Source organism: Hypanus sabinus, chromosome 6, assembly GCF_030144855.1.
Source record: "Hypanus sabinus isolate sHypSab1 chromosome 6, sHypSab1.hap1, whole genome shotgun sequence".
NCBI classification, from domain to species: Eukaryota; Metazoa; Chordata; class Chondrichthyes; order Myliobatiformes; family Dasyatidae; genus Hypanus; species Hypanus sabinus.
The window spans coordinates 51,841,499-52,085,291 of NC_082711.1; the positions used below are offsets into that span (position 1 = coordinate 51,841,499).

Consider the following 243,793-nt stretch of genomic DNA (forward strand, 5'->3'; position numbering starts at 1 on the left):
TCTTTACATCCATGACTGTGTGGCTAGGCACAGCACAAGTACCATCTATAAATTCGCCAATGACACAACTGTTATCAGCAGAATCTCAGATGGTGATGAAGAGGTGTACAAGGACTGAGATAGATCAGCTGGTTATGCAGTGTTGCAACAACCTTGCACTCAACATCAGTAAACCTAAGGAATTAGTTATGGACTTCAGGAGGGGAAGGCAAGGGGACACACACTAGTCCTCATCAAGGGATTCTGGGCCCAATGGATTGATAAAGACAGATCATCAAAGACAGTTAAATTTTGACTGATGTACTGTGGAGACCATTCTAACTGGTTGCATCACTGATATGGAGGGCCCACTGCACATGATCTCATGATCTGATTCTGAGATACAGTATCTACACACACACACACTATATATATATATATATATATATATATATACGTGTGCATGTGTGTGTGTGTGTGTAGATATATATATATATATACACACACATACATACAGACACTCACAGCATAGTAAATTTTAAATGGTCCCATTCAGGCTTAAAGATTTAATCACTGTGGAGGATTTTCTACTCTTCTGGGATAACGCCTTTCCCGACCGGGGGTGGGGGGGGGGTGTGGTGGTGGGGGTTAGGGGGATCACTCTGCTTCACAGTTGAGACCTGTGGCTGTGAAACAATCTCAGGTTCTGGGGCGTTCTCCATGATGGTTGTAGGAGTTGACTCTGGGACAGCAGAAATTAGTTCTGACAGCTCTGGACACTTTTATTCTCTAACAATTGACTCTGCTCTCCTCAAGTGATTGATGTGTCATTTTCAGATGACATCAGACGTGATCTCTACTGTGCAGGAGAATGGTTTAGTTCTGCCCTTAATCTTTCCAAGTGCACACTTTTGACCACGTCTGTAGTCCCTTGCCCAGACTGCTTGTCCAAGAGGGAAACATCAAACCTCCTTGTTTGAGAAGCCCTCAGCTGGGTCTGAGGAACTCCAAACATGAGTGCAAAGGACCGCATGGCTGTGGAGTACGCTGCGCTGCAATTTATTTCCTTTTCCAAGGATAAACTAGACAATCCATCAGCATTTCCATGATTAGTTGTGCTCTTGAATTTGAACTTGTAATTGTGCCCTCTGAGAAACAGAGCACATCTCTGCATTTGTGCTGCTACTGTTAGTGGATCACCCTTCTGTGGATTGAAAATGGACTCTAGTGGCTGATGGTCAGTACTGATGGTAAACTCTGTCCTATACAAGTATCAGTTCAAATGTTCTACATCACACACCAGACTCAAGGCCTCTTTGTCAACCTGTGTGTAATTTTTCTCTGCAGTAGTAAGGGAATGCGATGCAAAGGCTATGGGGGTGTTCTCTTCCATCAGTCAGGTCATGTGACATGACTGTTCCTATATCATACTGTGAGGCATCACAGGAAAGCTTCACTCGATGATATAATGTGTGAGTACATTGTCTGACATAACCATTTCCTTTGCCTTTTGTAAAATCACCACACTCTGCTTTGTCCATTGCCTCTTCTTCCTGGTCTGTCGTAATGAATTCAAGGGGTGAAGTACAGTAGCCAGGTTTAGCAGGAGCCTGGTATAGTAATTGGCAAATCCTAAAAAGGGATGTGACATGTCCTTTGGCCTTGGGGCATCCACCACTGCTTGAATTTTCTCGGCACGCTTGTGTAATCCTGGTGCATCAATCATGTGAGCACGGTAAGTAATGCTCGGTTTAAAGAATTCACACTTACTACAACATGCTCTGAGCCCATTATCTTCTAATCTTTTTAACATCGTCTTGAGATTTTGGAGATGTTCCTTGTCATCCTCACCGGTAACAATGATGTCATCCAAGTAGAGTGTCTGAGCAGCCTTGCAGGACCTGGTCTACAGCTTTGAGTGCAGGTACAGATGGTACTCCAAAAACAAGCCTAATATAGCAATAAATCACTTTGTGCATGTTTGTGGTGAGAAAAACTTCAGACTCTTCTTCCATCTCCATCTGTAGGTAGGCCTCATCTAAGTCCAATTTGCTTAAGTTTCCCTCCAGAAAGATTTACAAAGATATCGTCTAGCCAGCCAGAAGGTATTGATCTACTTTCAGTACTGGGTTGATGGTGATCTTAAAATCACCATCCTGACAGACCCATTCTTCTTGGCTACTAGAACCATTGGGGTTGTCGAGGGGCTCCACTTGATCTTGGAAAGAATTCCTTCTGTCTCCATATGATCTAGCTCACTGGCTATTTTGTCATGGGTGGTATAAGGAACTGGACAGACTTTGTAAAACTTGGGTGTGGCTTTTTCATTTAACATTAGTTTACCTTTGATATGTTTGAGTTTTCCAATGTCATCCTTGAGCACTGCTGTGGCATCATCCAGTACCTTTCTTAATTCATTTTCATTTGACACATCACCTTCATTCAGGAAATGTGGCATGCAATTAGTGGATGGATCTTTAATAAAGTTATATTTGTATCTGCCACTCATGAGCCCACAATGCTGGCCTTACTTTTTTACTATATACAAGGCCAATGTGGCTTGTTGGCTGTTGTATTTCACTGTTACAATTGTCATTCCCATAGCTTTTAGCTTTTTTCCAGTATGAGTTCTTAGTGGAATATCAGCAGGGTTCAGTTCAGTATCTTTGAAATGCAATTCAAACTAATTTTGTGTAACGACTGAAACAGCTGAGTCAGTGTACAATTCCATTTTAATGAATTTGCCGTTCACTTCTGATGTAAGCCATATTGCTTGTCTCATTAAATTTCACATTGTAAAGCTCAAATCTACCCCGTCCCATGTCACTCTCATCATTATCAGATTTTTGATCAACAGCATCCACATTATTGCTCTTTTTGAATCTGCAACTTGACTTTGTAGCTTTTTCCCTTCCATGTGCAGTCCATTTATTTTTGTCTGCATGACATGCTCTTTGTATGTGTTATACTTTGTGGCATTTTCTGTAAGTTTCACTTTTAGATCTGCATTGAGCTGGCATGTGAGTCCCTGCCACAATGGTAAACACAATTTGTTCAGCCAAGCCGGCTTCTGTTTAGACATTGCAATTTTGTGTATGCTCAACTTAATTGCATCTCTGGATGCTATTTTCATTCATACAGAAATTTCAACTGCTCTTTTAAATGTGAGTTGTGCTTCAGTTAGCAGCCATTTTTGAATGGTTTGTTTTGTAAAATTCCACAAATTAAACAATCACTCAGTGCGTCATTGAGCCCACCACTGAACTGACAGTGCTCAGACAATTTCTTCAATTCAGCCATGTTAGCTGAATTGGGCTCCCTTTCCTTTTGATTCTGCTTATGAAACCTAAAGTGCTCCACAATCAACAATGGTTTTGGTTCTAAATGTTCCTGATTTACATTCACGAGATCAACAAACCTAATTTTTTCTGGTTTGGTTGGAGCTGTTAAACTTCTCGGCAAACTGTATGCTTTTCCACCTAATACACTCAGCAAAGCTGGCACTTACTTTTCATTGGCTATTTCATTTGCTTCAAAATACTGTTCTATTCATTCAGTGTACATCATCTAGTTATCTATTGTGTAATTGAATTGCATCTATATTTCTGATGTAGCCAGCCATTTCTGCTTTTTTAAAATTATTATTATTATTATTATTATTATTATTATTATTATCATCATCATCATCATCATCACCTGGTACTCACTACTTATGAATCAGAATCAGAATCAGATTTATTATCACTGGCATGTGGCGTGAAATTTGTTAACTTAGCAGAAGCAGTTCAATGCAATACATAATCTAGCAGGGAGAGAAAAAATAATAAATAAAATAAAATATAATAAATAAACAAATAAATCAATTACATACAGTTGAAGTCAGAAGTTTACATACACCCTAGCCAAACACATTTAAACTCAGTGTTTCCCAATTCCTGACATTTAATCCTAGAAAGCATTCCCTGTATTAGGTCAGTTCAGATTACTACTTTATTTTAAGAATGTGAAATGTCAGAATAATAGTAGAGAGAATGATTTATTTCAGCTTTTAATTATTTCAACACATTCTCAGTGGGTTAGAAGTTTACATACACTTTGTTAGTATTTGGTAGCAATGCCTTTAAATTGTTTAAGTTGGGCCAAACATTTTGGGTAGCCTTCCACAGGCTTCTCACAGTAAGTTACTGGAATTTTGTTCCATTCCTCCAGACAGAACTGGTGTAACCGAGTCAGGTTTGTAGGCCTCCTTGCTCGCACATGCTTTTTCAGTTCTGCCCACAAATTTTCTATCAGATTGAGGTCAGGACTTTGTGATGGCCACTCCAATACCTTGACTCTGTTGTCCTTAAGCAACTTTGCCAAACTTTGGTGGTATGCTTGGGGTCATTGTCCATTTGGAAGACCCATTTGCGACCGAGCTTTAACTTCCTAGCTGATGTCTTGAGATGTTGCTTCAATATATCCTCATAATTTTCCTTCCTCATGATGCCATCTATTTTGTGAAGTGCACCAGTCCCTCCTGCAACAAAGTACCCCCACAACATAATGCTGCCACCCCCATGCTTCATGGTTGGGATGGTGTTGTTCAGCTTGCAAGCCTCATCCTTTTCCCTTCAAACATAATGATGGTCATTATGACCAAACATGATGAAGGGTTTCAGCCCGAAACGTCGTCACTACCTCCTCCCATAGATGCTGTCTGGCCTGCTGAGTTCTGCCAGCATTTTGTGTTTTTATGGACAGATTTCAAACTCTTTTTTTTCATTTTGTTGCACCATGGATCAACCTACAAGTGCTAAACTACATGAATGTAACCAGTTTATTGAGTGTTAAATCTTTTATCAGTTAATCTCCACCATTTTATCAAAATAGCCACTGGCAGAGATTTAAATGCAGCCATAGTCCTGAACTATATTTTTGACTGCATCTATTTGTGTGTTTGCAGAAGATTGGTCATTTCTGTAATCCCTCTAAGTTAACTGTTTTGGACTGTTGTGAAAATGGAAACTTGTTTCTTTAGTTGAAGCATTGCACAGACAGTGTGAGATATCCATGATATCAGTTCAGCAAAGGATAATGACAAAAAGATGAGTGCAAAGTTTACATCAATCGGGAAGAATTCATTTCAGGTTAATCTGATCAAATTGGTGTATTTCTGTAAATATTTTGGCCAGGTTAGCTTTTTCTCAAAAATTGAATAGGGACATAGATACAGTGAATTTTTCCCATGTCAAGAGAAGTAAAAGCTAGGGGAAATGGATTTAAGGTAAGAAGTGAAAAATTTAAAAGGGACCCAAGGGGAAACTTCTTTATGCAGAAAGTGGCATGTGTATTGAAAGAGCTGCCAGAGAAAGTGATTAAGGTAGGTACAATAACAAAACTTAAAAGTTATTTAGATAAGCACATGGATAGGAATGGTTTAGAGGGATATAGAGCAAATGAGAGAAAATGGGAGTAAGTTGGAGTGAACTACAGTCAGCATGGATTCAATGATCTAGTGGGTCTGCTTCCATTCTACATTATCCTATGACTCTATGTTTGCACATAGTTCACAGAATTGTATTGAAGTCAAATAAAATAAAAAATATTTGCGTTAAATTTAACACTTCAGGCTGATGATTTTTTTTAACCAAAACTTTTCACATGTCAATGATGCTTATCATACCTGAGCTCCTACCCCTGTTTGCCCTGCTGAATTTCGTGGCCCCAAAAGAGTCAAATAGTGCTGCAGCTAATAGAGCTTCAACCCCACAGCTTCTGTGATCGGGATTCAATCCTGAACTTGATGCTGCCCGTGTGGAATCGGTATGTGTTTCCTGTGACTTGTGTGGGTTTTTCTGTTTACTTAATTTTCTTCCCATATCTCAAAGGCACGAGCATAGGAAAGCCAATGGCACTGTAAATTACCTTTAATGTGTAGTTGAGTGGTAGAATCTGGGGGTAGTTGGTGGGAATATGGGGAGAATAAAATGGGAATGATGTAAGATTAAGCTGAAGAAGCACTTAATTTATCAACTAGACTCTGTGGGCCACAGGCTGTTTGCATGGTGTATGAATTTCTTTAATAGATCATTAACCTGAAATATTAACTCTTTTTCTGATAGAGGCAAATGAGCTGAGAAGCTGATCCAGGCCCCTGGTAGTTTCAGTTCTCCATAGTGATAGTGAGGAAATATCCAGTGAAGATAACAACTCATATTTGCATGGAAGTATTTGCACATCGAGGGCTGTGCCATTTAATTTTCCTATTCTCTTACTCATATTCATGCTTCTTATAAATCCATTTTTATTTCTTTACGTTTTACTAAAGTTGCCTTTCTCCCTGAGGAAAATATCTTCAATGTAATTTTGGAGACTAGGATTTGTCTACATACCAAATGCAGGAAAGAATCTGGTCATGAAACATAAGATGCCCTTTGTGTTGCTATGCAATGTTGATGTGAACCAAACCCCATCCCTGTGCTGTGTTGTCACTGAAGGCATTTACCATTTCATTTGGGATCCAGAGTGGAACATTTGCTCAAGGATCTGATGTACAAATTTTGATTAAAACGGGGAAATTATGTACCCAGCTTGGCCCTCAGTGATGTTTGGGGGTGAAATGTAACACTACTTTGACATGATGTACATGCTGGGGTGGCATTTTAGTTCAGCTAGTAGATCTGATGCTGTGGCCTCACAGCATCAGGTCCCTGGAATAAATGCTGAACTTGCACAAAGTCTGTGGCGAGTTTGCACATTCTTGCTGTGACCACTTGGGTTTCTTCCAAGTGTTCATGTTTCCTCCCACATACCAAAGACATGGAACAGATGGGACAAGCCATTCAGGCCCTGATATACTGTGCCAATCTTGAGGCCAATTTGTACTACGTATCACCCATATCCCACCGACACTTCATTTTCATATGTCTATCTAAAAGCCTCTTAAACTCCACCAAACTACTTCCCCTGATAACCTATTTCAGGTACCAGCCATTCTTTGTGTCAAAAAAATACTTGCCCCTCACATCAACTTTAAATTTCTTCCTTCTATCATTAAAAACATGTCCTTTGGTGCTTGACTGTTCTATACAAGGGAAAAGATTGTGGTCAAGATGGTACTTACGATCAATGCTCCCTCAGTCTACATCTTCTGGATAGACCACAAAATTGTTTATTTCACTTATTTTACATATTTGTCTTTCATCTAAAGTGTGCTCCCGGAACTGTTGTAGCCTGTGATTTACAGTTTAGAGATCAATTGAGTGATCCAGCTCTTTGCAGTCTCTGAGAAGATTCAGAAAGCAGGGAAGGCAAGCCATGAGATGAAGAAACTATGAGACGTGGCATGAGCTGATGTTCAACTCCATTTCACTAATTAATGCTTCCATTATTTACCAATTAAAGCGACAAGGAAGATTGAAATATCGAGACAATTGCAGAAGGCGAGCACTGACTACCTGCCTTTTATTCGCCTGTGGGATCTGGAGAGAGGGACTGTGTAGTCTGCCACTGTGCCCCGAGAGTAGGCCTCAGCATTTGAGCTGATGATGATGTTGGAGGATGTTACTGAGGTTCTGTGTTTATGGATTTGGACTGTGGACTATGAACTTTTTCATTCTTAAAAGTTTTTATATTTTGTGTTGTTGCCCATTTTTTCTCTTTGTTTTTTGTGTGGGGAGAGGGATGTCTGGGGTTTGATGAATGTGGTGAACTACATATACCTGTCTGGACACGCCCCCTGCTGACTGCTCCTGTGGCTCCTCCCACTGACCGTGGCTCCTCCCACGGACCCCGGTATAAAGGCGATTGAAGCCTGAGCCCTGCCCTCAGTCTCCAGGATGTGGCATGGTGGTCAATTGCTGCTTGTTCTTTCTTCCAGTCAATAAAAGCCAATATCTTGCTTCACGTCTCAGAGAGTTATTGATGGTGCATCAATGGCCTTGTTGCGTTTCATGTGGGGGAGAGGGATTTGGGGGATTTGATGATTGTGTTGCCATCCCATTCATATTTTGTGCGGGTAGGGGTGTGGATTTGTTGTTTCTCTTTGAACTGACTTCCATGGTATTTCTTTGTTTTGTGGCTACCTGGAATTGTGAGTCTCAGAGTTGTATACTGCATACATACTTTGATAATGAATAAACCTTTGAACTGTAGATTCTGACTGTCTGCCATATCAATACCCCTCACAATTTTAAAAATCAATGTCAGGTTTCCTTCAGCCTCCAACACCCTAGGTAGAACAACCCAATTTTTTCCAATCTATCCTTACAGCTAATACCCTCTAATTCAGGCAGTATCTTGGTAAACAATTCTGCACCCTTTCCACTGTCTCTACACTCTTCCAATAATGAGGAGACTAAATAGAAGGCAATACTCCACCTTTGATTTGTCTAAAATTTTATATAACTGCAGCACATCTTTCTTACTCCTATACTCAGTAGCTTATTTACCAAATTATTCACTTGTGTAGCCACTTCTGGTGCACTATGGACCTAGACTTAAAATATATCAGTACAGTCAGCACTCTTTATCCGCAAGGGATTGGTTCCAGGACCTCCCGTAGATACCAAAAAGTGCGGATGCTCAAGTCCCTTATATAAAATGGTGTAGTATTTGCATATAACCTACACACATCCTCCCGTATACTTTAAATCATCCCTCGATTACTTATAATGCCTAATACACTGTAAATGCTATGTAAATAGTTGTTATACTGTAATGTTCAGGGAATAGTAACAAGAAAAAAACTCTACATGTTCTTCTCGCTTACAAGCAGTAAATGAAGGAGACATGAGTTGAACAATAATCAAACAACCAGTAAAACTTGTAACACCTGTACAGTAGTTATTACACTGTCTTGTTTAGGGAATAAGGAGGCTCAATAATACTAAAGTCAGGAACTGTGGAGATTGAGGACTGAGGATCTTAAAGCGTTGAATGTCAAGACTTCAGAATTGCACATGCGTTAGTTAGAAACATTGTTATAGGAAGCTGTCTCTTCTTTTTCTTTGCATCATCAAACAAATCTTGCAAGGTAGCCTTTCTCTTCTATGAGTTTCTTGAGCTCCTCTGGGAACGCTGCTGCAGCCTCGGCATTAGCCGATGCCAATTCTCCCGTGATCTTTACGTTCTTTCTTTTCAATATTTTTATTAATTTCTACACAGAAGAATACAGGGTTTAAGAAAATACATATTATAAAACAAAAGAAAAATATAATAATACCAAATACATTATATTTGAATCACATTAACAAACTCCTTACCCTATATTCATGTAGATTAGATTAATTCATATGTTGAGATATGAATAATTTTTTATATATATATAAAAAAAAATTTCAACCCCGCTACCAAAGCTGAAGCTGTTTGGTAAAGAAAAAAGGGGAAAAGAAAACTTAATCAGATAGTGAAATATGCTATTTACCAGCATCTGTACTTCAACGGGAAATCAAAAATGGTCCCCACAAATTTTGAAAATCTTGGTTAGATTCAGAAATTGAACAATGAATCTTCTCTAAATGTAAGCATGCCATAACATCCCGTAACTACTGAGTGTGATCAGGCGGAGCAGCATCCTTCCATTTTAGCAAGAGCGCCCTCCTAGCCATAAGAGAGATAAAAGCTAGAATGTGCAAGTCAGATGTCTTCAAAATGATATCTTCCCCTCCAACAATACCAGATAAGGCAGTCAAAGGATTAGGCTTAAAATTTACTTTAAAAAGTACAGAAAAAATTTGAAATACTTCCTCCAATATTTTTCAAGACTTGGACGTGTCCAAAGCATATGAATGAATGAAGCTTCTCCATTGTTACACCTATCACAGTAGGGAGATATATCCATATAAAAACGAGATAGCTTATCCTTGGTTGTATAAGCCCTATGGACCACTTTAAATTGTAGGAGGGAATGACGGGCACATAACAATGAAGTATTAACCAGTTTAAAATTTTCATTCCTAGTTTCTTCTGAAATTGAAGTCTGTAAAGCTTGTTCCCAAAGATTTTTGATTTTGTCTAAAGAATCATTTCTCATTCCCATCAACATATCATAAATATTGGATATTGAACCATTATAAAAAGATTTCAAATTAAGAATTTCATCTAATGCATTTTTATCAGGACTTTTAGGAAATGTATATAATTGAGATTGCAGAAAGTCTCCAATTTGTAAATATAAAAAATAGTGGGTTTTTGGTAAACTATATTTAGTTGACAGTCGAACAAAGAAAGATTTCCTCCAACAAACAGATCCTAGAAACAAAAAACACAAAATGCTGGCAGAACTCAGCAGGCAGACAGCATCTATGAACATTTAATACCCAATCTTTCCTATTGTTTAAAAACTACATCAGACATAAAGGGCTTAAAAAATAATTAAGGGAAATGGGACTAGAAAGGGAAAATCTCAATAAACCGAAGTGTTTTTAAAATTGTATCGAGATCCTCAAGGTATGTTTAACTACCACATTTTCAGTTATTTTACTTAAAGATAAAGGAAGTGAAGATCCCAAAAGAGAGATAATAGAAAATTTATTAACAGAGTTAGCTTCTAAAGAAACCCACCCCGGATGGTCCTCGTGATTAATATAATATAACCAAAATGTAAGATTCCATATATTAACTGCCCAATAATAAAACCTAAAATTTGGTAAAGCTAAACCTCCATTCTTTTTAACTTTCTGGAGATGAACTTTATTCACTTGAGGACGTTTATTTTTCCATATATAAGACGATAAAATAGAGTCAAGAGAATCAAAAAAGGATTTAGGAATAAAGACGGGTAAGACCTGGAAGACGTATATTAATTTAGGTAATAAATTCATTTTAATAGAATTACTTCGGTCAATCAACGATAACGAAAGAGGCAACCAATTTGATAATGCTCTTTTTATATAATTTAATAAAGTAAGAAGACTTTCTTTAATTGTTATTTATAATTCTTAATAATTGTTACAGCCAAATAAGTAAGTTGATTTCTCACAATTTTAAAAGGAAGATTACTATTAGTTGATGCTAAATTATTGAAAGGAAAAAGTTCATTCTTACATAGGTTCAATTTATATCCAGAAATCTGGCTAAAATAGGAGAGTAGAGAAAGTGCAGAAGGTAACGAAGCCTCGACATTGGAAATAAAAAGCAATAAGTCATCTGCATAAAGTGAAACTTTGTGGGTAGTACCCTTCTGCAAAATACCAGTGTTATCACTAGATTCTCGAAAGGCAATAGCTAAGGGTTCTAAGGCCAGGTCAAAGAACAAAGGGCTCAAAGGACTTCTGGTTCCACATTGAAGTTTAAATGGTTTCGAATTCTGAGAATTAGTAAGAACCCAAGCAGAAGGAGATAAATAAAGTAATTTAATCCATTGAGTAAGACTGGGTCCAAAATTAAATTTTTCTAAAATTTTAAATAAATAGTGCCATTCAATCCAATGAAAAGCCTTCTCAGCATCTAAGGATATCACACATTCTGATATCTCCTTAGAAGGAGAATAGATAACATTTAATAACTGACAAATATTAAAATAGGAATATTGATTTTTAATAAATCCAGTCTGATTGTAGAAATGATAGATGGTAAGATATTTTCAATCCTACGAGCCAGAACATTAGATTTTAGTATCAACATTAAGTAAGGAAATTGGTCTGTATGAAGAACATTCAGTTGGGTTCTTATTTTTTTCAAGAATAAGCGAAATAGAAGCTTCATAAAAAGATTGCGGCAACCTACCCAACTTAAAAGTATCCGAAAAGATGGAACATAAATGAGATATAAGCAGTGAAGTAAAAGCCTTATAAAATTCTCCAGAAAATCCATCAGGACCTGGAGCCTTCCCTGAGTGCAGTGAATATATAGCCTCGGCAATTTCTTCATGAGAAATAGGTTGATCCAATTGTTTTCGGTTATCCACAGAAAGTGTAGGAATAGTTCATTGGTCTAAAGAATTATTCATTACGGCAGTGGCTCCCAACCTTTTCTATGCCCCACACCCCTAGGAAATGTTTGATTAACGTTCGCACCCCCTACAAAAGTAATATCACATTTGAAGATGAAGAAGTCTAATTTCTAATTTTTGAACCATGTACAATACTGCGGGTGAACAAATTGAACTTAAAAAAATAAGCTTTCAACTCAGTGCATAAAATGCAAACATAAATTGAGCAATTAGATTCTAATTTATTCAGAAAAAATTGTAAAAGTAAAATCAATCCCAATTGTGAACATAAAATTCAATGACTTCTTTGCTCCTGCTTCTCATTCATGATTTTGTCAAAACGTAGAACTTTCTTGCTGACCGCGATCTGCAGATCTGCCTGTGGATTCAGGCGATTCCTAGATTTTGTCTTGATTGACAAAAGAGAACTGAATCCAGATTCACACAAGTATGTTGTTGCAAATGGAAAGAGGACAAGGAGTGCTTTTCCACCAAGTCCTGAGAACATATCCAGTGCTGCACACCAAAACTCCTCCAAAGTCTTGCTTTCAAATTGCATTTCAAGAGCTTAATTTGTCTGCAGATCAGTAAGATCTTCCTTCAGCTCTTCATCATCTGATATTTTCTCCAAATTGTAGGAATATGGATTCATGATCCATTTTTCTGAAATCTTCAGGTCTCCAGCAGCAAAATATCCTTCAAACGATGGATTCTGACAGCATTTCCAAATGAGCCACAATTTCTTCACACACAGTAGGAGTTATGGATCCAACATCATCAACCATGTCTTCTAGTGAAGGAAAATTTGACAGACTGCCTCTTTCTATCCTTCAACGCCAAAGATGTAAATTTTCTTTGAAGGCATTCAACTTTTCACAAGCCTTCAATATGTTTATCCCTTTTCCTTGAAGAGAAACACTCAGGTCATTCATACGAGTGAAAATGTCAGCTAAGTAAGCCAGCATTTGGGCAAATTCCTGTGATTCTGTTGCCCCAAACATATCACATTCACACTCCTCCAGAAAAATTTTGATTTCTTCCTGCAGTTCAAAGAAGCGGGTTAAAGCTTGTCCTCGTGACAACCAACGGATTTCTGTGTGGAAAAGCAAAACTGAATGCTCACTTCCCAGATCCTCAAAATGATTTGAAGATGCGATGGTTCAAAGCACGCCCCCTGATCCAGTTGATGAACTTCACACAAGTATCAAGGACTTTCTTCAAATTTGGAGGCAATGTTTCTGATGCCAAAGCATGCCATTGAAGAAAACAATGGGTAACTTGCAAGTCTGGAATCTCCTTTTTCATCAATGCAGAAAAGCCAGATTTATTTCCAAGCATTGCAGGTGCCCCGTCAGTGCACACAGAACCAATGACTTTGATATCTAAATCATGTTTGGCAAAGAAGACTTTCACCAGCTGCATCATATCCTTTGCAGTTGTGTATATTTTCAGTTCTTTACAAAACAGGAAATCTTCCTTCACAGCACCATCATTGACATACCTCACTAATGTGATGAGTTGACTACAACTGGAGACATCAGTTGACTCATCCAACTGAATAGAGATTTTAAAAGGACTAGCTCTGAAATCAGAGATGACTTGGTCCAAAATATCTTCACTCAAAACACTGATTCGGTTGTGAATGAAATTATTTGATAGGGGCACCTGTTCAAATTATTTTCTTGCTGCTTTGCCCAGGATAATTGTTGCCATTTCCAGTGCACATGGCTTGATGAGATCTTCCGCAATTGTATGGGGCTTCTTGGATTTGGCCACTTTATATGCCACTTGGTATGAAGCAAGAAGTAGTGGTTTTTCAACAGAAACAAAACCTAATTTTGGATGCGTTCCTTGTGATTTTCTAAATTTTCTAAAACGAGCTCTTTTGATTCTCAATGACCCAACATCATGTCCTTCAACATCAGCTCCACCATGCTTGTTCTTGAAGTGCTCTTGAAGCTTGGATGGCTTCAGATTTGAGTTGGAAAACACAGCGCTACAAAGAATGCACTGGGGTTTTTGCAAGCCATCATTTCCTGTTGTGCAAGTGAAACCAAAGCACACATAGTCATCATTCCACTTCCTTCTTTTTGGCATGATGAAGGGTTAAGGGTAAAGAGAAAAATATGAGCTAATATGAGAAAAACTATCTGACTAAATCAGGGATGACTGCTTTACTCAACCAGATACGCCTATAGCAAAGTATTGGAAGAAACACGCTTTTGAATATTATATTATCTACGGTTACGCCAAGATAAATCGTCAGGTGGAAATGCTACAGAGACATGATGCAACTTATTAGGCTACTATCTACTGAATTTACACACCTATTTCCGATGATTACTGGAGATATGAACTCCCATCACATGATTCAAAGTCCTTGGTGCTAACCATGATACCTCCTCAACTAACACAATTCAAAATTATCAATGATTCAAGAAAAAACATTTTAAGAGAAAAAAACCTTTGAAATTCAAAAGCTTCTTTAATGCATTGAGACAAATACGAATGAATAACTTCAGCTACTTTTTATCAAAATGCGGCTTTTTTAAATTTTATAATTGAATAATTTACCTACTGTCTGCGGGTTTAGTTTTAAAGGGAAGTCGTTACTCAATGGTTGATTTGGGATGTATAAAGGTTTTGGCATTATGAGATGATTTTTAACTCTGAGATGTAACCTTCTAGCTAACACTGATGAGACTCCTCAACTCTGAGGTGTAACTCCCAGGTAACACTGATGAGACTCCTCAACGCTGACTCGGGCAGCGGGAGACTGGAGTGAGTTTACGTCTCTCTCGACTCGGGCAGCGGGAGACTGGAGCATGCTTGGGACAAACATTACTACCACTTCTCAAGGCACACTGGCAGCTGGCTGAGTGATGACTCGTGACTTGTCACTCAAGCACACAAGCCAATCTTTGTTGCAGCCCCTGAAATTCCATCTCGCACCCCAGGTTGGGAACCCCTGCATTACGGTATTATCTTTAGGAGGGTCGGAACTATAAAGTTTAGAATAAAATTCTCTAAAGGTATAATTTATTTCTAAATGATCAGTTGTCCTGACACCATTAGTTTTACAAATTTCTTTAATCTGTCATTTAGCAATATAAGTTTTAATTTGGTTAGCCAATAATTTACCTGTTTTATCTTCATGAATATAAAACTGACTTTTATCATTTATGAGTTGAGTTTCAATAGGATATGTTAACAAAAGATCATAGCAGGTTTCCCTGTTATCCAAATGTAAAGCATTCCTATGAAACCATTTGTAAGCTGAAATGTCGTAAAGCAAAGAAGCAATTACCATTAATTTATATGGGAAAATTTTTGAGTGTTCCCAGACCCAAAAAATAACCTACCAAATCACACCAAATAGCACATAAAACCTAAAATAACACTAACATATAGTAAAAGCAGGAATGATATGATAAATATACAGCCTATATAAAGTAGAAGTATTTTATGTACATTGTAGTTTCACTGATCAAAATCGGGAAGACAGCGAGCTGAAATCGATTTGGAGAAAAACAATTGGCACATACACACATGCACAGACAATTGCCCGCACAAGGCTTCACGGTCATGATAGTCTTTCTCAGGGTAAACACACATATAAAGCGGGCGTCTTTTTTTCATAAAAGTGAAAATCCTCTTTGGTTAGCGAAATCAGGTACTAATGTAGGTCTTCTGTAACAGCGAGCTGTTGTAAAGTGAATGTTCGCAAAACGGGGGACACCTGTATTTGGTTTTAATTTCAACCCGCCTTTTATATAGAACAGGATCTGAAGCCAAGGCATATTCTTGGTCTAGTTGTTTCAGCTGATTGGCTAAATTAATTCTCTCTTTATTATCTTTTTTCTTAACACTTGCAGTATAAGAAATGATTTGTCCTCTAATATATGCCTTAAAGGCAGCTCATATAACAAGGCTTTCTTTGGCCACTGTATTCTCTTGTAAAAAAATAATTGGGACTTAAAGTTTTTTAACATAGGCAAAAATCTTATTTCATTTCACAGGGTGATTTAACCTTTTCACTTTAAGACTAAGTAAGTTACTAGTATAATCCACTTTAATACTATTTAAAAGAAAAGTTAGAGGAATAATCCCTGAAATAATTAATAAGACTAAACAATAACCTTTGAGATAAGGTAACCAAGCAGCAGATTTGGCTAAGAATCCAAAACAGCTTCCAGGAAAAAACCCAACCCCCCCCTCCCTTCCCCTTCCCAAACAGAGAAAGTCGACCAAAGAAAGTTGACACCTACACGTAATGATAACATCCCCCCAGAGAATCTGCTGGCTTAGCTCCAAATTAATTTCAAGGTTAGAAGTATTCCAACCTAGTCAAAACAACAGATAAAAAAGAAACACTTAATTCTGATATCAAGAACCCTAGGGAAGTAAGTATAATATAAAATCATATGAACACACAAAGTATTAGCTCGTTAAAGTCTTATTCTCAGAATGCAGCTTTAAAGGGTTCAAAAAGAGAGTTGACTACAAGGTTTGCCAAAGGTAAAATATGTAGTTATTCATGTAAAAATAATAAACAATCAATTTTCTGACTGTAAAAATTTCTGAGCCTCTAAACTCGAACAGAACCATTCCCTCATACCATCCTTCAGTGTAATTCTGAGCCGAGCCAGATACCATAAAGAACGTTTAAAATTTTTGTTGAACAGCTCTGACATGACACTTTTAAACTTAGCACGCTCCCTCATGATCTCTGCTGAGAAATCCTAGACAATCCTAATCTTCTTGCTATTGTAATCAATCATACCTTTCTGACTGGATTCACCAATTATAAGGTCCTTTCTTTGATATTCAGGAAAATAGATTGTTACTTAACGAGGTCTGTTTCCAAGCATTCTATTCCCAGGCACTCTGTGAGCTTGGTCAATCATTGGTGTCGACTTTAAAATATTAGGGAATAGCTGAACCAGAAAGTTTGCAAAGAATTCTGAAGGGTGATCACCTTCAGTTAACTTTTTGAGACCAACAATTCAAAAGTTATTTCTTCTGCTTCTGTTTTCTAGATCAGTAATCTTCTGTCTTAATTCTTTATTAGCTTTGGATTGTTTTTCTTTCTTTCTTTATCCATCTTTTTTATAGAGATTCGAGTTGATAAACATAACAATGATAATGATACAAATAGATCAGGATTACATTAATAACAGTAGGATTTTTTTTTCATAATGCTTTTGCAGGTCATCCATTTTCTCATCCAGAATTGACAGGATTTCTTCGTTCTATTTTATTTTATTGTGCTCAGTTAAGGGTTTTTGAATAGAATCCAGTTTTATACCTAGTTGTTTAATTTCAGAGCCGAGTTGTTTGAACGCTTCGGAGGATTCCTTTCTGAATTGCTGTAATTCCTCGGAAGCTTCTTTTCTGTGTTTTTGCAGCAATTCAATAATAGAATCCAAAGATGTAGAAGGATCATTTATTTTTAGTAACTTTAGCAGTTCTTGTAGCCATGGTAAGACAATGTCATGTTCAAAAGTAAGGTTTCAAATCAGGTTGGAAAGTAAACTAGGAGCAGCTGCAAAAAGCTGTTATTCCATCCACAGCCAGCAGGAAAGTTCCCCTAGCAGAGATTGAAGGATACTAATGTTATCCCGCTGTTTAAGAAAAGCTTTGGGCTGGTGAGCCTGACATCAGTAGTGGGAAAGTTATTGGAAGATATTCTAAAGAGCTGGATCTATGCGTATTTGGATAGACATACACTTATAAGGGATAGTCAGCATGACTTTATGCATGGTAGGTCATGTCTAACCAATCTTATGGATTTTATTGAGAAAGTTACCAGGCTGTTGTCTACATGGACTTCAGCAAGGCATTTGATAAAGTCCCACATGGGAGGTTAATCAAGAAGGTTCAGTCAGTCAGCATTAAAGATCAGGCAGTAAACTGGATTAGACATTGGCTTTGTCAGAGAAGCCAGAGAGGGTTAGTAGATGGTTGTCTCTCTGACTGGAGGCCTGTGACTAGTGGAGTGCCAGAGGGATCAGTGTTGAGTCCATTGCTGTTTGTCATCTTTATCAATGATTTTGATGATAATGTGGTTAACTGGATCAGCAAATTTGCAGATGACACCAAGATTGGAGGATCTAATGGACAACGAGGAAGACTATCAGAGCTTTCAGCAGGAACTGGTCCAGATGGAATAATGGACTGAAAAATTGTAGATGGAACTTAATGCAGACAAGTGTGAGGCATTACATTTCAATAACGCCAATCAGAGTAGGTCTTACACAGTGAATGGTAGGGCACTGAGGAGTGTGGTAGAACAAAGGGATCTGGGAAATCAGGTCCATAATTCATTGAGAATGGCACCATATGTAGATAAGGTCATAAAGAAAGCTTTTGGCACATTGGCCTTTATAAATCTAAGCTTTGAGTGTGGGAGGTGGGATGTTATGTTGAAGTTGTGTAAGATGTTGGTGAGGCCAAATTTGGAGTGTTTTTTGCAGTTTTGGTGAACTACCTATAGGAAAGATAAAAATAGGATTGAAAAAGTGCAGAGGCAATTTACAAGAATGTTGCCAGGATTGGGGTACCTGAGTTATAAGGAAAGATTGAATAGGTTGGGACTTTATTCCTTGGAACATAGGAGATTGAGGAGAGATTTGATAGAGGTATACAAAATTATGAAGAGTATAGGTATGGTAAGTGCAAGCAGGTATTTTCGACTGAGGTTGGATGGGACTACAACTAGAGTTGTAACTAGGTTAAAGGTGAAAGATGAAAAGTTTAAGGGGAACATGAGGGAAAACTTCTTACTCAGTGGGATCTGGGAGTCTGGAATGAGCTGACAATGCAAGTGGTACATGCTAGCTTAATTTCAATGTTTAAGAGAAGTTTTGATAGGCACGTGGATGGTCAGGGTATGAAGGGTTATGGTCTGGGTGCAGGTTGATGGGAATAGGCAGTTTACATGGTTTGGCACTAGATGGGCTGAAAGGCCTGTTTATATGCTCTATTTTTCTATGACTTTATGTCTCTATAACACAATATCTTCTTGTTAGCACTAATATGAGGCTCATTGGCCTACAATTCTCCTCCTTGAACAAGGCACCACATTAGCTACTCCCAATCCTCTGGGGCTTCACCTGTTGTTAGTGAGGACACAAAGATCTTTGTCAATGATTCAGCAATCTCCTGGAATCATGCCCAACTTAAAGCTTTTCAGAAGATTGAGCACTAACTTCTCCTTAATTTCAAAACATCCCAGCATAGTGGCATGTTCCACTCTGTTTTCACTATTTTCCAAACCCTTTTGTTCAGTAAGTACCAATGCAAAGAACTCTTCTAGTACCCCCAGACTCTTATTCTGTCTCTACACACAAATTTCTTCCTTTATCCTTGTATGGACCTATCCTCTCCTTAGTTATCTTCTTTTTTATTTAAAAAAAGTATAAAACGTCTTGGGACTTTCCTTGATCCTGCTCACCAAGGGCATTTAGTGGCTCCTTTTTGCCGTTCTATTCATTTACTTCAGCACCTTGCAGCCCAGACTAATTTTGGCTTCCTAAATATTATATATGTTTCCTTTTCCTTCTTGACTAAATTTAGGACCTCTCAGGTCATCCAAAGTTCTCATCTGTTATCATTCTTGTCCTTACTCTTTACCTGAACTTGCCAATCCTGAACTCTGATCAGCTGGTCTTTAAAAAATTCCCACATGTCAGACGTGGACAAGTCCAACAGCAGCTGCTCCCAATCAATGCCCCTTAGCTGCTCTCTCATCCTGCTGTAATTTACTCTCCCCCAGTTTTGTCCCTTTGTCCAAGATACATTTATATCCTTATCTCAAAACATAATTGTTAGGCTTTATAACTTCAAAACATTAAACTAATTCAAAGGAGGACGTGGGAGTCTGGGAATGTGGATCAAACTTCATGTTTACTTTAAGCAAGGCGCTCCCTAATCATGTGGCAGCGTGATGACATGTGGAGTTCACGTATTTTTACATATAACCCATAATTAATTATTTAGACAAACAGGAATGTGTAATCCAACAATATATATACAAGAATACTCAAATATGACTGAAAAAAATAAATACACAACAATAATGAGTTGTGGTCACTGTTCTCAATTCCTAGAATGTTCATCCTCTATCAGCTGGCCTAGCTCAGTTTTCAAAACTAAGTCCAATATGTTCTCTCCTCTAACTGGACTCTACAGATGCTGTTTCCAGAACCTCTAGTGAATGCACTGAAGAAATCCCACCCCATCTAAGCCTCTTCCATTAAGGAAGTTCCAATCAATAATGGGGATGTTAAAGTCGCACCCACTATGACAACCCTGTTGTTTCTGCACTCTTCCATAATTTGTCTACATATCCGTTCCGCCATTTCTTAGAGGCTATTGGGGTGGGGGGGGGATCCTACAGTATAATTCCATCAGTGTAACTGCACCCTTCTTATTTCTGAGCTCCACCCAAATTGCCTCTGTAGATGAGCCTTCCAGTATGTCCACTCTGAAAACTGCTGTGACATTTTTCCTTATTAGTAAGGCAACCCCTTCACTTCCTTTACTGTATTCTCTATCCTATCTGAAAAAGCAAAACTTGATTGAAGATCTTTGACTCTGCTTGTTTCTGAGGGTGGTGTCTGACCCAATGAACACTTCCTCCACCTTCTGTTTTATTATACACCGACAACATAGTTTTGTGAGAAGTGTCAATAAATTAGCAGGATCCAATGAAATTGTGTGAGTGAGGAGCTCAAAGCCCGAGGATTCTCGTTGTCACTGTTTTTTTTCTGCGAGTGAGGAGTTGGGGATTGCTATTGTGCTGTTTTTTTTCCATGGGGGAGTAGCTGTTACTGTTGCTGTCTTTTGCTCTGTGAGTGAGGGGGTCAGGGATTGTTACTTCTGCTGTTTTTTTCCTGCGGGGGAAGGGGCAGAAAAGTAATGTTACTGTGACTGTTTTTTTTCTGCAAGTCGGGGAGCTGGAGATAGCTATTGTCACAGTTTTTTTCTGCAGGGAATGTGTTCCTTTTGTTGCTGTCTTTTTTTCTGCAAGTGCCAGTGTCAGGGATTGTATTGTCGGTGTCTTTTTCTACAAGTAGTGGGGTCGGGATAGTTATTGTCACTGTTTCTTTCTGTAAGTGAGAGGGTCAGTGAATGTACTGTCATTGTTTTATTTCTGAGAGTGAGGAGTGTAGGGGCTTGTCATTGGTGCTGCTTTTTCTACGGGGAGGGGGTGGAGATTTGTTAATATTGTCACATTTTTTCTGTGGGGAGTGGTGGGGATTTTGGGGTCTGCAAGTTTTGTTTCGCTTTCTTTTTCATGCAGGAGTAGTTGATGTATGGTCTTTCTGTATCTCATGGCCATCTGGAGAAGACAAATACCAGAGTTGTATTGTACATGCATACTTTGACAATAAAATGAACTTTTGAACCTTTGATAGAGGTTTTGGCGAGCAGAGACGGAGGCAGTTGGTAGATTGTTTGGTTTAATTTTTCTTTTTTCTTTCAGATTGAACAGTTAAATCAGTGGGGATGCCAGGCAGGATAGCGGAATGCTCCTCTTGTGGGATGTGGGAAGGCAGGGAGACCTCCAGTATCCACGACGACCACACCTGCAAGAAGTGCATCCAGCTACAGCTTCTTTCAGACCTTATTAAGGAATTGGAGCTGGAACTGGATGAATCGGATCATTTGGAAGGCTGAGGGGTTGATCAACCGGAAAAACAGGGAAGTGTTTACACCCAAGTTGCAGGACACAGGGAACTGGGTGACTGTCAGAGGGGAAAAGGGGTTAGGCAGCCAGTGGCCATTCCTCTCAACAACAGGTATAGCATTTTGGATACCATTGTGGGGGATGACCTAGCAGAGGAAAGTCACAGCAGTCAGATCTCTGCACAAAGTCTGGCTCTGTAACTCAGAAGGTGAGGGGAGAGAAGATGAGTACAGCAGTTATAGGGGATTCCAGAGTTAGAGGAGCAGACAGGAGATTCTGTGGACATGAAAGAGACACCTGGATGGTACATTTCCTCTGAGGACCCAGGGTTAGGGATGTCTCGGATTTGATTCACTGCATTCTAAGGGGGGAGAGTGAGCAGCTGGACGTCATGGTACACGTTGGTACCATTGAGGAAGGGAAAGGGAGGAGATCCTAAGGAGAGAATATAGGGAGTTAGGTAGAAAGTTGAAAAGTAGGGTAGTAATCTCTGGATTGTTGCCTGTGGCACGAGCCAGTGAGTGTGAGAATAAGATGATATGGCATATGAATGTGTGGCTGAGGAATTATTGGTGCAGGGAGCTGGATTTCAGATTCTGGATCATTGGGATCTTTTCAGGGGAATGCAAGACCTGTACAAAAAGGGTGGGCTACATCCGAATCCGAAGGGGTGCAATATCCTTCAGGTCATTGTCGCTACAACTGTTGGAGAGGATTTAAACAAATTTGGCAGCGGGGCGGGTGGAAACCAGAATGAGGGAGCTTAGCATGGGACAGTTGGTAGCAACATTTGTACCAACATCAGTGTGTAGTGAGGCTGTAGGAAGGACAAGCAGATGATAGAGCAAAATTGCAGTCAGTGGGATGAGTTGAAGTACAACATGGGAGCAAAATTGAAAAGGGTGATGAACGCAGGACTGAAGGTGTTACTGTATATTTGAATGCATATAGCGTACAGAATGAAGTCGATCATCTTGTAGCACAGTTAGCGACTGGCAGGAACGGTGTTGTGGCCATCACTGAGTTATGGCTGAAAGAGGATCATTGGTTGGCTGTCTGTCTTATCCAAAAATGATAGGAGACCTGTGCAGGAGAGTTTTAAAATGGAAAAGGCAGTGCACCAGGCAGTTCCACTCTCTTGACCTCGGCAGTCGAGGTCAAGTGGTACGCATTGTTGTTACAAACTTCCTTGATTGCAGTAGAAGACCATGACTTATGCTGTGATTTGTGTGCCCTTTGCTCTCCATAAGGCACTGCAGAACTGCATTCCTGGCCACTGGATCTCATGGTTGATCTCATCATCCCAGCCAACTGGAACTGACTTTACATATTAGGACAGACATGTGCCTATCTCACTGAGGTTTGAAGCCCACTGGCGACCCCCACCAGCTTTAGTCGGCTTGTCATAATGGTGCACAGGGGTGTGGCCGGTGTCACTTGCAAACAGCTACTTGGAAACCTGAGTGGTGGTGCCCAATGATGAGTGAGCTGCCCAGTATGGAGTTGACAAGCTCCTTCACCAGAGGTGTTACCCTCCCTGGACATCCCATACCCTAAATATTATCGGTGAGAGCTTAACATCCTAGGAAACACATTGTATTGAAAAGACAGGCAGGAAGGCAGAGACAGTAGGGTGGCTCTGTTGGAAAAAAATGAAATTAAATCCTTAGAAAGAGATGACATAGGATTGGAAGGTGTGGGTAGAGTTAAGAAATTTCAATTGCATAAAGCCCTGGTGGGCCTCTGAACAGTAGCTAGGATGTGGGTACAAATTTACAATGGATGATAGAAAAGTCATGTAAAAAGACAAATGTTAGGGTAGTCATGGGGGACTTCAATATGCAGGTAGACTGGGAAAAAACAGATTTGTGCTAGATAACATGAGATGGAATTTGTAGAATGCCTACAAGATGGCTTTTTAGAGCAGTTTGTGGTTGAACTCACTAGGACAAAGGCAATTTTGGACTGGCTGTTGTGTAATGAACCAGATTTGATTAGGGAGTTTAAGGCAAAGGAACCCCTTGGGCGCAGTGATCATAATATGATAAAAATTATCGTGGAGTTCAAGAGGCTGAAGCTGGTAGGAAGCAAAAAATGGGAATAAAAGGGCCCTTTCTGGTTGTCTGTTGGTGACTAGTGGTGTTCTGCAGGGGTCTGTGTTGGGACCACTTCTTCTCACATTATATGTCAATGACTTGGATGAGAGAATTGATGGCTTTGCAGCCAAGTCTGCAGACAATATGAAGATAGGTGAGGGGCAGTTAGAGTCAGGGAAGCAGGAAATCTGAAGAAGGACTTAGACAGATTAGAAGAGTGGGAAAAGAAATAGCAGATGGAATATAGTGCAGGGAAGTGTATGGTCATGCACTTTAAGAGAAGGACTAAAAGCGCTGACTATTTTTTAAATGGGAAGAAAAATTCCAAAATCTGAGTTGTAAAGGGATTTGGGAGCTCTAGTGCAGGATTCCTTAAAGATTAACTTGCAGGTTGAGTTGGTGGTAAGGCAAGCTAAGGCAGTGTTACCATTCATTTCAAGAGGACTGGAATATAAAAGCAAATACCTGTATGTAATGCTGAGGCTTTATAAGGCATTACTCAGACCACACTTGGAGTATTATGAGCAGTTTCCGACCCCTTATCTAAGAAAAGAAATGCTGACATTGGATAGGGTCCAGAGCAGGGGTCAGCAACCTTTACCACTGAAAGAGCCACTTGAACCCGTTTCCCACAGAAAAGAAAACACTGGGAGCCGCAAAACCCGTTTGACATTTAAAATGAAATAACACTGCATACAACGTTTTGTTTTGCCTTTATGCTATGTATAAACAAACTATAATGTGTTGCATTTATGAAATTGATGAACTCCTGCAGAGAAAACGAAATTACATTTCTGCATGCAACAAAAACATTTTGAACTCCGAAAAAAAGACGTTGTGTTGAAGGTTACTTTTAAGTAAAATACTCAACGTCTATTTGACTCCTTCTTGTATTTATGAAAAACGCCAAACTTAAATTTGCCGCCAGCAGCAAACCAAAAATAACGTCAGCCAGCTATCAACCTGAAAAATAAAAGGACTATTTCACTGAACAATGAAAACATATGAATATACGTAAAATAATAGGCAATTAAAATATTTATCATACTTGTTCAGGTTGACTTACACCTGACAATGCAGTCGTATTCAGTAGGGATGGATCGATGCTTAGGGGAGTGACCGGGAAGGATAATGTGTTTTTTTCCTCTCTGAACTCACAGAAGCGTTTCCCAAACGATGTTTGCATTGCGATGATTGCAGAACGTAAATACTCCGAATTTATCATGTCATGACCTTGTTTGAACTCTCTCAAATTGGGGAAGTGAGACAATGTGCCTTTCTGTAAATCTCTGGCAAGCACTGTCAACTTGCGCTCGAATGCCAAAACATCCTCCAACATGTGCAGGGCTGTACGTCCTTACCCCTGAAGAGCTGTGTTCAGCGTGTTCAGGTGCGCTGTCATGTCTACCATGAAGTGTAGCTTTTCCAGCCACTCTGGCTGTTCCAGCTCAGGAAAGGTGGGCCCTTTGCTGCCCAGGAAAGTTTTCACTTCTTCCAGACACGCGACAAAGCGTTTCAGCACCTCCCCTCTGGACAGCCAGCGATAAAAACACGTTGTAGCGGTGTGCTACATGCAGTCAGTAAACTGCAGTCAAAGATAGCTTTATTCGAACTAAACAGCCTTGCTTTTAAGCCTCCCTCAACCCGCCCCCCATGGGCGCGGATGCTGCAAAAGACACGTAATCACAAACCCCCGTAGGCTATCTCCCTTAGCCTGAACGCTGGCTAATTGTGAGCCGGTTCGGATGTGTCAGGAAATGGGTCGCCACAACGTCTTATTTAGATTGTACAAGATCACCATAATCTTCAAATTTAGAATTACATATCAAAAACTAACAAACTAACATAAAATACATTTTAATTAAATACTGACCATGTAGCGGTGTGCTACACGCAGCGCTAAAATTACGACACGGAGACGGTAACTGCAGTCGAAGGAAAAGACTTTATTCGAAATCTTCAGCCTCACTTTTAAGCCTCCCTCAACCTGCCCCCCGTGGCGCAGAGGCTCCAAAGCTCTGTGCTCGCAAACCCCCGTAGGCTATCTAATTGTGAGTCGGTTCGGATGTGCCAGGAAAAGGGTCGCCACAACCAATTATTTCCCAAAGCAACAGGGAGCCGCAGCCCAGACGTAAAAGAGCCACATTTGGCTCCGGAGCCGCGGGTTGCCGACCCGCGGTCCAGAGGATGCTCATGAGAATGATTCTTTGAATGAGGATCAGGGGGATCTTGGGGTCCAAGTCCATAGAATGCTCAAAGCAGCTGCGCGGGTTGACTCTATGATTAAGAAGGCATACGGTGTATTGGCCTTCATCAATCGTGGGATTGAGTTTAAGAGCCGAGAGGTAATGTTGCAGTTATATAAGACCCTGGTCAGACCCCACTTGGAGTACTGTGCTCAGTTCTGGTCGCCTCACTACAGGAAGGATGTGGAAACCATAGAAAGGGTGCAGAGGAGATTTACAAGGATGTTGTCTGGATTGGGGAGCACGTCTTATGAAAACAGGTTGAGTGAACTCGGCCTTTTCTCCTTGGAGAAACAGAGGATGAGAAGTGACCTGATAGAGGTGTACAAGATGATGAGAGGCATTGATCATGTGGATAGTCAAAGGCTTTTTCCCCAAGGCCGAAATGGTTGCCACAAGAGAACACAGGTTTAAGGTGCTGGGGAGTAGGTACAGGGGAGATGTCAGGGGTATGTTTTTTATGCAAAGAGTGGTGAGAGTGTGGAATGGGCTGCTGGCAATGGTGGTGGAGGCAGATATGATAGGATCTTTTAAGAGACTTTTGGATAGGTACACGGAGCTTAGAAAAATAGAGGGCTATGGGTAAGCCTAGTAATTTCTAAGGTAGGGACATTTTCGGCACAACTTTGTGGGCTGAAGGGCCTGTATTGTGCCGTAGGTTTTCTATGTTTCTGTGTTTCTATGAAAAGGTTAATATATGAGCATTCAATAGCTGTAAGCCTGTATTCACTGGAGTTTAGAAGAATGAAGTGGGGTGGGGGGGATCTCATTAAAACCTATCAAATATTGAAATGCCCAGATACGGTGGATGGAGAAGATGGTTCCTATAGTGGAGATGCCTAGGATAGAGGCTACAAACTCAGAATAGAGGGATGTCCAGATAGAGCAAAGAAGAGGAGGAATTTCTTTCGGCAGAGGGTACTGAATCTATGGAGTTCATTGGCACAGACTGCTGTGGAGGCCAGTTTAATGAGTATGTATAAAGCAGAAGTTGTTAAGCTCTTGATTTGTTAGTGTGTCAAACGTTATGAGAGAAAGCAAGAGAAAGACGTTGAGGGGGATAATATTTCAGCCATAATCAAATGGTTAAGTTGGCTCGATGGGCTGAGTGTCCTCATTCTGCTCTGGAATCTTATGTTTTTATGGTCTTGTGGAATTTCTGTACTGAAAATATATTGCTAGTGCTTTTGTCAACCCCTTCCTAGTAGATAGTCAAGTTTCCTCCTCAATATAACATGACCCTGCTCTTCTTTAGCTGCCTTTACTGCCTCAAGGTTCAATTTTGCTAATCACTTCAGGCTAACAACTTCACCTTCACTCCTTGTAAATTACTACTCAACTTGTCAGCTTTGTCCCAATGGTAACAATACCACATCTGAGCGGGAAGTTTGTCCATTCAAATCCTGTTCTGCAACACGTAATCTACACTGATATTTTAGTGTAGAATTGAAGGGGGATCTGCACTGCTGGAGGTGCCACCCTTCAGATAAGACATTAAAAATGAGGTTTCATGCGATGAGACATCTGTTCCCATTCAAAGTAGCGTAAGGGGGAGTTTTCCTGGTGTTCTGGTCAGTATCTGTCAACATCACAAAACAGATTATCAAATCATCATCCCATTTCTGTCTGTGGATTTTAGTTTGCAAATTAGTATCTGTGTTTCCCAGCATCACAAAAATGACTGCACTTCAGAGGCAGTTAATTGGCTTGTGTGTTTTAGGATGCCCTGAGGTGGTAAAGATATAGCATTAATGATATAATCTTTGTTCACACCAATGGTTTCAATCTGCATTGTAACCTGCTCAATAGCATGCTTCCTACATCACCTACTTCTCCCCAAATACCTACTGCAATAATAATATGACTTATGCTTCCTCAGACTAATTTCAAAGTAAATCTATGTCTCAATATCAAATCTATTCAAGTGTTCTCACAGTACTCCACTGTGTTCCACCTCAATAATTTACCCATACCCCACCCTGAATCCCAGGGAAGTACTCTGAAATTACAACACAAAGGCAGGCTGTCAGTATTGGTATTTACCCTCCGTATACATTGTAATCATAGCTCCACAAATCTGTCCTGCTCCTTTTGCACTTCCCTGTCCTTTAATTATCCACTTAGCCTATCCTCAATGGCCCCAGTAGAGGTCAGTACCATCAGAGAGTCAGAAATTTGGGAAATGAAAAGAGTAAGGTATTTCAGTTTCTGTATCCACTCCTTCAGCCATTAAAGCCCGGCATATTAACATGGCTTTCCCAAGTTCCTTTCCATTTCCACATTCTTTTCTGTAAATCCTGGGATTCAATTTGCAATTTTCTCAACTATCTTTGAACTCCAAACTCAAGAGCCCCTTCCCCTGTTCCTTCCATTCTCCACCACACTAGACTATTCAATTCCCTTTCATGCCACGTCTCTCATCACCGAAGTCATCAAAACTGCCATTATCATTGTCTTCTTCAAAATCTCTGCCCTCAGATTCCAAAGTTCTCATAAATATCCCACCTCCAATGTCCTGATCTACTTCTATTTCTAACTTTACTGAACATCTGTGGAAATGCATCCTTACTTGGTTTGCTGCGTTGACAACATCATTAAGCATGATATAGGAAGGAAGCGGGATAACGTCCTACAAGCTGAATTTAGGGAGCTCGGAGATAAATTAAAGAGTAGGACCTCAAAGGTAATAATCTCAGGATAATTACTGGTGCCACGTGCTAGCCAGAGTTGGAATAGCAGGACAGCTAGAATGCATATGTGGCTTGAGCGGTGGTGCAGGAGGAAGTGTTTCAGATTCTTGGGGCAGTGGAAATCAGTACTGTCCAGATGGGAAGTTGCAGCAATGTCGGCAGTCTCTAAGAAGAAATGGCAAGAACAACACATGCGCGAAGAAAAAAGTGTGCATGAACAGATATTAACAAAACTACAAATCCCAACTATGGCTGGAAGTGAATCGGAAGTGGAATCAGACTCTTTGGGAAATACAGAGGATGAAGAAGAGGAAAAGAAGAAAGAGATTAAAGGAGACGTAAGAGATATCCTGATATATATGATGAATGAATTAAAAGCTATAAGAACAGATATAAGAAGGATGCAGAATACACTCGATAATGTGGTGGAAAAACAAAAGAAGATGGATAATAAAGTTAAAGAGATGGAAGTAAAAATGGAAGAAAACACTGAAAGAATAGATAAGATAGAAGACAATAATCTTGCCTGGACAATAGAAAGAAAACAGATGTTGGAAAAAATAGATGTGCTTGAAAACTCTAGTAGACGAAATAATATTAAAATTGTTGGTCTTATAGAAGGTACAGAGGGAGAAAATCCAATAAAATTCTTTCAAGAATGGATTCCGAAAATTTTGGAAATGAAAGAAGGAAGCCAAGTAATTGAAATTGAAAGCGCACACAGAGCTTTAAGACCAAGACCTCAACAAGATCAAAATCCAAGATCAATTTTGATAAAATGCTTAAGGTACCAAGATAAAGAAATGATCTTGAAGGCAGCTACTCAAGGTGCTAAAAAGAGAAATGGGCCATTGATAATAGAAGGGAAAAGAGTTTTTTTTATCCAGACATAAGTTATGATCTTCTGAAGAGGCGGAAGGAATTTAATCCAGTGAAAAAATCTTTGTGGGAAAAGGGCTTTAAATTTTTATTGAGCTACCCAGAAAAATTGATAATTTTCCTGGATAATGAAGAAAGAAGATCTTTCGTTGACTACCAGAAAGCGGAGAAATTTGTACAAGAGTTATTTGATGTCCACGAAGAAGACTAAAGAATTATAGAAATGAAGTGGACTAATGATGAAGACTGAAATAAGGTTGGACTTGATGGACATTTATAAGGAAAACAAAAATAGTTGAGGTTTATTAATTGGGAGTAGAGACATTAATTATTTTCTTTTTTTTCTTCATTAATGTATTTTCTTTCTTTTTTTTTGCGGGGGAGCTGGAGGAGCTCCTGATCGATGGCTGCGAGTTTCACGTGTACAATCATGGCGATTGCCATGACCTGTAAAATGGGGGGGGGGGTAATGTTGTGTTCTTTTTATTTGCAACGTTAGTGGGGGGGTTAGTTGGGTTTTTTTTCTTATATATTAGTTACATTTTTTCTATTTTTCTTCTTTTTTGCCTAGATGGTTGGGGAGAGACTCATAGCAACATGAAGAATTTCAAAGAGTTCCCAAGGTATTATGAATGATTAATTTAATTATTTTTTTAAGTTTTTATGTTAATGGACTTAATGGACCTGTGAAAAGAAAAAGAGTTTTAACATTTATTAAGAAAATGAAAGGAGATATAGCTTTTTTACAAGAAACACATTTAACAGAAACAGAACATAAGAAATTAAAGAGAGATTGGGTTGGAAATGTCATTGCAGCTTCATTTAATTCAAAATCAAGAGGAGTTGCAATTTTGGTTAATAAAACTTTCCCAATTAAAATACAAAATGTAGTAATTGATTCTGTGGGGAGATATGTGATTATACATTGTCAAATTTTTTCAGAATTATGGACTTTTATGAACATTTATGCACCAAATGAAAATGATGCAAAATTCATACAAGAAGTTCTTTTGAATTTGGCTGATGTACATGATAAAATATTAATAGGTGGAGATTTTAATTTTTGTTTAAATCCAGTTTTGGATAGGTCAACTAAAGTTGCTACAAAATCAAAAGTAATAAAACTAACTTTATCATTAATGAAAGATTTAAACCTGATTGATATATGGAGAAAAATTAATCCAAGAGAAAGAGATTATTCATTTTATTCAAATAGACATAAAACTTACTCAAGAATTGATTTTTTTTTTATTATCAATAATATTCAGGATAGAGTGAAAAGTGTGGAATATAAAGCAAGAATACTGTCAGATCATTCCCCCTTGATAATGACAATGATAATGATGGATAAGAAGGAATCGATCTATAGATGGAGAATTAATTCAATTTTATTAAAACGTCAAGAGTTTTGTGATTTTATGAAAAAACAGATTCAATTTTTTTTGGATACAAATTTACATTCAGTTGAAGATAAAATTGTATTATGGGAAGCAATGAAAGCATATTTAAGGGGTCAGATTATAAGCTATACATCTAAAATTAAGAAGGAATACGTGGCAGAAATAGATCAATTGGAAAAAGATATCATAAAGTTAGAAAAAGAATCTCCAAGATATATGACAGAATAAAAATGAAGACAACTTGTTAATAAAAATTACAATATAATACACTCCAGACATATTGTACAGAAAAAGTAATTATGAGAACTAAACAGAAATATTATGAATTAGGTGAAAGATCACATAAGATTCTTGCTTGGCAGTTGAAAACAGAACAGGCTTCTAAAACAATAAATGCAATTAGAACAAGTGTAAATAAGGTTACTTATAAACCTTTAGAAATTAATGAAACTTTTAAAAAATTTTATGCTGAACTATATCAATCAGAATCACAAAATAAGATTGCTGAGATAGATAAATTTTTATCACAAATAACCCTTCCAAAATTAAATTTGGAAGAACAGAAAGGATTAGATATGCCCTTTACATTAAAAGAGATTGAAGAAGCTTTAGGATCACTTCAGAGTAATAAATCCCCAGAAGAAGATGGTTTTCCTCCTGAATTTTATAAAAAAATTAAAGATTTATTAATTCCTCCTTTTATGGAATTAATATAGCAAGTGGATAGAATGCATAAACTCCCACAATCTTTTTTAACAGCGATCATAACTGTATTGCCAAAAAAAGATAGAGATCCTTTAAAACCAACATCATATAGACCTATTTCTTTGTTGAATACAGATTATAAAATAATAGCAAAAATTTTATCTAATAGAATATCTAAATATTTACCAAAATTAATACATATGGATCAAACAGTTTTTATTAAAAACAGACAATCAATGGATAATATAACCCGGTTACTTAGTATAATTCATTTGGCACAAAAAAGAGAGGAAATGAGTGTGGCAGTTGCTTTGGATGCAGAAAAAGCATTTGATAGATTGGAATGGGACTTTTTTATTTAAGGTATTGGAAAAATATGAGTTAGGAAAATCTTTTATACAATGGATTAAAACTTTAAATACTAATCCTCAAGCTAAAGTAGTTACAAATGGTCAGATTTCAACACCATTTTGCTTAACGAGGTCAACTAGACAAGGCTGCCTATTATCACCTGCTTTATTTGTATTGGCAATATAACCATTAGCTGAATTAATTAGAACAGATTCAGACATTGGGGGCTTTAGAGTTAATCAAGAAGAATATAAGATTAATTTATTTGCGGATGATGTTTTGATTTATTTAACAAACCTATTGCAATCTTTGCAAAGATTATCTTTTAGATTGGAAGAATATGGGAAAGTATCAGGGTATAAAGTAAATTGGGTTAAAAGTGAAATTTTACCCCTTACCAAAGGAAATTATAATCAATATCAATTAGTAACTCAATTTCAATGGTCAATAAATGGGATAAAATATTTAGGTATTAGAGTTGATAATGATGTAAAAAATTTATATGAACAAAATTATTTGCCATTATTAAAAAACATAAAAGAGGATCTTGATAAATGGATAATGTTACCAATAACATTAATAGGTAGAGTTAATGCTGTAAAAATGAATATATTTCCTAGATTGCAATATTTATTCCAAACTTTACCAATACAATTACCTCAGAAGTATGTAAAATATGTAAAGTATGTAAATATGTAAGGAAATTTCTTTGGAAAGGAAAGATGTCAAGAATATCATTGGAAAAATTGACGTGTAAATTTGATTTAGGAGGGTTACAACTTCCAAATTTTAAGAATTATTATAAAGCAAATCAACTTAGATTTATTGCGTCTTTTTTTGATGGAAAAAAACCGGCATGGATTAGAATAGAATTAGATAAGATAGGAGAAAACATACCAGAAGATTTTATATATAAATGGGAATCCTAATGGATACAGGAAAAAAAAGAATCTATATTAAGACACTTGATTGATTTATGGAATAAGGTAAATATGGATGATGAGATAAAGAAATCTTTATTAGCAAAAAGAACTTTAATTCAAAATAGGCTTATTCCTTTTACAATGGATAATAAACTTTTACATAATTGGTTCCAAAAGGGATTAAACATATAGGTGATTGTTTTGAAGGAGGTATATTGATGTCGTTTGATCAATTAAAGAATAAATATAAAATATCAATTATTTTCAATTAAAATTTATTTTCAATTAAAGGCTTATTTACAAGAAAAGCTGGGTCAAACAATGTTGATGCCAAAACCTAGTGAAATAGAAATATTAATTCAAAAAGGAAAATTTAAAAAATTTACATCTTGTATGTACAATTTGATTCAAAAACAGACAATTGAATCTGGAATTCATAAATCAAGACAAAAATGGGAATCTGATTTGGATGTTAAAATTGATGGAAAAAGTTGGTCAAAATTATGTTCTGATAGTATGATAAATACAATAAATGTTTGACTTAGATTAATACAATATAATTTTTACATCAATTATATATAACACCACCGAAAATAAATAGATTAAATTCAAATATGTCTGACCAATGTTTTCGATGTAATCAAGAAATTGGTACTTTTTTACATTCTACTTGGTGTTGTTTTAAAATTCAACCATTTTGGATAAATTTGAAGACTTTTATTGGAACAAATTACTGGAGTACAACTTCCACATAGTCCAATGTTATTTTTAATAGGAGATATTGAAGGGATAATACCGAAACTTAAATTGAATAAGTATCAGAAAAAATTCATAAAAATTGCATTGGCAGTAGCTAAGAAAGTTATCGCAGTTATTTGGAAATCTGATTTATATTTAACTATGGATCGTTAGAATAATGAAATATATAGTTGTACTCCACTTGAAAAAATTACATAAAATCTAGAAATGAATATGATATATTTTTGAAAATTTGGCTCCCATACCTACAAAAGATGGGATTAAATATATCGGTCCTTTGAAGATAAAATTATAAAGTAATTGGGGAAAGTAAAAATAAATATTAAAATTATTTTGAACTCCATGGAGCATGTGGGGACCCTCCGATATCCAGGCAATCAATCAATCAATCTATCTATCTATCTATCTATCTATCTATCTATCTATCTATCTATCTATCTATCTATCTATCTTTCTTTCTTTCTTTCTTTCTTTCTTTCTTTCTTTCTTTCTTTCTTTCTTTCTTCCTTCCTTCCTTCCTTCCTTCCTTCCTTCCTTCCTTCCTTCCTTCCTTCCTTCCTTCCTTCCTTCCTTCCTTCCTTCCTTCCTTCCTTTCTTTCTTTCTTTCTTTCTTTCTTTCTTTCTTTCTTTCTTTCTTTCTTTCTTTCTTTCTTTCTTTCTTTCTTTCTTTCTTTCTTTCTTTCTTTCTTTCTTTCTTTTTTTTTCTTTCTTTAGATAAGGGTTAAGGGGGGAGGGCTAAGGGGAGGGGAGAGGATTAATATTATTTTTCTTTTTTTTTATTACATTTATTCTTTGCGATTTTCTAAAAATTCAATAAATAAATAAATGAATAAATAGATAGATAGATAATAATTTTTTTAAAGTACTGTCCGGATGGTCTACATCTGGGTAGGCCTGGGATCAATGTCCTAGGGAGATTGTTTGCTAGTGCTGTTGGGGAGGTTCTAAACTAATATGGCAGGGGGATGAGAACCCACACAGAAAAGAAGAGGGAAGTGATGCAGAGACCAAAGCTAGAGTTAGTGAAGAAAAAGGTAAGAGTAGAGTGCATAAAAGTAAAAAGCAAAAATCACTTAGGTCACTAGATTCCAAAAGGACAATATAAGGGCACTTTATCTAAATTACTGTAGTATTAGAAACAAGGTTAGTGAACTTGTGACACAGATCAGTACCAAGGCATATGATTTAGTCGCCATTACAGAAGACCAGTTGTGATGTGGAGGTGACTGGGAATTAAATATCCAAGGGTATCAGGTAATACAGAAAGATAGGCAGGAAGGCACAGGATGTGGGGTGGCGCTCTTAATTAGGGGTGAGATCAGGGCAATTGTGAGAAATTATATAAGAGCTACAGAGCAGAATGTTGAATCCACCTAGGTAGAGATTAAGAATAGTAAATGGAAAAAATCACTGGCGGGTGTTGTCTATAGGCCACCTAATAAAAATATTGTGGTAGCAGAGGTGATTAACAAGAAATAACTGAGGTTTGTAAGAACGGAACGGCAGTTGTCATGGGGGATTTTAAATTCCACATAGATTGAGTGTATCAAGTTAGCCAAGGAAATATTGAGGAGGACTTCATAGAATGCATCCGTGATGGCTTTTTTCAGCAGCATGTTAGTGAATCTACAAGGAAAAATGCTATCTTAGATCTAGTCCTGTGCATTGAGACAGGTAAAATTAATGATCTTGTAGTCAGGGATCCTCTTGGAAAGAGTGATCTTAGTATGATTGAATTTCGCACATGAAATAGTTAGATCTAAAACTAGTGTATTATGCTTGAACAAGGGAGACTACAACAGGATGAGGGAGGAGTTGGCTGATGTGGATTGGGAACACAGGCTATCTGGTAGGACAGCTGAGGAACAGTGGAATACTTTCAAAGAGATTTTTCACAGTGCTCAACAAAAGTATATTTCAGTCAAAAGTAGGGACAGTAAGTGTTGGGAGAGCCAGCCTTGGATAACTAAGGAAATAAAATATAGTATCAAATTAAAAGCTCATGTGTACAAAGTCGCAAAGAGTAGTGGGAGACTGGAGGATTGGGAAAACTTTAAAAAGCAACAAAAATAAACTAAACAAGAAATAAAGAAAGGGAAGATAGCGTATGGAAGTAAATTAACACAAAATATAAAAACAGATAGCAGAAGTTTTTATAAATATATAAAGTGGAAGAGGGTGGCTAAAGTCAATTTAAGTCCCTTGGAAGACGAGAAGGGGAAATTGATATTTGGTGATAAAGAAATGGCTGAGGCATTGAACGACTATTTTGTGTCGGTCTTCATGGTGGAGGACACGTCTAATATGCCAAAGAATGTTATGGACAAAATGAGAGGTGAGGATCTCAATAAAATCATAGTCACTAAAGAGATAGTGATGAGCAAACCAGAGGGCCTGAAGGTAGATAAGTCCCCTGGTCCTGATGGAATGCATCTCAGGGTGCTGAGGGAATTGGTGGAGGTTATAGTAGACGCGTTGGTAATCATTTACCAAAATTCTCTAAACTCTGGGCAGGTCCCGGCAGATTAGAAGACAGTAAATGTCACACCTCTTTTTAAAAAAGGATGTAGGCAAAAGATGGGCAACTATAGGCCAGTTAGCTTAACATCTGTAGTCGGGAAAATGCCTGAAGCAGTCATTAAGGAAGAAATAGCAAAACATTTAGAAAGCAGTGGTTCCATTGGACAGATGCAGTGTGAATTCAGAAAATGCAGGTCCTGTTTAACAAATATACTGGAGATCTTTGAGATCATAATGAGTGCAGTGGATAGAGGGGAACAAGTAGATGTCGTATACTTGGATTTCCAGAAAGCATTCGATAAGGTGCCACACAAGAGACTGATAAATAAGATATGAATGCATCAAGTCAGAGGAAGTATATTGGCATGAATAGTTGGTTGGTTAACCAATAGAAGGCAGAGAGTTGATATAAATGGGTGTTTCTCCGGTTGGCAGTCAGTGGTGAGTGGGATGCCGCAGGGGTCGGTGCTAGGCCCGCAGCTGTTTACCATGTACATAGCTGATTTGGAAGAGGGGACTGAGTGCAGTGTAGCAAAGTTTGCTGATGACACTAAACTGAGTGGAAAAGCAAATTGTACAGAGGATGTAGAGAGTCTGCAGAGGGATATAGATAAAAGATTAAGTGAGTGGGCAAAGGTCTGGCAGATTGAATACAATGTTGATAAATGCGATATCATCCACTTTGGAACGAATAATAGAAGAGCTGATTATTATTTAAATGGTGAAGGATTGCAGCATGCTGTTGTGCAGAGGGACTTGGGAGTGCTTGCTCATGAATCGCAATAAGTTGGCTTGCAGGTGCAACAGGTTATTAAGAAGGCAAACGGAATGTTGGCCTTCATTGTTAGAGGGATTGAATTCAAGAGCAGGGAGGTCATGCTGCAACTGTACGGGGTACTGGTGAGGCCGCACCTGGAGTACTGTGTGCAGCTCTGGTCTCCATACTTGAGAAAGGATATACTGGCTTTGGAGGCAGTGCAGAGGAGCTTCACCAGGTTGATTCCAGAGATGAAGGGGTTAACCTATGAGGAGAGATTGAGTCGCCTGGGACTATACTCTCTGGAATTCAGACGAATGAGAGGGGATCTTATAGAAACATACAAAATTTTGAAAGGGATAGATAAGATAGTAAGAAAGTTGTTTCCAATGGTAGGTGAGACTAGAATGAGAGGACATTATCTCAAGATTCAGGGGAGAAGATTTAGGACGGAGATGAGGAGAAACTGTTTTTCCCAGAGAGTGATGAATCTGTGGAATTCTCTGCCCAGGGAAGCTGTTGAGGCTTCTTCACTAAATATTTTTAAGATATAGTTAGATAGATTTTTACATAGTAGGGGAATTAAGGGTTATGGGGAAAAGGCAGGTAGTTGGAGCTGAGTTTACAGACAGATCAGTCATGATCTTATTGAATGGTGGGGCAGGCTTGATGGGCCAAATGGCCTACTCCTGCTCCTATTTCTTATGTTCTTATGTTCTTAAGCAATACCATCCACTCTCACAAACAACAATTTAGGAAGGTAAACAATATATTAGTCTTTAGTAGAATTGGAATTGAGAACAGAAAGCACACCGGGTAAGAACAGCAGTCGGTCATTTATACCTTAAGCCTATTCTGCCAGGTAATTAGTTCACATCTGATTTGATTGTGACTGTGCTCCATCTACCTATAGTAATATTTCACCCCTTTGCCTATTAAGCATCTGCCTACAATAGCAGAGATGCCTTACTCCTGTTATACAGAAGAACGATTATACAGTTTAATACGCGGCTAAGGAGTTGGTGTAGGAGGGAGAGATTAAGATTTTTGGATCATTGGACTCCCTTCCAGGGAAGGTGGGACCTGTACCAGAGGGATGGCTTGTGCCCGAACAGGAGGGAGACAAATATCCTGGCGGGAAGGTTTGTTAATGCAGCATAGTGGGGTTTAAACTAGAGTTGCAGGGGGATGGGAATCAGAGTGCCAGAACAGTTAGTGGACAGGTTGTGGAGGCAGATGTTGGTAAGACTTCAGACAAAGTTAGGATACAGAGGGTTGAGCATGGTGTGACTAGTGTCCTGAGCTGCATATATTTAAGTGCAAGAAGTATCGTAGGAAAGGCAGGTAGAGGCTGAAGATGAGGCAGCTGGTTTACAAACAGTGGCAATGTGTAGTGGGAAGCTGTTGATAGGGCAAAGTTGCAGTCAACATGATGAATTGCAATGTAAAACCATATAACAATTACAGCACGGAAACAGGCCATCTCGGCCCTTCTAGTTCATGCCGAAATCTTACTCTCACCGAGTCCCATAACCCTCCATTCCTTTCCTGTCCATATACCTATCTATTTTTACTTTAAATGACAATACCGAACCTGCCTCTACCACTTCTACTGGAAGCTCGTTCCACACAGCTACCATTCTCTGAGTAAAGAAATTCCCCCTCGTGTTACCCTGAAACTTTTGCCCCCTAACTCTCAACTCATGTCCTCTTGTTTGAATCTCCCCTACTCTCAATGGAAAAAGCCTATCCACGTCAACTCTATCTATCCCCCTCATAATTTTAAATACTTCCATAAAGTCCCCCCTCAACCTTCTAACTAAAGACCTAACTTGTTCAATCTTTCCCTGTAACTTACGTGCTGAAACCCAGGTAACATTCTGGTAAATCTTCTCTGTACTCTCTCTATTTTGTTGACATCTTTCCTATAATTTGGTGACCAGAACTGTGCACAATACTCCAAATTCGGCCTTACCAATGCCTTGTACAATTTTAACATTACATCCCAACTCCTATACTCAATGCTCTGATTTATAAAGGCCAACATACCAAAAGCTTTCTTCACCACCCTATCCACATGAGATTCCACCTTCAGGGAACTAAGCACCATTATTCCTAGATCACTCTATTCTGCTGCATTCCTCAATGCCCTACCATTTACCATGTATGTCCTATATTGATTATTCCTACCAAAATGTAGCACCTCACATTTCTCAGCATTAAACTCCATCTGCCATTGTTCAGCCCACTCTTCTTACTGGCCTAAATCTCTCTGCAAGCTTTGAAAACCTACTTCATTATCCTCAACACCACCTACCTTAGTATCATCTGCATACTTACTAATCCAATCTACCACCCCATCATCCAGATCAGTAGTGTATATGACAAACAACACTGGACCCAGTACAGATCCCTGAGGCACACCACTAGTCACCGGCCTCCAACCTGACAAACAGTTATCCACCACTACTCTCTGACATCTCCCATCCAGCCATTGTTGAATCCATTTTATTACTTCAACATTAATACCTAATTAATACCTTCCTAACTAACCTTCCGTGCGGAACCTTGTCAAAGGCCTTACTGAAGTCCATAAAGACAACATCCTCTGCTTTACCCTTGTCAACTTTCCTCGTAACCTCTTCAAAAAATTCAATGAGATTTGTCAAACATGACCTTCCACGCACAAATCCATGTTGACTATTCCTAATCAGACCCTGTCTATCCAGATAATTATATATATATATATATATATATCTAAGAATACTTTCCATTAATTTACCCACCACTGACGTCAAACTGACAGGCCTATAATTGCTAGGTTTACTCTTAGAACCCTTTTTAAACAATGGAACCACATGAGCAATTTGCCAATCCTCCGGCACCATCTCCGTTTCTAATGACATTTGAAATATTTCTATCAGAGCCCCTGCTATTTCCACATTAACTTCCCTCAAGGTCCTAGGGAATATCCTGTCAGGACCTGAGATTTATCCACTTTTATATTTCTTAAAAGCGCCAGTACTTCCTCCTCTTCTTTAATCGTCATGGTTTCCATAAGTTCTCTACTTGTTTCCCTTACCTTACACAACTCAATATCCTTTTCCTTAGTGAATACCGAAGAAAAGAAATTGTTCAAAATCTCCCTCATCTCTTTCAGCTCCACACATAGCTGTCCACTCTGATTCTCTAAGGGACCAATTTTATCCCTTACTATCCTTTTGCTATTAATATAACTGTAGAAACCTTTTGGATTTATTTTCACCTTACTTGCCAAAGCAACCTCGTATCTTCTTTTAGCTTTTCTAATTTCTTTCTTAAGATTCTTCATACATTCTTTATATTCCTCGAGCACCTCATTTACTCCATGCTGCCTATATTAATTGTAGATATCTCTCTTTTTCCTAACCAAGTTTCCAATACCCCTTGAAAACTATGGCTCTCTCTCAAACTTTTAACCTTTCCTTTCAACCTAATAGGAATATAAAGTTTCTGTACCCTCAAAATTTCACCTTTAAATGACCTCCATTTCTCTATTACATCCTTCCCATAAAACAAATTGTCCCAATCCACTCCTTCCAAATCCTTTCACATCTCCTCAAAGTTAGCCTTTCTCCAATCAAAAATCTCAACCCTGGGTCCAGTCCTATCCTTCTCCATAATTATATTGAAACTAATGGCATTGTGATCACTGGACCTGAAGTTCTCCCCAACATATACCTCCATCATCTGACCTATTTCATTCCCTAACAGGAGATCCAACACTGCCCCTTCTCTAGTTGGTACCTCTATGTATTGCTGCAAAAAACTATCCTGCACACATTTTACAAACTCCAACTCATCCAGCCCTTTTACAATATGGGCTTCCCAGTCTATGTGTGGAAAATTAAAATCTCCCACAATCACAACCCTGTGTTTACTACAAATATCTGCTATCTCCTTGCAAATTTGCTCCTCCAATTCTCGCTCCCCATTAGGTGGTCTATAATACACCCCTATAAGTGTTCCTACACCTTTCCCATTCCTCAATTCCACCCAAATAGTCTCCCTAGATGACCCCTCTAATCTATTCTGCCAGAGCACCGCTGTAATATTTTCTCTGACAAGCAATGCAACACCTCCCTCTCTTGTCCCTCCAATTCTATCACACCTAAAGCAACAAAATCCAGGAATATTTAGGAATATCTATAAACTTGGACAAAATTGAAAAGGGTGAATACAGGACTGAAGGTGTTGTACCTGAATGCACGCAGTATGCGGAATAAGGTAGATGAACTTGCAGCATAGTTGCAGATTAGCGGGTACGATGTTATAGACATTACTGTGTCAAGGCTTAAGGATTATGGCTGCGAACTCAATGTCCAAGGATACACATTGTATCAAAAGGATAGTTAGGAAGGCAGAGGGGGTGGCATTGCTCTGCTGGTAAAAGATGAAATCAAATCTTTAGAAAGTGGTGACATAGGGTCAGAAGGTGTTGAATCATTGTAGATAGAGCTAAGGATCTGCAAGAGTAAAAAGACCCTGATGGGAGTTGTATATGGACCCCCAAACACTAGTTAGAATGTGGTCTACAAACTACAAAGGTAAATAGCAAATGCATGCCAAAAAGGCAATGTTATAATAGTCATGGGGAATTTCAATATGCAGGTAGTTTGAGAAAATCAGGTTCATGCTGGATTACCGAAGGGGGAATTTCTAGAATGTCTATGAGATGGCTTTTTAGAGCAGCTCATAGTTGAGTCTACTAGATAACCAGCTATTCTGGACTAGGTGTTGTGCAATGAACCAAATTTGATTAGAGACTTTAAAGTAAGAGAACCCTTAGGGGTAAGTGATCATAATATGGTCAAATTCACCCTGAAATTTGAGAAGGAGAAGCCAGATATATCAGTATTATAGTGGAGTGAAGGGAATTATGGAGCCATGAGAGAGGAATTGGCCAGAATTGATTGGAAAAGAACACTGGCAGGAATGTCAGCAGAGCAGTAATGCCTAGAATTTCTGGAAGCAATCCAAAGATCAAAGGATATATCCAACCCAAAGTGGAAGAAGTATTCTAAAAGGAAGATGACACAACCATGGCTAACAAGAGAAATCAAAGCTAACAGAAAAGCCAAAGAGATGGAATATAATAGAGCAAAAATTAATGGGAATTTAAAGGATCAGGTCAGTTTAAAAAACCACAGAAGGCAACCCAAAAAAAGTCATTAAGAGAAATTAAAGATGGAAAACGAAAGTAAGCTAGCCAATAATATTAAAGAGGATACCAAAAGTTTCTTCAGATACATAAAGTGTAAAAGAGAGGTGAGAGTGGTAAATAATACTGGAAAGGCAATAGTGGGGTACAACAAACTAGCAGACGAACTGAATAAGTATTTTGCATCATTCTTCACTGAGGAAGACACTAGTAGTATGGTGAAAATTCCAGGTGTTAGGGGGCATGAAGTGTGTGAGGTTACCATAAATAGAGAGAAGGTTCTTGGGAAACTGAAAGGTCTGAAGGTAGATAAGTCACCTGGACCAGATGGTGAGCACCCCAGAATTCTGAAGGAGGTGGCTGAAGAGATTGTGGAGGAATCAGTAACGATCTTTCAAGAATCACTAGATTCTGGAATGGTTCCACATAACTGGAAAATTGAAAATATCACTCCATTCTTCAAGAAGGGAGAGGGGCAGAAGAAAGGAAGCTATGGGCCAGCAATCTGAACTCTGTGGTTGAGAAGATATTGGAATCGATTGTTAAGGATGAGGTCTCAGGTTCTTGGAGGCACATGATAAAATTGGTTGTAGTGTGCAAGGTTTCTTTAAGGGAAAATCTTGCCTGACAGATCTGTTGGAATTTTTTTAAAGAAATAACAAAGGCAAACCAGTTCATGTTGTGTACTTAGATTTTCAGAAGGCCATTGACAAGGTGCCACAGGTAAGTCTGCTTAACAAGCTATGAGCTCATGGTATTACAGGAAATATTCTAGCATGTACAAAGCAGTGGCTGATTCACAGGAGTCAGAGTGGGAATAAAGTGAGCCTTTTCTGACTGGCTGCCAGTGACTAGTGTGCTCCACAGGGGTCTGTGTTGGGACTGATTCTTTTTGTTATATGTCAATAATTTGGATGATGGAATTGATGGCTTTGTAGTAAACTTTGCAGACAATATGATGATAGGTGGAGGAACAGGTAGCTTTGAGGAATTAGAGTGGCTACAGAAGGACAGACAGATTAGGAGAATGGGCAAAGAAATGGCAGATGGAATACAATTTTGGGAAGTGTATTGTCATGCACTTTGGTAGAAGAAGTGAAGAGGTTGACTATTTTCTAAATGGAGAGAAAATATGAAAAATTGAGACATAAAGGGACTTGGGAATCCTTGCACAGGATACCTTAGAGTTTAATTTGAAGTTTGAGTCTGTGGTGAGGAAGGCAAATGCAATGTTAGCATTAATTTCAAGAGGACTAGAATACAAAAGCAGTGATGTTGAGGCTTTATAAAGCACTGGTGAGGTCCCATTTGGAGTATTGTGAGCAGTCTTGGGCCTCTTATCTTAGAGTGGATGTGCTGAAACTGGAGAGGTTCTAAGGAGGTGCATGAAAATGATTCTAATGGGTCTGGGTCTGTACTCGCTGTATTCACTAAAATTCAGACAAATTAGGGGGACCTCATTAAAACCTTTCAAATGGTGAAAGGCCAATGGTGATGGAGTGGTTCTGGAGAGGATGTTCCCTATGGTGGGAGAGTCTAAGGCCAGAAGAACAGCCTTATACTATAGAGGTGTCCTTTTAGAATAAAAATGAGGAAGAATTTCTTTAGCCAAGGAGTGATGAATCTTTGGAATTCTTTGCCACAGGCAGCTGTAGAGATCAAACCCTTTAAGTTTATTTAAAGCAGATGTTGATAGGTTCTTGATTGGTCAGGGCATGAAGGGATATGGGGAGAAGGCAGGAGATTGGGGTAAGGGGAAAATTGGATCAACCATGATGTTTTGGTGGAAAAGACTCGATGGGATAAATGGCCTGATTCTGCTCCTATATCTTATGGTATTATGGTTATATAAATCCTTGGTGTTATCACATCTGGAATATTTTGTGCAGGTCTGGTCTCCCTAATAAAGTAAAGGATATACTTGTAGTAGAGGGACCGTGGCAAAGGTTCACCAAACTTATTTCCGGGATGCCATGTTTATCACATCTGAAAGAATTAAGCAGATTGGGCCTGCACCTTTAAGAGTTTAGAAGAATAATCACGTTCAGAATCAGGTTTATTATCACTGACATACAGTAAACATTGAAACATAGAACACCTACGGCACAGTACAGGCCCTTCAGCCCACAAAGCTGTGCCGAACATGTCCTTACTTTAGAAATTACCAGGGTTGCAAATAGGCCTCTATTTTTCTGAGCTCCATGTACCTGTCCAGGAGTCTCATAAAAGACTCTATCATATCCGCCAGCACCAACACCACCAGTAGCCCCTTCCACGCACTCACCACTCTCTGTGTAAAAAACTTACTCCTGACATCTCCTCTGTACCTACTTCCAAGCACCTTAAAACTGTGCGCTCTCGTGTTAGCCATTTCAGCCCTGGGGAAAAAGCCTCTGACTATCCACACAATCAATGCCTCTCATTATTTTGTACACCTCTATCAGGTTACCTCTCATCCTCCGTTGTTCCAAGGAAAAAAAGGCCAAGTTCACTCAACCTATTCTCATAAGGCATGCTCCCCAATCCAGGCAAAATCCTTGTAAATCCCCTCTGCACCCTTTCTATCATTTCCACATCTTTCCTGTAGTGAGGTGACCAGAACGGAGCACATATTCCAAGTGGGGTCAGACCAGGGTCCTATATAGCTGCAACATTACCTCTCGGCTCCTAAACTCGATCCCATGAATGATGAAGACCAATATACCGTATGCTTTCCTAACTATAGAGTCAACCTGCGCAGCTGCTTTGAGTGTCCTATGGACTCAGACCCCAAGTTCCCCCGATCCTCCTCATTGCCAAGAGTCTAGCCATTAATACTATATCCTAACATCATATTTGACCTACCAAAATGAACCACCTCACACTTACCTAGGTTGAACTCCATCTGCCACTTCTCAGCCCATTTTTGCATCCTATCAATGTCCCGCTGTAACCTCTAACAACCCTCCCCACTATCCACAACACCTCCAATCTTTGTGTCATCAGAAAATTTACTAACCCATTCCTCCACTTCCTCATCCAGGCCATTTATAAAAATCACAAAGAGTAGGGGTCCCCAGAACAGAACCCTGAGGCACACCACTGGTCACCAGGCTCCATGCAGAATATGACCCATCTACAACCACTCTTTGCCTTCTGTGGGCAAGCCAGTTCTGGATCCACAAAGCAATGTCCCCTTGGATCCCATGCCTCCTTACTTTATCAATAAGCCTTGAATGGGGTACCTTGTCAAGTGACTTGCTGAAATCCATACACTACATTTACTGCTCTACTTTCATCAATATGTTTAGTCACATCCTCAAAAAATTCAATCAAGCTCATAAGGCACAGCCTGCTTTACACAAAGCTATATTGACTATTCCTGATCAGATTATGCCTCATCAAAAAAAGATGGTGGTTTAGCTTTACCTAATTTTAGATTTTATTATTGGGCAAATAATATTCGTAATTTATTGTATTGGAAACTAGATTTGGATTCACCACTGTGCCCACAGTGGGTAAATTTGGAATGTAATGAGGTAAAGGGATATTCTCTATTCTCTGTTCTTGGTTCTTGTCTTCCTGCGGATTTAGTTAAATTTAATAAACAAATATTTAATCCTGTTATTAAACATACATTACGAATTTGGTTTCAATTTCGTAAGTTTTTTATTTTGAAAAACTTTGTTCTTGATAGCCCTATCTTATTTAATTTCTTTTTTAAACCCTCCTGGACAGATCAAGCTTTTAACATATGGAAAAGGAAAGGTATAAAATGTTTTCGTGATCTCTTTTTTGAAGATACTTTGATGTCATTTGATCAACTTTCCAATAAATTTGAATTACCTAAATCTAATTTTTTCAGATATTTACAAATTAGAAATTTCTTACATAAAGTTTTACCATCTTTTCCTAATTCAACTTTGGTGGACATTACAGATTTGATCTTTACCTTAAATCCTTGTCAGAAGGGATTAGTAGCTTTTATTTATAATATGTTTATGAAGATACAACCAGAAATATCAGTTAGAATTAAACAAGAATGGGAAAAAGAACTTCAATATAACATATCAACAGATAAATGGGAAAAAATTTTGCAAATGGTTAATTCTTCTTCTATATGTGCTAAACATGCTTTAATACAATTTAAAATTGTACATAGAGCTCATATGTCTAAAGATAAACTTGCTCGATTCTATTCTCATATTAATCCTCAATGTGACAGATGTCATTCAGAAGTGGCCTCATTGACCCATATGTTTTGGTCATGTCCCACTTTACATAATTACTGGAAGGACATATTTACTACTATTTCCTCAATTTGGAATATAGATTTACAACCTCATTTTATTACTGCAATTTTTGGCATACCAAATGAAGATGGTAATCAGTTTTCCCCTTCAATCAGACGAATGATTGCTTTTGTAACATTAATGGCCAGAAGATCTATATTACAAAATTGGAAAGAAGTAAATCCTCCTACCACATTTCAATGGCTTTCTCAAACTATTTCTTATCTGAGTTTGGAAAAAATTAGAAGCACTATTTTTGACTCATCAATTAAATTTGAAGAAACTTGGAGACCGTTTATTCGACATTTTCATATGAATTAATTTGGCCTTTTCCAGACCTTCTTTCTGCTTATTCATGTTCAGGTATGGAGTTCCGGAGTTCTTTGACACTATCATATACTTGTAAACTGTTATTATTGCCCATGTTAGTTTAGTTTAGTGTTTTATATTTTTTATATTTTTTTTAATATATATTTTTTTCACATATTTTTAATATTTTTTTTTCTTTTTTAATGGTTATTTTTGTTTTTTTTTCATATAATCATGTGGACTTGATTGATTAAGGTATTTTCTTCTGTTGATGTTTAGTAGGATATTGTTATCTTATTATCAATGTGATTTCAAGTCTATTGTATTCATAATTTACTTATTACTATGTTATTTTTTTTGTGTATATATGAAAATCAATAAAAAGATTGAAAAAGAAAGAAAGAAAAAGATTATGCCTCTCCAAATGTTCATAAATTCTGCCTCTCAGGATCTTCTCCATGAACTTACCAACCACTGAAGCAAAACTCACTGGTCTATAATTTCCTGGGCTATCTCTACACCCATTCTTGAATAATGGAACAACATTCGCACCCTCCAATCCTCTGGAACCTCTCCTGTCCCCATTGATGATGCAAAGATCATCACCAGAGGCTCAGCAATCTCCTCCCTCTCCTCCCACAGTAGCCTGGGGTACATCTTGTCCGGTCCCGTTGACTTGCCCAACTTGATGCTTTCCCAAAGCTCTAGCACATCCTCTTTCTTAAAATCTACATGCTCAGGCTTTTCAATCCGCTGTAAGTTACCCCTACAATTGCCAAGATCCTTTTCCATAATGAATACTGAAGCAAAGTACTCACTAAGTACCTCTGCTATCTCCTCTGTTTCCATACACACTTCTCCATTGTTACAATGATTGGTCCTATTCTCTCACGTATTGTCCTCTTGCTTTTCACATACTTGTAGAATGTCTTGGGGTTTTCCTTAGTCCTGTCCACCAAGGCCTTCTTGTGGCCCCTTCTGGCTCTCCTAATTTATTTCTTAAGCTCCTTCCTGCAAGCCTTATAATCTTCTAGATCTCTATCATTACCTAGTTTTTTTGAACCTTTCATAAGTATGTCATGACATTTATTTCTTTTGTGGCAGCAGAATTAACAATTACTCTAAGTTGCACTAAGAAGTATATTAGAAAAGTAGTACAAAAAGAGATGAGACCAGTGAGGTGGTGTTCACGGACCTTTTGGAGGGAATGGCGCTGCTGCTAAACCATTGACCTCAAGTCCCTGATGGAAGTAATGAGAAGAGGGTATGCTCTTAATGATGGATGGTGCCTTCATTGAGATGTAAAGTTCTTAAAAAGCTTGTGAGGCAAATGTGGACTCAATGAAACTGCTGCTCCATTGAGCATGTTACTATGGAGGAATCTTAAAGATGAAGATGGTTGGACAAACAAAGAGAATGAGAGATAGCAATTTTCATGACATCCAGCTGCTTGAGATGAGGAAGACCACTGGACGAGATGGTTTCACAAAAGATGTAACAGGGTTTGCCAGTGCCCTTCAATCACCCCCACTCATTGTGCCAGCTGGGGACATCTCAACACTGGGCAGTTGCACTGTTTGCCCTGGACTACTCAACAACAGTTCTCATGTGTAGCTTCTCCAAATTGAGCAATGCTTAACTTACACCAGGTTCTTGGTATAGCAGTACATAGTGTAGGGTTGGGCAGAAGGCTATGCCAATATCTTGTTCCCTTTGTCAGTGATGGATTTCTCCCCATATAATGTGAAAATGACTTTTTAAGCACTGAACCCATTGACATTTTGTTCCTTGGAACACATCTAAACACAAACAAGAAACAAAGCAATATCCTGGATAATCAATTAATTTGTGCACCCCCCCACACCTTAATGCCACAAATTTGACCCAGCAGTCCATATGTTGAAAAAAAGGTCTCCCACCTTTACTGTTTTATCTGTACATGGTCCTGTAATTTTCTGATTTGTACCTATTATTTGGAGACAAAAGGGAATACAGATGCTGGAATTTGTTTCATCAAACAAAATGCTTGGGGAAGTCAGCAGGTCAGGCAGCACCTGTGAAGGGAAATGGACAGTTAATGTTTTGGGTTGTCCCTTCATCAGGACAAATGGATTTTCAAGGGTCTTAACCCAGAACATTGACTGTTCATTTCTCTCAACAGATGCAGCCTGACTCACTGAGTTCCACCAGCATCTTGATTCTTGTATACCCATTATTTAATAGCCGTACAAATATCTCCAACCAATATTTTCTGCCCGTTATTCTGTTTTAGTTCAACTCCTACATCATGATCTGCCAAGCCAACCTGTTTGTACTGTTTAACGGCTTTGCCCTGTTTTTTCCCCTTTTCTTAAACCTATCTTGTTTATCAAATTCAGGTTTATTGTCATGCGTATGCAGAACCTGGTTATGAATACAATGAAAATTAGCCATTTACAACAGCAGCACAGAACATTACAAAGCTTACATGAACTTAAACGAGCATAAATTATACGTTTCTTCAAACTCTTGGGTGAGTTTGGCTGAATGTGTGCGGCGCCTTTAAGGAGCGGTTGAATGAGGGAGCCACGTCTTCCCGGCTGCTGCCTGGTGAATGAGTTGGGCGGCGGTTCAGTTAGGTAGGCAGCCGGCTGGCGATGCTGGCGCCGGTTGTTGGGGCATGGCTGGCGGCCTGGGCTCTCCTGTTGGGCAATGTACCCTGCTGCTTGAGCTGGGACACGGCCGAGATGGAGCTCTTCGACCTGGTGGAGGAAGTGCAGGAGAACTTTTACCGCTTCCTTGGAGTGGAGCAGGTGAGGGCGGGCTCTTGACTCTCGATTTTCCCATGACCGCGCTCTCCGTGTCCGGCTTACTCAGACCCAATGGCGGTGCAGAACGCCAGGCTGCCGAGGCCTAGCGCGGGGCTGCGGCCCCCATTTCCTCACGGCAGCCCTTCAAAGTTGTGAGGATGAGCCCCGTTTCTAAGCCCCTTTCCCCATCCGAGAAAACTATCCTCCGCCATTGCCAGTGTTTAGTATTCAGTAAAATGAACTTTTAAAATATCTCTATTAAACTGTAGGCGGAGAATGTCCGGTGATTGATCTATTGTTACTTTAAATATACATTTCTCACGGTCTGTTCTTTAAATGAGTTTTAAAAGGTTGTTTTACATTCTCGTTTCCGTGCCGGCTGATGAATTTTCACGACTGTATAAGCGTTGTCAGAATAGACGAGGCCTGTTGATGCATTTAACTGTATTTTTATGTTGATATTTTTCCTCTTTAGCGATTTTCAGTTGGGAAGTTCTTAAAAATGAGTTGTGTTCAGGGTCTTGACTGAAGCTTGCCTTATTGATATGACAGGAAACCCATAGAAAATTTGCAAGAGAATGATTCTATATTATTTCCCCCCTTTGTAGAAAAGTGTCCAGTTCTGTTTTGTGGCTTTCCAGGATGGCATACTAATAATTGATATTCACCTCAAATTACTTTCATCTTTGTAACACTTCAAAAGTAAATACACCCTTCACTGAGGTCTTGTAAGCACTTATCTCAAATCAGATATGATATGTTCCTGGCGTAAATTTAAATAATGACATAACGTAACACATTGTTATCATTGCTTTTGTGCAAACAGAACAGTACATCCCATGATATTCAAAACTGAAAAGTAAAGATCCATGTGAGCTGTATGGTCTATTGTGTGTTTTCCACTATTCAATCAGCTTGCTGATCTGAACTTGGGTTAAGTTCTACTCGCCTTTTCCTCATAAGTCCTGACTGTCATATTGAGATTTCAGCCGTGAATATATTCAAGGTAAATCTGCATTCTGTGAATCTTTGCACTTCTCTGTCCCAATCTTCTTATTGAATAAATTTTCTAAGGACTAAACCAACCCAAAAACTCCATTGCATATTATACTTGTCATCTTAATTACCTGTTGTACTTGCATGCTAATTTTGTAATTCATGACACACATTTCTATGGCATTTTTTACTCCCTCTTGATTTAAAGAATGTTGTTTTTCTCTTGTTCCTGTCAAAGTGGATAGTCTCACATTTCTCTGTGTTAAACTATAATGCCAATTCTTTGCCAACTTGTTACCTGTGCAATTTGGTTGATTTGTATGTATCCTTCCCACAACTTGCTTTCTCACTGATCTTTATATGGTAGCAAATTTATCTGCCATACAACTGGTCATTAGATTGTGTGCAGTTGAGGCTCCAGCCCTGATATTTGTGATAGCCCACAGTTATAGCTTGCTGTACTGAAAATTACATGTCTTAATGCTGTGATAATAGAATATAATCTATGCTAATATATTATTCCCCAGTGCTATGGGTTCTTACCATGTGCAGCAACTTCTTTTGTCCCCTGCTTGAATGGCATTTGGAAATCCAGATATGGCATGTCTTTTGGTTCTCATTTATCTATCCCACTGCTTACATCCTCAAAGAACTCTAATCTTGCTTTCTAAGCGTTTTCCTTTTAAGAGTTTACCTTATTAACATGGTTTGAGTTGAAGGAGAATACTGTGTTGCTTCTTATTTGTTTGAATTTAACATGAAAATGACAGGATTTCTATACATTCTGTAATTCAATGCTGTCCTTTGCCTTTGAACAGTAAAATAAGAACCTAGTAGATTGAATGCTTTACATTCTTAACCCATCGGTAGTTTGATGTTGCAATAAATTGAGAAGTATTCATAAATGTAGTATGTGACAAACTTCCACTTTGTCAAAAACACAAAATGCTGGCAGAACTGAGCAGGCCAGACAGCATCTATGAGAGGAGGTAGTGAGGATGTTTTGGGCTGAAACCCTTCATCAGGAGTCTTGCTCTTCCTGCTGTTGGAGTCAGCAGAAGTATTTGAGTAGGTCACCTGGAATGTTGTGCATGTATAAGCTCATGTAAGGAGCTTTAGTGTTGGCCACTAATTCCCAATAATATGGCTGTGATCATGAACTTGCTATACTGGATCTGTGGCTGTGATTAGATAAAATGTAGAACATTGAACAGTCCAAACATGAACAGCTCCTTTGGCCCCTTGTATCTTTCACTTCAAAACTTGGTTCCAGTTTGTTAAAACATAAACAATTTTTTTTAAACAGACAGTACTGAATTACTCAGACCTCCTGTTGCTTCTTTGCCTGGTAAGATTAGGCTGCTGAATGGATCAGTAGCATCTTGGTTTGTTTTTGATCTCTGTACAACAGTAGCTGACTAGCAAGTCTGAATTTGCCTGAAGTCCTTTTCTTTGGAGGTGTGGTAAATTGTGCCCTATTTAGATAACACAAGACATTGGACTCTTGTTATGCCCTGCACAGAGAACTAACTTGAGTATTTTTGCTAGTTTGGGCAAGAAATCTTTCCTTTGATGTGTCTGGTGAATCCATTTATTAATGAATCTGCCTTTTGAAATACAGATCTTATTTAGTATCTTAAGGTCTTAATTCTCCTTAGTGGGGATGATATTCATCCTTCATTGAACTTTAAGCGGGCCAATGACTTATTAAAATTCATTTTTATAATGAAAGTATTGATTTTCTTCTCCCTGAAAATCATGAAGCTGCTGTATATTGAATACCCAAAGTGGTGGGATCCTAATTTTTATTAACCAAGTATTTTGTGTCCAGTTAAATTGTTTTAACTTGTTAGTGTGTGCATTTTAATGAATATTAAGTCATTTAATGTTTAATAATAATGGTGAGCTGGAGATGTCTCTACCAAAGGAGGTGTAAAGCATTCCTTCCCTCTGCTAGCCTGTAGATCACCCCAAAGCAAGGTGAAGCACCTGTTCGAAGTAATGGGGACCCATGGGAGCAGGTGGTGGATGGTCATATGAGCAGCCGGTGCATATCACAAGTTCTGGTTTTGCGACCACTGACTCCAGGCAGACAATCTCTTCAGAGTGTTGATAATGGCTGGTGTCATCTGTCTTGTGAAGACACTGCCCAGAAGAAGACAATGGCAAACCACTTCTGTAGAAAAATTTGTCAAGAACCATCATGGTCATGAGACCATAATCGACTACGTCATACAACACGGCACATGATGATGGATAATACTTGAATGCACAAGAAAAAAAGGTGTAGTAAAATTATCTGTGGCAGTCATATTAACTTATTTTAGAACAAAGTTGAGTTAGAATAAACCTGCAGAATCTCTCGTTTAAAAAAATGCCATTAATACCTCTATCACATGGATTGTAAACAAATGATCTTTTATCTTTTCATTGTTTACAAAGTGGTTGTATTTTTCACTGGAAAATTTTATGTTGTCAAATAATTACAAAATATCACAAGTTGTTACAATGAGAACATAGTGTAATCTATTTGTCTTTTGTTAACAGTAATACATTATGCCCGTGGACCATAAAAGATCACTAATAAACCCAGAAAGGAAGTCAAAGTGGTGAGAATATAGGGCAATCATCTGCATTGGGAAAGATGAATATTGTGTATTTAAATGGAAGCCACATAAGCTAATATGGGAGAAAGAAATAGAATGAATTGAAGTAGGCAGCAGCTTGTGTAGTACAGAAACCTCATGTAGGGTTGGATTTTGTTTCTTACTCGGAGTATGATGATTCGAAGTAGAATTTTTGTGAGGTGGCTCATTAAACTAACTTCTGTGTTGTCCACCCTCTGTTGCACCTGGTTTCTTTGGCAGTGCAATGAATACTGTCTTTAAAAGATCTTCTGGTACTTTGCCACTGTTGTATGTTCTATTCAACAAGATTGTTATTTTCTGTACACCAAAATCTTCTAGCATTTCATTCAGTTCAACTGGAATGTTATCTGGTCCTGATGGTTTCCCTTTTTGCATTTTCTTCATAGCATGTTCCACTTCTTCTTTCAGTATTGCTGGGCCCTCGTTGTTGTTGCCATTATCAAAGTTGTCCTCATATAGGTCTTTGATGTATTCAGACCATCTTTGCATTATTTTTCCTTTTTCTGTAATTGTAGAGCCATCTTTTGCTTTTATACAGCCTGTTGTTGCCCCGTTTTTCTTCCGATTTGTGATGTCTTTGATCTCGTCATGCATATGTTTACTGTTGGTCTTATGCAATTGTTCTATTAACTCACATTTGTCCTTAAGCCACTTTTCTTTCTCTTCCTTGTACTTCGTTGTTATCTGTGCGTGCAAGGATATGTAGGCTTTTTCATTTACCTGAGAATCATCATGCTCAGAATAAGAAACAAAATTAAACCAGAGATCAGTGAAGAACTGTGTCTTTGTCGAAGGCAAGGGAACATCAAACGCCACTTATATTCTCAGGAATATTATCGAAAGGTCAATAGAAGTACGACAAGACCTATACTTTTTCATTGACTGCACAAAACTTTTGACACAGTGAAACACCACATCATCATGAAAATGCTTAAAGATAGTAATATTGACAGAAAAGATCTAAGAATAATCAGGAATCTCTACTGGCAACAAAGTGCAGCCATACGGATAGACAACGAGGTTGGTGAATATCAGCCAATAAAGCAAGGAGTCAGACAGGGTTGTGTTCTATCACCAGACCTGTTCTCCCTGTACATTGAAAACATCATGACAACCGTACAGGACCTACCTGGAATAAGTATAGGAGGATACAATATCAACAACCTCCGCTATGCGGATGATACAGTACTGATAGCAGACAGTGAAATAAATATACAGAAATTAGTATCTACCATCAACACAGAGAGCAAAAGACTTGGCCTAACCTTAAACAAAAAGAAAACTGAAGTAATGGTAATATCATAGAAACCTGATATCCCAAACTACAGGATCATATTGGAAAAAGAAATCCTGAAACAAGTTCACAACTTCAAGTACTTTGGATCATAGGTAACATCCAATGGCAAATGTTTCAGGGTTTAAAAGATCATATTCAAAACAGCAGCCTCCTACGATGACCATACAGACATTGAGGAGTATGCGGAGGCAGTAATCAGCTACATAGCCAAATGCATGGAGGATGTCACTGTGATGAAAACCTTCACCACTCGTGGTAATCAAAAACCATGGATGACAACAGAGGTGTGTTCGCTACTGAAGGCCTGTGACACAGCTTACAGATCGGGGGACAGGAGTGCACTTCGCTCAGCCAGGACTGCGCTTTCACTAGGGATCAGGAAAGCGAAAAGGGGCTACGCAGGCAAAATGCATGGAAACTTCTGTGAAACAGGTGACACCAGACGGATGTGGCAGGGAATTCAAGCTCTGACAGACTACAGGATCAGACAGAAAACTGATAACAGCGAAGCCTCTCTTCCAGACAGGCTCAACAATTACTTTGCATGCTTCGAAGCATCAAGCACTACAGCAAGGGGAAGAGCCAGTCTCTTCTTACCATATGATCAGCCGGCTCCAATCATTGATTCAGAGTACACATGGAGGACCCTTGCCAGGGTCAACCCACGAAAAGCGGGAGGTCCCGACAACATCCCTGGACGTGTGCTCAAGGAATGTGCTGATGTATTAGCAGATGTCTTGACAGACATTTTCAACATCTCCCTTAGTCAAGCTATTGTCCCCAGATGCTTCAAAACCTCCACAATCATCCCTGTAGCAAAGAAATCAGTTGTAGCCTGTCTGAATGATTACTGTCCCGTCGCCCTGACCCCCATAGTGATGAAATGTTTTGAACGGCTTGTCAAGCCTCATATCACAGTCAGCCTCCCCTCATTGCCGGATCCTCTACAGTTTGCTTATTGTCCCAACTGCTCTATGGAGGACACAATATCCACCACACTGCACACAGTTCTCTCTCACTTGGACAATAAAGACACTTATGCCAGAATCCTGTACATTGATTTCAGTTCAGTGTTCAATACCATCAGCCTGCAGAGACTAGTGGAGAAACTGTCGTTGCTTGGCCCTAACACTGCCATGTGTCACTGGATTCTGGATTTCTTAACAGAGAGACCACAGTCAGTCCGTGTTGGCAGGAACATCTGACTCCATCACACTGAACACTGGATCCCCACAAGGCTGTGTGCTCAGCCCATTGCTGTATACACTGCTAACACATGACTGTGCAGACAGATTTAAGGGGAACCTGATCATTAAATTTGCTGATGATACCATAGTGGTGGGGCTCATCAGCAAAAATGATGAAACAATGTACAGGGAGGAGGTTAAACACCTAGAGAGCTGGTGCAGTGACAAAAACTTGATGCTTAATGTCACCAAAACCAAGAAGATGATAGTCGATTTTAGACGGTCTCAGCCTGAGCACACACCCCTCAGCATCAGCAGCTCCACAGTGGAGAGAGTGGAAAACATCAGGTTCCTTGGGGTGCAGATCTCGAACAATCTCACCTGGTTCAGGAACACCACTAGGATTGCGAAACGGACCCAGCAGAGATTGCACTTTCTGAGGAAACTTAAAACAAGCATCGCTCCCCACTAACATCTTAACTACATTCTACAGAGGCGTGGTTGAGAATGTGCTGACCTTTTGCATCACAACCTGGTACTCCAGCTGCAGTGCTACCGACAAAAAAGCCTTGCAGAGGGTGGTTAGAGGAGCAGAGAAGGTTATTAGGGTCTCCTTACCTTCTGTCCAAGACCTCTTTCAGAGTCGATCCCTCCAGAAGACACGGTACATCATTAAAGACCCCTCACACCCTCTCCATAAACTGCAAACACGAGGAAATCCGCAGATGCTGGAAATTCAAACAACAACACACATAAAATGCTGGTGGAACACAGCAGGCCAGGCAGCATCTATAGGGAGAAGCACTGCTGACGTTTCGGGCCAAGACGGACGAAGGGTCTCGTTATTGTTGTGTTTACTATTTGTTGCTTTTGTTATGTTATGATTGCACTTGCCCCTGGGAAACGCTGTCTCATTCTGCCCTGCAGAGCTGATGTATGGTTGGAATGACAATAAAGTTTTTGAATCTTGAAAATGTGAAACAGACATAAAAGCAAGAATAGCAATGGCAAGAACAGCATTTTACAGAAAGAGAAACATCCTAACGAACAAGAAAATATCTATTGATATCCACCTTAGAACTCTCAGCTGCTACATTCTTCCTATATTGATGTATGGCTGCGAGCCGTGAACCATCACAAATGCAATGGAAAAAAGAATCAATGCAGCAGAGATGTGGTTCCTCAGAAGAATGCTATGCATCTCATATACTGACAGGATAATGAAGAAGTTCTACAGAGAACGAAAACAAAATGTACATTACTTATATAAAAAAAATCAGAAAAGAGCAATCAAAATTCTTTGGGCACATCATGTGAAGAAAGACATTAGAGCATTGAGTTACAACTGGAAAGCTGGAAGGAAAAAGAAACAGGCAGAGAGAGAATGAAAATGATAGATTAACATCATGGTTAGAAACGGGAGGCAACAACTACAATTCGGAGGGTCAGGGACTGTAATGGATGGAGAGACATGATCGCCCACGCCGAATGGCAAGGCATCTGAATGAATAAAGGGTCAGGTTATCTCATGTGTTGCAATATTTTTTGCCTTTCCAGACTTTTTTGTAAAGCTGATTAGGTGCAGTTGAATTGTATTAGGGTAGAGGAGTTCTGAAGAAATCTGCACTAATATCAAGGATGTTTGACTGTTTTCTCTGAATAATCTACCGAAATGCTATCCAGGAGTGCAGATGATCAAGGAGTGACTCCTTGAATGACATTGGAGATGGCTGCCAACTGTTATGTAACAGGGATACCAGCCCCACTACTTGTGGAGATGTCATCATATGACCAGCTGTCACAGCCCATTTCTTTGATCCCTGATGCTTCAGTCCACAAGTCAGCTGATTTGTTCAAATTCTTTCTCTCCAGAAGTTATTCTACGCAGAGCAAGGTTTTACTCTATGCATGTCTGGCAGCAGTGAAATGGGAGTATAACATTCCCTCAATTCTCCCAGATTTGCTGTCTGGATATTGGAAAATTGAATATTTAATTCTGAGAGGCTTCAGGACAACTGGGAAAGCTACAAATACAACCATTATTTTGCTGCAGGAACCAAAGGTAGAGTGAAGTAGAAACTGAAGAAAGGAATATTGATAAAATGGGAACTTTTTATATCGAGTGTCAGTGGTAGTGCATTATTCCCAGGGTACAAAATGTAAACTGTCACTAATAGAAACATCAATTTGGGTTTTGGCTCTTAAGCATGCTGTGCCATTTAATAAGATAACCTCGGCTCTGCCTTCCTGTCTACTCACAGTAACTTTTCAGCCCTCTTTGTTTTTAAACAGCGACTTCTGGTTCTGGATCCTACCAGAAAAGAAAGTATACTCCCATTTGTTAGATTAGTTCAATATATTTAAGCGTATAACAATTTTGTGAATTTTAAGTACCTTTAAATTGTGCAAGTTTTATTTTGTTATTATTTGTGGGAATTGCCATGCATGTTGACTTCTCTGTTCCATGCATTATAGGGAACTGCATTTTAAAAGGTATCTTGATAAAAGCACATCTTTCTTGTTCAGCTTTAATGTAAAATATTTTGAGGATTGTCATAGTGCCAAATAATGTGCAAACACCGTAAGCTGATGCATTCTGTTAGGTGAAAATACTACCAATGCAAATTGGTTGGGAGTTCCAGGATTTTGATTCAATATTGATGAAAATGTGCCAATTACAGTTCTAAAGTTGTCATGTGGAGAGGGGTATCATGCAATATTCAGTCATGTCTATTTCCGTAGTGAAATGATGTGTATCAATTTTAACATAAATTAATTGCAGACGTTTAATTGAAAAAGTAAGGTAGATGCTTGAAGTCTAATATAAACAAAAATGTTGAAGATACTCAATATCCAGTTAGAATTTGTGTAGAGAAATAGATTGCAATTAGTAAGTTCTGATGAAAGGTAATCAATTTAAAAATTAATTGTTTTTCACTTTCAACAGATCTGTCTAACTGCTGGTTGGTTCCAGAATTTTCTGCTTTTATTGCTGGAGTGGGATGATTATCCTGAGAAGTAGTGAATTCACTGCACTTGATAGGTGTGCTTGCTGTGAAATATTTCTTGTACTGAAAAGTATGCTTGGACTGGCATTATGGGATGGAGGCATTAGCTTTGTCTAATTTCCCATTTTGGGCTTGCATTTCTAACTGAAGACTCATTTAACAGTATTAATGTGCAAACTAGCTAAGTCAAGTTCAGTTTTAATATCTTGGTGACTAATTATTTTACATTTTTATTATATCGAATGTCTTTTCTGCCATTACAAAAATTTAAAAAACCTTGATCACAATATAATTAAGAGAAAATGACCTAGGATTTGTCATCAATAGTGAAAGCAAAGTGCTCATTTCTAATATTGAAAGAAGCCAGCTAAACAGATTCAGGGACATCTTTTGCTGGATTGCTTTTAATGCATTTTTGTTCTTTGGATCATCAAACTAGCCAGATGGAAGAAGTGTCATAACAAACTTAGTAAATCCACTGTCAACACAGCCACAAATTCTAGACAATTATGATAAATTCTTATTTTAGCTAGCAAGACTTGTTAATATAGCAGACCTTTCTTTCAAACATTTCGACTTGAGTAATTTGGGAAACGATGAGTAAGAGATAATTTACATTAATATCAGCCGGAGGTAATGTGCCTTATGAGATGAATGAAATGGCAGGGTAAAAGAAATAATTGGTCAGCAGAGCAAAAATAGAAAATAAAGTTTGAATATGTTTATGATTAATTCTACTCTTGATTTTAAATCTGTTGATTTTTCTGAAAATTTTGTTTATATATAGTTCTGTTTTTAAAATCAACAATCCTAATGAAGCAAAATCCTTTTAGAAAGAATCTTGAGTAAGAGGGAATGCAAGAGACCTTCACAAGAATTGTATGTATGAATTATTCAATTATTGAAGTGACAATTAAAACCAGTATTGCCTAAGCTGAGAGCAAATGGCAACTTTGTGCAGATTGCCCAAATCTTGTAGTAAACTATTAGACACGAGATTTAATAACCAAGCTCTGAATTTTTGGAATGGACAAACATCACAATACTGATGCCATGCCCGAGGGGAGAGGTCATCAGTGAGAATGTCCACTTTTAATTCTGATTAAGGGCTCATGGAGAATGCTGTTTTAGTCTTTAAAGGCTGCTTTGGTGACATTTTTTCTTCTTTGAGGGCTCTAATCAAATCTACATGTTCTGCTTTTGTCACTTATCCTGTCAATGCTAATGCTTTTGATACACTTGTTACCCCTCCACTGCAGTTGATGGAGTTCTTGTATGTGCAAATTTCATTTCCTGCATTTCTCTTCTGTCCTCCAGAAGGATGAGATTCTCATTGTCCTCACCTTCTACCTTACTGACCCGTACATTTAACAGATCAATGGGTATTTTTTGGTAACTGACATAATATTACCTCAAGATGTATCTTCACCTCTCCATTATTATAGGATTAGTCTTTGAGAAGTAATTAGTTTATTTTTCTATCTCCATCAGTATCTTTCTGTTCTTCCTACTGTTCAGGGTTCCAAGCACATTTTCTGGAAAAAGTCCTGATTTACTTAGAATTCACAAAGGAAAAGAAACAATACAGGATATAGATAGGAATAGGCCACACAGTCAGTGAAGTCTATTTTTCTTAACTGGATACTAGCTAATCTTCATGTGAACAATATTCATCTACATAAGATGATACCCTTGAGTAACAAAATACAGTTGATACAAGGTGATGATAATTGTCTGATCTAGCATCCATAGTTGAAGTTAAAAGTTGTTCATCGTTTTTCAGAACGACTTAGTTTTTGTACAAATGGAAAATGGTGATTTGAAGCTTGAATTCAGTCTTGTCCTGAGGGCTGAAATGGGGGAAAACAACACACTGCTTTTTTAGTTGCAAAGTAAATTTATTGTCAAAGTACTATATACAACCCTGAGATTGATTTCTGGCAGGCAATCACAGTAAATTAAAAGTAGATTAACAATATTGGTGACCAGAGAAGGAAACAAAGTAAACAAAGCTGTGGAAGTCTGTGGACTTCAAATGGATATTGGTCCTATTCAAGTTTTTAACCCTCACTCCACCTTCCCTTCCATCTCTTGCTGTGGACAATGGCCCATATTCAAGATTCCGGTTCCGGCAGCATAACTGATCCTTGATTTTCCTACCCCTGGCTCTGGATGCACACTATGTATATTTCTTTATTTTGCCAATGTGAAGCATCAAATAAGCATATTTAATTACAAGCAGGATTCACTAGATAACATAAGAGAAGCATCTGAATGGGCACACTTTAATTTCACTGTAACATGAGGATCTGTGGATAATGAATCAGTTTGATAATGAGGATGTAGCTAACAAATTGGGTCCTGTCCCCGGAATGTCTTGTTATTTTCAGAGTCTGTTCATAAAAGCTTTTGAGCTGTTCTTCACTCTCTAATAGACACTTCAAAACTATTCCAAGACACTTAAATAATTAAATAAATGAAATTACTAACATTAAAAGCTATTTAAAATCTTAACAAATAAATGTTGAAATAAAGTAGAATAGTTTAAACACTCGGGACAATTACCATTTTCCACATTGTCATTAACTCCATTCAGATGAATGAGTTATTTTTAAAGCTAACTTTCTTGGTGTAAAGCTGAAGAGGAGTGTAGTTCCTTCAGCCCTCTGCTTAAGCATTTCAGTGTTCTGTTGCTGGGATGAGTTGTAGTTTCCAGATTGATTAATTTACTGATTTTTTTAAATGCCCAGCTACCAAACACAAGAAAACGTATGAAAGTTAGGATCAGGAGTAGGCCCTTTTGCCCTTTAAACCTGGCCTGCTATTCAGTAGGAATCTGGCTGATCAGTGTTGACCTCCAACCCCTCCAGGATTCAAGTTTATATTCCTTGGATTAGTTAGTCCCGGTCTTGCCAGTTACCAGTGCAGTGACTTGGTCACCAGTTTTATCTTTTTCTGCTCCCAATAATCACAACCATTTGTTTTTGTTTTGTTGTGAATGAAACTATTTTGTTTGAACATGAGGTGAGCAATGGTGGTGAGCTGGTGTCATTGGTAATTTTGGTAATAATTCCCATTGCTCTAGTGATTTGATTCATCATGAAGTTAATAGTTTTATTATTGTATTTATCTTAAAGCATAATTTGATGGAGTTTCTCATTGAGTGCCTTGAATGTAAAATGAATGCTGCTTAAATCTTAGTTTTCTGAGCAGACCTCATTACCTGCAGCGGAAGCACTGAGTCAATCTTGTTTATGTAGAATAAGTGCAATTTTGTGGACAAGAAACCTGTAGGATTGGTGATGTCAGGAGGTCAAATAGGATTGTCCAGTCTGCCTTTCTGGCTGATAATAGTTATAAAGTGATGTGGATTAAATGCTTCCAGAATGCTTGGTTTTAGTTCCTGATTGATTCTCTTTTGGTTCTGCCTGAGTTGTCTTCTGCTTCTTTTAAAGCCTTTTAAGTTTTTTTTTACTTTAGGATTCGAGTCTTATTCAAAAACTTATTTTGGATTTGATACTTATACTGGGACCGAGATTCTTTTATTTGATTGAACATTGCTCATCTTAGTACATGGCGCACAGAATCGGTTGATACAGTTTAGATAATTTAATGACAGATTTTGTTTTAGCTTTTAGTTTGTTTGGCATGTTTGAGAATTATTTAAAGAAAAATGTATCCTTTTAAAATTCTTCTTTAAAATAATCTCTATTTTGGGGATGTACCTGTGGGAGTGGTTGGGTTGAGAGAGCTCATTTAAGCACTTACAAGATATTTCATGAGTTAAGTTATTAAATCAGTATTTGCTCTTACAAATATTGTGAATGAAAGGAAATAACTAATTGAATTCTAATTGCGCACAAAATGCTGAGGAACTCAGCAGATTAGGCAGCATCTATGGAAGTGAATAAAAAGTTGACGTTACGGGCTGAGGCATTTCATCTGGACTGGCAAGGAAGGGGAATGAAGCCAGAATAACAAGATGGGAGGAGAGGAAGAAGGGCAAGTTAGAAGGTGACAGGTGAAGCCAGATTGTGTGAGAGAGAGGGGATATGAAGTAAGAAGCTGGGAGATGATGGGTGGAAAAGGTAAAGTGCCAGAGAAGAAGGAATCTGATCGGAGAGGAGAGTGGACTATGGAAGAAAGAGAAGGAGGGGCACCAGAGGGAGGTGGTACGCAGGTAAATAGACGAGGTAAGAGGCCAGAGTGGGGAATAGAAGAAGAGGAAAGGGAGAAGGGACAATATCTGGAAGTTGAAACTCCCTCGTCTCCATTCAGTGCCCCAAACAGTCCTTTCAGGTGTGGCAACATTTCACCTGTGAATCTATTGGTGCTGTCTACTGTGTCCGGTGCACCTGATGTGGTTTCCTGTACATTGATTAGACCTGATGTAAATTGGGGAACCATTTTGTCAAGCATCTCCATTCCTTCCACAAAAAGTAGAATTTCATGATGATCAGCCATTTTAATTCCTATACCCAATCCCATTCTGACATCTGTCCATGACCACCTCTTCTGCCATGATGAGACCACTGTTGCGTCGGAGGAGCAATACGTCAAGTTTTGTCTAAGTAGCTTCCAACCTGATTATATGAGCATCAATTTCTTCAACTTCTGGTAATTTTTCCCCTCCCCTTCTCTCCAATTCCCCATTCTAGCCTCTTACCTCTTTTCACTTGCTTGTCTCCTCTCTCTGATGCCTCTTCTTCCATTTCTCCCATAGTCCACTCTCCTGTTCTATCAGAGCCCTCCTTTTCCAGTCCTTAAGTTTTTAGTAAGTTATTGACAAGTTTTGAAATTATTCTTTTCAATAATTCTTTTTCCACCTATCACCTCCCAGCTTCTTTAATTCTCCCTCCTCCACTCACCTGGTTTTATGTATAGCTTTCTAGCTTGTTGTCCTTCCCCTCTCCCCACCACCTTATTGTGACCTCTTTCCCCTTTCTTTTCGTTCCTGATGCAAGGTCTCGGCCAGAAACATTGACTGTTTATTCATTTCATAGATGCTGCCTAACCTGCTGAGCTCCTCCAGCATTTTGCATGTGTTGCTCTTGATTTCCAACATCTGTAGAATCTCCTGTGTTTATGAATGGAATTCTCTCTTTTAAAAGTTTTGAGTGTGATATAGGGTGATAGCTTTGATGCAAATATTGGGGTTCTGGGCAGCCAGCACTGTATCCTTTTGATTTTTTTTCCTTTGAAAAGCTCAGCAAAGTTGCTGAAAGTACAAGCTGATAATAATGAAGGCAACAGGGTGTCTGGAGCTCCGCTGTATGACTGAACCAGTAATTGGCTCCTTCACTAAATTTAGCATTTTAAGTAAGAATTGAAGGAGAATGAAATGATGAATTAAAGTCAAATAAGTTGCAAAAAGAACCAGCGGAAAGAAACAAAAATAAACTTGAAACAGTATGGTATTTAGAAGGAGACTTCATGGTTTAAGTTTTTTTTTTGGGATTACAAGGGTGAGTGGCATGGGAAGGATTTAAATTTCCTCATTAAAATCTGTAGTGCCTTGAAAAAGTATATGGCCCCCACAACTATTTTCACATTTTGCTGTCTCATTTTCTAAATTTAAAATATATTGAAGTAGGATTTTTGATCTAATTGATTAAACGTTTTGCAGCATGTCACATCAAAAGAATAATTTCAAAACCTGTCAACAATTTACTAAAAACTTAAAGAAAAAACAAAATTGAAAAAGTATTCATCTCCTTTGTAATTATTATGCTAATTATCCTTGGGTGCAATGGACTATTACTTTATCAACTCACCCAATTTGTTGATGTAGAAAATTGGAGGATTACCTGTTTACAATGAATTCATAAGAATGAATACCTCCTTCACTGTAAGGTCCAACAGTATGGTAGATTTTCAACAGACCAAACCAAAATGAAGACAAAGAGCATTCAAGACAAGTCAGGGAAATTATAATAGAGGGGCACAAATCTGGGGAAGGGTACAAGACCTTCTCAAAGGCTCTAAACATATGTCAGAGCTCAGTGCAGTCCATTGTGAAAAAGTGGAAAAACATGAAACCACAGCCACACTGTTTCGATCAGATTGCTCCTCTAACCTTACTTGCTGGAGAAGAATGGTGTGAAGAGAGGCTCGTGTAATGCCAACAGTTATACTGAGTAAGCTGCAGGAGTCAATCGCTGCGAATAGAGATGAAGTTCATGGCTGCACAAACAGATATTTATGGAAGAGTGGCAAGGAAGAAGCCTTGGCTTTTTTTTAAAAAAAAGAGCATATCTTTGCCTGTAAAGATTTGGCAAAATGCAACTTAAAATTAAAAATTTATTTATTATCAAAGTATGTATACATTACACAAACTTGAGGTTCATCTCTTTACAGGCAGCTACAAACCAAAGACACTCGAGAACCCATTTAAAAAAAAATACCACCAAACATCCAGTGTGCAGAGAGGAGAAAAAATCATGCAAACAGTAAAAGTAAACAACCAGCATTCAGAATGAGAGTCCACATACTCAAAGCCCAGAGCAGCTGGAGCAGACCACAGTCTCAGTTCAGAGCAGAGCCAATGAAGCAGTGAGCAGAACCGGCCCTAGCCTCAGAAGATGCTGTAAAGATGTTTCAAGGTACATTTAATGTCAGAGAAATGTATACAATATGCATCCTGAAATGCTTTGTCTTCACAACCATCCATGAAAACAGAGGAGTGCCCCAAAGAATGAATGACAGTTAAATGTTAGAGCCTCAAAGCCCCCTCATCTCCCACTTCCACACGTAAGCAGCAGCAAAGCAATGACCCCTCCCCCCCCCCCGCAGCAAAAAATCACTGGTGCCCCCACCGAGCACTCAAGTGTGCAGCAAAGCATCAACTAAGACACAGATTTGCGGTACCCCAAAGATGATTTGTTCACTCTGTATTTCGACATATTACAGGCTCTCTCTCCCTAATAAAGGAAAAAGAGGTGTCCCCATTTCACAGTGAGAGGGGAAACATAACAGACAACTCACTGATTTACGATGTTAAAAGTCTGTTGTGACACTTTTTCCGAGCTCTGTGCCCAAAGACACAGGAACTTGGTTCTTTGGGCACACAGCCGGAAGCCAGCTTGCTATTTTCGATCTTCTGTCTCCCACGACACACCGATTCCCTGCAGAGGCACTGACCATGCGTCCGTCCACCTCCAGAGCCGCGAAATCCTGGAACTCCAAAGGCGAGCTAATCTTCTAGGTCGTGTCCTTGGTATATAGAATAATGACCAGTCTTGAGACCCCGTCTAGGTCTAGGCCAGTCTAGGTCCCATTCCTGCAAAGGACCAAAGTTAGCGTGTAACACTGGGTCAGGGTCTTCAAAAGAACCCTGAAAGGGAAAAATAGAGATATTAAAGGAGGAATAGAGCGGTTTCCAAAGATGCAAGCAAAGAAGTCACCGTTAGGTGCCATTGCCCCCTTAGCTCCACCCACAGATGTGAAAGAAGGTGTTATGGACAGATGAGACGAAAGTGGAACACGGCCTCAGCACTGACAGGTATGTATGGCGTAGATCTAGTGCTGAGCATGAGCTGGGAAACACGCAATCTACTATAAAGTATGGTGGAGGTCGCATCATGCTATGGGGTAGGGCTGTTTTTCTGCAGCAAGGACTGGAAATCTGGTTAGGATTGGTGTTAAGATGGATTCTGCAAAATACAGAGAGATCCTGGATAATAACCTGCAAGCCTCTGCCAGAAAGCTTAAACTGGGGAGGAAGTTTGTTTGTCAGTAGGATAACAACCCAAAGCACACAGCCAGAGCAACCATGGAGTGGCTTCAAATGAAGAAAATTGACGTCCTTGAGTAATCAGATCGAACATCTCTGGCAAGACTTAAAGATTGCTGTCCTTTGCCGCTCCCCAACTCACCTGGCAACTTTGCAAGAAGGAATTGGCATATCTTGCTCTATCACGTTGTACAAAGCTAATCGAGGCATATCCAAAAAGACTACTGGAGGTCGTTTAAGTACTGAGCAAAGGGGGATGAATACTTTTGAACTGCTGACATTTCATTTTTGGAACTTTTTCATGCTTATAATTTTCCCCATTTTTGGGGGGATAGGAGTGTGATTCCCAAAAAAAATCTCTGAAATTGATCAAAATCCCTGGTTTTAATACCATTAATGTGAGCAAAGGGTAGAGGGCTGAATACTTTTACAAGACACTGTACCTGCATATTTAAATGTCCTGCAATCAGTTTAACTACGCAGCAACTTCATGAAGCTTGTGGGAAAGTTTAAGGAAGGTTGCTGCTTTTACACGGTGTAGTTGAGCAGCACAAATTGTCTAGAAGAGTGGAGATTTGCAGTTCCCAAACTGTCCCCTTCAGTTACTGGATGGTGAGCTCTACTGAACGTTAATCTATCAGCACAGTTTTGGCTATTGAGCGGTGTGGAAATGATTGCCAATTTACTTGCCCAGTAACCAAGATTACATGAGCGTCTATCATAAGCTAATGTGTTCATCATCCTTCGCCACAGCTCTTTGCTGTTTGTCATATTGCAACTTTATATGTAAAATTATTATCTGCCTTTCTGCAATGGAGAGTGGGAGGGGAAAGTGGTTATATTGTAACTGGGACCAATTGAATCCACATTTTGTAACAGACAATTTTAGGAGGATTTAAGGCTTTTTTGTTTTGCAGTGAGTAGGAAGCCTAACAATAACTTTGAAAGATTGTTCTCAATTATTTCTGGTCCTTATTCAGCAAAGATCTTCATTGCAGGATTCTAGGATTTGTTTGTATTAGCTGACAAGGGGGCTTTGGTTCAAGATGAGCTTTGTGCTTGTGTGCATTGTCTTACGTGCTTGCTTTGACTGTCATGGAGGAACCATCACAAACTCCTGCAGCCCCTGATAATCCTTTGATTTCAGCCTCTGAGGCTGATGTGCGAGCAGCCTTCAGAGGGTCAACCCACAAAAAACACCCGGCACAGACAGGGTATCTGGCTAGTCAAGACTTGTGCTGATCAACTGGCTGGAGTGTTTACTGAGATCTTTTAACCTCTCGCTTCAGCAGTCTGAGGTACCCACCTGCTTCAAGCACGCATCAATTATAGTGTGTTAAGAAGTTGGTGATGAAACATATCAACTCGTCCCTGAGAAGTGACTTGGATCTGCTCCAATTTGCCAACCAGAGCAACAAGTCCACAGCAGATGCCATCTCATTGGCTCTTTATTCAACCTGGGAACATCTGGACCACAAATATACAGACATCAGGATGTTCTTTATCAACTACAGTGCAGCATTCAATACTAATCAATAAGCTCAAGATCTTGGCCTCAATACCTCCTTGTGCAATTGAATCCACGATTTTCTCAGTTGAAGACCCCAGTTAAGTTTGGATGGACAACAAGAAATCCTTTACAATCTCTGTCTCAATCCTTTACAATCTCAATTTTGATGAGAAGGTCATCAAAATTCAGGGTGCAGTTAGCCCGTTGGAAGTTCAAGGAGCTGGGTTAGGTACAGTAGACAGTGTTTTAAGCAAAGAGAGGAGGAATGGGCTAAGAATTCTATACTTGAATGCGCGTAGTGTCAGAAATAAGACAGATGAGCTTGAAGCTCAGATGAAAATGGGGAACTACGATATTGTTGGGATAACGGAGACATGGCTGCAAGGGGATCAGGCCTGGGAATTGAGTGTACCAGGGTATACGTGCTATCGTAGAGACAGAAATATGGGAAGAGGGGGTGGGGTGGCCCTGTTGGTGAGGAATGAGATTCAGTCCTTAGCAAGAGGTGACTTGGGAACAGGGGAAGTAGAGTCTGTGTGGATTGAGCTGAGGAACAGTAAGTGTAAAAAGACCCTAATGGGTATTGTGTACAGGCCCCCAAACAGTAGCGTGGATATTGGGTACAAGTTGATTAGGGAGTTAACATTGGCATGTACTAAAGGTAATGCAGTCGTTATGGGAGATTTCAACATGCAGGTGAACTGGGAGAATCAGGTAGGTGCTGGACCCCAGGATAGGGAGTTTGTGGAGTGTCTAAGGGATGCATTTTTGGAACAGCTTGTGCTTGAGCCAACCAGGAACGAGGCTATTTTGGACTTGGTGTTGTGTAATGAACAGGAATTGATAAGTGATCTTGAAGTAAAGGAGCCATTAGGAAGTAGTGATCATAACATGATAAGTTTTTATCTACAATTTGAGAGGGATAAGGGCAGATCAGAGGTGTCAGTGTTGCAATTAAATAAAGGAGACTACGGAGCCATGAGGGAAGAGCTGGCCAAAGTTAAATGGGCGGATGCCCTTGCAGGAAAGACAGTGGATCAGCAGTGGCAGATATTCTTGGGTATAATACAAAAGATGCAAAAGCAGTTCATTCCAATGAGAAGGAAGGATTCAAAGAGGGGGAAGGGGCCACAGTGGTTGACAGAGGAAGTCTGAGATTGTATAGCATAAAAGAAAAAGAAGTATGACAGGGCTAAGATGAGTGGGAATACAGATGATTGGGAAAGTTTTAAGGAACAGCAGATCTTAACTAAAAAAGCAATACGGAGAGAAAAAAAATCAGGTATGAGCTCAGTCTAGCCAGGAATATAAAAGGGGATAGCAAAAGCTTTTTTAGCTATGTGAAGAGAAAGAAGATAGTTAAGAACAATGTTGGCCCCTTAAAGAATGAATTGGGAGAAATTGTTATGGGAAACAGGGAAATGGCAGCAGAATTTAATGCGTACTTTAGATCTGTCTTCACCAGGGAGGACACAAGCAATCTCCCAGATGTATGGATGGGCCAGGGTCATAAGATATCAGAGGAATTGAGACAGATTGACATTAGGAAAGAAACTGTGATGAGTAGACTGGTAGGACTGAAGGCTAATAAATCCCCGGGTCCAGATGGTCTGCATCCGAGGGTTCTAAAAGAGGTGGCTCAGGAAATTGCGGATGCATTGGTAATCATTTTCCAATGTTCCTTAGATTCAGGATCAGTTCCTGAAGATTGGAGAGTGGCTAATGTTATCCCACTTTTCAAGAAGGGAGGGAAGGAGAAAACGGAGAACTATCGCCCTGTTAGCCTAACGTCAGTCGTGGGGAAGATGCTTGAGTCCATTATTAAGGACGAAATAGTGGCACATCTTGATGGCAGAAATAGGATTAGGCCGAGCCAACATGGATTTACCAAGGGCAAATCATGCTTGACTAATCTGTTGGAGTTTTTTGAGGGTGTAACAAGGATGTTAGACGAGGGTAAGCCAGTGGATGTAGTGTACCTAGATTTTCAGAAGGCATTCAATAAGGTGCCACATAGGAGATTGGTGAGTAAAATCAGAGCTCATGGCATTGGGGGCAGGGTTTCAACATGGATAGAAAATTGGTTGGCAGATAGAAAGCAAAGGGTAGCAATGAATGGGTGTTTCTCGGACTGGCTGGAGGTGACTAGTGGGGAACCACAGGGCTCTGTATTGGGACCACAGCTCTTTACGATTTATGTCAACGATTTAGATGAGGGCATTGAAAACTATATCAGCAAGTTTGCTGACGATACTAAACTGGGTGGCAGTGTGACATGCGAAGAGGACGTTAAGAGAATTTAGGGAGACTTGGATAGGCTGGGTGAGTGGGCAGATACTTGGCAGATGTCATTCAATGTGAATAAATGTGAAGTTATCCACTTTGGAAGCAGGAACAAGAGGGCAGAGTATTGTCTGAACGGTGTAGAGTTAGGTAAGGGAGAAATGCAAAGAAACCTAGGAGTCCTAGTTCACCAGTCAATTGAAGGTGAATGAGCAAGTGCAACAGGCAGTGAAGAGAGCAAATGGAATGTTGGCCTTTGTTACAAGGGGAATTGAGTACAAGAGCAAGGATGTCCTTTTGCATTTGTACAGGGCCCTGGTGAGACCACACCTGGAATATTGTGTACAGTTTTGGTCTCCAGGTTTAAGGAAGGACATTCTGGCAATTGAGGAAGTGCAGCGTAGATTCACTAGGTTGATTCCTGGGATGGCAGGGCTGTCTTACACAGAGAGATTGGAGAGATTGGGCTTGTACACGCTGGAATTGAGGAGATTGAGAGGGGATCTGATTGAAACGTTTAAGATAATTAAAGGATTTGATAGGATTGAGGCAGGAAATATGTTCCAGATGTTGGGAGAGTCCAGTACCAGAGGGCATGGATTGAGAATAAGAGGTCAGTTATTTAAAACAGAGTTGAGGAAGAGCTTCTTCTCCCAGAGAGTTGTGGAGGTGTGGAATGCACTGCCTCGGAAGACGGTGGAGGCCAATTCTCTGGATGCTTTTAAGAAGGAGCTAGATAGATATCTGATGGATAGGGGAATCAAGGGATATGGGGACAAGGCAGGGACTGGGTATTGATAGTGAATGATCAGCCATGATCTCAGAATGGCGGTGCAGACTCGAGGGGCCGAATGGTCTACTTCTGCACCTATTGTCTATTGTCTGTCAGCTTGGGTACACCACAAGGCTGTGTGCTTAGCTCCTGATCTAATCTCTTACGACTGCGTGGCTGTGTACAGCTCCATTGCCATATTCTAGTTTACTGACGACACCACCGTTGTTGGCTGAGTAAAAAGTGACTGATCAGCATTCAGGAGGGAGATTGAAAATCTGACTGAGTGATGCCACACACCAACTTCTTGCCCAGTGTCAGCAAGACCAAAGAGCTGATTATTGACTTCAAGGGGAGGAAAGCAGAGGTCCATGCGCCAGTCCTCATCAGTGATTCAGAAGTGGAGAGGGTCAGCAATTTTTAAATTTTTTTAATTTTTATTTGGATAAGGTATTCACAAGTATTACACAATCTTTTTTACATATATAAAACCTTTTCCATTTTTTATATGTCTAAATCTATATATTTATACATTTTAAGTACACACTGAGATGATACTAAAAGAAAAATAATTAGGCACTTAAATAGATATATATGTGCAATTGTAATTCCACACTATTAAACTAAATATTAATAATAGTTGGAAAAAATCATAATAATAGTGGTTGAATAATAATTTGCATGTATCTCTTCTGGTCCATTTCTTTCAAGTCCAAAATAATGCATGTAACCCTATGTAACTTCGATCGTAGGTGTTTATATCTTAACATGTTCACGTTTGCTCCTACCCATAAACATACTTATCCAATTCCTGTGTACTTAGTTACTTCATTTTATCATTTTTTTCCCAAATCTTTTTCTTTACTTGTGTTGATTCCACATTTTCCAGAAATAAAACAGTGAACATTCGAACCAAGGGAGCTTACATTAACACTATTACTATGTTGATGAAGAAAGCAGTATGAACCATTAGGAGAGTCATCTAAAGTCTGCTTTGGGGTTATAAATTCAGTCAATTTATTCCAAATTTGATCATTTTTTTCTTTTTGAATTCTCGGGGAGTAAGTCATCTTTTCCATTTTAAATATTTCCAAAATAGTTTCATGCCAATCTTATAAAGTAGGTGATACTGGATTTAGCCACTTTCTGGTGATTGATTTCTTACTTGCTGCTAAAAGGACTTGCAGCAACTTTATATTTTGCTTCTGTTCCAAAAACAATACATGCCCCAAAAAGAGAGTCATAAGGTCCAGATGTATCTGTATCTTAAATACCTTAAGTAATGTTCTGTGAATACCTTTCCAATATAAACTTAATTTAGGGCAATCCCAAAAAATATGGAAATGATTTGCCTCCTTGGAGCCACATCTTCTCCAATACGCCACATTTGTGTCTTTATATTTTTCCTGGTATAGGGTCTTGAAGTATCTTATAATATTTTTCCAGCAATGTTCTCTCCAAACCATAGAATTAGTTGAAGACCATTGAAAACTGCATATTTTCCCCCAAGCCTCCTCTGAAAGTACCAAGTCTTTCTCCCACTTCTCTTTAATATACAATGTGTTTTCATTTTTGACATGAGAGAGGGCATTATATAATTGAGAAATTGATTTTCTTGGTATTGAGCTGTAAGCTGATAGCAAAATCTTGAAAAATTCTAATTCTGCTGCTGATAAGTCTGTACATCTACAATTCTGGTTAAAGTAGTGTCGTACTTGAAGGTACCTAACAAAAAAAAGTCATTGTATTCTAGGCCATGTTTGTTTGTCCCGCAGGGATTGAAAACTTAGTAATGCACTTTTACGTGTGAATGAGAGGTAGGTTGTAAGGTCCTTCTTTATCCATAGTTCAAATCTTTTATCTCCTCTGCTGGGAAAGAATTCGGTATCATAAGCACACCATCTAAAAAGTTTTACCATGTTGTAGATTCCACATTAATTAGCCACCTTCTGCCATGCTTCTAATGTGAGATTTATCCAGCTGTTTTTAATCGTTTCCAATTGAGCCATCAATCCTTTGTCCACAATTGAGGCCTGTATGGGAAAACTCTATCAATCCAAATTCTATTTCCTTCCATCTGGCCTTGTATTCCCCATTACACCAATATAACAGAGGGGTTATCTGTGAAACATAAAAATAATTTCTCAAGCAAGGAAGTGCCATACCTCCTCCTTCCTTTCCTAACTGCAAGGTGTTAAATCACATTCTAGGTCAGGGGTCAGCAACCTTTACCACTGGAAGAGCCACTTGAACCCGTTTCCCACAGAAAAGAAAACACTGGGAGCCGCAAAACCCGTTTGACATTTAAAATGAAATAACACTGCATACAACGTTTTGTTTTGCCTTTATGCTATGTATAAACAAACTATAATGTGTTGCTTTTATGAAATTGATGAACTCCTGCAGAGAAAACGAAATTACATTTCTGCATGCAACAAAAACATTTTGAACTCTGAAAAAAAGACGTTGGGTTGAAGGTTACTTTTAAGTAAAATACTCAACGTCTATTTGAGTCCTTCTTGTATTTATGAAAAACGCCAAACTTAAATTTGCCGCCAGCAGCAAACCAAAAATAACGTCAGCCAGCTGTCAACCTGAAAAATAAAAGGACTATTTCACTGAACAATGAAAACATATGAATATACGTAAAATAATAGACAATTAAAATATTTATCATACTTGTTCAGGTTGACTCACACCTGACAATGCAGTCGTATTCAGTAGGGATGGATCGATGCTTAGGGGAGTGACTGGGAAGGATAATGTGTTTTTTTCCTCTCTGAACTCACAGAAGCGTTTCCCAAACGATGTTTGCATTGCGATGATTGCAGAATGTAAATACTCCGAATTTATCATGTCGTGACCTTGTTTGAACTCTCTCAGATTGGGGAAGTGAGACAATGTGCCTTTCTGTAAATCTCTGGCAAGCAACGTCAACTTGTGCTCGAATGCCAAAACATCCTCCAACATGTGCAGGGCTGTACGTCCTTACCCCTGAAGAGCTGTGTTCAGCGTGTTCAGGTGCGCTGTCATGTCTACCATGAAGTGTAGCTTTTCCAGCCACTCTGGCTGTTCCAGCCACTCTGGCTGTTCCAGCTCAGGAAAGTTGAGCCCTTTGCTGCCCAGGAAAGTTTTCACTTCTTCCAGACACGCGACAAAGCGTTTCAGCACCTCCCCTCTGGACAGCCAGCGATAAAAACACGTTGTAGCAGTGTGCTACACGCAGTCAGTAAACTGCAGTCAAAGATAGCTTTATTCGAACTAAACAGCCTTGCTTTTAAGCCTCCCTCAACCCGCCCCCCCATGGGCGCGGATGCTGCAAAAGACACGTACTCACAAACCCCCGTAGGCTATCTCCCTTAGCCTGAACGCTGGCTAATTGTGAGCCGGTTCGGATGTGTCAGGAAATGGGTCGCCACAACGTCTTATTTAGATTGTACAAGATCACCATAATCTTCAAATTTAGATTTACATTTCAAAAACTAATAAACTAACATAAAATACATTTTAATTAAATACTGACCATGTAGCGGTGTGCTACACGCAGCGCTAAAATTACGACACGGAGTCGGTAACTGCAGTCGAAGTAAAAAACTTTATTCAAAATCTTCAGCCTCACTTTTAAGCCTCCCTCAACCTGCCCCCCATGGCGCAGAGGCTCCAAAGCTCTGTGCTCGCAAACCCCCGTAGGCTATCTAATTGTGAGTTGGTTCGGATGTGCCAGGAAAAGGATCGCCACAACCAATTATTTCCCAAAGCAACAGGGAGCCGCAGCACAGACGTAAAAGAGCCACATGTGGCTCCGGAGCCGCGGGTTGCCGACCCCCGTTCTAGGTTAAAGCAGGAAGTCCATTTGTCCCATTCCCTGAATTGATTATCGTCTACCTCCACAGGTAAAGTCCGGAAAAAGTAAAGTAATTGAGGGAGAGTATTCATTTGTATGGTGTTTTTCCTTGAATTTAAACTTAAAAAGGGGATAAGCTTCCATCTATGTATATTTGGTTTTATCTCTGAAACTAATGGCCCATAATTTACCTGTGACAACGTTGAAAGATTTTTTGGCAGGGTTATTCCTAAGTATTTTAATGATTTAGTTTCCCACTTAAGATCATATGTATCCTGCGGTTTTTTGGATGGTGTATAATTTAGAGACATAGCCTGTGTTTTTTTTACTTTAATTTTATAACCTGATATTTTCCCGAACTCATCCAACAGTGTAAACAATCTATGAATGATTTTTCTGGTTCACTCAAATAGACTAAGACATCATCTGCAAATAGTGCTACCTTCTGTTTAATCCCTGCCACCTTGTCTTATTAATTGGGCAAGAGGTTCAATGTATAGTGCAAAGAGGAGAGGGGAAATTGGGCTTCCCTGTCTAATTCCTCTCGCTAAAATAAGAGTCAGAGTGTTGAGGGTCAGCAGTTTTAAATTTCTTGAAGTTATCATTTTGAACGACCTGTCCTCTAACCAATACACAAGAGCAATTAGGAAGAAAGCATGACAGTGCCTCTACTTCCTTAGGAGTTTGTGAAGATTTGTCATGACATCTGAAACTTTGACAAACTTCTATGGATGTGTGGTGGTGAATATATTGTAAGTCCTACAAAAAGTAGTGGATATGGCCCAGTTCATCACACGTAAAGCCCTCCCCACCTTTGAACATATCTACATGAAGCAGGAAATCAGCACCCATCATCAGGGATCCCCACTACCCAGGTCATATTCTCTCGTTATTGCCATCAGGAAGAAGGTACAGGAGCCTCAGGACTCACCATCTGGTTCAGGACGAGATACTGCTTCTCAACCATCAAGCTCTTGAATGAAAGGGGATTTAATTGCCCATCATTGAGATGTTCCCATAACCTATGGACTTGTTTTCAAAGACTCTTCATCTCATGTTCTAAATATTTCTTGCTTATTTATTATTATTATTATCTCTTTTGTATTTTCAGCTTGTTTTCTTTTGCACACTGGCTGAACACCTAAGTTGGTGCGGTATTTTCATTAATTCTATTACGGTTATTCTATTATGGATTTATTGAAAATGAATTTCAGTTGTATATGGTGAAATACATCGACTTTCATAATAAATTTACTTTGAGCTTTGAATCTCTTTAAAAAGATTGGTAAAGCTGTGACCATTGCATTCACCCACAACCATGCAACAAGATTCAGCATCTGCAGTCTTACTTGCCTTTGCAACAAGATCCATAAAATGATTTTGTATTTTGACCACATTGTATGGCTGCTGTACCCCTCCCTCCTGTCTCCCTTCCTCATGTTTGACATTAATATTGAAAGCTGGTGCCTAAAGCTGTGAATCTGATACTGGATAGTAATGAAGGAAAAGGCTACCATGGCCATATAGTGTCAGATAAATGATGAAAATTGAGAGTGCAAGGTATTATTGCTAATGAAAGCACATGTGTTGCATGTCAGGTAGTTAAACTAGGTGTTTAATATCCTTTGTTTCAGAGCTGTATCTTTGGGAAAACTTGTTGCTGTAGCCTTTCAAAATAAATTCTGAAAATTGTCAAAAATGAAGATCTTAGTTTTTGTTACAGTATTTCATGTGTTGTTTTTTCATAACTTGCATTAACTTTTAAATGCTTAGAAAAGTGAATAAAATTATATTTGTATAAATTAATTTAACATTTTTAAGTTCATAGTCATCAGGGATATGTCCATGCTGAGGGAAAATGCATCTTTGTTCTGGATGTGTAGTGCCCAAGTCAAGTATTTTGACTTGTGTAGCAGCATGGCCATATAATGGTAATTGATTTGGTTCCAGCAGTGTGCATTGACCTGAACTTCATGAGGTCAATATATCTGCAACAGGAACATGCAGGAAAGTGGAGCTATGGCCAAGATCAAATCAGCCAGAATCTTGTTCATTGGCGGAGTAGACTTCAGGAGCCATATGGGCTTGCTGTTTACGTTGTTTTTTACCAAGGTATATTTTCCTAGTTTATACTTCAGTTCTTTGACTTTGTACCTAATTGCAAAGTTACCATGAATTTTGGTATATTTCTGGCATGCTTACAAGGATTCAATTCTCTACCCTCATTTACGTAGGATTTTCTTGCAGCCAACAAAAGGAGCAATTCAAATCCATCCATTTTAGATTCAAGGTGCTGTTTTGGGTGCAAAGCAAGAGTGTTGCAGCATTATGCCATTTGCAGTTCTGTCTATTATGCAGCTGTGGTATATGTTTGTATCATACTATTGAAAGCAAACCAGGTACGTCAGGAATCGAGTTAATAATAAAATGAAAACTAGTCTAGAAACTTGAGGGATTACGAGAAGGAAATATGAGGTTCTAAGAGGGAGTCCAGGGGTGCAGGGAATGTGGCAACTTAAAAGGGAATACAAAAATCTTTTGATAGATATGTAAACAGCAAACTGACAGAAAGAAGGTTGAATCATTCACGGCCAAGGTTATGTAATAGGATAGGATCTTTAGACTGAAGCTGCTAATCAGGGTGGGTGTAGCTACTCACAGGTAAATCTGCATCTGACATGTAGGAGTCCTCTCAAAGTGAAATAGTAAGAGTTCAGAGGTAACATGTCATTAGGGTGAAAGGCTAAAGCAGTAAGTTTAGACAATCTGAGTATCAAAGAATGTTGAGTGGTTTTTGTTTGCAAAGAAAGCATATGATAGGTATTGCTTATTGAAAATGGAGGCTGGGTAATGAGTATAGGTGAATCCTTAACAAAAGTTTCAGGCAAAAAGGGACCATGCAATATCGAGTTCTGTTCCTGAGTCTGTCTTTAAGTCGGATTTGTACGTAAGTCGGAACAAGTACATCCGGTATTATTTAGCGTCAGCTTGTCAAACGTTTGTCTTAGTATATAGTATACATTTTACCTTTCTATGCATATAAAACACTTAAGAGACGTATATATTCCAATAATTAAACCACTGCGTTGCTTAGTAATAATTGTAGCTTTCATCGGGGCAGAGCCTTTACATGCTCCATTATTCTCACTTTATCCGTTATCCTTTAAAATTGTTCAAATTGTTGACTGACTGTAGCCTAATGGTTTTCCAATGACTGATGGCGTATCACCTCTTTCCAAACGCTTTCTTAGTTCCACTTTATTTTCAATCGCAATCGCTTCCCGTCAATGGAACAGAAACACTACGGCCGGTGGGTCCCGAGCTTCACTAGCTCCTGAGGTCTGCTGGATCCTAAGGACCACCGCACTGAGGTTAAATAGGACAAGTGGGGGTTGTGCTGGATTTGGGTATTTGATCCTCCACAATATTCCGCCTGGGTATTTAAACTGGAGGTGGCAGTTTTTTTTTTACGAGGTTGAGTTGCGAGCTCGACATCAACACGGCATGGGAGCGGTCTGTCACTGGATCGAACTCGCTGATCTCACTGCGCCACCGGGCGACCGGAACGGGGGGGGGGAGGAGGGGGAGAGCGGGGTTGGGGTGAATCTTACTAAGAAAAATTTAAGCCAAATATGAAGTTAAGCATTCAACACAGTTGACAACTTAAAATGGCGTTTGGCGTCGCTATCCGACTTAAAGTAGCAATCAGTGTTCTTCCTTGGTTCGTAAGTACGAGTTGTCCATTAAGTCGGATGTTCATAACTCGGACTACCTGTATAAAGAACAAGGAGATGAGGGAAGAGAGGTAATGAGTAACAAGAAATGGGCAAGGTTTTGAATGCATTTATATTCACTAACAAAAGGGACATCATTGCTGGAGATTCAGAGATGGAGATGGTGATATTCTTGAATGTATATCCTAAGAAGGATGAGATATTAGGTAGATTTCAGTACCAGTGTCACCTGCCCTGTGGAACACATGGATTTTTTCCCCAGATATTCCTGTTTCATCCCATAGTATTGAGTAAGGTAATTGGTCGTTGTAAATTATTGCAAGATTAGATTAGGGTTAAATTGTGGTTGCTGGGATGATGCTGCTCAAAGGTCCGGAAGGGTCTACTCCACACTGTATCACTAAATGAGTAAGTAGGTACTCCCTTCCTCCCTCAGGCCAATATATCCCAGACTGCTGTGGCAAGCAAGGGTGCAGATAGCTAAGCACTGATGGTTAAATCTTTATTGGCCATTACAAATTGCCAGAAAACTGCAGGATCCTAAATGTGGTTTATTTATTAAAGAAAGGTCACCAGGATAAATTGGAAAATAGAGCCCTAAGGGTGTTATGTTGGTTATAGTGAAGTTACTGAAACAAATAGTAAGGGACAGGATCAATTTACAGTTAGGCATGGATTGATCAGGGATAATTACCATGGCTTTAGTGGAAGATACTAACTGATTTGATTGAGTTTTCGAAGATGTAACTATGTTTGTAAGTATATAGATAAGAGCAGCACAGTTGTCAGCTCCATTGACTTTAGTGAAGTATTTCTTAAGTCCTCACATAAAAGACTTGTACCAAAACTCAATGGATCATAGCCAAATTAGATCCAAAACTGGCTTAATAATGTAAGATTGCTTTTGTGATCGGAAGCCTGTGACAAATGGTGTACCATGGAACAGTACTGGAATCTTTATTGTTTGTTATATACATTAATAGTTTGGATGTAGAAGGTATGATTAGCAAGTTTGCAGAAATGTGAAAACAATAGTGCTGTAGATAGTGAGGAATGTAGCCTTGGGTATAACAAGATGAGATCAGCTCACAAGCTGGCCAGAGCAGTAGCAGGTGGATCTTGATAAGTGTGAAGTGATGTATTCTGGGAGGCCAAATATGAGTAGGACATGATACTTCCCAAGCATTGTGCATTAAGGAACAGAGGGAATTTGCTGTACAAAGCCCAAGCAGTCCTTCCAGAAGAGGCAACACTTCACCTGTGAATCTTCTGGGGTCATCTATTTTATCTGATGGTCCCAATGCAGCCTCTGTTACATTGATGAAAATGATTTGAAATTGTGAGATCACTTTGTTGAGCACCTCCATTCCATCTGCCAAAAGTGGAACTTCCTGTTGGCCAAACATTTTAATTCTGACTCCCATTCTGATCAGCGAGCAGATGTTCTCACTGACATCTTCAACATCTCCCTGAGCAACATCATCGTTCCAACGTGGTGCATCTCATCAGCAGCTAACGGACTGGTGCAGAGCCAACAACCTGTCTCTTAATGTGAACAAAACAAAAGAGATGGTTGTTGACTTCAGGAGGGCTGAACATCAATGGCTCCTTGGTAGAGATCATTAACAGCACCAAATTTCTTGGTGTTCAGCCGGTGGAGAATCTCACCTGGTCCCTCAACACCAGCTCCATAGCAAAGAAAGCCCAGCAGCGTCTCTACTTTCTGCGAAAGCTGAGGAAAGTCCATCTCTCCCCCCTCCCCCCCCCATCCTCATCACATTCTACAAGGGTTGTATTGAGAGCATCCTGAGCAGCTGCATCACTGCTTTGTTTGGAAATTGCACCATCTCGGATTGCAAGAACCTGCAGCGGATAGTGAGGTCAGCTGAGAAGATCATTGAGGTCTCTCTTCCTGCCATTATGGACATTTACACAACACGCTGCATCTACAAAGTAAACAGCATTATGAAGGACTCCACACACCCCTCATACAAACTCTTCTCCCTTCTGCTGTCTGGGAAAAGGCACCGAAGCATTCGGGCTCTCACGATCAGACTATGTAACAGTTTCCTCCTCCAAGCTATCAGACTCCTCAATACCCAGAGCCTGGACTGATACCTTACTGCCCTATTGTCCTGTTTTATTACTTAATGTAATGCCTGCACTGTTTTGTGCACTTTATGCAGTCCTGGGTAGGTCTGTAGTCCAGTGTAGTTTTTTTTTACATAGTTCAGTCTAGTTTTTGTACTGTCATGTAACACCATGGTCCTGAAAAAACGTTGTCTCATTTTTACTATGTGCTGTACCAGCAGTTATGGACGAAATGACAATAAAAGTGACTTGACTTGAAAATGTGCTTCAAGGCTGCCACCATTGTCTCCGTGCCAAAGAAGTCTTCAGTGTCCTGTCTCAATGACTACCATCCCGTTGCACTCACATTCATCATCATGAAGTATTTTGAGAGGCTTGTCATGAGGCACATCAAGACCCTGCTGCCCCCCTCACCGGACTCCCTGCAGTTCGCGTACCATCCCAACCATTCAACAGACGACGCCAATGCCATCACCCTCCACCTGGCCCTAACCCACCTGGACAAAAAAGACACGTACGTTCAAATGCTGTTCATAGACTTTAGTTCAGCATTCAACACAATCATCCCTCAGAAACTGATTGGAAAGCTGAGCCCACTGGGCCTGAACACTTCCCTCTGCAACTGGATACTAGACTTCCTGACTGGGAGACCTCAGTCAGTCTGGATCGGGAGCAGCATCTCCAACACCATCACACTGGGCACGGGAGCCCCCCAGGGCTGTGTGCTCAGTCCACTGCTGTTCACTCTGCTGACCCATGACTGTGCTGCAACACACAGCTCGAACCATATCATCAAGTTCTCCAATGACACGACCGTAGTGGATCTCATCAGCAAGAGTGACGAGTCAGCATACAGAAAGGAGGTGCAGAGCCAACAACCTGTCTCTGAATGTGAACAAAACAAAAGATATGGTTGTTAACTTCAGGAGGGCACGGAGCGGCCACTCCCCACTGCACATCGATGGTTCCTCGGTAGAGGTTGTTAAGAGCACCAAATTTCTTGGTGTTCACCTGGCAGAGAATCTCACCTGGTCCCTCAACACCAGCTCCATAGCAAAGAAAGCCCAGCAGCGTCTCTACTTTCTACCAAGGCTGAGAAAAGTCCATCTCCCATCCTCCATCCTCATGACATTTTACAGGGGTTGTATTGAGAGCATCCTGAGCAGCTGCATCACTGCTTGATTTGGAAATTGCACCATCTCAGATCGCAAGACCCTTCAGCGAAGAGTGAAGTCAGCTGAGAAGATCATCGGGGTCTCTTTTTCCGCCATTACAGACTTTTACAGTACACGCTGCATTTGCAAAGCAAACAGCATTATGAAGGACCCCACGCACCCCTCATACAAACTCTTCTCCCTCCTGCCATCTGGGACAAGGTACCGAAACATTTGGACTTTCACGACCAGACTATAACAGTTTCTTCCCCCAAGCTATCAGACTCCTCAATACCCAGAGTCTGGACTGACACCAACTTACCGCCCTGTACTGTGCCTATTGTCTTGTTTATTATTTATTGTAATGCCTGCACCGTTTTGTGCACTTTATGCAGTCCACTGGGTAGGTCTGTAGTCTAGTGTAGATTTTTACTGTGTTTTTACGTAGTTCGGTGTAGTTTTTGTATTGTTTCATGTAGCACCATGGTCCTGTAAAACATCTCATTTTTATTGTGTACTGTACCAGCAGTTATGGTTGAAATGACAATAAATAGTGACTTGACTTGACAAAATACAAGGTGTTACTTTCCACTCTGAGGGGTGCCACAATGAGGCCACCATCTGTGTGGAGGAGCAACAGCTTATATTCCATTTGGGTAGCCTCCGACTTGATGGAATGAATATCGATTTCTCCTTCCAGTAAAAAATACTCTATTCCTCCCCTCTTCTGTTCCCCATTCTGGCCTCTTGCCCCTTCTCCTCACCTGCCTGTCACCTTCCCGGAGTCCCCTCCTCTTCCTGTTCCTCCGATGGTCCATTCTTTTCTCCTTTCTGATTCCTTCCTCTCTAGCCCTTTACCTTTCCCAACAGCCTGGCATCACCTAGCTATTCTCCTTCTCTTCCCCCCCCCCCCACCCTTTTTATTCTGGCATCTTCCCCCTTCCTTTCCAGTACAGAAGAAGGGTTTTGGAGTGAAACATCGACTGTTCCTTTCTGTGGATGCTGCCTGACCTGAGTTCATCTAGCATTTTATGTTATATTGTCTTGTATTTCCAACATCTGCGGTATTTCTTGTCTTACCACTGAAAGTAGCTATGTATGTAGATAGGATAGTGAGAAAGCTAGATGCTAGCCTTCATCAGCTGGGTCATGGAATATAACAGCAGGGGAGTTACGAAATGGCTTCATAAAATATGATTAGTGTGGTTACTTCAAGAATCTGTTTGCTATTTTCTTCACTAATGACCAAATAAAGATCTACATGTGGAAACAGGCTATTGTCTACATAAATAATTACACTGGCAGTGCCTTCTTCCTTTGTAGAGAAACCTAAAATGCCTGCATGTTGGAAGACTAAGAAATATCTCATTGAAGCATATAAAATTTTGAGTTTATCATGAAAGATGCCTGCATGTTGTTACTTCTGGCTGTGGAATCTAGAATTTGAAATTCTGTCTTCGTTGATTGAAAATGCTCTGCGTATTGCATTCACTTGGGTTTTTGGATGGGGGAGGGGGAAATGTAGGAATATGGAAGTAGTGTGGAACGATTGTGTAATCAGCCTGATTGTATTCAGTTATATAACACTACAAAAGACATTTCATTTTTCTTTTCATTGTACCATTGTTACGTGGCTGAAGTCTTCTTACTGACCCACCTCTACCCTTGTCTTGTAGAAGCTTCCTTTCTTTTGGAAGCACTTTGTCTTTGGGTCAACTACCTTTTGAATTTTGAAATAATTTGTGAACTTGCACCTTAACAAGGCAAAAAATAGTTTTGTTGACTTTTATGAATTCAACACTTTTTTTGGGGTGGGGGACTGTTGTATCTTGTTAGCATGTTCACTGAGCAGTAATGTTCCTTTTTGTATGTGTGTGTGCAGGCCTCTGTTAGTCTCGATTGACCATGGATTTATCAAGGGGGATATTAGAGGAAGGTTTTTCACTCAGAGAGTGGTTGGTGCGTGGAATGCACTGCCTGAGTCAGTGGTGGAGGCAGACACTAGTGAAGTTTAAGAGACTACTAGACGGGTATATGGAGGAATTTAAGGTGGGGGGATTATATGTGAGGCAGGGTTTGAGGGTCAGCACACCATTGTGGGCCGAAGGGCCTGTAATGTGCTGTACTATTCTATGTTCTATGATTTGCACCTTGGAAAGTTTCCAGGGCGCAAGCCTGGTCAAGGTTTTTTTTGTGGAAGACCGGCAGTCTCCCCTCCCCATGCCATCGGTGTCGTCTCAGAGCAAAGTGTGGTTAAGTGCCTTGCTCAAGGACACATGCAAGCCTCAGACAAGGCTCGAACTAGTGACCTTCAGATAACCAGACGAATGCCTTAACCACCTGGCCACGTGCCAACAGCTTATTCCATTTTTACGATTCGCTGGTTACCACATTCCTTTGTTCTTCTCCATTCAACTTTTTATTTTTGTTTTTTTGTACGATGTTAAAATTTAACTGACATAAAATTGCATTGTGTGCAGTATTTCTTAAATCTTATTGTATTTTATTCTTTGTTAGCATTATTACCCTCAACCTCCTTTTGGTTAATATCCTGATTCAGATTTTGGTTTGGAGAAAGGACTTGTAATTATATAGCATGACACATAATATAATGTTAAAATGAGTTTATGTTTTGAAATGTATATAACATCCATTCATTAACCTTGGCTGCATTTTTATTGTCTTTTTATCAAATTACAGTAAATCATCCTTATAGAATCAAATCTATTTCTAAATCAGCCCTCAGACTTAAAATGTAGTGAATAGCTTAAAGTGGAAAGAGCCACTGCATTTTTTAGTTTCATTTTGCAACATTAACAATTGCTGTATTATTATGTAAGTTAAACAGAGGTTCTTTTTTATATCAATTAAATTTTCAAGATTAAACAAAATTACATTTTGCAGACTGATAATTGATGAGATGACGAGACACATTGATCGTGTGGATAGTCAGAAGCTTTTTCCCAGGGCTGAAATGGTTGCCACAAGAGGACACGGGTTTAAGGTGCTGGGGAATAGGTACGGAGGAGATGTCAGGTAAGTTTTTTTATGCAGAGAGTGGTGAGTGCGTGGAATGGGCTGCCGGCCACAGTGGTAGAGGCAGATTCGGTAGGGTCTTTTAAAAGATTTTTAGATAGGTACATGGAGCTTAGAAAAATAGAGGGCTATGGGGAGGTCTAGTAAATTCTAAGATAGGCACATGTTCGGCACAACTTTGTGGGCCGAAGGGCCTGTATTGTGCTGTAGGTTTTCTATGTTTCTATGATCAGTGGTAATTGACCACTGATATAAAGTAAAATGTATATAAAATATTGATATTATAAATCTTATCTACTTTTGAATAGTTTATGTTAATTTGGCTTTTGGTCTGTTAAGAGTGACATTGTGACTGTTGTGTCTCAGAATGTCGGGTGCGAGTTCAGGAAACTACAACTCAGCTTTTAGGCTGGTACCAAACCTCAAATTTGGGCCTTTGGCACCAGTGATAGATGATTCACAACTGGCTTTTGCTTTTGAGAATGACACAGATGTTGTTTGGAAGCATTTCAAATGGCTCATCTTGCTGGAGGCTACGCTTGTTGCTGTCATGGAGCAAGCTAAGCTCTTTGTGGCTCTATTCTCCAAGTAGTAGTCTGTATACTGCCGTGGTGACTTGAGATGTAGCAGTGGCTCTTTCCACCTGGAGCTATTTGCTACATTTTTAAAAAGTTTATTCAAGAGCTGAAATAGAAATGGATTGGATTTTGTTTCACTGAATAGTAGGAATGAGGTAAATCAAGATTGATTCAAATATTGTATCCTGCTGAGCCCAACCGTGTCATACTGGAGTGCTCTGAATGAAATCTTATGGCAACTAGCTTATTTTGGAAATTATTGGTGATGGGTGTATTGCATTTGTGCATTAATAATGTTAATCTAAGAAGCAAAAGGGATGTAAGGATTTGATACTAATTTTAAAAAAAACATTCCAGCAAGAGCAAAACCACAATGAAACCATGTCAGAGCATCAGCTGTGACATCCTGACTAACCACATGATGGCAGTGCTGTGGAGCTTGCCATTTTATAATTTGTTACAAGAAGGAAACTGATTATTTACAAATGAATCAGAAGACCTACATATTCAACCCATCATTTTAAGGTAATTAATGAACGTATGCACATAGCCTTAGTATTCATTGCCATGAAAGTCAGCAGATGTTACTGAGTAGCCATGATAAGTGTAGTTTATAATTTTTAGAATGCAAAATTTTTGAAAATTAATCTTTCTCATTTTCATCCCTATTTCTTAGGGTGTGGTGTGGGAGTGGTGTGCAGGAACAGTGTGAACTAAAATGCAAAATGTATAAATTTTAACACCTCAGCAATTGTTTCAAATTCTTAAGCATTTATGCATAAAGTTGAAAAAAGTCAAACTAGAGTATCAGTGCGAGTTTGATCGTAGAAAATTCTCCAAAAAGTTGAAAATAATTGAGAAAATATGTACCTTCTAAAATTTTCCATAAACACTGTAGGGCATTCAGTCCACTACAAATTACTGAAATAATGAGCTGTCATAGGAACCTGGAAAAAACAAGTAATATGAAAATCTTGAAGAATTTTTTTACTTTTTGCTTTACTGAGATTTTACTGTAAACAAGCACCAATCATGTATGGATGCACAAAATTATTGAAGTACAAATCAAAAGAAATGGTTAACAGTGGAGAATTCCTTTTAACATTTGCATTAATTGCCGCCTTTTTACAATTTTTGCTTTTCCCCAATTGTATATCAATTGTATAAAAAAGCCTCTTTCTTGGGCTTCAGGATTATAAGACCTTTTTGAGGAACTCCTACAATAGAAATTCCTAGTTTCTGTAGCTGACCAGTACAAATTTATACATGTGCAGTTTTAGAGTGAATCATTAATGATCCTGTGGGAAAGAACAAAACAGTTAGAAACAATTTAAAATTGTACACCAGGACACAGATGTCTGTGCTGTCAAATGTCATTCTTGGGAGGTCATTAAAGACATAGTTGCAAACATAACTTTTATTTTTGTGATGGATATGGCACTTATTTTGGAAATTTTGAAGCTCTTTGACTTTTGTTTCCTCACAAGCTCCTGCAATTGTTTTCCTTTCCACCCACACTGTTCTACTTTCTTGTTGTATTCCTTCCTTTGTACATCTGATTTTAACATTCTGTTTTATTTCATGTTATTTGCAATTTAAAATGAAATTCCTGAATGCGGTTTGTAAATCTAATCTATTTTTATAGTAATATAAAGAGAACTTATTTTAAAATTAGTTCTTTACTTTGGATGAATTTCTTTCAATGTGACTTTGCATGTTAAAGAAATGTAGTTGAATTGAAGCTATTGGCATATCCTGAAACTCATTTTCTATAGTTATACTCCATCCAGTGTAATGCTGTAGTTTTAGTTTGTTTAGTTATGTTTCCAATTGAGAACATGTAAATTGTGTGTGTGAGAGAATGATTATATATAAAGTGTTGCCTTGTTGGGTGTTTTAAGGATGGTATGAGAAATAGCTCTAGACATCTTTATTAACATTTTGCTAAAAGTATATGGCCTAATATACAGTGGCATATAATGAGAAAGGCATTACAATTAAGCTTGTGAATCTATAGGGAAGATGATGTATTAATTGCACTTAGAAGTATTTGATGAAATGTGTGATCAGATTATAGCAAACTAGCTAATTGCAAACAATTGGATCCTAAATTTGGTTGCTTGGGTTAGTCTAATAGTAATCATTGTGGTAGTAATCTTCGTTCTCGAGGTTTGGCTGTTTTAGTCAATCTAGTGGAAAGAGACAAATAACACCCTTCTCTCTTTCTTTCTTTCTTTCTTTCTTTCTTTCTTTCTTTCTTTCTCTCTCTCTCTCTCTCTCTCTCTCTCTCACCCCTCCCCACCCCTAACTACATGCCTTTCCTTTTCCAAGCACAGAATCGTGCTCACTTGCCCTCTTGCATACTTTATTGTGTTCCATGTGTCTCTAGATTTATCTGTTTGCTGTTCACATGGTCTTTAATGTTCACAGCAAATGTATTTCCGAGTTCCTCTCTACCAAAGGGGATATTTATCTGTGGCATGTGCACAGTGGCTCAATTGAATTATCTAACTCTTAACTCCTGAGTGCAAATCCTTCTGAATCTCTCTTTCATGTTGGTTGTACAGCTCGATGCAGCACTGATTTTTGCTCCCATATATGTCCCTGTTAGACAGAGAGGTTAAACATTGCTACTCTTAATTAATTGAGATAATCTCCACAATTTAAAAAAAAAACACATGTATGTCTTTTTGTTCTGCCCAGCATCACTGTCAAGGGATTACTTACTGCCTCCAATATATATTTTACATTCAGGGAAAGACATATTTGAATATTATTCTCACTGCCAGCCTGAATAATGATTGGAAATTGGCAAGCAACCATTGTGTACCATGTGATTTTATTTGAGTTTTTTTTAATTTAGTGAAGGCGAGTTCTTAATTAAAAACTGATGGAGATGGGGGAGGGGTGCATGCTGCATCCCTGAGCTAATTTGCGCGTTAATGCAGTTTGGACTTTATTCACATCAGGGAGACGTAACTTATTGACTTTAACTATTCTCCTGCTTCATTATTGAAACTGTTTATGTGCTGGGTTATGGAATATAATTTTTATACTAATGGTACTAAATTTCTTGTCTGCATTTATCTGTGTCAAGTTATCTTGTAGATTGTAATTTATATTTTTTTGCCCTTTATATCTTGTTAAAAATATTGTTTGAGTGCTTCATGAAATCTGTAAATGCAGCTGCTTTTAAAATAAAACAAGTTTCCTAGTAGTTTTTTTCTTCTTGTCCCTATTTTTATAAATATTATAATAGCTCACGATGACCAGAAAATATGCAATTATTATAGGTTGGTAGAAATAAAGGTTCTTTGTGTTGTAATCTTCTATGGAATAATTCATTATTTGCATCTTTTTTATTTAATTAACATAGTTAAGCATCAGCACAGTAATACATTTGTACAGATATACTGGAGATAAAAATGTTACTGGTAGCACTCCCAACAGTTTTGGTCTTTGCCTTCTTAACTTTATTGCAGAATTCTTTCCAAGGTCAAGCATGGATTATATTTCAAGTAAATAAAAACAAGTTTGACTGGGAGCATGCATTTCACACACTTGTATGATTCTTCTACCAATTACATTTTTAAAAAAACAAGGCTGTTCCTGTGTAAAAAAAAAACCATTCTAATGAAAGTTGTTTTTAGTCTTCATAATCATATTTTGGAGCTACAAACCAAGAGCTGGAAGACCAGATAAGGTAGAATATGGAGAATATATTCATCATTATACATGTTCCCTTGATTGAAAGTATGCAACATCATTCTTAAAAGGGTAGACTGTTTTGGCTAAAGCCCATTTCTGCTGGATATCTGTTTGATTGGTAATCTTGATGACTTAATTGAGAGATCGAGCCATAAAGTATTACCAAATGTGAAGTGGCAAACAGATTAACGTAAAATGTATCACTTCACTCTACCTTGTGTACTGTATGGAATTTGTATAAATTCATCATTTTTGTTCTGCATAGCTCTGTGGTGTAATTGAGTTGAATTTGTTTTAAAAGTGGAACTAGAAACAATAAATTTATTATTGTAAATTTTATTAGTGGAAAATAATTAACATTTTTGTATTTGATTGTGATTCAGAGAAAGTGTTGATAATAGTGGTGTAAAATAATGTGGAATACAGGCCAATGAGTCTTTAACCTGGCAATCTTAAATTCATTCTCAGTGTTTCTAAAGTCAAATGTTCATATTAATGGAGACAAAACTGCGAGTGTCATTTACTTGTTAAGTGCTGTAGTTCCAGAAGTAGTTCCTAACTTCTAAATCAATGTTTTGAAATTGTTCTGGTTTGATTTCTGGTCAGTGATTTCAGACCAGTGTTAAGAGCTTGGGAGAAGTGGGGGCAGGGAGGTAAGATATTTAGGGATTTTAAAAAAATGTGGAGAAAAATTCCACGTCCTATTCCAGATTTGTATCTTATGACCTTGTGGCATGTGTGGGTGTGTGTGAGGCTAGCACTGGGCTTGTCTATGAACAGCTGAGCTTTAGATTGATACAGTACTTGACTGTGAACAATCACTGAGATATGGAGAAGATGGAACTTGCGGTGTGAACTATATAATTGGCTCTGCTCCACTGTGGAGTAAATATTATAAATCCAAATAAATTGCTGTACATATTGCTAGTATAAGGTTGGGATTAATATGTAAAATAGTGATGAATTGCTTCAAGCAGGACCTCCCCCACTGCACCACTAAAATAGTCTAAATTCCTTATTCACTTGTGATTTAGTATATTCATATGTCAGGAGCTATTACTCCAGGGATGACATAATGGTAGGATTTTTTAAAATCATAAATATCAGATTTATTCCAGTTATAATTTCTAAGTGCATATTTTGACACACCAATTTTACCAAGTACATTATTTTAATTCTCCAAAATTTGAGATCTGCGACTATTGTAATCCTTGAAATCAAACACTAGAGATTGATGAAATTTGCAAGCTCATTTAGTTATGTTGTTGCTTTCATCCTGTGATGAAAAGTCCTTACTAACTTGTGCTTGGTTTGACACAAGGGATGACGTAGCATTGGTATGTGGGGATATGCGTGACTATGGCTTCTTCCTCTATTGTAAGCATGAAGCAATGACTGAGCATTTTGAGAGCTGGGCCAGTGCCTTTGCTTTACACTTCGCTTTTTTCTCATTCAAAATGTACGTATAACAAAAATATTGAATTTTCACCATTTAAAAATGAGGAAAGTTGAATTTCTGTATCAGATTTAAAAGAAATAAGGCATGTTTTCTAAATAGTGATTCTTTAAAGTATTTCTGAATAAAGGTGGCCATCAATATTGCATACTTTTTGAGATGGTGTGAAATGATATTTTAGCCTGTTAGTATTTTTATTGGATTCTGCATATTCACTTTTAAGCTCCTGATTTTGTTATTTAATCTACAGTAGTTGTATTCTTTCCCCAAACTTGTTCCTAAAATATAAAGAATACATTATTTATATGAACAGCTAAAATAATCTTATAGTTATTGATTAATGCATTAGACACGTTTTAGTAACAAAATGATTTGTTTGGCGATATTGTGAATAAGATAAGACTAACTTGTCACCTATACATCGAAACAGTAAGATGTGTTATTTGATGTACGGTGATTGGTTTTAACATAACTGAACAACTTTGGTACAGCAGAAATTTAAAACAAGTCGCAAAGATTACATTCAAACTGTGAAATATATTTGTATTATGCAGCATATTAATATCTTTTTCAAAATCTGATATCTATTTTTTTGGCATGCTCAGTAACTGACAGTAAAATTGAGCCCTAGGTGGATGATTTCTTTGCATCCATTTTCACTTCCATAGTGCTAACAAAGTTGGAATAATTTCCTAAAATGTTATCTTCAAGAGTAATTAATAAGTTAGGGAGAATATATTTACTTTGAATTAGCAGTATGAATTAAAAAAAATCAGATTGTGGTTAGTTTTCATTACATTTTAACAAATATTTGAAAAATTATTTTTCAACTTTATCATGCTTTTGAACCTCAATAAACCACATTAGTTCAAATTATTCTTACTATTCTGTTTCAAGGCTGATTTGAAATTAAAATATAATCTGCATATTTTAGTTGTTTAGGTATTACCTATTTTCTAAACAAACCAAGACTTAAAAAATGCATCATTTTTGTTTTGGTAACTATCTGTCATTCTCTGATTAATTTGAAATGGAAATTCTGCTTTGTTCAGTGAGAAAGCAAAGGACAGGCTAGTAGTTACTGAATTATGCTGTAAAATGGCATTGGAAGTTTCTAAATTTGTTTTCCTTTACGTTTTTGAGAATTGTTAAGAGTATCTTGTTTGGAAAATTGAAGTTGATTGATTATAAAATGAAATGCAAATTTTCTTTGTCTTAGTTTGTAGAAATTTTATTTTCAAGGGGGAGATGATTAAAGTTATTGACCTATAAAATGTTCAGTCAGTTTAAAAAGAGATTAAAATATGCGACTTGAGTTGATAGTGGAGAAGTTGTGATTGCATTTTAAGACAATGCAGCAAAGCTAATTAGCTGTAGTTTTGTGTAACTTGCGCTACTTTCCCATAAGTTTTAAATTGTGAACATTTTGTGCAGTAGTTTATAATTTTGGAATTGTAAAATTTAAGGCTTGATTTGTTTTATGTTGTGCAGATGCAGTATAGAGATCTGCCAGTGATTACTTTGTTTTAAAAGCTCGGCAACAGTCACAATCATATATAAAGGTGTTTCTTTGATCAAACAGAAAAATATTGCTGCTGGTATAAAGTTTTCTTAAAATTCAGTGTAGGAAAGCTTGAATAAACAGTTTGTCTCAAAAGAAACAGGTGCCTCTCTTGTTAGGCAGTATCATGTTATTAACCTGGTGTATTCCTCTCACTACTTATTTGCTTCTCTATTGAACAGGGTCTTTATGCTTTCTTTAAAACCTTCTAGATACTGACTTTTTTGTGTTGCAGTCGTTCAGAGAAGTGAAAAAGAAAAGGAAGTAAGACACAGTGACTGTTTAGTCATGTGCAGCTGAGTGCACAACATGGCTTTTGCTCAAATTACATTGCCTGAGGAGTTGCATTGGGTTTGCTGTGTTCCTCGCTTATAAAACTATATTGAGATTTTGGAGTTTTTGACAAAGTCTACTTTGTATTTTTTTTTTGCAGGATTCTTCATCTGCAGACATTAGGAAAGCTTACCGGAAAATGTCTTTGATCTTGCACCCCGACAAGAACAAAGAAGAAAATGCAGAAATTCAATTTAGACAGGTAAGGCAGCCTTCTAGTTCATTTTATCATACCATTGTTGTATTTTTTTGATGAAACATTTTTTATACTAATCTTTTTGTGTTCTCAGTTAGTGGCTATCTATGAAGTTCTGAAAGATGAAGAGAAAAGACAAAGGTATGATTTATTAAGCCCATTAACTGTGTTATTTTGGGAGTTGCTTATCCATAACTCTGAATTGAAAGATAAAAGATGAGCAAACTTGATTTTATTTTTCTCCAGGTTGTTTTTGTTCACTGGTTAAGTATGTTCTTAAAATTAGTTTGTCAATAAAACGGTATACTTTGATTTATGGTGAATAATGAAGCTGATGTTTGCTGTTTGACTGGTTTTCAGTGCATTTGCCCAATACTGTGGTATACTGTAAAACATTGATATTATTTTTGTACAACTAGACCCTTGTTATTAATGATACTAATTTTCATGTCTATGTGTTTGAAAGCTTTTGAGCTATGCCCTTTCTTCCCCTGACTCTTGAGCTATAAATCTGCCTTATTCTGACATCTTATGGCAAATACAGCTTTTATAAACTGCTATATAGAATTAGTGGTATGGTTTTTCTCCAGTAGCAACTGGCAAAACGTAATAGTTTTATATCGATTCAGTGTTAAATATTTATTTATTCTTTTTTGCCTGAATGAAGTAGCAGTAGCCGGAGGCTGGGCAAACATGAGAATGTAGTAGTTAATCCCTTCTTAAGATCTCTAGCGTTCACGTGGCCTTCAGTAGGCAATATCCCTTACTAAAATGTTAACTTTACAAATACATCAAACTTGCTACTTCCAACAATTTAGTAACTTGTAAGTTAAGGGTATGCAGAAAATGGTTGAGATTGTTCATTTAATTGGGGACAGCTTTTTAGCAAACTTTTGCAGATTTGAGTTCAGGTCTATTTTTCTCATTGTTTCAGCGAATGAGGACCTCCATAAATTTGCCTCAGGTTACATCACCGTCCAACTATTAAGATTTACAGATTCTGGATAATTTGAATAACTCCTAATATTTAGGAGCCACCTCTCACTCAGGCAGACATTAACAATGAACTTCACAATCAAATTCATTGCACCAGCATGTCATTTGGCTATAGAAAGGAAAGAGTGTTTTAAAGACCAAGATATCAAATCTGGTATTTTGTTAAATACCAGATCTCGGAAGTCTGGTACATTTCTGAGATTTGGTCTGCTGTAGAAGGCACTTCAAAGCTCTGCAGAGGTAACACTAATATTGTGTCTACAAAATCTTCCTCAGCCATTGGTAGTATAAGTGAACCAATATCAACATCCTCTTTTAGGCCAATTGTTGGGTCCTTAATTACCCTCAGTTCAAAGATTAAAGGTTCAAAGTACATTTATTATTAAAGTGCATATGCAGTATACAATCCTGAAATTTATCTTCCCTGCACAGTCATGAAACAAAGAAAACCATGGGACCAACCTGCTCTAAGAAAAACCTCAAACGTCAAGCCCCTCTTCTACCCCCATGAAAAGGGAGCACTATTCCAAGCTCCGTAAGAGCTCACCAGGTGGACAGAGGATAGGATTCAAGAGGGTTACTAAATAGCTTGAAAAATTGTTAACATCAGCAACTTTTCCAGTTAGTCCTTGGCTCAAGCTCACTCAAGATGAAGGGCATTTGAAATGGCATTGAGAATCTTAAGACAACAGACACTCAACTTAAGCAGCAGAGTGAGCACACTGCTTCCCAAAATACTCAGTCACCCATCCCATCTATTCCATCTGAAGTTCTACATTTTCCTCATTAGCTGCCTTAAAACCCACATAACTATAGTAGAAGCAAACCATTCTTGATCCTGGGGTACTGCTTAAGGCAACTTCATGCAATTGCATTCCAGTGGATATTTGTCACTTTATAATGCAGCTTCTTTAGATCAGATTACATGAGCTCGTCTTAAATGTTGGTATTGCTGAATTTAGTGCTTTGCTCTAATCTTGGTGTTACCGCAAGAGACTGCTGATGCTGCAAATCTGGAGTAACAGACAAATCACAAGATCACAAGACAAAGGAGCAGAAGTAGGCCATTCAGCCCATCGAGTCTGCTCCACCACTCCACCATGAGCTAAACCATTCTCCCATCTAGTTCCAATTCCGGCTTTTTCTCTTATCCCATGATACCCTGTCTAATTAGATACCTATCAATCTCCTCCTTAAACACTCTCACTGATTGGGCCTCCACAGCTGTATGTGGCAACGAATTCTATAAATTCTATAAATATAGACCCTTTGGCTAAAAAAATTTCTCTTCATCTCTGTTTTAAATGAGTACCCTCTAATTCTAAGACTGTGTCCTCTTGTCCTGGACTCACCCACCAAGGGAAGCAGCCTTTCCACATCTACTCTGTCCAACCCTTTCAACATTCAAAATGTTTCAGTGAGATCCCCTCTCATTCTTCTATACTGTAATGAATGCAATCCAAGAGCCAACAAATGCTCCTCATATGTTAGTCCCTGCATTCCAGGAATCATCCTAGTGATTCTTCTCTGAACTCTCTCCAACATTAGCACATCCTTTCTAAGATAGGGGGCCCAAAACTGCACGCAGTATTCCAAATAGGGTCTCACCAGTGCCCCATAGAGCCTCATCAACACCTCCTTACTCTTATACACTATTCCTCTTGAAATGAATGCTAACATAGCATTCGCTTTCCTTACTGCCAATCCAACCTGGTGGTTAACCTTCAGGGTATCCTGCACTAGGACCCCCAAGACCCTTTGCACTTCCGATTTTTGAATTTTCTCCCCATCTAAATAATAATTTGCCCGATTGTTTCTTCTTCCAAAATGTACAACTGTACATTTTTCAACATTGTATCTCATCTGCCATTTCTTTGCTCACTCAACACTTCCTGCTCCTCCACCTATCTTGGTGTCATCCACAAACTTAGCCACAAAACCATTTAATCCATAATCTAAATCATCGATATACAGTGTAAAAAGAAGAGGCCCCATCACCGACCCCTGCGGAACACCACTAGTAACCGGCAACCAACCGGAATAGGATCCCTGTATTCCCACTCTTTGCTTTCTGCCTATCAGACAATGCTCCACCCATTCCAATATCCTTCCTGTAATTCCATGGGCCCTCATCTTATTAAGCAGCCTCTTATGCGGCACCTTATCAAAGGCCTTTTGGAAATCCAAATACACAACATCCACAGCCTCTCCCTTGTCAATCTTATTTGAGATTACCTCAAAAAATTCCAATAGGTTGGTGAGGCAGGATCTTCCCTTCATGAAACCATGCTGGCTTTGGGCCTATTTTGTCATGCTCAAAGTAATTCATAATCTCATCCTTGAGGATCGCCTCCAATAACTTTACAACTACCGATGTCAGACTAGTAGGTCTGTAATTTTCTTTTTGCTGCCTCCCCCCTTTCTTAAACAACGGAACTATATTTGCGACCTTCCAGTCTTCCGGAACCGTGCCAGAGTCTACTGATTCCTGGAAGATTATTTTCAATGCCTCTACAATCTCCAAAGCCACCTCCTTCAGAACCCGTGGATGTACTTCATCCATTCCAGGAGACTTATCTATCCTTAGTCTATTTAGCTTCTCGAGGACTTTCTCTCTAGTAATCTTGACTGTACCTAATTCTATTCCCTGAGACCTCTGGCTATCAGGTATGTTGCTAATGTCTTCCACTGTGAAGACTGATGCAAAATACTCATTTAGTTCCTCTGCCATCTCTTCGTTACCCATTATAATTTCTCCAGCATCCTTTTCAATAGGTCCTATAACTACCCGTGTCACTCTTTTACTCTTCATAGATTTAAAAAAACTCTTAGTGTCCTTTTTATGTTAATTGCCAATTTCCTTTCATAATTCATCTTTTCTTTCCTGATGACTTTCTTAGTTTCCTTCTGTAAATTTTTAAAATTCGCCCAGTCCTCAGTTTTCCCACTACTTTTGCTTCCTTATATGCTGCCTCTTTTGCTTTTATTTTAGCCTTAACTTCTCTCGTTAGCCACATTTGTGTCATTTTTCCTTTATGATTTTCTTTTTTCTTGGAATATGTTTTTCCTGCACTCTCTTTATTTCTTGTAGGAATTTCATCCAATTCTGCTTTACTGTCCCTTCATTTAGCTTACTTTTCCAATCAACTTGGGCCAGTTCCTCTCTCATACCACTGTAATTTCCTTTGTTCCACTGAAATATTGATACACCTGATATCAACTTATCCTTTTCAAATTTGAAACTGAACTTGATCATATTATGATCACTACTTCCAAGGGGTTCCATTACCTCTAGCTCCCTAATCACCTCAGGCTCATTACACAGCACCCAATCCAAAACAGCTGATCCCCTGGTGGGCTTATGGACAAGTTGCTCCAGAAAGCAATCCCATAGGCATTCTACAAACTCCCTCTCCTGAGATCCAGTATCTTCCTGACTTTCTCAATCCACTTTCATATTAAAATCTCCCACAATTATCTTGACATTTTCCTTCTGACACGCTTTTTCTATTTCCAGCTGTAACTTGTAATCCACAACAAATGAACTGGAAGAACTCAGTGGGTCAGGCAGAATCCAAGGAAGGAAACGGACAAATAACATTTCAGGTTGAGAACCTTTGGAAAGATCTCAAGATGAAGGGCCTTGACTGAAATATCACCTTGAAAAATCTCACTTCATAAGCATTGCTTGACCTGTTGGGTTCCATTAGGTACTTTGTATGTTGTTCTAATCCTGGTGTAGATTTGTAATCTGTTCAGTTGTGCAAATCTCAGAGTAAGGGATTCCTGGGATCTGGGAAGATTGTTTGGTGAGGAAGCAAAGGTACAATGCAGCAGTAGCCATTGGACCCAACAGGCCCATGCCATCTCCTAAGGGAACAATCCTTTTAGCTGTATAAGTGTAGCTCTCTTAAGAACACATCAATTCCCCTTTGATCAATGAATATTAAAAGAGCAATGTACCAGTTAACTCACCAGATGTCTTCGGATTTTGGAGGAAATCCATGAAGAGAACATAACATTAAACAGTTAACGCCCATGGTAGGTTTGAGCCCTGCACTGGAAAATCCAGTTTTGAAAAGTCAGTATAAAATTGCTTGATTATTACCTGTAAGTTTTGCCATAGCCATATATACTCAAATTTGGAATGCAACTATGAGAAGCTAGCTCTATTAAAGCTATTACATTGAGAATTGGGCAAACTCGCACACCTTCTTTTCTCAGCTTCATCTTTGGACACACCTCCCCCATCTCTCCAAATGCTGATAAAACTCTAAATTACAGACCTGCGCAAAGGAAAAATCTGAATAAAATTTATGAAAAGAAACATTTTGGAAATTCCTCTCCTCTTAAATTTCTGTAATCCAGCCCAATAATCTCTAGAGAATCAGAGTAATTTGGGAGTTTTATTGATAGCAGCTATCTTTTTGTTGACTTGTTCATGGGACGTGGCCAGTGCAAACAAGACTAGTATTTACTACATGTCCCTTATTGTCTTGGGCTGAGTAGTTTGCTAGGTTAATTCAGGGAATAATTGGGAATCAACTGCATTGATAGGTCTGGATAAATATTGCAGATATACTTTCATGGGCTGTTAACAAATTATGAACATTTACAACTGTCCAGTAGTTTCATGGAAACCATTATTGACATCAATTTTCTAATTCTTATTATTCAATTCAGTGTTTAATTTCCAACAGTAGAAATAAACTATGAAATGCCCTCTTTGAGCAAAATGTATAGCTTCATTTGTACATTGTTAAGAGAATCTATGCGTACTGAAAGCTAGCCATAATCCATTGCAAAGGTCAGTTTACTCTCTGAAAATAATTATTTTGAATTTGACTATTTTGTTAATATATTTACATGTCCATTTGTCTTCCTCAAATAACCTACCTAATTTGATAAATGTTCTTGCTATTGTAAGTACCACAGCAATGAAAACGATGTGCAAATCCCTCTTGTAGAGAGATCTGAGAATATTGGTTTGTTTTACATGAGCTAATTTTAGAAATTTTGATGTTTTTTAAAAGTATTCTAGGTAAAATTTATGCTTTGTATTATTTAGTATGGAGTAGTAGTACTGTTGGTTGTGTTAAATACAATATAATACTGATAGACTAAACAATTTAAAAAGACAGCATTCTCTTTTTGTATCTAAAAACACAATTTAAAAAAGTGGTGGGGGGGGGGGGGGGGGAGCTGAGAAGAGCTTTTTGATACAACAGAAATTGTATTCCATCACCAGGAGGCAGTGTGCAATATAAAATTGACAGCAACACCAAAGGGTAATGAAATGAATTTGTATGATCATTTTGTAAAGTATATCCTTGTTAATGAAGTAGTTAATGCTTTTGCTTCAAACACTTTTATGTTTATTCTGACTATATAGTTTGTTTAGAAAACACTTCTTACAACTTTTAAAATTTCGTGCTGCAATAAACCTTTCTTCCCAAATTGTGTTATGATATTTATGTACACTGAGAGATGAAGCTGGAATGAGGCACCTTGCATTGTGTAGTGTTGGATACTGTATGTTCTGTCGTCTTACTTATGGGTTTTCAGTTTTTTTCTTACATAAATTTGGTGAAAGTGCACCTGTGATCACAGAGCGAGAGCAATGAAGACCCAGAATGCTAGCACAAACTAAACGGAGATGCTGGAAGGCTGAAAGGTTCTATTTTTGTGCATTTATTTAAAAAGAACTGCAAAGAAAAACTTGAGAATTAAAGACCAGTAAGCCTAATGTGATAAATTACTCACTGAAATTCTAAGGGATAAAATGCACAAGGATTTGGAAATGTGGGTTGATTAGGGATAATCTTTTTGGCTGTCTGTGTGGAAGCTTGTGCCTCATAAATTTGAGTGTTTTAAAGAAAGCTAAAAAAAGTCGATTAGGATAGGGCAGTAGATGTAGTCTGTATGGACTTCAGTAAAGCCTTTGATAAGGTTTCATGTAAGAGGCTGCTATTGAAAGTTAGACATTAATGGGATCCAATGAGAGCTAGCTAATTGATAGTATGGTAGGAAACAAAAGTGATGGTGGCAAGTTATTTTTCAGACTGGAGGCCCATGACTAGTGATGTTCCCCAGTGGTCTGTTCTAGGTTTGTTGCTGCGGTCTTCTGCATATATGATTTGGATGAAAAGGTACAAGGCATATTTAGTAAGTTTCCAGATGACACTAGATTAGGTGGTGTTGACAATGAGGATGATCATCAGGATTTAGTGGGTTCTTGATCAGCTGAATAAGTGGACTGAACAATAGTAAATTCAGCTTAATTCGGAAAAGTGCAAGGAAAAACAAATTTGAGATTTTGAAATCAAAGATTTTGGGAAGACAAATAAAGATAAGACAATAGTCAACAATAGGGTCATGGGAAGTGTTGTAGAACTGAGATCAAGGTGTGCAGGTACATTATTTTCTGAAAATGTTATTTTGGGTAGACAGTAATGTAAAAGGCTTTTGACATGGTGGCCTTCAGTCAGGGCATTAAGTATAGAAGTTGGGATGTTGTATTGCACTGTTCACGAAGTTTGAGAGGCCACGTGGGATATTATAAACATGAAATTCTGCAGGTGCTGGAAATCCAGGGTGACACACTCAAAATGCTGGAAGAACTCATCAGGTCAGGCAGCATTATGGAGAGGAATAAGCAGTCAACATTTGGGATCAAGGCCCTTCATGAAGACCTCATGAGACCTGATAGACAGTCTCAGACAGAAACATTGACTGTTTATTCCTCTCCATAGATACCTTGTATGGTGACACTTCTAGTATTTTATATGGGATATTGTGTTGAGGTTTGGTCACCCTGCTACAGAAAAGATGTCATTAAGCTAGAAAGAGTACAGAGAAGATTTATGAGAATGTTGTTGGGACTCGAGGGGTTGGACAGATTGGGACTGTTTTGATTGGAGTGTAGGAGATTGGGGGGTGAACTTAGAGGTGTATTTAATCTTGTTGAGCATAGATAGGTCAAGGTGCAGTTGTTTTCCCCTGGTTAGCGAATGAAGAACTAGAGGCCAAAGGTAAAAGGTGAGAGGGGAAACATTTAATCGGAACCTTGGACAATATTTTCATCCAGAGAGTGGTCAGGGTATGGAATGCACTGCCAGAGGAAGTGTCATGACTTTGTGGACAGATACTGCTTTTAATCTGCAATTTTAAGATGATACCACCATAATGGACCATATGTCAAATAGCGATTGAGTCAGAGTACAGGAAGGAGATAAAGAGCTTGGTAATATTGTGTTATGACAACAACCTTTCCCTCTGTCAGCAAAACTAAAGAGCTGGCAGTCAACATGCTCAATCTATGCCAGTGGTGCTGAGGTTGAGAACTCCCAAGTTCCTAGGAGTCAACATCACCAGTAGCCCGTCCTACTCCAACCATCAAGAAAGCTCATCAGTGCGTCTACTTCCTCGGGGATGAAGGGATTTGGCATGCCCTTGTTGACCCTTACCTATTTTTCAAAGTTACCCTATTTGGATTTATGACAGCTTAGTATGGCAACTGCTCAATGTGTGACTTCGTGAAACTGCTGAGTTGTGCACACAGTTTAGCCTTTCACAGAAACCAGATTCATGTCTATGGACTCCATCTATAGTTCTTACTGCTTCAGTAAAGGGGTCAGCATAATCAAATACCCCACACACCATGGACATTCTCTCTTTTCCCCCTTCTTCCATTGGGCAGAAGATGTAAACATCTAAAACATGTAACAGCAGACTCGAGGACAGCTTCCACCTCTCTGTTATAGCACTATTAATTATTTCCCTTGTACAATAAATTGGGGTCTTGCTCTCACAATCTACATTGTTATGATCTTGCACCTTATAGCTTACTTGCATTGAACTTTCTCCATAGCCGTTACACTTTATTCTGCATTGTTATGCTTTTTCCTCTGTCATGCAATGACCTTATCTGATTAAACAGTTTGCAAAAAATGTTTTTGCTTTATTTCATATATGTGGCAATATCTCAATTGAGACAGGTACATTAACAACATTTAGAGGTACTTGGATAGGTACAATGATAGGGAAGGATTAGAGGGATATGGGCTAAACATGAGCTATGGGACCAGTTTAGATGGGTATCCTGGTTAGCATTCACCAGTTGGACCTAAAGGCCTGTTGTGCTGCATATCTATGACACTTTTTTTTCCCAAAAGGAATTTTTTATTCTTTTTAAAATTTTATGAGAAGAATAGTTCTTAGCTTATTCCTGCCTTTTAGTCATGATTTAAGATGCCAAAAGAGAACATTACCCTTTTAAAATCTTAGTCTATCAGCATTGTGCAGTGTTTATAACAGCCTACAATACTGTTACTTCACACTAGAATAATATAAAGCATAATTTCTACCTATAATAGAGTACTTTATAAAGTTCTCAAAATTGCTAAAGTAAGTAAAGAAGAACAAAATGAGTAAAATTAAAAATAATGACAGAATCAATTAACAAAGCAAGGTTGTCGAGATGCCTTACTCTACTAAATTGATAGCCAAATAGTTCACATTGCTGCTGTACTTAAAATGGAAAGAACATTCTATCAATTTGGTATGTTTTTTGAGGAAGACAGATGTGGGAACTATGGAACATTTAAAATGTATTAACAAAATTATTTACAAATTTATGACTTCTGTGAGATGCTAAATTGTGTACACAAATCTCTATAGTTTCTTGTAGTCACGCATTGAGCAGTTGCCATACCAAGCTGTGATGAATCCGGGGGTGGGGGGGAGAATGAAAATAAATGAAGTTTCCTTATGTAAAAGTAATATACTTTAGAGGAAGCACAGGAAAGATTCATCAGACTGGATCTTCAGATGATGAATCTATCATATGACATGCTAAATCATTCTTGCACATTAGATGAATGAATCACACATTTCTTATTAAGTCTTGGGAGGCTAGATGCAGGGAGAAAGTTAATTTCCTATTCTTAAACTTTACAGTGGTGCTAGAAAGTTTGTGAACCCTTTAGAATTTTCTGTTTCTGCATAATTATGACCTAAAATGAGATCAGGTTTCATGTAAGTCATGAACTAGATAAAGAGAACCCAATTAAATAACAAAAAAAACCCATTATACTTATTTATTTATTGAGCAAAATGATCCAATATTATATGTATTTGTTGGAAAAAGTATATGACCTTTGCTTTCAGTAACTGATGTGACACCATCTGCCTTGTACAGCAATAACTTCAAACAAATGTTTCTGGTAACTGTTGATCAGTCCTGCACCATTGGCTTCAGGTGACCCTGATATTCTCCTGTAAAATGTCTTTTTACAATTGTTCCCTGAGGAAGCAAAGCGGCCCTAAAACCATGATGCTCCTTCCACCGTGATTCACAGTTGGGGTGAAGTTTTGGTGTTGGTCTGCAGTGCCTTTTTTCCTCCAATCATTGTAATGTGCATTTCTGCCAAAAAGTTCAACTTCTGTCTCTGTTGTCCAGAGAACATTGTCCCAGAAGCATTGTAGAACATCCGGGTGGTCTTTTGCAAACTTGAGATATGCAGCAGTGTTTTTTTTGGAAAGCAGTTATTTCCTCTGTGGTATCTGTCCATGGGCACCATTCTTGTTCAGTGTTTTTATTTGAGTAGTGGACACTTGAACATAGAGCTCTAGAGGTGTCTGCAGATCTTTTGCTGTTACTCTTGGGTTCTTTTTCACCTCCTTCAGCATTGCATCTTATGCTCTTCATGTGATCTTCGCAGGATGCTCACTCCCAGGGTGAGTAGCAACAGTATTGAGTTTCCTCCATTTGTAGGCAGTTCCTCTTGCTGTGGACTGATGAATACTCTGGTCTTTAGAAGTGCTTTCGTAGCCTTTTCCAACTTCATGAATCCCTACAATTCTTCTAAGGTCCTCTGAAAGTTTGATCGAGGCATGGTGCACATAAACAGATCTTTCTTGAGAAGAGCAGACTGTCTGTAACCTGACTTTGCCTTTTTTTAGGCCAGCGCACCTCTATGACCCACACCTCCAATCTCATCTCAATGATTGGAATACCTGACTCCAAATACCTTTGTAAAAGGCATTACACTAGAGGTTCACATACTTTTTCGAACAAATACATGTAGTAATTGGATCATTTTTCTCAATAAATGAAAAAGTATAACTTTTGTTTATTTAATTGGGTTTCCTTTATCTAGTTTTAGGACGTGAAGATCTGATCACACTTTAAGTCATATTTATGCAAAAACAGAACATTCTACAGGGTTCAGAAACTTCCTAGCACATACTGTAACTCCATCCAAGTAAAGGCCAAAGGGTCATTTTATGCATTAGCTACTTGTTGGACCTGCCTGTTGATTTGCACCTAATCTGAGGACAGACATTCTTTCCATAGAGGGAGTACAAAGAAGATTCACCAGATTGATTCCTGGGATGGCAATATGAAGAAAGACTGGATCAACTAGGCTTATACTTGCTGGAACTTAGAAGATTGAGGGGGGATCTTATTGAAACATATAAAATTCTAAAGGGATTGGACAGGCTAGATCAGGGGTGGGCAAACTTTTTGACTTGTGGGCTACAAAAGGTTCTAAAATTTGACAGGGGGGCCGGACCAGGAGCAGATGGACGGAGTGTTTTGGTAATACACCTCATAAGAGAAAATAAAATATCATGGGATATGTAGAAAACATGTGCTTTAATTTCAATTGAAAATGAACAAATGCATTACAACAAAATATCTGTCTTTGAAGTCCCATGGTATTTAGCTATTTATTGAATGACTTTTAAAACACTGAAAATTAAATGAATAAGATACAGCTTTTTTTAATAGTAACAGTTATTATTTTAAAGCACTGAAAATTCTGTTATCCTTCAAGATATTATCATCATCACTCTCCTTCTTATTCAATTGTCCTCTGTGCCAAAACTCAACAACGACCAGCACAAGGAGAGAACAGTGACAGCGTGCCAGTATGCGGAGCGTGTTATTTGATCTGGAGCGCATTTTTTATTTTGAGAACGTACGTGCACCTGCGCACTACTCATGTCCATCACTTAACAGAAATGACATGTAACATGTAAGGCTTATTGAAAAAAATATTTTCAAATGCATTTTGTACATAACACAACGAAGAAACTTATTTTTAATTTCAGTGGGAACAGTGTTGTTGGTCTCCCTTTTTAGCCAGCGCATCAAAGTCTGGATTTAGTTTTGTTGTGGCGATTCTCAGGATGGATCTGAGGTGTTGATCAGTTAACTTGGATCTGTGGCTGGCTTTGTTGATGTTCATGACGCTGAACGCCTGTTCACACAAATAGGTAGAGCCGACCAAAGAGTAAAGCACAAATGTGGAGTAATACGCTGCACCTCAACAAAGGTCAATGTATATAGAGTGCGTCATCTATTGGGAAAATGCCAGAATTGCGGGGAAAAAACGTTAACAAGGTTTATTAATATAATTTCATCAAGTTCTGCGGGCCGGATTAAAAAGCTTAACGGGCCGCATATGGCCCCCGGGCCGTAGTTTGCCCATGCCTGGGCTAGATGCAGGAAGATTGTTTCCAGTATTGGGGAAGTCCAGAACGAGGGGTCACAGTTTAAGGATAAAGGGGAAGCCTTTTAGGACCGAGATGAGGAAAAACTTTTTCACACAGAGAGTAGTGAATCTGTGGAATTCTCTGCCACAGGAAACAGTTGAGGCAGGTTCATTGGCTATATTTAAGAGGAAGTTAGATATGGCCCTTGTGGCTAAAGGGATTAGGGGGTATGGAGAGAAAGCAGGTACAGGGTTCTGAGTTGGATGATCAGCCATGATCATACTGAATGGTGGTGCAGGCTCGAAGGGCCAAATGGCCTACTCCTGCACCTATTTTCTATGTTTCTATGTAAAAGAGTATCTCGATCCCTCTGAACTTCACTCAATTTTCAGAGTTCCCCTTCAGATAATCTGCCTTTGGATTCTTCTTACTGAATACGTGATTCCACTCTTCTCATAAACTCTATTTGCTGGGATTTCACTCTAGCACTGCATCTATCTTTATCACAATGTCATTATTACAACATGCATTTCCATCTACTTTTGTATTGGCAGAAAATTTGAAAACCTTGTATTTTGTTCCCTCCAGTTTATTAAAATGAATGGTAAATAATTGAAGGCCAACAGCCCTTTGGTACTCCTTGTAGCCTTCCAATCTTAAAAAGGACTCATTTATTCCAGCTCTTTGTTTTCCATTTGCAGCCAGTTTACAATGCATGCTTACATGCTTCCTCTGATACCTTGGGCTCTTAATTTATGCGCCAATCACTTCTGTGGCACCTTGTCAAAGAATTTGTGCAAATTTATTAATCATGATGTACTTTTCACTAAACTGTGTTGACTTTGTTTCATTATATTCATCTTTGCCAAATATTTAGCTATTTTCTTTTTGATTATTGACTCCTGCATTTGCCAACAATATTCTGGCACCTTCCCCCTTTCCCCCTTCTCGTCAGGACTGGAAAGGCACATCGACTGTTTATTCATTTCCATAGATGCTACATGACCTGTTGAGTTTCTCCAGTGTGTGTTGCTCTGGATTTCCAGCATTCACAGAATGTTTGTTTTTATCAATGAGTTTACTATCTCATTAGTCATTTTCTTTAAATGCCGTGAAGGATATTATTTTTATTTTAGAGATACAGTGCGGAATAGGCCCTTCTGGGCTTTTGTGCTGTGCTGCCCAGCAACCCTTGGCAATCCTGATTTAATCCTAACCTAATCACAGGACAATTTGCAAAGATCAGTTAACCTACCTAGTACATTTTTGAACTGTTGAAAGAAACTGGAGCACCTGCAGAAAACCCACGAGTTCCATGAGGAGGACATACAGAGACTCCTTACAGACGATGCCAGGACTGAACTTTGAACTTGGCCCCGAGATGTAATAGCGTCATGATAACCGCTATGCTCTCATGGCATTTTGGTGATTTGTACACCTTTTAGCTCCATGAGATTCTCTAATACTTTATCACTTGTGATTGGGAGCTTTTCAAATTCTTCTCTTTTTGAAATTAGCCCATCTGTTATCTTGGGGATATTTGAAGTTTCTGTTACAGTGAAGAAATGTATCTGCCATGTCCTTGGAGATTAGAGAAATGAGGGGTGGCTTTACTCAGACATGCTAAAAGAGGAGGAAACTACAGGGCCACTAGTTGAGTAATCTGTAATGAGAAATGTCAGATGTTATTATTACAGGGGTAATAACAGGGCCCTTTGAAAACTTCAAGGTAACATGGTTTAATGACACAGGTTGCTTGTGCATGAATCACAAAAGGTTGGTTTGCAGCTGCAGTAGGCTATCAAGAAGGCCAATGGAATGTTGGCCTTTGGTGCCAGAGGGATTGAATTTAAGAGCAGGGAGGTTATGCTGCAACTGTACAGGGTACTGTTGAGGCTACATCTGGAGTACTGCATGCAGTTCTGGTCTCCTTGAGGAAGGATATACTGGCTTTGGAGGTGGTGCAGAGGAGGTTTACTGGGTTGATTCCAGAGATGAGGGGGTTAGACTACGAGGAGAGATTGAGTCCACTGGGACTGTACTTGCTGGAATTCAGAAGAATGAGGGGAGATCTTTGAAACACATCTGAAAATGCTGAAGATATGATTGCTGGTTACACAAAGGAGGGTGAATAATTTTGAAGAGGACATATGGAGTCTAAAAAGTTATATCTGTAGGTTTACTAAGTGGCAAAGATCTGGCAACTGGGCTATGTTGTTGTTTTGTATGGCAGGTGTTTTTTCTGTTTCTAATTGTTCTTTGTAAAGCTCCAGCTCATGGCCGCACTGATGGACTGTGGCAAAGCAGACTGTTTGTAGAGTCTAGTATTCTTCAAACACAGCAGACTTTGGGCACTGTGAATGAGGACTTCTTTATTCTGGGCAACAACTGAATCAGTATAAGTTAATGTATAAGATTTTGGGCATTGATCATGTGGATAGTCAGAGGCTTTGTCCCAGGGCTGAAATGGCTAACACAAGAGACCAGAGTTTTAAGGTGTTTAGAAGTCGGTACAGAGAGAATGTCAGGGGGAGATTTTTTACGCAGAGAGTGGTGGGTGCGTGGAATGGGCTGCCGGTGACTGTGGTGGAGGCAGATACAATAAGGTCTTTCAAGAGGCTTCTGGATAGGTACATGGACCTTAGAAAAATAGAAGGCTATGAGAAACCTTAGGTAATTTCTAAGTACGTTTGGCACAGCATTGTGGGCAGATGGGCCTGTATTGTGCTGTAGGTTTTCTATGTTTCTATGTGTATATATATTGAAAAATTGGTTTGATTCATAATGACATGTATAGAATTGCCCTCTAGTAAATATAGGCTCTTGTTTTACTAAAATGTAACGTTAAGTTTCACTGTATTAAGTTTCCTCTATTACCTTTCTATTCACTTTGCTATATTTTCTTGAGGTATATTCACCATGCCTCAAAGTTTTATCATCTGGAATTTGTGCCCCCTGCACCTTAGTCCAAGTCAGTATGACACAGTTGGAAAACTAGTGACTTTTATATTGACCCTTGGGGTAAGTCCATCCATTCTCGAAGGGGGAAGGGAGAGGAAACTTTTACTACTGTTGTTCCTAATTAAATTGGAATCTATAGTCCATGCTGTTATTACCTCTTCATAATCAAATTCTAATAGAACACCTATTTGGAATTACTTTATCCTTTTTCAATCTTTTTATTATTGTTATTAATATCAACAAAATTGATACATAGATAATGGGATTACAAACATACACATTTCAACTGAACATGAAAGAATACATAAGCAATGATTACAGTATAAATGAGTATTCCCAAATCATAGACGATACAATATATAAATAAACAAGGCAAACCTAGGTATATCATAATATATAATTTAAAAAAACAGAAAAAAGAAAAAGAAAAAAAATTATTCAAAAAAACTAATCTAATAATCTAGTAACTAATAAGGAAAAAAAACAAAAAAAAGAAAAAAGAGAAAAAGAAAACTGGAAAAAGAAAAAAAAGGGCTGTTTATAATATCTCACAAAAATACAAAATCATCAGTGTCGTCAACTCCGATCCTCTCAACATATATAAAATCAAAACTGGAAAATCAAATAGGCTTGGAACAGAGTCATATTACATCATATGAAAATATTGAATAAATGGTCTCCATATCTTTTCAAATTTAATAGAAGTATCAAATACACCACTTCTAATTTTTTCTAAATTTAGACATAACATAGTTTGAGAAAACCAATGAAATACAGTAGGATTAATTTCTTTCCAATTCAACAAAATAGATCTTCTAGCCATTAGTGTAAGAAATGCAATCATTCGACAAGCGGAAGAGGATAAATGGAGTGAGTCCATCATTGGTAAACCAAAAATTGCAGAAATAGGATGAGGTTGTAAATCAATGTTCAATACCGCAGAAATAATATCAAAAATATCTTTCCAATATTTTTTCAAAAGCGGACACGACCAGAACATATGGGTTAAAGACCATATCTCAGAATGACATCTGTCACAAATAGGATTTATATTGGAATAAAATTGAGCCAATTTATCCTTGGACATATGAGCCCTGTGCACAACTTTAAACTGTATTAATTAATGTTTAGCACATATAGATGATGTATTAACTAATTGAAGAATTTTATCCCAATTCTTAATAGGAATAGTAAGGTTAAGTTCTCTTTCCCAGTCATTTTTAGTCTTATAATAGGGCTCTGAATGTATCTTCATAATTATATAGTAAAGTTTTGATATTAGCCCTTTCTGAAAAGGGTTTAGTTCAAACAAATTCTCTAAAATACCTGAAGACACAAAATTTGGAAAAATAGGAAGTACAGTATTTAAGAAATTTCTAATCTGTAAATATCTAAAAAAAAAATGAAATCTAGGCAAATTATATTTATTAGATAATTGCTCAAAAGACATAAAACAATTATCCAAAAATAAACCGGAAAATCGTAGTAATCCTTTAGTCTTCCAAGCTGAATAAGCTTGGTCTATAATAGAAGGATAAAAAAAGCAATTGGATACAATAGGAATATTTAAAACAAACGAGTCAACCCAAAAAATTTCCGAAATTGAAACCATATACGTAAAGTATGTTTAACTATTGGGTTGACAATTCGTTTCGGCAATTTAGAAAGAGCAAAGGGAAGGGAAGTCCCTAAAATAGAACCCAATGCAAATCCTTGTTTAATTTCCAGGCTCACCCAATGAGGGCTAAAAGATATATCCCAATCCTTTAACCAACATATCAAATATCGGATATTAACTGCCCAATAATAAAATCTAAAATTAGGCAATGCCAATCCACCTTCCTTCCTTCCTTGCCTTCTGTAAATATATTTTACCTAACCTAGGATTTTTATTCTGCCATATACATGGAAATTTTTGAATCAACATTAGCAAAAAAAGATTTCAGAATAAAAATTGGTACCGTTTGAAATGTATATAAAAACTTGGATAAAATAACCATCTTAATAGCATTAATCCGACCTATCAGAAATAAAGATAGTGGTGACCACTTAGTAAACAAACATTTAATCTGATCGATTAAGGGTAAAAAATTAACCTTAAATAAGTCTTTATTGTTTTTTTTGTGATTTTAATCCCTAAGTAAATAAGAGTCATTAACTAATTTAAAAGGTAAATTTCCATAAATTGGAACCTGTCTATTTAGAGGAAACAATTCACTCTTATTAAGATTTAATTTATACCTGGAAAAATCACTAAATTGAGCCAACAATGATAAAACTGCAGGAATGGATTTGCATATATTTGCATCATCTGCATATAATGATAACTTATGTATATCTGTCCCACGATTGATGCCAGAAATATTCTGTGATTCTCTGATAGCAATTGCCAAGGGTTCTAAAGCAATATCAAATAATAATGGACTAAGAGGACAGCCTTGTCTAGTGCCCCGAAATAAACGAAAAAAGGGAGATCTTTGATTGTTAGTAAGCTCCGAGGCTACTGGAGTATGATATATCAGTTTAATCCAGGAAATGAATGTCGGACTAAAATTAAACTTCTCCAGCACCTTAAATAAGTATGGCCATTCAGCTCTATCAGGTGCTTTCTCCGCATCTAATGAAATAACACATTCTGAAGTGCTATGTGAAGGAGTATAAACAATATTCAATAATCTCCAAACATTGAAAAAAGAATAGCGATTTTTAATAAAAACCGCTTTGATCTTCTGAAATAATTTGGGGTAATACCTTCTCCAACCTGGATGCCAGTAACTTGGAAAAGATCTTGGAATCTACATTCAATAAAGATATTGGTCTATAGGATGCGCAGTCAGTAGGGTCTTTATCTTTCTTCAATATTAAAGAAATGGAAGCTCTATAAAAATATTGTGACAAATTGCCCAATCTAATTGCTTCTTCAAAAACCCTGCATAACCAAGGAGAAAGAGTAGTGGAAAAATTTTTTAAAATTCTACTGTATACCCATCTGGACCTGGTGCTTTCCCAGAATTCATGGAGGAAATAACCCCTTTAATTTCTGCATCCGTAATAGGAGTTTCGAATATTGAAAGATCATCTGATGATAATTTTGGAAAATTCAATTTCCCAAGAAAATCACACGTGGTATTACGATTATGAGGGAATTCAGAATGATACAGGGAGGTATAAAAATCTTGAAATGATTTATTTATCTCATCATGGTTAACTGTCAAATCTCCATTCTGCTGACAGATCTTAGTAATTTGACGTTTAACCAAAGCATTCTTCAATTGACTAGCTAACAGTTTACCCGATTTATCACTATGTATATAAAAATCAGATCTGGTTTTCATTAATTGATTTTCAATCGGAGATGTAAGTAATAAACTATGTTCCGTTTGAAGTTCAACCCTTTGTTTGTAAAGCTCCTTACTAGGAGTGATCGAATATTTCTTGTCAATCTCTTTAATTTTATCAACCAATAAAAGTGTTTCCTTCTTAATGCGTTTTCTCAGACCAACAGAGTAAGAGATAATCTGTCCACGTATGTATGCTTTAAAAGTGTCCCAAAGTGTTCCGCAAGAAATATCATCCGTGGAATTAGTTGAAAAGAAGAAATTGATCTGTTCCTTCATAAATTTAATAAAATCCGGATCTTGCAGTAAGGTAGAATCAAATCGCCATTGTCTAGCATTAGAAGCTGTATCCGTAAATTTAATAGAAAGTTTTAATGGGGCATGGTCAGAGATGGCTATAATATCATAATTACAACCAATTACCGTTGGAATAAAACAAGAGTCAATAAAAAAATAATCAATTCTGGAGTAGGAATGATAAACATGTGAGAAAAAAAGAAAACTCTTTGTCCTTAGAATGCCGAAATCTCCAAATATCAAAAATTCCATTATCATTCAAAAAAGAGTTAATACAAGTGGCCGACTTATTGGGTAAAGTCTGAGTAGATATGGATTTGTCCATCAAAGGATTTAAACAACAATTAAAGTCACCACCCATTATTAACTTATTCATTCAGATTAGGTAGAGAAGTAAATAAGGACTTAAAAAAATCAGGACAATCCACATTTGGAGCACAAACATTAACCTTAGCAACCTTTTTGTTAAAAAGTAAGCCAATAATTAACAAAAATCTACCATCCGGATCCGAAAAGATATCATGTTGGACAAATGCAATAGAGGAGTCAATAAGAATTGAAACTCCCTTTACTTTGGAATTCGAATTTGAATGATACTGTTGATCCCCTCCAAAACCTAAAAAAGCGATAATTGTCCTCTTTCCTCACATGAGTTTGTTGTACAAAAATAATATGAGCATTAAGTCTTTGGAATACTTTGAAAATCTTTTTCCGTTTAATCGGATGGTTTAAGCCATTAGTATTCCAAGAGACAAATTTAATGTTCTGAGCCATATTTCTGAAATCAACCCTTTGGTAAATAAAGGGTTAACCAAATTATGAACTCATGCACCCGGAAGAGGAACAAAAATAAGGAGCGGACCCGGAAGTGACAACATCGCGGACATTTTTGTAGTTCAAAATCAGCCCAAATGAAAAAACTGAAAAAAACTGATATAAGAAACATAAGATTTAGAAAAAGACCTCCCACCCCCCACCCAAGAGGGAGAAAAAAGACCACCTCAGCCAAGGATAGGCTGGGAAAAGGGAAAGATGAAACTAAATCTACCCTCATATCAGCAGACAACAACTCCATATATAAAGGATAAAAAAAAATCCACTCAAACTCAAGTTCAAGTTTCAGGGGGGCAGAAGTGAGTGCAGTTGCTATGGGGAAGGTGCTTGGGAAGCAGAAAGGTCTGAAGGTGGATAAGTCACATCTACCAGATGGACTACACTTCAAGGGTTCTGAAAGTGGTAGTTGAAGAGATTGTGGAGACATTAGTAATGATTTTTTAATAATCACTAGATTCTGGCATAGTTTTGGGGGACTGGAAAATTGCAAATTTCACTCCACTTGTCAAGAAGGAAGGGGGGCAGAAGAAAGGAAATTACAGGCCACTTAGTCTGAACTCTGGTTGGGAAGATGTTGGGGTTGATTATTAAAGGATGAAGTTTTGGGGTACTTGGAGGCACATAATTAAGTAGGCTAAAATCTACTGAGGGGAAATCTTACCTGACAAATCTGCTGGGATTCTTTGAGGAAATAACAAACAGGATAGACAAAGAAGTCATTTTCAGAAGGCCTTTGACAAGGTGTTGCATATGGGGCTGCTTGGCAAGATAACCCATAGTATTACAGGGCATATACTAGCATGAATAAAGCATTGGCTGAAAGGCAGGAGGCAGAGTGGGAATAAAGGAAACCCTTTCTTATTGGCTACTGGTGACTAGTATTCCATAGGGGTGGGTATTGGGACCACTTTTTACATTGTAAGTTAATAATTTGAATGATGGAATTGATGGCTTTGTGGCAAGTTTGTGAACAATACTGAGATAGTTCTGAAGAAGCAGGGAGGCTGTAGAAGGTCTTAGACAGAATAGGAGAATCACCAAAGAAGTGGCAGATCAATAGAGTCAGGAAGTGTATTATCGTGTGCTTTGGTAGAAGGAATAAAAGCTTAGATTCTTTTCTAAACAGGGAGAAAATTCAAAAATTGTTGGTAGAAATTAACTTGGGAATTCTTGTGAAAGATTCCTTAGATTAACCTGAAGGTTAAGTCAGTGGTGAGGAAGGCAAATGCTATGTTAGCATTCCTTTCTAGAGGACTGGAATATAAAGGCAAGATGTAACGCTGAAGCTTTATAAGGCACTAGTGAGACCTCACTTGGAGCATTGTGAGCAGTTTTGCCTCTTATCTAAGAAAGGATAAGCTGACAATGGAGAGGGCTGAAAGGAGGTTCATGAGAATGAGACCAGGAATAAAGGGTTACCATATGAGGTGCGTTTGATGGCTGTGGCCCTGGGCTCACTGGAATTTAGAGTGGGGGGAGGGATTTAATTGAAACCTATTGAATGGTGAAAGGTCTTGATAGATACGATGTGGAGAGAATGTTTCCAGAGGTGGAGAGTCTAAGACCAAAGGACACACTCTCAGAATTGAGGGGCGTCCTTTTAGAATGGAGATGAGAAATTTCTTTCCCCAGAGAGTGGTGAATCTGTGGAATTTGTTGCCAGAGGTAGCTGTAGAAGCCAAGCCTTCATGTATATTTAAGACAGAGGTTGATTCTTGATTGATCAGGGTATGAAGGGAGGGGGGGAGGGTGGAAGGTAGGATATTGGTCTGAGAAGTAATATGGATCAGCCATGATGAAATGGTGGAACAGACTTAATGAGCCAAATGGCCAATTTCTACTACTAGATCGATGTCTTATAGTCTTAAAATCATTTGGTTATTGACTACAGGAAGAAAAATTTGAGTGTCTAAAGCCAGTTGTCAGGGGATTGGAGATGGAGGGGATCAGTAACTTACAATTCCTCTGACTTTGTCATTTCAAAGGATCTGTTTTTGGGAGCAGCAAAGAAGACACAGCAGCGCCTCTACTTTCTTAGAAGTTTGCACTGATTCCACAAATCATCTAGAATGTTTTCAAAGTGCAGAGTATCCTAACTGGTTGCTTCAGGGCCTGGTATGGAAACACCAATGCCCACCAAAGACAATAATAATAAATAAATAAGCAATAAATATCAAGACCATGAGATGAGTCCTGGAAAGTGAATCCATAGCTGTTGGGAACAGTTCAGTGATGGAGCAAGTGAAGATGAGTCAAGTTATTCTTTCTGGTTCAAGAATCTGATGGTTGAGTGGTTTAAAATCTATTCTTGATAAACCTGGTGGTGTGAGTCCTCAGGCTTCTGTACTACCTTCCTGGTGGCAGCAGTGAGAAGAAGAGTATGCCCTGGTGGTGGGGGTCCCTAGTGATGGATGCTCCTTCCCTGCAACAATGCTCCATGTAGATGTTCTCAATGATACCCACGATGTATCCACTAATTTTTGTAGGAATTTCCATTCAAGGGTATTGGTGTTCCTGTGATGCAGTCAGTAAATATACATTCCATCACATATCTATGGAAGCTTGTCAACATTTTAGATTTCGTGCTGAGTCTTCTCAAACTGCTAAGGAAATAGTGGTGCTGCTGTGCTTTCTTTGTAATTGCACTTGTATGCTGGACTCGAGACAGGTCCTTTTAAATGATAATACTGAGGAAATTAAAGTTGCTGACCACTCTCCACTTCTGATTCCCTGATGAAGACTGGCTTGTGGACCTACCATTTTCTCCACATGAAGTCAATGTATCTGCTCCTTGGTCTTGCTGACATTGAGTTAAAGGTTGTTTTTGTGGCACCACTCAGCCAGATTTTCAATCTTCCCCAGATGCTGATTCGTCACCACCTTTGATTTGACCCACATCAGGCTCCTGAATCAGCATGGATAACTTCGCTCAGTTCAACACTAAACTGATTCCATAACCTGTGGACTTGTTTATGACTTGTGTTTGCAGTGTTATTTATTTATTTATTGTTTTTCTTTTGTATTTGGACAGTTTCTTTTGCAGATTGCTTGCTATTTTCATTCATTCTGTTGTATTTCTTTGTTCTACTGTGAATGCAAGAAAATGAATCTTGGTAGCATATGATGACATACATAAGAACATAAGAATATAAGAGATAGGAGCAGGAGTAGGCCAATCGGCCCCTCAAGCCTGCTCCGCCATTCAACAAGATCATGGCTGATCCAATCTTAACTCTAGTTTTCACCGAATCCCACAAGGCAACAGTGCCAACCAACAGGGCACCATGCCGCCCATTTTATTTTATTATTCACCCCGCCCAAACCCATGTGATCACCCGGGGGGGGGGGGAAACGATTTGCCAATTGAGGAGAAAAAATCTGGAAAATTCCTCTCCGATCCATCCAGGCTATCGAAACCTGGTCCAGGAGATCACATGGCTGATCTAAACCTAGCCTCATGTCCACATCTGCACTTTTTGATAATAAGTTTGTTTAAAAAAAATAAATAAGTTTTGGAGAGATGTTTTCAGAAAGTTGTCCAGAAGTCATAGGTTTGGACCTACAACCTAATTCACTTACAGCAATTTTTGGGATCACTCCGAAGGAAGCAGGAAATGTTTCTGCTTCCGCTCAATGTATTATAGCTTTTTCAACTTCATTGGCTGGGAGAGCTATTTTGTTGTATTGGAAAGATCCTAATACACCTACTGCTGCTTTTTTATTTTGGCTCTCCTCCATTATGTCGTGTTTAAGCTTGGAGAAAATTAGAAGTCGGACGTTTGATACACCTTTTGAATTTGAGCAAACCTGGCGACCTTTCATTCAATATTTTCATATGATTTAAATTTTCTTTTTTTTTTAGGTAATCTTTTTTTCTTCTCCATGACTTTTCAGATTTGACCAGAAGGATTTCCCCCCTTTTTTGTAATTATATCCTCAAATGGAATGCCCAGTCTTTTTGTTTTAGGTTAGTTTAGTGGTTTTGTTTTTTTCTTTTTCTTAATAATGGCAATTTTTGATCTTTTTTTTGTATTGTTAAGAGGAGTTGTGGATATTGAGGAGCTCAATATTATACTATAAATGACTTTGACAGTGTACACTTGTTGTTTGTACTTCCATTGGAATATGTAATTTGATATAACTTCTCTTCTGATTTGTATTTGTCTTTATATATTTTTAAATCAATAAAAAAATTAAAAATGGAAATGATAATAAGTTTGTTTTGAACTTCAAAATTTGAGAACAGTGTTCCACTAATTTTGTCAAAGGCTCTAGTTGGGTTGAAGAAGGTTAGTTATTCTGACTGGAGTTGCTTCCTGTATTTTTCTTGGAATTCAGATGGCTGTATGTGGCCAAGGTCAGAGAATTGTTTGGTATGTACTTGAAACTAAGGGTTGGGAATGTGGTTATGTACACAGCCAAGTTCAGGAACTTGGTTAAGTGTGCATCCGGAGCCAGGAACCAGAAACGTAGTTAGGCATGCAGTCTGTGGCAGGAACTGGGAATGTGGTTAGTGTGTGGCTGCGGACAGGAATTGTTAATAAGGGTGAGTATGTGGTGCAATTCTACAGTTGTAGACTGGAACCATTGAGTGGTGAGAAAAAGATAGTAGGCAAGAACTCCTGCACCTGTGTGTCCATATTTAAAACAAAAATTTGGGTATCCTGGAATTAATGACAATTGACTTGTCTTGTCTTGTCTCTTTAATTGGCATTTGTGCCAAGTAAGTAAAGTATATGATAAACAGAAAATATTCTGCTGATGCTGGAAATCCAGAGTAATGCACACAAAATGCTGGAGGAACTCAGCATACCTGGCAGCATCTACATTTTAAAAAAAAGTGTCTATATTTAAGGCTGAGATCTGATGAAGGGTCTTGGTCTGAAAAGTTAAAACAGCATTTTGTGGTTATATTACAAGAGAGCTGTTGGTCTCTCCATATATGTCTACAGTAAGCTCTAGCCATTCCATTACAATAAAAAATTTTGTCCACCAATGATCTCTTCCAATATTTTGCTTACTCCTGTCTTATCTCCAGTGGCTTCACTATTGTCCTCTAGTGGAATCTTTATTTCGTTTGAACTACATGATTTGAGACACAACGGTATGGTAGTCTCTTGACTATCCTCTACAATGGCCTAGTAATTTGGGTAATTCAGTGGTCCAAGTGCAACTTCAAAATTTAGTAAATATACATAGGTAAAGGAAAATTAATATGGACCACATAAACAATGAACACAAATGGGATGCAACCACAAGGTGCATTTTATTTTGTGTACGTACCTTGTGTTGCAGGACATCCTCTTGCAACTGTCTTGTAATAGTCAAATTGACCTTGGAAAAAAAGTTATGAATCATTTGGTCATGATATTTTTTGTCTCAACTTTTTCAGAATTGGTAGAAACAACTTTGTCTTTTCTAGAGTTGTGGACAAATGTATAAATAGGACTACCCTAGATAATGCATGGACTCAGTCAGGTTATGTACTCATTTAACAATCTGCATTCATTAATTACGCATTTCATGCTATCAAGTGCTGTTGCAAATTTAGTCATTCACTGAAGTAGCTTGCTTGTGCTTTGGTTTGAGTTAAGACTATACTATATTTAATATATTCCATGTGCCCAGCAAATAGAGCTGCATTTAGTTTGTTCCTCCTTTTGATATGCTTGTAATATTGCAGGATAAAATGAAGAACAATAAACAGGACTCTGGAATAACTTGGTGAATCAAGTAATATCTATGAGTTAACCCAAAATGTCAACTTCAACTTTTGGCTCCACAGTTGCTGCTTGACCCACTGAGTTCATCTAGTGTTCTGTTTGTTGATTTCAATTGCAACATTTACAGTCTCATTTGAATTCTGAAAATAAAGCAAGAATTTATCTGTTTTCTATTGTTTGTCACGTGCAGTTAATGTGATAATTTAAAATATGCAAATGACAATATATGGGGGTGATTGATATGTTCGTGGCCTAAGGTAGAAGGACTCAGTTTTAGAAAACCTAGCACATTTGTAGCACATTAAACCTAGCACAACAACATAGTCCTCTCCTACGTGTACACACTTAGTCCAGTGGTCATGGAGCATACGGATCCCTTCTTTGTAGAAGCTGTCCACAGCAGGGGTGATTGATAAGTTTGTAGCCTAAGGTAGAAGGAGATATACAGCTCTCGTTACATGCACGTGCAGCTCAACTCTGAGTGAAAATGCAGAAAGTTTGAAGTTAATAACTCATTTCCTGTTATGTGGACCACTTCTGGAGTTCCAAGATGCCGACTTCTACAAAGAAGGGATCCGTATGCTCCATGACTGCTGCACTAAGTGTAAATGTAGGAAACCTAATCTGCTAGGTTTTCTAAAATTGACTCTTTCTATCTTAGGCCATGAACTTATCAATCACCCCTCGTACATCTTAAAAGCAAAATATTACTGCAATTAGTATTTTTAATGGTACAGAACAACTAATTTCTGGTTTGAAGAGGAGGTGCGGAGTAATCTATTTTTTATGACAAGTTCTATATCATAGGTGATAGCATACAGAATTAAATTATAATGAACTGCGAAATAGACCAAGAGTTTTTGAAATATGATTTTACAACTATTTTGTGTTTAGATTGTATTATATTTATTTCTTTCAGGTATAATGAGATTTTAGAGAAAGGATTACCAGATTGGCGCCAACCTGTTTTCTACTATCGGAGAGTGAGGAAGATGAGTAATGTGGAACTTTCATTGCTGCTTTTCATTATTCTGACTGTGGGCCATTATGCTGTGGTTTGGTCAATTTACTTTGAGAAACAATTGGTAAGTTGACATCAACAAAGGCAGACCATGGTGTTGTAAGAATTTAAAACATTTTTACTCATTGTTAGTAATCTGAAAATAGATCTGTGTCCATAAAGCTTTACCCAACAAAGTTAGGATGTCTTCCCATTTTCAGAGGTCCATACAAAAAGGTTGATGTATTGGTAATGTTGAACAGTATATCGAATGCTGTTAAAGTATATAAATACTTTTATTTTAAGGTTGCCTTCAGAATATCATATGCCATTGAATTTTAATAATTTTTAATAGAAATATACATGTATTTGGAGGGATCTGAGAGTCACTTGGGTACCTCAACATTCCACCTTACCTAGTACCTCACTGGTTTTTACGAATAAAATCTTGCTTTTCTGATTTGTTTTAAACCTTAATTTTCACACCTTGATCAAGCCGATGTTCTCCACACAGCTTTATGTATTGTATTCAGTCTTCTCACCTAGATTATTTATAACCCATATCGGTAAGCAGAATCCAGCAAGAGATTAAAACTTGATCCAACCCAGCCAACATGAATTTACATAAAGCTTAGGTAGTTTTCCACATCTGACCCATTCTGATTCTTGTAAAAATAACAGTCTTGGATATGCTATTGATTTGTTTGAAAAAGGATGATCAATATTTTCAGTGCCAGAAGACTTCTACAATAATTATTACAAATCATCCTTGCCTGGACAAGTGATGCTACAAGTTTAGCAAAAGAGAAAAAGGAAGTGTATGTAAGATTTAAGAAGCTGAGATTGGGTCGGCTTCTTGAATAGAAATCAAGCAGGGAAGAACTTGAACAGGGAGAGAGGAGAGCTAAAAGGGGCTACGAATTGTCCTTATCTAGTAGAATGGAGGAGAATACCGAGAAATTTTATTTGTGCATTAAAACTAGGGTAGCTGGGAAAGGGGTAGGACCACTTGAGGGCAAAGGAGGGAATTTATGCAGGTGAGATATTAAATGAGTACCTTGCATTGGTATTCACCAGTGTTAAGGACATGTAGAATAGTGATATCACAGAGGGGCATGCTGATATTCTGGGGCATATTGAAACTAGATATAAGTGGCTTTGGATCTCCTGAAGAATATTAAGGTGGATATGCTCTCAGGGGCTAATGGGCTTTATCATAGGTTATTGAGAAAGGCAAGAGAGGAAATTGATCAACCTTATTGTTGGGATAGAATTAATATGACATAGGAGCCGAACTAGGCCATCTGGCCCATCAGGTCCGCTCTGCCTTTTGATCATGGGTGATCCTTTAATGCTAACATTGCATTTGTGTTCCTCACCACTGACTCTACCGACAAGTTAACCTTCAGGCTACCTTAATGGCTTTGTGGGCAAGATTGTGGATGATACAAAGATAGATGAAGGAGCAGTTGATGTTGAGGAAGCAGGAAATCTGCAGAGAGTCTTAGACAGATTAGAGAATGGGCAACGTAGTGGCAGATGGAATAGAGTGCATGAGCATACACTTTGTGGCCTCCGGTCGTGGTTGACCATGGGTAATGAGCCTCTGGTAGTCACTGGGAGTGGCTTCTCCAGGGCACAAGCCAGGGCAGAGTTGATGTGAAGATCCGTCTGTTGCCCATGCAGTGGGACCCCCCCCTCTCCATGCTGATGACGGGTCCAAAGGAACGATGAAAGTCGGTACAGTTTGGTGCCAGCAGCAACGCAGGAGTTGCCGGGTACAGCAGTCAGCTGCCTTCGGGACTCCGACTCCGGATTTTTCTTCGGGGTTTACGCCCAAAGCCTTTCCTGTGAGCGGGTATAGCCGCAAGGCAGCAGAGGTTTGAAATCGGAGTTTTCCCTCTCCTAGGTGAGCTACCATCTGTGGTTAACGAGCCCTATCTGCCCAAAGCAACTGGTTTTAAGGCGCCAGTGGTCCGCCTTTGCCCCTTCTCCTGTCAATGAGACAGCTCTGCCGGGCATAATAACTATGCTACACGTGAAGGCCAGGAGTTGGACTTGGTTGTCAGAGGGTATTTGAGATGCACACCATGAAGAACAGTTGTTTAGTAGTGGGAGCTCATCCCCACTGCAACCCTTCGACTATCACTACCCCTGGAGCCGCATACTGTTTGGTAGAAGGAATAAAAGGATAGACTATTTTGGAGTAACTAAGGGTGTGACAAAGATAAAGGTGGGTGCTTGGTAGCAAGGAGACAGCTGAGGGAAATGAATTATTTAGAAGTATTTGAACCACAGTTACAATGATCATGTAATCACCTCAATTCTTGCTAACCCACCCTTAGAGTTTGCTCAAAGTATGTTACAGTTGTTGAAAAGCAATGTGATATTTCTCAATTTGGTATATTATGAGAAATCTGGACTAAAGACATCATGTTATTTCTGGGCCCAGTGCTGCTGTGTTAATTAGAGCATTTCCCATACTCTAATCAGGCAGTGATGCAATTATTATGTTGAAATTTGTTCTCTACTGTCTTGTTTATTGTTTGTTTATTATTGTACCTGCAGTATTTTGTGCACTTTATTTAGTCCTGTGTAGATCTGTAGTATAGTGTATTTTTTGTGTTGTTTTACATAATCTAGTGTAGCCTTGAGTTGTCTCACATAGTCCAGTGTAGTTTTGTGTTGTTTCATGTAGCACCAGGGACCTGGAGGAACATCGTTTCATTTTTACTGTGTACTGTACCAGCATCATCAATGGGGAAAGGAGCGGTTCTGGAGGATTGGAGGGTTGCAGATGTTGTTCCATAATTCATGAAAGGGAGTAGAGATAGCCCAGGAAATTATATAGATCAGTGAATCTTGCTTCAGTGGTTGGTAAGTTGATGGACAAGATCCTGAGAGACAGGATTTATGAACATTTGGAGAAGCATAATCTGATTAGGAATAGTCAGCATGGCTTTGTGAAAGGCAGGTCGTGCCTTACAAGCCTGATTGAATTTTCTGAGGATGTGACTAAACACATTGATGAAGGTAGAGAAGTAGATGTAGTGTATATGGATTTCAGCAAGGCATTTGATAAGGTACCCCTTGCAAGGCTTATTGAGAAAGTAAGGAGGCATGGGATCCAAGGGGACCTTGCTTTGTGGATCCAGAACTGGCTTGCCCACAGAAGGCAAAGAATGGTTGTAGACAGATCATATCCTGCATGGAGATCGGTGACCAATGGTGTGCATCAGGAATTTGTTCTGAGACCCCTTCTTTTTACGCTTTTTATAAATGACCTGGATGAGGAAGTGGAGGGATGGGTTAGTAAATGTGCTGATGATAGAAAGGTTGGGGATGTTGTGGGTAGTGTGGAGGACTGCAGAGATTACAGCGGGACATTGATAGGATGCAGAACTGGGATGAGAAGTGGCAGATGGAGTTCAACCCGATAAGTGTGAAGTGGTTCATTTTGGAAGGTCAAATATGATGGCAGAATATAGTATTAATGGTAAGACTCTTGGTAGTGTGGAGGATCAGTGGGATCTTGAGCTTCAAGTCCATAGGACACTCAAAAGCTGCTGCGCAGGTTGACTCTGGTTAAGAAGACATACGGTGGATTTACCTTCATCAACCGAGGGATTTAGTTCAAGAGCCAAGAGGTAATGTTACAGCTATACAGGACCCTGGTCAGCCCCCACTTAGAGTACTGTGCTCAGTTCTGTCACCTCACTACAGGAAGGACATGGAAACTATAGAAAGGGCACAGAGAAAGATTTACAAGCATGTGGCCTGGATTGGGGATCATGCATTACGAGAACAGGTTGAGTGAACTCGGTCTATTCTCCTTGGAGTGGTGGAGGATGAGAGGTGACCTGATAGAAATGTATAAGGTGATGAGAGACATTGATTGCATGGATAGTCAGGCTTTTTCCCCAGGCCTGAAATGGCTAACACAAGAGGACACAGTTTTAAGGTGCTTGAAAGTAGGTACAGAGGAGATGTCAGGGGTAAGTTTTTTTTATACAGAGAGGGGTGAGTGCATGGAATGGGCTGCCAAGTGACTGTGCTGGAGGTGGATACAATAGAGTCTTTTAAGAGGCTCCTGGATAGGTACATGAAGCTTAGAAAAATAGTGGGCTATGGGTAACACGAGGTAGTTTCTAAAGTAAGTACATGTTTGGCACAGCATTGTTGGCTGAAGGGCCTGTATTGTGTTGCAAGTTTTCTATGTTTCTAAGTTTGACTATATAATAGATAACTGGATTTTGTATACTGAACAGATTGAGCAGCAATATACCCATTAAGATTGTGCGTGTGTACGGGCACACATCTTTTGCTACTAGCGCATAAAGGAATCTAAATTGCGTAGATTTTCCATATGGACTGAATAGCTGATTCAGAAAAGGCAAAAGGTGTGTGTTTCATGACAAAGTCTTGGTGGAGCTCTGATGTAGTGGTTTTGTCTAACGTGTTTCCCCCACCTTGAAGATCTAATAGTCAAATGTCGTCCATTGTATTTACCTAGAGAGTTCTCCATAATCCTGACCACAGTTTACATACCACCAGCAACCAACTATAATCAAGCACTTGAGATCTTGCCTGATGCTGTCTCCAAACAAGAAACATCTTTCCCAACACATTTCAAATCAAATTTGGGAAGGGTGGAGGTTGAATACTATTGAATTCCATTAATTTCACCCTTATCAGCTTTATTAATAAGACATTTTCTCCTGGAGTGGAAAAATCAAGTATGAGAGGGTATAGTTTGAAAATGAGGGGGAAGCTTAAAGGAGATTTACGAGGCATGTTTCTTTTACCCAGAGAGTCGTAGGTGTTGGAAAATGCTGCCAGTGGAGTAATACAATTGTTACTTTTCAGAGGCACTTGGACAGGCAGGGGATGGAGGAATGTAGAACATGTACCATCCTGAGCAAATGAGTCTGTTCCTGTGCTGTACTCTGCTGTTTTCCATGGACAAAGTATGGTTTAAAAACTTGGTGGCATAGCATTTTGCAATCCAATATCTTCTGTAAATCTGCATTTCAGAAGTTTCTCTTTTTTTTAAAACTGTTTTCCATGTTGGAGCTCTGCAGAGTAGTAGATTCACCTTAGTTTTCCTTTTTTATAATTTTTTTTATTGAAGTTCATCATCAAACAAACGTTTCCATACGATGTATTTCGGACATTATACATATATATCATACAACCATATATATCACAAATCTCCACAAAGTATTTATCTGAGGATATACTTATAGAAAGGAGTGGAAGAAAAAACAAGCAAAAGGGAAGAACTATGTACAGGTAGGGAGTGATCTTTTTTTACAACGTATTCATTGATTTCTGAGAATAAAATCAGGCCTATGAGGCATTATGTAGTTAAACCATTTTTCCCAGTATGAATCAAATTGTTCCAGCTTATGATTAACAGATGCTGTTACCTTCTCCATTTTGTAAATGTCCATTGTAATTTCCATCCATGTATTTAAAGTTGGGCTCTCCTGTGATAACCATTTCCTAGTAAGAGTCTTTTTACCAGCCACCAACAGCATATTCATTAAATATTTATCTCTTTTCAACCATTCTTGAGGTATATATCCAAAATATATGGTCTTACTCTCTAAGGGTATTTCACATTTAAAGATGTCTTGTAGGGCATTGTGTATCCCACTCCAATAGTTTTTGACAACAGGGCAGTCCCAAAAAATATGGTAATGATTTGCATTTTGATTTCCACAATTTCTCCAGCAAACAGGGAGGTTACTATTATAATGGGATTTCTGAGAGGGTGTAATAAAATATCTTATCAAGTTTTTCCATCCAAACTCCCTCCATTTCTGTGAACTGGTATACTTCCATTGATATCTCCATATTGTTGTCCATTCTTCCTCAGATATAATTATACCTCCTTCCTTCTCCCATTTTGTTTTAATGTATGGTCGAATGTGTTTTAAGATTTGTCAACCCCTTATACATGCTTGAAATGATTCTACTATCATTATCTGAATTATATGCTTTTCTAAATAGCTTTATCAAGCATGTACTTGCCTTGGTTACATTTTTTAAGCATCTTATTAACATATGGTTGCATCTGTAAATACCAATAAAAATCTTGTTTTTCTAATAAGTGTTTCTCTTTAAGCATTTCAAAACTGAACAGCGTTCCTTCTTTCATTATGTTGCAAAGAACTGTTATTCCTTTAGCTGTCCAGTCCTTAAATCTAGTATTCAATTTCTTTGATGTAAAATCCGAGTCATATGCACACCGTTTAAGAATTGCAATATCACCCTTTAGATTATATTCTTTTATAGTAGTTTTCCATATTTTAAGAGTTTTCCATGAAAAAGCTTAAGCTTTTTCTGGCCTGAGCCAAGCCAGCACATGCCAACTTGACCTGAGTTTGAATGTTTTATTAGAATGGAACCCAGTGCAATCTTGACCTTGACCATTCACTTGGCAAGGTTCTAAGCCCGAGCACTGATCTTTAAGCTGATTTTTTTTTGTAGCCTACCAGCTAGAAAATATTAATTTTCCATCCAGCCATCTTAATGCTTTGGAGAAATCCCACAATGTTAAGTGTTTGCTAATCTGTTCGTTGACATTTTAAATTGGGTTTATTATTGTCGGATGTACTGAAGTACAGTAAAAAAAAACTCTATGGATCATTTCATTACAGTGGTGCGTTGAGTTGTTTTATTAAACAAAATATACTTTATTCAAAAATAAAATTATATACACCATTCAATGACTTTCATTTCTTTACAGTTTTTTCCATTACTGTCTTTACATTTTCAAAATTTTCACCACCCACGTGGCACTCTGTTCTTTCATATTTACATTCAGGGGGTATACCCCCAACCCCACTACCCCTCAACTCCCACAGGGGGAGAACCCTAGACTGTGGTCCTTCCCCACCGGGCCCTTGTGGTGGCTGCTCCAAGTTTGAGTGCGTCCCTCAGCACGTACTCATGCAGCCGAAAATGTGCCAGTCGGCAGCATTCCCCCACAGACATCTCCGTGTGCTGGTAGACCATCAAGTTTCGGTCCGACCAACGAACGTCTTTCACCGAGTTGATGATCTGCCAGCAGCACCGGATTTTGGTCTCAGTGTGCATCCCCAGGAACAGCCCGTAGATCAGAGAGTCCTCTGTCACACAGCTGCTGGGGATGAACCTCGACACTGCCCCTTCCATCCTCCTCCACACCTTCTCGGCGAACCCACAGTGTGCAAAGAGGTGGGTCACCAACTCCTCCTCACTGCAGTCCTCCCGTGGGCAAAGGGGTGTGGAGATGACATTCCGGGCATACAGGAGGGATCAGACTGGGAGGGCCCCTCTCACCACCAGCCAGGCAAGGTCTTGGTGCCTGTTGGTGAGGTCTGGCAATGAGGCATTTTGCCAGATGAACTGGACGGTCTGCTCAGGGAACCACCCCACTGTGTCCATTACGTCCTTCTCCTGCAGTGCCTGCAGGACCTTACGTGCTGACCACTACCTGATGGCCCTGTGGTCAAAGGCGTTGACCTGAAAGAACTTCTCTACGAAGGACAGGTGTGGTGTCAATGACCAGCTGATAGGGGTGTTGTGTGGGAAAGGGGCCAGACCCATCCTTCGTAGCCAGGGCGACAGGTAGAACCTGGGCACATAGTGGTACTTGGTGCCCATGTACCTGGGATCCAAACACAACCTGATGCAGCCACACACGAAGCTGGCCATCAGGGTGAGGGCAACATTGGGGAAGTTTTTGCCCCCGTTGTCCAGCGACTTGTGCATGGTGGTCTGTCTGACCCGCTCCATCTTGGATCCCCAAACGAATCTGAAGACGGCTCGGGTGATTTCCGAGCTGATGGAGTGGGGGACTGGCCACACCTGCACCAAGTACAGCAGCCCTGACAGCACCTCACACTTGATGACCAGGTTCTTGCCCGCTATCGATAGGGAGCGTCCTCCCCACAGCCCCAGTTTCTGTTTGACCTTGGCAGTCCGCTCCTGCCAGTTCTTGTTGCACACCTTGGCTCCTCCGAACCAGATCCCCAACACCTTCACATGATCAGCCCTGATGGTGAAGGGGACGCTGGGTCGGTTGGGCCAGTTGCCAAAGAGCATGGCTTCGCTCTTCGTGCAGTTGACCCTGGCCCCCGACGCCTGCTCGAACTGTTCGCAGATGTTGATCACCTGAGAACTGACCTTGGATCAGAGCAGAAGATGATGATGTCGTCCACGTACAGAGAGGTTTTGACTTGGGTCCCTCCACAGCCTGGCAGCATCACCCCCCTTATGCCCTCATCCCTCCTGATGGCTTCGGCAAAGGGTTCTGTGCAGCACACAAACAAGACGGGAGAGAGGGCAGCCCTGCCTGACTCCAGACCTGTTGGGGAGGCTGTCTGTTTCCTACCCATTGACCTGGAGATGTCCGTGTAGAGCAGTTTGATCCAATTCCGGATACTCTCCCCAAATCCCATTTTGGATAGTACATCCACCATGTACGTGTGCGATATCCTGTCGAAAGCTTTCTCCTGGTCCAAGCTGACCAGGCAGGCATCCACCCCCCTGTCCTGCACGTAGGCGATGGTGTCCCTCAGCAGTGCAAGGCTGTCCAAGATCTTCCTGCCCGGTACAGCACAGGTTTGGTCTGGATGGATCACCTGCTCCAGTGCAGACTTGACCCTGTTGGCGATAGCCTTGGACAGGATCTTGTAGTCCACATTCAGGAGTGAGATAGGCCTCCTATTTCTAATGTCTTCCCTCTCCCCTTTCTGCTTGTAGATGAGGGTGATGATGCCCTTCCTCATGGCTTCTGACATGCTGCCTGCCAGGAGCGTAGCGTTGTAGACTTCCAGCAGGTCGGGGCCCATCCGGTTCCACAGAGCCGAATACAACTCGACCAGTAGGCCATCGCTTCCGGGAGTCTTACCCGACTCAAAGGAGTGGATGAGCCAGTCAGCTCGTCCAGGGTCAGTGGCTGCTTCAGATTCTCTCACTTGCCGTTGTCTAAGACCTGCGTGATAGACGACAGGAAGTTGCAGGAGGCTGTGGAGTCTGTGGCCTTTTCTGTGTTGAGTTAGTACAAGGGAATACAATAACAGAATGCACAAGGTGCTGCAGAGAGGGTGCAGTTCAGGCAGATAATAAGGTGCAAGACCATGACTATGTAGATTGTAAAGTCAAGAGTCCATCTTGTCATATTAGGGGACTGTTCAGTAGTTCTTGAGCCTTGTGATCATGCTTTCAGGCTTTTTGTATCTTCTGTCTTATGGAGGTGGGTAGAGAAGAGGCAACATGCAGATTCGGTGGGGTTTTTAATTATGCTGTTTACGTTACCAGGCAATAAGAAGTGTAGATAGTCCATGGAGATGTGGTTAGTTTCCATGATGTACTGAACTGTGTTTGCATTTCTGCAGTTTCTTGCAGTCATAGGCAGAGCAGTTACCATGATGCATCCAGATAGAATGGTTTCTATGGAGTTTCGATTAAAATTTTGTAAGATTTGACTGGGCCATGCCAACTTTCTTTAGCCTCCTAAGGAAGTAGAGGTGTTGGTGAGCTCTCTTGGCTGTGACATCAATGTAGATAGAACACAACACATTATGTTTTCTCCCAGAAGCTTGAAGCTCTCAACCTTCTTGACCTCAGCATCACTGGAGTATGTGAGTGACCTCCTTTTAAATTCCATTGATTTCATCTATACTAACTCTTCCAGTTTTACTCTGAGGTGTGTTAATAGATTTGTTCCACATAATTCCCTTCTTCCAAACCCGTTCAACCCAATTGTGACTTTCGGAAATGGATTTTGGCTAGTTTGTAATCATGGATTCCAACAAGCTCTCTACTGGAAGTTTCATAGAAAAGTAATTAAATTTTTAACTCAGAGGCCTATGCTAATGGTCTGTTCCTCATCTTGGACATTTAATCGTGAAAGAGAAACTCTGTAGTAAAAACAGTCAAAATGATAGAGGAACTCAGCACCTCAATAGCATCAGTGGAAAGAAATAAACTGTCACAATTTTGGACCAAGACCCTCCACCTGAACTGAAAGGGTAGAGGGAAGAAGCCGGAAGTTAAATGCTAGCTTTGATCACTACAGACAGACAGACATACATACTTTATTGATACCAAGGGAAATTGGATTTCGTTACAGTCGCACCAACCAAGAACAGTGTAGAAATATAGCAATATAAAACCATAAATAATTAAATAATAAGTTAATAATTCCAAGTTTTGAAGTCTTGCAGCTACCAGTTAAAAGTACTCCTTGTTCCTAAGGTAGAAGTTGTCTGCCTATATGTAATATTAGGCCCACAGTAATAAGGTAACTGTCCTGTGAAATGACCCACAAGCTATTCAAGAGTTGATCTTAACAATCATAATGTGAATATTTTTTATGCTCTTAGAATTTGGGTGTCACTCACAGAGCCAGCACTTATTGTTCATTTCTTTGAAGTAACTGCCTTGTTAGCCTCTTCAGAAGATGGTTTTAAGTACATCTCTTTGCTGTAACTTTGGAGTAACAAATAGGTTAAGGACAATAGATTTCCTTTCCATGAGCGTGGGTATATCAAAATGCAGGGTTCACTCTTAAAATCTTAAGAATTCCTTGGTGTGCATTCACTGTTCATTTACAATATATTTGTAAGTTCTTGGTGATCAGGTCTGATGGAATTATCATTTTTAATTCCACTGATTCAGATATTTTCTTGTTGATTCACAATCCTCTGCTGCCCCCACTCAAGTTTTTCATTTTAGGTCTCCTATTATTTATGGAAGGGAGTTTAAACAATTAAGTATTTATTTAATCTCCGTTTGCTAATTAATGACTACTTTCTCTACATTTTTAAAGGAGATTTTTCTTTAGGTCACATCAGTGTTACATGCCTACGTAAGCTTTTTCAGTTCGTTGTTATTTATCTGTCATGGATTACTTTAATTCTGTTTTTTCTCATCATTCTTTGTGGTATCTTAAAACTCTCCCAATCCTTTAGGTATAATTGCACTTGGCAATTTTCCTTTTTATCTAGTATTTCACTTCTCTTTTAAAAGTTTATGTTGTAATTAAAGTTTGTTCCTCTCAATTATGCCATTCAACTAGCATCAAAATGTTTACTTGACTGTTCTCCCCTCCTTTCAAAATCTTACTACTTGTGTTGCGTGGGAAAGGGTTTGAGATTCTTAAAACGTGTCAGTAGAACAAACAAGTCTGTTAATTTCATTGTACTTTCTAATGATTCTTGAAGTTGTACTGCACCTATCCAGTGTACTTTTTAAAGTTTGTGTTGTACTAGAAAGAGTCTCTTAACATTTTAGTTTTAAAGATTTTTAATATCAAAATAATTACATGCTGTACAGTATCTGCAGAATGTTCCATGTTTTTGATTAAAGTATACATAGAACTGGTTCGTAGAATTGCATGATATAAACAGTTTTCAGTGATACATGAACAGAGCAGTTTTCCATTATGTTGAGGTGATGATCATACTATATGCTGGACCATATCACTATCAAAGGCATTGTATACAATGAATATATGCAAATTCCTAGAGTATTTTTTGCTACACTCAATTATTTGTACATCGATGTACAGCATTTTGGACGGGTGGTTCACATATTCTTTCAGAACTATTTGGGAAGTTTAAATTTATTAGGAGCACTAAGACAGTCACTACTATCTTTTAGAAAAGGCAGTAAGACATGGGAGCAGGATTTGGCCATTTGGCCCATTGAGTCTGCTCTACCATTCAAATCATGACCGAGTTGTTTTCTCTCTCAGCCGCATTCTTGTAAACCTGTGAACCCTCTCCATTACCATCACGTCCTTTCTTAGATATGGGGCTCAAAACTGCTCACAATTCTCACAAGCATTACATCCTGGCTTTTGTACGTTAGTCTTCTCAAAGTGAATGCCTTCCTTATTACTGACTTAACCTTCAAGATACTCATTTGGGCTTAACCTTCAGTCCTACATTAGGACTCTGAAGTCCCTTTGCATCTCAGATTTTTGAATTTGCTCCAAGTTTAGAAAATACTCTACACCTTTATTCCTTCTACCAAAGTGTATGATCACATACTTCCCTATGCTGTATTCCAATCTTCTACTTTTTTGTTCATTCTCCTGATCCATGCAACTCCTGCAGCTTTCATAATTCTTCAATACTACCTGCCCCTCCACGTATCTTTGTGTTGCTCGCAAATCTGACCATAAAGTAATCAATTCTGTCATCCTGATTATTAATATTTAATTTTTAAAAGTAGTGGACCCAACTCTCTTCCTGCCAGCCAACCAGAAAAGGCCCCCTACTATTCTGACTCTTTGCCTCCTGCCAGTCAGCCAATCTTCTATCTATGCTAGTAGCTTTCCTATATAGTACCATGTGCTCTGATCATGTTCAGCATCTCACGTATGGCACCTTGTCAATAGCCTTCTGAAAATCCTAGTAAACAATGTTCACCAATTCTCCTCCATCTACCCTAAGGACTGTGAAACCTCGTCCTTAATAATGGATTCTAACGACTTGACCAAGCATTGAAGTCAAGCTAACTGGCCTATAATTTCCTGTCCTTTACCTCCTTACCTTGTTAAAGAGTAAAGTGACATTTGCTAATTTGTAGTCCTCTGGAAGCGTCCCAGAATCTATTGATTTTCGAAAGGTCACAATTCATGCCTCCACAATTTCTTTTAGCTACTTATTTTAGAACTCTGTGGTGTCATGCAGCTGGTCCATGTGACATTTTTACCTTCAGACCTTTCAGCTTCCCAACCCTTGCCGTTAGTTATAGTGACTGCACTCATTTCTGCCCCTGACACTTTTGGATTGCTTTGTTGTAATTGAAGAACCATGACCCCTTTGGATAGCCATTGATACCCAAATGAAGATAAATCTGTTGATTTTCTAATTGTCTAATGATAGTATCATAAATATTAAATAAATTAATTGATGTTTTATGTTGTATCAGTCCTTTTCTGAATGGAACAGTTTAAGTTAAGCTATTTTTAATTGTGGTGACTATTCTTAATGATTGGTGTTGGATAAATTTGAACTGAAGCTTTGAATGGATAGTCAAAGTGTAGCCGCAGGAATATTTATTTGTCACCCCATGGATTATTTTCCTGTTCTCTTGCAAAATAAAATCATATATTAATCATCTTCCCAGCTGCAAAATTACAACTTTGCATGTTTTACGAACATTTTGATATTTTAATGTGTTGATACTGATGACTACTAAAAATGAACAAATTGTGGTGGAGGTGGTTGTGGTGGTTTTGAGGAAACTGAGCTGAATAACTTTAACTTATGGCTAATTTAGCTGTGGAAGTACACATTGTCTTCAGAGTTGGTCCTTCATTTTAAACCGGAAATGAATTTAATATAACAAGAAACAATGTTAGATTTTCTTCAGTGCAAAATCTCATGTATTGGCAAAGAAGTTGTTGATATTTTTAAAGTAGTAGTTTGCAAAGGAAATTTTAGTCTCTTGTAATTTGTTTTTCTTTTTCCTTTCAGGATGACCTTCTAAGCAAAAAGAAGAGGGAGAAAAAGAAAAAAACAAGCGGTAAGACAGCAGATGAAGGGAAAGCTGGTGTTCCTGATAAAAATGAGAGGTAACTTGATATAGTTTATTTGTAAGAGTCTTGACTACTTTAAATGACAATTTAAATTAAAGGTTAAAAATAAATATGTATTTGAACATTTTGTGGGTGTTCTGATCTCCTTTTAGGAGAGCTAGAGCTAAAGTCGTTCTGGGTAATTTTATAGTTAAATTATTTTGATAAACTAGAGTAGTTACAGATAAAAATCCTTCTGGTTAGTATCATTTTCACCTAATCTTTTTTGGTGGTGTGACCTCCCCTTGCCACATTCCACTTCATGTTGTAATGTTTCCTTGCCTTCCATGTTAGATGTTCTGTTTTCATGCATCCTATCTTCTGTCCCATAGTTCATAGCCCACTGATTGTATTTGCAAATATATCTGGTTGTTCTCATAAGCTATTTTTACCATGTCATTTCATCTTAATAAGCAAAGCCTAAAGTAAACTGTAAATAGTCCTAGCAGGAAATAAATAAATGAGTAAATAACGTGTGAACCAAAGTAAGTGGTTATAATTAAGATAGGAAGATATAAAACACAAGGTTTGTAAAATTAGAAATGCGTATATGAAGTGATACACTGGAGTTCTGCTTAGTGCCACTCCACTGAGTGCTTATTTGTTATAACAGTCTTGGTCCTGGAATTTGAGAACACACAGGCGTGTGCTCTCCATACTTCAGAAAGGTCATTCATGTACATTATGCTGGGAGCCTGACAGGAACCACTGCACTCTGTTGATGGCTCCACAACGATGAAATGGTGAACACTTTGCTTGAGTACACTAAAACATGTAGCAATATGCAGAGGTACCTATGAAAGCAAGCAATCTGGCCATAGCATATAGGTGCAAGGCTCAGGAGCATGTTGGCTGACAGCAGTGAGAATGGGTAAATGTGTGGAGGCTGCTCTGTGTATGGAAGGACTACACAGATCCTATTGGCTATCCCATCACATCTTTGATGTGGTGGAAGATGCTGACTCCCCTCTTTCTTGCTTTACCAATGTGCATTAAGGACTCCTTGGTCTGGCATCTGTGTGTTGAAAAGCCACACCACTTGTCCCATGCTGCCCAACACCAGCTCTCAGAGGCAGGCATTGCAAATTGCCTCAGTGGTTCTTTTCACACTGAGTCATGCAGCAATGATATAATTTTAACATTTTCATTACTACACAACTCCAGTAGTAGGCTGAGCCCTCAAATAGATGCCTGGCACAGCAGTGCTGCCAGTAAGGGATCTTTATATATCATCCCGTAGTCACCTTTTTTTCGTGCTGATTCTACTAGCATGCTCATTCCTAGAGAAGCATCTTATGTATAATGTAAGGTACCTGTGTATGGAAATTTTAAAGTCAAACATGGAAAAGTGCTTACATTGCTTTCCAGTGTGTAAGCTGTTGTTTGCTCATGTGTTTGAGGATAGAAGTGACAAATGTGGCATTTTCCATTCCAAATGACCTAGGGATTGAGATGGTTAGTCACACCCTCAAACTAATGCAATTTTTATTATACTGATACTCCCAATGTTGTTATATTAGTAATAGGAGCAGGAATCAGCTGTTTGGCCTTTTGAACCTGTTCTACCTATCTCAAAGGTCGTGGCTGGTTGTTCTTCTTAATGCCATTTTTCTCTGTTGTCTCCATATCTCTTGAGTCAACTAATGTTCACAAATATTTCAGTGTGTTTTGAGTGAAACTCGTATCTAAGTTTCCATAGCATGTCAAGGAACTGGTGGTACAGTCCTCAGAATAAAAGGATGAAAGGATGTCCCTTTAAAACTGAGATGATGGGGATTTCTTTTAGCCAGAGGATATTGAATCTGTGGAACTCACTGTTACAGAGGCTTGTGCAGGCCAAGTCATTGGGTGTATTTAAGGCAAGGAATTCTGCATTCTTGATAGATGAGGTTAAGGGTTATGGGGAGAAGGCGAGAAAATCAACCATAATTGAATGGCAGAACAGAGTCAATGGGTTGAGTGGCCTCATTCTGCTCCTGTATCTTATGGTCTTATCAACACTGAATAATTCCTATTGTTCCCTTAAAATAAGGTGAGCTATGAGCCAAGTGTTTATACATTTTAAACATTTATACAAATGTTTATACAACAATGGAGAAATCTATTGTTCAGTTTGATGGCCTTTAAGATAAGTTTGTATTTTTTGTCTCAGACTTTGACACCAGCTATTGCTTAACTAGATGAACTTTGGGAGATCTGGGGTTCTACACTTGGACTCATTATCCTCTCGTTCAAGAAAGAAGAAACAGTCCGAGTCCTTGTCTGTGGATTTGGACCAAGGATAGAATTGGGCTTGGGAATGATACTGCTTGCATTAAATGTCCTGTTAGCCCTAGCTTCAAGGGCTTTCTACAAATAATGGTGCTGGTGCCAAGCTGATTCTCATGATCAGTGAAGAAAATTGATGTAATGATTTATATTCAATATTAAAAGAAAATGCAACCGGATTGTAATCCAGAAGTATTTTCTGTTGAATGTATTCAACCTTTGCAAAATTAAAATCCTTTCCCTCTTCTTGCATGCTTATTTATGGTTATTGTCAGAGTAACCAGTTTGTAAAATAAGCAATATTTTAACATTGTAAAATATAGAATTGTTTGAAATCTGCTTAATGCAGCCACATTGAATTCAATCTTGATGATTGGTTCTTCTTTATCTATCATTCATGCTGTCAGGGTCAGACCTATGCAGGTCTCTGAAGAAATGTTGGCCATGTGACCTATTGCAAAGTAGAAAATACAGAGTGAACAGCTGTCTTGATGGCTGATGCCCCCCCCCCCCATGAAAACTACAGGATTTCTATATTTTCTATCATAAAAACATCTTAAATTTAAAGATCACTATTCCCACAATACCAAAGTGCTTGGCCATAGGAAATTTGAAATCAGTTTTGATTAGAAAAGGTGCAACTTGATCATTGTATTGGAGGATAGCACTGTGTTTATGTTGCTGTAATATCAGAGTGCTTAAAAGCAGATTTCTTAAATTTTAAAACAATTCCTAATCTATGTATAGGAACTAAGATTAGAACCTATTGTGGATGAGTGTGGGACTTGCTCATACATGTGTATATGTATATTGTAAAAAGCTTGTAACGAAATTGGTTGCACATTATTGAAGGAAATACAATGTTATAGAACTCATGCAATCCAATTGACTAGCACTTGTCATTCCATTACTCAGATCTGCACTATTTATTTTCCTTGCCCAAACACTGTCTATACCTTCATGGTCCTGGTACATACCTTGTTTCTCTACTCCACTTTTGTTTACCCCACCCCCAACCTACATTGTGGGGCCTTGGCTATATCACACAGCTCATTTGACCACCTTCTCCCCTGTCCCGCTCCCACACCATCAATCTCCCTTACTGAGAATGTGAGCACTGTCCTCTTGTTACTAATCTGTCCTGCCCTTTCTTGGTGGGTTTTGCAGTTAGTTCTCACCCCCTCCCACCCCTCCCCCTCATTCACACACTCTTCTTGTCTGCTGTTGTCCTCCCTCACCCTTCTACCCCCTGCCACCTTGCTGCCTGTATTTTTCTGCTACCCTTCCCCCACTTGCCAGAGAACAAATAAAAAAAACCTTTGCTTGCTGAATGTCTCTATTTTGAAAAATAACAGACTGTCACTCAGTAGTTCTTATGGTCTTTGAGTTGGTAAAAACACATTAATTTCTGTTGAGAGATCTTTTAAGCAAGACTAATGCATCCTATTTATACCTAATAGGCCAGCAAAATGGAGTAACCTCTCCCTGTCCCAGAATGAATAAAATCAAAATCTTGCATTGAAAATTCACTTAGTTTATAATGCAGGAATCTGTGTTTTATTTTATATCCTTATAACTCTCTTTTGCAGATCTATCGAGAAGCCTCATTTGCAGGACCTGTTGCCTTGCAAGATAGGAATCTGCCTTTATTTCATATTGAAGTCATTACCGCAGTGCTGTCAGGTAAGTCAGGAAACTCCATAAAGCTGTTTATTTTAATTTTCATCTGGTTAAAAGAAGCATTGTTGTTCTCTTATGCAAGATACTGTTTCTAAAATTGCATAGCCTTAAAAAATTAACTTTCAAACCTATAACATCAGTTTCCAGTAAAATTTATTCTTCACTCAATATGGATGTCTGTTATTTATTGTGTGATAGTGTATTGAGTAGTGTATTTACTTTCTATATATTTTAGTGTTTTTACATTATAAATTGAAAAAAAGCTCATTAAGAATTCAGTCTTAATTTTTGGGATAAACTGAATTAACTCATGTCAACCAGAGTAGCAGAAAAAAAATCTATAATTGGCTTCAACATTTGAGTGATGTGTGTGTAGTATCATGCCTAAATACGTACTTGGCTATGATTATCCTCATCAAATAGCTTTTTATCATCTTCCAGACTAGCACTTCGTATTTGAATGGTCTCTTTGGCAATGTAGGAAGACTGCTGGCAGCTGTGGAATTATATGTTGGCTGAACCACTGAGGAAGGATAAATAATAAGGGCTGGCTATTAAAAACAGGGTAAATCTTGTGATCAGGAAAATATTTGTTCTTTATTAAAGCCCTGTTCATTTGCACAGTGAGCAGCTGGGGGCGGTGGGGTTCAAGCTTGATTCAGACCCATTTGATTGGGATTTGTCCAAAAGACTTCTGAGCACAAGGAAGTTGCACAGTAAAACCGTTTTTTTTTAGTGGAGATCATGTAACCAAATGAACCCGCTTAAAAACAGCAAATAGTATTAGAATAATCATGAATTGAGTGCTTGTGATGCATATTGTTACTTGGAATCAGCCTCTAGTTAAAACCAATTCAGAATGAGCTTGACAGTTAAGTTTAATTTGTGGATTGGAGATGGTTGATGCTCTTTCTCAATACTCTGTGATCATTAATGGAATCTATAAGCATCTGTAAGTAATTTGGAAGTACAAATCATTAAAAAAAAATTTGTTTTAAAGTTTTCACCATTGTTGAAGACATACTTCTGGAAAGCAAATTCATTGCACTGGCTGTTTTAATAAGTTCCCCAGATTTATATATTATAATTCATTACTTTTCCTATAGCAGAACATTAATTTCCTTCAAAAATCTATATGCTTAATTTCCTCCCCCTTGTCCGACCTACTTAGTTGTAACTTTCTCTAGTTATACAATCCTCTGATAGCACTGCTCCACCAGTCCGATCTTTGGTGCATTTGAAGTATCAATGCTTTCTGCAACTTCAGCCCTAATCTCTGAAATTCTCTTCAGAAATCAGTCTGCTTCTTTCTTACTCAGGTGTTTGTTAAAACCTGGCCACCTTCAGAACTTAGTCACCTGAGTCTGCGATTTGATGTTTTGTTTCGGATGGAAGTCATCCTGTTAGGACTTTTAGGATGGCCTCTTAGCCTACTGATTCACGTCTCCAAGATGTTCTGATATGGACGGCTCATCTTGATATATGTTCAGAGGATATCTACATTCATTCCTCTTGAGATAAATCCATCATCCTTCCTATTTTAGTTCATTTAAACTGAGAGTACAGGTTGTTGTTTGAACCTTGGACCACTCTATTGACAGGGTTGTCGCATTTCCATAGCCATCTCCAGCCATGCAAGCCATGAAAAAATAGTTTAGTCAGCTTTAACAATAATTTGTATGACCAAAAGTCTAGAATTCCCTCTCTACGTTGTCCCAACCTCTTGGGGTTCCTTGTGCCTACTCTCCCTATGTATTCCACCTCTCTATTAAATCTAACTTGATTATATTTCTTGACACTTTATTTTTGATTTTTTTTAGCTACATGAAGTGTCTAAGAGAAGATATTGGTATCATAAAAATATAGCAGTTTTTTATAAATCAGGTTTTGAATTTTTGTGGATTCTGACATGTAGTTTGCAAAAAACTAAGTAGTCAATTAAAGCTTCACTTTAATTGCCGATTTTTGAGGTCTGCTTATTTTTTACCTGGTTCTGCTATTTTTTAGTCTTGAAATTTGAGTAGTTCTGTGGGGTGCCACTATAGTGTAGCTGTTAGTACGATGCTATTACAGCTTGGGGACTTCAAAGTTTGGAGTTCATTTCCAGTGGCGTCTAAGAATTTTTTTGTATTCTGTCTGGAAGGACCTCTTCTGTGTTGTATTTCTGAATAAAAGATAATAAATCAATATTTTGTGATGAGAACTGAGTATCTATTTTAGTACTGAAATTTACTCTCTTATGCCTGATAGTACCACCTGTCCTAAAGTGTGCCATGCAGTTAGTTTATCATTGACCTTCAAAGGTTCTTTTGCCACCTGTTCTGAAATCCAAATCTTGTACATCTGGCAGCAGCCTAATACAAGCTAAATGTGTCATTGAGATGACTATCTTTTTAAAAACAGTTCTCGTGGCATATGGTCATGATTGATTTAGCAAATATCTGGCAGGTGTATGAAATTCACCTGTCAGGGTTGAAGACAAAATGACTATTTAAAGCCAGCTTACAACCGCTATTCTGCCTAAGTCTTACTTCTCTACTTTAATGAGAAATCTTGTTTCTTTTTTAAAAGCAAAAGCTGTGGATACTATCAGTCTAAAATAAAACAGAAAAGGCTGAACATACATGGATCAGACAGCATCAATGAAGGGAGAATATTTCAGGTTGATGACTTTTTAAACATGGTCATTTTTGTCTCAGTTCTTGGCAGGTGTATTTCATGCAGCTGCCATGTAATTTGCTGAATTTGATCATGGTGAGCTGCAAGAAAGATACCTTTCAAAGCAGGTATTCTTAATGATATCTGAAGCCTGCATTAATATGTTTCATTAGATGGAAGGTCATTGGGCTAAAACATTAATTTTTTTCTTTTCTTTTAGATATTAACTGACTTTTGGAATTTTTAGAGCATCCCTGATTTATCTTTTTTGATTAATGCCTAAAAGTGGAATGCATCATTCTTTTTATTAACAGAAGTTTTATCACTGTTTTCTGTTAGTGTAAGGAAAAGAATCTTCGTTCATGTGACCAAACCACATCTCTGAAAACCATGATCAAATTATATAATTCTGTAGTCACTTTGCAGCTTAGGACAACTGACGGCTAACTAGGCTTCTCAGATAGGTATTGCAGAGGTTTAGAATTTTAAAGGAGATAATCATGGGAGTGCAAGATGGTTAATGTTTTATGAAGTGTTAATACACAAAATTATTTGCCAGGTTCCATGTGCCAGTGCTAGTTGTACTTCTCTGTGAATTATCAGTAGATACTTTTGACTCCCAGGACAAGAGAAGACAAGGAACTTCTGTTTTAATAACACTGTTATATGCTGTAAAGAAGCATTGAAATGGATTAAGTAATATCAGTTTTATGTCTCCGTCATTTCCAATTATTTCTGTTGATTTAGCAGATAGAGAATAAAACAACTTGAATGCTTTGCTTTTTATGTTTATCCTTATTAAGTTCAGGAGTTGCTGTTCAATCAATAATAATTTAATATTTGACTAATCTTCAGCATATACATGTATAGAATTGGATGAGAATGGGGAATTGTAGGAAACATGGATCTAGCAAAGATTTTGAACAAATATTTTTATCTGTTAAAAGACAATAATGTTATGTCTGAATATTAGAAAGTCAAGGGGCAAAAAGAAGAGGGGTGCGATTTAAATGAATCACCACTGCTAGAAAAAGGATACTAGGCAAACAGTGAGAATAATTGCTAGCAACACACAATGGTGGAGCAACTCAGGATGCATCTAGAAAATCAATAAACAGTCAACGTTTTGGGATGAGACCTTCATCAGGACTGGAAAAGGAAGAGGAAAGATGCCAAGGTAAAAAGGTGGGGGCAGGGGAAAGAGGACAAGTTAGAACAGAGGCTCCCAACCTGGGATGCATGGACCTCTTGCTTAATTGTACTGTCCATGGCGCAAAAAAAGTTTGGGAACCTCTGAGTTAGAAAGTGATAGATGAAGCCAGTTGGGTGGAAAAGGTAAAGGGCTAATCAAGAAGGAATCTGATAGGAGAGGAGAGTGAACCATGGGTGAAAGGGAGGAAGACACTAACGAGGAGCTGATAGGTAGGTGAGGAGAAGAGGTAAGAGGCCAGAGGGGGAAAAGAGGGTGGGAAATGGGGAGGGGTAAAGGGAAAAAAAAGAGTAAAATAAAAATAAATGACCGGAATGAGAAATCAATGTTCATGTCATCAGATTGGAGGATTCCTGGATGGAATATGATGTGTTGCTCCTCCACCCTAAGAATGGCCACATAGTGGCTGAAGAGGAGAGCATGGAAAGGGAAAGGGGTTAGGGGTTCGGGAGATGTCATCGTCAAGAATGGCAGCTTAAGTCACTAACTCCTCCGGGAAAAACGCGTATTAAGCCCCGTTATTCCATCAAATATAATATTTTTAGAAAAATATTTGAACTGAAAAGAGGGGCAAGAATGGGGAAAAGGAACGGAAATAAAAAAAGTGACACTGCGGAGCCTGCGGCCGAGAGGAGTGCAGCGAGCGGCTCTCCGACCCGACCACATGCAAGCGAGGCGGGCGCTGGGCCTCATTCGGACGAAGCGGCGAATATGTTCGAAATCCTGAAAGAAATAATGGAGGTGCAGAAAGAAATAAAGCAGCAGCTCCGGGATATTAAGGCAGAGCTCGCCAGCGTTAATCAAAAAAATAGCGGTAGCAGAGACTCGAATCGAGAAGGTGGAAGATCGGGTTCAAAACGTGAAACGGATACTGAGTAAGACAGTAAAAATCATACATCACCAAGAAGGTAAACTGCTTGACCTGGAGGGAAGATCACGGCGGAAAAATATCAGAATCTACAACGTTCCCAAAGGAGCGGAGGGCTCATCTATGACGGAGTTTGTCGAAAAGCTACTGCAGGACACGCTGGATATTCCCTCGGTTATGAAGCTGGAAATTGAGAGGATGCACCGCGCACTGGTTCTGAAACCTACCCAGGACAGAAAGCCAAGCTCTATAATAATTAAATTCCTTCAGTACAGCACCAAGATGCAGATTCTACAAAGGGCCTGGAGTAAGAAGAGTGTTTTTCAACGATAAATTAATATATTTTGACCAAGATTACCCCCCCCCCCCCGCGATCCTGCAGAAACACAAAGAATACTCTGAAGTAAAGCAAGTACTAAAGCAAAATAAGATTAGATTTCAAACTCCATACCTTGCCAAACTTCGAATGTTTTATGACAACGGGACGCGGTTGTACCAGACGGTGGAAGAGGCAACTACAGACATGAAAGCCAGAGGTTTGCCCGTCACTGTCACCAAAATGAGGGAAAGCCTGACTGAGGAACTGTCCCGCTCTGCTTGGGAAATAGTGCGAGAATCGAGAAGGCAGGAGACGGGAGGAGGCCGAGAGAAATATATCAGCAAGAGATTCCTTCCTTCACCGTCGAAATCGACTTTCCTCGATCTTTTAACTCCTGAACTCCGATCTTCACTCTCCACTGATTTTAACTGGCAGTATTATAAAGAAACTGCCGGCAATGCAATGACCTTTTAAACTTTAGGGATTAAATAAAACTCCATCTTTCAACTAAACTGCATCATAAAATTGAACCACGCAGTGGCATGGAGTCAAAATGGCAAATCCAGCCACGAACTGCCCCTCCTCACAGGGAGGGGTCCTCCTTTTATACCCTGTGTAAAAAAAAACACCTGTCACATGACCTCTACTGGCGGGAAAATGACGTCACTCCACCATCACAAGACCACTACCTTAAGTCCAGTATAGCTTCAACACCACTATTGCGTGACAAGTACACCACTGTCACGTGTCACGGTACGTAACAGTATTTCTAAGCAATGTTCAGAAAGGTACCACATTAATAGTTGCTCTTTAAAGCCAGAGCTTGTGGCATTAACATGCTTTAAGGATTAACTAACCAAAAGAAAGCAGACTTGAGATGTATGGGTGATTTTCATATTGGCTAGCTTTAACTGGTAGGGCTCTACTGAAAAGGGTGCTGGTGGAACAGGAGATCCAATGTCAATAGCTCTTGACTAGCTTTAGACCACCTGGACAACACAAACATCTATGTCAGGATTCTGTTCATCGACTATAGCTCAGCATTCAATACCATTATTCCCACAATCCTGATTGAGAAGTTGCAGAACCTGAGCCTCTGTACCTCACTCTGCAGTTGGATCCTTTGCTTCCTAACCAGAAGACCATAGTCTGTGCAGATTGGTGATAACATACTGACAATTAACACTAGCGCACCTCGGGGGTGTGTGCTTAGCCCACTGCTCTACACCCTGTATACACATGACTATGTGGCCAGGCACAGCTCAAATACCATCTAGAAATTTGCTGATGTTACAACCATTGTTGGTAGAATGTCAGATGTAGATAAGAGGGCGTACAGGAGTGAGATATGCCAACTAGTGGCGTGGTGCCTCAGCAATGACCTGGCACTCGGCACTTTTGTCTTAATGGTGTTGATTGGACTTCAGGAAGGGCAAGACGAAGGAACGTATGCCAATCCTCATAGAGGGATCAGAAGTGGAGAGATTGAGCAGTTTCAAGTTTTTGGGTGTCAAGATCTGAGAACCTAATTTGGTCCCAACACATCAATGCAGCTATAAAGAAGGCGAGACAGAGACTATACTTCATTAGGAGTTTGAAGAGATTTGATATATCAACAAATACACTCAAAAACTTCTATAGATGTTCCGTGCTGAGCATTCCGACCACCTGCATCACTGTCTGGTATGGGGGGGTGTCAATGCACAGAACTAAAAGAAGCTGCAGAGGGTTGTAAATTTAGTCGGCTCCATCTTGGGTACTAGCTTTCAAAGTACCCAGGACATATTCTAAGCGGTGTCTCAGAAAGGCAGTGTCTATTAATAAAGACCTCCAGCACCCAAGGCATGCCCTTTCCTCACTGTTACCATCAGATAGGAGGTACAGAAGCAAGACACTCAGCGATTCAGGAACAACTTCTTCCCCTCTCAGATTCCTAAATGGACATTAAACCCTTGAACACTACCTCATTTTTTAATATATTGTTTCTGTTTTTGCATGACTTTTAATCTATTCAATGTATGTATACTGTAATTGATTATTTGTTTTTATTATTATTTTATTATGTATTTTTTCTTTTTAAATTATTTTTTATGCATTTCTATAAACCAACTGCAAACAAAAAAAACCCAACAAAGTGGATTAATACAGTGCAAAATAAACATCAATTATATAATTCATAACAATGAGGGAACAGGACCCAGAATAAAATTATATCAAGTTAGTATCCTCCCCTCCCTCCCACTATGAAACTCCAGGCCAACCATTACAATATATAAAAAAAAAATCTCTTTTTTCCTTCTATATTATGTATTGCATTGTATGGCTGCTGCTAAGTCAACAAATTTCACGACACATGCTGGTGATAATAAACCTAATTCTGCCTCTGTTTCAACAAAGTTTGTATTAGTTGCTAAGAAAAAGACCAAAGTGCATTGTAGCCAAATCTATTAATTGATCTTGAGGGAGGTGAGTTGGCACATTGTGAGAAGAGTACAAAGAGTCTGCAGAGAGATACAGGAACATTCAGTGAATAAAAATTGGCGGGTGGATGGAATGGAGGGAGTGTATGGTGTCCAGTTCAGGAGCAAGACCAATTGAAATAGCAGGATGTTTCAGAGTACAGGGATTTGAGAGTCCTACATGTAATACAAGTTAGCATTTGGGTATGAAAAGTGATTCAGAGGGATTGTTTGGGCTTATTACAGGGCAGATGAGTGTCAAATTAGGGATATCTTGTGACAAGTGTGCAGGGTATGCTGTGCTGTGTATTGTTTTGGTTCCTTATTTTTGTCGCCCTACTTAAGGACAGGTATATTTATAATGTTCATTGTTTGGTTCTTGGGACATAAATGCACCTTGATGTTTCTTCTCTGATTCCTCAGAAGTTCCCTTGCACAGTGAGACAGAAGAAATTACATTGGGCAGTAATGGAAGGCAGAAAACTACATAAATTTTTTGTGTCTTTCTTCACAGAAGAAAACATGAAAATTGTAGGACTTCAAGATTAAATGATAGGCTTGGAGAAATTGGTGTTAGTTTAAAAAAAATACAGTAGTATTATGAAAAGGATAATAAGCTGTTTAAATCCCCAAAATCTAAAGATCTGCACCTCAGAGCTGTGATTGGAATATAGTATCTCCAAGTTTGCAGATAACACAAAAATAGATGGGCGAGTGATCTTTAAAGATGATGAACAGTGAGTGGACAAATGTTTAGCGGGTACAGTTTCATGTGGATAATGAAAGGTTATCCACTTTACTGCTGTCCTTCTTGCTAGTGTCAACTTTGGCCAGTTCCTCCTTCATGCCATTATAATTTCTTTTATTCCACTGAAATACCGACACATTGGTATTCAGTTTCTCTTTCTCAAATTTCAAGGTGAACTCTATCATATTGTGATCACTGTTCCCTAAGGGTTCCTTAACCTTAAGCTTTCTTATCACCTCCAGATCATTGCACAATACCCAATCCAGCACAGCTGATCTCCTAGTGGGCTCAACAACAAGCTGTTCTAAAAGACCATCCCATAGACATTCTACAAATTCTCTCTTGAGGTCCAGTACTGGTCTGGCTTACCCCAATTCACTCGTGTTAAAATCCCCAACGATTATCATGACATTGCCTTTCTGACACACCTTTTCTATCTCCTGCTGTAATTTGTAATCCATATCCTGGCTGCTGTTTGGAGGCGTGTACACAACTGCCATTAGGGTCCTTTTACCCTTGCCATTTCTTAACTCAACCCAGAGAGACTCTACACCTTCTGATCCTATGTCATCCCTTTCTAATGATTTAATATTATTTCTTATACACAGCCACACTACCCCCTTTGCTTCCTAACCTGTATTTCCGATACACCGTATATCCTTAGACGTTCAGCTCCCAACTGCAGCCATCCATTAGCCAAGTTTCAGAGATGGCCACCACATCATATTTGCCAATCTGTAGCGGAATTTCAAGATGGTCCATTTTATTTCTTATGCTGCATGCATTCAGATATAACACTTTCAGTGCAGTATTTGTTGCTTTCTGTTTTAACTGCACCATGCCTCTTTTGCCCTATGACTCATCCCACTAGCTGTGATTATACTTCATCTTCTGTCTGTCCTTTCTGTCATCTCTGTTGCACGTTACCTTTGATTTATTTCTGTTTACCCCTTCCTCAGCCCTATCACTTTGGTTTCCATCCCCCTGCCAAATTAGTTTAAACCCTCTCTAACAGCGCTATTAGACTTGCCTGCTAGGATATCGGACCCCTTTAGGTTCAGGTGTAACCGGTCCTTTTTGTACAGGTCATACTTCCCCGAGGAGAGGCCTCAATGATCCAGGAATTTGAAGCCCTGCCCCCTATGCCAGTCTCCTAGCCACGAGTTAATATGCCTGATCATGCTATTCTTGCACTCGTTAGCACGTGGCACAGACAGCGATCTTGAGACTACGTCCACGCTACACCAGATAAATCCGTAACCAAGGCCTTTTCTCATAGTTTTTACCCTCCATCCACACTAAAATGGCGTTTTTGTTCCCCAAAACAGGAGCTTTTCAGAAACGCTCTCCAAAGTGTGTATTTTTGAAAACGCTTCTTGGGCAGATCAGTATGGACGGGGTAATCGGAGAAATCTGAAAACACTTTGTCAGACAGCAGCACTCCATTTCATTGTTTTCTTGAACGTAACCTAACAATTTCAGAACAAGTGGCAACGAAACTGAAGCCAGAAGAGTTAGAAATGTACTCACCAAATACTTTGACCCATAACTTACTGAGTAAATAAGTATACTCACTTTGCCCTGTTCTCTGTCCTTACTTGTATGAAGGTGGTTTACCTATTTATGCAAGTACTTCTCTGACAATAGATGTGTAACAGCCTAATGTAACATTGTATGGAAATACAAGATAATACTGATGCAGACATCTTTTACACATTTAACAAGGGGCTTTATTAATGCAACAGAGTTAGTCAGTTTTTCAATGTTCGTTGTCAGCCGGGTCATACGGTCCGTGAACTCCCGGTCGGTTGCCTCCGTACACTCCAGTATTTGTTTTTTTACTTTTAAATCCTCCTGCGCAAGAGCCAACAGCTGCGCATCGTTTAAGTTTTTCTCGTTTGTAACTGAACAAACAAGCACTGTCTTTCACGGTGAGATTCGACAGCAAATATGTCGCTTGTTTTCGGTAGATGTGTCCTGCGCATGTGCAGTATAAGGAAATTCGCCAAAATCTCTGTTTCAATGTGGACAGATATTTTTAAAAACGCCGAGTGTGAACGCCTATCGTTTTTGCGTGAAAACGGCATTTCCAAAATTATCTGGTCTAGTGTGAATGTAGCCTGAGATTACTACCCTGGAGGTTCCACTTTTCAGTTTCCTACCCAACTCCCTGAATACACTCTTCAGGACCTGCTCCCTTTTTCTATCTCTGTCATTGGTGTCAATAATTACCAAGACTTCCAGCTGTTCACCCTCTCCCTTCAGAATACTCTGTAGCCAATCCAAGACATCCCATATCCTGGCACCTGGGAGGCAGCATACCACATGAGTATCTCTATCAGGCTGATAGAACCTCCTGTCTGTTCCCCTCACTATGGTATCCCCTATGGCTACTACATTCCTCCTCGTCTTCTTTGCCTTCTGCACCATGGAATTTTCTCTGTAATCTTTATCCATTCCCATCAGCTCCCTCCAGATTATACCAGTCACTAATTTTGCAGTAGTCAGTTAACTTACTGTAAACCTACCTGTGAGATGTAGGAGGAAAATAGAGTACAGAGAGGAAATCATTCAGGAAACCCTCGCAGGTACACAAACTCCACACAAATAACATTGGAGATCAGAAATGAACCTCAGTGACTATGTCAGTGAGGGGCCATCTTTACTAATTATGTCATGGTACTGCCCAAGGTGTTCCACTGTCATCTGTAAGGAAGAAATAAAAAGGATTATGCACAATCAATATGGATTTATGAAAGGGAAATGATAAATCTTTTGGAATTTGAGATTAGAACTGCACAATAGACATGGACAAACTAGTTGGAGGTTTTGACTTTCATAGGACCTTCAATAAGGTGAAAAAGTAATAATAATACTGGAGACATGCCTTTGAGTTAAACTAAGGCAAAAACTTGAGGAATAAAGTTGGGAACATAATTTGAACACAAATGATTGGTAATGTAGAAGTGTGGATTAAGGATTGGTTCAGAGACCCAGAATAGAGGAGCAGTTATTTTTAGTCTGCTAGATCTGTAGATCTAGTGATCTGTTCCAGGGATTGGTGATAGGGTGCAAACATTTCCAGGATCAACTTTATTCACTATATACATTTACATGTATTAGTAATTAGCTAATTTACTTATCTCTGGTGGCACATATTAATAACATATTTCGTAAACCTTCCTTGTTCTTTTGCATTCCTGGTTTTTTTAAACAGGCTTTTTTCATGATTAATATGGAAAACTGTCAAAGTTCATTACAGAGGAAAAAGGATTTGAGATCATGTTCATGGAACTCATTCAGGATAGTTTTCTCGATAAGTATGTTGAATAACAAGGATTTGTGAATGAAGCACTGAATTAGTAAATTTAAAGGATTCTATGAGAATCATTAACATAACAGAATTTCACCTGGAGTTTGAGATCAGTGAGGTTAAGACTGATCCTCGGGTCTTAATTTGAAGGCAAGAGAATAAACAGAGGTAAATGTTAGCATTAAATTAGAAGATAATATAAGCACCAGAAAATATTTTAAATAAGTTTCAATAATTATTTAATTCCTAAAGGAATGAAAATCTCCACAGGAAAAGTAGCTGATTTGAGAGGAATGATAATGTGTTAGGAGTAACCCATTAAGGATGAAATCACTTTGAATAGATACAGGGCAGAATTTCTCAACCTTTTCCTTACCATGACCTCGGAAACATTTTTGTTATCCCAAAATGTCATAAGCAACATGTTATAAGAATATGACTGTTAATAATCTTTTTATAGTAAGTGGATTGTTTAGCACCTCTGAAAAAAAAAACCACTTGTCCTGAATGTGTGTGTGTATGCATGTTTAACTATATAGACACGCACACGCACACCATGTTGTCGAAGATTTTTGTGACCTTTAATTGGTTTGTAGCTCTAAGGTTGGGAATTGCTGATTTATTGAGATGCAAGTATACAGTAAAGACTACATGGATAAAATAGTGAAAATTAAGTTTACAGCTGAAATTGAACTATAACCCCCGATAGGTCAGATCAAGTCAACTTTTATTGTCATTTCGACCATAACTGCTGGTACAGTGTATAGTAAAAATGAGAGTGTTTTTCAGGACCATGGTTTACATGACACAGTACAAAAAACTAGACTGAACTACGTAATAAAAAAAACACAGAGAAAGCTAGACTACAGACCTACACTGGACTGCATAAAGTGCACAAAAACAGTGCAGACATTACAATAAATAATAAACAGGACAGTAGGGCAAGGTGTCAGTCCAGGCTTCGGGTATTGAGGAGTTTGGTAGCTTGGGGGAAGAAACTGTTAAATAGTCTGGTTGTAAAAGCCTGAATGCTTCGGAGCCTTTTCCCAGACGGCAGGAGGGAGAAGAGTTTGTATGAGGGGTGCATAGGGTCCTTCATAATGCTGTTTCCTTTGCTGATGCAGCATATAGTATAAATGTCTGTGATGGTGGGAAGAGAGACCCCGGTGATCTTCTCAGCTGACCTCACTATCCGCTGCAGGGTCTTGCGATCCAAGATGGTGCAATTTCCAAACCAGGCAGTGATGCAGTTGCTCAGGATGCTCTCAATACAACCCCTATAGAATGTGATGAGGATGGGGGGTGGGAGATGGACTTTCCGCAGCCTTCGCAAAAAGTAGAGATGCTGCTGGGCTTTCTTTGCTATGGAGCTGGTGTTGAGGGACCAGGTGAGATTCTCAGTCAGGTGAACACCAAGAAATTTGGTACTCTTTACGATCTCTACCAAGGAGCCGTCAATGTTCAGCGGGGAGTGGTCGCTCACTGCCCTCCTGAAGTCAACAACCATCTCTTTTGTTTTGTTCACATTCAGAGACAGGTTGTTGGCTCTGCACCAGTCCGTTAGCTGCTGCACCTCCTCTCTGTAAGCTGACTCGTCGTTCTTGCTGATGAGACCCACCACAGTGGCGTCATCGGCGAACTTGATGGTTCGAGCTGTGTGTTGCAGCACAGTCATGGGTCAGCAGAGTGAACAGCAGTGGACTGAGCATGCAACCCTGGGGAGCCCCCCTGCTCAGTGTGATGGTGTTGGAGATGCTGCTCCCAATCCGGACTGACTGAGATCCCCTAGTCAGGAAGTCTAGGGTCCATTTGCAGAGGGAGGTGTTCAGGCCCAATAAGCTCAGCTTTCCAATTAGTTTCTGAGGGATGATTGTGTTGAATGCTGAACTAAAGTCTATGAACAGCATTTGAACGTATGTGTCTTTTTTGTCCAGATGGGTTAGGGCCAGGTGGTGGCAATGGCATCATCTGTTGAGCGGTTGGGATAGTACGCAAACTGCAGGGGGTCCAGTGAGGGGGGCAGCAGGGTCTTGATATGCCTCATGATGAGCCTCTTGAAACACTTCATGATGATGGATGTAAGTGCAATAGGACGGTAGTCATTCAGGCGGGACACTGAAGACTTCTTCAGCATGGGGACGATGGTGGCGGCCTTGAAGCATGTTGGAATGGTGGCACTGCTCAGGGAGATGTTTAAGATGTCAGTGAGAACATTTACTAGCTGGTCTGCACATCCTCTGAGCACTCTACCAGGGATGTTGTCTGGTCCAGCAGCCTTCCGTGGGTTGACCCTGCACAGGGTTCTTCTCACGTCGGCCACGGAGAGACACAGCACCTGGTCATTCGCAGGAGGGGTGGACTTCTTAGCCACCACATCATTTTCCGCCTCAAACCGGGTGTAGAAGTTATTCAGCGCATTTGGGAGGGAGGCATCACCTGCACAGTCAGGTGATGTTGTTTTGTAATTGGTGATGTCCTGGATGCCTTCCATATGCGCCGCGTGTCGCCGCTGTCCTGGAAGTGACTGTGGATTAGCTGGGCATGTGCAAGCTTTGCCCCTCTGATGGCTTGGGACAGTTTGGCCCTCACTGTTGTTAAAGCTGCCTGCGCACGTACCTCTGCGGTCATCCATGGCTTCTGGTTGGCACTTATAGTGATGGTCTTGGATAGAGTAACATCATCAATGCACTTGCTGATGTAACTGGTCACTGATGCTGTGTACTCCTCTAAGTTGGTAGAGTCGCCGTCGGTTGCAGCCTCCCTGAACGTATGCCATTCAGTGTTCTCAAAGCAGTCTTGAAGAGCAGAGATGGCTCCTGCTGCCAGGTTTTCACCTGCTTCTGAACTGGTCTGGAGCGCCTGTATGCAGGGCTTAGCATAACAGAGATGTGGTCTGAGTATCCGAGGTGGGGGCGGGGCTGTGCCTGGTAAGTGTCGAGAATGTCTGTGTAAACCAGGTCCAATGCGTTCTCCCGCCTCGTTGCAAAGTCCACATTCTGATGGAATTTGGGGAGCACCTCTGAAGTGAATAGGTGCATAATACAGAGCTGAGCTCATTTAATATTTATAGATTGGGATATGAGGACATTCATGACTGAAGCAACAAACTTCATGGGTGTTAATTTTTTTTTAACACCAGTATGTCGTAGAATTAAGAGGATATGGGTCACATTTAAATTTCATCATGCAGTTGTACTGGACAGAAATAGACCCTTCAGCCCAAGTGGTCCATGCTCACCATGATGTCTATGTAAGTTAATCCCATTGTCTATATTAGGCCCTTATCACTTTACTCCTTTCCTACCCAGGCCATCCATTTAGCTCTGAGTAATGAACCAGATTTAGTTAAATGGCATATAGTGCATGAAAGCATCAGCGAATACATCTAAAGGCGGATAGCAAAAGCCAAGGACTAGATAAAATCAAAGTAAACTGAGCAAAAATGTAAAAGCTAACGAATTCCGGTGACTGAGAGAGATTAATCATAGCAGCAAAAGGAACTTGAAACATTTTAAAATGTATTTTTAAACAATTAAGTAGAGAGCAATATGGACCTTTAAAACTGATTAAAGTGGCATGATTAAAAAATAGATCTAAATAATTAGCATTATCAATTATTCAGAAGAGCATGCCAAAATTATTGAGAAAAATGACAGTGGTAAGAAAATAAGGCCACTAAAGAGTGACACTTTTCCAGGAATGGAACTCTGGCCCAGAGTTTTAAAGGAAGATGAAGATAACTTTGCTTGTTTCACAAACAACAAAAATTGTGGAAGTGATGCCTTCGAGTTAGGAGAGGGAAACCAGGGAATTATAAAATTGCATCCTCTGTCAAGAAATTACTGTCAATGATTAAGAATACTTGGAATCAAAGAGTCTGCATGTATTTGTGATGGGTAGATTATGTATGAAGAGCATTCTTAACTAACTTTGTGAAGAGCTGATTAAAGTAAAAGACGTCAAACAAAACACTCCAATCATTGTTGATTGAAGTACAATTGTTATCACTAAAGAGGCAGTGATGAGCAATCTAATGTGCCTAAAGGTAGACAAATCCCCCGGGTCCTGATGAGGTGCATCACAGGGTACTGAAAAGAAGGGCAGAAGTTATAGTGGACACATTTCTAATAATTTACTAAAATTCTCTGCATTCTGGGCAGATCCTGGTGGATTGGAAGACAACAAATGTCATATCACTATTGTAATAAAGATGTAAGGAAAAGAAGGGTAACTATTGACCAGTTAGTTTAATATCTGTAGTCATTAAAAATGCTTGAGCTATCATTAAGTATGAAATAACGAGATATCTGAATAGAAGTGGTTTCATCAGGCAGACAGTATGCATTCATGAAAGACAGGTCCTGTTTGACAAACTTATTGAAGTTGTTTGGGGATATAGTGAGTACAATGTATAGAGGGGAAGATGTGAATATTATATACCTGGCTTTCTAGAAGGCACATAAAAGACTTGCCCATAAGAAAAGGAATTGAACGATTGAATGGCTTATCGAATGAAGAGTGTTAGATGGCTCTGGGTCTGTAATTCACTAGAATTGTGACCTCTTTGAAACCTATTGAATGATGAAAGGCCTTGAGAGAGTGGATGTGGAGAGAATGTTTCCTATGATGGGAGAGTCTAAGACCAGAGAACACAGCCTCAGAATAGAGGGTTGTCCTTTTAGAACAGATGAGTATGAGTTTCTTTTAGCCAGAGAGTGTGAATCTGTGGAATTCTTTGCCACTGTAGCTGTCGAGGCCAAATCTTTATGTATATTTAAGAAAGAGATTGATAAATTCTTGTTTGGTCATGGCATGAAGGGATCCAGGGAGAAGACAGGAGATTGGAGCCGAGAGGAAAAGTGGATCAACTATGATGAAATAGCGGAGTGGACTCAGTGGGCCAAATGGCCTAATTCTGACCCTATATCTTATGGTCTTAAAAGGATGCAAGGAGTTGGGAATAATGTCTTAGCATGGGTATAGAATGGTTAACCAATAGAAGGAAAAGAGGTGGGATAAATGGATGTTTCTTTGATTAGCAGTCATAGAGCTGAATGTTGCAAGAATAAGTGCTGAACCCACAATTATTCATGATACACATTAAAATTTGGAAGAGGAGACCAAACGTAACACACCTAAGTTTGATTTCAATAAATTGAATTAAACTGGTTTGAATTCAAGAGCAGGGAGATTATGCTGCAACTGTACAGGGCACTGATGAGGCTGCACCTGGAGTACTACATGCAGTTCAGGTCTCCTTAATTTAGGAAAGATATTCTGGCTTTGGAGGTGGTACAGAGGAGATTCACCAGGTTAATTCCTGAGATGAGCAGGTTAGTCTGTGAGGAGCGATTGAGACGCATGAGACTTTACTCTCTGGAATTCAGAAGAATGAAAAGAGATATTATAAAGCATACAAAATTATGAAAGGGATATGAGATTGAGGCAGAAAAATTGCTTCCTCTGGTAAGTGTGAGTAGAATAGATTTAGGATGGAGATGAGGAGAAGCTGCTATTCCCAGAGACTAGTGAATTTGTTGAATTCTCTATCCAGCAAAACAGTAGAGGCTACCTCATTAAATATACTTAAGGCACAATTGGATAGATTTTTTTCAACAATATTTTTTTTAAATAGAATATAGTTTAATGGAGAATTGTGCAGTGCATAACAAATGTAGCAAATGTACAATTCACATTTATGAAAGAGATGCACCCATAGTACGAATGTGCTTTATCGCCCCACCCCTCGCAGTCCCCAACTCCAAGCCATCAATGCATTGGCAAAAAGGGTTAAACAGAACCTTTGCCCCCACAGAGCTGCATTGGTATAGAGAAGGTGTATTTTTCTACGATATCGGCTGTTGTATAAGAAATTTGAGTCTGAAGAGTTTTACCAGAAAATGCTGGTGGTCAGGGATTTATGTACTGAGGAAAGGGGGAGAGAATGGACCTTTAGTCTCGCTGGGATTTTTGAAAATATTCAAGAAAGGGTCCCCACACCTTTTGGAACTTCATGTCCGAATTGTGGATTGAATAATGGATCTTTTCAAGGCGTAGACTGAACATGATGTCCCTGAGCCACTAAGCATGGGTGGGTGGGGCAGCATCCTTCCACATCAGCAAAACTGTACGCCTGACCAACAGAGAAGCAAAAGACAGTGTACGATGTTTAGTCGGACTTGGGTGCATGTCCCCCTCTTCGGAGGTGCCGAAAAGAGCAATCAAAAGGTTGGGTTCCAAATTGAAATTAAGTATTTGGGATAGAGTTTGGAAGACATCTCTCCAGTATTTTAGAGATACTAAAGTATCTCTAAAATACTAGGGCATGTCCAGTACATATGGATAAGGGAAGATAGATTTTTGAATAGGGGAGTTAAGGGTTATGAAGAAAAGACAGGTAGGTAAAACTGAGTCCACAGCTAGATCAGCTATGATCTTATTGAATGGTGGAGCATGCTGTTGAGGAAAGAAAGGACTTCGCCTGTTCCTACTTGTTATTATCTTACATGCCAATGTTTATTGCTATGTAGAAACATTTGATAAAGCCCTTCATAAATCAATTTGCTAGTTTTTACTTGTTAATTGTAGGTGCATACTAGGTATAGTGGAATTGCACTTTAAATGGTGGTAGAAAGCTGGTAGTATCCTGTGATATTTTTGAATCTGTCTTGTTGTATTTATGATTTTATGATTGGTTTGAATGGATTGAAGGTGGCATTCATTATTTTTTGTTTTCTGATGGTGTGGAAGTAGGCAAAATATAACAGTGTAGAAGGAAGTATTAAATTGTATAGAGAGATTGATGGAATTAAGCAGGTGAAAAAGACTGAGGAAAATGGATTTTTTTTGCATGCAAATCTGAGGTAATCCACTTTGGAATCAAAAGGCTAGAATACACTTTAGTGGTGAAAAGGTAGGAGCATCATGAGTACCAAAGAAGCTTGTTGATCTAAAATTACCATTTAACAAGCAATTGACAGGTACAAAGATTCAAAAATGGACTTGTGGAATGCCAGTGTTTACAAAATTGAGTACAAGAAGATGGAAGTCGAGCTTTAGCTGCATAATACCTTGATTAGGCTACATTAAGTACTTTGAACAGTCCTTTGTAGGCTTTCTATTGGAACCTGAATGAAGGATGTCATCACAGAAAATACTGCCAAAATTGGCAAACACAGACATTGAGTTTTAGAAATGAGGATGTTATAGCCAAGAAAATATTAAAGATGAACAACATAGAATGTGATTAAGGAAGCTATTGTATAAAGGAAAAAAACAGGGCTTTTACACATATACATGAGCCCCTTGAAGTGGGAAAATAATTGTCTGAGATATTAAATTAATTTGTTTCTTTTTGCAATGGAAGATGCAAAGAACTCAAAAAGGGATGTTGTTTTATGATGGGCTGGTTAGGCTAGGCTGTAGTCTGCTGCAGATCAGAAGAGTGCAAGGTGATTTGACTGAAATATAAAGAATGCTGAGGAGTCTTGACTGGCTAGATTTGGAAGGGATATGTTCATTTGATAGTACAAGGTAGCTCTTTAAAAACCTTGTGCAATTAAGATACAAAGTTGTGTATCATGGAAGCTTTCTCATAAAAGATGGTGGAAACAGTCTAAGACAGCAAGATATATAATAACCAAGAAGTTGAAAAATTCCTGGAGATAGACAGGATTGTAGCATTGAGATTACAATCAAATCAACTGTTGTCTTTTTATATAGTGGAGGAAGCTCAGAAGAGAATGGTCTATTGTAATTAATTTTTAGTATTTGTATAATGATGGGAATTTAGAAGTTAAGATTGAATGGGAATGAGGAAGTTAAAAATATTTAAGGAAAAATATTAGAGTTAACACATTGTAAATCTCTGTACCTGTCAGGTTACATACTAGATATTTTAAAAGAACTGAAAGGGAAGCATGAGGATTTGTTGGTTTTAGTCTTTGGATTTTACCACTGAACCTATGGATTAAAAGGCAATCAAATCATTAGTCTGAAGTAGAATCTAGGTTTTTCTTTGCTACTTGAGGACAAAAAAGTCAGCCATTATAGTTTCTTGGTGAGGTCGTTATTTTTGGACTGTTATTTTTGGAGATAGGACTGTAGCGGTGTGCTACATGCAACGCTGAAATAACGACACGTGAAGCTTGGTGAGCTGCAGTTGCAAAAGAGGTTTATTCAAACTTTGTGGCCTCGCTTTAAAGCCTTCCTGTTCCCGCCCTCCCTGGGTATACTGCATATTCACAGTCCCATCCCGCGTGCGGGCTTTTCCCCTTGCTGGTGAAGCAGGCTTGGTGCCCTTTTTGGGACCGGCCTCAATGCCGGCGCGCGCCACTTTGTGAGCCTGTTTGAGTGCGCTGGAAAGTGGGTCGCCACAGAACCAAGTTAAAAGGGAAACCACTAGATTATCAGAAGATCAAAAATACACATTTGTCCAACTCGAGTTATATGAATTTTATGAAATAAAAAAAAGATGGAAGCTCTCAGCAGAAGCTATGACTGAGAAAAGAGATAAGGTTTCAAGTCAACCCACACAAAATGTTAGAGGAACTCAGCAGGCCAGGCAGCATCTAGGAAAAGAGTACAGTTGATGTTTCGGGCTGAAACTCTGGCAGGACGGTTTTAGATCAGGATCCTTTATCAGAACAGGAAAAGAAATTTTTTTAAAAGTTTGATGTTAACATGTATATCCTGTTTAATAATGCTCTATATTTTCTGGACAAATGGCAGACATATGGATCAGTAATTGCTTGTCTGTGACTTGCTATCTTTAAAATTGATTTGGATGAGATCTAAGTTTTTAATGCAATTTTAGATAAGTAGTATATCTTATAGGTGGGGAAATAAAGGATGCAGAATTATTAAAAGGTGTGGCAGTGGAGATGCTGAGATGTGTCCTGTGGAACCAGTGCCAGAAGGAAAGAGTCTGTCATCTAGTAATGAAATGAACAGAAATTTCAAAACTTTTTACCCCAAAGAGCAAGTATTTATTTAATATCACTTAATATACCTAATCTTGAGATTTGTATATCTTTTGAACTATGATGTCTATAGACCAACAAAATAGAGGTGATTTAAAATCTAAGCTGTGATCACAATGAAACAAAATCAGGGAAATTTTTGGCATGCTCCTGTTCCTACTGAATATTTTTTGAATTTTAGTGCGAAAATTGAGAATGCTGACAACATTTGGAAAAAGGGATGAAGTTTCAAGGTAGCTTTGATAATAAGCACAATTGAAACAGCTTGTAAGAATTAGTTAAATTTTAATAACTAGCTATTTGACTGCTTGAAAATATATGGTTTGACATTCAGCTGATTACAGCATTACCTTTAAACTCACTGGCTCAGCTGAAAAACCTATACTACTGTGAGGCATTTTTAAGATAAAAATGAATGTAAAGTAAACGTACACCAAGATATTCTTTAGAATAACATCCAATACTTAATAGAATCTTCCAGTACAGTACTATCAAAGTCCTCGACATGCTGGGTTAACAGAATTTTATTGTAGTTGAGAGTGTAGTTGAATCGTAATGGCAATTCTTTCACAGAATCAAGGCCAGATTTATTGTCTGTTCTATAGTTACCCCTTCCAGCCCATTTGAGTGAATAATTAACAATCACCTGTGGGTTTGGAATTATTCCTGAAAGCCTCTAGTGAATGACCTGAAGGATCTCAGTGGCCAAGGTAGACTTTTATCCATATTAGAACTCGGCTGCCATGGTAAATCTGAATTTGTCACTAGAACATTAGTCCAGGTTTCTGATGCTAGGCTAATAACTTAAACATTGGTCTATCTGAACTGAAAGAAAAAATGGGAAATTCTTAAGTTGGCCTCCGTCACTGGAGAGAGGAAGAAATTTTCATGTTGATGATCTTTCATTCAAATCTCACCAGTCATTGTATGTACATTTTAATATTGGAAAATTATTATAAGTATTTATGTAATATTAACATAAATTAGATTGCACCAATCCAGAAGCCTGAACTGAAAATACTGTATGAATTAAAATCCCATGTAGTTGTGGAAATTAAATTCAATCCAGTAAGGTATTACAGAGGATTCTTAGGAATAGAATTTGTTGTACATTTGGAAAAACTTGTCCCAATTAGGCACAATCAGCATGACTTTCTGTGGGGCAGGCAGTGCCTTACAAACTTAAGTATTTTGAGGAGGTGACAAAAATTATTGTTGAGCTTGAGGCAGTGCATGTGGACTTTAAAGCATTGGACATGATTCCTCATGGTGGGCAGATTCAGAAAGTTCGGATGCATGACATTCGCAGTGACTTGGTAGGTTGGATTCAGAATTGGCTTCCTCATGGTATACAGAGAGTAGGGAAGGGTGGCTGCTATTTTGTCTCAAAGTCTATGACCAGTGGATTAGGATCACTGATATTTTGAGTTAGTGGTGGAGAGGAGGTCACTAAACAAACCATTATCCATTATGGGCAATCTGGCACATCCTCTCCATGACCCACTTAACCCTTTCAAACTGACTCATTCAGCTCCACTGCCACGAGGATCATTACAGAAAATCTTTCCCACCAAATGTAATAAGCATATGCAACAGTTCATCTCTGTGCAGCAGGAGAACACACATCATAGTACAATAGTCTCTGTTTTATTATCTTGTACATTATTATTGCACATTGGTACATTAGTGTACTGTATTATTATGCTGGATTTTATTATTAGTTAAATCTGCACAGTGCTGAGTGTGTTTTTAAATGTTGCTGTAACAAAAGAATTGGCCAGTCAGGATCAATAAAATTGGAGAAATGTCAAATGAATTATTTTAAAATCTGGGCAAGTGTGAGATGTTAAACTTTGGGAAGGCAAATATAAAGGAATCTAGATAGTCACTGATGTACAGAGGGATCTTGGAGTCCATGTCTATACCTCTATAAAAATGAATATGCACATAAACATATGGTAGTAAAGAGGGTGTATGCTTGCTTTCATTAATTAGAATATTAATATAAAAGCTTGGAAGTCATGCAGGTTTATAAAACTTTGGTTAAGCTGCACTTGAAATATTGTGTGTCATTTTGGTTGCCCCAGGCTTTGGAGAGGTACAGAAGAGGCTTACCGGGACACTGCCTGGATTAGAGGGTATGAGCTATAAGAAGAGGTTGAACAAACTTGGGTAGTTTTCTCTGGAGTGTCAGAAGCTGGGGGGGACACCTGATAGAGAGTTAAAATGATGAGAGTCATGCTCAGAATCTTTTTCCAGGCTAGAAATGTCAAATACTAGAGGAAACATTTAAGTTGAGAGGGAAGAGTTTAAAGGAAATATGCAAAGACCAGTTTGTTTTTACACAGAGGGATAAGTGCTTAGAAAGAGCTGCTAAAGTAGTGATGGAAGCAAATATAATAGTGGCATTTTAAGGCTTTTAGATAGGCTCATATACAGAGAGATGTGGATCATGTGCAGGCTGAAGAAATTTAGCTTCATTTGGCATTGTGTTCAGCACAGACATTCGTGGCCTGAAGGCAGTGTTCTTGTGCTCTACTACTTTATGTTCTGACATGGAGTGGAAATCAAATATCTTTAATAGGAATCAAAAAACTCCTGTTTCTTCCCACATTCCAAAGACGTACTGGCTATTAGGTTAATTAGTCATATAAGTGTAATTGGGCAGCACGAGCTTGTAGGGCCAGAATGACCTTTTACCGTATCTCTAAATAAAATAAAATATATAAATAAAGTATAGGTTGCCCAGTTCTTGAGGAGACAAATTCCTATTTGGTCAAGATTCTTCAATCCTGTCATATTCAGTTTCCAATGTTGGTGTACAATTAAATAATAAACTCAAGGTGGTGCCTTCATGATCATTGCCACCCTCAATGGCTGGGTCCAGCAGCTGAGTGCAAGAAACAGTGCTGCAGTGTAGGTAGCCATGTTCAACTGGATATCCCAAATGCCTGATCCCACCATCACAGGTGCTATGTGATATTAAGAAATTGCTCATTTAACCAAGGTTACGGACACTAACAGCATTCTGCTGCAATGTTGAAATCTTGTTTTCCAAAGCTATTCCAGTGCAGCTCCAGCAGAGAATTGTGCAGTTGTGTCTTGTTTACATGCAGCAGCTAAATCTAATCCAAGTTACTACTTCAATCTCAATAATTAGCTAAGTGATAGTAGATGCCATTGACAATGCTGTCAAGGGGCACTTAACACTAAGATGTCATTGATGAAAATTTAAAATAAAATACTGGAGGTGTTGGAAATCTGAAATAAGAGCAGAAAATTTAAGAAACTCTTGTCAGGATATGAAAGAAAAACCACTTTAGCATTTAAGGTTAAAGACCCTTCATTGAAAATGAGAAAGGGAATAAGTCAATAGTTTTAAGTCACAGATGAAGGGGGATGTTGGGTTAGAATAAAGGGAGTATTTCCTATCTGGTTGATGCCATGGTTACAATGGGGAAGAGCTGCAATGAAGTCATCCAGTTAATACATTAATGAGTGCAGGTAGAAAGAGTGTACCACAGATGTCTGAGAAGTACAGAACAATAGGAATACTCAGGTCATCAAGAACTAATAGAGGAAAACGGAACTAATGTTATCGAGGTATTTCTTGCAAAGGAACTGAACAGTTCTGACATAGAGAAGGCTAGTTCAGTGATGTAGAATTCAATATTGAGTTCAAATGGCTGCAGTGTAGCTAGACAGAAGATTAAGTGCTGTTCCACAATTTATTTTCCACAATGTGCAAGAGGCTACAGACAGATCAGAGAAAATGGAATTTGGAATTAAAGTGGCAGATAACAAGATGTTTAGAATCATCCTTGCGGACTAAATGCATACATTGAGGTACATACTTGCAGTTTCCTCCAATTTTTCCACTTTCAGTGTAATTCCACTAATGGGCTATCTTAACTTCTTCCCTTTCAGCGTTCTGAAGACGCCATTCCCTTTATGACACCCAGGTTCTTATCTCCCCCAAACATTCCCCTTCTTGTGCATCTTCTGTGGTTCTTGTCCAGCCACATGAGATGTAACACATGTCATTCTATTTCCCAACATTTGAGGTCCAAGTAATTCTTGTAGTTGAAGAAGCAATTCACTCATACTTCCAGTGTAGTGCACTGTTGAAGTGTTCACAATGTTGTCTCCTTTAGATATGAGAAACCAAACACAGATTCTGCATCATCTTCATATGGTTTTACTCTTCTATCTCACTTGCACAGTGACATATCCAAATGTGGTATCCTGTACTGTTTCCACAAGAAATAACATAAGCTTCAAGAACTTCTACCTGGGCATATTACAGCCTTTTGGACTCCATATTGAATTTCACGTCTTCCAGTTTTCTCTTTGTATCAAAACTGCTCTGTTCTGGTGCAGGCCAACCATTGTAATATATTAATGCTCTCAGGTTTTCTAACAATTCCAGTATTCCTTTGTGATCTACCCTTATGCTCTCACTTCATACCTTTTATAGAAAATGAAGAGCACAAAGTTTCTTGCTATGTACATAATGGATAGTCTAACTTGGGGCCACAACATCTCATTAGTCAAAAAGGCATAGCAGCATCTGCACTTTCTGCAGAGATTGAGGTGTGCAAGGTTTCCTGTCCCCAACCTTAACAACATTCTACAGGAGCATCATCAGGAGCATCCTATCTGACTGCCCCATTGTGTGGTACAGAAACAACAAGGGATCAGACTGCATTGACCTTACAAGGGATAATAAAAACTGCCAAAAGGGCCACCAAAGTCTCCCTCCCTGCTACTTGTTACATCTACCAGGAGCATTGTTTACCCAAAACATTGTGGAGGATCCTCACCACTCATCCCACAACCTTTTTGATTCGCTGCCGTCAGGAAGGGGGTACAGGACCATAAGGATAATGAATGCCAAACTGTGCAATAGCTTCTTCCCCACAGTCTGAAACTAATGAATACCCTGCCACCACCAAGGTCCCATCACTAAGGTAGCAAGTTGTTTACTGTTTATATGTGCTATACACTTCACATAACATATAATGTGAATTATATTTTATTAACTTAATTGTAGTAATATTTTGTCTATATGTGCTGTCTGTGATATATTTATTGTGGGTGTGTAGCGGTGGGCATGAACGGTAGGGCGAGAGAGCGCATCCGCCACAACATTGTCCTTACCTGAGACGTGCCGGACATCCGTCGTGTATTCAGAGATGTAGGACAGGTGGCGTTGCTGGTGGGACGACCAGGGGTTGGACGCTTTCGTAAACGCAAAGGTAAGCGGTTTGTGGTCCGTGAACGCGGTGAAGGGCCGACCTTCTAGGAAGTACCTGAAATGCCAGGTAGAGCGCCAACAGTTCCCGGTCGAAAGCACTGTACTTAAGCTCGGGTGGTCGCAGGTGTTTGCTGAAAAACGCCAGGGGTTGCCAGCGACCTGCGATGAGTTGCTCCAGCACCCCACCGACTGCCGTGTTAGATGCGTCCACTGTGAGGGCGGTAGAGGCGTCCATTCTGGGATGTACTAGCATTGTGGCGTCCGCCAAAGCTTCCTTCGTTTGAACGAAAGCGGCGGCGGACTCCTCGTCCCAGGTAATGTCCTTGCTCGGACCCGACATCAGGGCGAACAGGGGGTGCATGATCCGGGCAGCTGAAGGGAGGAAGCGGCGGTAGAAATTGACCAGACCTACGAATTCCTGAAGGCCTTTGATCGTGGTGGGTCGGGGAAAGAGGCGGACCGCATCTACTTTAACGGGCAGAGGGGTTGCCCCGTCTTTAGTAATCCTGTGGCCCAGGAAGTCAATGGTATCGAGTCCGAACTGGCATTTGGCGGGGTTGATTGTAAGACCGTACTCACTCAGTCGGGCGCAGAGTTGACGGAGGTGGGACAGATGCTCCTGACGACTGCTGCTGGCTATGAGGATGTCATCCAAATAGATGAACGCGAAGTCCAGGTCCCGTCCCACCGCGTCCATTAACCGCTGGAACGTCTGTGCGGCATTCTTCAGGCCGAACGGCATGCGGAGGAACTCGAAAAGGCCGAAAGGGGTGATGAGAGCCGTTTTGGGGACGTCGTCAGGATGCATCGGGATTTGATGGTACCCTCGGACGAGGTCTACCTTGGAGAAGATCCGTGCGCCGTGCAGGTTTGCTGCAAAATCCTGAATGTGCGGCACAGGGTAGCGGTCCGGTGTGGTAGCCTCGTTCAGCCTGCGGTAGTCGCCGCACGGTCTCCAGCCCCCCGTCGCTTTGGGCACCATGTGCAGGGGGGAGGCCCATGGGCTGTCAGACCGCCGGATGATCCCCAATTCCTCCATCCTCTGGAACTCCTCCTTCGCCAGTCGGAGCTTGTCCGGGGGAAGCCGCCGAGCGCGGGCGTGGAGGAGTGGTCCCTGGGTCGGGATGTGGTGCTGTACACCGTGCCTGGGCATGGCCGCTGTGAACTGCGGTGCCAGAACCGATGGGAACTCCGCCAGGACCCTGATGAAGTCGTTGTCGGACAGCGTGATGGAGCCGAGGTGAGGGGCTGGCAACTGGGCTGCACCCAGGGAAAACGTCTGAAAGGTCTCGGCGTGTACCAGTCTCTTCCTGGGCAGGTCGACCAGTAGGCTGTGAGCCCGCAAAAAATCCGCACCCAGAAGCGGTTGGGCTACGGCGGCCAGTGTAAAGTCCCACGTGAACTGGCTGGAGCCGAACTATAGCTGCACCTAACGGGTGCCATAGGTCCTTACTGTGCTGCCATTCACGGCCCACAGGGGGGGACCCGGTGCCCTGCTGCGGGTGTCGTAACTCATCGGAGGTAAAACGCTGATCTCAGCCCCTGTATCGACCAAAAACCGGCATCCCGACCTTCTATCCCACACATACAGGAGGCTATCCCGATGGCCAGCCGCCGTAGCCATCAGCAGCGGCTGGCCCTGGCATTTCCCGGGAACATGCAGGGCGGTCGACAATGGCGGGCGTCTGCGCCCCACCGCTGGTGGTAGAAGCACCAGTGTTCATTGGGCCGGGGGTTGGCGGGCTCTGCGGCCGGGCCTGGACTGGTTTGCTGCCGGGAGCGTGGCTGGGAGATCTGTGCAATGGACGCCCCGCTCACCTTTTTGGCGTTCCACAGCAAGTCCGCCCGGGCTGCCTCCGTCCGGGGGTCACTGAAATCCGCGTCGGATAGCAGCAGGCGTATGTCCTCAGGCAGCTGCTCCAGGAATGCCTGCTCAAACATGAGGCATGTGTGTCCGTCGGTCAGAGACAACATCTCATTCATTAAAGCCGATGGAGGTCTGTCGCCCAAGCCATCCAGGTGCAGTAAACGGGCAGCCCGCTCGCACCGTGAGAGTCCGAAAGTCCTGAGGAGCAGGGCTTTGAATTCCGTGTACTTGCCGTCTGCCGCGGGCGACTGTACGAACTCCGCGACCTGGGCCGCTGTGTCCTGGTCGAGGGAGCTCACCACGTAGTAGTAGCGGGTGTCTTCTGAGGTGATCTGGCGAACGTGGAATTGGGCTTCGGCTTGCTGGAACCATAGGTCCGGGCGCTGTGTCAACGAAACCGCATGAACAGAGGCAGCGTCGGTCATTTCTGGTCCAAAAATCGTTTGGACCGTCGGGGTCACCAATTGTAGCGGTGTGCTACACGCAGCGCTAAAATTACGACACGGAGTCGGTTCGGATGCGCCAGGAAATGGGTCGCCACAGGTGCACTGTGGTCCGGAGAAGCATTGTTTTGTTTTATTGTATATACGTACAGTCAGATGACAATAAAGCTATTTTTCTAATAGACCTCATTACCCTGTCACTGGATGATTTTGTTTATTCTTTATTTCCACAGCAACCATGCTCTTGCCCTATTAACCCCTTCGTTCTATCTATTCCTCCATCACTCTCTGCAACTTGATGTAATTAGTTATTTCTCTTGTATAAAGTAAGAGCAACCAATGATGGAATTAAGGAACATATATAACAGATCATTTAAATGTTCAACTGTTACCTCTTTTGTATTGCCTGACTGTTCTGTATGCCTTTAAAACTATTTTAATTAGGATTTTTAAGATCCATTAAAAATTATTAGATCCAACTTTAATGATCTTGGTTCTGAATTTACCATTGATCAATCACAGTTTTTAATTATTATTCTCCAGGTATTAATTAGCATCATAGGCAATTTTGCAGCTTGGCGGCAATGATATTATATGCATACAGTATCAGCACTTGTGTGGAAGAATATGTTTGTTCTCTTGATTCACTGCAAGGGTATTTTAAAAGCTCACTTTTCTCGACATCTTGATGCCAGGTTTAATTTTTACCACTAAAATTTCAGGGGTATTTTTTCAATTTGTGGTATTAACTGAAATAATTTTTTAAGAAGCCTTTGTAGTTGTTGGGAAAAATCTTAAAGAAATGTGAGAACTTTGCATTTGTAGAAACTGTGCATTTTCCAAGAATTAGTATGTCCTCAATCCTTTGCTACTGTATAATCTGGCACTGTGCACTGTCATACATTTATTTGCATATGAAAACAGTACGCATAACTGGATGGTATGTTAGAAAAGTTTTTTCTAAACAGTGTGCTAGTTTACGAGTGCATACAGATTTTAATTTCATAATTATAAGCATAGGATAAACAGTTCACATGTTTTTCTTGTAGGCTATTAAAGATTTTTATCTGGAATGGAAAGCACTGAAAGTAAAGGAACAAGAGGAGGCAGAGACCCAAGCTCAGTTTGAAGCTATACAGAGTAAGAAACATCTGTACTGTGTAAATGGTGTTGTTTTTGTCACTGGAGAGAGAGACCAGTCACCCAATAATGAACAAGTATTGTAGAAGACTTGACCTTTCTTCTTAGCAGAACAGTATTTTACCATAGCCTGTGGGCTGAGTGATCCATTCATCAAGTATTACCAAAGTATTTCAGAAGACTCATTATTGTGTCTGTCACACAAATTTGCTGTGTAAATCTATTTTATAGGAAGATCTGTTTTAAGATGGTTGTCTTCATTCAGATTGTAGAATAAAGGCTCCTTTGCATTTTCTAATATTTCATCTTTAATATTGAGAACATTCACACTTAAATAAATAATTTGGACCTAAGAAATAAGAGTTGTGATTTAAGTGCCTGTGCAGTCATTCAGTAAGATCAGAACGAATCTGATTTTGTCATTAACTTCATTTTTCTATCCACACCTTGTAACCTTTGACTCCCTTACAATCTCACCAACAGCCCTAAATATATTCAGTGATTCCTCCACAGCTCTACTGGAGTAAATAACTGAAAAGGATTCATTATCCATTGAACAAATTCCCCATCTCCTTATCTCTGCCTTAATAGGTGACCTGCTTCATCCAAAGTGAAGGGAAACATTCTCTTAAACTCTTATCTTGTCAAGTTTGTTTAATCTTATTTTTCAATAAGATCATGGAGCTCTCTTCTAAACTGCTTTGAGTATGGGTTCAATCTGCTCACCCTTTTCTCTTTAGGAATTTAGAATCATGAAGTTCCAGTCCTCTGAATTATTCACTTATGAGAACATTTTTGAAAGGTCTTGTTAGTTTTCTGATTAATGTGTTTAAAAGACAGCCTGAAGGCTTGAACATGATGGGATTTGAATACTGTGTCAGACAGTGAACATGGGATATTAAATTTGTAAAGTGCTATCTATGAGTATCATATTTTATGGTAACAATGCATTTGTTTCAATCTGCATTACTTTAATGTGAAAGATAATGAAGGAAATAGCAACAATACTGATTTTCTGAGCTCCCTTATCAATGTCCTTTATGTCTGCAGAAATTTCAGTATAGGTTAATTCTTCAGTCAATTAATATTAATTAATGTACAGTACAGCACTGAATTAATTTGAGTTTCCTGAATGTATGAATCAGAACCGGAGAATTTCCTGAACTCTTCTACAGTTAACAGGACTTTTACTTTATTCTCAGTGTGACTACTTTCAAGCTTATTGTCCCAAATGAGAAATAATGCTGTAAAATAAATAAACTTGTTAATATACCCCTAGCATCTTGAAATAAACGGGAGATGCTATACATCTCATAGCTGTTTGTTGTTTTCTTAATGTGGTGAATCATAGTTGGGAAGCACAGTTAATAGTGGTATTAACATCTTTTTGAGAGGGTAAATGCAAATCTTCTGGATTGGCATGGAGCTGTGTTATTCTGCCTGTTTTTCATGACCTAATTGCTAATCTGTCTGCATGTCTATCTGCTTTAAAACGGAGACTGTGTGCACTGTCCTCTAGGGACAGAAGTAGTACAGTGGTCGGGAATTCGAGGCAATTTGCAAATTGAGGGAATGCAACATGGGGTCTCATTAAAGCAATGTGTTGCAGCAGAAGACAAGAGGTGTGAATAGATAATCTGCTGATTCTAAATATTATCCTACTGGGTGAATCTTTGCACAGACATTGTGAGCTATGATGTTATGTCTGCAGTTTTCTGAGATTTGCTGGCAGTTATCCATTTCTTTGTTGAGAGGAAATTTTAAAATGAGAAGCCCCCTTTATCTGAGAGCAATTCACATTTTCTCTATATTGCAGCTTTTGAAATTGTGCTTTATTACTACAGATAAAACACCACTTTATATTTGTGTTGTGCTGTCATCTAAGTATATGTGCAAACTTGAATTTTTGTTAGTTTAAAAAATGCAAAAAAGCTTCTCTATTGATCTTTCAACAGAATATTTTTTAAGCTGAAAAGCCATTTTATACCTTGCAGAAGAAAAAAGGCCAAAAGTAAAGAAACCAAAATCTGAGTTCCCAGTGTATACAGCCACTAATTCTGGAGGTATTGCCTATGTACCATTACACGAGGAAGCTTCTACTATTGAGGAAATTGAGGAGCAAATGGCTGACTGGCTGGATAGCAGACCCAGAGGGCAGAAAAAGGTAAGCCATTATAGAAGAATATACGTAGTTAAGACATATTGTAGAGAAATAACTAGTTTTAGAATTATTGCAAACTAAGAGACATGCTGCTGAAATTTAAAATACTAGAAAAACACTGCAGGCACATGATTCTTATACCTAAAAGCACAAAATGCTGGCAGAACTCAGCAGGCCAGACAACATCTGTGGGAGGAGGTAGTGACAACGTTTCATGCCTAACTCCTCCCATAGATGCTGTCTGGCCTGCTGAGTTCTGCCAGCATTTTGTGTTTTTATTTACTTCCAGCATCTGCAGATTCACTTGTGTTGCCTTTTATTCTTATACCTGTCTATTTTGTCAAGGTACTTGGATTTCTCCAATTCACTTTTAACTAATATTTATACATGTTGCATGATTGACATGCAAGATAATTGATGGTATCAATGCAAATGTTAAAAATAGTGTATTTGATGGTATACAAATACACTACTTTTAACATTTGCATTGCTGAATTATTTTATTTGAGCATTACGATATTGATATCAATAACTTTTACTGCCTGTCAAGCTTCACATTTTAAATGTTATATAATACAAAACATCAAAGAAGAAACTAGTTAATGTTAGCTTTCTTATTTCCAGATAAATTAAATAGATAAATTCAATTATTTTATGAAAACTTGCAGAAGTTATAACTTGAAGAATTATATTCACCTTTCATCTTCTAGATTGTCCTCCTTTCCTCCCCCCTCCCCCCACCACCTTTACATTCTGGTGTCTTCCCTCTTCAGTTACGATCCTGAAGGAGGGTCTCAGCTTGAAACTTCCTTTGACTGTTTATTCATTTTCATAGATCCTGCCTGACCTTAGCTCCTCCAGCATTTTGTGTATGTTGCTTTGGATTTCCAGCATCTGCAGAATTTCTTGTGTTTCTGACAACCAAGTCCAGCTGCTGGCCTTCACATGTGGCTTAGCTACTAGCCTAGTGGAGCTGTTTCTACTGACAGGAGAAGTGGCAAAGACGGGTTATGGCAGCTTAAAACCAGTCGCTTTGAGCAGATTGGGTTCATCGGCACTGGTTGGCAGCTCATCTAGAAGAAGGAAAGCTCTGATCTCAAACCTCCACTGCCTTGCAGTTATACACACTCACGTGGAAGGCTTTGGGAGTAAACCCTAAGGAAAAATCCAGAGCTAGAATCCCTAAAACATTCCTACATTGATTTCAACATTGACTGGCAATTCCCATGATGCACCTAGTGAAAAACTGTATCGGTCTCTGCTGCTTCTTTGGGTTTTATCAGCTGTGTTGAGAGGGAGAGCCTGCTGCATAGACAATAGCTTGCACCCCTTATCATAGTGCCCTGTGTATCATGTAGACAGCCAGGATGCAAAATCCATGGTTTACTCCGACCAACAGAAGATCTCAGCAATGTAAGCATGAATGTTTTAAGCCAGTATGTTTCCTTCTGGTTGATCATCATACTCAGATATTCAAATTCTGTAATGTATTACAGCATAAAACAACATATTGGGTTAAAAACTGTCCGTTTTACCTTAAATTGCCATGTCTATGTAGTGTCATTGAATAGTAAGAGGATAGTCATTGGGTCCAAACCGATATAGAAATTAGTGATACAACTAGTTCATTTCCTTTGCCCTTTTCTAAAAACTCTGCAAAATATTTTTAAGTCTTCTGTAATTGTTAATAAAATTACTTTATAACATCAGCTACCAGTGTGTTCTCCCCTGGTGGCCATATTGACAAAGGTAAGGATAATCAAGTTCAGAAGCATGCAAGGATTTTATACAAAATAAAATGTTATAGTCTGTATAAAGGGCACCTCAGATGGCCATATTGTACATCCTGTCTATTGGTACTGGTGCATGTAAAATATTGCTAGCATTAAAAGACTGCACCAGCTTGGGCATTCAACCAGTGTGCAAAAGACAATTAACTATGGAAATACAGACCCCATTTCCAGAAAAGTTGGGATATTTTCCAAAATACAATAAAAACAAAAATCTGTGATATGTTAATTCACGTGAACCTTTATTTAACTGACAAAAGTACAAAGAAAAGATTTTCAATAGTTTTAGTGACCAACTTAATTGTATTTTGTAAATATACATAAATTTAGAATTTGATGGCTGCAACACACTCAACAAAAGTTGGGACAGAGGCATGTTTACCATTGTGTTACATCACCTTTCCTTTTAATAACACTTTTTAATCGTTTTGGAACTGAGGATACTAATTGTAGTAGATTTGCAATTGGAAATTTTGTCCATTCTTGCTTGATATAAGACTCCAGCTGCTCAACAGTCCGTGGTCTTCGTTGTCTGATTCTCCTCTTCATGATGCGCCATAAATTTTCAATAGGAGATAGATCTGGACTGGCAACAGGCCAGTCAAGCACACGCACTCTGTGTCTACAAAGCCACACTGTTGTAGCCCGTCCAGAATGTGGTCTGGCATTGTCCTGCTGAAATAAGCATGGACGTCCCGGAAAGAGACGTCGCCTTGATGGCAACATATGTCTCTCTAAATTCCTAATATATGCCTCAGAGTCAATGGTACCTTCACATACATGCAACTCGCCCATGCCGTGGGCACTGATGCATCCCCATACCATCACAGATGCTGGCTTTTGCACCTTTCGCTGATAACAATCAGGATGGTCGTCTTCATCTTTGGGATGGAGAACTCGACACCCGTTTTTCCAAAAACTAGCTGAAATGTGGACTTATCTGACCACAGCACATGGTTCCACAATCTTTCGGTCCATCTGAGATGAGCTCGGGCCCAGAGAACTTGCTGGCGTTTCTGCATAGAGTTGATGTATGGCTTCCTGCTTGCGTAATACAGTTTCAAGTTGCATTTCTGGATACAGTGACGGACTGTGTTAAGTGACAATGGTTTTCCAAAGTACTCCCAAGCCTAGGTGGCTATAATTGTCACAGTAGCATTACGGTTTCTTAGGCAGTGCCGCCTCAGGGCTCAAAGATCACACGCATTCAATAGTGGTTTCCGAACTTGCCCTTTACTCACTGAGATGTCTCTGAATTCTCTGAATCTTTTCACAATATTATGTACTGTAGATGTTGAAAGACCTAAATTTTCTGCAATCTTGCGTTGGGAAATATTCCTTTTGAACTGACTAACAATTCTCTCATGAATTTTGGCACAAAGGGGTGAGCCATGACCCATACTTGCTTGCAAAGACTGAGCCTTTGATGGACGCTACTTTTATACCCAGTCATGATACCTCACCTGCTACTAATTAGCCTGCTTAATGTGGAGTCTTCCAAACCGGTGTTACTTGAATATTCTGTGCACTTTTCAGTCTTCTTTTAACTCTGTCCCAACTTTTGTTGAGTGTGTTGCAGCCATCAAATTCTAAATTTGTGTATATTTACAAAATACAATTAAGTTGATCAATAAAACTATTGAAAATCATTTCTTTGTACTTTTGTCAGTTAAATAAAGGTTCACGGGAATTAACATATCACAGATTTTTGTTTATATTGCATTTTGGAAAATATCCCAACTTTTCTGGAAACAGGGTTTGTACAAAAAAGAAAGACATAATAATAAATAAGCAATAAATATCGAGAACATGAGATGAAGAGTCCTTGAAAGTGAGTCCATAGGTTTGGAAACATTTCAATGTGTGTCATTAACATTGAAGATGGTTATCAGTGTTTACAGAGGGATCTTGATCAGCTGAGTTGAGGCCAAGGGATGACAAATGAGTTTAATCTGGATAAGTATGAGGTGTTGCATTTTAGGAATACAGATACTGGTAAGGCTTGCTCAGTGACGGATCCCAAGGAGTTTTGTAAAGTAGAGGGGCCTATGAGTATGAGTTCATTGTTCCCTGAAAGTGACAGGATGATGATGACTTTTGGCACATTAGCCTTCATCAGTTAGGACACAGAGTCTAAAAGTTGGATGTTATGTGGCAGTTGTATGAGATATTGGTGAGGCCACATTTAGAATATTTATGTAGAACAGGGCATGTTCCAAGCCTTTTCAGGTAATACTTCCAAAATCTTCCTCTACTACATTGACAACTGCATTGTTACTGCTTCATGCACCCTTGCTGAATTTGTCAATTACATCAGCTTTGTCTCCAATTTCCACTCTGCCTTTAAATTCACTTGGTCCATTTCTGATACCTTTCCCCTTTCTTGATCTGTCTTCAGCTCTGGAGACAAACAGTTGACTGACATCTTTTATAAGTCTACCTATTCCCACAGTTATCTTGGCTATACTTCTTCCCACTCTCTGTCCTGTTAAAATATTATTCCCTTTTCTCAGTTCCTTCATTTCCGCTGCATCTGTTTAGAATGCAGCTTTCTTTACCAGGACTTTTAAGATATCCTCCTCCTTCAAACAATGGTTTCCCTTCCTCCACTATTGATGCTGCCTTTACTCGCATCTCATCCATTTCCTGAACATCTGCACTCACCCCATCTTCCCGTAGTCTTTAACAGAACTAGAGTTCCTTTTGTCCTTATCGACCACCCTATCAGCTTCCACATCCAGCACACCATCGTCCACAACTTCTGCCATCTCCAGAGAGATTCTACCACACAACATGTCTTTACCTCCACCTCTTCTGCTTTCTTCCTCTGAGATTTTGTTGTCCATACAACCCACCCCACTAATCTCCCTCCCAACACATCCCTGCAAGCAGTCAAAGTACTATATGTGCCCTCTCACATCCTCTCTCATCTCCATTCAGGGCCCCAAGCAGTCCTTCCAGGTGAAGCAACACTCACCTGCTAATCTGTTGGTATCATCTACTGTGTCCAATGCTTCCAATATAGCCGTCTCTACATTGGTGATACCCACTGTAAACTGGGGGACCGCTTTGTGGAGCACCTCAACTCCTATTGCCAAAAGTGGAATTTCCTTGTGGTCTAACATTTTAATTGCAATTCCCATTCCTGTTCCAATATATCAGTCCATGGCCTATTTATGTACCAAGATGAGGCCACCGTCAGTGTGGAAGTGCAACACTTTATATTCTATCTGGGTAGCCTCCAACCTGATGACATGAATATTAATTTTTTTCTTGTAAAATTTTTTTCCTCACCCGCCCTCATCTTCTATTCCCCACTCTGGTTTCTTACCTCCTCTCACCGGCCTATCACCTCCCCTGTGTCCTCTTCTCCCTCCCTTTCTCCTACGGTCCATTCTCCTCTCCCATCAAAATCCTTCCTCTCCAGCCATTTGTCTTTACTATCCACCTGGCTTCACTTTTCACTTTCTAGCTCCCTCCGCCTTTTTATTCTGGTGACTTTCCACTTCCTTTCCAGTCCTGAAGAAGGGTCTTGGCCCAAAGCGTTAATCATTTCTTTAGATGCTGCCTGACCTGCTGAGCTCTTCCAGGATTCTGTGTGTGTTGCTTGCCATATTGTATTCATTTTTAGTAACACTGCCATGGGAAAGCTGGAAAGAGTGCAGAGGTGATTTATAAGGGTAGGGCCAGGATTTGAGAAGACCGAGTTGCAGAGGTTGAATAGGTTGGGACTTTATTCATTGGAGCATGAATTAGTTTATTGTCACATACTGAGGTATGGTGAAAGCATGCTATCCACATAAATCATTTCATTTTCAACAGTGCATCAGGATACTGCAAGGCAAAACAATACAGAATGTGGAATAAAATGAGAATTCTTAGACTGACTTTGGATTTAATGGAAGGTAATAGACCAATTATAATGGGTAATGAGAAAAAATGGGTAGATCTGGGGAGAGCAGCTTACAGTAAGTCACCATGCTCCAATGGCATCTTGTGAAATAACCTGTAGGAGAATGAATAAAGATCTTAAAATTAGAGTGGCATTAAAAGGGTGAACATGCACATTCTCTTTCTCAGGTTTGAGGATTTGAGAACTAGAAGGCATAGGTTTAAGGTGAAGGGGGAAAGATTTAATCGGAATCTGAAGAACAACTTTTATACTCAGAAGATAATCAGTATATGAAATAAACTGCCAGAAGATGTGTTTGAGGCAGGTACATAAAGAACTTGAACAGGTAATTAGAGAGGAAAGGTTTAGGAAGACAAAATGCTGGAGGAACTCAGCAGGTCTGGTAGCATCTGTGGAAATGAATCAACAGCTGACATTTTAGGCCGAGGCTCTGCATTGGGACTGCAAAGGAGGGTTGAAGATGCCAGAATAGGAAGGTGGGGGGAGGGGAAGGAGGACAAAATAGAATGTGATATGTGAAGCCAAGATCCCTCCCACACATCCCACTATCTCTTTGAACCCCACCGTCAAGCAGGAGGTACCAGAGCATTAGGACAAGTACTGCTGGAAAGGGGAACTGTTTCCTCCCCCAGGTCATGAGACTACTGAACTCCCTGACACCACCCAAGTCTCATCACATATGAAATGCCAATAACGTTGTGCTGTTCACTTTTTAAACTTGTGTTGTATGCTACATCATTCCTGATGAAGGGTCTTGACCAGAAGGGTCTTGACTGTGTACTCTTTTCCATTGATACTGCCTGTCCTGCTGAGTTCCTCCAGCATGTTATGTGTGTTCACAAATAAGAGAAAATCTGCAGATGCTGGAAATCCAAGCAGCACACAGAAAATGCTGGAGAAACTCGAAGGGTTGCGGCCTGAAATCTGACTGTACTCTTTTCTATAGGTGCTGCCTAGCCTGCTGAGTTTCTCCAGTGTTTTGTGTGAGTTACTCGAGTTTTAAATAGTGTCAGTTGCTTGTGCTTGTGTTCAAAATGTAGTAATTTTGTCACTAATATTTGGTGAGAAATAAGCAAATACAATTCAGAACTGTTTTGCTCACCATAGTTTCAAGTATTCAGATTTGCAGGTGACAGAAGCAGCCAGGAATTAAAATGAAACAATTTACTACTTTAGCAAGTAAGGAACTATGAAGAATTTGAAGGTATCGACAATCATCTTGAATGTTGTAATGAAAATGAAGATTTAGACGATACAATTGTCAAAAGTATTGTTTGAAGGCAGTCTATTATCTGTGCTAGATGTCTACACTGATTTTGTTTATTTACAGTCAATCAAAACAGCAGCATGCAGTGGATAAATTCATCTATAGATAACTATTAGGGATGAATACAGTTTTATAGTTCTGTAGAGATATTGGTAATGTTCTAATTTGTTTCACTTTTCATTTAAATACATAGTTACTCAGTTAAATAATAGTGTGTGTCTCTTTTATATCTTTTTAACCATGAAAGTCTGGCTTGTTGGACAGCCACTTAATTGGGCCAAAGTATACTGATTCTGATGTATTCTAATTAGTAGGAATCCACAGTACTGTTGTGCACCTTGGTCTGGAGGAGTGTTGTTTCTTTTGGGAGCATACTTGTTATGTGGTTGAATGGCAATAAAGTTGGAACTTGTATTCAGTGACATGACTGATGCAGGACAGTATGCCAGGCCCTTACTTCACTACCCTGTCCATCTGTGATATCCTTCTACCAGGTTGGATTTTATGGTTTTATGGCCTTATCAGGACTGGAAAAGAAGGACACAGAAAATAGTATAAGAAATTGGGAGGGAAAGGAGTAGATGCTGGCAGGTTGATAGGTGAGACCATGTCGGGGGTGGGGGGGGAAGGTGTGTTTGTGTGTGTGTGTGTTGGATGGGAGGTGATGGGTGGAAAAGGTAAAGAGCATTTTTCATGTGTTGCTCAACATTTCCATCACCTGCACAATCTCTTTTGTTTTTGACTTTTACTTACCAGCCCAAGTATATAGTTAAAACCAGAGCAGGTCTCTTATAAGAAAGGACCCAGACCTGCTGCAATTTGCCTATAGCCACAATAGGTATACAGCAGATGCTGACCCTCTCCTCCTCTGATTTCCTGATGGGGACTCACTCATGAACCTCTGGTTTCCTCCTCCTGAAGTCAGTAAGCAATACCTTTGTCTTGCTGACATTGAGAAAGAGGTTATTGTTGTGGAACCACAAAGCCAGATTTTCAGTCTCTCTCCACAGATGTGCCTTTATTCAGGAAGAGCAGCAGGCATAAGCCCCATACTATAAAAGCAGTTTAGTCTAGCATCAGTGATAGGTAAATTATCAGGAGAAAGTCTGAGGGACAGGATTAATCTGCACAGGGGTGAACTGGGATTAATTAGAGGTATGTTTTGTTTAAGAGAGAGCCAGTCTGATTAATTTGAGCTTTTCAGAAAGGCATTGATGGTGCCAGTGCAGTTGATGGAGTCGATATGAATGTTGATGGAGGGTTTTCCTGATTGGAAGTCTCTGACCATCAGGTACCAGTTATCGTTGCTGGGGCTCTTTTCTGTGGTATGTATTAATAATGTTATTTAAATGTTGGAGCAATGATAAGTAAATTGCAAATGACAAAAAATCAGCATTGTTGTGGTAACACACTCCAAATGCTAGAGGATCCAACCAGGCCAGGCAGCATCTGTGGAGAGGAATAAACAGTCAATGTTTTGGGCCAAGACCCTTCATCAGTACTGGAAAGGAAGAGGGAAGAAGCTAGAATATGAAAGTGGGGGGAGAGGAAGGAGTACAAGCTGGCAGGTAATGGGCAAAGTGAGGTGAGTAGTGTTGGTTTTACAGAAGACCCTTATGGGGATGCTACAGGTCAGTAGGTAAAGAGGACAGAACAATAGCACAGAATTTAATCCTGAAGTGAGGCACTTTGAGAGGATTGATAAGGCTAGGACTTGTACAGTAAATGATAGATTCTAAAAGAGCAGAGGAATGTTGATCCATAGATCCCTAAAGCTGCAGTACTTGTAGATAAAATGGTAAAGAAGGCATATGGAATATTTGCCTTAATTAGTCAGTGTATAGAATATAAAGGATGCACCATAAAAGGCAGGGTCCTCAGGTAACAGAGAGACCTAGGGGTGCAAATACATGGTTCCCTCACAGTGGTGATGCAGGTAAACGGGGTGGTCAAGAAGATGTATGCTGTGCTTTATGTCAGTGAGATTGAACTTGATTCTGATTCTGTATACAGTCGGCCCTCCTTATCCGCAGATTCCGCATGCACGAATTCAACCAACCGCAGATTGCGAAAACCCGTAAGTGCTCTTCCAGCACTTGTTGTTCGAGCATGTACAGACTTTTTTTTTCTTGTCATTATTCCCTAAACAATGCAGTATAACAACTATTTTACATAGCATTTACATTGTATTAGGTATTATAAGTAATCTAGAGATGATTTAAAGTGTATGGGAGGATGTGCGTAGATTATCGTGCATCAGGATCAAAAAAAATCGGAAGTTCTCTTACTAGGTAAGTACCAGGTAACTGGTATTATTTCACATAAGTTAGTTAAACGCTTGTCTTAGTATATAGTATATATTTTACCTTTCTATGCATATAAAACACTTAAGAACGTATGTTTCAGCGCCAGGCTTGGAAACTCGGGAAGTTCTTGGGACTCGGGACAGATCGCTCCCAAGTGCGCTTTCCACCATGCCGGGTTGATGTGAGGATCAAAAGCCCAATAATTAAACCACTGCGTTGCTTAGTAATAATTGTAGCTTTCATCAGGGCAGGGGCTTTCTCACTTTATCCTTTAAAATTGTTCCGATAGTTGACCGACGTAGCCTCACGCTTTTCCAATGACCGATGGCGTTTCACCTCTTTCCAATCGCTTTATTATTTCCGCTTTATTTTCAATCGTGATCATGCTTATTTTCGTGAACAGAGACACTGCACTGGCTCTGGCGCCGGGACTTAATGCACTGAGACAGGTTAAATAAGGTCTGGAGTTCCGCTGGGTCCTAAGGTCCACCAGATTGAGACAGGTTGCATAAGGGACTTGAGCATCCGCTAATTTTGGTATCCTCAAGGGGCCCTGGAACCAATATCCTGCGGATAAGGAGGGCGGACTATATAACAAGTTGCATAACTCTAAACCCTTACTCTAAACATAACAATGGCAGCTCAGCAGCAGTGAAAAGGCATCTCCAAGATGCTGAGGGACCTTAAAAGAGAGCAAACACTGGGAATCAACAGGATAGACAAGCTCAAATTAATCCTTGGCTACGATTTATTCACAATTTGGTTGAGGGGAGCACAGTGTCATATTTCTAAGTTTTTTGATACCATCTGCGGATTTGTGATTAGAGAGGAGAATGCAAAGCGTATTCAACGATTTTGGATGAGCTGAGTAAATAAGCGAATTCTAGGATCTTTAAATAATTTGGTGTTTAGATATCAACTTTGCCGCAATTGTGCACATCCCCCCATTAGTGCTATTTAGGTGAAGATTATTTCCCTGGTTGCACTGATGTTTTTCACTTCAGTGGGGCCAATTCAATATTTTCCTGTGAATGTTATTGTCGCCGGTGATTTTAACCACGCGAACCTTAAGTCAGTGCTCCCCAAATTCCACCAGTGTGTGGACTTCACAACGAGGCGGGGAGAATGTGTTGGACCTAGTTTATACAAACATTCCCGACGCGTACTGGGCAGAGCCCGGCCCCCACCTCGGTTTCTCAGACCACATATCTGTTATGCTAATCCCAGCATACAGACCACTTGTCAGGTGCTTCAGACCAGTTCAGAAGCAGGTGAAACCTGGCCAGCAGGAGCCATCTCTGCTCTTCAAGACTGCTTTGAGCACACTGACTGGCACATGTTCAGGAAGGCTGCAACCAATGGTGACTCTACCAACTGAGAGGAGTGCACAGCATCAGTGACCAGCTACATCAGCAAATGCATTGATGATGTTACTGTGTCCAGGATCCATCACTGTACACGCTAACCAGAAGCCATGGATGACCGCGGAGGTGCGTGCGCTACTGAGGACCCGTGACTTCACCTTCAGAGCAGGTGACAAGGCAGCTCTAACAACAGCAAGGGCTAAACTGTCCTGGGCCATCAAAGAGGCAAAGCGTGCACATGCCCAACTAATCACAGCCGCTTTCAGGACAGCGGTGACACGCAGCGCATGTGGAAGGGCATCCAGGACGTCACCAATTACAGGACAACATCACCTGACTGTGCGGGTGATGCCTCCCTCCCAGGTGTGCTGAATAACTTCTACACCCATTTTGAGGTGGAAAATGACGTGGTGGCGAAGAAGTCCACCCCAGCTACAAATGACCGGGTGCTGTGTCTCACCGTGGCCGACGTGAGAAGAACCCTGTGCAGGGTCAACCCAGGGAAGGCTGCTGGACCAGACAACATTCCTGGTAGAGTGCTCAGGATGTGCAAACCAGCTAGTAATTGTTCTCAGTGACATCTTCAACATCTCCCTGAGCAGCGCCACCATTCCAACATGCTTCAAGGCCGCCACCATTGTCCCAGTGCCAAAGAAGTCTTCAGTGTCCTGCTTAAATTATTACCGTCCCATTGCACTCATATCCATCGTTATGAAGTGTTGCGAGAGGCTTGTCATGAGGCATATCAAGACCCTGCTGCCCCCTTCACTGGACCCCCTGTAGTTTGCGTACTGTCCCAACTGCTCAACAGATGACGCCATTACCATCACCCTCCACCTGGCCCTAACCCATCTGGACAAAAAAGACACGTACGTTCGGATGCTGTTCATAGACTTCAGTTCAGCATTCAACACAATCATCCTTCAGAAACTGATTGAAAAGCTGAGCCTACTGGGCCTGAACACCTCCCTCTGCAACTGGATCCTAGACTTCCTGACTGGGAGGCCTCAGTCAGTCCGGATCGGGAGCAGCATCTCCAATACCATCACACTGGGCACAGGGGCCCCCCAGGGCTGTGTGCTCAGTCCGCTGCTGTTCACTCTGCTGACCCACGACTGTGCTGCAACACACAGCTTGAACCACGTCATCAAGTTCGCCGATGACATGATAGTGGTGGGTCTCAACAGCAAGAATAAAGAGTCAGCTTACAGAGAGGAGGTGCAGTGGCTAACGGACTGGTGCAGAGCCAACAACCTGACTCTGAATAGGGCACGGAGCAACTACTCCCCGCTCAACATCGACGGCTCCTTGGTAGAGATCGTTAAGAGCACCAAAATTCTTGGTGTTCACCTGGCGGAGAATTTCACCTGGTCTCTCAACACCAGCTCAATAGCAAAGGAAGCCCAGCAGCGCCTCTACTTTCTGCAAAGGCTGAGGAAAATCCATCTGCCCCCCCCCCCCCATCCTCATCACATACTACAGGGGTTGTATTGAGAGCATCCTGAGCAGCTGCACCACTACCTGGTTCAGAAATTGCACCATCTTGGATGGCAAGACCCTGAAGCGGATAGTGAGGTCAGCTGAGATCATCGAGGTCTCTCTTCCCACCATCACGGACATTTACACTACAGGCTGCATCTGCAAAGCCAGCAGCATTATGAAGGACCTCATGCACCCCTCATACAAACTCTTCTCCCTCCTACCATCTGGGAAAAGACACCAAAGCATTCGGGCTGTCATGACCAGACTATGTAACAGTTTTTTCCCCAAGCTATCGGATTCCTCAATACCCAGAGCCTGGACTGACACCTTACTGCCCTATTGTCCTGTTTATTATTAATGCCTGCACTAAAGTCCTTTCCTTTCGGTTAGTCCTGACGAAGGGTCTCGGCCCAAAACTTCGACAGTGCTTCTCCTTATAGATGCTGCCTGGCCTGCTGTGTTCCACCAGCATTTTGTGCGTGTTGCTTGAATTTCCAGCATCTGCAGATTTCCTCGTGTTTCCTCCCCAGTTTAAGCTTTCAGACAGAGGCTAGCAGACTTTTATCCAGGATGTCTCTGTATTTAATAGCATTCATCTTCCCATCAATCCTAACCAGATTTCCAGACCCTGCTCCTAAAAAGCTTCCCCATAGCATGATGCTACCTCCACCACAGTTTACCATAGAGAAGGTGTAACCTGGTTGATGTGTAGAATTAGATTAATGGCAAACATACCATTTAGTGTTGAGTCCAGAAAGCTCTACTTTAATCTTATCTGAACACAAGATCTTCTTCCACATCTTTACAGTAGCTTCTAAGTGATGCTTTGCAAAGACTTAACAGGTAGGAATATGCTTTTTTTTCAAACCAAGGCTTCTTCCTTGCCACTTTTCCATAAATATCATTCCAGGACATTAGAGGTGGCCTTGAAAGAATGGGGTTTCCCTCCCTCTACTATTGATGCAGCCCTCATCTGTATCCCCTCCATTTTCCATACACCTGTACTCACTACATCTTCCCATTGCCATTACAATGATAAGAGTTTCTCTTGTCTTTACCTACTACCCCAACAGCCTCCACATCCAGCACATTATCCTCTGCCATCTCCAACAGGATCCAACCACTAAGTATATCTTTGTCTACCCCATCCCTGTTTTCTGCAGGGATGATTCCCTCTGCAGTTCCCTTGCCCATTCGTCCCTTCCCATGAATCTCCCTCCCAGCATTCATCCCTGCAAGTGGACGAAGTGCTACATCTGGCAATAAGCCACCTCCCTCACCTCCATACAGGGCCCCAGGCAGTCCTTCCTGGTGAGGCAACCATTCCCCTGCAAATCTTTTAGGATTGTCTTTTGTGTCTGATGCCTCCTCTACATTGGTGAGACCCAGAGTAACTTGGGGTCTCACTTCATCAAGCACCTCCATACTATCCAAAACAAGTGGGACTTCCCAAACATTTTAATTCCCATTCCCATTCTGACGTCCAAAAGACCATAAGAATTAGGCCATTCAGCCTATCGAGTCTGCTCTGCCATTCCATCTTGGCTGATCCCAGATCCCACTCAACCCCATATACCTGCCTTCTTGTCATATCCTTTGATGCCCTGACCAATCAGGAAACTACCAACTTCTGCTTTAAATGTATCCACACAGACTTGGCCTCCACTGCAGTCTGTGGCAGAGTATTCCACAGATTCACTACTCTGGCTAAAATAATTCGTCTTTGCTTTTTAGTATCCTGCTTTACATTATTGGCTAGACTGACATCATATTACATCTTGCCTCTTGTTGGATATTTAAAAAACTTCCTAATCATCCAACTTCCCCTCACTTTTGTTACATTATATGCCCTTTTCTTGGCTTTTGTGTAGACCTCAAATCCCCTTGTACGCCACAGTTGCCTACCTCTGCCATTAGAGAGCAACTTCTTCTGTGGGACATATCTATCCTGCGCCTTGTGAATTATTCCCAAAAACTTCAGCCACGACTGCTCTGCCATCATCCCCACCAATATTCTTCTCCAATCAACCTGGGCAAACTCCTCTTCTGTGTTTCTCCCACATAAATTGCAGTGTGAACTCAATCATATTATGATCACTGCCTCCTTAGGGTTCCTTTACATGAAGCTCCCTGATAAGATCTGGGTTATTAAACAACATCCAATCTAAGGTAGCATTTCCCCGAGTAGGCTCAAGCATAAATGGCTCTAAAAAGCCACCTCATAGGCATTCAACAAATTCCCTTTCTTGCGATCCGACACAAACCTGTTTTTCCTAATCCTCTTGCATATTGATGTCCCCCATTACAATTATGACATTACCCTTATGACATGCCTTTTCCAGCTCCCTTTGCAATCTCAGCCCCACATCTTGGATATTATTTGGAGGCCTATATATGATTCTCATAATGTTTTTTCCACCCTTGCAGTTCTTTAGCTCCACCCACAGATTCAACATTCTCTGACCCCATGTCACCTCTTTCTAAAGATGTGATTCCATCTCTTACCAACAAAGCCACACTACTGCCTATGCCTTCATGCCTGTCCTTTTGATGCAAAATATACCTTTTGATGTTAAGCTCCCAACTATGGCTGCCTTTCAGCCACGACTCAGTAATGTCCACAATGTCATATCAACCCAATCTCTAATTATGCCAGAGTTCAGCTACTTTATTCCGAATGCTACACACATTTAAATACAGCACTTTTAGTCCTGCGTTCTTTACCCTTTTGATTTTTGCCTCTTAGTGCAATTTAGCTCTTAGCTCTGTCTGCATTTGTACCCAATCATTGGTTTGTCCTACCTTACATTCATGTTACACCCATCATCTACTTAGAAACATGCTAGCTCATCCTCAGCTCTATCATGCTGATTCCCATCCCCCTGCCATATTAGTTTAAACTACTCCCAATAGCTCTAGTAAACCTGCCCGCAAGACTACTGGTCCCACTTGGATACAAAGTGCATACAGTCCCTTTTGTACAGATCACACTTGTCCCAGAAGTGGACCCAATTATCCAGAGATCGGAATCCCTGCCTCCTATTCCAATTCTTTAGACATGCATTTATCTACCAACTCATTCTATTCATGTCTTCAATCCCGAGATTACTACCCTTGAAGTCCTGCCTCTCAGCTTCCTTCCTCACTCCCTGTATTCTGTTTTCAGGACCCTCCTCCTTTTAATACCTGTGTCATTAGTACCAATATGTGCCATAACTTCTGGCTGCTCACCCTCTCTTTTCAGTATATTGTGCCAAGATGAGGCTATCCTCAGAGTGGTGAGTGACACCTGATATTCCGTCTGGCTATCCTCCAACCTGATGGAATGAATATAGATTTCTCCTTCCAGTAATCAAATTAAGCCACTAAACTGCCCCCCACCCACCCACCTTTCCCACTCTGACCTTTTACCTCCCCTGGGTTCCTCCTTCCCTTTCTACTATGATCCACCCTTCTCTCCTATCAGATTACTTTTTCTCTTTCCCACCCACCTGGCTTCACCTATTACCTTCCAGCTCGCTTCCTTCCCCTCCCCCCACCTTTGTATTCTGGCACTTTAAAGGGAAGTTACCAATCTGCAAATTTTGGGATTGTGGGAGGAAAACAGTGTACATAAAGGAAGCTCACCATTCACAGGGAGAAAGTGCAAAGTCTCAGTGTTTAAGGTCAGGATTGAACTTGGGTCTCTCATGCTACTCTGCTGTCTAACACATCTGCCCTATTGTAGCAGACCCCCCCCCCCCCAGCCCAAGAACTTGACAACCAAGAAGGATAAGAGCAACAGCTACATCAAGTCAAGTCACTTCTTATTGTCGATTCAACCATAACTGCAGGTCCAGTACACAGTAAAAACGAGACAACGTTTTTCAGGACCATGGTGCAACATGAAACAATACAACTACTACACTGAAACTACATAAAACAACACAAAAACTGCTCTAGACTACAGACATACCCAGGACTGCATAAAGTGCACAAAACAATGTAGGCATTACAATAAATAATAAACAAGACAATAGGCACAGTAGAGGGCAGTAAGTTGGTGTCAGTCCAGACTCTGGGTATTGAGGAGTCTGATGGCTTGGGGGAAGAAACTGGTACATAGTCTGGTCGTGAGAGTTCGAATGCTTCGGTGCCTTTACCCAGATGGCAGGAAGGAGAACAGTTTGCCTGAGGGGTGCATGGTCCTCCGTAATGCTCTTTGCTTTGCGGATGCAGCGTGTGGTGTAAATATCTATAATAGCGGTAAGAGAGACCCCAATGATCTTCTCAGCTGACCTCACTATCCGCTGCAGGGTCTTGCCATCTGAGATGGTGCAATTTCCGAACCAGGCAGTAACTGCTCAGGATGCTCTCAATACAACCTCTGTAGAATGTGATGGGGGGTGCTCAGTGTGATGGTGTTGGAGATGCTGCTTCCGATCCAGACTGACTGAGGTCTCCCAGTCAGGAAGTCTTGGATCCAGTTGCAGAGGGAGGTGTTCAGGCCCAGTAGGCTCAGCTTTCCAATCAGTTTCTGAAGGATGATTGTGTTGAATGCTGAACTGATGTCTATGAACAGCATCCGAACGTACGTGTCTTTTTTGTCCAGGTGGGTTAGGGTGACGGCAATGGTGTCATCTGTTGAATGGTTGGGATGGTACGTGAACTGCAGGGGGTCCAGTGAGGAGGGCAGCAGGGTCTTGATGTGCTTCATGACGAGCCTCTCAAAACACTTCATGATGATGGATGTGAGTGCAATGGGATGGTAGTCATTGAGGCAGGACACTGAAGACTTCTTCGGCAAAGGGATGATGGTGATGGCCTTGAAGCACATTGGAACGACGTGGACCACTTCCAATAAAGTTCAAGTTTGTCATGTGCTCATTCATATATACAACCAAGCAAAACTTCTGATCACACTGCACCTACAAAACTTATGACATACACTGCATATAAAACAAAATATTACAATAAATAAGTTATTAAGATATAATTCAAAATGCATACAACAGTAGTAAACAGTACACACTGATTTGGTGGTGAGACCTCTGTAGTTACCTCTGTGATGTCCTAAAAAGGAAAGCCTCATCCTGGGAACAGGCAAAGGTACCAAGAAAAGTAAATGTCACTTTTACAGGCGACAGGGTGGGAAGGGGTATAGCTAAGATTACCATGGGATTCAGTAGGCCGATAAAACATGTTGGTCAGCAGTTTGTCTCCAGAGATGGAGACAGATCAAGAAATGGACCAGGTGAAATTAAGGGCAGGGTTGAAGTTGGTGGGAATTTAATGAAATTAGTGACTCAGCATGGATGCATGAAACAGCAACAATGCAATTGCAATTGCATGAGGAAGAGTTGGGGAGCATGACTGAACAAGGCTTGGAATGTGAACTGTTCTAAGTAGCCAATAAAAACATGGGCATGTGGGTGCCCATATCTACCTCTTGAAGTGGAAGGAGCTGAAGGAAAAGTTTTTGAGGGTGAGGACCAGTTCTGCCCGATGAAGGAGGATGGTGATGCAATTTTTCAGTCATCTGGAACCATTACAGAATTTAGTGATTTTTGAAAGATCATTACTAATGCTTTTGCAATCTCTTCAGCCACCACTTTCAGAACCCTTAAATTCTCTAATCAATTCTGATTCATTGCACAACACCCAATCCAGAATAGATGATCCCCTAGTTGGTTGAACCTACAAGCTGCTCTGAAAAGCTAACTTGTACGCATTCTAGAAATTCCCCCTCTTGGAATCCAGCACCAACCTTATTTTTCCAATCTACCTGAATATTGACATCCCCCATCTCTTTTGGCTCCACACATTGCCATTTTGACATGCATTTTCTATCTCTTTGTAGGCAGTCTCATCATTGTTAGTGATGAGCCCCACTACTGTGTCATTGACAATGTGATTACTCAGACGTTTGGCCATGCTATCATGTGTGAACAGAGTGTACAGCAATGGGTCAGCATACAGCCCTGGCAGGCACCCATATTGAGGATGTTGGGGAAGGTGGAGCAGTTGTGCATCCTGACTATCTGAGCTTTGTTAGTCAAGACGTCCATTATCCAATTACACTGTGCTGTATTTAGACTGAGGAGTAGGAGTTTGTTCACCAAGATTTGTGGGACAATAGTATTGAATGCCAAACTGAAATCCAGAAATGGCATTCTTAACGTAAGTGTCCTTGTTTTTTAGGTGTGTCAGAACCAGGTGCATGACAGATGCTATGGCATCTGTCGTAAAGCGTTTCTGTCGGTAGGCGTAATGGTGAGTGTCCAGTATAGTAGGAATGGAGTTTTTGATATGACCCATTACCAGTTCAAAACACTTGGCGATTTGCCTCTGTGCCACTGGACGATGGTTGTTTAGATCTGAAGGCCTGTAGTTCTTTGGTACAAGAATGCTGGTGGCTGATTTGAAGTATCTGGGGACAGCAGCCTGGATGGATCATGTGTTAAAGATGTCCATGAAAATATCCAGTGAGCTGGCGTGCAGACTCTGATTACTGTTACAGACAGTGGCTGCTCACCTTGGAGATGGTTAGCTTTCATGACCAGTGTGTTGCATGCCTCGAAGTGTGCTTAAAAGTTGTTTAGAGCATCAGGGAGGGAAGTGTTACTGGTACACTTCCCTTCCTGATGGCAGACACAATCTCAATGGCTCTCCGCATGGCTTTAGACCCACCTAGACAACAAAAGCAGCTACATCAGGATGCTGTTCATCGACTATAGCTCAGTATTTAATACCATCATTCCCACAATGCTGATTGAAAAGTTGCAGAACCTGGTCCTCTGTACCTCCCTCTGCAAATGGATCCTCGACCTCCTAACCGGAAGACCACAGTCTGTGTGGATTGGTGATAACATATCCTCCTCGCTGACGATCAACACTGATGCACCTCAGTGGTGTGTGCTTAGCCCACTGCTCTATTCTCTGTATACGCCTGACTGTGTGGCTAGGCCTAGCTCAATTACCATCTATAAATTTGCTGACAATACAGCCATTGTTGGTAGAATCTCAGGTGGTGATGAGAGGGTGTACAGGAGTGAGATATGCCAACTAGTGGAATGGTGCTGCAACAACCACCTGGCACTCAACGTCAGTAAAACGAAAGAACTGATTATGAACTTCAGGAAAAGTAAAACAAAGGAGTACATACCAGACCTCATAGAGGGATTAGAAGTGGAGAGAGTGAGCAGCTTCAAGTTCCTAAGTATCATTCCAATAACACTGGGAAAGGATGGTAGGGTACAGGAACCGTGGTGTACAAAGGCTGTAATAAATCTAGTCAAGAAGAAAAGAAGAGCTTATGAAAGGTTCAAAAAACTAGGTAATGATAGAGATCTAGAAGATTATAAGGCTAGCAGGAAGGAGCTTAAGAAAGAAATTAGGAGGCAGAAGGGGCCATGAAAAGGCCTTGGTGGACAGGATGAAGGAAAACCCCAAAGCATTCTACAAGTATGTGAAGAGCAAGAGGATAAGACGTGAAAGAATAGGGCCTATCAAGTGTGTCAGTGGGAAATTGTGTATGGAACCAGAGGAAATAGCAGAGGTACTTAATGAATATTTTACTTCAGTATTCACAATGGAAAAGGATCTTAGTGATTGTAGTGATGACTTGCAGCAGACTGAAAAGCTTGAACATGACGACATTAAGAAAGGATGTGCTGGAGCTTTTGGAAAGCATCAAGTTGGATAAGTTGCTGGGACCGGATGAGATGTACCCCAGGCTACTGTGGAAGGAGATTGCTGAGCCTCTGGCGATGATCTTTGAATCATCGATGGGGACGGGAGAGGTTCTGGAGGATTGGAGGGTTGCGAATGTCCTTCCTTCCTTCAAGAAAGGGAGTCGAGATAGCCCAGGACATTTTTGACCAGTGAGTCTTACCTCAGTGGTTGTTAAGTTGATGGAGAAGATCCTGAGAGGCAGGATTTATGAACATTTGGAGAGGTATAATGTGATTAGGAGTAGTCAACATGGCTTTGTCAAGGGCAGGTCGTGCCTTACCAGCGTGATTGAATTTTTTGAGGATGTGACTAAACACATTGATGAAGGAAGAGCAGTAGATGGAGTGTATGTGGATTTCTGCAAGGCATTTGATAAGGTGCCCCATGCAAGGCTTATTGAGAAAGTAAAGAGGCATGGGATCCAAGGAGTCATCGCTTTGTGGATCCAGAACTGGCTTGCTCACAGAAGGCAGAGAAGTGTGAGGTGGTTCATTTTGGTAGGTCAAATATGATGGCAGAATATAGTATTAATGGTAAGACTCTTGGCAGTGTGGGGGTTCAGAGGGATCTTGGGGTCCGAGTCCATTGGACGCTCAAAGCAGCTGCGTAGGCTGACTTTGTGGTTAAGAAGGCGTACGGTATATTGGCCTTCATCAATTGTGGAATTGAATTTAGGAGCCAAGAGGTAATGTTGCAGCTGTATAGGACCCTGGTCAGACCCCACTTGAAGTACTGTGCTCAGTTCTGGTCGCCTCACTACAGGAAGGATGTGGAAGCCGTAGAAAGGGTGCAGAATAGATCTACAAGAATGTTGCCTGAATTGGGGAGCGTGCCTTATGAGAATAGGTTGAGTGAACTCAGTCTTTTCTCCTTGGAGTGACGGAGGATGAGGGGTGACCTGATAGAGATGTATAAGGTGATGAGAGGCATTGATTGTGTGGATAGTCAGAGGCTTTTTCCCAGGGCTGAAATGGTTACCACAAGAGGACACAAGTTTAAGGTGATGGGGGTAGGTACAGAGGAGATGTCAGGAGAAAGTTTTTTACTCAGAGTGGCGAGTGCATGGAATTGGCTGCCGGCAACGGTGGTGGAGGCGGATATGATAGGCTTGTGGCGACCCATTTCCTGGCACATCCGAACCGACTCACAATTAGATAGCCTACGGGGGTTTGCGAGCACAGAGCTTTGGAGCCTCTGCGCCATGGGGGGCAGGTTGAGGGAGGCTTAAAAGTGAGGCTGAAGATTTCGAATAAAGTTTTTTCCTTCGACTGCAGTTACCGACTCCGTGTCGTAATTTTAGCGCTGCGTGTAGCACACCGCTAACAGGCTCTTTTAAGATATTTTTAGATAGGTACATGGAGCTTAGTAAAATAGAGGGCTATAGGTAAGCCTAGTAATTTCTAAGGTAGAGGCATGTTCAGCACAACTTTGTGGGCCAAAGGGCCTGTATTGTGCTGTAGGTTTTCTATGTTTCTAAGGCAAGCCAGCAGCTATACTTTATTAGTAGATTGAAGAGATTTGGCATGTCAACAAATACACTCAGAAACTTCTATTGTACCTTGGAGAGCATTCTGACAGGCTGCATCACTGTTTGGTATGGAGGGGCTACTGTACAGGACCGAAAGAAGCTGCAGAGGGTAGTAAATCTAGTCAACTCCATCTTGGGAACTAGCCTACAAAGTACCCAGGACATCTTTAAGGAACAGTGTCTGAGAAAGGCAGCATCCATTATTAAGCACAAAGTACACTGCAGATGCTGTGGTCAAATCAGCACGTACAAACAAGCTGGTCGGGCAGTATCCATTGATTTTTTTTGAACGGATGCTGCCCAATCTGCTGAGTTCATCCAGCTTGTTTGTACGTGTCCATTATTACGGACTTCCAGCACCCAGGGCATGCCCTTTTCTCACTGTTACCATCAGGTAGGAGGTACAGAAGCCTGAAGGGAAACGCTCAGCGATTCAGGAATAGCTTCTTCCCCTTTGCTATCTGCTTCCTAAATGGGCATTGAAACTTTGGACACTACCTAACTTGTTTTAATATACAGTATTTCTGTTTTTGCACATTTTAAAATATCTACTCAATATATGTAATTGACTTATTTATTATTTTTTGTTTTATTTATTATTACTATTATTTTTCTCTCTCTACTAGATTATGCATTGCATTGAACTGCTGCTGCTAAGTTAACAAATTTGACATCACGTGCTGGTGATAGTAAACCTGATTCTGATTATAGTTAGCAGTGTTTTTCTTTGCGTATTCAGTAATGCCCTAGATGCAGAGCCACATATGCTGGGAATCGTTGTCAGACTGTTGTTCCTGAATATGTTGAGTGTAAGCTGTCTTAGCTCTCTTGATCCCCAAGATGAGGTTTCTTCTGGCTGCTCTGAGAGCTTTATGTCTCTAGACCTGAAGGCAGTGATCTGGGTTTTTGTAGGTAGTGTACCTCGGTGTTCAGCCAGGGCTTCAGGTTAGGGTGTGATGAAGTGCTGTGACCTGCAGAGTCATGTATCGAGTCTAAAAAGGCAGGGTTACATTGGGTAGTTCTATTCTGACTGCAATGGACGGATGAGTTAAATGGCCAGTTTTTGTATCATTAATCACTCATGTTCTGTGACTTAACATAGGCCAAATCGGTCATGTTCTGAAGAAGGGATTTTAATCTGGAATGTAAATTCTGTTTTCCTGTATATGTACTGCCTGATCAGACAGTAATGTGTCATTCAGCTCTTTGTGTCTTTTCTATTCAATTACGAAGTAAATTTAACTTGAATCCTTACTTAATAATTTTGCTTGACAGTCTATCTATTTCTGTTTGGAAATTTTCAGTTGATTAATCCACTGCCTTTGTGGAAAAAAAAGTGCTTTATGACATCACCACTAATTAGCCAACACCTTGTATGAAGTTATGATCCCTGATCTAGACTCTCCAGTAAAATCGTTAGTCAATATTTCTTACTATGTCTACCCAATCATCATTCAATTGTCTTTTAAAAGCTCAATTATATCATGCTTTGTTCTTCTAAATTTCAAAGGATGATGTCTGATCTGCACATTTATCATTGTCATTCTTGCCTCAACTCTGAAACTCTAAATTTAATATTTGCTTTCTGAGGTGCAGTGACCAGAATTAAATGCATTACTTCAGATGAATTTAACTAGAGCTTTGTACATCTATAACATCCACCTTGTTGTATTCCATTCTCTGAGATGAAAGCTCATGTCCTTTAGGCTTTTAATAAGTGTTTTCATGTATTTGTCCCTGATTACTGTGAAAGGAACCATGGTTTGTGATTCTCCTCATCATTTACAAAATATGTTTTTGAGGGCAAAACGAATGCTGAAACTTCATCTGTTACGATCTTGTCAATATAACTTTGTCAATATCTCTTTGGAGTTTTTAGACCTATCTGTAATTTATCCAACTTTTTAACACTTGAGTTACTGAGCTAAACTTAGAAAATAAAACTTGCTGTTGTTCGATGTTCCTTGCAAAATATTTCATTTAGAAATAGAAATTGGGAAATGAAATATTTGAAATACACAGTGTTCAGGTTGTTGTAGATATTTTCCCATCTATGAATCTCCGTAGATTTTATTTTATTGTCATGAAAAGCTGCAAGGACTTCACCAAGGCAAAATTTCCTTTTTGATCTGTTGCTTGATTTAAAGCAAATACATGTAACACCATCAATCCTACTGTCCTGATCAGAAAGCTACAGAACCTGGGCCTCCGTACCTCCCTCTGCAACTGGATCCTTGACTTCCTAACCGGACGATCACAATCTGTGCGGATTGGAAATAACATCTCCACCTTACTGACAGTCAACACTGGCACACCACAGGGGTGCGTGCTTAGCCCACTGGTCTACTTTCTGTACACCCATGATTGTGTAGTTAGGCATTGCTCAGACGCCATCTGTAAATTTGCTGATGAATACAACCATTGTTGGCAGAATCTCAGATGGTGATGGGAGGCCGTACAGTCGTGAGATTTATTATTTAGTTGAGTGGTGTCATAGCAACTACCTCCTACTCAACATCAGTAAGACCAAAGAACTGATTGTGAACTTCAGAAAGGGTCGAATGAGAGAACACAAACAAATTCTCATAGGGGGATCAGAAGTGGAGAAAGTCAGCAATTTGAAGTTCCTGGATGTCACTATCTCTGAGGAGCTAACCCAGACGCAACATATTGTTGCAGCTATAAAGAAGGCAAGACAGTAACTGTATTTCATTTGAAGTTTAACAAGATTTGGCTTGTCAAATAAAACACTCAAACTTCTACAAATGTACTGCGGAGAGCATTTTAACTGACTGCATCACTGTCTGGAAGGGGGGGGGGGTAGCTACTGCACAAGATTGAAGAACTAAGTTCCAGAAATTTGTAAAATTAATCAGGTCTATCATGGGTGTTAGCCTCCATAGTATCCAAGGCATCTTCAAGGAGCAGTGTCTTAGAAGATAGCATTCGTCATTAAGAACCCCCACCACCTCGGACAGGCACTCTTAAACCATAAGATATAGGAGCAGAATTAGGCCATTTGGCCCATAGATTCTGCTCTGCCATTTCATCATGGCTGATCCATTTTTCCTCTCAACCCCATTCTCCTGCCACTCCCATTCCTGTATCCCTTCGTACCCTCTCCAATCAAGAACCTATCAACCTCTACCTTAAATATTAGTAAAGACTTGGCCTCCACAGCTGCCTATGGCAACGAATTTACCACTCTGTTATTGTCGGGAAGGAGGTACAGAAGCCTGAAGGCATACACTCAGTGCTTCAAGAACAGCTTCTTCCCCTCTGTTATCCAATTTCTAAATTGAATCTATGAACACTACCTCACTTTTTTATTTCTGTTTTTCTTTGCACTGCTTGTTTTTAACTTACTTTTTTATATATGGTATAATTCAGTTTTAAATTTGATTATGTAAAATAGAAAATATTGGGCCATTTCCCTATATCCAGTGGGGTGAAGCATTTCTCAGTAAGTTATAATTCAAGATGAGTCTGGACCCTATTATCAAGGTAGCAGTCACACAAAGAAGAGTTTAATTGGTGGATAAAATAAATGAGTGAAAATTGCTACTCTGCTCACATGAATTTATCTTTCACGTGTTTTAAATTGATTCTCATGAATAATAGATTATTTCCCAAAAACCTGACAGGAGTTGCAAAGATTGTAGAACTTCAATTAATTTCCTAATTAAAGTACATAAACCAGAGTGGCAGTGGATACAGTATGCCACAAGATTGAAAACACAACTATACTAAGCAATTCTGTTTTATATTTAGTTATCAAAGTATTAGTATTTTTAGATGTAGTCAGTGTTATACAATAAGGAATAGGCCTTTCATCCCAACTTGTCCACACCAACCAAAAGGTCTTTTTGAGCTAGTCCCAGTTTTCTATCCCTGTACCTGTGCAAATATCTTTTAAATATTGTAATTATGCACACCTATAATGCTTCCTTTTGCAGTTCGTTCCACATATCCAGCATCCTCCATGTGAAAAAGGTACCCCTCAGATTCCTTTTAAATTGTTCCCCTCTCACCTTAAACCTATGCCCCCTAGACTCCCCTACCCTTGGAAAAATGTTAGGATCTGCTTTGCTCATGATTTTGTATATTTCTGTAAGGTCACCTTCAACCTCTTACACTCATGGGAAAATATGGTAGAATTCATCCTAGGGTATGAGAGGGGGAATCTAAAGTCAGATGTGTCAGCATTGTAGTGAAGTAAAGGGAGTTACAGAGGCAAGGGGGAGGAGCTGGCCAAAGTTGATTGGAAGAGGACATTAGCAAAAATGATGACAGAACAGTTGACAATGAAATTTTTGGGAGCAATTCAGAAGGCACAGGAAAAATATCGCAAAGAAGTATTCTAAAGGGAGGATGATATAATCATGGCTGACAATGAAGTTAAAGAAGCATAAAAGGAAAGGAGATGGAATATAATATAGCAAAACAGAAGTTAGAGAACTGGGAAGCTTTTTAAAAAAACAACAACAGAAAGCAAGTAAAAAGCCATTAGGAGAGAAGATGAAATATGAAGGTAAGGGAGCCAATAATATAAGAGAGAAAGCAAAGTTTTTTTCAGATATATAAAAAGTAAAAGAGATGTGATTGTGGATATTGGACTGCCAGAAAATGACGCTGGAGAGGTAGCAATGGAGTACAAAGAAATGGTGGATGAATTTAAGTATTTTGTGCCAATCTTCACTGTGGAAGACACTAGCAGTATGCCGGAAATTTGAGTGTGTGGTGGGGAGGGAAGAAATAAATGTAGTTGCTGTTGCTAAGGAGCAGGTGCTTGAAAGGTCTGAAGTTAGGTGTCACCTTGACCAGCTGAACTTACAGCCCAGCATTCTGAAAGATAGTGGGGCTATTAATCGTGATCTTTCAAGAATCACTAGATTCTGGAATAGCTCTGAAAGACTACCAAATTATAAATGTCAATCCACTCTGAGGAAGGAGAGAGGCAGGAATAAAGGAAATTGTCAGCCAATTAGCCTGACTTTAATAGTTGGGAAGGTGTTGGAGTCCATTACTAAGGATGAGCTTTCAGGCTACTTGGAGGCACGTGATAAAATAGGTCATAATCAGCATGGTTTCCTTCAGGGGAAATCTTGCCTGACATCTGTTGAAATTCTTTGAGGAATTAACAGGCAGGGTAGACAAGGAGAGTCAGTGGATGTCATTTACTTGGATTTTTAGAAGGCCTTTGACAAGGTGCCTCACATAAGGCTGCTTAACAAGAAAGCCCTTGATATTACAGAAGAGATTGGGAGACTGGTAGGAGGCAAAGAATGGGAATGAAGGGTGTCTTTCCTGGTTAGTTGCTGGTGACTAGTGGTGTTCCTGAAGTGTTGGTGTTCCGCAAGCACTTCTTTTCACATTGTTATGTGTTAATGATTTGGATATCAGATTTGCTGATCTTGTGGCCAAGTTTACAGATGACACTAAGATAGGTGGAGGGGCAGGTAGTGCAAAGGTAGCAGGATGTTTGCAGAAAGATTTAGGTAAGGAGAATGGAATATAGTGTAGGGAAGTGATGGTCATACACTTTGGTAGAAGGGATAAAGGTGTAGACTGTTTTCTAAACGGGGAACATTCATAAATCTGAGATGCAAAGGGACTTGGGAGTCCTCATGTAGGATTCCCTTAAGGTTAATGCTGGCTGATCCAGTAATAAGGAAGGCAAATGCAATATTAACATTCATTTTGGGAAGGCTAGAATGTAAAAGCAAGAATGTAATGCTGAGGCTTTTTAAGACATCGGTTAGACTTGAAGTATTGTGAGCAGTTTTGGGCCCGTTATCTAAGAAAAGATGTGCTGACGTCGGAGAGGGTCCAGAGGAGTTTCATGAGAATGATTCCAGGAATGAAAGGGTTAATTGTTTGAGGCATGTTTAGCTCTAGGCCTGTACTTGCTGAACTTTAGAAGAATGAGGAAATCCTATCAATTATTGAGAGGCTTAAAAAGAGTGGATCGGAAAAGATATTGCCTATAATAGTGTATAGTACTAGAGGGCAGCACCTCGTAATAGAGGGATGTCCATTTAGAACAATGATAAGGAGGCACTTCTTTTGCCTGATGGTGGTTAATCTATGGAATTCATTGCCACAGACGGCTGTGGAGGCAAAGACATTTGGTATATTTAAAGTGGAGGTTGATTGGGTTCATGATTGATCAGGGCATCAAAGGCTGCAGGGAGAAACCACAAAAATAGGTTGAGAGGGATAATAAATCAACGATGGCAGAGCAGACCTGTTGGGCCAAATGGCCCAATTCTGCTCCTTTGTCTTATGATCTAAAAAGACCCTCGGCCTATCGAGTCTGTCCTTGTTATTGAAGCTCTCCAAATCCAGTAACATCCTTGTGAATCTGCAGCTTAATGACATATTTCCCATAGAAAATGAACCAGTACAAAATAGGACATCTGTTGCCCCACAATGTCTGTGCTGAACATGATGCTGAATTAATCTAATTATCTTCTCTACCTGGGTGACCAGGACTGCAATTCTCCAAGAGTTGTCTTAACACTGACTTTTACAGTTGTAACATAATGTGTCACTTCCTGTACTTGTGCTATGATTGATGAAGTCAAGTGTACTAGATGCCACCACCACCAGCCTGCCTACCTCAATCATCACTTTCAGGAACTGAGCCCTATGTCTGTCTGTTCTACAGTACTCTGGGGCCCTACCATTTACTGTGCAAGTCCTGCCCTGGTTTAACTGACCAAAATGCATAACCTTACACTTATAAGTTAAATTGCATCTGCCATTATTTGGTCCACTTCCCCAGTTCATCAAAATCCTATTGTAATCCAAAACAGCCTACCCCTATCCACTAGACAACCAATTTTTGTGTCATCTGCAAACCTAATATTCACGTTAACAACATTGTCGTGCAAATCTTTTGATGTGCTGCAGGGATCAATGGACTCGCCACTGATAGCTGCAGCACATCACTGGTCACAGGTCATCAATTTGAATTAACAGTCCTCTGCTGCCACCACCACCACAACCTGATTCCTTTCACTAAGAACATAAGAGATAGGAGCAGGAGTAGGCCAATCGGCCCCTCAAGCCTGCTCCGCCATTCAACAAGATCATTGCTGATCCAATCTTAACTCTAGTTTTCACCGAATCCCACAAGGCAACAGTGCCAGCCAACAGGGCACCATGCCGCCCATTTTATTTTATTATTCATCCCGCCCAAACCCATGTGATCACCCGGAGGAAAAAAAACGATTTGCCACTTGAGGAGAAAAAATCTGGAAGATTCCTCTCCGACCCATCTAGGCTATCGAAAACTGGTCCAGGAGATCACATGGCTGATCTAAACCTAGCCTCGTGTCCACTTACCTGCTCGCTCACCGTATCCCCTAATGCCATTTTTATCCAGGAAAATTGTCTATCTCTGTTTTGAATTTATTGAGTGTAGTAGCTTCCACAGCTCTCTGGGGCAGTAAATTCCACAGCCCCACTACCCTCTGAGTGAAGAAATTTCTCCTCATCTCAGTCCTGGAACGGCATCCCCTTATTTTAGGATTATGCCCCCTAGTCCTAGTTTCACCCATCATTGGGAACATTCTCCCCGCATCCACCTGATCAAGCCCCTTCACAATCTTATATGTTTCAATAAGATCGCCTCTCATTCTTTGGAACTCCAATGAGTAGAGTCCCAGTCTACTCAACCTCTCATCATACATCAACCCACCCATCCCCGGAATTAACCTAGTGAACCTTCTCTGCACTGCCTCGAGAGCCAGTATGTCCTTCCTTAAATATGGACACCAGAACTGCACGCAGTACTCCAGGTGTGGTCTCACCAATACCCGGTACAACTGCAGTAAGACCTCCCTGTTCGTATACTCCATCCCCCTAGCAATAAAAGCCAGCATTCCATTGGCCTTCTTGACCACCTGCTGCGCTTACATACTAACTTTTTGTGTTTCCTGCACCAGGACCCCCAGATCCCTTTGCACAGAAGCACTTTCCAGTTTCTCTCCATTTAGATAATAACTTGCTCTATTATTTTTCCTGCCAAAGTGCAAGACCTCACACTTGTCAGTATTATATTTCATCTGCCAAATGTCTGCCCAATCACTCAGCCTATCTATGTCCCCCTGCAGGGTTTCAATGTCCTCCGCACTCATTACACTCCCTCCCATCTTTGTGTCATCAGCAAACTTCGATACGTTGCACTTAGTCCCTTTCTCCAAATCGTTAATATAGATTGTAAAGAGTTGGGGTCCCAACACTGACCCCTGCGAAACACCACTAGTCACCAACTGCCAGTCTGAGAATAAACCATTTATCCCAACTCTCTGTTTTCTGTTAGAAAGCCAGTCCTCCACCCATGCCGGAATATTATCCCCAATCCCATGATTTTTTACTTTAAGTAATAATCTTTGGTGTGGCACCTTGTCAAATGCCTTTTGGAAGTCCAAATACACCACATCCACTGGTTCCCCTTTATCTACCCTATATGTTATGTCCTCAAAGAACTCCAACAAATTTGTCAAACATGACTTCCCTTTTGTAAAGCCATGCTAACTTTGTCCTATTAAGCTATGTTTATCCAAATGCACTGTTACTGTTTCCTTAATTATCGATTCCAACATTTTGCCAATCACAGATGTTAGGCTAACTGGCCTATAATTCCCAGCCTTCTGTCTATTGCCCTTTTTAAATAAAGGAGTTACATTAGCATTTTTCCAATCTGCCGGGACCATTGCCGAGTCCAGCGAGTTTTGAAAAATTATCACTAATGCATCCACAATCCCGACCGCCACTTCCCTTAAGACCCTAGGATGCAAGCCATCCGGTCCAGGGGATTTATCCACCTTCAGTCCCATTAATTTATCAAGTACCATTTCCTTGGTGATTGAGCCCCCTCTTTATCCAGTGTTGGGATATTTTGAGTGTCCTCTACTGTAAAAACTGATACAAAATATTTGTTTAGTGTTTCTGCCATCTCCATGTCCCCTACCATTAATTTCCCGGTCTCATCTTCTAGGGGACCAACATTTACTTTAGCCACCCTTTTTCTTTTTATGTAACTATAAAAACTCTTACTATCTGCTTTTATGTTTTTCGCCAATTTACTTTCATAATCTATCTTCCCCTTCTTAATCAATCTTTTTGTTGTTTGCTGCTGATCTTTAAAAGCTTCTCGATCTTCAATCTTCCCACTAGATTTAGCTACCTTATATAACTTTATTTTTGTCGTATGCTTTATTTCTTTACTTAGCCACGGATAACTATTTTTTCTTTTACACCCTTTTTTCTTCAGTGGAATATATTTTTCTTGATAGTTGTAAAATAACTCCTTAAATATACACCACTGATCAAGTACCGATCTACCCTTTAATCTACTTTCCCAATCCATCTTAAGCAATTCCGCTCTCATACGATCATAGTCTCCTTTATTTAAGCTCAGTACGCTTGTTTGAGATCCAACCCTCTCATCCTCTAATTGAATATGGAATTTGACCATGTAATGGTCACTCATTCCAAGGGGATCCTTTACTAGGACATTTTTTATTAGTCCTGTCTCATTACACAGGACCAGATCTAAGACTGCTTGCCCCCTTGTCGGCTCAGTAACGTATTGTTCAAGGAACCCATCCCGAATACACTCAATAAACTCTTCTTCAAGGCTGCCGTGTCTGACTTGATTTGTCCAGTCAATATGAAAGTTAATATCCCCCGTAATTATAGCTGTTCCCTTATTACAAGCCCCAACTATTTCCTGATTTATGCTCCGACCAACTGAGTTTCAGCTGTTTGGAGGCCTATAGACTACTCCCACCACTGCTTTTTTCCCTTTACTATTTCTTATTTCTACCCAAATTGTTTTGTTATCCTGATCCTTTGAGCCAATATCATTTCACTTTATTGCAGTGATTTCTTGCTTTATTAACATAGCCACCCCAACTCCTTTTCCCTCTTGCCTGTCTCTCCTAATTGTCGAATACCCTTGTATGTTTAATTCCCAGTCCTGGTCACCCTGCAGCCATGTTTCCGTAATTGCCACAATATCATAATCATACGTAATTATTTGTACGTAACTAATCTGTTTTTGTATTCATTTGGTTAGCACACCCGAGATGTCTAACTTTGCAGACTAACCTTGGATTTGCAACTTGGTCAAATGCTTTGGTAAAGTACATGTTTCCAAGAAAAAACATGCATGAGACATGATTTCCCATATTCAAAGCCATGCTTACTCTACCTACCTGGTTCTTGTCTTTTTAAATATTGTCATATCCTGTGCCTCGGGTATCTCTACACTAACTTTCCCACCACTGATGTTGGCTCACTGACTGGTATATTCCTTCTGGGTAGCCTCCAACCTGATGGTATAAACATCAACCTCTTCAACTTCTGGTAATTGAACCCCACCCCTGCCCCCCTCCACCACCATTCCTCCATTCCTATTTCTCTCTCTCACATATCTTTACCTCTTCATCACCTCCCTCTCGTGCTCCTCCCCCTTCCCTTTCTTCCATGATCTTCTACCCTCTCCTATCAGATTCCCCCTTTTCCAAACTTTTGTATCTTTCACCAATGAACTTCTGAGCTCTGTACACCTCCCCCTCGCGGTTTCATTTATCACCTACCACCTTCTACATCTTCCTCCACTAACCCCCCCCCCCCCCCCACACACACATTTTTGCTCTGAATTCTCGTCTTTTTTCCAGTCCTGATGAAGGGTCTAGGCCTGAAATGTCAACTGTTTACTCGTTTCCATAGATGATGCCTGGCCTGCTAAGTTCCTCCAATATTTTGTGTGTTTTGCCGGGCTTCTAGTTTCCTGGTTTGTCCTCACCATTCTTCTTAAATGAAGGCCTCACATTAGCCACTCCCCAGTATGTCATCCGTGGCTTTAGAAAATGAACTGGTTTTAATATGTTAACTTCTCTCCTTAAATAAGTGACCTGTACCATACTCAGAAATCCTGATGTGAACACATCAATGCCATGTATAACTGAAGCAGAGCATCATTCTTTTGTATTGAATTCCCTTTGCAATTAGCAATGGCAGCCCATAGTTTTAGAAAGTGTTGTGCCTCCATACTTGCCTTGTTGAATCGTGGCACAAAAATACCCAGTTTCCTTTGCACCTTACCTTGCTTTAATTTCATTGTGATAATAAACTTGTCTTGCAAAAACAGGCAGGGTCATGTCTTTTTCTACATTATAATCCATTTTTCAGATCTTTTCCCACTTACTTGACTTTGTACCCTTTGTAACTCCCTTTTGTTTTCTTGACAACTTTCTTACCTGTGCTTGTATCATTAGCAAATTTAACAAACACTCCTTTGATGCCTTCATCCAGGTGACTAATCCAAGTTGTAAAATTTTGAGGCCTCAGCATAAAGCTATATTGCGCACCTCTTGTTATGCTTTGGCAATCAGAAAAGAAATCTTTTATGCCCATTTTTTGGCTTCCTGTTAGCCAGCAACTCTAACCATGTCAATAGTTACCTCCTTCTTTGATCTTTTATTTGCTGTAAATCTTAGTACATTCACAGGTTCCTCTTTATAGATAACTCATATTAGTAGTTTGTTATTAGTGTTGGCGCGTGGCCGAGTGGTTTAGGCTTCATCTAGTGATCTGAAGGTCACTAGTTCGAACCTTGGCTGAGGCTGCATGTGTGTCCTTGAGCAAGGCACTTGACCACACATTGCTCTGCGATTACACCGGTGCCAAGCTGTATGGGTCCTAATGCCCTTCCCTTGGACAACATTGGTGGTGTGGAGAGGGGAGACTTGCAGCTTGGGCAACTGCCGGTCTTCCATAAAAAAACCTTGCCCAGGCTTGCGCCCTGGAAACTTTTCAAGGTGCAAATCCATGGTCTATCGAGACTAATGGAGGCCTACCTATCTAGTTTGTTATTGTCACATGTACTGAGATAAGGTGGAAAAGCTTGTCTTGCATATCATCCATGTTAATTGCAATACTCCAGTAAGTCTGTCAAAAATGACTTTTCCTGCAGAAGACCATACATATGATTACCTTGACTTTTTAGATTATAATGTCAAATAGCACAGAAATTGGACTTTTGATCCACCAGGTCCGTGCCAAGATTTAAGCACCCATCTTTTCTAATTTCTGTGTGTTTTGCCTTGATGCTTTTTGAAATAAACTCTTAATCATTCCCTTCAAAGACATAATTCCATCTGGCCTGTAGTTACCTGCTTTTTGTTTCTTTCCCAATATATCTTGCAGTCTTATGGAACTTATCCTGAAATTTGGAAAATTAAAACCAAAACATTAACTATTTTACTAAGTCTCTTATAAAATCCAATGGTACAGTTCATTTAGACCAGGAGCCTTCAAGCCTGCATTTCAAACAGTTTGCTTTGTACCACTTTCGTGGAAACTTGTAATTATCCTGAGTATCTCCTTGCATCCCAATTCCCAATTTACAGCTATTTCTGAGATATTACTTGTATTCTCCATTGTGAATTGATGTTAAAATACCTGTTTAAGATTCAGCTATTATTAAGCTTCCATTATTTATTTCTCTGACTCACTTACTATGTCTAATCACTATGTTAGCTCTCTGGTAACGATCTTTAGAAACGCATACTAAAGATGCTTCTGCTCCTGCTTTGATACAATGGTTCTCTCAGGTGATACTATGTCTTAGTTTGGAGAAAATCTGAAGTCAAACTTTTGATCTTCAATTTGATATTGAGAAAAGGTGGGGTTCATTTGTCCGCTACTATCATCTGATTTGAGTTAATTAATATGATTTCCTTCTGATTTTTGTTTAAATGGATTTGAGTTGGCGGTTTGATGTTTTTCTTCTATGGAAGCTTGTATGATGTATAGCTCCAGGATTGTGCTCCCAATGGGTTTTTTTCGTGTTTTTTTTTAGTTAGTGGGATTTTTTTTCTCTTAGTAGGGGTTCATTTTTTCCCCTTTTTTCTTTCAAAAAAAATATTCTTAACACCTTATTTTTTCTTATTATTGATATATTGCTTAGCTTTGTTAATCAGTTATTTGCTAATTCTTCATTGTACATAATGACATATTGACGTGATTACCTTAATGTATTTTTGTTGAACTTCAATAATAATTAATAAAAATATTTTAAAAATGAAAATGAAACCCATACTAATATTTTGCAAATATTTCAATGTCAAAATTCTTTTCATTAAAGATTTCTCCAATACAGTTGTGAATTATTTGTGGTTCTTTACATTATCTTCTGGGTGCTCATTATCTATAAATGTTGATTGATCTTTTGGATTGTGAAATAATTAAATTAGAAGATTTGTGGATGGTATGAAAATTGGTGTTGAAGGTTGTCTTTGGCTACAGCAAAATATAGATTAGTTGGAGTAATGGCACATGGAATTTAATCTTAACATGTATATAGCAATATCTTTTGGAAACTCAACTAAGGGGCCCTAAGGAGTGCTGATGAATGGAGAAACCTTGTGGTACATGTCTCCAGGTTGTTGTCTCAATTCGAAGGGTGTAGTTGTAAAGAGAGATTGGATAGGTTCACTGGCATAGATAGGATAGCAAAACTTTTTTTTCCCTATGGTGGAGTATCAAAAACAAGAGTATGAATTGAAGTTGACAAGGAGGGGGTAGCTGTTCATACAAAATGGTTGATGCAGGAATATGCTGACAGAGAAGATCACGGAACTGCATACAATCATAATGTTTCAGAGACACCAAAAGACATCCTAGAATAGCCAAATTATAGAAAATTGCAGGCAAATAAAAGTAGTATGGTTAAGTGCAAAAGTCAGCATAGATGTAGTGAAGTAGTTGGTCTTTTTCTATAAAAACTGAGTCTTTAAATATAATCAGTTATTAGAAGTATTTTTTCTATATTTTATTAGTCTAATTCATTTGCACGTCATATAGCTCCACATTATTGTATGGTCTTTAAACTGTATCAGTAGTAATCTACATTAAATGCTGGAGGAACTCAGCAGCTGGACAGCATCTATGGAGGAAAAGTACAGTCAGCGTTTGGGGCCAAAATGTTGACTGTACTTTTTTCTATAGATGCTGCCTGGCTGCTGAGTTCCTCCAGTATTTTGTGTGTGTTACTTAGATTTCTAGAATCTGCTGATTTTCTCTTGTTTGTCAATGGTAGTCTAACATTTTTTTCTTTCCAACTTCTTTGACATTGTTTATTTCCACCATATTCTTGCATTAATCAGAGTCTCAGCCTGGAAAGGGTCCTGACTGTGTGAAAAACATCACGTAGTCCCAGTACCCAAGAAAGGCTGAACAGTCTTGAGTCTGAAGTCTTGAGTGACTACTGTCCAATGGCCCTGACCTTGCACATCATGAAGACTTTAGAGAGGTTGTTGCTGGCTCACTGCTGACCCATAGTCAGATCAGCCCTCGATCCCCTGCAGTTTACCTACCAGGAGCATATTGGAGTCAACAATACTGACATTTACTTGCTGCACGGATCCTACTCCCATTTGGATAAGCGGAGCAGCACTGTGAAGATCATGTTTTTGATTTTTCACATGTCTTCAATACCATACAGCCCTCATGGCTGGGGGAAAGCTCCATTCAATGCGGTTTGGCACTTCCAATGTATCCTGGATAATGGGCTACCTGTCTGGCAGACCACAGTTTGTGTGACTTCAGAGCTATGCGTCATTCATGGCTATAAGCAGAGCTGGGGCCCCACGGGACTGTATTGACTCCCTTCCATTTTACCCTGGGTATCTCAGACTTTAGATACAACACTGAGTCATATCATCTGCAGAGATTCTCTGATGACTCACCAATAGTTGGCTTATAAAGGGAGGACAGGATGATGAATACAGGGCCGTGGTGGAGAACTTTGTGGAATGGTGCAAGCTGAATCATCTACAAACGAAAGAATACAGATAGTGGAAATCCATACAACAAACACAAAATGCTGGAGGAGCACAGCAGGCCAGGCAGCATCAATGGAAAAGAGTACAGTTGACGTTTCAGGCCAAGACCCTTTTCTCGTCCCAAGCCCCCCCCCCCCCCCCCCCAGCTCCTCGTCGAGTATCTTTACATTTTTGCCTCTCCTTTACACTTTATGTACTGTATCTGGAGAAGCTTTTGGTATCCTTTCTAATATTATTGGCTAGCTTGCTTTCGTATTCAATCTTTCCCTTTGATTTTCTAATTGTTTTCTGTTGTTTTTTAAAAGCTTCCCAATCTTCTAATTTCCCACTAACTTTTGCTCTATTATATGCCCTCTCTTTGGTGCTTATGTTGGCTTTGACTTCTGTTAGCCACAGTTGTGTCATCTTTCCTTTAGAATACTTCTTCCTCTTTGGGTTGTGTATATCCTGTGCCTTCGGAATTGCTTCCAAATTGCTGCTCTGCCGTCATACTTGCCAGTGTTCTTTTCCAATCAATTCTGGCCAACTCCTCTTTCATGTCTCTGTAATTCCCTTTAATCCACTGCAATACTGATATATCTGACTTTAGCTTCTCCTTCTTAAATTTCAGGGTGAATTCAATCATATTATGATCACTTTTCCCTTAGGGTTCCTTTACTTTAAGCTCTTTAATCAATTCTGATCCATTGCGCAACACCCAATCCAGAATAGTTGATAACTTAGTGGGCTCAACCACGAGCTGCTCTAAAAAGCCATCTCGTAGGCACTCTAGAAATTCTCCTTCCTGGAATCCAGCACCAAACTGATTTTCCCAATCTACTTGCATACTGAAGTCCCCCATGACTATTGCAACATTGCCCTTTTGACATGCATTTTCTAACTTCCATTGTAAATTGTATGCCACATCCTTATTATTGTTTGGGGGTCTGTATACAACTCCCAGCAGGGTCTTTTTACCCCTGCAGTTCCTTAGCTCTATCCACAATGATTCAACACCTTCTGACCCTATTAGTACAGGCATAAGCTATTCAGTCTTTCTGTTTACAAGAAAAACTATAAATTCATAATCTGTATCTTAAGTTACCCTCCTTGCCTCAGTGTTTTAAATCATTAAGCCGTTTACCTAACAATAAACTGTTAACTTAATAAGCAAACTGGCAGTCCTGATGAAGGGTCTCAGTCTGAAACATTGACTGTTTATTCGCCTCTATGTATGCTTCTGACTTGCTGAGTTCCTCTGGCATTTTTTGTATGTTACTCAGGAATTTCAGTATCTACAGAATCTCTTGTATTAATATAAGCTTGAATTTTTGCTATTAATTAAGCCAAAATGAGTAGAAATTTTTGTGCCTTGTGGTGGTGAAGTTTTTTTCATTCAGGTTATCCTGTGTATGAGGTAGTGCTTCTGTACATCTTCTTGAGGGACCTTTTAAGATCGTTTTCTTATTCACTCCTTCTGTGTCATCATCTCTCTATTCAACAAGTTTCCCTTGTGTAAGGTTGTAACAGAAAATTGAGAGTCTTGAAGTCAACATGAAACTCCTGGCACATTACCCTGTAGAATATTTAGATGTGCGGATATACCAAACATTGTTTCTCGTCAAGTAGCAGTCTGAATGTTTTGTACTTGGGCACAAGATGAGTAAACTGAATCCTATCACGTGAGTAGTGTCAGGAGTAGTGACAGATTTTCTTTCTGATCTTTCGAATCCAGAAACAATACTCTTTGTTGAAGCATTATGTTTTTTTCTGTGTGCAGCTAGTGAGCACAGAGGCAGATGTCAATGTAGTACCAGATAGAGTTGGTATGGTTTCAGCTAGAAAAAGGATCAGTAATCATTCTGCAATATTATGCACTCTTTCAAATGGCCCTATTGTTGAAATGATTAGCAATCTCCTGCAATGAAATCTGAGTGGGTGCAGTCTATATTTCGTGCACCTAATGAATTTGTGCTCAAATTGAATGCATCAATGCTGTTTAGTCTGGGGTTTACAGTTGGCACAAGCATGTTATAATGATTTTTTCTGTTAATCCTTTAATGATTATCATTTTTGTCTCAGTCATTTTTAAGCCCATTGGGACCCCCTAGGGCGACAGTCTTTACAGACTCTTTGGGATCATGATTTTTATTAAGTAAAATGAATCCTTTGAGTCACAAATCTAATTTAAAATTCTTAAGAGCCAAGTATTCCTGGTCAACTTTTAAGAGGAGAAAATATTTGCATTGTTTAAAAAAAATTAAGAAGCCTGCTCTACTCAATATTGTGTAGTTAAAAACCAATTTAAATATTTCTTATTGTCTCAAAGTGTCCTACTCAGAAAATGAAACAGCGTCAAAATAAATTAATTGAATAAAAAAAGTAATTTTCCTAATAGGGGTACTGGTACCTTATGTAAGCACAGCCATCCCGAAAATGTTTTAAATAGAGGAGGGGTAACAGACTTGTGAGTACATAAAACAAGACCCTGCTGGTTTAATGAATTGGTTGTTTTATTTTAAATTGCCTAAATGTAGTAAATAATATGGCTGAGGCATTTGTACTGAATGTAAATCTAGTCTCCCATCAGTGCAGAGATTGTGTTCTGGAAACATTTAATTGGGTTGAGGTCACATATCTGAGCAGGCTACTGTCGCATTAGAATGCAAGCGTAATAATGACAGCTGTCTCCTCGCCATGTGGCATCTGCCATCACTTTGATGTACTGCAGGGATGGATTTTTGGGTCTTGGTTCCAAAGAAATTGTGAGGCGCAAGGCTTTCAACAACAAAACAGCATGCTTGGGTTCCATTTGACTGTAATAGCTATGTTTGGTTCAGTGTTAAACCAGGAAGAAACTGCTCATGCAATTAGCACCTTGAAAACTTATTTAACTCCTGATTATAAGGAGTTTGTGCTGCAGTATTCATTCTGTCTGGAGACACAGTTGGCTGTTTCTGTGGAATTTTTAATTAATCACTTAGGATGGATTGCAGCCATTACAGTGCAGCAGTGCCATTGTGTGTGTCCTTGGTTAACTTTTTACTTGGTAGTTGTGAATTTTTTTAAAAACAGTGAGCATGACACAACATTCTGGTTAAATTTTAGCTCACTTGAAATAATTGTTTTTTTTAAATAGGATGCTAGGGAGAATTATTTTGTGAGAATAAAGTATTTTCTAAAATGACTTTTAAATTGTGTTCATAATCCATTCTCTGTATATAACTCAAGTATTGCTTTTACTAAGCCAATTGAAGGATGTTAATACAAATTAAAATTAAATACATCCAGCATCTATTTTGATGAAATGCAAATACATTTTGAGAAACTGAAAGCTTTTACAACTTAGCCATATTGCTCGGATTATGTTTGATACAAAAAAAATTTCTGAAATGTCATTCTTGAGCTGGAATCTTTTAATTATCTATAATATTCCAGAAACTGCCTGGCCTGCTTGTACAAAACTCATTTAATGTGTTATCAACTGTTGTAAAGGAAAACAGTGGAGTGTTGTAAATGCACCTAGAATTAGAATTTATTATCATTTTTGTTAATTAAAATTAACCTGCTATTAGTATAAACTGCTCAGGCTGTAAGGGGAATATGAAGCATACTATTTTGGTTAAAATATATTGAGCTAAATGTACACGACCAATGGTGAGTAGCAATTGTCCAGCTATGATTGCTGAATATTGTCAACCAATTTATATTTGACAATCACACAAAGAATATTGGTCTGAAATTATTTAATAGGTTTATCACTGCAGCAATCTGAAAAAGGCAAATAGAAATTATTAGATTATAATTTACATGCTTCAACTAAATATTCATGTGCTGTTCTTTGATTTGCAACAGAAACTCCAGTTCAATTCTTGTCAAAAGCTGTCCGTAATGTGAAACTTTAAATTTAGCTCTTAAAAACATGTCTACTTTGAATCCCTGCTTCTTTCTGGCCCCACTGCATTGAGCACATGCACTGGAGTGTAATATGATACTGTGAGATATGACCTGGTTTAGGGCAAAGGTGCAGTGTAAACATTAGAGCCATACAAAGACTTTTAAGGAATTGTAACTTATTCAAAATATCACCAAACAGCTGCAGAATGGCTTGAACCTTTCAAGGAACTTGGTGTCAAAATTCAGTTAAAGTGAGATTGCTGCAGTTTTGCAGTGACTTTAAGAGTGGTAGACTTTTTTTGCACAAATATTAGTAATTTGCTTTGTTTTTGAAGTATAAGAAGTGATGTTTAATCACCATAGGCATAACTGTGAACTGTTAGAAACTAATAAAGCAATCTGCATCTTAAAAAGAGGTTCATCAGCTTTTTGGGTGGTGGATTGTTTCTTTCCTAGTCAATTGATTTTTGAATATTTAAAATTAAAGTGTGAATGGATTCCCAACATTGCATGAATTTTGTAAATTAATGATCAAATACTGTGGTGATTGTATCCAGAAAGTTCATTAAGAACTTTACTTTCAATTCACATGTAAATTATTAACTGAATTTAAAGTAAGGCTTTTATGTGATTAAGAAGCTATGTTGGCGCTGCTTACTTCCCTCAACATGGGATGTTACGGGTTTTTTTCCCAAATGATTTTGCTTGCACTTAATTTAATTGAGGGCACAGTTACAAATATTCTAAAAATGGTAGTTGCCTTTATAAATTCAGATGGTAAGGAGTCGTGTAGGAAGTAATGAAAATACAGAAGGGTAATCTTATTTGGGTAATGACTTGAAATTTATGCTCAGTTATCAATTTCTGTGTGGTGGTAAAACAGAAGCCTGTATAACATAGTCCACTCTGCAAATTAATGCAAATGACTAGGCCTGTCGAGAAACACTTTATAGGATACTGTGCTTTTATTATGACTGAAGTTGCCATTTGGACATGGTGAAAGGAGCATGTTTGAACCATCGATTAGGGGCAGCAGTGAAAAGTCAAGAAGGCCCCGTTAAGCTCACAGTGCAGCAGGCGGATGTCAGTGTGGTTTGAGCACAGTGGGAGAATGACAGCGAGGATTAGTGTCAGCAAGAGGCTTTGTGGTCGCTGTGGAGATTGTCCCTGGGGTCACTCACCTCTGTGACTGCACTCTGCGCTGACGGCTTAGTAATACAAACCCCATGATACATGGTTGTTCATTATTAGGGTCAGAGATTATTATATATAAAGTATTTATATCTTAAGGGATTAATTTTTTAACATTCAATTTGTGATGTTTCTTGAGGGTATTTTTAAAAAAATTTTGTTTCTGTGCAGATTTTTCATCTTAAGAATATTCTTGTATATTATTCGTCAAGATGATAGTACTTTTGCATGGGGTTATTTTCTCTAAATATAGGTATTCTTTCAAAGTTGCTGCTGCATAAATATGTCATTCATTTCAATTTTTTTAATGTTTTAAATGAAGCGATGTCACTAATTGCCAGTGTGCATGTGTGAATTCATTTTATGTGACTTTTCCTCCTTGTTATTTTGAACATTATTACAGGCACCTCAGTGGACAGAAGAGGACCTCAGCCAGCTGACAAGAAGTATGGTTAAGTTCCCAGGGGGTACTCCAGGTCGATGGGAAAAGATTGCTCACGAATTGGGTCGATCAGTGGCAGATGTGAGTCACTTGGATTTGCATTGTACATTGAGTGACAAACTGATCAAGACAGGCAATGTAGAGGCAACATAGCTATAGTTAGGCACTGTCTGGTGAAAGAAAGCTGCAGTTCTTTTAGGACCTGGAAGTGAACCATTAACTAAGCAAGAAGCAGATGTGGAGAAGTTTCAGTCACTAAATCAACAGCTGTAATTGATCAGTTGTACAAGGATTCTGGTACTCGGAGCTTTGGACTACCATAATGTGTTCGCAGGAAGATGATACCACAGTACAAAACTATGCCATTTTGAGCTGTGGAAGGGTATTGTTAGGCTGGTTTGAGAGATAGTTAATTTTTTTTAAGATACTCAGGCAATGTAATATAATTACAGATTGAATGCCAAGATTTTTACAGATGTTTTAGATTATGTACTTAAAAAAATTATTAATGATGCCCAGTGTTGAAAGCGTAATTTAAAAATAACATATTATGCAGCAATCACATAAAAAGCTAATTGCCAGAATTTGTTTCATATGTTATCATTTTGAGGGTTTTAAAAATTCCACAAACTGAAGGATCAAATTGATTATGCTTTTATTATTGAATTACAGCAGAAACTGGGCCTTCAATAACTGTAAAATAAGTATTCTCAGATGAATAAAAGATGATGTTGGTCTTAAAATAAGCTTTTGTAAAGCATCTATGAAAATGTATCACTTTGTTGAAGCTTTTAATGCACAAAATTAAGCAATGTATTTAATTGCTAAAGCTTTTTGTCCTGGTCCTAACTTGCACTTATCATGCCTTCACTCATTGGCCTATGTTACATCCTGATTACAAAACAGAGTTTAAAGTATGTATTGTTGCTTTCAAAAGCTGCCTTTTCTTCCCCATCACCACAGTTTCCATCATTGCAAATCCTTTTCCAGCCCTGTAGCTTTTTGAGATATCTACACTTTAGTTCTGGTCTCTCATTTTACTTTCGTTGTTTTACATGCTGTCCTTTGATGCGCAAGACCTGAAGCCTGGTATTTCCTCTCTAAGCTCCTCTCCCAAACTATCTCGCTTAGCATGCCCTAAAACATGCCTTAATAACCAAAATTCTTATCATTTGCCTTTTAAATGTTGGATATTAAACCTCTGATGAACCATGTGATGTATTAGATTAATTGCACTATACTTAAGTACAGATTATTGTTAAAGAAACAAAAGTTAACTTCTGATAATATAAAATTAAGTAAACCAAAATGTGAAAGGCTGGTGATGCTGGCAGTTAATTGTTTTTGCTACTTTCCAGGATTTAGATAATTATATTTATCTTCTTTAAAAAGATCTCATAAGGCAGCAGCTTAAAAACGTACTTTAAACAGATGTAGTCCCAAAGAGGTGATGTGTGGTAAGGAGAGATCTCCTGGTTGAAGTAGAAATTTTCAGGCAGTGGCTCAGGAGAGAGGCAGCAGTACGTGATGATGTCATCAGTGAAAGATCCAAAACTGGATACAAAGGACAGTGGAATCAGGGTAATATCTTGACGCAGAATTTTCTCGTATGAGCCGAAGGTCATCTAGCTGCATCTCCCTCGAGACTGTGTTGAGGAACTAGAACTACATCTGGATGACCTTCAGCTCATATGGGAGACTGAGGATAGAGGCTACAGGGAGGTAGTCACTCCTCATTTGCAGGAGATTGGTGACTGCCAGGAGAGGGAAAGGAAATGGGCAGCTAGTGCAGAATATCCCTGTGGCCATTTCCCTCAGTAATAAGTATACCACTTTGGATACTGATGAAGGGAGAGCCGCAGCAACTGGGTCTCTGACACTCACTCCGGAGCTGTGGCTCAGAAGAGAAGGGGGAAGAAGAGGACTGCACTAGTGATAGGGAATACCATAGTTAGAGGAGCAGACGTGAAGTTCTGTGGATGTGAAAGTAGACCCATAGGTATGTTTCCTTCCAGGTGCTAGGGTTAGGGATGTCTTGGATCGGATCCACAGCCAGAAGTCATGGTATATTTTGGTACCAATGACAGAGCTAGGAAAAGGGAGGAAGTCCTGAAGAGAGAATATAGAGAGCTGGGTAGAAAGCTGGGGAAAAAAGGACCTACAGAGTAGTAATCTCTAAATTGCTGCCTATGCCATGTGCCGGTGAGGATAAGAATAGGATGACTTGTAGATGAATATGTGGCTGAAGAATTGGTGCAGGGGGACATGGTTTCAGATTTCTAGATATTGCAATCTGTCCTGGGGAAGGTGTGACCTGCACAAAAAAGGACAGGTTGCACCTGAACCTGAGTGTTGGGAGAGGGTTTAAACTAATTTGGCAGGGGATTAGGAACCAGAGTGACAGGGCTGAGGATGGGGCAGTCGGTATACAATTCGATGCAGTGTGTAGTGTGACTGAGAAAGGACAAGTAGATGATGGGGCAAAATTGCAGTCAGTGGGATGAGTTGAAGTGTAAAATGGGAGCAAGGTGAATACAGGATGGGTGTTATATTTGAATGCATGCAGTATCAGATTCGGACATGTGTCGTGAAATTTGCAATGAGGTAAATATTATAGCAGTTAGAGATTAGCAGGTATGATGTTGTGGGCATCGCTGAGTTGTGGCTGAAGGAAGTTCATAAGAGCTTGACATTTGAGGACTCATATTGTATTGAAAGGATAGGCAGCTAGCCCTGCTGGTAAAATATGAAACCAAATGCTGTGATAATCATGGGAGATTTCAGTATGCAGGTAGATTGGGAAAATTAGGGTTGGTGCTGAATCCAAAGAGATGGGATTTGTAGAATGCCTACAAGATGGCTTTTTAGAGCAGCTTATGGTTGAGCTCACTAGGAGAATGGCAATTTTGGATTGCGTATTATGTAATGAACCAGATTTGATTAGGGAGCTAGTGGTAAAGAAACCCTTAGGAGGCAGTGATCATAATATGATAAAAATTCACCCTGCAATTTTGAGAAGGAGTAGCAAAGATTGAATGTATCAGTATTGAAGTGGAGTAAAGGGAATTATAGAGGCATGAAGCAGGAACTGACCAAAGTTGATTGGTAAGGAACACTGTCAAGATGATGACAGAACTGCAATAATTGGTATTTCAGGGGAAAATTCAGAAGGCGCAAGGAAGATGCAGCCCAAAGATGAAGAAGTATTCTAAAGGGAGGATAAGGCAATTGTGGCTGACAACAGAAGTCAAAGACAGGATAAAAGCAGAAGAGGGGGCATATAATATAGCAAAAATTAGTGGGATGGTAGAGAATTAGAAAGTTTTTCAAAACGGACAGATGGCAACTAAAAAAAATCCTAAAGAGAGAACAGATGAAATATGAAGGTAAGCTAGCTAATAATACAAACGAGGGTACAAAAAGTTTTTTTTAGCTATACAGAGTAAAAAAAGAGACTAAAGTGCATATTGGACCACTGGAAAATGAAGCTGGACAGGTAGTAATGGGGAACAAAAAATTGCAGATGAACTTAATAAATATTTTGTGCCAGTCTTCTCTGTGGAAGACACCAGCAGTATGCCAGAAATGTGAGTGTGTCAGGGGGCAGAACTGAGTGCTTTTTCTATTTAAAAGGTGGTGCTTGGGAAGCTGAATGGCCTGAGGCTAGATAAGTCACCTGAACCAGATTTCTTCAAGAGGTGGCTGAAGAGATTGTGGAGGTATTAGTAGTGATCTTTTAAGGACCACTAGATTCTGGAATAGCTCCAGAGAACTGTAAACTGCAAATGTCAATCCACACATTAAGAAGGGAGGGAGGCAGAAGAAAGGAAATTGTAGGCCAGTTAGCCTGACTACAGTAGTTGGGAAAACGTTGGAGTCCATTACTAAGGATGAGGTTTTAGGTACTTGGAGGTACAAGGCCAAAGTCAGCATGGTTTCCTTAAGGGGAAATCTTGCTTGACATATCATTGGAATTCTTTGAGGAAATAACAGGCAGGATAGACTAAGGAGTGTCATTGGATGTTGTTTTCTTGTTTTCTGTCAAAAGCCTTTGACAGGTGACACACTTGAGGCTGCTTAACAAGATATCAGCATTGATAGAAGGCTGACTGGCAGCAGGCAAAGGGTAGGAATACAGGGGTTGGATTCCAGTAGCCAGTGATGTTCTGCAGGGGTTGGTGCTGTGACCACTTCTTTTCACATTATATGTGAGTGTTTCGGCTGAAGGAATTTATGGCTTTGTGGACGATACGAAGATAGGTGAGGGGAGAAGGTAGTGGTGAGGAAGCAGGATGTCTGCAGGAGGACTTGGACAATTGGGAGAATGGGCAAAGTGGAAATGGAATATAATGTGGAGAAGTGTATGGTCATGCACTTCATAAGGAGGAATAAAGGTGTGGACTTTTTTCTAAATAGAAAATTTTGGGAAAAAGTCAGAGATTCAAATTGATTTGGGAGCCCTTGTTGAGTTGGCAAATGCAATTTTAGCATTCATTTCAAAACTAGAATACTAAAGCATGGATATAATACTGAAGCTTTATAAGGAATAGGGTTGAGAGGGATAATAAATCTGCCATGATGGAATGGCAAAGCAAGCTCGATAGGCTTAATTCTGCTCTTATATTTTATTGTCTCAAAGTTGAGAATCATAAAAATGACACAAGAGGGAGGGAGGTATCTGGCCCAATGAGTCCATGGAATCCGGCTCGTCCTGCTCCCCTGCTTTATGCCTATAGCCCTAGAGAACTTTTCCAGTTCTCTTCAGAACACTATAAATGTATTTTCTTCTTTGATCATTAAGAACAGCTTTCTCTATTTCCAATCTAAAATTCAGCAAGCTACCAAGCAAATGCTAGCTTGCTACCATGTTTTTAAAATTAAAAATACAATCTTAAGAGCTACAGGTAACCCCTACTTTTAATAGATCAGTTAAAGAGAAAGGCATATCTTTTTCAATGCTATGCACATTTCTTTACATTCACAAACATTGATTTGTGCATGAGGGTGTTGGAGTTAACACATGCCTATGTTGTTATTGCTAATATTGTATTAAGTAAGTGAAAAGGAAATATAATACAGGGTACAGAATACCTGTTCCTGATATTTGACCATTTAACCATGGCTGTGAAGACCACACTTGGGTAATTCAAAAGAATGGACAAAAAAAAACAAGGAGCCCTAATGAAGGATCTCAGCCTGAAACATGAACTCTTTATTCCTCTCCATAGATGCTGCCTGACTTGCTGAGTTGATCCAGCATTTTATGTGCTTTATTCTGGATCAGCAGTGTTTGCAGTATCTATTGTGTTCACAAAAAAAACGAGTGTGCTTTTTTTCAAAAACTTGGCTGTTCGCTCATTTCATGCTCCCCCAGTCAAGATGCTGGATATATTTTCTCTCTGTCCGCCTTCAAAACCTCACCCACAACCTCATCTTGGCTCTGCAATTCCTCAAGTTCACATGATGAAAAAAATCTGAGATTGAGACTGAGGCAAGGGTGATAACTTCAGGAATCTTGCAGCTCTAAGTCAAGTTTATTGTCAAATGCACAAGCGCATGTATTCCTAGGTGCAATGAAAAACTTGATACAGAACATTCACAAGAGAAGCATAAATTAAACATAGAGTATACACAACTTTTACAAGAAATAACAATTAGAACAAGAGCAAAGTCAAAATAGTGCAAAGTGGTCATGTGTTGCTATACTGAGGTAGTGATTAGTATTGTGCAGGTTGGTTCATGTACTGAGTGGTTGAACCCATTGTTAGAAGTCTTGATAGAGTTCTTTGGAATTGCGGCTAATAAGATACCCGCTCTGTCTAGCCTTGACATAGTGTGCACTGAAGACTAGATAGCCAGCAATGGAAGTGCAGTTCTTGGGACACATTTTCAGCTGCAGCTTCCCCAGTATTGGTAACCACGCTGACAGCATCACTAGTTGCTCCTTTAAAGGATCTGTGGCTATCTAAAAGATTTCCTGCCCAGCTTTCACAACTTTCAGGTTGGGGAAACTTTCCACATTACAGGATGTGGGTGTAGACAATCTGTTATCGCTCAGTCGGCATCAATACATGCACATAGAGTTTAAAGTGCTATGTGGCACTCTGATGTCTAACCTGTAGTTTATCTCAGTATTCTTGCTTCCAGGGAGAGCCACTTCAACTTAAGGGAAGGGAAAAAGACTAGAGCAGTGTAAATGGTGCAAACATACACTGCATCAAAGAAGAATTCAGCCCCCACAAATATGTTAGCATTTTACTGTCTCATTTTTTAAAGTTAAATATATTGGAGTAGGATTTTTGAGCTAATCTATAAAGTCAAAGCATAAGAAAAATTCCAAACTCTGTCAACAATTTACTAAAAATTAAAAACAAAGATTGTGGGACTGTAAAAGTATTCATCCCCTTTAATAACTATGCTAACTTTCCTCGGGTACAATTTGTATAAAAATTCGAGCTTTCAATGAATTCATGAAAATAAATACCCCATCTCTCTGTAAGGTCCACAATATGGTAAATTTTCAACAGACCGAACCGAGATGATGATAGAGAAGAACATATCTGTGGAAGGGTACAAGACCAATCTCAAAGCCACTGAATATACCTTGGACTTGGTGCAGTCCATCGTGAAAAAAATATGAACCACAGCCACACTACCTAGTCAAGCTGCCCCTCTGAACTTAGACAGTGTAAAAGAATTGCATTTGTAAGACTGGCTACTGCGAGGCCAGCCATCACTGAGGGAGCTGCAAGTCAGTGGCTGTGAATGGAGATGAAATTCATGGCTCCACAATCTCGAAGGCCTCGTGTAAAAATGGTTCATAAGCCAGAATGTCGTAAAGTGAAGAAGCAATTACCATTTATTTATATGGGAAAAATCTGTGAACTTCCGCAGACCCAAAAAATAACCTATAAATCATGCCAAATAACATAAAACCTAAAATAACAGTAACATATAGTAAAAGCAGGAATGATCTGATAAATACACAGCCTACATAATGTAGGAATACTTTTCTGCAATTATTGCAGCACTGTCCACCACAGCGAAAATCTCACGCAAACACTCTCAGCAGCACTTGCGGCAAAAACACATGGCGCAAGCGCTCCCGGCAAAAGCACTCTTTCCAGTAACCTTTAAGCTACAAAGCTACCAAGTAACACATAAAAATACACAGCCTATATAAAGTAGAACTAATATATGTACAGTGTAGTTTCACTTACCAGAATCAGGAAGATGGTGAACGTTAGACTCAGTCATTGGAGGTTGGCGTGGTAGGAGGTAGAGGAGACTGGGGTGTCATCTCATCATCGTCTGTTTCCATCAGGGCAGGCAAATCACCTTCTTCTATGTCTGCCTGCCTCGATGTCGAAGGTCGAGTTTCGTTGCCTGCTGTGGCTGATGTGGAAGGCTTGGAAAACAACAGTATGCATGACTGCTTAGCTTCGTGCATTTTTCTATCATACAGTTCTTTGTAAGCACTCAAACCATCCTGCAAATATGCCCTAAACCTACGTACCCTTTCAAAACTAAAGTTGTACTTTTCAGCAACCATTGCAGCGTTGTCAATCGCAGTGAAAATCTCACACAGTTGCTTCACGTTCAGTTCCTGGACGACTTCACTTTTGGGCCGTTCGCTACTGCGTTCGGTTTCAATTGTTATCCTTTCCTCTTTACCAGCTCTTCATCTCTCAGTTCTTGGTCATGGGATGCCAGAACCTCTTCAACATCATCTTTGTCAACTTCCACAAACCCTTAGCCAAACTCATTATATTCTTACTTTGTTCACCACGATTGAACGCTTAATTATGTCCAGCTTTACGCTAAGTGTAACACCCTTTTGCGCTCTTTTAGGCTTTTCTGATACCTTAGAACTCTCATTGCTGGAAATTCTCAGTCGATCAGTTCACAAAGGTGGAAAAGGTAAATCTGAATGACTGAAGTATTTTGTAAAGCAATCATTTTACAAGGATAAGCCTGGGATTTGAATTAGTTTATTAATGTCACATATACAGTGAAAAACTTGTATACTGTCTATACCAGGGGTCGGCAACGTTTACCACTAAAAGAGCCAATATGGACCCATTTCCCACAGAAAAGAAAACACTGGGAGCCACAAAATGAAATAACACTGCATACAACGGGTTTTTTTTGCCTTTATGCTATGTATAAACAAACTATAATGTGTTGCATTTTTGAAATTGATGAACTCCTGCAGAGAAAACGAAATTACATTTCTGCATGCAACAAAAACATTTTGAACTCCGAAAAAAAGACGTTGGGTTGAAGGTTACTACATAGGTAGCCTACCTTGGATCGAAGAATTAAAAGAAAGCGCGCACTGGCGGGTGTCAGGCATTGGCAGTTGTGATGTATATTAATAGCGATAAAAAACACGTTGTAGCGGTGTAGCGCTACACGCAGCGCTAAAATAAAGACTGCAGTCAAAGGTAACTTTATTCGAACTAAACAGCCTTGCTTTAAAGCCTCCCTCAACCCGTCCCCATGGGCGCGGATGCTCCAAAAGACACGTACTCCCTTAGTCGGAACGGTGGCTAATTGTTCGGATGTGCCAGGAAACGGTGTCTCCGCAAAGTACAAGATCACCATAATCTTCAAATTTCGAATTACATTTCAAAAGCTAACAAACCACGGGGAGCCGCATCACAGAGATCAAAGAGCCGCATGTGGCTCTGGAGCCGCAGGTTGCCGACCTCTGGTCTATACTGATCATGTCATTGCCTTGCACATAAGTGAAATGTGTCGTTTGTGTCAATGACCAGCGCAATCCAGGGATGTGCTGGGGGCAACCTGCAAGTGTTGCCATGCTAATGGCACCAACAAAACTCACTAACTATAACCCATACGTCTTTGTAATCTGGGAGGAAACCCATGTGTTATGAGGAGAAAGTACAGATTGTTTATAGACAGTGACAGGAATTAAATCCTGATCCTCTGATCATTGGTGTCGTAACACATTATGCCTCCCGCTATGCTACTGTGTCACTCAGTATATTAAATTGTAGAGGAAGTCCGGTGCAAGTAGACAATAAGGTGCAAGTCCATCAGCGAGGTAGGTTGAGGTCCAGAGATATCACGTTACATCGCTGAAGAGCTGCATGGAGGGGGTAGTTGGTTTTCGTGATATACTGAGTAGCGTCTACAACTCTGCAGCTTCTTGTGGTCATGTTGACACACTGCGGATGCATCCGGATAGGATGCCTCCTGAGGTGAATTGATAAACATTAATGCAGGTCAAAGGTGACATGGCAAATTTCTTCAGCCTCCTTAGGAAGTCGAGCCACTGATGAGCTTTCTCTGCTATGGTGTCCAAGTGATTGGACCAGGACAGGCGACTGGTGATATTCACACTTAGGAACCTTTCAATTCTATTGAAGGGTCAACACCCTAAATGATTAATTCTGTTTCTTTCTCCATGGATACCACATGACCTGCTGAGTATCTGCAGCTGTTTCTGTTTTTATTTCAGATTCTGGAAATATCCGTACTGTGTTTTCAGTGAAATATTGGTACTCAGTTTATCTGGTTGTGTATAATGAGGATTTTTTTTATTTATTGCTATCTATTCTGTATAATGCAGATAGTTTGATATTTACAGTTTTTAATCAGCTCAATAGTGCAAACTATTGCTGAAGAATTAGTCATAAGGCATTAAGTTTAAAAAGAAATGCCAGAAAAACATTGAAATGTTTTATGTGGCTTTGCCTTGTAGTATTTATTTATTTCATCAGATTTTCACTTAAACCAATTTGCTTTTCTTTCAGTTGAAACTCAGTTGTTGACTAATTACCTGTACTAACGTCTTTTTTGTGACTTCTAACATCTGTTCTTTGACCCATTTTCAGATTTGCATTGTAGCTTCAGGCTTAATCCTCATTCCTATCCTACTATTCCTGGTACCGTGATTGTATGACAAACATCTGACCTGTTATTCTTCAGTTTATTTTTTGAAAAAGGACATGAATTTAATTGTCTGCCAGGCTGACCAGACTGCAATGTGATTATTAACTACCCGTATGCTAAATTAGAGGCAGGGACAGCTTGAATGACTTAGTTGTAAAGTAATATCATATTTTCAACTCTGAGCATGTAAGCTGATTCCGTTCCCCTCTGCGGTCATTAATCTCCTGTATTCAGACCTTGATAGCAAGCTGATGGGATTTGCTGTCCATGCAGATAAGAGAGTCGGGAAGGAAACAAAACAACAGACAGGTGGGCCGATGCTAACAGACCTTTCTAATTAGTGTAAAGCTTGACACTGTGTGGCAAAAAGGATTTGAGTTGGATAGGCTGTCCCACATGCCCTTTAAAACAATAAGAATGAGGACAGCTTTTGTCCTAAACAATTTGGAAAATGCTGTCACTAAGTATGAAAATGAAATATACTTTTTAGAAGTTTATCATTGCGCTGTTTTCTGGGGAGCAATCTTTAAGATCTCTTCTGGGGAAGTTATGACAGGTTACACCTGAACCTGAGGAGGATCTTAGTTTTTAAACTAAGTTGGCGGGGGATGTGAAGTGGAGTGATGGGGCTGAGGAGTGGACCAATGATATACAGGTTAATGCAGTGTATAGTGAGACTGTGAGGAAGGACAGGCAGATGAAAGAGCAGAATCACAGTCAGTGGGATGAGTTAAAGTGCAAGAGGGCCAAGATCAAGAAGGGTGATGACTTACAGGAACAAAGGTGTGATATTTTAATACACGCACCATAAGGAATAAGGCAGATGATCTTGTAGTGTAGTTAGAGGTTGGCAGGTATGACATTGTAGGCATCACCTAGTCATGGCTGAAAGAAGATAATGGTTGGGAGCTTAACGTCCAAGGAATCACATTCTATTGCAAGGACAAGCAGGAAGGCAGGGGATGGAGTGGCTCTGTTGGTAAAAATAATGAAATCAAATCCTTAGATGTGACTTAGGATCAGAAGATGTAGAAGCCTTACAGGTAGAGTTAAGAAAATGCGAGGATATAAAGACCTTGATGGAAGTTATATACAGAGCCCCAAACTGTAGCCAGTATGTGGGATATACATTTCAACAAGAAATACAAAAGGAATGCAATAAGGGCAATGTTAGCATTGTCATGGGTGATTTCAATTTGCAGGTAGATTGGGAAAATCAGGTCAGTACTCAATCCTAAGAGAGGAAATTTGTACAGTACCTACAACATGGCTTTTTAGAGCAACTTGTGGCGAGGCTGGTAGGGGAAAAGCAATTCCAGATTGTGTCCAGTGTAATAAACCAGATTTAATGAGAGAGCTTAAGGTAAAGGAACTCTTAGGAAGTAGTGGTCATAGTAGGATAGAATTCACCCTGCAGTTTGAGAAGGAGAAGATAAAGTCAGATGTATCAGTATTATAGCAAAGGGAATTATAGAGGCATGAGAGCGGACCTGACTAAAGTTAATTGGGAGGGGACACTAGCAGGGATTATAGTAGAACAACAATGGCCGGAGTTTCTGGGGACAATTCAAAACGTGCGGGATAGATCATCCCAAAGATAAAGTAGCATTCTAAAGGGAGGATGAGGCAACCCAACCGTGGCTGACAAGAGAAGTCAAAAACACCATACATCAAAAGAGAGGGCATATAGTATTGCAAATATTAGTGAGGAGTTAGAGGATTGGGAAGCATTTAAAAGCTATCAGAAGGCAACTAAAAAAGCCATAAGGAGAGAAAAGATAAAAAAATGAAGGTAAAGGAGGATGTCAACAGTTTTGACAGATGTATAAAGAGTAAAAGAGAGGCAAGAGTGGATATTGGATAACTGGGGAATGACATTGAAGAGGTAGTAATGGGGGAACAAAAAAGGCAGATGAACCTAATAAGTATTTTACACCAGTCTTCACTGCAGAAGAAACTAGTTGTATACTAGAAATTCAGATGTCGGGACAAAAGTGAGTAGTTGCTATTACTAAGGAGAAGATGCTTGAGAAGCTGAAAGGTCTGAAGTTAGATAAATCACCAGGACCAGATAGACTACACACCAGGGTTCTGAAAGAGCTAGCTGAAGAGATTGTGGAGGGATTAGTAGTGATCTTTCATGATCATTAGATTATCGAATAGTTTCGGAGGACTGGAAAATTGCAAATGTCACTCCAAGCTTTAAGAAGGCAGAGAGGTAGAAGAAAGGAAATTACAGGCCAGTTAGCCTGACCTCAGTGGTTGGGAAGATGTTGTTAAGCTTGTTAAGGATAAGGATTCAGGATACTTGGAGACACATGACAAAGTGGGCCGAAGTCAGCATGGTTTTCTAAGGGGAAATCTTGCCTGACAAATGTGTTAGAGCTCTTTAAGGAAGTAACAGGCAGGATTGACAAAGGAGAATCAATGAATGTTATTTACTTGGATTTTCAGAAGGCCTTTGACAAAATTGCATACGAGACTTTGTAACAAGATAAGAGCCTTTGGTAATACAGGAAAGATACTTGCATGGTTAGAAAATTGGCTGACTGGCAGTAGGCAGAGAGTGAGAATAAAGGGAGTCTTTTCTGAATGGCTGCTGGTGACTACAGGTGTTTTGCAGGGGTCAGTATTCAGACTGCTTCTTTTCACTTTAAATGTCAGAATTTTGTATGAAGGAATTTATGGCCTTCTTCCAAGTTTGAGGATGGTACAAAGATAGGTGGATGGGCATATTGTGTTATCGAAGCAGGGGGACTGCAAAGGACTTGTACAGATTTAGAGAATGGGCAAAGAAGTGGCAGATGGAATATAGTGCAGGGAAATGTATGGTTGTGCACTGTGGTGGAAGGAATAAAAGCATAGAGGGATCAAAAGTGGAGAGAGTGAGCAGCTTCATGTTCCTGGGTGTCAAGATCTCTCAGGATCTAACTTGGTCCCAAAATATATTGATGTAGTCATAAAGAAGGCAAGACAACAGCTATACTTTATTAGGAGTTTGAAGCGACTCAAAAATTTCTATAGTTGTACCGTGGAGAGCATTCTGACAGGCTGCATCACCGTCTGATACGGAGGGGCTACTGCACAGGACCAAAAGAAGCTGCAGAAGGTTGTAAATCTAGTCGGCTGCATCTTGAGCACTAGCCTACAAAGTACCCGGGACACCTTTAGGGAGTGCTGTCTCAGAAAGGCAGCGTCCATTATTAAAGACCTCCAGCACCCAGGGCATGTTCTTTTCTCACTGTTACCATCAGATAGGAGGCACAGAAGCCTGAAGGCACACACTTAGTGATGTAGGAACAGCTTCTTCCCCTCTGCCATCTGATTCCTAAATGGACTTTGAAGCTTTGGATGCTACCTCACTTTTTTTTAAACATACAGTATTTCTGTTTTTGCACACTTTTTAATAATCTATTCAATATACATAACCAGGAGAAAATTCAAAAATCAGAGATATCAAGGGATTTCAGAGTTCTTGTGCAGGATTCCTTAAAGGTTAACTAGCAGGTTGAGTTTATGGTAATGAAGACAAATGCAATGTTAGCATTCATTTTAAGAAGTCAAGAATATACGAACAAGGATATAATACTGAGGCTTTATAAGGCATTGGTCAGACTGCATTTGGAATATTATGAGCAGTTTTGAGCCCCTTATCTAAGAAAAGATGTGCTGGTATTGGAGCATATTCAAAGTAGGTTCACAAAAATGGTTCTGGATTGAAAGGCTGTCCCAATATCCACTCTCTCCTCTCTTGAATTCTTCGTGTTTCTGAATTTTTTTGTATCTTCTTTTATATTATTGGCTAGTTTACCTTCATATTTCATCTTGACTCTCCTTATGGATTTTATATTGTCTTTTGGTTTTTTAAAAACTTTCCAATATTTGTATTTCCCACAAATTTTTGTATACTATATGCCCTCTTTTTTTGCTTTACCTAGTTCTGATAGTCTGTCCTGATCTAACCACGTTGATTTCATGACCAAGAAAACTCCCCATCACCTCTACTTCAAGCAGCCAATCAAATTTGGCATATCCCTGTTTGACTCTTCCCAATTTTTATCAATGCACCATAGAAAGTATACTGTCTGGATGCATATTGGCTTAGTATGGCAACTGCTCTACGTGTGACAGCAAGAAGCTGCTGGAAGTTGTGGACACAGCTCAGCATATCACAGGACCCAGCCTTCCGTCTATGTATAGTCTGTGTATACTTGCTACCTCAGCATAATCAACACCCCCCCCCCCCCCCAACCACACCCAGGCTGAACATTTGCTCTACTTCCCTTCCCCGTCAGACAGAAGATGCAAAAGCCTGAAAGCATATACCAGCAAGTTTAAAAGGACAACTTCCATCCCACTGTTACTCGATTCTTGAATGGACCTTTTACATGATAAGATGGCCTCACAATCTACCTTGTTATGATCTCACATTTACTCATTTACTTGCGCTGCACTTTTTGGAAGCTTTTGTGTTTTTGTGCATTGTTATTGTTTTACAATGTAAAGCAATATTGTGACTGTGTAGCTAAGCACAGCTCCAATGCCATATACAAGCTTGCTGATGACACCATTCTCATTGGCTGAATCAAAGGTGGTGACGAATCAGCATATAGGAGAGAGATTGAAAATCTGGTTGAGTGGTACCATGACAGCGACCTCTTAGCCGATGCCAGCAAGACCAAGTAGCTGATTATTGACTTCAGGAGAAAATCCATCATCAAGAACCCCCCACCACACAGGACATGCTCTCTTCTTGCTGCTGCCATCAGGAAGAAGGTACAGGCACCTCAGGACACTCACCACCAGATTCAGGATCAGTTATTACCTCTCAACCATCAGGCTCCTGAACCAGTGAGGATAACTTCGCTCACCACAATGAGCCTCAGGTCCCACACCACTAGGTTCAGGAACAGTTATTATCTCTCAACCATCAGGCTCTTGAACCAAAGAGGATAATTCTACTTGCCCCATCTTTGAAATGTTTCCACATCCTATGGACTCACTTTCAAGGACTCTTCTCATGTTCTCTTTTTATTGCTTATTTATCATTATTATTTTGTTCTTTTTGTATTTATACAGTTTGCTGTCTTCTGCACTCCAGTTGAATGCCCAAGTTGGTACAATAAATCATTGATTCTTTTGTGGTTATTATTCAATTATAGATTTATTGGGTATGGCTGCAGGAAATGGATTTCAGGTTTGTATATGGTGACATATGAACTTTGATAATAGATTTACTTTGAACTTTATTCTCGCTCAAATCACTGTTTAATGATTTGATCTGTATGAACAGTATTCACAACAAGCTTTGCACTGTATCTTGGTACATGTGACCATAATAAATCAGTCCCAATGCCAAAAAGATGTATAAAGTTTCTGGCAAACGGGATTAAATTATGTGCCATGTAATGCAAACTATGTGCATGCATGTAGAAATAAAGAAATCCTGTAGAAGTAGAATGGATCAGAAAAATATTTTACACACACTTAAGTCAGTCTTTTCATAATGAAAATTGAACTTTTGCACATTTTTTACATATAGTAGGCGACTACTGTAAATAGATCTGTACAATGTAAGAATTCAGATAAATGTGTATATTCATCAATGTCATATTGTTGTTTTACAGAGGGAGCACTTATTCAGAGTTAATCCGAGTATAGTCCTATGAGATTTTAAAATAACCTGTTTGACAACTGTGAATTTTGTAAATTTTTGAAGTTACTTCATTTTGCATCAGTATATACAGTGTACTTTAATATATTTTGGTGTGGCTAAAAACATTTGAGGTAAGGTAATTGTGCATATTTTTATGTAAAGCCTGTTCAGCCCTAAATACTATCTTGTTTTAACCATTTATTGTCCTGTTAAAAAAAATATATTTGCAAAAAGGCCATTGGCAGAATGACCTTACTGCAAAATATATAGTGCGTGTAATGTAGTGTAATTTTCTCTGTAGTGCAGATAGAAATTTACCTAGTCTAGTGTCTACTAATGCAGTTTCTGTAATAGTTAAATAGAAAACTATTTAAATCACACAGTTTGGTTCACTTACCAGCTGATTGCAAGCATTCCCATTTCTAAGGCTGAGGCAGAGTAGGTACAAGTCCTTTTGCAGCACAGTCCAAGTTAGCCATCAAGTACAATGTGTTTTAATTTCAAAATACAGAATATTAAACCGAACATTTTCATTTTAAGCCATGTTGCTCCCATTTACTTAACATTTACATCAGTTATATTTTGCATACAACTACTGAGCAAGTAGTACGTGCGATTTTAACTCTGATTCTAGTCACTCAGCATGCTAAGGCAGGAAGACGCTGGGCTGCAGCATTTGCCTGTAGAGCTTTTGCAGTGGCTGCAAGTATGTTCAATTTGTCTTGCAGCGCATAGTGTTGGACCTTACAGCATTCCTGCTTGCATCACCCATTTATGGTGAAAGCCATCTTTTGGAAAACAAGTGATTTTTGCTCAATCTGAAGGAAATCTTTCCCCAAGTTGGATGGTTCTTTGGCAGTAGTTTATCCTTGGTGCCCATTTCTGGACACAGTACGTACAGAATAGGTGATTGTGTTTTGTAACTGTTTGGGATAAACATAGCTAAATGCTCTGCACCTTTTCTCAGTTCTTCCTGGCAAAGGAGTCTCCCATCCATTGAGGCTGTCAAAGACAGTAGGGGTTGTCATTGATTTTTTCCTTTGCCCATTTGTAGAAGTTCTCCAAGTACTTGGTGTTATGGAAGAGTTTTCTCCAGATAAAACATAAATCCCATAGACATCCTTAACTCTTTCAAATTGGTAGTGCAAGTTGCCTTCAGACTTGGTTGTCTTGTAGGAATGAATGTTTTTAACTCTTTTCCACACTGTCTCCCTTGCTTCCCCCTCTTCCCCCCCCCCTTGTTTATTCCCCTTTCCTCTCTGCCAGCCTCCATTCATTGTTTATAATTTTCTTTGTTGTCATTACTTCATTGTCTTTTGATGGTCTTCAGGTCTGTGCATCACAAGCATCAGCCATTTTGTAATTCTCCTGAATTCTGTGGGGGGTGGAACAATGGATCCAAAACTGTTCAGTTAACCATATTTTAAAATGTTCCAACATATTTGATTTTGATTGCTTAATGAGTTGTAAATTACTTTTTCTTTCAAAATAGGTTACAACAAAAGCTAAGCAAGTCAAGGACTTTGTTTCAACTACACCAGGTATGTGTAATATGTTATATTTTAATAGAAGTGCAACACACAAATTGTGGAGGACCTCAGCAGGAAATGAATAAACAGTTGACCTTTTGGGCCGAAACCCTTAAATAGGACTGGAAAGGAAGGATGAAGATGCCAGAATAGGAAGATGTGAAGGAGGGCAAGCTAGAAGGTGATAGGTGAAGCTAGGTGAATGGGGGAGGGGGGGATGAAGTAAGAAGCTGGGAGGTGATGCAAGTTGTTCATTTAAGCTTCTTCAGTATACTAGGAATGGCCACAGGAAATTTAAAAAAAAATATTGTGCATTTAGAAGAGATGTGCTGGCATTGGAGAGGGTCCAAAGGAGGTTCACAAGGATGATTCCAGGAATGAAAGAGTTATTGTACGAGGAATGTTTGATGGCTCTGGGTCTGTACTCACTGTAATTTAGAAAGATGAGGGGGGAATCTCAATGAAGTGCAGAAAATGTTGAATGTTGAAAGGACTAGACAGAGTAGATGTGGAAAGGTTGCTTCCCATGGTGGGAGAGTCTAGGACAAGAGGGCACAGCCTCTGGATAGAAGGGTATCCATTCAAAACAGTGATGTGGAGAAATGTCTTTAGTCGGAGGATGGTGAATTTGTGGAGCCCAAGTCATTTGGTGTATTTAAGGCAGAGATTGATAGGTTCTTGATTGGACATGGCATCAAAGGTTACGGGGAGAAGGCAGAGAAATGGAGTTGAGGAGGAGAAAAGAAAAGGATCAGCCATGATTAAATGGTAGTGCAGACTTGATGGGCCAAATGGCCTAATTCTGCTCCTATGTCTTATGGTCTGACACTCCTTTCTAAAATTCCTTCACATTGGTAAAATCCCTAGTCCTAACATGTTAGTTTATTTTTCTGCACTTCAATGATTATGATTTTAGTTACTCGTATGGCATTTGCAATTGAAAAATTAGGATACATTTCAGATTGTTTCTTGGAAGCATGAATTTGAATTTTATTTTTCTTTCCCATCATCTTACAGGCTACATTATGCAGACTATGGCCAGCAGTTCCCTTTGAAGTATTTAGTCAATCACAGAGGAATTCTCTGACTTGCATAAACCTATGAAGTTGCAGATGACAAAGTTTTCGGCACAGAATGAAGTCCATTAGGTCCACATGTCATGCAACTAAAACTTCATTCTATACAGGTCCAACAGTAGAGCTGGTCATGCTGGGACTCAGCATTGCAATGGCGACTTTTGTACTATGTTTCTTTGTCAGTGTAATCTGATGAAGAATTTAGAATCTCTGTTTCTCTGATTCCTAGATGAGTGACTATAAGAAAGAAGGAACTTTTTTAATGTTTTTTAATTATTTCTTGGTGTTTTAACATCAAAGACTGGCTCACTTCTTATCCATAAACTTCACATCATGACAATTGTGATCCATTTGAATACAAAGTCTTTCCGATACTTACTAAAGCACAATTGTGGTGAGCATTGGTATATATGTGTCCTGTTAATGCTTGTGTTTTTTTTTAAATCAGGAACAGTGAAACTATTTGAACTGAAGTCTGCATCTCTGAATTTAAAGAATGCTAAACGTGAAACAACTTTACCTGACCATATAATCACTAAAAGGGATGAGGAGATTGAAGAAGAAGACAGTGAAAAGCTTGAAAATGAGGATGATCCAAGTAACTACGTTGACAGACTGACCACAGAAACCAAGCCTCGGAAACGGAAAAATACTAAAATACCTGAGCAAACTTACATGATCCAAGAAGAAATTGAACAGAAACATAAAGGAAAACGCCAGAGAGACTTTGACAATATAGATTTGGAAGATGATGAGAGTGATGAAGAGAAGAAAAGAAAAGGGCGAGCTCGAGCTTCAGAAGAAGCTACTGAAATGTGGAATCAAAATCAACAAAAATTGCTCGAACTAGCCTTACAGCAGTATCCAAAGGGGACTTCTGAACGCTGGGACAAAATAGCAAAATGTGTTCCAGGAAAAACAAAGGTAATTTGTCTGTTTTGTCATCAGAAAATCTGGGGCCATTGAAATTGGCTGACAACATCACTGTACAAAAGTGGCTTCTGTTTGTTCTTGGTATCACCTAATAATTTGAAATGTACATGAGCAGAAGTAATGGGGGAGGATTAGATTCCTCAGCATTTCACTGAGTCTGTTTTACCATTCAACTAGATCATGGTCATGGTCAATATCTAAATACTATTTTCATTCTTTCCTTGTTACCTTTTGAATCCTTTAATATTCTAAAACATACTGATCTATGTTTTGACTGAAATTGATAGCCTGTACAGCCCTTTGGGGTGTATCACCAGCCTTTCAGTGAAGAAATTTCTCTGTGTCTCGCATCCAGCTGGCCTAACCCTTATTTTGAAACTGTGGCAAGGGGAACATTCATGTATCCTTCCATCAAACCCACTAAGAATTATATACAATGAGAGATCACCTCTCATTCTGCTAAACTTCAGCCTCCACTTGTTTGACATGCTCACTAGAGCTGAAACCAGTCCGCTGAATCTTTGTTTTACTTCCTCTCAAGCAAGTATATCCTTTTCTGAGAGAGGCAGAAGTCTGCAGGTGCTGCAACATGGCGCAAAAAAAAACAAGCTCCTGAAGGAACTCAGGAGGTCAGACAACAACTATGGAAGGAAATGGGCGGTAGCCAGAAACGTTGACTGTCCATATTCTTTTCTGGGCAAAAAAAGTAAATTGTACACAATCTTCCATGTGGGATCTCACCAAGACCCTGTATAATTGTGGTGTGACATCTTTATTCTTTCACACAAATCCTCTAGCAATGTAGGCTATTTACCTCTGTATTGCCTACAACATCTGCAAATTAGTTTTCAGTAAACTGAGTACCAGCTTACCCAGGTCTCTTTGAACATCAGCATTTCCCGCCAATATTTCACCATTAAAAAAATAATTGAACATTCTTTTCCTACCAAAGTGAATAATTTTTTACTTTTTTTTACATTATACTCCTGCCTAAATTGTTGCTTGACTATATCCTCTTCAGAGTTCTTCACATCCTCATCACTCCTGAGATTCCATCTGAATTTTATTTGATGCTGATTGTGATACACCTAATCAGCTGGATTTTGAACCCTCAGGAATTGAGGATTTTGAGGCAGGCAGAAAATGTAGCCAGGGCCAGGATCAGATCAGCCGTGATCTCACAAAATAGTGGGAGGGCTCTATAGTCTCTTTTTGATCCTTTTTCTTATGTTCTAAATTAACCTCCTCCAAAAGAAACACTTGTCACTGTAGAACTGAATAATTATTGCCAGCTTGGGAATGATGAATCTACCTGAATGTTTTTAATCTTTCATGACACAGTAAAGTATATGAGATCAATATGTGATGCTGTGGATTTTAGTGATTAAATATTCCAGTATTGCTACATTAAAACCACTATGTCCATTGCAATGGTCTTGCAAATTAATAAAATAAAAGAATAAATTACTTTGGCCATTCAGTACCCAAATGATGTTTAGACAGATCCTGCATTTAACAAATTGAAGTTTCTCCACTTCTTCACCAGAGAGTTTTTTCTTTAGCCAGCAGGATTACAGTAATTCAAGAAAGCAGCTCACTAACACCTTTTTGTGGACAGTTGAGGTCAGACAATAAATGTTGGTCTTGCCCTTTATGTCCAGATTCTGAAAACTAAATGACTAGCTTCTGGTCTTAGAGCATTCTAATCTGTCAACATTAATTGTTCCTTCTCTGGCAACCGATGTTGGTATATCATGATTAATTCTCTCTTGTTGGAATTGTGATTTACATTGTGGCCCTGTGTCCATTTAAAACTGGGTTGTGATTACCCAAATTCTTAACACTTCAATATCTGGATCATACTGATCTACTACTTCTGTTAGACCTTATTAATTTGTGCTGCACAAAGAGATGTTAAAAACAAAACATTTTTCTGTCTTAGAAATTGCTTTGCAGTACTTCTGTGTTAGAAATTCAGAGGAATCCTGAGCACTTCTCATGAATATTCCACTGAAATAGTGTGGAAATGTGGAATCCTTTTCAGAACCATGGTATTGATCCCTTGGGGTTACTGTAGCTCAAGAAGCTGAAATGTCCAGAATTTTAATATCAAAAAAGAAGCCATCTATGGAATTTCTTCCTGACCAGAGTTCAGACTTACCAATATTTTTATGGTTTGTAAGAACATTGAACATAAATAGAAGCAGGGATGGACCATGTAATCCTTGTGCTTACTCCACTGTTAATATCATGGCTGATATTTTAACTTAGTACTTCTGTTCAGCAGCGGGCCTTTTCCTCTTTATTACTTAATATCCAATATTTTAACCTGAAACCGAAATATGGGATATGGTTTACCAAGGCACATTTACGTTGTCCTTTATGGGAGTTTGCTGTACATCAGCCTACACTGCAACAGATACTACACAATATAATTGCCACAATGCTCTTTAAAACATAAACACAAGAAATTCTGCAGATGCTTGAAATCTCAATCAACACACAAAATGCTGGAGGAACTCAGCAAGTCAGGCAGCACTTATGGAGAGGAATAAGTGGCTGATGTTTTGGGCTGAGACCCTTCATCAGGACTGGAAAGGAAGAGGGCAGAAGCCAGATTAAGATGATAGGGGGAGTGGAGGTAGTATAAGCTGGCAGCTTGATAGATGAGACCAGATGACGATGAAGGTGGCTGGAGGAGGGGAGATTAAGTAAGAAGCTTGAGGGAATGGATGAAAGAGGTAAAGGACTGAAGAAGAAGGGGGACAGTTGGCCAAGGAAGGAAAGGAAGGAGGAGGCACACCAGAGGTAGGTGATGGTCAGGTGAGAAGGTATCTAGAATGGGGAATAGAAAAAGAAAAAGAGGGAGGGGGAGAAATTACCAAAAGTTGGAGAAATTGATGTTCCTGCCTTCAAATTGGAGGTTACCCATATTGAATATGAGGTGTAGCCTTCAGTCCAAGATTGATCGTATGATGGCTGTAGAGGAGACCATGGACAGAAATGTTAAAATAGCCACTGGGAAACCCTGACTTTTACAGATGATAGAGTGAAGGTGCACAACAAAGTGCTCATCCAGTCTCACAAATGTAATAAAGGCCATGTTGTGAGCACTGGATACAGTAGATGACCCCAGCAGACTCACAGTTGGAGTGTTCCCTCCCTGAGAAGGACTGTTTGGGACCCTGAACGGTGGGCCAGGTGTAGCATTTGTCACATTTGCAGGGATAAGTGCCAGGGAGGAGATCAGTGGGGAACGATGAGTACACAAGGGTATCATGTAGAATGTGATCCCTATGGAAAATCAAGAGGGGTGGGAAAGAGATGCTTAGTGGTAGAGTCCCTTTGGAGTTGGTGGAAGTTGTGGAGAATAATGTACTAGATACAGAATTTCGTGGGTGGAGGTAAGGACAAGGGAAACCCTATCTCTGTTATGACAGCCAGAGGAGAGAGTGAGGGCAGATAAGCAGGAAATGGAGGAGATACAGGTAAAAGCAGCATCCTGGAGCTTTTTTTTTAAAACAGAGGATATTTCAAATGTTCTAGAATAGAAAGTCACATCGTGGGAACAGATGCAGGGGGATGGATAAACTGAGAGAAGGGAATAGTATTTTTTAAAATTGACAGTGTGGGAAGATGGATTGTCTAGATAACAGTGAGAGTCAGTAGGTTTGTAAAAGATATCAGTGGATGAAGACAGAGAAATCGATAAAGGGGAGAGAGGTGTAGGATGGACCGAGTAGACCATCTAAGTAAAGACACCAGTGCGAATCCCTGCAGCAAGTGGTGACCCTGTGACCTTTGTCTCGGAAGATAAAGTCAGAACATCTTTCAAGAGGATGAACCCTTGCAAGGTTTCAGGCTGTGATGGTATACCTGGTGGGGTCTGAAATCCTGTGCCTATCAACTGGTGGGAATGCTCAAGGACATCTTCAGTCTACCACTACTGCAGTTGGAGATTTCCACTTGCTTCAAAAGGCAGCAATCATACCAGTCAGTGTCCTAGAAGACCAGGTTGAGTTGCCTGAGTGACTGTCCCCTAGTGGCACTTAAATGTACTGTGATGAAGTGCTTTGAGACGTTGGTCATGGCGAGAACCACCTCCTACCTAACCAAGGACCTGGACCCACTGCACTTTGTCTATCACCACAATAGATCTACAGCAGATGCAATCAAACTGGCTTTCTAATCAGCTTGGATAACCTGGACAAAACCAGTACCTATCTATGTAGGCTACTGTTTATTAATTACAGCTCAGTGTTCAACATAATCATACCTTTAAATCTAATAAACAATCTTCAAAACTTGGCCTCTGTACTTCCCTCTGCAACTGTGTTCTTGATTTCCTCATGGAGAGACTGCAGTCAGTGAGGATGGGAAATAACATCTCCCTCTTGCTGACAGTTAACACTGATGTACCTCAAGGATGTGTGCTTAGCCCTCTGCTCTATTCTTGCTGCACACACATTTGTGTGGCTAGGCAAGCTCAAATGACATCTGTAAATTTGCCAATGACATAAATATTGTTGGCAGAATTTCAGATGGTGACAAGGAGGTGTACAGGAGTCAGCAGGTTGAGTGGTGTTGCAGCAACAACCTTGCACTCAATGTCAGTAAGACCAAGGAATTGATTGTGGATTTCAGGAAGGGGAAGTCAAGGGAACACACAACAGTACTAATCGAGGGAACAGCAGTAGAAAGGGTGAGCAGTTCTGGCCCCAAATATTGATGCAATTACAAAGAAGTGTTGACAATAGCTATATTTCATTAGGAGTTTGAAGAGAATTGGCATGCAGCCAAGGATATTAGTAACTTTCTACAAATGTTCTGTGGATAGCATTCTAACTGGTTACATCACCCTCTGGTATGGAGGGACCACAGCATAGGATTGAAAAAGCTGAAGAAAGTTGTACACTCTGCCAGTTCCATCATGGGCTCTGGCCTTGCAGCATCCAGGAAACCTTCAAAAGGTGATGCCTCAAAAAGACGGCATCCATCATTATGGACCTCCTTCACCTAGGACATGCCTTCTTTCATCAAGGAGGCTGTAGAGAGAAACAGATTTCTCCACACTGCCATTAGACTTCTGAATGGACAATGAACTCATGAACATTAGCACACTTTTTTCCAGCTCTTTTTCACTAATTTTCTTTTTTTCATATATATACTTTTTGTAAATTGTAAATTTTTATATTATCTACTGTAATGCAGTGTACTGCTGCTGCAAAACAACAATTTTTCACAACGTGCTAGATTCTGAAATCTGAGGGCTGGGTGGAAGTTGGAGGCAAGTTGATGAAACTAACAAGCTCAGCATCACTGTAAGAAGCAATACCAATCTAGTTGACAATATAGTGGAGGAAGAGTTGAGGGTAGGCTGTTTATTCGCCTCCATAGATGCTGCCTGACTTGCTGAGTTCCTCCAGCATTTTGTGTGCTGTAATTTGATATATAGCCAGCCGGTGGTGTCGTGGCATTTGCACCAGACTTCAAGACAAGTCTGTCTCTTTCACCAATCAATTTCCCAGCTCTTTGCTTCATCCCTCTCCCCCTCCAAGTTTCACCTATCGCCTGGCGTTTCTCTCTGCCCTTCCCCCACCTTCTAAGTCTACTCCATAGTCCTCTAGTTCAGCTGAAAGGTTTTGGCCCGAAATGTTAACTGTAATTTTTTCCATAGATGCTGCATGACCTGCTGAGTTCCTCCAGTATTTTGTGTGTGTTGTTTCAAGGCGAGTGGTCCCAGGTTTGAATTCGGCCGGCCCTCCTTGCACTCTTTCTCTCCGTGCTGTGTAGAGCGTTGAGTTAGCAGCTCAGCCATGTGAAAAACAGACAATTGCTAAAGGATTGGCAAGATTGCTGCCCGATCCACCACAGGGCGCGGAGAGAAACAACAACTTTGATGTATGGTTTATGAAGATTGTTACACATTTCCCTCCTGGCACTTATCCTTGTAAGCGGAACAAGTGCTACACCTGCCTTCACCACCATTCAGGGCCCCAGACAGTCCTTCCAGGTGAGGTGTCACTTCACCTGTGAGTCGGCTGGTGTAGTATACTGCGTCCGGTGCTCCCGGTGTGGCCTTTTATATATTGGTGAGACCCGACGCAGACTGGGAGACCGTTTCGCTGAACACCTACGCTCTGTCCACCAGAGAAAGCAGGATCTCCCAGTGGCCACACATTTTAATTCTACGTCCCATTCCCATTCTGATATGTCTATCCATGGCCTCCTCTATTGTCAAGATGAAGCCACACTCAGGTTGGAGGAACAACACCTTATATACCGGCTGGGTAGCCTCCAACCTGATGGCATGAACATTGACTTCTCTAACTTCCGTTAATGCCCCTCCTCCCCTTCTTACCCCATCCCTGATGTATTTAGTTGTTTGTTTTTTTTCCCTCTCTCTTTGCCCATCACTCTGCCTGTTCTCCATCTCCCTCTTTTGCTCCCCCCTTTCCCCTTTCTTTCTCCCGAGGCCCGTCCTATGATCCTTTCCCTTCTCCAGCTCTGTATCACTTTCGCCAATCACCTTTCCAGCTCTTAGCTTCATCCCACCTCCTCCGGTCTTCTCCTATCATTTCGCATTTCCCCCTCCCCCTCCTACTTTCAAATGTCTTAGTATCTTTCCTTTCAGTTAGTCCTGGCGAAGGGTCTCGGCCCGAAACGTCGGCAGTGCTTCTCCTTATAGAAGCTGCCTGGCCTGCTGTGTTCCACCAGCATTTTGTGTGTGTTGTTACATATTATGTTCTTTTTCCTTCATTGTTGATACGTGTGTTTATACTCAATATTATTAATAATGGTTGCTTCTCACATGCTTACTCCACTGGGTCTGACAACTATTCAGAATGATCTGGAGGAGAGGTGCTCTGCATTCTAACACAGTTAAGGTTTTGAAGCCATGCATATTTAACCCCCTGGTGCTTTCGAAGCTGCATGTGATCTAGAAGCCTTTGAATGAATCAGCCCTATTGAATGAATAGCTCAGATTTATTTATGAAGAGGAGATATCCACGATGTTACTAAAGAAGGGCTTCTCTTGACACAAACATTCTAGGCACAGGAGTAGAGTCCATGTGATAACAGGTTTGTATGGCAGCTCACACTGTGTTGATGTAGGCATCTTGTGAAGGAAAAGTGCTTTTTTTTACAAAGCAGCTGGAATACATATAGGTTATAAAGACATCAACACGCCTCCGAGCTCTCCAGGATAGGCACTTGGGAATTCACTATCTGCCTTCCAGTTCGGAGCGCAATATGGTAAATGTCTACCACAACTTTATAGGCTGCTGACATTTATTACTTATTTCTTTTGGTGGGGAGTGCGATTCTGGCAAACCCATGTTTAGTGCTTATTCATGATTGTTCCTGAAAAAGTGGTATTTGAGAAGTCTTGGGAAGCCAGGCCTGTTCACAATCACCTCATGATGCTGTCATTCTAGGCAGTAGAGGTCACTGTTTAAGAGAGCATCATCGAGGAAGTTCCACATGATTTGCTACACTTCACCTTGTAAATGGTGCAGAATGCAGCTACAAAATAGAATGAATGCTAAAAGTGACGGATTTGATGCATTAAAAGGCTTTGTTCCAAAAGATGTTGAGCTGGGCTCTTGGTGGAGCAACAGTCATCAAGATTCATAGTCATTTATTTATCACATATTCAGTGAAACATACAGTGAAATGTGTTGTTTCAACAACCAACACAACCCTATGATTTGCTGGGGAAGCTTGCAAGTGTTGCCACACATTCTGGTGCCAACATAGTACTGTATGTCCACAATACTCAGCAGAACGACAGAGAACACAACAAGCAACAAAGCAGCAGCTAAACGAACAGCTTTCTTCGCTCCACAGGCAGTCTTCCAGTATCAGCACAGGCCTCCACTCTCAAGGCTTCAGCCATTGTGTTTCAACTTCTGGACTTCCAATCGACCTTTGGCTTCGACCTTCGGTATTCATCCCCTGGGCTATCTCATGATGGGACCCAAACTCCAGCCTTTCATTCCTGGGACAGCCTGGCACCAATGGAAGTCCTTCATCACGTACCACATTGCTGGCCTTCAGATGCAGAGCAGAGGCCTGAAATTTCAGCTTGACCGCTAGTTAACCACCTCCCTGTCCTTAAACCCTCTAGCTCCCCCACATTCCCATTCCTAAACCTTAATTTGATCCTAACTCTCCTCTCTATTTCCAAAATCATCACTACAAGCTTTTAATAAACAAACAATTAAAGCTGAGCGGTGATTTTGACAAAGACCGTAGCTCAGTGCCAACTTGACAAGCTTGTAGACTATTATTTGTAACACTTTTGCTTTGTACTTGTAGGCATGGGTTTCGGGAGTAAGGGAGTCCATAACTGAAGTCTGCCCTGTCTTGGCTTGTTCAACTACCATACTGTGACTGGCCCAGTTTAGCTAATGGTGGCCTCTAGGATATTGACGTGTTGCTGCTCAATATCAAAGGGAATGGGTGGGGATTTTATCAGATGGTCTTTGCCTATCACTTGTGTTGAACTAACATTATTGGGCATTTATCAACCTAAACTTGAATGGTCTTTGTCTAGCATTGTTTTTTATTTATTTGTTATTCAGCATCTAGCCTACGCTGGTGGTGGCTGCATTTATTATCCGGGCCAGTTTCTCATGAGAAGCTGTGATGAACTGCTATCTTTAACAGCTGCAGCCCTTTTGGTGAAGGTGTTTCCACATTGCCGTTCGGAGTGGGGTGGAGGTGGAATTTTCAGAAAATAGTGCTGGTGACAATGAATAACAGACTCTGTATTTCCATGTTGGGAAGGTGTGAGGCTCACAGGATAGCATGCAGGTGGTGGTGTCCCCATGTGCCTGATATCCTTGTTTGCTAGGTGCTAGAGCTTGCAAGTTTGGATTGTGCTGACTAGCTGAGTAACGAAGATGGATTTTGTAGATGATGCACATTGCGGTCACTGTGCAGCAGGTATACATTATCAGGCAAGAGAAGAATATTCCATCACTCTCCTGATTTGTAATTGGCTCAAAAATGTGCACATGCTGGAAACCTGAAACAAAAGTAGAAAATTCTACAAGCAAATAATGCTGCAGGGGACTGATCTGGTTAACATTTCAAGTCATAGGTTCTTCGTCAGAAAAAGAAATGTGAGAAAACAAATGTGGTAATCAGTTGCAGAGGAGGGGAGTCTGGAACAATGAGCAAGAATATATGTGGTAGGATGTAGACCAAAGCTGTCAAGATAACAACTATTTTAACACTAGCATTTAGAAACTGAAAAGAGGTAATTAAACTGAAGAGAGAAATGTATCTTTATTTGAAATTGTTAAATTCACTTTTAAGACTTAAGAGTTGCAAGATACTAGGATGAACTGCAGATCTTTGAGTTCATGTTGGACAGTCATTGAAACATGTAGACAGGCAATGGGATGTTTGGAGTTGACTAGAGACTGAGTGGTTCTTCAAAGCAGTCACTCAGTCTCGTACTTGGTTTCTCCAGTGTTGAGGTGATCATACAGTGAACACTAAATGCAATAAGTTGTAAGAAGCCCATGCGATTTGCTGTTCCACATAGAAAGAGTGTTTAGGGAAATTGTGGGAAAAGAAAAGATTTGACATTTGTATATTGGACTGTAAAAGGCCCTCATACTTCCTTCATAAAGTTGGCAAGATTTACCATATTACTGAATTTTTTGAAGGTGTTTTTTTCGCTGTTAAAAGACTGGACAAACTTATTGTCAACTTTCTTATTTTCCTGCAGGAAGAATGCATAATCAGGTACAAACTGTTGGCAGAACTTGTTATGAAGAGAAAACAAGCCAAAAGCTGACTGAAAATGAACACTGGTGTCTCTCCAGAAGCAGTAATGCGCTATGGACAAAACCTCTTGTGTAAACCTGGACCCTGGTTGTATATGAATGGCTCACATTTTGTTTATGCCAATGTCATGTGCCTTAGTTTTAAAAAGAATCAATGTGCCACCATATCGTACAGAATATTTGGGACATATTTGTAAATGTATACAATGCATGTATACATGGATCGTTTTAAATTTTTTCAAAGTAATTTCCTGTGCTCCACCTTGTCATTTCCTTATATCAGCATTTTGCATTTCTTTCCTTTACAGATTGTTGATAGTCTGATTTCTCATGTTTTTAATTGATTAGTTACTTTTTATGTAGTAAAGCAAACCAGTATGTTTCAAATCAAAGTAAAATTCAACTGCAAATTAAGATCTTAAATTCATCTTGAAATGACTACTTTTTGATTTTGTTGTCTTTTCATGTTATTCTGAAGAACATGTCAGCCTTCTCCATAGTGGTCAGCCTTTATATATGAACCAATCCAAAGTGTTGTGTTTATTAAGGCTAAACCAGGGTAGGACTTGTCCTTGGTTAATATTGTAGACAGATGCTTCTAACCCTTCAGGTTCAGCAAAGAGAGCTAAGTTAAAATTCTGATTGATTTCTTTCTTCGTCTGAAGGATGCTAATACTAATATAGGCACCAGTTCAGAATGATGACGTTGGAGATCTAACTTGAGCTTGCCAAAGCCAGAGTATTTGTTGTCCTTTCCTGCTTGGCTTTGTTCAATCAATTAGCTTTTACTCTTGAGCTTCCAAAGTTGAAGAGGATTTGTTGCAGAAGATAAGAGTGCTGTATTACTTTCAGCAATCTGTGCATTAATGATAAATCAATATATAGCAAAATTAGCATTATTAATAGGTGGAAATAAACCTGTGATGTGTGAATGGTGTAGAAACTTTTAATGGTAATTTTTTTCTGAAGTCCCAAACATTTAGAAGATGTTGAGAAGACAATGTTGCAAATAAACCATGCAATATCACATGTGGTTTTCTGCAACTATGTCCTTTAAAAGTCTGAAACCTCTTGTGTAATATGTGTTAACCCCAGTATGAAGTTTTGTTTGGACAGTGGATGAAGGGTTTGAAGATCCATTTGATTTATCTATCACCTTCTTAGAAGTTAACTTATCATTCCTATTAATCTCTACAAATTCATTCACAACGGGCCAAGAGATGAAGACATAGAGTTCTGCAGCTTGATAGTGGGTTCTTAGGCCTAACCTGTTCATGCTGAGCAAGATGCCTCTCTACACTAATGTCATGTTCTACATTTGGCTTATATCCCTCTATTCCTTTCCCATCCATGTACCTGTCCAAATTGGCTTATAAAAATGTTGATTATACCTGCCTCTACTACCTCCTTTGGCATCTTGTTTTATATATACGCCACCCTCTGTAAGGGAAAAGCTTAACCCTCTTCTTGAAATATTTTCCCCCACGTTAATCCTATATCCTCCAGTTTTACGCTTTCCTATTCTTTGGAAAAAATTGTGTTGCCTACTCCACCAAGTTCCCAGAACTACACACAGCATTCTAAGTGTGACCTACCCATTGTCCTGTACATCTATAACATGATGTACCAGTTCTTACTGTCATTGCCCCTGTCTTTGAAGGCCAGAAGGCTAAAAGTCTTCTTTGCTACCTTCTCAACCTTTGTTGCCATTTTCAAGGAGGTATGAACTTGCATCAAAGAGCCCTCCTTAAAACATTGTATATGCCTGGCTGATGTTAGATTACCCAAATGCATTACTTCATACTTAGCAAATTAAACTCCATCCTCTACAGTTCTGCCCAACTTTTCAGCTGATCTATGTCCCTCTGTATCCTTAAGCAACCATGCTCACTATTTACATCTCCAGGTGTAGAAATGTCAGTGATTGGAAGTATTGGGAACTTGTGTAAAATAACCTATTCATTCATTTGCAATGCAAGGTGTTTAGCAGTGACAGTCTACTCTATTTTTCCTAGATTCTCTTTATGACTTTGCTTTCAGGGTCTCTGAAAAGATATTGAAAAGCAATCTGTGAATAAGTATTCCATCTTCTGAACATAGTATTAAATGATACAGAATGAGGCTATTTAACTCATCACATCTATTCTGACACTTTGAAAGTTCTACTTCCAACTAAATTGTCTCTGCATTATTTTAGTAACAATCCTATGTTTATGTCACACTGTCCAATGTTTACCTCATCAAAATGTTTACACTATTTTCAAAACTTCTATTAAATTACACATTCAACCTTTACTATTTCAATGAAAATATTACATTTCAAAACAATTGTGCAAGTGTCTTTTCTCATGGTTCACTGGCACTAATTAACTGTAAAAGAATGACCTGTGCCAATAAGATGGGCTCCATCTAAATGGAAAAGGGACCAGTATCCTATCAGGAAAAGTAAGTACGCAGCAAACTTTAGTAAGTGTGGTGAGTTAAATTGGGTGGGATGAATGATTTATGGAGATTGATAGTAAATGAAACAAGAACAAACTGGGGGAAAAATGAGAAAAACTACACTGATGGACTGCAGCATCAATACAACAAATTACTCCAGTTAATCCTACGTTTTATTTCTCAAATCAGCTGCTTTGTAAATTATACTTGAGGAATGTTTTAATGAGAATGGGGGTGTGGATTAACATGTAGGGTTAGTGTAAATTAGTGGTTGATGGTTAGCATGTGGAGACAGTAGCCAGAGAGGCTAGTTTCCATGCTATTTTTCTTTGACTCTAAAAATAAATGCTGGAGTATAACTTGTTCAAAAATTTCAAAATCTAATGGGTCTATTTCAGCAGTTGAATTGGAGCAGTCCCAGGACAAATGATGCAATACCCTAACGTTGTTGTGCTATCTACAATGAAGGAGTCCTAACATTGTTCTGTGTGACACTGACGGTGTGTTAGGTGGGATGGATTGAGAACCGATCCCAAAACAGGGTTTCCATGCAAAGCTGTAGACCACAGCTGCTGGCAGGAGTAGAATTGTTTTCTGGCGCAGTCGTAATCTTGTCCTCTCTTGTTCCCATCAAGGTGAAGAATCAATCTTGGTTCAATAAGGAGTGCATATAGGCTAATCAGATACATGAAATACATAGAGATGAACGATCCCACAGCTATCAAGTCAAAGCTCTGCAGTTTGTTTTACCCTATCATGAATAGGGGTGAATAATAGTCCTAGTAATGGGAAGAAAGGTCTTCAAGAACTTCCCCATTGTCATTGAAAATAGAGTCCAGCCAAAGACAAAGTTAATCCATTTGCTTTCATGTTTTGCCAGGTGGTCATGAAAATGATTAATTTTTGCTTCTGCCTGAGATCTTCATCATAATAAACAATCTTCAGCCAATTTGATTCTTCCATGTAATATGAAGGAATGCCTGAGAACTTGATCCAGGAAAGAGTTTAGGATAAGACAATATCCTGTATGAGAAATGAAAATATGTCCTAGGTGTAGCTGTTCCACTATAGTTGCAGCACAGGCATCTACCTGACAAGGTGGAAAAATGTTCAGGTATGTCATCCAGAAGAATCTGGTTACTTATCATCCAGTCCATTTCCTTTCAAATCATTAGTAAGGTGAAGATTAATGATACTTAGTGATACTTGGTTTGTATTTTGCCAATTTCATTCAGGTCCTGATGCACAATTGTCTGGGTCCTTGGTGTTTCTGTGCTGATCATAGCCCAGGTCAATAAACCATCAGTCAAATTAAGAACCAACATACAATACTGTTAGGTTCCTAATCTTGCAAAGGACATGCAGAAAGGAAGAATGCAAACAAATTAGAAAACTAAGGGAAAAAATTAAGGATTTATCATGAAATCAATTGCCTAGAAGAGTTAGGGAATGTGGGAATGGAATTTGTGCAATCTGTGCAGGACAGCTTTCTAACTTGCTCAAGAAGTCTAGAGGTGAAGGAAAATGGAGGGAGTGGGAGATAGATTTAAGATGATACAGAAGGAATAGAGCAGAATTGAAGAAAAACAAAAAGCATGTATTCAAAAGATAAAATCTTACTTGATAAATTCCATTGAATGTTTCTAAGAAACAAAGCTCAAGCCAGGGTCATTGTTGATGTGATACTCTGTATTAACAAGCTGCTACACAGTAGACTAGTGAAAACAATTAAATCTTGTAGAACTTGGAAATCCAATCAGGATTGTAAATAGCTGTTCAAAATGGTATAAGCTTGAAGTGTCTCTGGTGTGATCAGTGCTCAGGCCATTGTGTCCACAGTATTGATAAAGAGAAGTACAATTTCAAAATTTGCATTTCACCAAGTCTTGACAGGATAGTAAATATCTAAAGAGGATTGATAACAAATTGCAGAACATGTTGTTAATACATATGCAAACTGACCATATAAATTGGCAAGTGACGTTCAGCACACAATTGAGAGATATTACATCTTTGTGAGGAAATGAGGTCAACTAGAAAATGAAGATGAAAATGAATACAAAAGCATTGTGGAGGTACAAATGGAAAGATTGTCAGTAGGACAAGTAAACCCATAAAATGCAAACTAAGCAGCAGGCTTTATTTCTGGAGGTATAGGATTTGAAATGTTATTGTTTCAAACCTCTGTAGGGCTGCACTGTATGTAATTATAATTAAATGTAATTTGTAAAGAAAACATGGAGGGACTGGAGCAATTCCAAAAGAGATCTACGGGTTTGCTGCCAGGGGCAGACATGGGACCTCAAACCACAATTCATGGTGAATTTCTGCCCTTGCTTACCTTGTTAAAATGCAGCACTTTGCACATGTCTGAATTGAATTCCATCTGCTATTCCTTGGCCCACTTTCCCAACTGATCAAGATGCAGTAACATTAAAAACACTCACTCTTCACCAGTCGTCAATGTTAATGTTATCTGCAAA

At 39.6% G+C, this 243,793-nt stretch overlaps 1 protein-coding gene across 2 annotated transcripts; it reads left to right on the plus strand.

Annotated features, from left to right (window-relative positions):
• The first annotated feature begins 49,227 nt into the window (after window positions 1–49,227).
• Window positions 49,228–242,491, plus strand: dnajc1 (DnaJ (Hsp40) homolog, subfamily C, member 1). Of its 2 annotated transcripts, none has more exons than XM_059972107.1 (12): window positions 49,228–49,485; window positions 92,511–92,612; window positions 92,701–92,747; window positions 119,177–119,342; window positions 132,742–132,839; window positions 136,700–136,793; window positions 165,963–166,053; window positions 168,048–168,217; window positions 209,912–210,031; window positions 227,020–227,068; window positions 228,581–229,056; window positions 238,811–242,481. In XM_059972107.1, the coding sequence occupies exons 1-12, from the start codon at window positions 49,330–49,332 to the stop codon at window positions 238,877–238,879; spliced, it is 1,638 nt and encodes a 545-aa protein (XP_059828090.1). In that variant the 5' UTR covers window positions 49,228–49,329; the 3' UTR covers window positions 238,880–242,481. The 2 variants fall into 2 exon arrangements, with proteins under 2 accessions (XP_059828090.1, XP_059828091.1); XM_059972108.1 differs by lacking the exon at window positions 49,228–49,485 and adding an exon at window positions 90,435–90,519 and having other exon boundaries at window positions 238,811–242,491.
• The last annotated feature ends 1,302 nt before the right edge of the window (window positions 242,492–243,793 follow it).

Excerpts from the sequence above, each read along its gene's own strand:
- dnajc1 (XM_059972107.1), top strand. The coding sequence starts at position 49,330 with ATGCTGGCGCCGGTTGTTGGGGCATGGCTGGCGGCCTGGGCTCTCCTG. Across the intron at positions 49,486-92,510 it reads GCTTCCTTGGAGTGGAGCAG|GATTCTTCATCTGCAGACAT; the intron begins GTGAGGGCGGGC and ends TTTTTTTTGCAG. Across the intron at positions 227,069-228,580 it reads CTTTGTTTCAACTACACCAG|GAACAGTGAAACTATTTGAA; the intron begins GTATGTGTAATA and ends TTTTTAAATCAG.